Source organism: Onychostoma macrolepis, chromosome 18 (genome assembly GCF_012432095.1).
Source record: "Onychostoma macrolepis isolate SWU-2019 chromosome 18, ASM1243209v1, whole genome shotgun sequence".
NCBI classification, from domain to species: Eukaryota; Metazoa; Chordata; class Actinopteri; order Cypriniformes; family Cyprinidae; genus Onychostoma; species Onychostoma macrolepis.
Genome location: NC_081172.1, coordinates 23,460,841 through 23,743,372, shown reverse-complemented (window position 1 = coordinate 23,743,372; position 282,532 = coordinate 23,460,841). Strand labels below are relative to the sequence as shown.

At 37.5% G+C, this 282,532-nt stretch overlaps 2 protein-coding genes and 1 long non-coding RNA gene across 3 annotated transcripts; 2 read left to right on the top strand and 1 right to left on the bottom strand.

Moving 5' to 3' along the window:
- Positions 1-57,541: 57,541 nt before the first annotated feature.
- mafa (MAF bZIP transcription factor a) lies at positions 57,542-168,441 on the top strand. The gene is made up of 3 exons (XM_058750997.1): positions 57,542-59,604; positions 65,681-65,739; positions 167,998-168,441. Exons 1-2 carry the CDS (start codon positions 58,631-58,633, stop codon positions 65,706-65,708), a joined length of 1,002 nt encoding a protein of 333 aa, XP_058606980.1. The 5' UTR covers positions 57,542-58,630; the 3' UTR covers positions 65,709-65,739; positions 167,998-168,441.
- Positions 152,746-159,206, bottom strand: LOC131524176 (uncharacterized). Its single transcript, XR_009266937.1, has 3 exons — positions 158,818-159,206; positions 155,551-155,704; positions 152,746-153,203 (listed from the first exon to the last, which is right to left on the bottom strand). It is a non-coding gene; the product is annotated as an uncharacterized LOC131524176 (long non-coding RNA).
- A 10,763-nt stretch (positions 168,442-179,204) lies between the features above and the next one.
- Positions 179,205-198,084, top strand: LOC131524081 (uncharacterized). The gene is made up of 2 exons (XM_058750823.1): positions 179,205-179,468; positions 197,431-198,084. The coding sequence occupies exons 1-2, from the start codon at positions 179,205-179,207 to the stop codon at positions 198,082-198,084; spliced, it is 918 nt and encodes a 305-aa protein (XP_058606806.1).
- Positions 198,085-282,532: the final 84,448 nt, after the last annotated feature.

Below are 282,532 nucleotides of genomic sequence, written 5' to 3'. Positions count from 1 at the left end.
AATTTGCAGTGTTGAGGGTAACGCATTACAAGTAACGCGAGTTACGTAATAATATTACTTTTTTCAAGTAACTAGTAAAGTAACGCATTACTTTTTATTTTACAAGAAAATATCGGAGTTACTTTTTCAAAAAAGTAACGCCAGTTACTTTTTTCCCATTTATTGACTGACAGTGCGCTGTGTGAACATGATGTTACTGTAGTACTAGACTAAATGTGATTGTGCATTAATTCATCCCACTCGCAAAAAAACTTAAATCAAAATGAATTAAAACAGTGAAATGCAAACTCAGAATATGACGCAAACCTGCAATAATTAAATATGTTAAACAACACAAATGTATCTAATCCCATTTTATTAACAAATGCCTTTGCTGCTGACCTTTGATGATCCAGTTCAACCAAACTAATAAGCAAAAATGACTTTAGATAAACTAACAATTGTGCTTCATTGTTTTTTTTTTTTGTTTTTGCTGAAGAGTGTTGAACCTTCTTCTCCAGTGTTCTACTGTACAAACGTGAATTTACTTTTCCTTCAGCCTGAGGTTTATTCATTACACTCTTTGGTGTGAAAGGGCTTTTACATTTGCTATAAATAGAACTTCTTGTATTAAAAACAATTAAGCCCTGCTCATATTTAAAAAATAACGTGAAAGTAACACAAAAGTAACATAACGCATTACTTTCCATAAAAAGTAACTAAATAATGTAATTAGTTACTTTTTTAAGGAGTAACGCAATATTGTAATGCATTACTTTTAAAAGTAACTTTCCCCAACACTGCTAATTTGTGACCCTGGACCACAAAACCAGTCTTAAGTTGCTGGGGTATATTTGTAGCAATAGCCAAAAATACATTGTATGGGTCAAAATTATCAATTTTTCTTTTATGCCAAAAATCTTTAGGATATTAAGAAAAGATCACGTTCCACAAAGATATTTTGTAAATTTATTACCATAAATATATCAAAACTTCATTTTTGATTAGTAATATGCATTGCTAAGAACTTCATTTGGACAGCTTTAAAGGCCATTTTCTCAATATTTAGATTTTTTTGCACCCTCAGATTCCAGATTGTCAAATAGTTGTATCTCGGCCAAATATTGTCTGATCCTAACAAACCATACATCAATGGAAAGCTTATTTATTTAGCTTTGATGTATTTTATTTATTTAGCTTATTTATTTAGTTCTGTGTAGCAGATGATGTATAAATCTCAATTTCGAAAAATTGACACTTAAGACTGGTTTTGTGGTCCAGGGTCACATTTAATTCTGTACCAGACCAGAACCGTTTGACATAAAGACCGCGTAAATCTGTTACATCAGGTAGGCAAACTTATTTATTTTCTCATGTAACACAAGAAATCAAACCATCATTAGGCATTCTAAGTTGGTGCTTTAAAGAAAAACAGACTCGCAGGGCAACATGATCATTAACAGAAATAAATAAATAAATAAAATGATCCTTTCTGTAAACAATAGTCAGTGACTGCTTCCTTTACTGTAGGCTATATTTGTATACGTTTACCATCTAATCAATCTCAGCAATGTGTCGCTAGACGTTTGCCTCGCTATAAGGTTAAATTATGCCTATGTCTTTCTTTGACCTGCACTCTGCAAGGTGATCTTGCTTTTGTGGGGAAAAAAGCATACCTGTCCCAGCAGGTAAAAAAAAAAAAAAAAAAGACCACTAGCAAGGGGAACATAGCATTAGCACTAGTCAGTCTTGTTAGTTTTTTTTTTTTTTTGGTCATATTTTGGTTTTATCAACTTGCTAGTCAAATGTGTTCATTAAACTTTAATCATTACTGCTTGCTATGGCGATATGACTAAATATATGTTGGCGATGATATAAAGTGTAAATCGACTGAACTTTTTCTATATCATTTATATATCATTGTGGTATGCAAAAATATCTGTGGAGCTTTTAGTGGGCAGGAGCTATTGACACGCCAGAGCGATAAAGAAACATGGATAAATGAGTAATAAGCAGCTTTCTGTGTGTGTGTACGCCAAGACAAAGATAACTATAATGCTAATAATAAATATGTAAATTAAAAAAAAAAAAAAAATGTTCTAAGGGTATACTCGCACTAGGCACAGTTGCCTTGTACTAAAGCCCAAGCGTGATTTTCCTTTCGCTAACAGACAGATACCACAGGATGATTACAGAGGCAACTGAGGTTAATAATCAGAGGTGGACAAAGTACACAACTTCCTTACTTGAGTGAAAGTACAGATACTACTGGTCAAATACTACTCCACTACAAGTGAAAGTTGTAAAGACAGATTTTTACTTAAGTCAAAGTATGGAAGTACATGTTTTTAAAAGTACTTAAATATCAAAAGTAAAAAGTAAATGCATTGTTTTATTGTCGCATTGTTGTATATTTACAATACCATATGCCACTAATGCAACCTACTGAATACACTGATTAGCTTGTATTATCTTTGGAATTAAGAGCTTTTATGTTACAAAACATACTGAAATGGCACAACTGAATGAAGATAGTTATCTTTATTTTTTATCTAACACTCCTACAGCTACATTGAACTCATCTGAATACTTGTTTAAAAGTTACAAAGTTATTTTTCAAAGAGATATTGAAGTCTATGATATGGTTCATTTTAGGCAAACAAAGCAAACATTGAAAAGAAAACAAACCTTTAATCTCTTCAGAAAACTGGAACATACTCTCTCAGTATGGCCATGGGTGTGCAGGTTGCACCAAATAACCGTCTTTTTGAATTTTGCCATCAACTGATCAGTGTTCATAAAATGCTCAGAAATCAGTGAACTTCACAACATGTGGCTAGGGTTGGGTATTGTTTGAATTTTATCCATTCTGGTTCTGCTTATTGATTTAAATTCTTATTGATTCCCAGTTTAGGTTCTAAAGTTTTCATTTAGCCTACTTTTTGATCATTTCTTTGCAAAAAATATATGTATTTATGTGCAGTGTTTTGACAATAAAATAATGTTCAGATTTATATACTTCCCTGACCAGTTTTTAGCAGCAATTTACCAGTAGGCCTAAGTTGTATATATATATAAAATTAAACTTACTATAATGAAACTATGGTAAATTTGTGGTTACTGAAGTTACTACAAATAGCATAATTATGGTTACTATAGAGACATAATAGTAAATTTGTGGATACTGTGATTTTACTGCAAATACCATAGTTATGGTTACTATAGTAAAAACATGGTTAATTTTCCAAAGGGCTTTAATGAGTTAACACATGCATTTTTAGAGCGCTTTTAGCTGTGCAGTAGCGCGGACGTTTACATTAGTTTAGCGGGGAAGATCCCGAGGTTGCCAGATTTGCGTAAAAAATATCATCCAAATGTCCATTCAAAGCTAGGCGGAAAACCGCAGGCTTAGAAATACTGTAAGACTTGGCAACACAGGAAGGTCCTGGCAGATCGCAGGCCGGATTTTCGCAGAAAAAAAAAGGGTTCAGTGAATCTGAAAATGCACTCATTGTAAAAACTGCTACATATAACGACTTTCTACTTGGGGACCTTGATATAAATGTAGTTGAGTAAAAAGTACGATATTTGTCTTTCAAATGTAGTGAAGTTAAAGTCGCAAGTTTCCAGAAAAAATAATACTCAAGTAAAGTACAGATACTCAAAAAGTGTACTTAAGTATAATACTCAAGTAAATTTACTTTGTTACTGTCCACCTCTGTTAATAATGATAGTTCACGCCCTCTCACATAGACCCTTTCTACTCAAAAAGTGTCTTAGAAAATTTAAATCAATATATTGTTTCCTGTAAGCGAGTAAACAAGATGATTTTCACTTCATTTTGAAGCAAAAACTATAGGCTACAAGATCCAGTTCTCAAAAGTCTTGTGAACAAATGTTCTTTATATGTTTTATGGCCTTATTTCAGTGACTTCAAATTTTTATTTTTTCACTAACCACGCACAAGCGTCGCTTTCTCAAAAACACAATCACGTACATAAATGCTGCGGTCACACTTTATATTAGGTGGCCTTAACTACTATGTGCTTGCATCAAAAAATAAGTACAATGTACTTATTGTGTTCATATTGTATTGCAAAACACTTTTGCTGCTATTGAGGTGGGATACGGGTAAGGTTAGGGACAGGTTAAGTGGTATGGGTAGGTTTAAGGGAGGGTTAAGGTGTAAGGGATGGGTCAACAGTTAAATTATAACTGTAATTACAGAAATTAATTACAGATGTAATTACATATAAGTATTTATATATATATATATATATAAGTACAATGTAAAAACATGTATGTACACAATAAATGCATTACCAAATGATTAATTTCAATGTAAGTACATAGTAGTTAAGGCCACCTAATATAAAGTGGGACCAATGCTGCTAACATATTATTCTACCCCAGTTTGTGCTGATTACAGTGTTATTAGACTTTAGCCATTTATATGTTTATAAGCAACTGAAAAAAGCACAAAAGTCAGGGCATGTCAAAACTTCTCCAGGCCCCCAAAACACCCCCAGACCCTAGAGGGTTAAAGTCATGCACATACTAGTGCAATAACCGTTTCAAGCATTTTGTATGGTTTATACACAGCAAAACAGCATGTATTTGACTAAAAATCAAGAATTATCAACAAGCTAACTATAAAGATAGCACTTGTGAATGGTGATATAGTTGTCAACAATTGGGATGCTACATTTTATTCAAAATTAAATATCTTAAAAAGAGGGTGGAGGGAGGTTGTCACACTCAGGCAGCAATGCTGAGCGAAGACTGGGTGGAAATCCCTCTGGAAATTGTTGCTTCCCAAACACAAACGTGGCAGGTTTAGCAAAACAGCCCCCTCTGATATTACCTCTTTCATTGTCTCCATCAAATTTTATATATACACACATGCACAATTTGTTGATTGTGGGGACTTTCCATAGACTTATATTACTTTTGAACTGACCAAACAATATTTTCTATCCCCTAATCCAGCGTTTCCCAACCACAGTCTCTCTTAGTTAACACAACTGATTCAAATAACCAGCTCGTTAGAAGAGAGCTTCGTGCATGAACTGTGTTCCGATTTATTTGATCGGTATACAATGTTCTTTGCTCCCTACTCCCTGAGCAGGGGAAATTAATTGAAGTTTACTTGACTTCGGAACATCCATTCATGGACTTGCACTGCGCCGCTGCCTGCAGCGTCTTCACACACAGACGAGTGGACATCATATACCTCTGTAAATAAATACAATTTAAAATCACGTTTTGCACACTTTAATGCCTTTTGAATGGAACATATACACTCGTTTCAAACTGTAATCATGACAGAATATCCGGTGATGTCCACTTCGCAGGACACTTACATTCGAATAGAACAAACGTTGTACGTGATAAGAGATACTTACGAAATATGCAGAGCGGGGGGTTCGCAAGGACTGGGATTGGGAAACACTCCCCTAACCCTAAACCTACCCTTTAAAGAAAACCTGTTTTCATTGTTACACTTCCAGATAAGCATCATGTATTACTTATATATATATAATTACTTAAGATATTATAATTTCAAGTTTTACTATCCTTGTGGGGACATCTCCACAATGTAGCATAAACAAGTACACACACACTATAATTATTATTGTTATATACAGGTGCATCTCAATAAATTAGAATGTTGTGGAAAAGTTCATTTATTTCAGTAATTTAACTCAAATTGTGAAACTCATGTATTAAATAAATTCAATGCACAAAGTCTGAAGTAGTTTAAGTCTTTGGTTCTTTTAATTGTGATGATTTAGGCTCACATTTAACAAAAACCCACCAATTCACTATCTCAACAAATTAGAATACTTCATAAGATCAATAAAAATAAAAATAAAAATTTTAGTGAATTGTTGGCCTTCTGGAAAGTATGTTCATTTACTGTATATGTACTCAATACTTGGTAGGGGCTCCTTTTGTTTTAATTACTGCGTGCATGGCATGGAGGTGATCAGTTTGTGGCACTGCTGAGGTGGTATGGAAGCCCAGGTTTCTTTGACAGTGGCCTTCAGCTCATTTGCATTGTTGGGTCTGGTGTCTCTCAACTTCCTCTTGACAATACCCCATACATTCTCTATGGGGTTCAGGTCTGGTGAGTTTGCTGGCCAGTCAAGCACACCAACACCATGGTCACTGAACCAGCTTTTGGTACCTTTGGCAGTGTGGGCAGGTGCCAAGTCCTGCTGGAAAATGAAATCCGCATCTCCATAAAGCTTGTCAGCAGAAGGAAGCATGAAGTGCTCTATAATTTCCTGGTAGATGGCTGCGTTGACTGTGGACTTCAGAAAACACAGTGGACCAACACCAGCAGATGACATGGCAGCCCAAATCATCACAGACTGTGGAAACTTCACATTGGACTTCAAGCAACATGGATTATGTGCCTCTCCACTCTTCCTCCAGACTCTGGGACCTTGATTTCCAAATGAAATGCAAAATTTACTTTTTACTTTGGACCACTGAGCAACAGTCCAGTTCTTTTTATTCACAGCCCAGGTAAGACGCTTCTGACGTTGTCTCTGCTTCAGAAGTTGCTTGGTAGCCCTTTTCCTGAAGATGTCTGAGTGTGGTGACTCTTGATGCACTGACTCCAGCTTCAGTTCACTCCTTGTGAAGCTCTCACAAGTGTTTGAATCAGCATTGCTTGACAGTATTCTCAAGCTTGCAGTCATCCCTGTTGCTTGTGCACCTTTTCCTACCCAAATTCTTCCTTCCAGTCAACTTTGCATTTAATATGCTTTGATACAGCACTCTGTACACAGCCACACCTTTCAGTAATGACCCTCTGTGACTTACCCTCTTTGTGGAGGGTGTCAATGTTTGTCTTCTGGATCATTGCCAAGTCAGCAGTCTTCTCCATTATTGTGGTTTCAAAGAACAAGAGATACCTGGAAGTTATACTGTAGGGATGGTCATTTATTGAAACTCAAATGTAAATATTCTAATATTTTGAGATACTGATTTTTGACTTTCATGAGCTGTAAGCTCTAATCATCAAAATAAAAAAAAATAAAAAATTTTTTTTTAAATGTTTTACTTTACATGCAATGAATCTAAAATATATGAAAGTTTCACTTTTTGAAATATCTTACAAGAAAAAATGAACTTTTTCACGACATTCTAATTCATTGAGATGCACCTGTAGATAGATGATCACATGGCACACAAGCCCCCTCCATCCGATATGTTATCGGACTGCCAGGACCACAGAAAATGTGTTTGGTAAATTTGTAAATTGGTAAAATCAAACCATGGCAGATCAGGGATCTCAGGAGGCCATGGCAGGTCGTCTTCGGGGCCTACAGCTGGAGCTCTAAATATAGAAATATGAGGGCGGGAAACACACAACATTCGACAGAGGACTGACAATGGGTTGGCGGTTGCTTATGTCGCCTAATGAGTTGACCGGCTTTGGTCTTGTGAAAAGTCAAGTACAACCTATACCGTCACACTGCTGTGCAAAAACAAAGTATTCTTGATTAAGATATGTAGTAACAGACATTGGACCTTTTCCTCAAATAATGTTCAAACATTTGTGCTCTTTACTCTCCAGACAGAGTGTACTGGAAAACCAGATGCTGCGTGGCCTTACATAATGGTCCCTTCCATGAACAAGAAGCCATTTGTCAAGATACCATTTAATGCAGCTCAGAAGGTAAAAGGCGATAGCTGGTGTTATCCTAGGTGGCTACAAAGCTTGAATTAATCTCAATGAATAGCTCTGGGTCTGCTTCTTTCCACCTCTTTGACAGCGGAGTAGTTTGAGTTGCAGCTCTCATGAGAGTACTTCTTTACCTTCTGCTCTACGAATAAGCAGCATATTGATTAAACGGCTGGCCTTAATTGGGCTGCGATCTCTGGCCTCCAGACATATTACTGAGATGAAGGGAAATGGATACTCCTCTGCCACTTGAAAACAGCCTAATTGAACAAAAATATGTACCGTCTGTTAAATTGTCACCCCTTCTATCTCTCTTTTTTTCCCTCTGTAGATATATTGTATGCATTTATAAAACGGATAATTTTGTTAAACCGTATACATTTAATAATGATAATAATAAGAGAATGGGATGTGACCAAAATTCACATTTCACAAGTCAGTATTCACTTAAAATCTTACATTTCACCCATAAAAATATAGTATGTGCAATGTGCACTTGACACCATACACTACTGAGGAGACACGCAAAGTTCAATAATTCTGGCATGTAACACAATTTGAGAACAAAGGCAGTCCCTCGAGCCCCCTACTTTTGAGTACCACTTCTTCTATAAATGCTACTAAAGAGATGCACCTACTGCATATTAAAACCCATTAAAGCTTTTACTAGATATTTATTTCAGTTTAAGATACCACAAGGCATTTTCATCATGACTGTTATTATTATTATTATTTAACATTTTGAGACATTATATTGCATGATTTTGTCTTATGTCAAGAGGCCTTTTTTCCACAGTATTTGAAGAAGTCAGTCTTCTGAATTGGGTCTCAGGTTGGCAATTTTAGCGTCTGGTACTGTTTGACAGGGCAATGGCCAGATTTCAATGTTCCATGACCGCTACCATCTGAAAAAGCTGTTAGCTTCTGGTGTCACTCTAGGCAATGTTGGAATCAGACATACACACTTTGCCATCTCTAAACCACAAAGTCTACCTGCTGTGGCGTCCTCTTTTTCCTTTTCTCAGACACCTCATATAAATTCAGACATGGCCTCTGTTTACAATAATTTAACTGCATATTTATTTTATATGTTCCTTCAGCACTGCTCTCATTTAAAGGACATTATAAAGGACACAGTTATAAGAGATTTGTCTGTTTTCCACAAACTGTGTTTTGAAACAGAAGCCTCTGCATGCATATTTGAATTTTAAATTCACAGCAGGTTTATGTTCATATATTCTTGCGATAAAAAGTGTGAGTGAGCATTAATGGAGATTATGCTCTATGTAGAGCATTGAGAATCAGTTATTTATGAGTTTAAACTTTGATATTAGGATATAAGTAGACAGCTATCTATGCAGATAGTAGACAGTGAACCAGCTCAGTAGATTTGAGAAAACAGACAATGTGTAGTAATAATTGAATTATTACTAAATATCAATATTACTATTAAAATACATACATACATACATACAATAAAATAAAAAAAAAAAAATCTACTGGTACCAGATGAATGTAAAACAGGTGTGTGAAAAGTTGTGAAACTGTTTACTGATGCACTGGATCGTTTACAGTGGTTTCTCACACCAAAATAGTAATGGAATATTTTGTAAGAGAGAAAACAAAAAGAGCACTGGGTGAGGTGGATATTCACCTATAATACATTGTACAAAGCAAAACTTGCAAATGTCTTCTATATTTTGTCAAACGATAAAGCAGCTCTTTATTATATGTGCTGCTTGTGAATGAATCTGTACTGCAGGAAATTATGACTTATATCTATTTATATCCAAAACAGTTTTAAAAAATAGTATCAAAATATAGGCAAACCCATACTGGTGAAAAGCTAGAAATGCTCCACTTATGCCACTTGAAAAGTAAAAGAATAAGAGTAAGTCTGGTAAACAGTAAAACTATTCACACTACAAACCAATGTGTTTACAATTACAGAAATACTTATAATGTGAATAATGTGATGTGAAATACCTGTTTGCAACATCAAGCAACATAAGTTGTTTTTGTATAGCTAAAAATAACCGAAAGTCTTGCACATTCAAGTTACAAATGTCCATGCCCACTCTAACATAAAAATGGAGGTGGAGATATTATATACATATTCATTGACAGTATTCACGTAAAAGAGTGAAAACCTGGGCTGAGGAATGATTCTGCAGGGCAGAAGTGCTCTCTCTGGCAGAAGTGTCCACCCGCAGACAATCTCAGCACTCCTGTACTGAAAAGACTCATTGACTTGATTGTCTCAAGCCTACTCCCATTAGACTTGGTGGAGATGAATGCTTTTCACCCTTGATGTGTGTTAATGAGAAAGTGTTTAATAGGTTGGTTTGGCGTGGGTTGGGGAGGAGGTGGACATAGGAAAAACCTGTAAATGTGTAGTGGAAGCTGGTGCTTTTGTGACTGACAGTTGTAAACGTGTCCATTGAACACATGAGCCATCAAGTTTATGTCCAACAGGAATCTGCAATACTGACCAAAGAAATTAAATAAAGAGAAGTAAAATACTAAGTTACACAGGACAATGTGGCATGCATTAAACACTAGAAAAAGACATAAATAATAATAAAGGCATAAAATTCACTTTGGAGGTGGAGAAAGAGCCATATCAGTTTGAAATCAAGATGGAATACAGAAGATTTGATTTCTGAAAGCACAACTGGATCATCTGAAATTCTCATTGGTCACATCTACAGTACTGTGCAAAAGTCTTAGGCCATTAGTATTTTTCATTCCTTTTGCCACTGATTGTAATAATCCAGTGAGATTGTGTGTGTACAAGGAGTCTGACAACAGCCAGTGTGCTCCACACAGAGATCTGATCTCGCATTATCCAGTCTGTCTGGGATTACATGAAGAATCAGAAAAGTGTGGTCACACCAAATGTTGATTTGAATTATTTAATAGAAGTTAATAACTAAAATCTATTAAAGACGTTATTATTGAAAGCATCCTCACTGTACAGCATTGTACACAAGTGCCTAAAACTATTCACAGTACTGTAGCTTTGTAGGAAGATTTATTCTAGTGTCGTATTTATTTATTTATTTATTTATTCATTCATTCATTCATTCTTCTCTAATCCTTCATTTAACTCCAGACGGACTGGGTGATGGTGAGATTAGATCTCTGTGTTCTGCATAAAAAAATATCACTGGATTATTATTAATAATAATATGACTAATTGTACTAATGGACTTTTGCACAGTGCTGTATATTAGACTGTTTTTAAATTAAAAGTACAAAAACTTCTTCTACATTCTTGCAATACACCATTGTGTTCCTGCTTCATAAACCCAAGCATCAATTAGCTGGGTTATGGAATGTAAGGCTCAAAACCAGAACCCAACCAAAGGGAACCCAAGGGACCATGTGGTTGTCCATATCCCCAAGCAATGGTACAGGTCTTATGTATAAATTTAGTAGCTCTACAAGCTCTATCCTCTATTTGATTTCTGGACTTAACTGTATCTTGGAGCTTAACTTTCTCTGCTTTAAGAGAGAATGTTGAATGAACATCTTTCATCATACCTGCATACCTGTTCCATTGCCATAAAGTCACTGGATAAATGAAGCACTTTATCAGGTGATACAGAAGAAGAATAACTACACACAAATTATGTGTTTTGCTATTTGAGTCTTTAAAAGGTTAGTTCACCCAAAAATGCAAATTCTGTCATTTATAACTCGGCCTCATGTCGTTCCAAACCCATAAGACCTTCGTTCGTCTTCAGAGCACAAATTAAGATTTTTTAAATCCAAGAGCTTACCGGCCCATGTTCAAGGTCAAGAAAGGTATTAAGGACATCATTAAAATAGTCCATGTGACATCAGTGGTTCAACCTTAATGTAATGAAGCTACAATGATACTTTTTGTGCGCAAAGAAAACAGATACAACAGGGTCATTCCATGAAAGTGGTGCCTTTTACACTTGGAAAAAATAAATAAGTTAATAATAATAATAATAATAATAATAAATAAAATAAAATAAAGTTCAATCTTTCTTTTTTTTTTTTTTTTTATGCTCCTGAAATGAAGATGCCTTAAAATTACAAGAAATTGTATTGTGCTATCTCAGGCTATGTAATTTCTTATTTTACGACTATTTTCCTACCTCATGTCAACCATGTTGGCAAAACCAGTGTTGACACAAGCATTACTAGTTTAATTAGAACTATGTGATATTTTTCACATATATGAGAAGCATTTTAGCCCCTCGTTTCACTGGGAATGTTTAAAAATTTGAATTTATATAAATATAAATTTGGATATATATATATATATATATATATATATATACAGGTGCATCTCAATAAATTATTAATAAATAAATCAGTAATTCAACTCAAATTGTGAAACTCGTGTATTAAATAAATTCAATGCACGCAGACTGAAGTAGTTTAAGTCTTTGGTTCTTTTAATTTCGATGATTTTGGCTCACATTTAACAAAAACCCACCCTTTTCATGAAGATGTCTGAGTGTGGTGACTCTTGATGCACTGACTCCAGCTTCAGTTCACTCCTTGTGAAGCTCTCACAAGTGTTTAAATCAGATTTGCTTGACAGTATTCTCAAGCTTGCAGTCATCCCTGTTGCTTGTGCACCTTTTCCTACCCAAATTCGTCCTTCCAGTCAACTTTGCATTTAATATGCTTTGATACAGCACTCTGTAAACAGCCACACCTTTCAGTAATGACACTCTGTGACTTACCCTCTTTGTGGAGGGCGTCAATGTTCGTCTTCTGGATCATTGCCAAGTCAGCAGTCTTCTCCATTATTGTGGTTTCAAAGAACAAGAGATACCCGGAATTTATACTTTAGGGATGGACATTAATTTAACTAATATTTTGAAATACTGATTTTTGACTTTCATGAGCTGTAATTTCTAATCATCAAAATTAAAACAAAACAAAAAAAACTTTTGAAATGTTTTACTTTATATGCAATGAATCTAAAATATATGAAAGTTTCACTTTTTGAAATAACTAACAAGAAAAAATGAACTTTTTCACGACATTCTAATTTATTGAGATGCACCTGTATATATGTATATATATATATATATATATATGGGGTTTCCTTTGGTTGGTTTCTGGTTTGGTTGGGTTCAAGGATTCCCTTTGGTTGGGTTCTGGTTTTGAGCCTTACATTCCGTAACCTAGTTAATGGATGCTTGGGTTTATGAACCAGAACGATAGTAAACAGTTATTTATTTATTTATTTTTTTCAGTTCACTGTTGATTTCTGAGAGATCTAATGTTTTAAGGGTATTGTAGTTAGATCATGCATCCATCTCTTTGTCTGTGTGAGTGTGTCCCTTCATAGAACTTATACTGATCTGGTTCAGTTATTATGCAAGGAGGATGATCAGATCTTGGACTTTCTGTGATCATCTGAAACCAGATCAAGTTATTGATGCCAAAATTTGGTTTCACTTTCTTGAACTTTACAAGACTGCAGGGTCTGCACTGCAGTCACCTTGCTGCTCTTGTTTGTAATTGAATTTACATGGATGCATTATTGACAATCAGTTATGGGAGAAATAATAATTTCACCCTGAAGGATATAGACATTAGCTCAATAATACACCCAGGGTGACCTTTTTGCATGTTTGACATAAAATTTGCATTGTGTTTGTGATGAGTTATCATCACTGCAATATTATTAAAAATTATAAATTATTGACGTTTGATAATTTTTATTTTTGCTGATGTGTGTTTGATGTATAAATGATTTCATGATTTTGCACCACCGCCTCTTAAACAATGTGTGACTTTCTGTAAGGACAATATCAGGCAGACTAGGTCATCAGTTAGAGGTGATTGTTCAACTAAATTTAAGAAAACTGTTTTTGGACAATCAGTTTTTTCAGTTAGAGCAGCAGAAAGATGGAATTTAATACCTGTTTATATTAGAGTGTGTGCAACATTTAGTATTTTTAAAATTACGCTTAAAGTATGGCTTAAGGAAAATCAAATATGTGATCATTGAGTTGATTTTTTATTTAATGGAGTATGATGTGATATTGTATGTATTGTATTGTATTGTATTGTTTTGATTGAACTTGGTAATTTTGTAACAACATCCTGCCCAGGGACTGCAGATGCAAATTAGCTTTATAGCTAACTCTGGCACAACAGTTTTGTTGTGCTTTGTCCCTGTATAAAAATAAAAGAAATAATAAATAAAAAATTTACACAGACAATCTTTAAAAAAAAAAAAAAAAAAAAACATGCTGACACCTAATCTATGCCGTCCGTTACCCAAATGTCAAAACCTGTTACTCTGAAAAATAACAGGGCCGACATTAACAGATTTCAAACTGATTTGCTAATTTCAAGCTAATAGTCAAGTTCACAAAATCATTTGTTGTACACTTTGAAAGGATGTAACATATTGATTATATTAAATGTAATGGATGATTGTTTAAATTTACATTTTAAAAATGGTAACAGTATTGATATTGCATGATGTCTCCCCTCAGACAAGCCTCATAAATCATCAAAAATAGAACATTATAGAGGAGTGAGAGAAACATGCTTGTGTTTTAGGTGTTTGAATCCTGGTTAAGAAATCATGTTACTTCCTAGAAGTGATGTCACTGAATGTACCATTACTTTAAATGTTTTTTTTTTGTTTGTTTTTTGTTTTTTTTATTGGACTATTAATTATTTATATTTTACAGAAAAAAAAAGTATACCAATAAACATTGCCCCTTAGCTGTCAAAGATCGGCGACGGCCCTAGATTAATGATGTTTCACTTTTAACAGCACGTTAAAACAACACACTCTTACTTGATCTGGACAAACTGTGCATCAGTAGAAAGATTTAAGACTCTAGCTTCGATATTTGACCACTGGTTTGATAAAACATTGTTGCAGTGACAGTAATTTAGTAATTTATGTCAGGAGTGCAAGATAATAAATCTGTATGTGTCATTTTTGGAATAGAAATTCACGATTCATTCATATTCAGTCACGTCTGCAGCAGTTTATTTGTGTTCACATAGATTCACTGAACGGCGTCAATAAGGGCTTATAGTCCAAAGATGCATATACACGGAGAGATATATTTACTTATGTTTACTTCATATTTCTTCAGACAGAATCATCATTTCTATTAATTTTCCACTGATTTAAGCAATCCGATGAGAATTAGCAGCTACCTGGGCTGTCTTTGTGTGTTTATTCTTCAGTGCTCGCACTATGACTCTCTGAGACCTGATTGGTCCATCGCTTATCAATCATAACTGCGTCTCAAATCCCACCCCAACTATTCTTGTCACACATTTCCTGTGCTCTTCCATGTTGATATCTGACCACAGCAAACACACAGAAAAACCTCTCTACCCACAAAATATACAAATAATAAACACACGATTACGATTGTATATGATTTTCTTGAGATTTGGGGTACATATAAAATGCTAATTTGTGCAGCCATATAAAAGGCTATAAATCGCATATTTTAACAACAGTAAACGACCAAATTTCACATGTGATCTCAAAAGGAAGTTATTACAAATACTCGATGTTGGTTTAAAGTGAGTTTTGAGTAAAAGTGTACTAATAATCTCATAAATTGTCTTATGTAGCTTAATGCTAATGTTAGCTCTAATGCACCTGCAGAACAGGTGCTGTTCTTCTTAATGCTGTATTTTGTCATAATAATTGACGTAATGTTGTAAGAAAATGTTTTGTTGTATTTTTTAGAAATATTTTTGATAATAGTTGGGTAAATGTATACTGGGATTGAAGCGATGTGGCTTGGTAAACCTTGTAATGCCAGAATAAAGGTTAATAATGGCCGAATAAAAAAAAAAGAATAATGATAAAGGAATAATGAGGATAATGTCTCATACCTGGCGGAGGTGTGAAAGGCTCGTTGGGTAAGAACAATAGAATCATGAATGGGGCAGTTTACCGAGCCAGACATGAGGCGACAGCATATAGGAGAGCTTACAGGGGCCATAAATCAATTTTATTAGCCTTCTCTAAAAACATGACATGGTCTTAGAAAATGTTTCATAAAATTCACAGTTTTAGAGATTATGTCCTGAAATTTTAAATTAAGCATTAGTAGACTTGTGGCTTTTAGCAAAGGGGGTTTTAAAAATTAGACTGTATTTATAACAATATGCAAGTGTTTTTTTTTTTTGTATCATTTTGCCTTTATTTTGCAAATTTAAAGTACTTCTGAAAAAAAAAATCATAGTGAGGGATTCACTTACATGCATCGTGGTATTGTCGTGAACATGCATCGAAGACTGACATAGAAGAGAAGAAATTGTTGAATAAAGTCATTATTTTTGTTCTCTTTGCACACAAAACGTATTCTCGTAGCTTCATAAAATTAAGATTGAAGCAGTCATGCCACATGTCCTTACTACCTTCCTGGGCCTTGAACGTGGTAGTTGCGTTGCTGTCTTTTGAGAGTCAGAAAGCTCTTGGATTTCATCAAAAACATCTTAATTTGTGTTCTGGAGATAAACAAAGGTCTTATGGGTTTGGAATGACATGAGGGCGAATAATTAATGAAAATAATTTTCATTTTTGGATGAACTAACCCTTTAAAGGAAAAAAATAAAAATAAAAAAATAATAATAAAGGCATCTTTTGTCTGGGACCAGAGAAATTCCAAATGGCAAATGCAATTTTGTGTCCTTCTCTGCAGAAAGGGAATGTAATGTTAAGGTCATTCAAAATGAAAGTGAATAGTATTTCCTTTATGAAAAGCACTACCACAAGACCATTAGCAAAATGTGTGAATGGTGACTTGAAGCAAGTCAAACAGGTCACTTTGCCTTTCACAGTAGATGCTGGTTGGCAAATTTATTTCAATTCTTCTTTGCAAGCCGAGGCGATCATATTCCTTACTTCATATAGGTTGAGCCTTCATTTAGTCAGGCATAATGATATTCACTTTACAATGGAACTGGCTATCATGTTAAAACATTCGACTTTCTGATGCCACAGAACAATGCAGACCTTATAACAATGCAAATATTTCATGGAATTCAATGGGATCAACCTGTAATTTCCTCTTGGTACATTTATTAATGCACAAAGGAAGCTGAGAATGTTGGCTTGCCTGCCCCCACGACACCCATGCGGAGAAAGGGCAGCCAAAGAAGGGGCATTTAGAATCCTTTGACCCTTTTCACTGTGAGAAAAATTCTTCATTCACAATCTGGTATTTTTTCCTCAGCGCTGTGTCCCTGCAGTCAAACTAGGACCGCCATCACTGCAGCTCTTTGTCCTGATGCTTCAGCATTCCAGGAATGCCCACATGCTCTAGATGCCTACCTCTTCCTTGTTTTCACAATTATGTATCTGTTTACTTTCAAAAGAGGCTTTTCTTGCTCTATGTCTTGGTCCTTGTGTCCCACACTCTGGTGGAAACCAGGCCAGAACCTGCAATGTACCTTTGGGGTGGGGGGGTTTGTGTGGACAAAACATACCCCTACTTCCATGTTACACTATGCATGTGACAAATAAAAGATTCCTGTGCTTTGAAAGACCGACCTTTGAGCTTTTTTTTTTTTTTCTCGAAGAGTCAATTTGTTTGAAGATAACTTTATCAATTTCCGTTATGAGAAAACCTTACAATGCATTGGTCAGAACTCTTTGATAACACTCTCAGAAGTATTAGAAGCGTTAACCACGGTGAAACCACATCCTGCGTTCGTATAATCCTGTGACAGAAAGAGTGATGCAGCGGAGGTCAGTGAGGTGGACTGGGTTTAGGTTTAAGTCTAGGTTGACTCACCCCACCCTACTTACTGCAGCAATCATGTCTTGTCCACTCAATGGCTCAAAGATCTTTATCACCGGATGACGGTGATTAGCTCAGCACCAAAGCACAGAGGTAACATGACCTTGTGCTGATTGCTTAGTACCTTTCTTTTGAACAAAGACACACACATAGTTGCTCAGAGGATAATAGATATGATATCAGAAATCATCGTTTTTATTATCAAGTCATCTGTACTAGGCCTCTGCATTTGTCTTCTTCTTTTACTTCATCTGCACTGTATTTAGTTTTATTGGATTAATTTATTGCATTTTTGGTAACACTTTATTTTTGTTCCCTTTTGAGCATTTTGTTGACACTAAGCGATGTTGCAACTACATGTCAACAAACTCTCATTAGAGTATTAGTAGACTGTCTGCTTCATATCAGCTAACTCTTTATTGTGATGGTCTCCCAACAGACACTCTACTGACTGTAAGCAACTTTGCAAGTACATGCCAACTTATTCTAACCCTAACCCTACCAGTCTACTAATACACTACTAACATTCTAATGAGAGTTAGTAGAAATGTAGGTGCAATGTTACTTATAGTTAACAGAATATGTTAAAGGGACCATCAAAATAAACTGAAACCGCATTTTTAATAGTATATCTTGAGCAATTTTTCATGAATTTCCTCTTAATTGAGATAATTCTGGTAATTTTTTTGAAAGACTTAGAACATACAAACAATATTCTTGAAAGCAAAATTACGTATGGCATTATTCAAAGACTGTATCTAGTGTTTTTCAGATTATATACAAGGGTCTCAAAAAGTATTTGGGCAACTTGAAGTCACACACACTTCCATGTTTACCAGATGTGATGTGCTGTATGTATGTATTTATATGTGAATAAAAGCCAAGTTGAATCTGTTAAAATTAAATCTGTTCATCATATAAAGTGATCGTATCTCTTCACAATACTTGGATTAAACTGTTTGATTCATATAAATTCATTTTACAATGCCTTTATGACATCTAAGTTTTGGCTACCTGGACTTTCAATGTAGGGACAGAAACCTCTCAGGTTTAAAAATGTTTTAATTTGTGTTTTGAACATAAACCAAAGTCTCATGTGTTTGGAAAAACACAATGGTTAGTGAACTGTCTATTAAAATAACTAGTGGTCTTAGATGTTGGGCCCCACTGCGAATTTCCATACCCATAATAAGTGGGAAAATTGGTAAGATGAAGATCTAGTATCCCATATAGTCAGTTTTCAGTCTATTTTTGGAACTTTCAGGAGATTCTGATAAAATGGTACTTCAGTACTTTCTGATATCTTCCCTCCAACCCCTATCATGTATCTCTTTCTCAGCTCTCCTCCGCCGTTCATGTTGCTTACCATAACCAGTCTGGAACCAGCCCAAAACACTCAGTTGAGCTAAATCCAAGTTCATGTAACAAGATCGGGACTTGGAGATGCCGGCCTACCACAACAAATTGGCCTTGTGGAGCGAGTGATAAAAAGCAAGAGAAAAGGAGGCTCGGTTGTGTGTTGGGATTAGAGTTCAAGATATCACTCTGACGTAATGTGAGAGCTCTTGTGGCTGCTGCGGGTGAAGGGGCTCAGTGCATGGTTTGGCTGCGACCCAAGAACTGAGCTTCAGTGACCAACATCACGTCTGTGTCAGTTAACCTTTGCTTGATATCATGCCTGCATCTATGTCTTCTTCTCTTTCTCTGTAACTATTTTTTGTTCTGTAATGCTGTTTGCCACAATGTGTCTTTGTTTCATATTGAATGTATTATTTTCATCCTTATACATTATATAATTTCATTGCAGTGTTCGTATTTCAATAATTCAATATGTTTCCTATGATGTATTTTTTTTGGAGAGTGGGGGGGATTGATGTAGTGTATTGAGGAGATTTAATTGTTCTACAATAAAAATTAAAATAACTATCTTTTGCTAACTGCTGCATTAGTGTTAACAAACTGACACCAAAAGGTGTTACCAAAAGGTCATACTGATTTTGAACAATAAAAAATGCAAAAATGTATTGACATACAATATTCACTTCCGGGTCGGGAACGCTGTGCGCGTTTGGCTGCCGCTCTGTACCTGGACTGCTTTTTTTGTATGTTTTCACCCCTCTGCTGGACTAATTTTGTTTTGTTTTTTTGTCTACTCCACCTCTTATTGTTGGCGCTTTTGGACCTGTCTTTGGACTTGGCAAGTGATACTAATGAACTTTGGTACTTTTAAGTTCTGCCACCCGGCCGCTGCGAGCTCTCTGCCCTGTTACGTTTTCCACGGTGTCTGGTTCATCGGCTGGGTGAGTTACCGCTCGCTCTGTCTGTTGTGCTGTATAAGTTACTACTGCTCGCTATTTGGGTGTGCTGCTTCCCATTTAGTTTGCAGTTTCTGTGATGTGACGTTCGGGCTTGGCTAACGTGGCTTTCACTCTGGTTGGCAATAGTACCATAATGCCTCGGCAATAGCTTTCCTTTTTGCTTTGTCTCTTTCCTTTTGCCTATAATGGAGTTTGAATATACATCGTCTCAGTTAAAAACTCTGAACTGTCGCTCGCGCCTCGACCCGGCGATGAATGACTACTGTCGGCGGCTAGGATTCTCCGACGTCCTCGATATTTACATCGCTCCCCACGTATCTTCATGCATAGCTCTCGCTCTAAGCCTGATGCTCTTCCATGCATCTGGTCTGACCGTCGGAAATCATCCAAACCAAGTGCATCCCCTACTAACAGCTCATCACATCGCTCTCTAATTCATCTCACTGGTAACAACTGTCAGCTAACATCGTCGTCAAATTCATCTGCCTCGTACTGTCATGCTGCTCTTTTGAACTGTCGGTCCATCTCGGATAAAGCCCCTTACCTCAACGAACTCATAACTGACAATAAGCTTGACTTTTTGTTTCTCACGGAAACTTGGCAAGTTCCTGATGACTTCCTGCAGTTAAACATACTCACGCCATATGGATATAAGCAGTTGTCCAGGCCACGACTGCATGGTAAAGGGGGTGGTCTCGCTGTCATCTACCGTGATAATCTCCGTATCACACAACTCGACTTCCACGACACCGATACATTTGAATATATGGTTCTGAAGGCTGACTCTCTTACTATCATTCTACTCTATCGTCCTCCCAAAGCATTTTCAAACTTTTTTTCCCAACTTAGTGAACTGTTAACCCTTGCCTGCTCCATGTCTTCTCCTGTTCTCCTGCTTGGTGACTTTAATATACATGTTGATGTTGTTTGCTCTAACACCACTCAACTACTGTCTGTTTTTGATTGTTTTAGTTTGTCTCAGCATGTTAATTTTCCTACTCATTCTCATGGTCATATCCTTGATTTGATCTGTACCTCAGGTGTTGGTATTTGTTCCATCTCTTCCTCTGATACTGGTATCTCTGATCATAAACTCATAGACTTTCACTTTAGTTTGCCTATACATGATAAATCTGCAAAGACTGTTATATCCTACCGTAATTGTAATAATGTTGACGTCACATCATTTTGTTCCTCTATTGCTTCCTCTAATCTTTCTGATGTTTTTGATTTATCTTCTCCTTCACTGATTCTTTCAAATTTTAACTCCATATTATCTGATATTTTGTCTGTACATGCTCCTGTTAAGACTAGAACTGTTCCTTCTACTCATACTTCTCCCTGGTTTACCCCCGACCTTCACATCCTCAAGAGCTCCGGTCGACGGCTTGAACGTCTCTATAGGAAAACTGGCCTCACTGTTCATCACCAAGCCTTTCTTGAACATCTCAAAAATTACAAATCTGCCTTACACTTAGCACGCTCTAGTTTTGTTTCTGCCATGATTAATAAAGCTAGTAACAGACCAAAAGCACTATTCGACACAGTAAATAAACTTACCAAACTCCCACCTAATGATACTGCAGGTTCAGCTGAATTCTGCTACTCCTTTCTAAATCATCTTCTAGACAAGGCGGCTGCCGTCCACCAGGGCTTTTCGAACAGCACTATCAACTTTAACTTTGAGCCTAATCCTCTGGTCATTCCCTATCCTACTTCTCTCTTACTAATCCTTCCTCTGTCTCTGAGCTTATTTCAAATCCAACTCCTCTACCTGTCGACTAGACCCAGCTCCTACTTCTCTCTTAAAACAGTGTCATTCGGTAATTTCTGCACCTATCTCTCATTTCATAAATGCTTCGCTTGTCACTACTACTTTTCCTCAGTCACTTAAAATCGCTGCAGTTACCCCGGTTCTCAAAAAACCCAATCTCGATCCGTCAGTTTTATCCAATTATCGTCCCATTTCAAACTTGCCATTTGTTGCTAAATTACTGGAAAGTACTGTAGCAGCCCAGCTTCGGTCCTTCCTAGTGGCAAATAATTTCTTTGATCCATTTCAGTCAGGCTTCCGTCCAAAACATAGTACAGAAACTGCCCTTGTAAAGGTAGTTAATGATTTATTACTCTCTTGCGATACCGGCTCTCTATCGTTACTTCTGTTACTAGACCTCAGTTCTGCCTTTGACACTATCTCTCATGATTTACTCATCTCTCGACTTTCGGCTGTGGGTATATCTGGTACTGCTCTTTCCTGGTTCTCTTCATATCTATATGATAGACACTTTTACATTTCTGCTCGGGATTTCAGATCCCCTACTGCCCCTGAAACAAGGCGTCCCCAGGGTTCCGTTCTGGGGCCTTTGCTGTTTATTATTTACATTTTACCACTGGGTCAGATACTACAGCGTCACGGCTTTAGCTATCATTTTATGCTGATGACATCCAAATCTACACGTCATGCAGGCCTTCCCTATCCACCCAAATCGACAAAATTTCTGTTTGCGTGCAGGATATTAAAACTTGGCTTAACTCTAATTTTCTGAAACTAAATATGGAAAAACCGAGATCATCATCATTGGTACTCCTGCACTTACCACCAAAGTTCCGCTGACTTTACTTGTGATATTACTGGCACTCTAATCACTCCATCTAGTATCGTCAGAAATCTCGGTGTTATGTTTGACCCATCTCTTTCATTTCAGTATCATATTAACTCTCTCTCTAAATTGGCATTTTTCACTTACGACGAATTGTCCAGCTCCGTCCTTTCATAAGTACCAAAGATGCAGAAACTCTCATTCACGCTTTTGTCTCATCTCGCCTCGATTACTGTAATGCCCTCTTCATTGGCTTGCCAGCTACCACTATTGCTAGATTACAGTATATTCAAAACTCAGCCGCCGTATTCTCACTCGCACCAAGCGTTCAGCCCACATCACCCCTATTCTAGCTGATCTGCACTGGCTACCAGTGGCCTATCGCATCAAGTTTAAAATTATCCTGCTTACTTTTAAAGCCTTGAATGGTCTGGCTCCTTACTATCTCTGCAATCTGCTCCACCCCTATTCTCCACCACGTTCATTGCGGTCCTCTGATTCTCGCCTTCTCACCATCCCTCGATATCGCCTCTCTTCCATGGGGGGCAGATCGTTCAGTGTTGTTGCCCCTAAATTATGGAACTCTCTACCCAGATCACTCTGTCTTGCCAATAGCCTGTCTGAATTTAAATCGCTGCTCAAAACTCACTTGTTTTCAGAATGTTATCTTTCTTAGTTAACCTCTGTTTACTTTGTTTTATGTTGTATATTACTCTTTGGATTTCTGATGTTGTTTTCTTTCTGTTTATTGTTCGATGTTTTCCTCCCATTTCTGATGTTTATTGTAAAGTGTCCTTGAGCTCTGGAAAGGCGCTATATAAATAAAACTTATTATTATTATTATTATTAACAATCTAAGGGGGATATTTTATTGTTCTACAATGAAAATTAGCAAAAGAACAGTATTTTGATAACTGGCACATTATTTTGACAAGCCACAGCTTTGCTAACAGTGACATTACTTTGACCAAACACAGAACCGATGATTTCAAACACAGATCAAGTGCTATTTCGGCAGCCTAAGGCCCCGATCAGACAGAACGCGTTTTTTGCAGTGAGAGGCGCCTTTTTTGAATTGTTTTCTGTTGACAGTGAGCGTTTTGCGTGCTGTTTATACGCCTCGGGTGCCTCGCGTTTTAGCCGCCTGCTGCACCTCACATTTTTGGAGGAGCGCTCTGAGAGCCTGAAGTTGAAAAACAAAAAGCAATTCTGAGCAGAAAAGTGCCCGACGTCAATTGCGTTTGTTTTCCATTGTCCAATCGAATGAACAGAGAGGCGGGCCTTCCGTTGTGGTGACGAAAGTTTACCGTTGCTTTAGAAAGTCCGGAGACTGCAATAATGGAGGATAAACTTTTGGTGTATGTCGCGGGTTACCCGGAGTTGTATTTTTTTAAGTTTCTGCTAATATGACAGTTTACTTAACAGCAAAAACAAAAGATTTTAGAGCACTCGCACTATAATCCTTTGATTAGACTGACAGGACAGCTGACTTGGTGGTTGCCTAGCAACATAAAAAAACGCAGCGCACTGCTCTTTTTAAAAAGTCACCAAAAAAAGGCAGTGCGGTGCGCCTCGCGTTTTCAGACCTAAAAAATGCGTTCGGTGTGATCGGGGCCTAAAGAGATCATTGCAGTGCCAGCTGCAGTAATGTAGTATAAACTATCACTTTGCTTTAGAAATGGCCATTTGTTAAAAAAAAAAGGTCATATTTATTGTACACACAGAATGACAGTAAAGTGAATCCTGAAGCTTAAATCTTTGTTAGTTATAATATGCATTAGTGTTATACACTTAACTGTTCAAATTGTTTTCAAATACATCATTTCATATAATTCAATAATTTATGTACACACCTATCCATGGACATCAATTTCTCTATAAATTTCCAAATATATTAAAGCAAGGTTTCAAAATCATTAATGGATCATATGAGTTCACAGAAGGAACTGGGTTGATGTTTGCAACTCTTCAGATCAATCATTTCCTTCCACAGGAAGTTGCCAGAGAGGCCAGAGTCTCATTCTGATATGATCAGACACTGCAGTACAGACACTGTATTTAGTCAAAGCACCCTGTATTGCTGTCTTATTCATTACTCTTGTTTTATTTTTTGAATTTTGCAAACACCACAGCAAATATGAGTTGTAATGATACATCCTGGAAATTCAAGGATGGTTATGTTAAAATGACAATGGTTTTGTGTTTAATACATTAGTAAATTTTCAAAAGGTCACCAAGGTCATTGGTTTAATTTGTAAGTAATCCATGGACTGATTAAAATATAGCGCTAGCAATCTTGAACGTGATGTAAGCAATGCATTTTATTTCTGCTTCATGTTTCTCTTGGTCATTGAAAATTATCCTCCATAATGACCATCCAGACATTGTCACAGACATTATACTGTCCATCGCCCACCTCTTGGCTGTGGTAGTGTGTTTATACTTTGGATTTGAGAGTGTTTGTCATGATTTGGTCTCCTTGGTTGTTGCATTTTATGTTCTCATCTATAAAAGTCTCTCCCCTGTGGAGACCCACATGCATGCAGTCTGAACATATTTTAGGGTAACAGCAGTTGGCTGTATATTAAAGGCAGCGTGTGATACAAGCATGACCCAGCAGTCTCAAAGCCCATTAAAATGCTTTATTAACCCGAAAACATGGTCCATGTAGGAACACTGCTTTGATGGCTTCAAAATACACAGTGTTCACTCTTACAAGCATATTTCCTTCTGATCTAACAAGTGTCTTAATTTGTAAATTAATGTTGAATAGCACAGTACAATTAAATAATACTGATTACACTTTATTTAAATTGGTCACTTTAAGCATTGGACTAACTATAGTAACTATGCAATTATATTCCAACTAGCTTTTATTCATTTGAAATTGCATGCCGACTAGCTCTCATTATAGTATTGATGAACTGTAGAACTATGGTTAGTAGAACAAGTTGACATGTACTTACCTATTTTTAGTAGAATGGGACCACCAATGAAAGTGTTAGTAGATATTAAGCAGACAGTCTACTAATACTCTAATGACTGGTAGTTGATATGTAGTTGCGAAGTTACTATAGTTAACACGGTAGTGCATTTCATTTGTGCATGTCAGTATACACAATTCACTTATTCATAAATTGACAAAAAAATGTAATTATGTTTAATTTAATTTCAGTTCATTAACTAAATCTGATATATGAGACCGACATAATGTGATTTAACTGAGATGACCTGATTATAAGTCATTTAAGGGGCACACATTTTCTTATCTTTTAACAATGTGAGCACATAGACAATGAGCCACTAATAGTGTTCAGTCCAGAAAACTGCCCGCTGACTGTATCTGCCAGACCACAGCAATGCTTCAAGAAATAAAGTACAAAACAGAGCCATCAAAAGTCTGAATGATAGTCAAACCAACAAAAACAAGACCCTTTCAAACTTACCAGGGGAACTTCCAGATATGGTTTGAAGGAATCAGACAGAATAACTTTGCGTACCTTATATGGAAGATTGCTGAAGCTGCCTTCAAGACTGTCTTATGATGAAAGAGTCACTGTGTGGCTCGGGATGCAGGAAGTGCGGGTGCTGAGGGTGTTTTCACAGAATTCTACATACAACAAAATGTGTAATAAATAAATCAGTACACTTCAAGTTTTGTAGCACTTCAGTGTAATGTGTCAATGGTCTATACACTTATTCTTTACTCTAATGTAAAAAAAAAAAAAAATGATATATATATATATATATATATGTGTGTGTGTGTGTGTGTGTGTTTTCATTCTCAAAAAAAAAAGTATTGATATTGATTATAAGGTGGCTCATTCTCCCTCAAAGTCACTGGTTATTATATCACTGTATGTGAGCAGAGAAAATTATATGACAATATAATCGCTTACTGTAACTACAGTCCCTTAATAGAAGACAGATCAGTTGTGCTCTGCAGACTTCACTTTCGTTTATAGTGGCCCCATCAGGTAGCTTATCATTTCTATAAATTACAATTTCCATGTTGAACATCCCCACATTTAGTGTTCAAACAAAATGAATGAATTCAAGACACATTGTAACTGCAAACACAGACACTGCAGTGTGAATGCAATGTTGATTCACTTTATCACAATATCATATACATTTGTAATATTCTTTTTTTAACAAATTTGGTTTACAGCAAATACTTTAGATATATTATTTGGATATTATGCACAGACAAATGGAACTTCATGTCTCCATGCAGCAAACTGCATGCAATTATTGCGGTGCTGTTGAGCGGTAATGAGAGAATGGAAGCTTCCAGAAGTGCAGTTTGTGCTCTCCAGATGCTATAAATGATTAATACGCTGCACCGCTTTGGATAGAAGCCACAGACTATATGACTTAAATTAAATGGTTAGCGCTAGTAAAATGTTTACAGCCCTTCATATGGTAAAAAGGGTTTTTTTCATCCTTTTTCTTCCCTGTTTTCTTTTCAGTATAAATAATGTGTTGCATCATGTACAGCAGGCACTTTTTTCTATGTTTAAGAGCTGGCGTGGACATGTGGCTTGTCACAATAAACGCTTGTTGATTAACCAGTGTCCTACAGTGTTTAGGGTGGGACTAACTGTTTTGTCTGAACAATAAGAAATGAAGTGAATGTTTGTAGAATCATCTGGAATGTGAACATATGACAATTTCAAAAATGTGAGCGATAGAAAGCCATATAAAATATCCATATGCACAAAAAAAGATAACACTTCATTTTGATGGTCCTACAACAGACATTATTTTAACTGTAAGTAACTTAGTTTGCAAGTACATCAAAATACTTATTTACTAACCTTAAAGGGTTACTCCACCCCAAAAGGAAAATGTTGTCATTAATCACTTGTCCCATGTTGTTCCAAACCCGTAAAAGCTTAATTCATTCATCTTCGGAACACAATCCACATTTTGGATGAAAATCGTGAGGCTTGTGACTGTCCTATTGACTGCCAAGTAAATAACACTGTCAAGGCCCAGAAAAGTATGAAAGACATGGTTCAGCTGTAATTTTACAAAGCAACGTGAATACTTTTTGTACACAAAGAAAACAAAAATAACGACTTTATTCAACAAATTGTCTCCTCCGTGTCACCGTAGCGCATTTTGGAGAGTATCCACTGAATGCAAACAGCGTATGCTGTTTCTTATCTTTGTGTACAAAAAAATATTCTCGTAGTTTCGTACTTACGGTTGAACCACTGATGGCACATGGACTATTTTGACATGTCTTTCATACTTTTCTGGGCCTTGGCACTGTAATTTACTCATCAGTCAATAGGACAGTCACAAGCCTCCCGGTTTTCATCCAAAATATCTTAAAATGTGCTCCGAAGACGAACAAAACATTTACGGGTTTGGAACGACATGGGGGTAAGTGATTAATGACTAAATTTTCATTATGGGATGGAGTAACCCTTTAACTCTAGGCAGTCTATTAATGCTGCCTTCACGTGCTATCGGAATTATCGTAAATACTCGGAAATTGGACGTGAACAGCCTCTCAAGTCGTATTTACTACTGGGAAATTCGGAAACAATTTTGATATCCGAGTTTCCGAGTTGGGCGGGTCATAAACTTTAAACATGGTGGAGGGAACAACCATTGCTGCTTTCAATGCTGTTCTCACAACAACTACATCCCTTTGTCTTGTCGCTAAAGTAGTGTATTTATAGGCTATATATGAATGATCATGCAAAGCATATTGTATATTTTATAAGCAGTGAAATAAGCATGTATTTGACCGAAATTCCAGAATTGTCAGCAAACTGCATGTATAGCGTGGTGAATGTTTATATGATTGTCAACCAATGGAATGCTACATTTTATTCTTTCCGACATTAAAGCACTTGAATACGACAAGCACGTAATCACAACTTCATAAGTGGGAAATATGAAATTTCCGATAGCACGTGAAGGCAGCATAATACTCTAATGTGAATTAGTTGGCGTGTAGTTGCAAATTATTGAGTTAGTTGACATAGTTGCAAAGTTAAGTACAGTTAGTAGAATATCTAAACTGGACTATCAAAATAATGTGTAACCACTATAAACAAACAAATGAATGAATGAATATTGCTTGAAATCCATAAAATGTAGGATAAAATCTAATTATATGTCTGGCAGGCCTCTGTTTTCCAAACAGTCTTGCTCTTTGCACAGCCGAGAAACAATGCTATATATATAAAGTATCAGGCTGATGAATTAATCATGTTGCATTATTCATTATTCTCTATATTCTGTGTAGCAAGTACAGAAAAAAAAATGCAGTGTGCGGAATTACACATTGTTCCGTATTATTATTGTGGTAACACTTTACAATAAGGTTCAGTAATTAACTTCATTAGTTAACATGAACTAAGAATGAACAATACTTCTACAGCATGTATTATTCTTAGTTGATGTTAATTTCAGCATTTACTAATGCATTATTAAAATCACAAGTTGTGTTTGTTAACATTACTTAATGCACTATGAACTAACATGAACAAACAATGAACAACTGTATTTTTATTAACTAAAATTAACAAAGCTTAATAAATAGTGTAATAAATGAATTGTTCATTGTTAGTTAATACATTAGCTAATGTTAACCAATTACACCTTATTGTAATGTGTTACCATTATTATTATTATTTTATTTTTATTTTTTAAATTAATGTATTTATCAATTTTACTTGGATAAAAAGTTAATTTAGATGTTACTATGTGAATTTTTTAAGTGACAAATTTAACTAACAAAACATTGTTTACACTTTAAATAGTTTAGGACATACACATTAAATGAACCAATGATATCAAATAAATTAAGAACCTATTTGGAAAACAAAAGTGCAGAAAATAAAAATAAATGAATAAAAAATACAATGGAATAAATTGCCCTCTTTTCTTGCCCCCATCAAAGTGTCTCTGATTATAGGGCAGAGTGTATAACTGCAGTAACCTGCGGGGTTTAGGTGCAAGTTAGTATAGCAGTTGTACAGCGGTCTTGAGAGCAGGTGTACTCTAACTAAACCTCCTCCACACATAGAATGATCTCTTTGTTTCTCCTGCCTCCCCTCCACTTCTCCCTCAGTGAGTCATCCAAGAAGGTGTGTATTACCGGCACATCCCATCAAAACTGCTATTTTACTCCTGAGAACAGAAGAGTATAGGTGTTACAGACATAGACACACACGCACAGAGAGAGACAATACAGGCCACCATCACTCAACATCAGAACGTTTTCTGGTATGAATGTGATGATGTGGTAAATCGAGCTCAAAAGGGACAAATTTGATACGTTGCCATATATCTGGACTACATTGACTTGCAAAAAAAAAAAAAAAAATCCATGCACTGTCAACCGAATGTCACTGGGTTTCAGTAACCAGACAGGATCCGAGAAATGATGCACTGCATGTTAGACATCCTGTCATCTAGCACTAGATACATCTACTCTGTAGTCTCTATATATCATAGACTCTCTCCACCACAGATATATTCTAAGGTTCAAACGACACATACAAAAACAGTGTGCAGTGGATCACAGAGGATGTGCACTCTGGTTTATTTGTTAGAGAAAACACCTCTGTACATTCCTATGTAACTCACTTCCTTCCAGTTGCTTTGAAAGACATCTCATGGTTTCAGTGTATTCTCTGTTCAGTGTTTTCTCTTGCTTTGGCTTAACCTCGTTCATGTTCTAGAAATGATGTACAACTGTCCTATAGACCACATTAAAGGAATCCCAATATACATTTACATTTACCTCCAAAACAAAGTATAAGTCCATTTATAATGTTAGACCAGATGATTTTACACCAATAACTACATAATTTACATTTATTGCAAATCAAAGACTGTATACACCACAACGGTCCACTTATATAATTATGAATGGAATCAACTGTAACATGGGTTACACTTTATTTTGATAGCCCACTTTAGACATTCCACTAACTACAAGCAACTTTGTAACTACATGTCAACTAATTATCATTATTTTGCAACTATATGTCTACTAACTCTCAGTAGGGTAGGTTTAGGGTTAGTAGAGTAAGTTGACATGTACTTGCAACGTTTCTCATCGTCAGTATGTTGTATGTTGTGGACCCATCAAAATAAAGTGTTAGAAGATATTAAGCAGACAGTCTACTAATACTCTAATGGCTGCTAGTCGACATGTAGTTGCAAAGTTACTTACTGTTAGTAGAATGTCTAAAGTGGACTATTGAAATAAAGTGTTACCGTAATATGCAATATGGAGGAACAAGTCCTATCTTCCAGAAGTACATTTTGTGTGTAAAAAATAGCTGCGTGGACGCATTGAAAATATTGGCATGAAATATGGGAAAATCCTTAAAAGTTTATTTATTTATTTTTATAAATATACCAGCACAAGACTGCCTACACAGACACAGATCAATGCCTTTTCATCACTTTGGCCCAACCACTGGCATATGTTAGTGAATGGAAATATACTATGACAGGATCACTTAGAATAATTAGTTATGTTCTTAGTTGTGGAAGAACATCATCTGCATTCTTTCAGAAGGCTTCTAACATTTGTGAAGTCCTTGATTGTGTCAGCAAGGAATGATTAATTGTCACAACTGCAGTACAAGCTTTGCAAACATGTTTTTAGTAATGCGTGTTGATGAATATTATAAAATCATAATGACACAACACGAAAGTAACCATGTTAATTCCAAAGCTTAGTCTTCACTGCAAAATGACTTCACAGTCTCCCTGGTTCCTGCAGATTCTGCTTGTTCCTGCTTATGGATTGTGTCAGGTCCAGTATAGTTTAGAACTGCCACATTCTAGCCTCATAGCTCTGCATTACGCTGATTCATAGAACAATCCATGCTGAAATGTGCCACTTAAACCGCTAAGATTGCTTGGAAAAACCTGAAACTATTTTCTAACAAGCTTGAGGAATGTACTTTTTTATATTCCTATTTATTTTGTACATTACTTAACCTTTTTCACCATTTGTATTTATTTATTTATGTTTTTCGTATGAATTATAATAAAGCTCAAAGACTCACGTTGCATCCTGTCCTTGTAGCTACATGGATCTTGCTTGCTGTTATTGACCACTCTGGGATAATAACACTACTGCCTTGCACAGCACCTCAACCCTCAGTAAAACCCCCTTCTATCCCCTTCCTTTAATTTGATGGCCCTTTAACAGAATTTAAAAGCAATTAGTGCTTTATTCCTTAGTCAGTAGATGGAGAGATGACACACCTGTGGGCAACTTTTAATTTGCTGATGTGCTGACTGTTTATCGCAGTGGGAGACTTTGATATACTGAGCTGAAGCAAATCCTGTTAATAACTCTACAATCACAGAAGAACATCCCCCAGTGACCACCTCCATTTTAATCCATGCTTTAACAGAAGAACCTTGCGAAAGCTCTGTAACAAATTATTAGCGGTGACGTCTGCCTACAGACAAAGCCCTCTTTCCCATGTAGATGGGGGAGGGCAAAGCAATAAAAGCAGTGAGGAGAGTGAACAAGATGCAAGAGATGGGATAGTTTAATTAAACATGTCTGAAGCTCACCATTTGGTAGAAGACTAATTGAAGACCTATCCCAACCCTGATTATTCCAAATCCCACAAATTTGTGCTCAGAGTTTTGACATTTTCTAGGACTAGTTTACCCAAAAGTAAAAATTCTGCCACCATATACTCACATATTGTCATCTTATCCCAAGCTCCAAATATGATACAAAGCCCTATAAAAGTAGTCCACAGTACATGACACAGTGGTTAGTGGACATGTTTTGACAAGCTTGTGAGGGCAATACAATTTCAAGATTAGACTTTGTCTTATTCCTCTCTCTCCTTCCCTGATAATATCCCGCCACTCTCCACTGTATCCATCTAACAAAGAGGAAAGAGTCCAAAACTGGCTTCAGTTTACAGTTCCTTTTGTTATTGCTTTGGTTAAAGTAATAGACTTCAATGCTCTAGGGTGTTATCTAGTAAGTCTTATGTTCAAGTTCACTATAATTAAGACATGTCCGGCAGGGTTTACATGTACACGCTTGACTCTCTCAGCTTTAGGGGAATGAATTTATGTGTTATTCTGTGGGTGGAGGCCTGACCCTGCATGGTCTCTGACCTGTCAGTATATGTCAGCTCCAGTTTTCCTGCTGATCTTTTTGCAAGCCAACCTGAGGAGTGGAGAAACACTTTTGTTTCATGTAATGAATCAAGGCTGGAGAGGCCCAAAAAAAGTGACAAATAGCTTGTGCTTTGGTAATATAACAACCTATAAAAAATGTTGTTTGTCATGTGAGTGTCATGTGCCTGTCTCACCGTGCTTTGTATACTGACCCTATCTCTATATATTGTGGAATATTGTTAAAACAAGGTTAAAAATCGGTGGCTTGGTGTTAGCAGTTACTGTATCAAAACGAGAAATTAAACAATATGATAGAATGAAATCATACCCTGTTTGAATGAGACTTCATTCATAGTTTTATATGAGTAATAGGCACTGCTATTTTAACAGTTTTTTTTTTGTTTGTTTTTTTGTTTTTTGTTTATATTTGATTATATGCATTGATATATACTGAACATCAGACTTAGAGGAACATTTGCTTTTGATTTCACGGACTTAAATTGGACAAAGACAGTGGTTAGACATTTCCCTCTGTAAGCTCTCTGAGGCTTTGCTGTCAACATGCACACCTGAGTAAGGACACCTAAAGGTATAATCAAGGTTTTTTTTTTTTGAGAACATGGCTCACCTGTTCTGTAAAGATACAGTTCACCTTTTGATTTTTTTTTTTTTTTTTTTTTACAAATGCAGGTGTTTGCCAACTAACTAAATTCCACCTGAAAAGTGTTTTCAATTTTAGAGTATTAATTCACCTGGATAGTCTTGTTTGTGACGTGCTGTAAACATGTATTTTAACTAGTGAGGAAAGAACATGCTACAATTTAGTTTTGTTCTTAATAGATCCTTTAAGAAAATACCACCATTCTTCCATTAGCTGATATTTGCTCCACTCACCTGACTCTATCAAACAAACTCCATCTGATTCTATGTGCTACAGTCAAAAATCATTTTTCTAGCTCATATTTTTCTCTCTGAAATATTTTGACATTTGGACCAAAACTATAGATGTTTATTATTAACTGTGATTTTGCCAAGTAGGGCATGTTTGGTCAGTCTTGTCAAGCGAACATAATCCTAACCCCAACTGTAACTATTAACTTTAGCTAAAATCAGAAGGAAAATTAGAGATGTTGTTCAAGCCCATAGGCCTGCCCCTAAGATCTGATTGGTTGATAGGAACATTGTTCCAGAACCAACAAGGAAGTGGCTGCATTTCACAGTTTTTAAATTGCATTCTTTTTTAACATCTTTTGCCTTATTTTCCATCTTACCACGTGTCTCCAGCCCATAGCGTGTCAGTGGTGGTATGGCACATGGCCGGGATGCATTTTCAGTCTGTTAATGAGTCTAACAGCTTTCTGGAGTGAGACCAGGACACAACAGGAAAAACCCTGGCTGTCACCACCATTGCCTTCTCTGGCAAGAGCAAAAAGGAAATAAATTCATGTAGTGATTACTTTTCATGGTCCTCAGAAGTACTGCAACTCTCTGTTGCCTCTTTGGGGGTGGGGTGGGCCGAGGGAATCCAAAACATGGCAGGCATATGCATACTGAGTACTTTTTTTTTTTTTTTTTAACAATCAATATAGGAACATAAATAAAAAGCCAATTTATATTGCTGCAGGGATGACATATATTTTTTGGAATGAGTTAGCATTTAACACTTCTGGTTCCACTCTCCTGTTTTTTTTTTTTTTAATTAAGCAGCTGCTAACAGCTAAATGGGACTACATAGGTTGTTTGAGACATTAAACGTCATCAGTCCTAACAGGTAAATTCATCTACTCAGTAGTCTGCTTTTACTCGTTTTGTTTATAATCCCACTCTTGTAAACTATTCTAACTCAAACTTTCAGGGAAATTGTTGTCAGAATCTTTGTGATGGTGACATTTACAGTAAGCCATACACTGTAAAAAATGACCGTGATTTTAACGGTAAAAAACTGTGAAAAAGCTACGGTAAAAACCTGTTAAATGGTTATCGGTAAATTCCCCTAATATATCCACCTTTTTCTTGATGTAAAAATGGGCGCGGCCGTTTGTAAATTCTATTGGTCTAGCTTCCGGTCTCATCCGCATCCAGCTATTTTTAGCTGTACAAAACAGTTCGTTTTGCTGCTTCATATTGCAAATTAGTATGTCTTATCATATTATTTTAATGTATTATCTTAATCATGAACACACTGGTTTGTAGTGCAAAAAGTTTTACCGTTTACTGCACGTTGTTATTCTCCTCGTTATTTACCTATAGCGGCTAATGAACCGGAAGTCTCACCCATAGGCTTACTTCCGTGTTGAAGAAAAAGGTGGATACGGTGAAAAACTGTAATAGACATTTCAAACAATTTTACGGTGAAATACTGCTTTTGGAAGTGAAAAAGAATGTAAAATTTACAGGGAAAAACCGTAAATTGACGTTCCCAGAATTCCCTGCGTTGCATTTCAAATTTTGTTTGAATTTGATTTTTTTCTTTGAAATAACTAGGTTTCTTCTTAGTTTTTTCTTATCAGTTATGTTTATTAGTGTTTTATGTTGCATCTAATGTTGTTAAATTAATGTTTATTGCATATTTCAGTTTAATGAGTATCACCATGATGGTGTTTAGTGCTTGTGTGAATGACACTGTGCACCTTCTATATATGTTATTATTTAAAAGCTGCTTGTGATGGGCTTTGGTTCATCATGTGACTTTCTCATCACCACCTGCATTTGGTGGTTATCAGTGTATTTCAAAGGTACAAAACAGATTTCAGAATTTCAATAGGTTGTTATATTAACATTATATCAGTTTATGGTATTTAACTGAAATTACGGTATTTAACTGTAAATTTAAGTTAAAACCGTAAAACCTAAAATGTTGCTACTGTATATTTTATGGTATAATTCTGGCAACCACAGCTGCCGGTTTTTTACAGTAAATTTTACGGCATTTTTTTTTTACAGTGTACGACTGTTGTATAGTTTGTTCATACCCTGCGTTTAGTTTTCTATTTTTGGTGGGAGTATTTAGTGTACTGACAAGTTTATATCAGTTTTTTTCATTTGTGCAGATTATCATGATGAACAAACTCCTAAAAACCAAACTCATTTTCTGTAATAATCCAAAAGCCAATGGAAAGGAAAAAACAGTCACACTCAAGTCTCAAAAATCTCCTAATTTACTGCTTATTAATAATTAGTAAGGTAGTTGTTAAGTTTAGGTATTGCGCAGGATTAGGGATGTAGAATATAGACATGCAGAATATGTCCTTTATAAGTACTAATAAACAACCCATACGTTAATCATAGGCATACTAATAAGCAACTTGTAAATAGTGAGAATTGCTCCTAAAGTGTTACTGAAAAAACTATTTGACTTTTGATGAGGGAACCAGGCTGATAATGAATTCTGATTTGGCTTACAAAAAATTTGTCATCACTCCAGCATTTTATTGAGTCAAGTACACTTGTTTTAAAGAATCTTAAACCAGCCTAAGGTGGTTAGCTCTTTCTTTGGTTAATGTGCTCTCTTTTTATTGTTTTAGAGAAGTTTTGGTCTGGATGGGAGAGCATATAACCATCACTGCAGATTCCAAACCATCACTGGACATGTCTTAATTATAGATTTATATTTGTTTTAAATTCTCATCAGAGCTTATGGCTTTAGATGGTTGCTTTATTTGGTCGATATAGAGTATGACCCAAAATATAGCCTACTCTCTTTGAACTTAAACACTAGCTGTGCAAGCTTAAGTCCATGTGTTGTTGTGTTAAATTGTTGTTCTGAATTCTCAAGTTTGCCATAAGGGATGCAGCAGTAGTTAGTTGGTTAAACTCTTTTTCTGGTCAATTTCTCTTTCAGGGCAAATACTGCAATCATGGTGCATGTACAATAGGAAAACATTAACAATGCCTTGTGTCTGTTTGCATACCTGCATATGTGTCTGGCTTTTAGCTATTTGCATAGAAATTATGCACAAGTTTCCACTGTGATGCTTCAGATATTGAGAAAAGATTCTTGAAAACTGAGTAAAATTAAAATTAAAGTCAAATCATTTTGCCAATTCTACATTGATTAGTGTGTTATGAGTCCATGTGTAGTCACATCTAACCTTTTGCAGATGTATTTCTACATTACATCTGGAATAATTCACAGCAATCTGAATTACATCCAGTGTTTTTCCCCACAGAATGGTAGTGCAGACCATTAACACATAATTACGTTGTGTAAATATTACTGCATGTACCTAATATAAGCTTTTGGGCAGTGGTTAAACATTCAGAACATTTATTTTTCTTTTTTCACTTTAGAGAAACTAACAAACTGAAACTGCAGCTGTAGTTGACTGACATTGGTGCTCATTTCAACATGTTTACAGCTAATACAACAGTACAGTATACTTAATGCCAAATGACTTAATGCCTTTGTTGTAGTTTTTAAACTTTTAAACAGACTGAGCAGAAAGAAACTCAAAAAGAGACTACATTCTACACTGAATTTTATTTATTTGCTTATTTAATTATGTCAGGGTCAATCACAGTTAACACAGCAATAAAATTCCCTTCCTCTCTGACATCATGGCACATTTCATTATCGAAGAACAAGTGGAAATGTCTTCACAATTTATTGAGTTAACTATGATAATATGATTTGAACGCTACTCTGGGATGAGATTGCAGGGGTGACAAGGCCAGCAATCAGAGTTCCCTTGTTTTCGAACAGTCAGGGCTTTTGTTTGTCATGTGTAGGTGTTTTGGACAGGCCCATATGGCTCGGTTCTGTAATTGTGGCCAGGAATGCTGGCTGGTTTACGGTGCATATCTCAGACCACTGGAGATCATTGTTCAAGTTAGCCGGAGGATTCAGGCTCCTTGGCTTCTCCGAAGACATGCCTGGCATTGTGACACTGAAACTTGGTGTCTTAATTTCCTTAACCACACAGTAAAACACACACAGAGACTTTCCATTTCAGTTATCAGAGTCAGTTGGTTGAGGACAGAAACAAAGAGATTAAATGGAAAGCATTTTTTTTTAAAGAAAGAGTAGAGTCCTACTTGTGAGTGGGAGAATATACAACCATAAAATGCACCTGTCTTAAATTTTCAAACCATTTCAAATTCAAACCATGCTCTGAGGATGGATATCAATGTGACAAAAATGTGAAAAAATGTTGTTTTTTTTAATTTAATTTTAGGAGAAACATCTGAGACAGAACTGATATTTTAAAACGTAACTGAGAAATTAATTAATTCAGTCTCCTGATTGATAAAAAGAAAAAGGAATAACTCCCTCACTTGAAAAGGTTCATATCATAATGGGTGAAAACTGTGATGAAACATTCTTGCAACGCTATCAATTTGTAACCTTGTTTCAGTTCTGAAATCTTACTCAGAAATGTATCACACTTATTAAAGTCATTTTCTTTCTTAGAAAACAAAGAAAGTCAGCTTTTTTTTATTGATAGTGTATGCTTATCTCTATCAGGCTGTAGATTATCCATGCTGTAACAAGGCTTCTGAAGTGACTGGCTTTTGAATGAGGCAAAATTATTCTTGCAAAGTCTTAGATACATAGACATGTAGGTAAATGTAAATGAGGGCACTCCATTTACTACGTATGTGTTTATTTAATTATGTATGTATGTGTGTGTGTGTGTGTGTGTGTGTATGTATTTAAATAAATATTTCAGACCTGCTCTCGTCCAAGCTTTAACCCTAAAAGAAAACTTTTAGAATATATATACATACATACCTAACCATGTGTTTAAACACCTTGTGTTCACCCAAAATTGTATGCAGATATGCACAAACAACACATGCAAATAATGTGACATACATTTACAATGGCCCCAGACAACACCAGGTTTCTGAGAAATTTGACCATTTTAACGGACATCCGCCCACCCGCCCAGACATGAGGCGCATTTTCCTTCTTATCTGATCATAAACACATCCTCCACTAACAGATCGCTCAGATCATTTTTTTTTTTTTCCTAATCTTTCTAACCTACTAAATTTCTTGTTTTTTCTTCACTACTATGTCTTCTAACAAAAGCCACTTAAAAAGCTTAAAAAGTTGAAAAGAAATATCACAAATACAACGTTTAATATGGTTTCTCCTAGACAGCTTTGAGATTAAATGGAAAGCATTTGGTTGCTTTGTAAGTGAATGTTAAATTTAACAATAACTAAGTTTATAAATACTGCAAAAGTTTTTTTTTTTTTTTTCGGTTCATGATAACTAATAAAGTTAGCTAAGGTTAGCATTTGGTAATTTTTTACCAAGTTTCCTTTAGAAGAGAATAGGACACTTTTTTTTTTTTTCAGAACATGGGAATTTTTAATATGTTTTATTAAATGTATAACTGAGAATGCTGTCTTTTAACAATAAAATAGCAAACTCTAAGCAAAATATTTTACTCATCAGCAAGCCGCTATATTCCAATGCTTTTGTTTTTGGCCTGATGTGATTCTACTCTGTCTCTCTCTGTCACATTCTCATGCCTTATTGTTTGACATGAAGCCTCATTACCAAACAGAGAATGGTTGAAAAAGCCCTGTTTTATACTAGACTTAACCTGATAGAGGCCCTTACATCGCTGCCCTTCTATGGCCTTTATGAGGCCCCAGATTACACAAACAGGATTGGCAGATGCAAACATACATTCACTCATCCCAACCAAGATGAACAGATAGATAGAGAATGAACTCACAGGGAAAGGGTTCGAGCGCACTGCACTAATGCCCACTGCACTAATCTGCTGGAATGTCTGGAGAAGGCCCTTGGGGAAAGCAGCTGTTCTCTGGTTCTTCGTAGAGAAATGGGGGAGGGAGATTCCTCATAATGTATGGTGCAGGTGTCCTGAATTTTTAAAATGGGAATTTCCACAGCAAACCACAAGAATTCAGCTGGCGTCCACTTGAATTCACCAGATTCTACATCTTGGGTGTATTTCTGATACAAAAGGAAATGTGTAACATTTAGAGTTTATGCTCATTTTAACAACTGCTAATCAGAGTTTACATTGCATTCATTCATTCTGGTATTTAAAAGTGTCTTACAGTGCATTTAAAATATATGTTCTATCAGTATATGTCTCAGAGGAAAATAAATGACCGTTATTTTTATAGTTTATAATTTGCTCAGATATTCAGCGTACCTCAGTAATATTTCATTTAGGTGTCACTTTTAAGTATTATTTTTATTTTGGAAATCCGCCAAAAAAAACATCAAAACACTTTATTTCGATAGTCCACTTTAGACATTCTGCTAACAGTAAGTAACTTTGCAACTACATGTCAACTAGCAGTCATTAGAGTATTAGTAGAATATCTGCTTAATATCTTCTAACACTTTATTTTGATAGGTCCACAACATACGACATACAGTAATGACTATGAGAAACTTTGCAAGTATATGTCAACTCTGGGTTTCTGCAGGATTTTTAAGCTCAAATTGAAGACTTTTTAAGAACTTTTTTAAGACCTGCACAAATAAAATTAATTCCATATGAGCGGGGTAGGGCACTGTCTATTGTACCATATTAAACTGTAAAATTACTTTAAAAAGCATAATTTACAATTTACAAGTTTTTCACAAAACACTTTTATAAAATTATCATTTTTAACATTTCAGCCTTTAAACCATTTTTAAGAAAATGGATATCTCAAAAGCATTAATTATTATATTGATTTAAACAATTATTACGGTATTAATAAAAGTATTTTATGAATTAAATAACATGAATTAGGGGTGTGCGATATTGACAAAAAATCTTGATTACCGTGGACAGCTGACTCCTGAATTGTTTTGATATTCTTCATATTATGTGTGGTCAGTTCACAGCAGTGATAGAAATTAATCTTTTCCAATAAGTTTTATGGGTATTTTTTTTTACCTTTAAGTCATTTTATATAAAAGTGTGCATCATCTTTTGAGTCAAATTCTTGCATGTGGGCTTTTACCAAGCAAATGAAATCAGTATCACAAAATGAATATTTGCACTGCATCTGAAGTGGCATTTAGATGTATTTACACAGTTTAATGCAGCTCAGAGGGATATAGAATGCTAACCTGCAGTTACAAATGCATAAATAACGTTTCGATATTTGAAACATAAAACGTTGAAAACTGATGTTTGAAATTATTTTTAGATACTTTAAATGTGAAATTAAAACCGCCAGTAGGTGGCAGCAATTCACTGTTAATAAGTGAGTCATTGCAATTGAACCGAATCATTTAAACGGTTGATTCATTCAGGAACGAAACACCGCATGTTGCTCAGAGACGCAAAAACAGTGCTGTGGCTGTGTTTGGAATGATTTTTGTTGGCAAAATAGAGCAAAAGCAGGAAATATGGTGTTTAAAATGTAAGTCTCTTAATATTAACTTAAAATCAATATCACATTTGTAATCATGCTGACTTTTGGAGAAAAAACAGCACTCTTCGTGTGATATTAACTATAAGAAATGATATAAATATACATTTTCTGCCCCCATATCTTAAATTATGTGATCATTCTAAATGTATTTTAATAGAATCGTGCAGTGAAAGAAGGCACTTGTACGCGCACTAGTTTAACCTATGTTAACTGATTCATTCTCTGCCAGCAGGTGTCGCGTTTGGCACAAATATAACTGTTTTCCTGAAAAAGGCAGTAAGCGCAGCACCGAACTTTGGACTTGCAACGCTCATGTTTATTTCAAGAAATCGTAGCCATTTGTTTAAATGTCATTAAACAAACTTGTAGCCAAGTTTAATCGTCACATTCAGCCATATCGCAATTCTGGTCTTTCCGTCCCCAAATTTAAGACCTCTTAAATCATAATTAAGACTTTCTTGTACAATTTAAGACTTTTTAAGGCCTTATATTTTATACAACTAAATTTAAGACTTTTTAAGACCCCACGGAAACCCTGCAACTTATTCTACTAACCCTAAACCTAATCAGTCTACTCTGAGAGTTAGTAGATATGTAGTTGCAAATGAATGAGAATTAGTTGACATGTAGTTACACAGTTATTTATAGTAAGCAGAATGTCTAAAGTGGACTATCAAAAAAATAAAATAAAATAAAATAAATAAATAAATAAAATTTAAAATAAAATAAAAAAAAAATTGCACATAATCACATGTAATCACAACAACTAATTAACTATTTTTAAATTGAAAACCACTTATTAACTTGTGTAAATTACTTATTGAAATGATCAAAGACCAGAGCATTTTTAAACACATTTATTTATTTAATAAAAAATACAAGATGTTATAATACAACACAACCCTTGAACTGTAAATCTTTAGCTAGCATACAAAAGAAGGCTCTCTCAGTCACTGTTATTAGCAGAAACTCTGAAGCCAAATAATGAATGTAATAATTGCATGTGGATGAAAACTGTAAATCATTAAATGACCCAACACAGAAGGTTATTTTTAAAGGATGATTCATCACTGTTCTCTTGGGGTGTGCGAGGAAAGGTCAGAGGATGTCTCATTATGTGGGGTGTGCGTGTATGAGCAGGCATGCCACATGTGCACTCAAATTTGTGTGTTACTGTACAAATAAACCTAAATATAAACATAAACATCTTGATCAAATTGCAATTACTGAATTTTAACTTGTATACAAACTTATGAACCCAAATTGACCCTGTTTCAATGACAACATTTTTATTTACTCATTCATTCATTCATTCATTCATTCATTTATTCCAGAATTACTTGTCAAGTGTAAAACAGATTAAATGGCTGATATTATGCAGAAAAACAGGACTTTCAGAATGGTTTAACCTTTCTGGTTTGATCGAGAATTAACACAGATGTTTACCTTAACTACAGATGCACAACTTACTAAACAGGCACTGTGGCGAGAAGCTCCTGGAAAGCAAATGAGAAAGCAGATGATTACAAACTGTCATTGCTGGTTAGCAAACAGCTACCGGTAGTCATCTTTATAGTAGGCCTATTCAAATACACACAATTCCTGCACACAAAACCACTATAAGTTTATCAGTGAAACATATCTGAATTACTGACATTACAGATCCACTTGTGTAGGCATGCCATGACTGAATCAAAGGTATGCTTTCTTGTGGTAAATGAAAACTGCTCTACTTTGGTACTCCCTAAATATATTTTCATCTACTATGGCTTCATCTACATTTCAGACCGCTACATAGTCTTTTTTTGTCAAACTGATGAAACTGATTTTGAAGATATAAATCAATTCAGGGCTACCAAGATATTGATTTACAAGCCACTGACAAAGAAACACACAAGAAACAGAATAGTAAGAAGAGAATAGTAATGCAGAATATGTCCAAAACATTCTTGTGTTACATACAGTGAGGAAAATAAGTATTTGAACACCCTGCTATTTTGCAAGTTCTCCCACTTAGAAATCATGGAGGGGTCTGAAATTGTCATCGTAGGTGCATGTCCACTGTGAGAGACATAATCTAAAAAAAAAAATCCAGAAATCACAATGTATGATTTTTTAACTATTTATTTGTATGATACAGCTGCAAATAAGTATTTGAACACCTGTCTATCAGCTAGAATTCTGACCCTCAAAGACCTGTTAGTCTGCCTTTAAAATGTCCACCTCCACTCCATTTATTATCCTAAATTAGATGCACCTGTTTGAGGTCGTTAGCTGCATAAAGACACCTGTCCACCCATACAATCAGTAAGAATCCAACTACTAACATGGCCAAGACCAAAGAGCTGTCCAAAGACACTAGAGACAAAATTGTACACCTCCACATGGCTGGAAAGGGCTACAGGAAATTGCCAAGCAGCTTGGTGAAAAAGGTCCACTGTTGGAGCAATCATTAGAAAATGGAAGAAGCTAAACATGACTGTCAGTCTCCCTCGGACTGGGGCTCCATGCAAGATCTCACCTCGTGGGGTCTCAATGATCCTAAGAAAGGTGAGAAATCAGCCCAGAACTACACGGGAGGAGCTGGTCAATGACCTGAAAAGAGCTGGGACCACCGCTTCCAAGGTTACTGTTGGTAATACACTAAGACGTCATGGTTTGAAATCATGCATGGCACGGAAGGTTCCCCTGCTTAAACCAGCACATGTCCAGGCCCGACTTAAGTTTGCCAATGACCATTTGGATGATCCAGAGGAGTCATGGGAGAAAGTCATGTGGTCAGATGAGACCAAAATAGAACTTTTGGTCATAATTCCACTAAACGTGTTTGGAGGAAGAAGAATGATGAGTACCATCCCAAGAACACCATCCCTACTGTGAAGCATGGGGTGGTAGCATCATGCTTTGGGGTGTTTTTCTGCACATGGGACAGGGCGACTGCACTGTATTAAGGAGAGGATGACCGGGGCCATGTATTGCGAGATTTTGGGAATAACCTCCTTCCCTCAGTTAGAGCATTGAAGATGGGTCGAGGCTGGGTCTTCCAACATGACAATGACCAAGCACACAGCCAGGATAACCAAGGAGTGGCTCTGTAAGAAGCATATCAAGGTTCTGGCGTGGCCTAGCCAGTCTCCAGACCTAAACCCAATAGAGAATCTTTGAGGGAGCTCAAACTCAGTGTTTCTCAGCGACAGGCCAGAAACCTGACTGATCTAGAGAAGATCTGTGTGGAGGAGTGGGCCAAAATCCCTCCTGCAGTGTGTGCAAACCTGGTGAAAACTACAGGAAACATTTGACCTCTGTAATTGCAAACAAAGGCTACTGTACCAAATATTAACATTGATTTTCTCAGGTGTTCAAATACTTATTTGCAGCTGTATCATACAAATAAATAGTTAAAAAATCATACATTGTGATTTCTGGATTTTTTTTTTTAGATTATGTCTCTCACAGTGGACATGCACCTACGATGACAATTTCAGACCCCTCCATGATTTCTAAGTGTGAGAACTTGCAAAATAGCAGGGTGTTCAAATACTTATTTTCCTCACTGTACATAGTCTACTATCTTTTTAATTTATAAATTGATTAAAAAACGATCTAAATTACTATATTATTCAAACCCAGGTTACTTTTATTTAATGTTTTCCCCCTGAAAATAATAGCAAAGCTCTAGCAGATAAATAAATACATACTTACTAACTTACTTTACTTACTTGCCTTATTTACTTACTTACTTCTTACTTACTTGTATGCTATATTCCAACACTGCAGGAACATCCTAGAGGTTTTTATGAAGAAGAAAAATTATTTTACTTGCTGGAAAATTCATTAAATCATAATGTCTCCCTTGTACACTTTCAAACTTGCAACCTTAAGACACACACACACACACATATATATATATATATGAAGAGTTCAGATGCAAAAGCCTCTAAGTGCCATCTGAAACTTTCATCTAAAATGAGCATTTTTATCAGGCTCCTATGTTTAGGTTCAGTCATTTTACTCTAATGGCAATACATAGATCATTTTCTATGCAATTAAAGTGAAATAACTGAACATAAATATAGGAGCCTGATAAAAATGCTCATTTTAGAAGAAAATTTCAGATGGCATTTAGAGGTTTTTGCATCTGAACTCTTCATATATATATATATATATATATATATATGCACATATACATATATATATATATATATACACACATATATATATATATATATATATATATATATATATATATATATATATAATTATTAGCCTCATTTATGAAACAAAAACAGAAATAATTTAATGTAAATCTATGTAAATGAATAGTAAAACCTTGATTTAAATTGCTGTATTGGATTTATCAATAATTTACACTGAAATTTGTTCTGCATGAGTGTTTCAAACTGGATAAATTTGATGTATCAGAATATTTCTTATTTTTAAATGTAACAAATCTTGAAAGACTCAAAAGTGCAATTAAAAAAGTTAATGTCAAATTCTAACTGTGGTCTGTAACCTCTTCTGACCAAAAACCTTTTGACTCCTCTGTGGCCTCAAATGTTTTGTGTCTGTTGATGGTTTTCTCATGGTTGTGTCATATTGTTGGTTTACTGCTGCTTGTTTTCAGACGTGTTAAAAGAGCACAAGCTAAGGTCATGGTCACAGCTTTGAATCATGGGCCAAACTGCTGTTATATCTAGTCAGTACACTTTAAATATGGGTGAACGACCAAAACCTCCCAAAACAGATGTTAGTAATAGCAGAAAATACCTAGCATAATGCCGGCCCTCTGCTTTTGGCCCTGCTGTAGTCTCCCAGGTTGCCCAGGCAGTGGATGATAAATGGATTAATGTAATTACTCACAGCACTGCCCACATTCTGGAAGCCGGGTGAAAATTGAGATTCCACAAGGGCCCTTTTGCTTATCTGAGTGTAGGAACATCCGACTTGGCTCCTCTGTAAACTCTAAGTGAAGATCTTTGATTCATAATGGCATGTTTTTTGTCACAGGGTGGTCTTACATTTCCAATTTTAACTGGTGTCAAGTGAATTATAGTAGATGTTTAGAGAAGAACTGAGGGTCTGGAAGAATTTTAGGGCACCTTTGGGGATAACTCAATAAATGAAACTGTTTAAACCTTTTTCACTTGGAACATTATAACAATTTATGGTTAACTTGGTTGTAAAACAAGATTCATAGTGTAAGAGGATATGTATGTATAAATATTCAGGCTTATTTCCAGAATCTAATTAGACTGCTGCTGTGGGTTTCATAGGCAGATATCACTGAGCAAGAAAATAAGCTATGAATATAAGCATGAAGACTCTAAGGTAATTAAAAGATTTGCAAAACTTGAAATAAAGGGAGTTAAAAAAAATTTTTTAAAAAAAGTTAATGTTCATTTTGACAACTGCTAATCAGAGTTTACATTGCATTCATTCATTCTGGCATTTATAAGTGTTGAATTTTTTTTTTCTCTCCCAGCTTTTCCATGGTCTCTTAAAGTCATTAAATCCTATTTCATGAAGTTTTCTCAAAGTAACAATGATAATAAATCACCCATCATTTACACTCCATCATGTTGCTCCAAAACCCTTTTGACTTTTCAAAAAAAACAAAACAAAAAAAAAAAAAATTGGTTTGGATGACTTGACATGGCACTTCACATGCTATATGCTGCAAAACATGTTTTTACAAAACCAGAGCAGTTCATGCGACCGCAACTGAGCGGCTTTTTTCTCTGTTTCTGTCATATATGATCATGGAGATAGTCCGTTTGAACATCACATCCTCTTCACTGTGCATGCAAGAATAGTTTCAGGCTCTGTCACGAGTGTCATGTCCTCGCTCACGTACTTGTTTTCCTATTTCCTCTACTAGATTTTCTCTCTCTCAGTTGAAATTATCACATATACATTCACACAGGTCAACCCACAACTCACACTGTGAATATAGGTCAGAACAGTAGCTTTGCAGATTTAGATAACAGAATTTCAGAAATTGTGTCATTCATAGCCATCTATTTTTGATTTTCATTTTGATTATTCTCATTATGTTCAACAGTACGAAATATCTAAAATTACGAGATTAAAGTCATAATATTTCGAGAATAAAGTCGAAATACTACGAGAATAAAGTCGAAATGTTTTGAGAATAAAGTTGAAATATTACGAGAATAAAGTCGAAATGTTTCGAGAATAAAGTCAAAATACTACGAGAATAAAGTTGAAATGTTACGAGAATAAAGTCAAAATGTTTCGAGAATAAAGTCAAAATGTTTCGAGAATTTAAATCGTAGAAATTAAAGTTATAATATTTTGTGAGTATAGCCTGTATTGCACATGCAAATGGCCCGTATTGAGAGCCACCGGAATTTATTTGAATATTGTTGCGTCCGAGCGGCCGCATCATCTTACTGGGATGCCAATTTTAAGGACTCGCGGAAACAGCTTAATATCAAGAATATTATCTTAATATCAGCTCACACACTCAATCGACATTCCTTTGGGGGGCGCTGTAGCTCTCTTATTTAACCCTTTTTGAATACACTACAAATATATGTGGGAATATTAGCAGATATCATACTATGTGTCATACTCTCGGGGACAGTATGCTTGGAAATAATATTTCATGTCTTCCATTGCATTTGTTATTTGTAGTGCGCCAGCCACCCAATAGCAATAGCTTAAGCTTTGTGCTTTTAGTGGTTTTAATATAAAACAAAGTCTCAGCTTTCAAAATCAGTTTTATAACGAAACACAAATTATGTGTCTTACAATAATTCGATTTTCAAGATCTTTAATGTGGCATGACAGATCGCTGTATTTATGTGAATCAATTCATTAAATTATTGTGAAATTCCACCACCTACTCTGCAACAACGTCTGTGGCGTCCAAACTTTCATTCCTCACATAGCCTGTTTAATTAAACAGCAATAAAACGTTCTAAAGGTTGAAGTGGACTCAAATTTGTTAACATACGTTATATTGTTGTCTTTTCTGCTGTAAACGTTAAGTGACTATTCACAAACTGTTTTATTCATGGTATACTGTAAATGAGGACATACTATTTAACGTCTTTCATTCATTATTTGTAGCGCGCCAGCCAACCAGTAATCGCAACAATTGTGTGTTTTATTGCTTTTACACACAGCTTAGCTTTCAAATTCTGCCAGTTTTATAACGAAATTCAAATTATAAATGCGTTTTTGCTCTTTATTTCAAGTTTATAGCAAGATATAAAGTGAAGGAACATCATAAGGCATGAAAAAAAAAAAAAACAGTTTAGCCTAATTTATAATGAAAATAATGTCTCATCGTTCATTATTGTAATCGGAAAGATGATTGACTTAAATGTCGCTTGACAAACACATTATTGCAATATAGCCTACATATTGTTTGTATTTCGCTATAAAACTGACAGATTTTGAAAACTGAGATTTAGAATCTCCCTGTGCTCCCAATCCAGGCCATTTGCATGCACAAAAGGCTAGAATAGTCTATCTCAAAATATTATAACTATAATCTTTATTCTCGAAACATTTCAACTTTATTCTCGTAATATTCCGACTTTATTCTTGTAATTTCGACTTCATTCTCGTAGTGTTTCGACTTTATTCTTGTAATTTCGACTTTATTCTCGAAATATTACAACTTTAATCTCGTAATTTTAGTTTTTTTTTTTTTTTTTTAACGTGGCACTAAAACACCGTCGTACAACAGTGATTCCCAGTTGAATATAAAATTTATTTAATATAATTTTGATTTTCGTAGAAAATTTTGTTATATAATACAGTGCCCTCCACTAATATTGGCATCCTTGGTAAATATTGATGAAATAAATGTTTTTTTTCGTTTGTTTTTTGTTTTTTTCTCCAATGCATGTTGGCCACAATTATTGGCACTCCTAGAAATTATTATGAGTAAAATATGAAGTATATTCCCATTCATATTTATATTTTTTTAGCACACCAGGGTGACTAGGAGCATGAAATTGTCCAGCCATGACTTCCTGTTCCAAAGGATTATAAATATGAGGAACACAAAGGAACACAAAGATCTTTTTGGCAGCAAACCCACCAGACATGTTTAGTACAAACAGGGATAAAAAGTACCCCACAGTTAAATATACTGCTGGATCTTTAATGCTGTGGGCCTGTTTTTCTGTCAGAGGTCCTGAACATCTTGGTCAGATGCATGGCATCATGGATGCTGTCAAATACCAACAGATGAAAAATCTAAACCTGACTACTTCTGTTAGAAATCTTATAATGGGCCAAAATAAACATCAAAATCAACACAAAAATGGGTCACTGAGCACAAAATTAAGCTTTTGCCATGGCCGTCCCAGTTCCTTCACCTGAACCTTATAGAAAATGAGTGGCGTGAACTGAAGAGAAGAAGCACCGACATGGAGCTGGGAATCTGAAGGATCTGGAGAAATTATGTATAAAGGAATGGTCTCCGATATCTTATCAGGTGTTCTCCAAACTCTTCAGGCATTACAGGACAAAACTCAGAGATGTTATCTTGGGGAAAGGACGTTGCAATAATTGGGTGCCAATAACTGTGGCCAACATGAACTAGAGAAAGCATTTATTTCACAGTGAGATCCCCCACCACCACCACCACCACCACCACCACCACTTTCCATTGTTTTACTTCAATGATAAGTAACCTAATGTAGGTGTAATCTAATAGCACACATCATAAACCCGTCTTTTTTAGGCAAGTATTTATAATGGGTATCATGTCATGACTCATGAAATGTTTTTAATACGACGGAAACTGTATTTAACATGATCACAATCTATTAAAAACATTGTAAGTTAGGCCTATTAATTGTAATGGTTTCATTTCCATGGCTATTCAAGCAACGAATAAATTATATAGAGAAAGTGAGCAAAGAACACAGTATCAACAGAGCTTTTTGAAACTCTGAATCAGTTAAAAAGTTAAACCATTGAGTCACAAAATGATTCACTGTTTTGAAGCGCTCCAATCAGATTGTGTATCGCGAATCATTTGATTTAGATCAGGACTTCGGAGCGAGATCGCAGGATGTTTTTATCCCCACCGGGGATGAAAATAATTCAGCAGAGGCAGGGTTGCATAAACCAGAGTGGAAATCCCCCCCCCCCCCCGGCAAATCGCACCCTATATATATATATATATATATATATAGTGGGGCAAAAAGGTATTTAGTCAGCCACCAATTGTGCAAGTTCTCCCACTTAAAAAGATGAGAGAGGCCTGTAATTTTCATCATAGGTATACCTCAACTATGAGAGACAAAATGAGAAAAAAAAAAAAAATCCAGAAAATCACATTGTAGGATTTTTAAAGAATGTATTTGCAAATTATGGTGGAAAATAAGTATTTGGCCAATAACAAAATTTAATCTCAATACTTTGTTATATACCCTTTGTTGTCAATGACTGAGGTCAAACGTTTTCTGTAAGTCTTCACAAGGTTTTCACACACTGTTGCTGGTATTTTGGCCCATTCCTCCATGCAGATCTCCTCTAGAGCAGTAATGTTTTGGGGCTGTCGCTGGGCAACACGGACTTTCAACTTTTCGATGGGGTTGAGATCTGGAGACTGGCTAGGCCACTCCAGGACCTTGAAATGCTTCTTACGAAGCCACTCCTTCGCTGTTCGGGCGGGTGTTTGGGATCATTGTCATGCTGAAAGACCCAGCGACGTTTCATCTTCAATGCCCTTGCTGATGGAAGGAGGTTTTCACCAAAATCTCACGATACATGGCCCCATTCATTCTTTCGCTTACACGGATCAGTCGTCCTGGTCCCTTTGCAGAAAAACAGCCCCAAAGCATGATGTTTCCACCCCATGCTTCACAGTAGGTATTGTGTTCTTTGGATGCAACTCAGCATTCTTTCTCCTCCAACACGACAAGTTGAGTTTTTACCAAAAGTAAAAACTCAACTTGCAATCCTCTTCTGGATCATCCAAATGCTCTCTAGCAAACTTCAGACGGGCCGGACATGTACTGGCTTAAGCAGGGGACACGCCTGGCACTGCAGGATTTGAGTCCCTGGCGGTGCAGTGTGTTACTGATGGTAGCCTTTGTTACTTTGGTCCCAGCTCTCTGCAGATCATTCACTAGGTCCCCCCGTGTGGTTCTGGGATTTTTGCTCACAGTTCTTGTGATCATTTTGACCCCACGGGTGAGATCTTGTGGAGCCCCAGATCGAGGGAGATTATCAGTGGTCTTGTATGTCTTCCATTTTCTAATAATTGCTCCCACAGTTGATTTCTTCACACCAAGCTGCTTACCTATTGCAGATTCAGTCTTCCCAGCCTGGTGCAGGTCTACAATTTTGTTTCTGGTGTCCTTTGACAGCTCTTTGGTCTTGGCCATGGTGGAGTCTGGAGTTGGACTGTTTGAGGTTGTGGACAGGTGTCTTTTATACTGATAACGAGTTCAAACAGATGCCATTAATACAGGTAATGAGTGGAGGACAGAGGAGCCTCTTAAAGAAGAAGTTACAGGTCTGTGAGAGCCAGAAATCTTGCTTGTTTGTAGGTGACCAAATACTTATTTTACTGAGGAATTGACCAATTAATTCTTTAAAAATCCTACAATGTGATTTTCTAGATTTTTTTTTTTCTCATTTTGTCTCTCATAGTTGAGGTATACCTATGATGAAAATTACAGGCCTCTCTCATCTTTTTAAGTGGGAGAACTTGCACAATTGGTGGCTGACTAAATACTTTTTTGCCCCACTGTATACACATGTATATATGTGTGTGTATTACAAATTATATGCTACAAATGATGAGGTTGAGTGAGGATTTACATTAGAGGAGTAGGCTACTTAATTGAAAAATAATCTTACAATGCACCAATTTCAAAGTTTTTATTTATTTATTTATTTATTTATTTATTTTTTTTTTAATGGTTTTGTTATCTTTGTTTTTCAAATCTGTGAGTGGAACCAGAAAACAACCAAACAGCATGAGTTTACTTAAATATTACTCAGAGTTAGATTGAGCAATGCAGTTAGCCAAATAACACATATAGATTTATCCGTCTACTGAACAGTTATTTTAAAGGAAATCAATCTTTGTCTGAAGATCTGACATCTGAGGTCTGTTTATTTATGATGAGAAATGAGGTTAAAGTTCAAAGTAAACCTTGCGATCAATAGGAGTTGTTGCTGGTGGAAATTTTACTGTAAGTCAATTTAGCTACCGACATATCTACAGTCTGAAAACTAGATGTCAGTGACCTTATCCATGTGCCTGTAATGTATCACATATAATGTCACTGAATGTCTTACAGACATAAATGTACGCAACATGTGAGTTATGTAATGTCATCATCATGCACAATGCTCACTGTGGAGCTGTAAAATAGCTACAAGACAACAAGTATGTCCATTATTTGGTTTGACCTCTCTGAACAATTCCATTAAAATGATTTAAATGATTAAAATGTTACAGGAACACCATACTGTTCTCCAAAAGTTTGGCTACTATGAATGCTTCAGATAATTATGTCAAAAACCTATTGTCCTTAAGCAACTCATTGACAATACATGCATGCATAACTAAAATGCCTAACTAAAACTTCAATTAGCCATTGATTTCACATTCATTTGACCTGCTCTTCAGAATATACAACACATGGCGAGAACCTGTGACTCTGTCTCAAAACCTAGTGAGCTAGTAACTTACTGGCCCTACATGGGTAGCTAGTCTAGTCCTAACTGAAAATGGAACTGATTGGAGACACTCTTCACTGGCACACAAATAGTGTTCCTTATCTGACACCTGTTGAAATTTACCAATATTTAATATTTATATATTAGTATACTAATATTTAAATATTGTGTCTTGTGTATTTGTTTTTTTTTTTTCTAGTGATATTAGTTTCTCTTTTATTTGTTCCCCCTGAAGCTTTAATGAGGGCAAAACTCTCTTATGTGAAAAAACAAAACAAAAAAACAGCAGAGATAGAGCATATGTGTGAACTGAACAGGCGCCATTTGTTCAGGAGTTTTTTAATAAATTTTAAAATATATTCCACCTTGTAACCCAAGTTATTATTATTATTATTATACTCACAGCAGACAGAGACTGAAGCACCCCACTGCCGTAGACACTAAAAAAGGTTACAAAAGCTTTTCATATTTAAACTTCTCACAGTCTTTCATAACTGCTGAATCAGGTCTGTTGATGTACAACCTTTGGCCGACGCCCCCTCATGTATTCTTTTGGAGCACACTTTTTTAAAGTATGCCTGCATCTGTTGCATCTCCAAAATGTGATTTAATGCATGTGAAATTGAGTCATATGAAGTAATTACTGGCTGATCTTATAAGCAGCTGAGCATTGCTATTGCCGTCCACACTTCAAAAATAAACAAATAAAATGTGTGTTGATGAAGAAGCTTTGCTGAGCTTACAACAAAGCATAACAGCATATCATGACTGCATACAATTTAAAACAGTCCATTTATCTCAAATATGCCTGTGATGCCTTAAAATGTGTGTAGGTGACAGCAGGAGGAAAATTCTGTCCACAAACTGCAGTATAGCTTCATGTCATTTGGTTTTCAACTGGTGAGCTATAATTGTAAAAATATCAAAAGGTCCAATAGGTGAACCCTTTAACTCTCTGAAGTCATTAAGCTTACAGTATTTTTGACAGTTTGTAGTTCTCTGGGACAAATTAAGACGTATAACAGCTCTGCATGCTCATAATCAATGACGCCTTTACTGCTCTGTTCTGATTCTACTGTACTGATTTAGAGGTGTAGGAATATGCTAGTGTAGTAACTGGAGAAATACAAAGTAAAATAAATAAATACAAATAAAACATAATCCTTACTTTAAAAGTAAAATACTGTAAAAATGTAATTATTTAAAAAAAAATGTTAATTGATTAACACCAAGTTTTGTTACTCAATATGGCAATATGTTGAAAAAGTAATGAATCTAATGGGACTGTTAAGTGTACAGTTTTCAGAAGTGAAAAAGAACAAGTCATCTTATAAGTTACCTAAGATTCTCATGTTGCTGTCATATTTTATTATTTATTTTTATTGCTAAGTTGTTTCAATCACATTTTATTTTTATTTTTTTTTTTTTGTTCTTCATGATTGACAGCAAATATCCTTGAAACCTTCAGGTCTATCACTGTCAAGTTTTGCATTTGTGCAGTTCACCAGACATGTGTCAATCTGTGACTGGTCATTAACCCTCGCATTAGAAGCAGGGGAGACTAGACTATCGGTCTGAAGTCCGAGCCAAAGACCATATTTCTTGGTCTTGTAACGGGTTTGGGGGCATTTAGACTCAGTCTTGACTTGGACTCAGCCTACTCAGATTTACTCAGACTCAAATGAGCTGGTACTGACTGCATCACTGTTCTGCAATGTACACCAGGGAATGTCATGGGTGAGCAGTGACCATAAAAGACAATAAAGCAGCCCATCAGGATACACTAAATCCGTTATCTGTACTCATGCTCACTGCACCCAGCAGCTGTGTCACACAGGTTTAAGTCTCATCCGTGTCACGTTCCAATTTCATCATATGAACTACTTCTATAGTGATTATTTTCCTTTTTGGAGATCGACAGTACACTTAAAAAAAAAAAAAATGGTGCTATATAGCACTAAAAGTGGTTCTTGGCTCGTAATCATAGGGGAACCACTTTTGGTGCTATATAGCACCATGTCTTTAAAGGTGCTAAAAGGTGCTCCTTTGTCAAATGGTGCTATGTAGAACCATAAGAGGTGCCATATTGCACTGTATTTCTTCAACAAAAATGGTGCTAAACAGCACCAACAGTGGTTCTTTGGCTCGTAAAGAACCTTTAAAGGGGCTTAACAGGTTCTTTGTACGGCAGTGGTGCTATATAGCACCTTAATCACCCCAAAGAACCGCTGAAGAACCATACATGAGCTTAACAGGTTCTGTTTATGGTAGCGGTGCTATATAGTCCCTCAGTCATGCCAAAGAACCGGTGAAGAACCGCTGAAGAACCACTGAAGCACCAAGATTTGGTGCTATACAGCACCAAAAGTGGTTCCCCTATGATTACGAGCCAAATAACCACTTTTAGTGCTATATAGCACTATTTTTTTTTTAGAGTGTACTGGTTACTGTATGATTTCACTGTTTGTCTTTATGATAAACTTGGCATTGTACAAAAATGACTGTTATGTGGCTCTGTTCTATGTTGTTTTGGATTAAAGTGTCAAATGAAGAAATAAACAAATAAATATCCAAAACCTCTGTGTTGCACAGAACACAACCTGCCACACTTGGTCCATTGTTCTGGACCTCTTCCCACTTGCTCTTAAAAATAAAGTGCTAAGTTCATTCAGTTTTACCCCTTTCTTTCCTCTTATGAGTGACTATATCTATATGTGGAAAGACTCCTTTACCTCAATTTCACATGTAACTGTTCCATCCTGTTTTTAAATTGATTAAGAATGAGGGCTTTCATGATTTAGGCTTTTTGTAGACTGCAGTGGAATGACTTTAGGGTCATGGAGTCATATCCTCTCCTTGAAGTCCTTGATGCTTACCATTTTAAATTTTCTCACCATATGACATAATTTAGATTACAGTAATTTGTCAAGGCATTTTGTTGCATCTGTGGTTGAACTGTGGGGTACGCACACAGTGTGGGAGTTTGTGTGGTTTGAAAAGAAGTACAAAATATACTATCCATATGTAAAGTAAATAAGCAACACAACATTTGAAATTAAATCATTTTAGGTTACACTATATTCATCCATGTACTTTAGGAAGTTGCATTTCTACATGTATTTATTTAGATTTTTGCAGAGTGCAACTTGTTAATTTTGAAATAATAATGTAAATAAAAAGTAAGTAATGTTATTCAGATTGCAATCTTATTAATATTCAAATGATATGTGTTACTACTGAATGGAAACATTGGACACAATTATTGAAATTTCATTGGTCCAAAATCCTGCTCCACACAGTTATATTATATTAATTTATTAGATTGAATTAACACATTTGATTGTTTCAGTCAGCATTTTCACTTTCAGTGAAAAAAGATTTGCTTGACACCTGGAAAATCACTTGTTAGAACACAATGTAAAATGTAGTTATTCATTCATATAACACTCAGACAAATTTAAGCAAAGCAAAACGTAACACTCCTATGATTATTTTCTGTTATGAGGCACAATATTTGCCAAACTTTGCTATGTGTCAATGCATAATATTCTGTGGGACTGTCTTCCAAATTTTTTTTTTTATTCTTCTTCTTTTTTTTTTTTTTTTTTGTCTATTATACAATATCTTATTTAATTTTGTGAAATAATAAACAATATATATTAAAATGCATTCTTAGTTTTAATTTATCTTTTTTAATAAACTAATGTAAATAAAGTTCAACAAACTTAGCAACTGCACTGCTTTGTCAGAGCATATAAAGAGCAAATGCAGAGTTAGGCTAATGCAAATACAGTCCACATACACATACAGTAACAGCTATTGATGTAATCATTCATGGCCAGCGGTCAGAGAGATCATTACACTCGTCTTAGTCCATCCTCTAAAAATACCAAGGATCCAAATCATGAGATTATAGACTTTGCCAGAAAAGATACTGAGTAAATGATTATAGGTTTTTGTGCAGTGCATGAAATGGTTGGGGCAGAGTCAAGCCTAAAACAAGTCACACAAATGTTTTCCTAAATGGGCAACTTATCATTGCATAGACTCATGGATTTTAAATTCTGTTTTTACTATTCTACAGAGCACTGAGCTATTAATTGAAATTCTGGAAAGACGAGAATGTAAGTCTCATGAAATTGAAGATTGAGACAGGGTCATTAATTAATCAGACAGGTATATTATGCAAAGCAAAAAAAAAAAAAAAACCTTTATACTGTGCTCCTGCTAACTGAATACTTAAAGAATAAAAAGGAAAGATAAAAAATCACTAAGAAATACTGCCGGAATCGACCCCTGACCTCCAGTAAAAGAGCAATGAACAGAAGAGTAGTTTAATATATGACTAGATTAGGCAGATCTCACAGAACTGATAAACAAGTTTTATAGCTGTTCTCTTGATCTATGCTTGAATCATTTGGTTGATCACTGAACTACAGCCTAATGTAGTTCAGGTCTGACTTAGGGTGAAAAGTGTGCATTTTTAGTGAAAATGTGCAATTGGTACCTTTAGGATCTATTTTTACCTGGTATAGTAATTACTTAAGCTTATGTAGCGAGATTAATTTAGTCTTTTTTTTTTTTTTTACCCTCTGATTGTCTGTCCCAAAAATAATAGATAGTCTCTCATAGCACATAGTATCATGCAAATGATGTTGTGTTCAGTGCAGTACAACTACAAATGATTCTTTTCTCTGTGTTGTTGAAACTGTAATGACATCTGTCCCATTCATTCATATCTACATAAACGTGAATATAAAGTTTCACTTTCCAATAGGTCTGATTACATTACACAAAGGCTCGGTATATCCCCCACCTCCCCCAACACACACACACACAAACACTTCTGTTGAGTTCTATTGTATAATAGTGAGTGAGTTATAAGTACTATAAGATAACTACTAAAACAAAACTTTATTAACTATATTTTACTCAGCTTTAACAAATGTATGTGCGTGGGGGGCTAACTACATTAGGCTGTAGTTTAGGTTGTCAGATTTAGCTCACTTCTGTACAAATTTGTCCCAAAACATTATGGTTAAGTACACGCACGCACACACAATTCTCTTTTTATCCAAGAGGTGGCACTGTTGAGTTTTCAAAATGTCCATTTATCCATGAACATCCCTAACTTTAATTATTTGCAAATAATTGTATTAATTGAATTTATTTAATTTCCATTATAACAATAATAACGTTGTATTATAACTTAAGGTTTATGTGTTGTTTTACACGTTAATACAGGCACAACAATAATTTAAGTTAGACATTTACTAATTATTTTATAATGATTATGCCGAAAAATCAGTTGTTATGCTCCTGACTTATCCTACTATCCTACTAACTGCATCATATTAGAAATGTAAATAATAATAATAATAATAATAATAATAAATAAAAATAAAAATAAAAAAAAAACTACACAGAAACACGTCCAGACACTCGTGTTACTAAAGTAATGGAACTGAACATTTTGAAAAAGGGAAGGACGAAAGAGTTAAACGTTCGAAGTCCATTCAGCTCTTTCCTCCAGCATTTCCAAAATGACAGTCAGCTGACGAGAAAAGTTTTGGTTTCCGAACTATGTTAACGAACTCTGAGATTCAGCGACCCCATTGGCTCGCTCCGAACCATACGTCACGGCTGCTATAAAACTCAGCAATGCTTTTAAACTGTACTGTAGTGTGTCGAGTTTAAAAACACTCTCAGCTCGATCTGTGTCAGCAAGCGCACTTCTTTTACGTTCCACTCACCCGTTTGACCACGATGATGTCTGCTCACGAGGAGTCACCAAAGTGTTAAATGTTTGAAATCCAAGGCCGCCGAAATTCACTTGTAAAGAGAGGAGAAAAAGATCCGATGCATCTTTGCAATAGACTGTGCCAACGAGAGCTCATAATCTGGAGTTAAGAGAGCAGTGCAAAGTCCTGTGCAGTCTCTGTTTTCCTGCTAAGAGTAAAGCATTTAAACATCATCAAGCTGGCTCACTCTCTCCCGACCCAGCCCGCTTTGACAGCTGCTCTTCACCCGCTCTGGAGGACGGTCAGCAGCAAGAGGATGGCATCAGAGCTGGCACTGAGCAGCTCCGACCTGCCCACCAGTCCCCTGGCCATGGAATATGTTAATGACTTCGATCTGATGAAGTTTGAGGTGAAGAAAGAGCCACTGGAGCCCGATCGCAGCATCAGCCAGTGCAGCCGCCTGATCGCCGGGGGCTCCCTGTCTTCCACCCCGATGAGCACGCCCTGCAGCTCGGTTCCCCCTTCCCCAAGCTTCTCGGCGCCCAGCCCTGGCTCCGGGAGCGAGCAGAAGGCGCATCTGGAGGATTTCTACTGGATGACCGGCTATCAGCAGCAGCTCAACCCGGAGGCGTTGGGCTTCAGTCCCGAGGACGCGGTTGAAGCGCTGATCAGCAGCACACATCAGCTCCAGAGCTTCGACGGCTATGCTAGAGGGCAGCAATTCAGTAGCGCAGCCGGCGCGGGAGGCGCCATGGCCGGGGAGGAGATGGGCTCCGCCGCCGCGGTGGTGTCCGCAGTCATTGCCGCCGCTGCAGCGCAGAACGGGGCACCTCACCACCATCACCACCATCATCACCACAGCCACCACCAGCAGCACCAAACCCCAGGGGTCCAGTCCAGCAACAACTCCTCTGCCACCCACCACCAGCACTCCCACCTGGATGACCGCTTCTCGGACGAGCAACTCGTTACCATGTCCGTGCGGGAGCTCAACCGGCAGCTGCGCGGCGTCAGCAAAGAGGAGGTGATCCGACTCAAACAGAAGAGGAGAACCCTCAAAAACAGAGGCTATGCCCAGTCGTGTCGCTACAAGAGGGTCCAGCAGAGGCACGTATTGGAGGGCGAGAAGACACAGCTCATGCAGCAGGTGGACCACCTCAAACAAGAGATCTCCAGACTGGTGCGTGAGAGAGACGCGTACAAAGAGAAGTACGAGAAGCTCGTGAGCAGCGGCTTCCGAGAAAACTCGTCGAGCAGCGACAACAACCCCTCATCCCCGGAGTTTTTCATGTGAGTTCCCTAAAAAGCCTAAAAAGAATCAATAAAGCTTTTAAAAGTTTTGTTTTTCAGTTTTGGGGGTTGTTAGATCAAGGCTGACTTTTTTTTTTTTTTTTTTTTTTAAGAACTGAAGTCAGTTCTTCTTGAGTTTTGGAGGCTTGTTGTAGCCTGAATATGAATATAGCATTTATATTATTCTCTGAATTAGTTAATATTTTGATGTGTATGCATATTAATATTTTGATGCATATACACTCATGATGTTGACCTTCATTCACCTTTTGCATTTATTATTATATATATTTTTTTTTTTTGCCAAATATGAAAGTTTGCCATTTTTATTTTTACATATATATTTTTTGCTCTTTTGCCAAAGTCCAAGGATTTTTATTTTTCCCTCCATTATCATCTCATGCCTTCTGCTTGCTGTTTTGTGACTTTACATGAGAATCTATTGACTATATACAGAGACATGCCATTGAAGTGCCTGCATGCTGGACATGCATGGTCTTTTTGTTTGTTCTTTATTCCCCCTCTGTTTTTTATGTGCTTGAAAATGAACTTCTACTTGGAAAAGAACTTCTGCTCAGCATGGCATTCATACATTTCTTTCATTTCCCAATCACTTTTTTGGAATACGGACTAAAAAAGTGAAAGGAGCATCATGCCATCATCCTCCCCATGAAAAAGTTGATCCATACAGTTAATTCTCTGTTGAGAGCCAACTGGAAGCAGTGTTGCGAGGGAGAGAACAAGGACCTGGTTTCTAAAAGGAATTCTCCCTCTGGGACTTAAACAGTGTTGTTGCTAAAAGCGGTTTGTGTATTTAATGTCAAACCTTTGCATTTTGATAACTCTGGAATGAACTATTTTTTTTTTCTTTTTCTTTTTGCATCATATAAGAACAGTTAGAGGTAGTACATGCCACAGGTTGACACGGAGAAAGTGACTTAGAGTTTAGATGATGCCTGTTTCTTTTTGTTAGAAGTTTGGGAAGGCTCCAAGTTTGCATACAGCTGGATTTTTATCATGCGTAACTTGATCTTTTTGCAGCATGTACTTGCAATGTAAACAACAGTTTGACAGTTGTAGTTCCTGTTGTAGCCTGCCATTTACTGTATTTTAAAACGAAAGTATTAAGGTAGAATTATAAGTCAACATGGAAAATCATACATTCAGAAAAAAAATAAAAATAAATAATGTCTGATATAAAATCTGACCTATTTGGAATGAGTTGCACTAAATGTAGCTTGTAGCAAATTATATATCACATATTGGAATCTATCTAGAACGCTAATTTAAAAGGCGCCCGTCATGGCTTTGCTGAAAACTAAAGGATATAATCTTATTTAGATATATATATATATATATTGTCAAGCAGGTCTCAATTTTATTTTTCTTTCTTCCTTTCTTTCTTCCTTTCTTTCTTTCTTTCTTTCTTTCTTATGTTGTTAATAAATTCATTATTTACATGGCAATAATGTAGTAATCAATATTAAAATGTCTGGACATTGTTTTATGGTCAGGGATTGATACCCTGCTTGTATAAAATCAGGATATGCCGTTCATCAATAAATTCTTAAAACTGTTAATTATTATTATTTTTTTTTCATATATATATATTTTGCTGTGCAAAATCATTTTACCCACTAACCATATGTGATGTTCATATATGCTTATTTTCATTTCATACAATTATAATGATATGCAATAAAATGCAATTTGGGCCACTTAAAGTTTCTCTGGATGTTGTTTGTTAAAGTTTATTTTATTTTATTTTTTTATTAATTAATTTCGTTTTTTTTTTTTTTTTAGTTGTTTAAATCATAATTCTTGTTAGTAGCCTGTTTTTATTAGTCTTATCCAGTGCATGCATTGCGCAAAACATGTTTGTCATGTTAAAAATAGACTGTCTAGCGCAAGATTCAGACTGAAACTATGTAAACAGCATTTGCTCTTATCATATAGTTGTTTGGCTCAAAAGACAACTATTTGTTAACACCACAAAGTGCTAATTTTTTTCAAGATGTATGGCAATTTTACTACAAACACAATCTCATAAATTCTCAAGTATTCTCTGGAAAAGACTACAGGATTACAGGGCTTTTAGCACATAATGTTTGATACAGTTTAAATAATGAATTTTATGGCAGACAACGCTGGAACATTCCAAAGTTCAACACAATCTCAATGCAATGGACTTTGCTTTATGTTTAGAATGAAGTTATAGCGCCGCTGTAGGTGTCACCTTTCTATCTTTCTTTAGTAACTCACAAGAGAAATTGTGGATTAATTGATAAAAGCTATACTTTTTAACTGGGTGCAGGTTGTGTGTTCTGTGTTGCACAGATGTCTCAGTGCACAGAACAGTCTTTGAAACTCCTGGAACAGCTGTTTGGATAGGTCTTGAGTTACAAAAATAAGAGAGTCATTTAACTGCAAATATAAATGGTTGTAGTTAAGAAAAAACAGCATGTTTACGCATCCGCCTGAGACATACATGTTTATAAGAGGGCAGAGTTGCATGAGCGCAGGTACTAGGGGTTCTCAATTGGTGAGCCGTATTTCTGTTCTGATAGTGCTGCAGATAGCAGGGAGAAGTCTGCGATAAATGCAAATAGAAAAAAATAAAAAATAATAATAATCATCATAATCTTTATAAAAAACAGTAAAATAACACTTTGAAACTCTGAGCTAAATTTAGCCACATTCACAAATTTGTTTATTTTTTACAAAATATAATTTTCAGTTTGTTACGTTAACAATTTTGCATATTGCTGGGCTTGAGCAGTTGATGTTAATATTAATAAATTCAAATGGTTTGATTTTTAAGGACATGTTGTTTACCTTTGCATGATAAACAATGTATCTTAAGTGTTATAATGTTAAATTCTGAGGCAAAATAAGTTGAGAACCACTGTACTAGTGAATGTTTTTGGAGGTCAGAGTAAACATTCACATCCTGTATATGTGTGCAAGAAAAATAAATAAATAAATCTTAGAAAACACAGGCATACAAAATAGTTCCACACAAAGAGAGAAAGTCAATTACAGATACATTTAATCTTCATCATGATTAACAGTGCTCGGTTTGTTCTGAGATTTGTTCTTTAATTACTAATTCTGTGCCTTTCCTCTATGTGAAGGAGACTATGTGCTTTGTCGTCCACCTCTCCTGAAACAAGAGCTGTGGAGGAGGGAACAGGAGATCGGGCGAGAGAGTATAGCTGGAGAGTTGAAATGATTTTCCCAATGATTAATTACTCAGAAAGGGGCTGACTTGAGCCTTGTAAAAATTATAAATCATGAATCTGTATGGCTGCAGCTGTGTCCAAACTGGGCTTTTAGCATGCATGCGAAAACGGCAATTTGTTACAAATCTCTCTCTTATGTGCACACATTTTAGTACTTTGAGTTGGCAAAACCTTAGACATCTCCTTAAACTTAGTGTGTATTGTAGAAATTAAGGAAAGCACAAACTGTAACTTGACATTTTTATGATTTTATCTGCTTTCTAGAATTTGGAATGCATTAATGTCCTAAAACCTTACACTTTAAGTTACTTAAAATATTGTTGTTACAGCTGGGATGTTATGATCCTCATTTCTGAAAATATGTTTATTTATTCTTATTATTTTCATCATTATTTAATGTGGAAGAAAAAAGTAAAAAGCAGTTAACAGCCTCAGTAAGAGTAGAACATTCATTGATTCAATGTAAGAGCGAGTGCAGGCTTTAGTGAAGTCTGTATTTCAGCATTTGAGTGTATCTGTGTACAGAGGAGGTCAGTGAGCGAGATGTAGAAATGTGCACAGTCATTACGAAGATCCTTAACCTCAGGGGAGACCTTATTCATTTCCTGTGCCAGTCCTTAAGTCAAACGCATACGCATATAGGCATAACACTCTTCCTATGGATCTGCAGCTACCTTTTGTCCATTTTCACTTTTAATCAGCTAACAACTAACAGCTTTGCTCAACAAATTTGCCCACCGATTTTGCATTATTTCGATTAGTTGACTTAATGAAATTACACGGTCATCAATACCCATGTTGTACATTGCAGGCTGTATTGAAGCTTTATTGGAATTTGGTGTACATGTTACTTCATGTACACTAAATATACATGACGTCATGATAGATAGATAGATAGATAGATAGATAGATAGATAGATAGATAGATAGATAGATAGATAGATAGACAGATAGACAGATGAACAGTTCAGTTTTGGAAGTCTTTTGGCTTGTGAGTGACGCGGGTGAAATTGAGAGAGCTTTCGGAAAGATGTGCACACACTTTGAAACTGTGTGTCAGAGTATTGGGGTTTTCCAGAGATGCAAAGACGCAACAAAGATGAAGATGATGCATGTATGATACAGAGAGCAAGTGAAACATCTTTGGATTAAAAGTATTTACTTAGTCTTTTATTTGGGCAATGGCATGCAGTTCTAAAGAAATTTTTAAAAAAATGTTTACAATGGAAAACAACTGATGTATAATAAACATAAGTTTAGATAAATATCACCTAAATTTGGTATAATAAATTTGACAGCTTCCTTTTTTTTTATGCAAGTGTGTGTCAATAAATTCTCAGAAATGTGCATGTAGAGATATATTTCCAGGCATTTTCTGGGTGATATGTAAAATCATCTGTAATCTAATTTCCTCAGTTGATAATGAACTGTAATTTATATTTGCAGTGCACCTAACAAATGTAGTGTTGAGCCTTTAATATGAATGCTAAAATATTTATTTGTCAGTATTCATTAAATTAATATAATAGGGGTTAATTTACTTAATTGTTTTATTTTATCTACAGCCAACATTACAATTGACCATATTACCTTTTTTTTTTTTTTTTTTGCAAGTTTCTCTCATATTAGTAATTTAGACCTTTAGGCAACTGAGAATAAAAAGAAAAACTGTGAAATTCAGTTCCTCTTCATAATGTATGGCCCTTGCATGCGGTTCTTATAACATTTTGAATAATTTTCTTTCACACACTTTTTTTTCCCTCATCCTTTTCCTGGGTAAAGGGTGCAGTGTGCGTGTGTCTTCAGCATTTAAAGTATTACACTGAGCTTGTCCTATGTGTGATGTAAATTTAGGTTTGACATAGCCTTACAATTTTAGATTGTTTAACTTTTTTTATGTTTCCTTCCAGACAGAATATTCTATTTCTGTGATGAACGGCATCCTCAACTCTGTTTTGAAGTAATCCTTTATCATGACTGTATGTCAGTTAGAATTAAAATCAAAATGAGATTAAAATATGAATTTGGAGTTTAATGTGTACATTATAGTGTAGTGGAATTGCATAAAATGCATGTTAATGACTATGCACTCAAACAACATACACCGTACTATCACACCTTTGACTACTTCAAAAAAAAAAAAAATAGTAATAAAAAAAAAATATATATGTATATATATGTATGTATATATATATATATATATATATATATATATATATATATATATATATATATATATAATTTAATTGTGAAGTAATTATGTGTCTTAAAAGAGTTCAAATGTAGACTGCACAGTGGAAAATTAATATTATATAATAACTATAATCACTATTAGACTACATGGCATATGTGTACACTGAAAATTCCCACACACACACACATCAACTTTCCCCCCTAAAAAAATGGATGTCAGTTTCCATCAGTAATAAAAATTAAATACCTTATGGAAACAGTAACAGTGTTATTTTATTTCTGTAAAACTAGATTGAAAAATAGATATTGAAGAATAGATTGTTGTGTCTTCTGTTATTTAATTATAGATGCACACCTCGGTGGAACCTATTCATCAGAAAAATAATACTGTCAGATAAAGCTTTTTTTTTTCTTCAGTGCAGATTAATCAAATATGAACAACTTGCAGTTTTTATGTCTCTGACTGTTTATCTTTTACATAAATATTGCATAATATAATAGTGTTTAATAATATAATTTCAGTTTATAGTGCAATCTCTCCACAAAGATCACTATAAAAAATGTTACATCATGATGAAGCCACAATTTCCATTTAGTTTGTGGTGTATTATGACATCTCTTTCTTTCTCTTTCTCTGTCAGGTCTTCTAGAAAGTTCCTTCATCTGTGACTATGAGCCCTCTGAGCCTGGCCTTGATGAGGTAAAACAATTTCACCTGTATCTCTGACATACAATACAACAAAGGTAATGTTATCACATACAATAACTGAATAGTGTGGAGGAGACCAAAAAAAAAAAAAAGTGTAGATCAAATAATAAAATGCAGTGATCTTGTATAGGTATCCAAAAGTGCCTTAATATAATTTAAAAGTGCATTAATATTTCTTAGGACAATGAGATAATCAATTTATTTATTTATTTTTAACAATGACTGAGTACTTTACAGTGTATCTGACGTCTACCTCACAGTGAGGCTGGTGCTTCCTGAAGTGCTGTACGAAACATTTTTCTCACTTTACACCAGACTAAAAGCAAGTGTAAATTCACCTTCCCATAGGCCCGAACTCTCAGTGCTGGGTTGATGAATTTCTGAAAGCCCAGCTGAAGCACAATCCATCTTTCTCCAGGCTCAGTGTGTACTCTTGTAGGACTACACCAATGACATCTCACTGAAGCACCTCGTGCACCTCGCTCTTGGGTAGAAGCTGCTCTCTGAGCTGTCAGGGATTAAGGTGTTTGTGTGGTACGTTGCTGAATCATAAAAGTGCTTTTAGTGACCAAAGTTCTCCATATTCTGTGGCCTGACCAACCATGACTGATTCAAAGGCACTGTGCCTTCTAGAACAAGACTAAAAGTCAGAGATATGGTGTCCTCTGTGTTGGGTTATAATGCAGATAGTTTTAGAAAAGTTTTAGAAAATGGATAGTTTTAGGCTTAATCTGAATGGATGAGTCATGTTCAAAGCTGCACTAGAACAGACTATACATACCCACATTGTGATGTGCAGCAGTGCTCTTGTATGCAGGTGTCTTCCTGTCTGTTCTTTTACTAATACATTCAATTAAAATGACAAAAAAGCCTAATAAATGAATTCATTAATAAACAAACGAACACAAATTATGAATTCTATAATTTGCTCTTATTGCTACAAAACACTAAAATGTAAATGAACTATATTACTTTGTGGATGTCAGATATTGTGGATGATGTCGGAGACTGGACGATACTGTGATTAGTATTATCAATAAATTGCTCTAAGTACTGAACAATAGTGTTGCTAAAGCTGTTGCTGCCGCTCTGCAGTAAACATAATAAATTCACTAGCATACAACCTTTCGTGGCTTAAATCATTCATTCATTTATGAATAATCTTGTTTTGGTGCTGTTAACCAAATTGGATTGAATTTTTTTTTTTTTTACGTGTTTCCCAAACATTCACCCTTCTGCTGTCGGGATGATCAAATAAATGACACAGCACCACAGAGTAACACTATTTCTGCCTATGTTTTCACCTAGGAATGATTTAGTTATAGTTGTCTCTTTATATTAAGGTGGAATATGATAAATTATTTGACTAGTACGAAAACGTCCACTCTTCACCTTTATATGATTAACAAGGTAAAGAGTTCACCTAGCTGTTCTTGAATCTTTGTCAGGAGCTCTGATGAAGGTTTACCCTTTAGTTTCCCATCCCTTCGTATCCAATGTCCATTTAGCATGTTCCCTTTCCTCTGTCTCCCTCATACTAATCTGCATAATGAGGATGAGATGTTAATGTCATGCCGCCCTTCCCATAATGCTCTATGTTCCCGTCCCCATTGTCTTTAAGTAGAGCACAGGATCAGGGTTGGCCAGGCTCCAGCCTCACTTAACTTCGCCAGGGAAAAATGAGACGGAGCTGTCGGAGATGACAAGGACAAATCAGCGTTCAATGAAGTGCTTTAAGTGCTGTTGTTTCCAACAGCCATCGGAGCGGCTGTGAATTAGTTGCCCTTTAAAGGCGGCCGAGGAAATGTGCTGGATAAACACTTAGGAATGACAGGACACAGAGAACACAGGAATGAAAAACATGATGATAGGTGTCTTCCATAGACCTGTTCTGTTATCGCACACACAGAATTGTGGGTTATCGTGTCTTCAGAAACTGACACAACGAAGGCATCTCAGATAGGATGTTACACAAACGTCGGTTTTGGGCCTGTCTTTCTATCTCATTATACTGACTGAGAATACAGCATTTCAGATGATTTGGACATTAGGACTTAGACCAGCATAGTGAATGTTGTTCTAGTAAACGGTATATGTTACTTTATTCATGTATATGACAAAACACAAGTGAACAATGAGTAGCCTTTTCATGTAAGCTGAGCGTGAAAGGAGACTGATGCTTGTCTTTAGCAGGGAACCTTTTTTTTTTTTTTTTCACATGACTCAGCTTCCAGTGTAATTGTGGGTGTTATTCGATGAATGGTGTGGTTTTGCCATAGGTGTATGACAGGGTGTCCAAACTTTGTCCTGGAGGGCCACTGTCTTGAAGGATTTATCTCCAACTTGCCTCAGCACACCTCTCTAAAAGTTTCGAGAAGATATTGATTAGCTGGTTCAGATGTGTTTAATGGAGGTTGGAGCTAAACTCTGCCGGACGGTGGCCCTCCAGGAGCAGGACTGGACACCCTTGGTGTATGATGTGTCTTGTCAAACTATCCTAACTTTAACAATACAGTTATTATACACTTACAGTCAGATGGCAATGGTTGCTTTTTAAGAACAATGTTGAAGCCCCAGTCTGTTTGGATGTTTAGAACAAAGTTGTATTTTGAAGTCCAAATGCTCAAGACCAAGACTATGAAAAATGGCTTTGAGCACTATAACACTGGTTTAGGGACTGATAATGATGGTTTTCAATGAAATATGATATGATCTGCACATTAGGTGCTCCTCGTCTCGGTCTCGGTGTAAAAGGAAAATCTTTTTTTTTTTTTTAGCTTATTATTTCAACGTTTTTCACACTTTACCATTAATAATTGTTCACAAAAAGCTTATTTTGTTTTTCTGATACATCAGTATAAATGCACCCTTTTGGAATCTGTATTTTTTAATAGTGTGGTCATTTTAAAACTATGGTAACTGTAATAAACAAATTCAGATTTATAAAAAAAAAAAAAAATTAAATAAAACTTTGGTTATCCTGCATAAAAAGACACACACTTTGGTGCGTTAGAAGAAAGTATGCCCCATGGGCTGCCCTGACTCCTTCATTGCACGTGGCAATAGTTCAGACACCAGTGGGGGGACAAAAGGACACAGTAACTGCTGAGGTAGGAGAAAACAACCAAATCCCTGAGAGAACAGTGTTATCACACATACCCGTATTTGTGTCGGGGTGTTGTGAGCACAACATTGGCCATAAGGAGGGCCAAGTGAGGCGTGACTGGCGGTTGAGACTGGTCAGTCTCGCTGATGGAGTGTCATCTACAAACGGTGGTGCCAAAAACACTATATATCACACCCGCCACATTTCTGTATTTTCTGACTTCCAGCATAACAGCTCTGGTAATTTCTATATTTGGGGCACTTGTGTACATAAGAATTCAACCTGTTACTGTATCTGATGAAAGGCTGGGTTTCACCAACTGCCTCTCAATATGATACCCATGCCAAAAATATGTCACATTTAATACATGTTAATTTAATTCAATATAATTTTGTGACTGAAACTAAATCTAGAAATGTGCTGTAGTCAGTTGCACATTTTGCTTTACTTTATTGCTCGTGAAAAAAGGCTCAGTCAGAAATGCCAGTTTTGTAGTTTCTGCTTATTTTTACAGCCTGATATTTAATTAATTGGACTGTATGAAATAATACGGATGTGCACACACACACACACACACGCAATCCAAAAAAAAAAAGAAAAAAAAAAGCAAGATTTTGAGAAGTTTTTGCACCAGATTTCTCCACTTTTACAAAGTAGCTTTTTATTTTTTATTTATTTATTTATTTTTCAACAGTGTCTCATGATATGACTCACTGTATGAGTTAAAAAATAGTTCTACTTAAAAAAAAAAAGAAAAAAATGACTTAAGTCAGCTGTGTTCTGTGCCATCAATTGCAATTTGTCTAGCTGTTTTTGAGCGCAAGAGCATATTCTACATGTACAACATTGCAGCCTCTCTAAACTGTTTACAGTTCAGTTGACAAAAAAAATGTAATTCATAAAAACATATTATATTTTTATGTCCGATCATTGCTGTCCAAGTACTCCAATTGTGATAAATTAATTTAAAACCTATCCACTTCAATGCTGGTCCAGGGTTACTCTGTGTTCCAGCAGGACAAGACGACCCAGACTTGCTGTGTCCGCCCGATCTTCCAGCCACCTGCTCCAGGCAAGAGAAACTGGAGACGGAGGCTGATGGTCTATATTTAGCTGTGCAGGCAGCAGACACTGTATTTGGGCTTTAAGGTTAAAAATATGGATATCTATGTACAGTCAGGCCAGAATACAGTACGATGCACTGAATAGCGTCTTTACCCGAGTCTATTTTAGCTTACTGCCACTGATCTTCAGCTTCTGATCTGTGTGTGTGTTGTATAGCACAGCCTTGCTTCCTTTTTTAAAGGTAACTGGACTCAAGAGAGGGAGTGCAAAATGAGTTTTCTTTAAAAGAGCAAAGTACACTGAATTTGAAATTGTGACTTTAGCTGTGTAATAGAGAGGATGTCATTTTAGCTTGAAGCCATTAGTTCCTCAGGGAATTTGCAGTTTTAGGGCTTGCCTTTTAGGGATTCTAGTTTGTAGCAGCATCAGTGTTTTAGGTTAACATATTTTTAATCAACCATTTTTTTCATTTTAAATGGCTATGATTAAAAATACATACAGAAATCCATATACAATTATATATAAATAACCAATTTTTAATTTGGTGTTATTATTATTATTATTATTATTATTTGAAAAGAAAGAAAGAGAAAGAAAGAAAGAAAGAAACTTTGCAACTTAACATGTATTTGGAATCAGCTGAACTTGCTGAATAGCAGAATTTAGTAAAATGTATTCAAGTAGAAGTTTCATCTCCGTTTCCCCCAGCACCGCCTGCGGTCGACCCTCTTCCTCTGCCTCTCTACTTCCATCATTTGCTTGTTAGTATTATTCTGTGTGTCTAATTAAACTAGCTCTTCGTAAGTGCTGTTTTACCGAAGGCATCTAGCATAGTATCTGCTATTTTCTGTACAGTATCCTCACGTGCCTTTTGTTTGGGTAATTATTGTGCTCTTTTTAAGGTCATGACTATTTCCTGCCAAAAGTTGAAATGTGAGGTCATTATAGAGTTCTCCAGAACCCGTCTGCCTGCAGGGTAATGGGACGCAATTAGAGAGATGTAGTCATGAACCTTCAGCACTGGGTTAGACAGGCACTCTGTGGCATGTGTTATAAAGCTGTGGTCTACCACCTTTTAGAGAGTTTAATTCATTTCACAAACTCATTATATGGAGGTACATCTGGGTTAGTTTGGAGAGTAGAAAATAATACTCTCCAAAAAGTTTGCTAATTGTAATTTTAGTGAAAGTCTCTTTTTTTCTTGCCATAATCAGTCATTTTAATTGAAATTAAATGAATTCAATTAATCGATTTCAATTTATGTGTTTGTTTATTACTTGTTATCTGGTTAATAAATACAAAACATGTGCAAATGATCTCAATTAATTAATTTGAATGCACTTTTAATTATTTCTGCCATTAATACAGTATTCACTTTTTACCAAAGAATTTCCATGACTTTAATATAAATAATGTCCGACTGCTTGTCATCACTGCACTATATAAAAGGCAACAGTTGATGAGACAGAAACACAGAAGAAGAGGGAAAAAAATAAAAAAATAAATAAAAATCCTTTAAAATGCCACACTTGATAGAGGAAACACAACAGTGGCAACAATCATTTTACATAAAGGAACAAATTAATCCTGATATCATTTGACAAAAATGGGACCCGACATGTTACGAAATGTGACATCAAAATCAACAAATCATTTTTAGAATGAAGTGAAGAATCATTTTCCGTTGTGGAAATGATATCATAGAGATTACACTCACAATGATATAGACCACTAAATATTTTAGAACTCAGCAGGAGTACACAATGTTTTAAATTGTGGAAAAGAACAAAACATAAACCTTAGTTGCAACTTTAAAATTTCCTGATTTCTAGGTTGCATTGACCATGGAAAACCTGAAAAAAGTAATTAGCTGAATGCATGTTTTTAATTTATTATTTGACTAATAATCTAATAATCTAAATTGATTGAAATATCCAGTTTCAAATGATTAATGTAATTATAAAATTGAGGCCTCAGCTCAGAACCTTATTTTGGTTCACTGAAACAAACAAACAAACAAACAAAAACACAGTAAGGTAATATTAACAGCCACTATTATTCATTTATAAGTACTTTTCTATCCTGTGGTGAGTTGCATATACAAATGTGAATGTAATGGCAGCAGGATTGTGTTGTTCAGAGTTCAGAGCATTCTGGAAAATTCTAGGTTTCTTCTGAGAGGTAATAATGCTGGGAGCAATGATTTTTTTAAAAATTAACACGAAATTAAATGATCTCCTCTTATCAGCTTGATGATCACAGCTGGCAGAAAAGTCAGTCTAATACTGTCTAATTGTACTCATTTCAGGAGCTTGTGAAAGGTACTGTTTTTGTGATGATATCAATGACAGACAAAAAAAAAAAAAATGATGGCTCAGAAATGCTGTGAAAAAAACATGCTGTATATGGTGAGCTAGCAACGCAGAGAGCGAGATTTTCTGTTGAAAATGTCATTTCATAACTTTCCATGGTTAAAGTGTGATCTGCAGCTGAGGAAACCAGCACATTTTTCGGAATGAATTCATTCGTTTTGACACAAGCTTGTTAACACTATGATTAATATGTAAATGACATTTTAAGAAAATGTGACTAAAGATAACATGCAAGAGTGTGTTGTTATTGAATTTAACACCATCTGTTTTACCTAACAAGGGAGGCAGGCAAAGACAGAGGTGAATGAAGAGAGAGGGAGAGAGAGAGAGCGAGAGATACTCAAACACTCTTCAGTTTTCTGTTCATTTGCATCTCTTGCCAAGAAAAAAAAAGAAAAAGAAAGAAAGAAAAACCGGGGCTGCAGGAATACAGTATCTCACATTCATTCATACAGCCTGGTGGTAATGCTTCAGACCTCATAAATGGCTTTCATCTACTGTCTTTTGCCTAAGTGCACCTTACTTACAGCCCACATTTAATGTTTCCAGCACAAACATATCTATTTTTAATAACTACCACCAGGTAATGGCCCCTCAGATCACAGTCTCTATTGCTCCGTGATTCATATGTAAACATATAACATACTCAGGCTTTGTGTTTTAAAGGGCAGCAACTGGATTAGTGTACAAACAAAGTAACAAATAATTTTCATGCCATGTAATAATTAATACAAGTTATAAAAATAGTTATTACTATACAATATTCCATTTACACTGTGCTAAGTAATAATAGTGCCAGTATTTGGGGTTAAGTAAAACTCTGCAAATGTCTCTGATTGTTGATATTGTAATATCATAATGTTTCACCTCTTTTTCTAAGAGTTCTTTAGCTAAGACTGGCCATTTAAAACTTAGCATTAGGTAAGATTACATGGGTTTATTTTAAGCAGCCACTTCTATGAACTCAGGTGATTTTTTTATTCATTTATTTATTTTTTACATTTTTTTGGATAAATTTAAAATGAAAAATTACGACAGCGTTTTAGTACCTCGTTAAAAAAAAAAAAATCGAAGATTACGAGATTAAAGTCGAAACACTATGAGAATAAAGTCAAAATATTTTGAGAATAAAGTCGAAATATTTCAAGAATAAAGTCGAAAATACGAGAATAAAGTCGAAATATTACGAGAATAAATTTGAAACACTACGAGAATAAAGTCTAAATGTTTCGAGAAAAAAGCCGAAACACTACGAGAATAAAGTCGAAATGTTATGAGAATAAAGATTGTATAGTTATAATATTTTGAGATAGGCTATTCTAGCCTTTTGCTCATGCAAATGGCCCGGATTGGGAGCACCGGGAGATATTCCAAATCTCAGTTTTCAAAATCGGTCAGTTTTATAGCGAAATACAAACATATAATATAATTTGTGTTTCGCTATAAAACTGATTTTGAAAGCTGAGACTTTGTTTTATATTAAAAGCACTAAAAGCACAAAGCTTAAGCTATTGCTATTGGGTGGCTGGCGCACTACAAATAACGAATGCAATGGAAGACATGAAATATTATTTCCAAACATACTGTCCCTGCGAGTATGACACATGGTATGATTTCTGCTAATAATCCCACATATATTTGTAGTGTATTAAAACCTTGTCGTAGAAGTGGGCACCTTAGGGACATACCCAGCCCTCGGGTAAAGGAATGCCCTAACCATGCCCGGGGAAAACTCCAGGCATGACACTGATCCTTTTCAGAGAGGATACAGTGAGGAGAAAGACTGTCTTCAGAGTGAGGAACTTATCTGAAACTTCCTCTATGGGTTCAAAGGGGGCATTACACAAGCCCTCCAAAACTACCGCCAGGTCCCATGAGGGCACCTTAGTGCGCTGTACGATCGGGGGAAAAGCGTTCAGACGAAGCCTTGGCCACGTCTGCATGGCATCCAGCCCAAGCAGAGCTTGGATGTGTGATGTAGGAGACAACCGATGTGTTGTCTGTGTGGACAAGCACATGATGTCCCCACAGGTCTGGAAGGAAGTGTCTCAGAGCCTGAAACATGGTCAGCATCTCCAGGCAGTTTATGTGCCACATGAGATGACGGCCACTCATGACCGCCCCCCAGCCCGTGAGGGAGGCATGCGTCGTTACCCTTGGTCCTGAGCCACCACTGCAAGGGTCTCATGTATAGCAGGCCAAAAGGTATCACATTGGATGCAACTGCCATCAGACCCAACAGTCTCTGAAACTATTTGACAGTGAGTGACTGGCCTTCTCTCATTCTCTTGACTGCCGTGAGGATTGACTCGATACAAGCAGGAGACAGATGTGCCTGCATCGTGGTCGAATCGCACACCATACCCAGATAAGTGGTTCTCTGTAGTGGAGAAAGCACACTCTTCTTGGCATTTAGTCTTAACCCCAGCTCTTTTATATGGACGAGGATGGCATCTCGATGCCGAGCCATCATCTGCTCCGATTGAGCTAGTATTAACCAATCGTCGATGTAGTTGAGTATGCGGATGCACTGGAGTCGCAGCGGAGCCTGAGCAACATCCACACACTTGGTGAAAGTTCGGGGTGAGAGTGACAGGCCAAAGGGAAGAACCCTATATTGGTATGCTTCACCCCCGAAAGAAAACTTCAGGAACTTCCAGTGCTGAGGAATGATGGATACATGGAAGTATGCATCCTTGAGATCTATTGTAACAAACCAGTCCTCGGACCTGACCTGAAATACTATCTGCTTGATAGTGAGCATCTTGAACCAAAGGCGTTTGATAGCACGGTTCAAAAGATGCAGATCTAAGATCCGACGCAACCCCCCATCCTTCTTTGGAACGATGAAGTAACGGCTGTAGAACCTGGACTCTCTCTCGAGAGAGAGGAGGAACACGTTCTATGGGCCCCTTCCTCAAGAGAGTGTCGACTTCTTGTTCCATTACCAGAGCCTGCTCGGGGCCCACTAGTGTGAGAATGACCCCATTGAAACGAGGCGGACGAGAACCGAACTGGATTCTGTAGTCTCTTTCTACAGTCTGCAGGACCCATTTTGAGACATTTGGCAGAAGTTTCCATGCTGCCAGAAAATAGAGACTGGCCTCTGCTATCACTAGAGGAGACAGTTCGGTGCCCTGAAGTGGATGACTGCCAGGGAACGACCGACCTGACTGACCTGAGGGGACGAGCTCTCCCGTGCCGTACCGTCGCTGGGCGGCAGCTGAGAAATTTACTCGTCGGAGCTCACTGAGCCCTGAAGCAACTCTCTGTTTGTGAGACTGCCAGAATGAGGAGCTCAGTAGCCACATAGACCTGGGAACGTCGAAGGAGGAAACGTTGGAACGCCGCCACTTGCTTCCTTGCCTCCTGAAACCTCTCAACGACAGTGTTGACTGCACCGCAGAAGAGGCCAGAGGGCAAGAGCGGGGCATTGGAGGAAGAATCTGTCCTTGTCTTGCATATCGACCATGCATTCAATCACAGATGCCGCTCCGTGGTCACCATTGCTGCCATTGAACGGCCGATGGCTCTGGCCATTTCTTTGGTGGCCCGACGCAGTTCGGCTACTACGTCAGATTCCTCCTCCTCCTTTTCAACATTTCGACATGCTTGATGGACTGACAGACAACAGTAAATATGACTGACACATACACAGAGCACTACTGAATAGCAGAAGCTAACTTGCGCTCTGCCGGATGCGCTTTTATGCTTTCTGGTTGCTCACATGTTTAAAATAAATAAAAATAAAAATAATAAATAAATAAATAAATCGTACTTATTTATTTATGAATCTTTCAGTGTCTGCCATAATAGAGCAACCACATAATACTTAAGACAATAACCATAACCACAAAATATGTGAGACACAATAAAAAGGAAGGTAGTAATTGTATTTGCTTAACAATGTTTTTAAAAGTCAGTTTGCCTAAAATTAATTTAATTCTGTGTTGCAAGTGAGCAGTGCCTCTCCAAGGAGTCCTGTGGTTTGATTCATTACAGGGTTTATTCAGTCTCTCAGCAAAATTTCTCAATCCTTTCCACCCACGGGTTTTATCATCCAGAGCAGAATGAGTGTGTCCCTGCATCCTTTCCCTCCTTCTCCGTCTCTCTCTCTGTGTGTGTGTGTGTGGTAGGGTAAGCCCTGCAGCGCCACTATAATTGCTCTAATCAAAGGTCTTAATCAGTCATTTGTGTCCTTTCTACTGTCTGCTATAGCAGCAGCTGTTGCAGCTAGGAAAGGGTGACCTCCACTCAGGATCAGATACTGTAATGTATAACAAATCCTTCTACAGTATGTGTGATGCTGCATGGTTCTATCTAGCGACCGCCATTAGCCCATTGTAGAAGGTTAAATACAACAGGAAACACCATTCACAACATTCAGCAGGATTTGAATGTATAATTTAGAACAAACTCCCTACCCCTAGGTACTAAAGTGTGTTACATAAATGGTCCCATTTTGTATGTGCCTCCAATTGGACAACTTACCAGTGTGAAGTGTTATATGTAATAAATATGACTGGGGACATTTATTAAGAAAGTAGAATCAGTTTGCCCCCTCTACAACTAAACTACACAGTCAAGGTGAACGTGAAAAAAAAAAGCACAATTTTATAGCATTTATATTAACTTACTATGACAAGATTTTCACTATGGTGCATTCACATAGGGCGGCGGCATTAACGTTTCTCATTTCAACACATTCTCACTCCAAACTCGTCACATATTGACTCTTGGTCAGGACCCCTTGGCGTCACTTTTTGATACTCAGGGTACACCTTTAGCTCATTTTTCGACATGCAGGGTCCTCCATTATTGTCAGTTGTCTTAATTTAATGGTTTGCGTGTATTTGTAAATTTATACATTCATTGGAGCACCAAACCCCACCCCTACCCTACCCTAAACCTACCCACTTCTAAATATAAAACATGTAACAGGCAAAAAAAGTAGTCAAAGGTATTTATTGCAAAAACTGACCATAAACAAAGAAGTCGTGTTGCATTCCAAGTCTTCTGAAGCCATTTGATATCTTTATGCGAAGAAGAGAGTAAAACATAAGGTTTTAATCACTGAAAATGATCCCGCTCCGTTAATGTGCTCACATCTCATTCAAAAAGATACTCCCCGTCCCGTAGCATGACACAATCGGTCACGAGACACACAAGAACCAATAGCATTTCACAACCAATGCTGATGTAAAGGCTTCTTCTGGTGCCAATAGGTTTGTTTGAGATGAGCAAAATCTGCGCAGAAATGATCACCGGTGATCACCGCGAGATGCATGCCGGTTAGAAAAGTGTCAGAAGGCTTGTTTGAGATGAGCAAAATCTGGCAGAACCGATCACCGGTGATCACCGCGAGATGCATGCCGGTTAGAAAAGTGTCCGAGTTACGTCCTCCTTGCTCTGATGTCATGCTGACGTGTGCCAAAAAAACTCTCTCGACTAACAACTTAAGTTCTCTTCTAAAATGTTTTATTTTTTTAATCTAATTTCATGCTATTATGTATTTAAATAGTGCATGAATATTCCCAAACACTATGACAGTGCGATCTCTGTGTGAGATATGTGATTGTCATATTTTCTATAAAAATCTAAAATACATGTTTGAATTAAAATAATAATGGATGATAAATATGCCTTTCGTATGGAATTAAATAGCAAGCACTTTGAGTGTCTTGTTCATCATATTTATATTCATATAAAAGCAATAGAACTGAAATTATATCATGTTTATCAGCAGCACAGCATATGAGTGAGAATAACGCGATATCTGCCTTTGATCTCGTGGTATCTGTTCCACTTCGAGAGGGCAGAACTGTCCGTAAACCGCGGGGCGAGGCGGGATTAAATTCCCGAATAAAACGCGGTTGCGGTCGGTAACTCTGGTGCAGTTTGAACGGGAGCGGGCGGTCTAACAGTATTCCGTTCCCGACGTCTTTTATGAACAGCATATCTGTGCTTTATTCAAGCACCGGTGCAGCCTGCACTCGACTGTTATGCACGCGCTGCATGCATGAACCAGTGCTTCGTTTTATTTGCGAGTGTCCGTGCTCAGCATGTGCATAACCATGCTCAGAGCAGGCTAGCCTACCAGTGAAAATACGGCCCGCAGACAGAACAGGCAGGTTGTCGATGAGTGACAGAGCAGAATAAAGATGGAGCAAAGTGTGGATGCGCTATCCTTGAAGAACACGCAACTCGGTTTTGTTTATATTTTGCTTAGCCTATAATTTTAAATGACAGATGTCGAATTTATTTATTTTTCTTCCGCGACACTTTTCCTAGGCTACTGTGTTTACAGCAAGATGTTAAACGAATTTGGTATTTTGACAAGACGAATAAAATTATAATAGGCCATTTTTGTACAACCTACATTTTGTTTCCCTCTGCTACACTTGTTCCTATTGTGTTGTAAAGGTTAAACGAATTGTATCCTGACAAGACGAATAAAATTAAGCAATACAATTTTTGTACATTTTTATTTTCTCTGTGACACTTTTTTTCCTACTGTGTTGGCAGCAAATGTTAAACGAATTTCGTGTCTTAAGACACACAATTCGTTTAACAATTGCTGTCAATAAAAGACTCTTGACAAGATGAATAAAATATCAAATACAATTTTGTGCAGACTACACTTTTATTTGTTACCCTATCTGTCTTTCTTTCAGTAGAGGAAATTTAAATGTGAGATTCTGGAAACAGATCTAAATTTAGCGGGAACAGTTGGGTCGGGAAGAAAATTATTCAAAGCTACAGTGGGTGAACAAAGAGTGAATATATTGCAGGAGCAGGTGGGTGCGGGATATAACCTCGCGGGAGCGGGACTTAAAAAACAGTCCCGCGCAGACCTCTACTGTCCGTCTTGACTGCGCTTATTTCACTCCTCCCCTCAGTGCAGCCTCCTACTCTCGCCTACATTTCAGGCGAGGCGCATCTCAAACAAGCCTAGAGTTAAGTCCGCCTTGCTCTGACGTCATTCTGACTTGTGCCAAAAAACTCTCGCGACGGCGAGGCGGCTGTGTCGGATTGAGGAGTCACCCGCACTTCACCGACTGCGCTGATCAAAAGCATGATGGGAAAGGACTGACTGACAACACATCTTAATACTCATTGGTTCAGACAACTGTTATGCTGTGTTCTCTTCTAAAATGTTTTATTTTTTAATCTGATTTCATGCAATAATTTTTTTACATTGTGCATGAATATTCCCAAACACTATGACAGTGTGATCTCTGTGTGTGAGATATGTGATTGTTATCATAGTTTCTATAAAAATCTAAAATACATGTTTGAATTCAAATAAAAATGGATGATAAATACGCCTTTCCAATGGAATTAAATAGCAAGCACTTTGAGTGTCTTGTTCATCATATTTATATTCATATAAAAGCAACAGAACTGAAATTATATCATGTTTATCAGCAGCACAGCATATGAGTGAGAATAACGCGATATCTGCCTTTGATCTCGTAGGTATCTGTTCCACTTCAAGAGGGCAGAACTGTCCGTCTTGACTGTGCTTATTTCACTCCTCCCCTCACTGCAGCCGCCTACTCTCGCCTACATTTCAGGCAAGGCGAGGCGCATCTCAAACAAGCCTATTTTTTTTTTTTATTCGTGCACAGACAGCAGCACACAGGATGAGCTTTGGATGAGAATGAATCATTAACGTTTCTCATTTACTTTGAATGGGTGATGTCATGCATTGTCAACAAATGGTGTTGCTTGCCACAGAATTTGAACTTTTCAAGTGCCAACACAGGTGTCAACCAATCAGATCACCTTATGCAAATACCCTAGCCAATACACTAGCCAATGCAACACCGGAGAAATTATGTGATTGGCTGTCAGCACCAAACTTCAGACATGCCCTCCGTGAAGTGTTGACACCTATGCCCTGTGTGAATGTACTGTTACGGACAGTTTGTTTCACAAAGTAGCAATTTTGATTGAAATGAGTATATGTTCTTTTTTAGTAGCCTAAAGCAGACACAATTATATTTGGTGGTGGTATCCCGGTAGTATTCATGGTAAACCCTCTGAAATTGTTCTGGTTGTCTAAACTGTGTTTATAACATTGGTTTATGAGTGGAATTTTGGCATAGGCAACTTTCTTTTTTTGTTTTACATAGTACCAATATTATTCAGTTTTGCCATCTTTAAGTTACTTGGTATCTTTTAGTTTCATAGTTGTAGTAACGTCAGTTTGTTTACACCTCACAAATATGTGAATGAGCCACTTCACATATTGCTGGAGATATTTTGCATTACAATATCGCCCCCATATTTATTACTTGAGACACCCCTCCTCAGTCCTGGGGCTTGCTTTGATGGATGATATCCATACATATAAGTTACATTCTGTAACATTGCTTGTCCTAGTACTGTGTTTCCATGTTCTGGGGCCATTGTGCATTTTGCATCTATACGTCACAAATTGTGGTTGGTTTTTCTTTTTCTTTTTGTTGTTTTTTTTTTTTTTTTTTCAAGAAGAAGAAAACTAAACGGCGGGGTGGTTGGAGTCAGTGTGTCTGCCTCAAGTTTTTTAGGCCCGACATAACTAGTGTTTACAAGGCTCAGTGGCTCTTTGCTGTTAAATGATTGGTATGTGGATGTGTGTATGTGTTTGTAAAAGACGGAGGGGGAATATATAATGTATTTGCTCTCTCTCTCTCTCTCTCTCTCTCTCTCTCTCTTTCTCTCTCTCAATCTCTCATTTCATAGTAATGGTTTACTAGCCAAAAGAATGCACTTTCCGTGTTTAATTATAGGTTAGCCTTGCTGTCACCCTTTTGAAAAGCCATTACTGGAGGGATTCAGTTATAAAGACCCGTCAGAAGTTATTCCCCATGAGCAGGACAGGGCTTATGTTTGCAGAGAAAGACAGAGTCCTTCACTCCAGACTTTTAATGGCTTGTTCTCTGTGTGTGTTGGTTAGCCTCACTATGGAGTGTGGCTTTGGAGTCATGCAACCAGTGTAAGTTCTGATACCGTCTCTGCTCTTTAATGGTTCTCATGTGCTCCGTTTGGGTCACAAACTCAGATGGGGTCATTGAGGAGGCAGGCCTTATTGGGAGCAAAATAGTGCACGCTAAAAACCTGACCGCAAATCGGGACATTTACATGTGGTATGCAGTATGAAAAATGCAACTGTTTGCACGCCCTCGGAATTGCAAAACAACCCACTTTCCTTTGTCTTGTTGAGCACTGAGAACCGATATTCTCAAAAAAAACAAAAAAAACAAAAAAAAAAACATTATTAAGTCAGAATGACCACTTTTCTACTTAATAGCATTACACATTTCTCTTTGACTCTGAATAGTATGCTTGATATTTTGTTTGATAAACATTCTTAGGCTTTATTAATCTATGAAAGGGAACTTTTGAAGTTAAATTTTGTCTTGACAAAGCCTTATGTAAATTGCATTTGAGTGTGTGTATTTCCAAACTCTATCATGTGCCCTCAGATCACTTTAAAAATGCAACACATTTGCATTGTCTTCAAAGTTTGAAGGCTACCATTCATTGCCATTATCATTTTATGTGTCCATACAGCTTTACAACAACAGCACAGTTATGTTTACGGTTAGCTTGTACATGTTTGCATTTGGACATTACATTTGACAGTCATGGAGATGTATGGAGTAATAGAAGATAAATTGCTTCAAACACCCGGGAGGGATAACAGAGAGGAGGGTTAAGTTATTTAATAGGATTGATTTCTAGGACCTTCTGTGACAGGAAAATAGGAAACTGGTCAACAGCTTTGTTGAGTGGTGTGAAGCAAATCACCTGAAAATTTATGCTGCAAAAACCAAGGAACTAGTAATCAACTTCAGGTGGAAAAAGGACCAATTCTCCCTGACTGTACTTATAACTGTGACATGAAGATATCTGATTCATACAAGAACCTTTCAAATAAATGTCACACTTGAATAAGCAAACAATAAAGAGGAGATCTACAAACAGGGCCAAAGCTGACTTTACTTTTTACGGTTCATTGTCTTACATACTGTAAGGTCGGACTCATTCACTGTGAGTACCCTGTTTTACTCTGTGTTGTGCTGGAGAAGCCAACAAGTTGAATAAGCTCAGGAGAAAATAAAAATTTGTCACTAGAACTGGATGCTGTAAAATAAAAAAAAAATGGAAAAGATACTTGTAATTTTACAGCTGAACAGTATCTGTTAAATTTACAGACATTTCCTTTAACACCGAAGTGCGAGACAATGCATAATAGTTCAACACTTCAGCATTTCCCGAAACCATAGGTCCAATGAATATTTGCAAACAGCATTTCAAATTTGCTTTGTTGATGTGTAGTTTATTGTTAGTATGACATGTGGACTTACATCATTCTCTTGGGCACAATAAGCAAGTACACATAGGTGGAGCGTGTGTAAGGCTTTACCGCGGAATTGGGCTACTTCTAGGCCGTGTGTCCACCAAAGCATTTTTAGTCAGCTGAAAATGCAAGGTGCTCTGAGCGCTTTTGTGGCGCAGTGTTTTCAGTTGAGCACTGTAGTTGCTATGATACAGAATATCCACTAAAGTAATATGACAGACGCATCTAAAATGAAATGGTTATCCAATCTTTTTTTTTTTTTTGTTGTTGTTTTTTTTTCATAACAACATTGTGGTAGTCCGGGAATTCCATCTGGTGAAGACATGAACGTTTTTATAACAAGTAATATTTACTTCATCATTGTTGTTCAGTCATAGTACAAGCAGGGTGTGATGTGTGGTCGGTGTGGTATTAGTCCCGCCCTTTCTCTACTGTGATTGGTTAGCTGACTAAAAATTGACAGTGATGAGCACTGTGTTTTATTCAAATTTGAGCATTCTTTCTCTCGGCACCAAGAAAAAAAAAAAAAAAAAACAGAGAGTGCAATGCTCACGCTCCTGGCATTTAAAAAAAAAAACTGCTGTGATCCCATTGAAAACAATTGAAAAAAAAAGGCTAGCTTCAGGAAAAAAAGATGATTTTTTTGGACAAATGGCCTTACACTGTTTCCACGGGTTGTTTTTTAGTCATCGGCTATTTCATCAGAGGGGGAGCCCTCGGAAATGCGATTTCAAAAAAGTGGAAAAAAAAACGTAATTTGGCTGGTTTTGAATAACAATTTTGTGGGTTTTATTTAGCAAAAAATCCACCAAATTGGACAAATATATCTCTTTACAATTAAACCAAATTTATTACAGATGTCGCAAATAAAGGTCAAATGAAAATGAAATGAAAAGTGATGATTGTGCCATTAAATTTAGATTTGCTCATGTTGCATCATATTTCTTTTTACAGGTTTTTACTGTGTTGTGCATTATAACTAATCACACAAGATTCTGTTGAGCTTATGAATGCAATGGCCAATCAGATCCGTTCACATTAGTCATAGCTGAAAAGCGAAAAAGGAGTTTTATTAAGTGCACATGCTCAACTGGGACATTCCCTTTCAGTCAATCATGTTCGACATTACATCAACACTGACGTTAGGGGTCCCTATGGAAAACGCTACAACCCGAACTGTGTTGCGTAAAATTGAAGATGCAAGTGCTGACAAGCAAGCGTGTGGACTGTCTAAGTGAGACAGAGTAATAATTGGGCACACCGTAGATCATCGGATATTTGAGATATCAAGTGCCAAGTCCGGCCAAGGGGTGACTTGATGGTGTAGTAACCCAAAGTGAACGCAGCTACAAGACTTCTCTGCCAAGTCTGAGACTGGAGGATACTGGAGGAAGCCAGGGTTCAACAACAGGGAACTCACTAAAAAAACACGTACATGTATCTTCACCCGAGGAAAGGCGCCACAAGCAAGACACTGAGTCAGTACTCCCGGCAATTACCTGACTGTACACAACACACGGGAGGAAACTGACTCTACTCGAAGATTATAAAATCTTGCAAAGGTGTTTGGTTTTGCCCACCCCTCAGCTCTGCATATGTCTTGCAAGAGAAGTAGCGTGTGCTAGCGCCCAGGAGAAGGCGACACTCCGAGTGGAATGAGCTCTCACTCCCAGGGTGCATGGCTCACCTAGCTCTTGATACACCACGGTGATGGCATCCACCAACCAATGAGCCAACCTCTGTTTGGCGACAGCCATCCCCTTCTGCTGTCCTCCAAATCAGACAAAGAGCTGCTCAGAGCGTCTCAGGCTCTGGGTACATTCCAAGTAAATGTGAAAAATGTGGATGGGACACAGCAACGCAAGGGCTGGGTCTGCCTTCTCCGAGGGCAATGCTTGCAAGTTCAAAACCTGGACTCAAAAGGGAGTGGTGGGAACCTTGGGCACATAACCAGGCTGAGGTCTCAATGTAATTTGAGAATCAGCCGGACCAAACTTAAGGCACAGTTCATTGACACGAGAATGCCTGTAGGTCCCTTACCCTCTTGATTGAGGTGAGCATGACCAGGACCGAAGTCTTGAGAGACAGGAATTTCAGCTCTACTGAGTCAGGTGGCTCAAAGGGGGCTCTCCACAGTCCTGCCAGGACCACAGAAAGATCCCAAGAAGGGATGAGGCGCGGCCTGGAGGGATTTAGTCTCCTCGCACATCTCAGCAAGCTGACGATCAGGTGATGCTTTCCCATGGATGTACCATTCACTGCATCATGATGTGCCACTATGGCAGCAACATACACTTTTAAAAGTAGAGGGGGACAGCCTCCGCTCCAACTTTTCCTGCAGGAAGGAAAGCACCACACTAACCAGGAAACTCTGGGGGTCCTCCCTATGAGATGAATATCACTCAATGAACAGACGCCACTTCAAAGCATAGGCCTGCCTCATAGTGGGGACTCTAGCTTGAGTGATAGTATTTATCACATCCTGCAAAGGCCAGAGAGGTCTACTGTGTCCCATCCAGAAGCCAGACATGCAGGTTCCATAGATCGGGGCATGGGTGCAAAATTTTGCCCATCCACTGAGGGAGAAGGTCCCTCCTCATGGGAATTCTCCAGGGAGGGGCTTTCACGAGAAGCATGAGGTTGGCAAACCAGGTCCGGGTGGGCCAAAACGGGCAACCAACAGGACCTGCTCCTCATTCTTCCTGATCTTGCATAGGGTCTGTGAAAGGTGGCTCACTGGGGGAAAAGCTTACTTGCATAGATCCTGTGGCCAACTGTGTGTCAGCGCGTCCGTGCCGAGGGGAGCCTCAGTCAGGGTATAAAACAGCCGGCAATGGGAGGACTCCTGGGAAGCGAACAGGTCTACCTGGGCTTCCCCGAATCGACTCCAAATCAGCTGAACCACCTGGTGGAGTCTCATTTCTCTGAGGAGGTTCAGTTTAGCACTGACTGAGCACACTTGTTTGTAAGACCGAAATGGTCCATGTCGAGGCAGAATCGAAACATGAAAGTACGCGTCCTTCAGGTCAATAGCTGCAAACCATTCCTGGTGTCAGACGCATGAGAGAAGGCATTTCTGCATCAACATCTTGAATGAAAGCCTGTGAAGGGACCGGTTCAAGACTTGCATATTCAGCATAGGTCGTAACCCCCCTCTCTTCTTGGGTACGATGAAATAGGGACTATTGAATCCCAAATTCATCTCAGCCAGAGGAACAGCCTCTATTGTTTCCTTTGCCAAGAGGACTGCAACTTCCACACACAAGACAGGAGCATCTTTGTCCGTGTCCCCTGAACTTGGGCGGACACCTGGAGAACTGAATCACATAGCCGAGTTGGATCGTCCGGATTCGCTAAGGGAGGATGTGTGCCTCAGTCTTGTGTCGAGACTGACTGTGAGGATGCAGTGCATTGCTCACAGACAGAACTCAGCACAACAGACCCAGAGATGAAGGACATTGCTCTTTTATTAGAATGTGGGTACCGCTGACATGGAGGTCAGTGGCGGAACTGGCATCAGCAGTGGATAAAGCCCCTGGCCCTCCCCTGTGGGTGGGGGACAGATTCTTCTGCATCAGAAGATGAAAGTCCCTCCTCTAAAGCAGCAATATACATCTTATTCTCGCAGTGTGGGCATGAACCATCCATGAACACCGTCTCAGCATGCTTACGGCCCAGACATGTGAAACAGCAATCATGCCTGTCCTCGGAGGTAAGGAAACTACCACACCCAGAAGCATATTGTCGGAAAGAATCCCGAAAGATACTTTCAACCATGCCAGCTGTAGAAATTTGCTCTTTTAGCTGGAGTGTGCAGGGGAGGACCACTGCACTTATCTGTGCTTTGCAGGGCAATTTCTCCGCTGAGTGCACAGTGAGGAGAAACACAGCTTAGAGACTCCTGCAGCTCTTTTTCTTCTTGTAGACTTCTCTTGTTTTGCATAGAAGGAGATGTGCTCACAAAGGGATTGGCTCTAAAAACAAAAATGTGAATGAGTGGATGCATGCAAATTCTACTTGGCATGCAAATTCCACTCGGCATGCAAATTCCACTCGCCAAATGGCATTGGCCTTTTCTTGTAATGCTCAGAGGTGATGGGGGCTCCCAAGTGAGAACCCTAACATCAGTGTCAACGTAACGTTGAAGTTGACTGACTGAAAGGGAACTCCATACTAACTTACATGGCGACTATTATGCTTTTATCCGCTTACATATAGTCACATAAACATTTTATACTAGTTATGCACCGATACTACATTTCTTTGCCAGTTATTCAAAATTATATCTGCCAATGCCAATAGCTTGGTCTGATCTCTCCCAACTAAATGCTGTAAACTATACATGGAACCTTGCATTAAGTATATTACTATAACATTAAAATTAGACAACAGAGCCCAAGCTATTATATTAAACTCCTATATTTATTTTCAGATATAATAATCACACTCACATAAATACTGAATTGTTTGTATATTCAATTGTTCAAATCGATCTCCAAGGGTCAAATTTTTACTCCACAAATCTAAAAACAAACAGACACAAAAACCCATGAAACTAATAATACAATGTCATAAATCACTATTTTCCACAGGGTCACCTTGACCCGGGGGCATCTTAACCCATAATTAACAGTAAATAAGCTCCTCACTAGTGTTTTTTTTTTTTTTTTATATAGCTGAGTAATGAACTGTAAACACTGGTTTACGGCTAATTCGTGAAGTCAAATAGAACCTGCGTTAACTGTGTTTTTTTTTTTTTTGATGGCATTGTGCAAATGCTTTACAACAGATGTGGGGCTGATCCTTTGCTGTTTTTAAACAATAGGCCAATGGACAATAGCTTTTATCGGCAATACCACTTATTAGCTGATAGACTGGTGCATCCCTAATACAGCTATGGAGGAGACCATGGTTGTAACACTTTTTGTGTTGCGTTAAATTGCTCAAACATTTATACAAAGTACCCAGATTAATTTACATCAAAAGCCACCAATTCAAACCTCTGCAAGAATAGCATATGATGTAAAATACATGGTATGTCTTTGTTACACTACTGGGGAAGGTTTTAACACGTGCTGGAGTAAACTGTAACAAATATAACTGAAAAAAAAAAAAAAAAAGGCAAGAAATTCCTAAAAAGTCCTAAAATGTTCTTACCAATGGGTCGATAGCATTCGATTTATTCACCAACGCCAGTTTTTAGTTTCATTTTGTGCTTGGTGAGTGTCAGTTTTGGATCCTGACTAGATCTATTGTGTGCAATGCGAAAAGGGCTGGAAGCATGGGATAGGGAGTTCATTTTTAGACTTTTTCCTCACTGCTGTTTTCTGTATGTATGTGTGTAAGTTATTATTAGCAAGCTTCATCTCCTATCTTCTCTCTTAAGAAGTTTCTTCTGCTAGTATTTGACAGTCTGTCTCTCCTCAGATCGACTCTTCCATGAAAACCTCCCATTAACCTCACACTCCACATTCACGTATGCTCTTGCGCAGGAAAACCCACACTCACTCTGCAGCGTAGTGCTCTTAAGGCTCTCAAACACTTCAGTGTTGTTCTTTGGCTAATGTTTACAAATCCCTCCTAATTCCAGCCGAGTCGCTGCACACAAGCACAGAAAAGATTTGTTTCAGCCTCACAGTCAGAGGCCTGCCGCAGTTCAGCAGGGAAGAGGATAAACAAACAACCAGATAAGAGAGCAACAGAGAGACAGACACAGACCACATATAATATTTAGAATCATCTAAATCAAGAGATGGAATGAAGTGAAACACATTTTGGCAATTGTTGTGCATGTGTGTGTGTGTGTGTGTGTGTGTTTTCCTTCAGTGATTAGGATTTTGAATAGGATTGGTCTGTAAGTAATTATATTCAGCTTTATTTAAAAACTTAAAATAATAATAATAAAAAAATAATAAAAAATACAATAATAATAATAATGTGGGTTAATTCGAATTTCACATTAATTTAAAAGTACTCTCATGGCATTTGAAGGGAAACCTTAATCTCTGAACACACACACACAAATCCTCCACATGTTTTCTTTTTTCTATTTTTCAGCATTTATTTCTCTAAGAATGGGGTAATCTCATTAGTATGTGTAGGTACTCACATAGTGTACAGTTTTCTTTTAGGTACTAAAGCATAACAAATCATTACCAGTACCAGTCTGCTGATAATGATTGATATATTAAATACATAGGAAAGAATTGACAACAGACAAATTAATTATTGAAAAATAATGCACTTCTTTCAAGGTGAGAGAGAGAAATGATGTGTATAATATGACTTGCATCTGTCTTGCCTAGCAGTGTTGCACAAACATAATGTCATGTATGTGTTTGTGAGGAAGCATGCTTTTCATATCTAAAAATAATTTAGTTAATATTTGTGTTTTTATGTAGGTTTTAAGGCTGTTTGAAATAAATAAAATAATGTTGTGAAGTGATATGGAACTATAATGCAGGCAAGATCTGAAACTACTTCACAGCTGCATGTGTACAAAAAAAATAAAAAATAAAATAAAAGACAGCACCTAAGAGCATGTCTGATATATTAAAAAGTTAAAGTGTTAACATTTTTAAACAATACATGCAGCCCACACGCATAATAATTGCTCAGAAGACTAGTGCTCTTAGAACTTTAAAGATTATAAATTAAATTGTTAAACATTACATGCAGAACATATTAATTAAGCGACTACATGCACAATGATTCAAAAGTAATTTGCCAAATGCACTTAAATTGTTTGTAAATATCAGTGAAAGAAGTAAAGTTCCATATGTAGAAGGAAACATATCAAGGTCAATCCAAACACATAAACACCTGAAATAGATTTAATCCTTGTAAATATGTATCATATTAAAAAAAAAAAAAACAACAACAACAACACACACACACACACACACACACACACACACACTTTTTCTCAAGTAATGAAAATAGAGAAACAATAACAATCAAAATGCAAAATAAACTAATGAATGAATGACGCCAATCGGTAGCATTTTTTTCTGTAATAGATGGAGGTGTTATGTAGCTGTTCCTCTCGTGTCTTTAGCGATGTGCGCTTGTGTTTGTCAGCACTGTAAGTGACTGCTGCTGGTATCCGCTGCTACATTAATGTGACAATCTGCAGTCGTAAGTGTTATTAACGGTTAGCGCTGAAAGTGCTTCTGTCAGTGACTTATGTATCTGTGGTCAACACTGTCTCTTCTAGGCTGTTTGTCAAATTCTCATGTCTAGTTTACACTTCACAGTGCCGTACAGTACAGTAAATGAAGGTTAATCCTGTATTTTTATTTGTTTATTTAAGTCTTTATAGAGTTCTCCTTCTATGTTTTTGAAAATAAGATTTTTGCTCTGAGCATTAATTTGACTTTTTGACTTTTTATATTTGACTTAGATCTTAGATATTAATGTAGTTGATGAAAACAAGATTACAGATTATAAATTACAAACCAGTTGTAAAAACTATCAAATATTTAGATACAACTGAAGGTAGACTATTGTGAAATTGATCACATTTAAATTTTACTAGTTAGATACTGCAGGTGAACCTGATTTTACTAATTATTATTTTTTTTTAATTATTATTCTCACAACTTTATATACTGTTACTATTGGGTCACAAAATGTAGAAGCAAAACACAGGAGGATTCTTTTCTTCTCTACATCTTCTGTACAATCATGTCACAACCAGCCATACTGTATATCTATAGAACTTGGTAACCATGTTTTGCGAATAGTTTAAATATGTGAGGAATAAGATTTATTATAACTTTATATTAAATGGTGCATTTTCATATATTTTAGTTCGAATGTGTGCGCACAAATAGCCTTGGCAACAGTATACATGCGCAGTGTGTGTGTGTTCTGTAAATAGCCGAGTCTGAGTGGCTGTCCACTGTGAGAGTCTATTTTAGCTGCACATAGGAAAACAGGCCACTGGCCGTCTCAGCAGTCTAAACTGAACACCCTCATGCCAAATAAATAAACTATATTAATTCACTGTTCATGCAGACGCACCCACATGTCTAAACAAACGCACACACACTCACATTCACACACATGCTACTGTATGACAGTACTGGTTTAACAGAGATATTTCTAGTATCTCCTCTGTGATGTCACTTTACCCATGACAGGTATAACCGATAACTTCAGCTACAAATGTTTGCTTGCAGTTGCTGATTAATTTGCAGAATGTTGTTCCTGGAGCTGTCTATGTGGCCTCCTGCTGGGAATCTAGCAGTCTGCCTTGTCTCGTTCTGTACATGCACTGTACCAGAACATCACCAACCAACTAAAAAAAAAAAAAAAACTTCATAGCATCTAATTATATACATAGTCATTCAGTTTTCTAGAAAACTTTCCAAGGTCTAAAAAAAAAAAAAAAAAGTTTTACTTTTTGGATTATGTTTGTTTTATAACAATGGAAGTGATTAAAGTTTTGCTGGCAATAAGCCTGGTTTCTGAAAACATGAATTTTCGCAAGCAACAATATTTCATTATGTTACAGTGAGTGTTTTACCAGTATATTTCCCAATATATTAGGATTTTCCTAGCTATTAATGCATTAATTTGTATTTGAAAGGCACATTTACCCATGAAATTTGCTTGAAATTTGAGCACCGTGTCACTTCCTGCTCTTCATCCTCTCCTTTCATCCTCTGTGTTATTAATTTGTTGTTTGAAATATTCAGCTTAATAACTCACGTCATGCCCTCAGTTTATTTGAGCGTAAACACTGTCACCCATATCTGGAAGGACTTGCTGAATTGCTTGCTCTTTTGGGTGAGCTGACGTGCGGCATGCGCTTAACGGCTCTTCAAAAGGAAAATTATTTTTTACATGACTCCCGGCTTCATAGTATATTTGAGCAGCAGATAAATTTGCCTGCGTCTGTGCCTGTAATTACACTCTAAGCCATGTGTTTTTTACAGCCTGCTTAACATAGGGAAATTATCTCCTCAAAACCAACCACAATTAATGGAGCCACTTTGCTGGTATACTTGTGCAAAAACATTGTAATGACATTTAGCAGAAAATTGCCTCTTCTTGAAATATAAGAGAGAAGATTAGGGAAAGCTCACGCCTCACTGAGTCACTCTAAGTGGCTCATTCATTTTACCCAGAGATAAAGATTGCTATATGTGTGTCAGGGATCTACATCTTGTTGTAATTACAATATAGTCTCAGCTTCAGATGGCACGCCCATGACCTAACCACAATCGAGTCACTGACAGTCTAAAGCATGCGGCATACACAAATGGCAAGAACTGACAATTGTCACTTTCAGTCTAATTGGACAGGCTTTACTCAATCCCATAAATCAGTCCATCAGGAAACAAAGTCATTTTTACAAGGCTAGATACAAAGAGTACTTTTGAGGTAGAACTAAAAACTGAATTTGCTACTTTTCCAGGTTAGTGGCATCAAACGACTTTTTAAAATATATTTTTATATCTGCTATCTGTACTCACTATTTTTTGATGGACAACATTTCAGATCACAGATTCTGTACATTTCCTCAGGGTGTTTTTGTTTTTTTTTCCGGTCATGTTGGTCAGCCTACCCCAACTGAAGGTAACTTTAGAATAGTCCGCTAGAGAAACCTTTGAAAGATTCACAAATGCATTTTGTGACAAATAATGATTGTGTTATAATATATATATATATATATACATATATTAATATATATATACATATATTAATATCTCTTCAGATGACCTCTAAATGTTCTATAGTACATTAGAACAAGCTGTACAATTTGATCCCAATGAGCCAACATGGATTTGTGAAGTTTCTCAAGCAAAACAGGCTTTTGGCAGGCACTGGCTCAGCTATTAGTGAGCACTAACAATCTTATTATTAGAAAAGAAATGGTGCGTCACACAACTCAAGTATTACGGCATTAGCACCATTTGAGTTTGACAGCTCGAAGGATAAACTTTCACTTTTTTGCAGTTTATGGACAGTGAACTGCAGAGTCTAAAAGGGTTTTGAGTACTTGCAGCTCTTGATGCTAATTTAGAGCTGCAGCCTTAAACACGTCTCCTGTTTTCACTGCAGAAGTTGATTGCTACAGCACGGATCTGTTCCAACATTTTTGTGAATTTTATTTAGAAAAATGATATTTTCTCACAGGAAATGTTTTGACACACATTGTTAGAGGCTAGACAGCTTTACACTCGTGTGGCATGTTGATTTCATGGGTGCCATTAAAAAGGAAACCACCAAAGCTCTTCTGAATTGTCACATTGCCTTTTGATTTCATCGTCTTTTTCAGGCATTTGAAGCACATTAAATCTTTGTGTCCGAACCCACTTTCTGGATTATAATTGACTGTTAAGACAAACACCAGCAGCAAAACCACAACAGATAATCATTTACTTCCCACAGAAACTGGCATATGTTGTGGACTGCAAACTCTCATACTTGAAAGTAATGTGAAAGTAATAAAATGCATGTACAAAAACAGAAAGGGAAAAACATTGGCCTATTCCTGCTATTAAACAAAAATTGTGATGCCAATTTAATGTCATAAAATCAAAATTGGGATTTTATGGCTTTTAGTACATGTCTTTTAGCTTTGATGCAATCTGTATGCTAGTGTAGGGCTAAAATTAACAATTTATTATAAAGCAAGACCAAAATATTGGTCACTCATCTTTGGAAAATTCTTATTTTTGACCAGTAACACTGTAGAATGAGAAAATTTTCCCCTGAGGCCATTACCGTGCGAAGTAGGGGTGCTGCACGAAAAAAAAATGGGGGTGCTGGGGGTGCAGTGCTAAAAATGAATGAACAATTTGTAACAAAAAATAAATAAAAATCATTTTATTAATTTGTATATTCATTAAAATTCATTGAAAAAAGTAGCCTAACCCTACAATGACAAGAAGCAATGGTTAAACATGAGTCAAGTTGAATCAAATTGACTGTAAAAGTTTCCACTTATTAAACTGACTTAAAAATATATATATATAATTTGATGCCATGATTTTTTATTAGCCTGTATTATAACCTGTAACATGTCTGTGCCGTACCCAAATTAATAATTAACAACCATTTACAGACATAGCAAAGAGAACGAACAAGAGCGTCTATTTACCTCAACAGCAACAAATCTCGCATTCTCAACATCTGTAGCGCTTATTTTGATCTTTAACATTAGGTCTTTCCTATTCTTGAAACAAAATTAATGCTTAAGATTGATTCAATATTACTCTTAATGGAAAAAAAGACAACATCAGCAATGCTACAATGACAAAGTCGCTTATATTAAACATAAAACTTTTATGAACAGAACAAATAAGACTAATGTACCCACGTACATGAAAGGTTTTTGGATTTTCCCCTTAGGCTACTTTAAACGAATGCTTATGGCTCATTATTATTCATTGAAAAAACAACAACAACAACAAAAAAAACATATAGTCTATACAATAAAATAGTATAATGACAAATTCACCTATATTAAACTTTGAATTTTTATTAATAAAATTAACAAGGATATGTTTTACCCAATGTTTAACACAAATAAATATGGATTTCCCCTTAGGCTACCTTAAAACGATAGTAGTTTGTAATTTATTATCTTATTATTTAAAACACACCAGCCATAAATAGTATAATGGCAAATTCGCATACAAAACATCTTACTTTTATTAACAAGAAATAATAAAATGGATATAGCTGTTGTAGCCCAAATAAGTATAAGGTATTTTCCCTTATTTAAAACCAATGCTTAGTTTGTGGTTCATTGCTATTTTTTTTTATTTTTTATGAAAACCCAGCAAGACAGAAGAAATGAAAGTTTTTTTCCGCCATCATAGTGTAAGTCTTCTCACATAACTCTTGTCACGTGACCCCCCCCCCCACACACGCTTTTTTCTCAGCCTCCCCCAGCTCAAAATACATTCACACGGCTATGCCTGAGTCCCTATGGCTCTTTAGATATGTCCCAATCAGCTTTCTGTTTTAAGAGGAAATACGTCACCACAAGAAAGAAAACTGTGCTCAACAAGCAACTTCATGGAGTCTTTGATGATTTTCTATTTTCAGAGGAGTTATTTAAAATGGTGCAGTTTGACATTTAATACTATTCTGGTATGAATCATTGTTTTACAGTTATGAATGTTGTTGACCCAGAATAGATATAACAGAGTTTAGAAGTGTGTCTTTTCATAGGTCAGTGCATGAATAAGCAAGTGATGTTTTTATCCACATGTGTGGAACGTGTAGCGCTCATCACTGAATTGGACATGGGCCTCAAGCGGTCAGAGTGGGTGGAAGAGGAAATCCAAGAGTACTCAATAACCTGCGATGCATTGGGTGAAAACCCCCACCGGTGTGCGTCACTGTTCAAGACATTTTCCAGACTGCTCCGAATGATGAGCTTTGTCCAAGACCAACCATTTTTACCACTCTTTACTTTTACTTGCTTTTAGAGATCTAGTTATGGTTGAATAGTTGTTTTATCTATCTCACTGCCAAGAAATATACTTTATATACTGTGAAATGTAAGTGTGAAACGAAAGTGTTAATGAACTTGCGTGTTTTCATTCTCTTTCATCCTATTCTCATCTATAGACTTTAAAGTCAGCGTTATACAGGGTTCACGAAGCATTGTATTCCTTTAATGTAATAGTGTTTGATTAAAACAGTCAGGACATTTTGTCAATTTTACACACTAGCATGGCAAATGAAAAAAAATAAAATAAAAAAAATAAAACTTAAAATAAGTATCCACATGGACATGAACAGATGAGAAACAGTTGAAAACAATATATATATATATATATATATATATATATATTTGTATTCTATAATGTATTGAAAGATAAAACACAACTGCCGAGTGTTATACAGGACTTTATTAAAATAAATAGCATGCTAGCATCTACTTCTACTATGAGCCCAATCTAGAAGTTCTTTTGTTGTTTCCAAGAGCCTAATAAGAACCCCCAGCCCAGAGAAACGCCTCCAGATATAAACCAGTGTACTGCAGACTGTGCAGAAAATCCCACTCCCCTGTGGGGATCTTCTTTTCGAAGAGAAAATTAATATTCCATTCCCCCCAACCCCCTCGACTCCAATCGTGCTTAAAGCAGGAAGACTATATTATATCTCTTCATATCTGCATAGGTTCATTTGTGTATTTGTGAATTCTTAAGTCTAACCGGCCATCATGAAAAACTCCAGCCAGGTATGCTTTTTTTTTTTTTTTTTTACACACAGATGTACAGATTATTCCTTAAAAAAATAAAAAGATATAATAATAATAATAATAATAATAATACATTTTCTAAGAAGACTGTATATGTTCTTGTATGCCCAAAACATATGTAAACCTTTCTGGCTGTGCAAGCTTGATTTTCATACTTGAATTCAAAAGGAAACCTCAATAAAAAACATGTTCGTCTTCATTATACTGGCACACATTTTCTGAGAAGGGGTCACGGGTCTTTGAGTATGGTTAAGAGATTCTGTCCTGAAGACCACAGATCAAACTGATAACGGTTGATTACCACTGTGGTATACTCATAGTAAACAGATAAACCGACCACCTTCGAGACATCACTGTAAAGAGCTGCCTCAGTGTTTGTCTTCAAGGCCTGTCAGAGCTGTCTTGAAATTCAAAATCATGACTCATGACAAATAATAAAAATAAAATAAAAAAAATGATATACAATAACCACATTATGCTTTATAAAGCAATATTTGTGATCGCTCCTCAAATAATCCAGAATGGCCTTACTTTTCATCTGTAAACACAGCAAAATGGTCCCCAGTTTCTGGCTGAGCCAAGAGGCCTTGTGGAGTTGTTTTCCCTGTGTTGGCGTGGGTTTCCTCTGGGTGCTCCAGTTTGCCCCCACAAAATACATGTAGGACATGTGAATTAGATACAATGAAATGTCTTTAGGTCTGAGTTAGTGTGTGAATGTGTGAGTATGTGTGTAGCTGTAGCCATGTGATTGACTGGCAGTCTGCCCACGAGTGTTTCCCTGCCTATGTCCCAGAATGTTGGGATAGGCTCCAACATCACCACGACCACATAGGACAAGCACTTCAGATTTATATTCCTCACAAACAACAGTTTGAGAAACCCTGATGTAATGCAATGTTTAATGTAGTTAGCATTGTTGATTACAAATAATGTAATGAATATTATTTATCTTTTATTTCAATATGGAACAAGATTATCCATGTATTAAATAAATTACGTCAAAAGTAATCAAAATGTAATCAAAAATTAATTGGATTATATTACCTAAAATGTGTAATGTGATAGATTATATTAATAACTACATGTTTTTGTCATGCAGTTTGTATTAATTAATCCACTACAATTTGCATGTAATCTATCCAACAGTGTGTGTGACAAAGTAGTAACTGTTCAGGTCCATAGTCTAAAACACCTAAAAGTATAATTTCAGAACAGAATTTTCATTTTGAAGTATGTGCCTTTGTACTTAAAAAGCAAATATGTGAGTCTATGTCTTCAGTAGAAAGTGGGCCTTTTTTGTGGGCCTGCTGTAAGTTTTATAACAGGATGCATTTTTTAAGAGCGTGCTTAGCTTTAATAATGCCCTCCAAATACACAAACACTTTAGTAAAACATGGAGGTCAGTGAAGAACCCATGGCTGCTTTACCAATAAACATTTTCTGTGGGTTCCTTTTTCTCTTGCTTTGAATTGGATGTGTCAATTGAAATGTGTCTGTGATGTTGAAAGCAAATCAGGAATGAGGGGGCAGAAGGGATTTTTCAGCTATTCAATAACAAGAGCAGTTAACACACACTTCAAAGATTTTACTATTCCTTTGTTTCTTTTTACGTTTCTTTCAGTTTTGCTTACGTCAGGTTGAACCTTTACCTTCTTTCATTTTCTCTCTGTCACTCTCTTTTAAACAATACATTCTTATGGACCTATTTATATCTGGAATGTTGTACACAATACAACAAATACAACAAATTGTTTTCTTTCTTTCTGATTTGTGTCTCTGACCAATAACATATTTTTTTGGGTCATGTGCCCACACAAAAATAACGTGCTAAAATTATTAATGCATTTAAAGTGCCCCTATTATGGATTTTTGAAAATTACCTTTTTGCAGTGTGTAACACATCTCTAAGTGAATGAAAACATCCCGCAACGTTCTGAAAGTGCACCGTGTATAAAGTTAAAATAGCTGTTTCCCCGGTAACGGCTGTAAACAAAGCAGCACTGTTCTCACAAACTGCGTAAATGAAATCGACCAATCGGAGAGCGAATCGTTTGGGAAATCGTACAAATAAATGACAATGAAAGTGTTTTTTGACCTTGCACGCATGTCAACCTGTTGTTGGGGACTCCCAAAACCAAAATATTCATAACCCATAATAGGGGCACTTTAACACACTCACCCCAGTCCAGGCCTGTAGGCCATCTTACACTACACGCAGTTGCTGACGAACATTATACCATATTAGTTTAGCAGTATTGCACAAGTGTTGTTTTATTTTCTCCTGAATAATTGCATAATTGCAAACAAGTCATTGAATGAATGACTGAGTGACTCAGTCATTAAGACAGTCAATTGCCACCACCTACCGGCAGTTTTAGTTTCATATAAAAAAGTATTTAAACAATCATTTCATATTACGTATACATTAGATAAAAAAAACAAAAAAACAAATGACAGCGAAAAATATACAGTAGGGCTGTCATGCCATTAAAATTTTTAGTTAGTTTAGTTAAATATTTTTAAATATGATAGGTAGTTTTTCTACCTTATTCTTGATGTGAATAACTGTGATTCACTTCACACTGTCTTTTTTCTCACCTTTGATGTGAACACTTTCACAATTTGTAATTTGCCTTTTTGCTTTGATCACGTTAATAGTTTGCTATTTATTTATTTATTTATTTATTTGTTTGTTTGTTTGTTTGTTTCTTTCTTTCTTTCTTTGTTTAGAATAGGCCTTAAGCCTACACGTTGTAGTATGATTGTCAATCTGGCTGCGGATTCCTGTAACTCAAATGTAAATTATACAACTCCCTACTGCAACCACAACCATTCCTTGCAAAATTAAAGACACTCTATTTGTTATACCAGCAATGAAGCCTCTGCCATAGCAAGTGCTCCCTCTGCACAACCAGCGCAACTACCAAATAAACACATTTATCCTCTTTGTGATGCACTTAATATTTCAAACAGCTGCTTAACTTACATTTGACTTAATTAAATGGGTCTGGGCTTTAAAAAAAAAAAATGCTCTGAACTTTACAGAAATATAGTTATTACTTAAATGGAGTTTGTTGGACAAAGTCTCCAGTATTATCATAATTAAACCAAATCTGAAGCATATGGCAGGGTTGAGGGCACACTTGTAAATAATCAGCGTGAAAGCTTTTAAGTGCACACAAGTACACTAAGTTATCCGTAAGATTGTATTCTTGAACCCTGACCACGAGGTGTTATGTATGTGTGTGGGCTGCATGTGTGTATAAAAGGCACCTTTTCTAAACTGGTATAAAGACTATGCTTTACCCACAGGAATTTGCAAGCAGATCATCTGCTTTGGGAAGATCTGAAATACAACAAAAAAGGTGGAGGGATATTTTCTATCTATCTGCAGACAATGTGGCCTTTCACCCCTGAGTTTCCTCACTGTAATTCTCTCTCCTGTGCACATACCCACCCTCCCTCCAGTTTTCTTCTCATAATCCATCAATGCTGCAGTTTTCTGACACATACACTCATGCTGGCAGTCCATTACACTTGTACTAGCACTTGGCCTTATACCCCTAAACCCTTACACACTCTTATTACGGTAATCTGCAGCATCCTGAGACATTCCCACACTCACTCATCTCCAGGGAAGGGTCCTGCGCTTGGGTCTCCTGCATTCAGCCCCCCACTGCGGACAGAAATAGCCTCCACACTGGCTCATATCTAGAGATTCATTCCCTCTGGCAGGAAGTTGTGATATAGTTACAGTTATTTTTGTTGTCTGTCTGGGCAGAGTTTTTGCGGCGCACCCTGGCAAGAGGATCAATATTTGTCATAAAAAGCCTCGGCTGAGTTGTCCAGCTTTGCCCTCTGTGCCCCAAGGGACTGCTGGAAGCATGCGTGAGTCTGTGCTGGGGCATCTTAAATTAGATACAGTTCAAACATTTCACAAGTTATGCGTTAGTGTCTGATGCTTGCACGGCTGAGGACACGCTACTGTAATTTCAAAATGTCATGTTTACATATAAGTATTGCATTTTCTGTCTTCTTGTTTTGCTCCAGTCTTCCGGAATTTTATCTCTGTCAAACTCACTCGTCAATGTTGTTTACTCACCTTGAACACCGTACATATTGTCCTAACTAGGTGTGACACAATAATATTCCACCATTAAGCAAATTTTCTGTCCGCACTGAAAGCAAAAATACTGTGCAACAAAATCACAGCCTGAACATTCAAAACAGAACATTGTTTAGATGAGTTCTTTCTGTTAGGGCGCTCTCGAGCATTTAAAATGCACTGCCAAGCTGATGAAAGTAAAACATATAATTTGTACTTTCATAACTTCTACAAAGATGGCATCCTTTTTTATCGATTGTTTGATTAATTGATTGATTGCAGTGAACTTGAGGTATTTCTCATAAAATATCCAAAGTGTCTGAATTACTTATTTCTTTTTTTAAATTTTTTTTATGTTAAAATATGCATGATTCTTGATCGTCTGAGTTCAATGTGAATAACGTATATAATAATCACAGAACAAAATGCAGTGCTGTTTGTTCTTATTGCGCATGATTAGAACTGACTAGCATTAGACTAAAGTCCCTTTCTGAGCACACATGTGACATACCACTTTGACCTCCACATAAAAAGCACTGCAGAAAGCATCAGAGAGAGAAAATTTGGCAAACTTGCCAAGTAGCAAAAATCGGGAAGTGCACACAGTAAACAGTGAAATCATCGGCAGAAAATGGTCCTGCTGATTGCCTTGATACAACATTATTTAAAACAAAGTGTCTAATCCTGCTCCTGGAGCAAATTTAGTTGCTGAATGTGATTTTGCGATACCGAACATGATTTTCGCGACAAACCCACCAGAACAGCTCAAACTGAACATGATTTTGAGGGAGTCCCAGAGCAAAATAGGTGCAATGGGCCCAGAATTCCTAGTGACGCCACTGGCTGTAGCCCTAGATAAACACCTGAACCAACTAATCAAGGTCTTCAAGGACCACTGGATACTTCCATGCAGGTATTTTGGCCCTCTAGTAGCAGGATTGGACATCTTTGCTCTTGGTGAATTTAAATTAGCTCAAGAACTGGGACACATTGGCAACAGGTTTCAGGGTGGACAACAACCAGCTTGACCTTGGCATAATTGTATGTCATGCAAATTGACAGGTAGCTGTCGGCTGGGCTTAAAAGATCAGATGCAAACTTGACAAAAAATGTAAAATGAAAAATAGAAATGCAAAGTCTGCACACATTTGTGCAAATGTCCTCTGTCTATTTGTATTTTTCCCCCAACACAGTATTTTTTTTTTTTTTATGGTTTACGTTATTTATTTATTTTTTATGTTATGACAGACAATGTGCAAATATTTTACCTCTAGGTGTACAACAGCTTGTCACTTGGTCAATAATGGGACAACATTATACCCTATCTTGCCCTAAAAGGTGCATATTACTACCTTAGATTATATGTACCCTTAATGTACTACTATAAACCTAAGGGTAAATAAGGTGCACAAATATTTATGTGAGGGTACTGCCCCACTGACAAGTTGCAAAGGTTCATTCATTCATTCGTTGAATAAACTATTACAGACATTACAAACAGTAAATGGTACATCAAACTAAAACAAACAAACCTTGGGTCAAAAATCTCTTCATATTTTCCTTACCAGAATAAGCTGCAAAGTAGATCTGAGATATACACACTGCCTCAACCTGATTTCCACTCTTAAACACAGCATTTAGAAGTCAGTTATCACTATAATTACCACTTACCCGCAGTCTGCAGCAAAAATGAGAAACAATGTCTGCTTATTATTGTACTTTGGGCACCTGACACCCCCGATTGAAATAATGGTCCAGTCCAACAGGAAGTGACACCGATCTATAAGTCATGATTAAGGAGATGAAGCAGAGGAGGAGATTGTGGTTTCACCAAACAAGATTGTTAGACAAGATCCTGAAACTTAATGTACATCGTGTGCTCTTTTACACTGCAAGTACAGTTGCGACACAGTCAAACCAGATTCAACACTGTTCCAAAACCCGATAAGCTTGCTCTCTTCTGCCGACAAAGGCAACCACTTTGTAAGGTATAAACTAAACTACAATGCTGCCTTCTAAGTGTTGGAGCTGAACAGTTTACACAAGTTTTCAAACTCGGATACAAGTCTGCAAAGAGTTGTATAGGTAGACAACTGACTGGGTTTCGGAACAGATCTACAAAGCTAAAGTCATGACACTCTTTACTCTCAGTCTTTGAAGTAAAATATTGTTTGCAAGTGAGAACAACAATGAGAAACTAGCTTCGGCTTATGGAAAGTTCATCTAAAGAGGTTGGTCTAGCTTTTTGAATTGTGAGTGTATAATGAGATGTGCATCAATGGATGCTCAGAGTTTAAAACATGTTGCAGACAAGAATCTTTACAGCATCATAATATTCATACCACCTGTTGTCTATTGCACTGCAGAGGCATTTCAAAGCATTTTGAAGAGCTTTTTTCCCCCTGAACACTACTAAAAGACTGCCTTGTTTTTTTTTTTTTTTCTTTACATGCCACTCAAAATGTTCAAAATGTTAAACAATGACATAGTCACATGTGTGTTCAGTTTTTGAGTTGTTTCTGTAAACTGAAGCAGAAAAAAATTAGCCTCTTTGACCTGTTAATTTATTGTAAACTAAAAACTACCAATACATTTACCATTGCTCATGTTAGGGGAAGAGATTTGAAAAATAATCCATCCCCTTGCAGTTTGTGGAATGAATATGAATTATTCTATATTTTTCGACCTATTGCTATATTTCTAAGCAATAGGACTTGCACCTGATGGACAAAAAGACAGGATAGATAAAGAAAGAAAAAAAGAAAGAAAGAATGAACGGAAGAAAGAAAGAAAGAAAGAAAGAAAGAATGAATGAATGAATGAATGAATGAATGAATGAATGTATGTTTGTTGTCTGTAAAGAGTCACAATTCTTAGAGATGCTTAGGGAGCATTTCTTCTCTTTTGATGTGCTGTATTCAAACTCTCCAATTATCTTCTAGCTCTTCTCCTTTTAGCCCCCGCCTTGACCTCTGCTGTCAGCCCGCCATATCCAGCCCCAGTCCCTTGTGTTCCTTTACAGATCCTCTGCTATTAAACATTTATACATTATGAAAGGAAAAAAGAAAGAAAGAAAGAAAGAAAGAAATATAAATTGTGGAAATTAAGTTTGTAATTAATTAAAAATAAATAAATAAATGTGCTTTTTTTTCTGTTAGAACAGATTTATTTGTAGTGATTATAACATTTTAAAAATAAATTATTATATTATAAAATATTAGATATACTATTATGTATTAGTAAAATCACTGTCCACTTCATGGTGTATAGTAAAATCTTAGAAAAAAAATTCCATTTGTGATTCATGGGAGGTAGAAAGTCAAACAAGTTTGGAATGACATCAGACATTAGAGTGAGATAAATACTTTAGGGTACAAATTATTGTCCAGTTTAGTGTTTTATAAGTTTTCTGTCATATACTTCAACCTCCCAAAAAAAATGAAGTATATGACAGATTATTATTTTTTATTATTATTATGGGTATGGTTGCGTATGGAATATATTCACATGCTTTGACATGTTTGACATGTAGCGATGCCCAGTGATGGGAATAACGGCGTTATAAATAAACGGCGTTATTTTTTTCAGTAACGAGTAATCAAACGAATTACTGTTTCCCCCGTTACAACGCCGTTACCGTTACTGACAATAAAATGTGGCGTTACTATATTATATTATTAGAATTTAATTTTTCAGTTCATCCGAATGGATGCGCAGTGTAGCTGTATTTGACGTTCCATAAACTCTAGTGTGGAGGCGCACGACTCGCCGTCGCTTTCTCTCACATACATGCACGCAAAGAAAGATACAGAGCAAGAGAGTCTTTCATATCATGCAGAATTGATGCGCCACATGTAAACGATATTCTTTGTTGTATTTTCCTGTCAAAATAACGGAGTTCCTTTGGAAAGCTTTTAAGTACTGCCGGTTTCTCTGGTAGTGGGCGGGACTAATGCGCAAACGACAATCTCATTGGCTGGCGCTCACCTACTATCGTCCCTGTTTTGATTTCAGCAAATCAATTCGAGCGAAAGCAGACAGCGTGATTAATATTCATGAACCCAGCAGCTCATTAATCCTTAGTGCGTTTTATATTGATGACAAATATGCATTCATACTTGGTTATTATAATTACTAAAGTTCTATCATATAATATTAAATTATCATAATATTATATTATAATGCTTGACTGACTGATACTAAGTGTCAGTAGATAAATAGTGTAGATTAATGTACAATGTTTTATAATAATAATTTATTCTTTTTAGTGTCCATTTCATTAATTTAACATACCGGTATTTAATATTGGGGGCATCCAAAGTTATTTACAATAGCAAATTACCAGGGAAAGCAATAGTTACTTTCCCTGGTAATTAGTTACTTTTATAACGATGTAACTCAGTTACTAACTCAGTTACTATTTGTGAGAAGTAACTAGTAACTAGTTAAAGTAATGTGCCCAACACTGGCGATGCCTTGCATCAACTCCTTCCAGGCTTGAATATGCTGAGATGGTGAGTGATTAGCGGCCGCTTGTTAACAGTCACACTTATGTTAATGTGATTTCCCGGAACTCACAGTTTTAATGTGTGTGTGAGGAAGAAACAGAAAGAGAAAGGTGTGTGTGTGTGTGTGTGAGAGAGAGAGAGCGTTTAGTTCGGTAGCATAGTTGCTACTGACAGATGTGTTAGAGGATGTGGTTGAGGGTTTAGATGGAGCACTCTTCTGTCTCTGTCTCTCTCTCTTTCCTCTGTTGTTCTCACCCTCAAACACGGAAAGTCATACAGCAGCCGAGGCGTTCAGAGATAACTCTCAGAGCTCATTACATGTAAAATATGGCAAAATAAAGGTAAATAATCCAAATATGGTACTTGTGCAATGATTTATCTGCTGTGATTGCTTCATTTAATTGTTTTTATTTTCTTTTGAGCCCTTTTACATTGTTTTTAAACACAGTAAACTCATACACATATTGTGCACACATACCATCAATAACAGCCTACTTGGCCAACCACATCCTAAGATGTTCGTAGAATATTCAGGCTGTGGTTGACATGGCTTCTGCCTGAACTGATCTGCATTTTTTGTTATTTAATGGTTCTTATTAAATCAATCATGAGTATTACTATTGCTCATAATTATACCTTAAATCATATGCTTTTCTAAACAATCAGACTAACAATATTTGCCTTCCAGATGATAAATTAGTGTAAATATTCCATAGAATTACACTGAAGGAGGAACCTTAGCCATATCAATGGACTAGATCATCAACCACCTAACATGCTAAAAACCTCTCAAAAAAATTTAACCAGTTCTGCTCTCTGGACACTATCTATAATAGTAATCTTCCATAATTATATCATATTATCAATTTATCATGCACTTATTTAGTGTGATGTTCCATGTTTGCGACCAGTAAGCATGAACCTCACCAAAAACTCTGGAAAAACAAACATTCACAAATGAACATATGTTTGAACAGGCGATGCTTCCCGTTTTAAGTGTCAGTTGATGGCCTTTCGTTTTTAACCAGAAATGTGTACGCTGCTCTTCTAATGTTCATTTAAGTTTTCCGTGTGTTTTTCTTCATTGTGGTGAGACGTGTGAGGAAAAAAACTAAACGATCAGCTGTTGGACTATTCTGTCATAAATCGCATCCATTAATTTCTGAACTCTCTACCATCCGTTACTGGAAATTAAATTACTGGTTGATATGTCCCAATCTCAATGCCCATATTTGTAGCAATAGCCAAAAATACATTGTATGGGTCAAAATGATCGATTTCTCTTTTATGCCAAAAATCATTAGGACAAAATCATTGTTCCATGAAGATATTACTGTAAATATATCAAAACTTAATTTTTGATGTGTAATATGCATTGCTAAGAACTTCATTTGGACAACTTTAAAGGTGATTTTCTCAATATTTAGATTTTTTTTGCACCCTCAGATTCCAGATTTTCAAATAGTTGTATCTTGGCCAAATATTGTCCGATTCTAACATCAATGGAAATCTTATTTATGCAATTTTCAGATCATGTATAAATCTCAATTTCGAAAAATCGACCCTTATGACTCACTCTAAAAAAAATGGTTCTATATAGCACTAAAAGTGGTTCTTTGGCTCGTAATCATAGGGGAAGCACTTTTGGTGCTGTATAGCACCAAATCTTGGTGCTTCAGTGGTTCTTCAGCGGTTCTTCACCGGTTCTTTGGCATGACTGAGGAGCTATATAGCACCCCTACCATATACAGAACCTGTTGAGCTCCTGTATGGTTCTTCAGCAGTTCTTCAGTGGTTATTTGGGGTGATTAAGGTGCTATATAGCACCACTGCCATACAAAGAACTTGTTAAGCCCCGAGCCTACGAGCTAAAGAACCACTGTTGGTGCTGTTTAGCACCATTTTTGTTGAATAAATACAATGCAATATGGCACCTCTTATGGTTCTACATAGCACCATTTGACAAAGGAGCACCTTTACGAGCCAAGAACCATTTTTAGTACTATATAGCACCATTTAAAAAAAAAAAAAAAATTAGAGTGCTGATTTTGTGGTCCAGGGTCACATATGTATACCAATAAATATGGTATACATATATCTTTTTAAAATTCTGTTTAACTGTTTATTTATTTATTTTAACTAGAACTATGGCTGTGCATGTGTCACATTGACTTCAGGATAATGAAATCAATATTGTGGATATTCTGCCACAGCAGTTGTTTCTCTGTGTTCTGGCTATCATCATTGAAGTTATTCTTTCAAAGATGCAATTTTTTTTTTATTTTTTTTTTGTCTTGTGTCCTTCAATAGACAGTGAGAGTGCTAGTTTGCAGAAAGCTTGGGATAGGGGGAAGTGAAGAACGCTAATATTCTTAAGGGAGTAGAGAGAGAGGGGGTGGGGAGCAAGATATAGGGGTTTTATGAAAGCTGTATCATATCCTCAGGAGGTTCCTTCCTGTGTGTTTAACCTGCGTGTGGTAACATTAAATATGCTGTGTGATGCTGTGAAACTCCCATACAGCAAAATTATCTTTTTTTTTTTTTTTTTTTTTGGTGTTCTTTGAAATTCATGATATGTAGTTTACTCAATTTATAATTCTTTTTTTTTTTTTTTTTTTAATAGCGTAAAATAAAACAATATGTCGACAGAAGCTGTGAATTACAATGGTTCACCATTGTGTACTTTACATGCATCGACACCCACATCGAATGTTATTAATAGTTAATTATGAATAGCTGTAAGTTATTAAGCTAGCAATTAAGTTAATTACTATTTATTTTATATAATGTTAATATGTATTGTTGTTTCTTCAAAATTTTGAATGCTAATTGTTGTGACATCATAAGGAAAACATAAGGAAAAATCAAGGTAAATGTTTTATCAACATTTTGGAAAAACATGCCTCTGCCTACTTTTTCATACAATTCACCACAGTTTCTAGCTGAAATGAACACTGGCAAGGGAACACCAACAAGCAACCTTATTTTTGCAAGGTTCCTTACACTTTTGCCATAGTGCAAACTAAAACATTTTGATGGTTGCATCACATAACCAGCTCCATATATATGACTTTTCTTATGTAGTAAACTTGGTAGACCATTGCACTTGTGATCATGGCGCTTGGTTGTGACATCCGTGAAACATAAGTCATAATAAAACAGATCAAAAAGCCCTATAGAAGCAAGATAAATGGCATAGTTGGCTTTTTTCATCGCTTTTCTTAACACTATCAGTTTAGTGTAGGTAATTTTAAACAAGATAAAGCATTTATGTTTAAGCACTACTCACCTGACATTTAATTTCTGAATTACCGCGATATGTACAACCACCAATGTAATACAAATTACTTGATTCACGTTCATATGTTTCAAATAAACAACACACTTTTACCATCACTCACTTGACATTTTGCAGTAAAAGTGTCACAAAACATGCAAGAAGCAACTTAATATATTTACAGAAATGTTTACAGATTTTATTTTATTTTTTCCAGTTGAGTCTGAGTTATAGCCTATGTCATGCCCACCAAATAATTGTATCTAAACATAGCAGCCTTTACTATATTTCCCCTGAAATGGGCCTGACAACATAAAGAGCCTCATCCTGCTCTCAAGTCGCCCTTGACATACATAATGTAATAAACAAAACGGGAAGGAAAACACAATATCCATAAGTACTTAACAAAAACATTCAAAGCACAAAATGCTGCATGTGGTATGAATAGTATGCAAGTATTCAACAGAATATGGAAGTACGTACATTCAACATAGTAAAGACAAAAATCTTTGTTCATTGTCCAGTTTTCTCTCTACTGCCTGTTTCAGCTGCCTAGCACAAACCATTGTGACTTATAAGCACTTTTGCTTTTCAGACACATGGCACACACATACTGTACACACAAACATACACAACAATCCACCTGCACTCAGAGTCCCACAATCAGCCTTTTATTCTTTTGTTCCTAATGAAAGACTGCTGATCTATCAAAGCCCCATTAATCATTAGAAACTGCAAAAAAGCCATAAGTCATAAGCATCACATGCTTTTGTATGGGTGGCTTCAGAAGTCTGCTGTGGCAGCAAAGTTGCATAACTATATATTAAGCTCTGCATTATGTTAGCACATTTTAATTTATTTATCTATCCTTCCTTCTGGACTTCTAGATGGATGGTCTGGTAATATATAGGTGCATCTGTTTTATAATGTTTAGATTGTTTATATTATGACTTTCACTATCCAGTTTTAACTGTTCATTATTTATAATACAGAATTTAGCACATAATTAATTTAAAAACATTAAGCTATATTAAATGCAGGAACAAAATATTGTTTATTGTTTATTATTACATTAACAAATGTACCAAATATTACCAAATGTCCTCATTAATTAACAGTGAGTACATGTGACTTATGGCACATACAAATATATATATATATATATATATATATTTGTTTTTTTTCCAGTCTCAAATTTCCCACGGAATAAATTAGACACCTTTTTTTTAATTATGATGGAGTCTTTGCAAGCCTATAGTTTTGCATGTAATTTTCTTAAAGCCAGCCATTGAGTTTACCTCTGGCATGCCACACGTCTTTGCACTTTGTAATTCTACAGTGTCAGTGACATTATTTTATTTATTTATTCATTTATTTTTATTTTTATTTTATTTATTTTTATTTTTTTCCCTGAGAAATGTGCAGGACTCCAAGCCTCAGGGCAAAGCCACCATAAAAGACCACTCAAAGCCTTTGCTTTCCTGTTGAAGGAAAACATAATGATTTGCAACTGTATGCAACATAATGCTGGGTCAAACAATGGAACCCCTATGAGAAAGACTACAGTAATGTTGAATCTTATAGCAATTACCTAGGAGGCTATTCCACTGTGATATTCACATCAGGTCTCTGGGCATCTTACGCTGAAAGTCTAAAAAACTTTGACAACAAGTATTATGCTTTGGATATGTTGGGAATGCTGTTTTTCTATTTGGAAATTAAAGTGTAAAAGAAGACCTTTCCAAAACAAGACCCTTGGGCCTGGCTGGTAATGTGGTTGCAAAATACTTGTTTTTTCTCCAAAATGGAGCTGGTGTTTGTCCCATCTAAGAACTAATTCACATTTCCCACTAGCCTACTAGCTGAATGATAATGTAACTCACTACATAACCTGCAATCAAATCTAACATGGTACAGTCATTTTTTTTTTTATTACTGAAAACACAGAAAAAAAAGACATATTCTGAAAGCTTTTTATACTTCTTGACGGAGATACCATAATAATGTAATATGGTTTTACAGTATAGTAACAGTAAATCTGATATTTTATTAAATGAGATTTCCAACTGCTGAATGAATCTAGAACATTTAAACATTTAAAACAGCAATATTACTTAAATAGCTAGCATTGCTGCCCATGATCGCATCAAGGATCAGTCAAATTTCCATGTGCACAGTAAAACGTAAATGTGTAGGAAAAATGATCCGAGAAAAGTTTGTGCCATCTAATGGTTTGGAGGGGAATAATATTCTAATAAACCTTTTACCCCAGCACACCTTTAGTCTTGTTGTACCCAATGCAGTGTGAAAAACTCATATTTTGCAACATTAGGTGCTTCCGTTATAGACAGATTCATTTTAACGAGAATTATTTAGTTTTGTTGTGCAGAAGCCTGAATTAGAGGGTACATGGAGCGGAACCCAATCCAAGTCCAGCACCATGAGCTGGGCTGTAAGTCACATGTTTATGTGTTATGTAGGGTTGCAGGTGTTTCGTGCTATGTAGGAACTGGACAAACACACGCCTATCCAATGTTCCTTGATTCACAATCAGTCCATCAGCAGACTTCTCTGTCTGCATACAAAAGGGACATGGAGAATAAATGACTTCCTGTTGGTGGTGAACATGCCTGGAGGTTAGGAAATGGCCATCCTGTATATTTCATCCAGCAACGGGCCATGTTCCATAAGGAGAGCATCAAAGGCTCAGCACCTCAACATTTTTACAAGCCTTATTGCCACAGGGCTGACACGTGTTCTTCAGGGCTGCACGCCTGCATCCTGCAACAGCCGAGATTGTTAAAAAAAAAAAAAAAGTGAATGTTGTAAAGATTCAGCAGCCTTCTAATGGCATTTAACAGGTCATAAGGACAGGAAACACATAAAACCAAGACGCTGTATTCATCTTGAGTAATGTTTGTCCAGTCAGATGGCCTTTTAAGTGAATACGGCTTCTTCCCAAACTGGTGTTATGGTCATTATCCCATGTTTTTATAGAAGGGCCTTCTTGTAGACAACTGACCTGGTGGTTCCTCATTCTGGATACCATCTACCTTCCTCCACTGCTTCCTTCTTCCTCAGTGAAAGGTGCACATCTCTTCCACAGGATGGAGATTTCTTCCTGCTTTCAGTTGTTTGCCTCTGTCTCAATCCTTGGCAGATATATTGGTTACAGTGTTTGTTTAGTCCGACAAGCTATTTGGCCTTGCAGAGGAAACCCTGAAAAGAGCTATCATTGTTTGGACAGATACCGGGCACCTCCAGAGGGCACACATAGGAGAACAGTTTACTCCCTCTGAGAGTATTTACGCTCAGTAGATGAACAGCTCTTGAGCAACATGAAGTCAGTTTGTACAAATCTAATTCCAATAACTGATAGCTCAACAAATTTAACCTTTGTATAGAGGTGTGAAATAGTGTAGTGGATAAAGTACATCACAGCACAAGGATTAGATCAGAGGTCACACATTAATGGAATGTGACCCAGATACCAACTTGGGCCACAATTAATTTCTTATGAATGATAAAAGAGAAGTGTCTTTTTTTCTTTTCTTTTTTTTAACTCAAAGGTGACTCAGATGCTGCATCTGATCAAGCATATAGGCTCCAGTATATACTTTGAAAACATCTTAATGCTGCACAATCTTGGAGAGACTATTTCTTTATTTCTTTCTTGAAAAAAAAAAAAATATATATATATATATATATATTTCTAGCCATACAACATAAGTTATGATTTTTCAGACTCCGTGGATTAGTTAGAACACTACGTTATACTTTGGTTTCTCTGGGAGTGTATTGAATTAATTGGAGCAGGTTAAACAGGGTTGGGTTAAGCAGAAGCGACAGCTCTCGACACAATGAGAACACGCTGAGACAGGGAGAGAAAAACAGTGCATCTGTTGTGGGGAACACAATAACAACGCACTGAGAGTTTAGCCCATGAAATAACTAGGATGGCCTGCAAGCTTCAGATATACTCAACATGTATTCCGCTGCTGTACTCTCATATGATGAACAGTAAAAGTGTGAAATATCTGTGATGTAAGTAACTTTCAAATGTCAGGGGAGAGATTACTCACAAATGATCAAAACATAACAGAGAGGGGCTGATTTTTGTTTTGATCGCTATGCTTTTACATAGTTTCAGTCTTGCTATGTCTCTGTTGCTAAAATAATTAGGTTTGTTTGTTAGTTTGCTTTGAATTATATTACCAGGGTTGCTAAAACTTTTTTTTATTTATTTTTTTTTTATGTGCAATATTTAGCATTTACTCATTCATACATACAGTGTAGGACTGCGTGATATATTCAATTTCACAAAATGAGTCATCCTGCATGGTGATCAAGGCGAGAAGATCTGATGTTGTCATGTATCTTCATATGGACTTTGACAGTGTGCTTGAGAAGTGTTTCTTTTCTTCTTCTTCTTCTTCTCCTCACATGTTTACTGATGTATGGGTATTTTCTCCTCTTATATACTGATATATTCTTGTCTGTAAATTGTGTAAATGCAAAGTCAAGCATTTCTATTTCAGAATTCAGATTTCCTAACCAGTAAATCTGCACTGAACTCACAGTAGACATACTGTATGTGTGCTCACTCACTCTGTAAACTAAATTGTGCACAGCAAATAGGAGAACAATAATAAAAAAAAGAAAAAGAAAATAAAATTAAAAAAAAAGAAAAAGAAATGGTTGTTAAATGTAAAATTTATAAATGTCTGGAAACAGTGTATAGCAGGTCTGTGTACATTGGGTTCATTCGTTTTTTGATTTAATATTGAAAACAGAAAAATGAGAAAACGGCACCAATTTCATTTTTTCAAAAAAATTAAAAGACAATTATTCGCCTCAATTCTTTGTTTTTACATTCAGGAGTAAAAAATGGATAAATAGCTTGAATGTTCGATTTCCACGTGGGGGAGGGAATTAAACGCCCCTTTTCACAGATTGGTCAAGCAAAAATGAAATGGTGCCGTCATCATGTCGTCTTCAGTTCTGTGCAACAGAATAAGAGTCCTCCGCTGTTAAAGCATTATTGAAACTCCTGCATTTCGTCTCTCTCTCATCAAACAAGCAGACTAACAAATGGACAGGGTTTACTATGTGTAGGCATAGATTCTCTATGGCAAGTAGTAGGTGCTTATTGCAGAAATATGTATGTACCTCGGATATGCAGCCACATTACCCTTTTAGTCTATTTTTTTGGCACGCTTCACATTTTATTTAGCTGTCCAGTTTGTCTGTGTGGCAAAGCTGTGTGATGCACTAAACAACACGAGGCGAATGCATTTACATTATAGTGAAGCGCAGACCAGTACTGATTTTAGTGTGAATATGCAGCAGTCATAACTTTTATTTTAGACAGTACAGTTTCATTAATAATGAGTATAAATTGATTTCATTTTAGGCACAAAACAGTGTGTTTTATTTGACTTGAAAGACAGGCGTTTCTTTCTTGAACAAATCCGAGTCTTTGAATGAATCGTTTGAGTAAGTGGTTCAATGACCCATTTGCTTTGCTCTTGAACAAATCAGTATTTTGAACGAATCAGTTGAATTGATGACTCTATGACTCATTCATCAACGCAATGACTTGCCACCACCTACTGGCGACATAACCTTCATAATTCAAGTATCCAATTGTTTCATTTTGTCACTCATTTCATATTTATGTAGGCTATTCAGAATATTTGTTTAAAACACTAATCTCATTCCATAATGAAATTGCAGTGTTAATGCATTTACTGCCGTCTGAGAAGCATTAATTGTGTAAATACATCTGAATACAACTTAAGATGCAGCTTCTGTACCACAGTGCAAAGATGGTTTTGGTTGGTGCTGATTTAATTGGTAACACCTATAATGTCATATTTTTCAAATATTGACTAGATTCAGGAAATTAGTATTAAAGGTGACATACATATTTTATAAAATTAGAAAAATGCCCTTTTCTATAAAAATAGCATGTATTATATACATGTGTAACATGCCATCGGATAATGACAGTATAAACTTCTCTATGAAAAAAAAAAAATAAAATAATAATAATAATTATTAAAACGGTAAGATAGCTTTATATTCACACTAAAAACAATACTGGTCTGCGCTTCACTATAATTTAAATGTTACGCAGCTTTGCCACACAGATTTTGATAACTGGACAGCTAAATGAAATGTGCGGTGCTCCAAAGAAATAGACTAAAAGGGTAATGTGGCTGCAGATCTGAGGTAAATACATATTTCTGCAATAAGCACCTAATATTTGCCATATAGAATCTATGCCTACACAGAAGTAAGCCATGTCTAGGTGTTGCCTCAGTATGGTTTGTATCAAGATTTGTTAGTCTGGTTGTTTGAGGAGAGGGAGAACACAGTAGTTGTAATGAACATTTTAAAAGCGGAGGACTCTTATTCTGTTGCACAAAACTGAAGACGACATGATAACTACACCATTTGATCCTTGCTTGACCAATCAGTGGAAAGGGGCGTTTCATTTCTGCCCACACGTGGAAATGGAACATTCAAACTGTTTATCTGTTTTCTACACCTGAATGTAAAAACGTAAAATCAAGGATTTCTTGTTTTGTTTTTTTTGAAAAAACGAAAATGTTGCCGTTTTCTCATGTTTCTGTTTTCTATTTTAAATCAAAAAACGAATGAACGCAACGTACACAGACCATGGCATATATTCATATTTGTTTTACACTCAACTTGCATATAAAAAAAAAGAAAAAATACCAGATTAGAGATATTGTCATCTAATTCAATTATATTAACCAATTTTTAATTGTGGATAAACATTCCACATACTTTTTATGTCTACACATCACAGACAGATTTACTCTCAAATTTATTCATTTTTCCATCCTTATTGTTACACCCTGTATTTCAGTTTTTACACTGATGTGAATGATTTTAGTAATAAACAAATTACTCACAAACCACAGTATATTTACTGTGCAATTTGTTGTTGTTTTTGTGTGATGTAAACCGATACTGCCTAACGTTTATAATTTTATTTTATTTTTTTCACTAACTAAACAAAACAATAGTTTGCTTATGTTTATTTGTGACAAATGTTTGTGAGTTTTTAAAGTGGCTTGCACTGTGCATATAGTCGGCATCAAATTCACAAGGCATTTTGCATTTTATATATAATGCATGTTTTAGCTAGGAAGCATGTTTACTATTAAGATCTCAAACAACATGAACAATGTTGATACATGAGATTATGTAATTATGACAATATGTACAGTGTGCTAATTAGCAACGGACATCTTGTACTAAACACATCAACAGCACAAGATGGCAGTGTGCTGTGTGTGCCAAGAATTTTGGAAGTCCAGCCAAAAATTAAATCAAACAATCCAAACACCAAAGCGACAGACTAGTCTTTTCCGCATTTTAACATATAGTGGCTAAAATTCCTGTAAAGCTGAACCTGTTTAACCGCAAGTGTGTAGGATGGTGTCGTTCTGCGATTTCCCACCCAGTGACTTATTCACACATGCTGAACTCCTTTTACAGTACATCATGTGTCATCCACTTGCACTCCCACTAAAATGCATTCAATTTGATAATTGAACTGAATTACTACTGCCAACATCAAACGGCTTTGAACAATTACTCCGAAACCATAAATTATTTTAAATGAACCAATATTTGATTTTCTTTTTTTTCTGTCTTTGATAGAGTATATGTAGTTCTTCTTTGTTTATTTTCCACAAAGAAAGAAAGAAAGAAAGAAAGAAAGGAAGAAATAAAGAAAGAAAGAAAGAAAGAAAGAAAGAAAGAAAAAAGAAAGAAAGACTCATTCTGATGCAGTCATTTCATGCATCAAATGCACAGGAACAAGCCGTTTCCAGGTGTCAGTCATTCTGAGATCTACGAGTGCTCTCAGGAGCATGACTGGTATCAGTGCAGTGACCTTCTGCCACCCACAGTCAGAGGAAATGATGCAACTACGGCCTCGGCTCCTAGCAGTTCTCTTCCGTGTGGTTAGAGCCGCAGTGAATTGAAGAGACATGCAGCACGCATCAAGAACATTTATCAGGGTTTGCACTTTAACTCTACCAAAATCAGTGGGATAGAGGTCAGGGCACTCATTTGGTTGAAATAATTTCTTAATCTGTTGGTTCTCTACTAGGTTTGCTTCAGGACACAGATTTTACAGTAAATATGAAGTGTCAATCCAGCACAGTAATTTTTTTTTTTTTTCTTCTTCTTCTTACATAAGCTACCCTGCAAAGAACATCTTGCATTGACCTGCCTGACTTAAACCATCTTGCATTAACTAGCTTGTTTTGGCTTGGTGCTAATCTAGATGGTGGACCAGCAAAATTTAGCTGGTGATTCTGGTCAACCCAGGAAGTCTCTCAGCATCCAAAACACTATATATGTGGCTTTCACTGTTGATACAGTATGTGTAGAATTGTTGTATTTGCTCTTCCTCCAGGATATTTCTTTCATATGAGACTTCTGAGAGTCTGTGAAGTGCTATTGTAGCAGGAACATTTATTTCATGGTGGATCACAGGAGAGTGTTATGCTTTAAAAGATAGAAACCTTACCACTGTCAAAGAGAGAAAGAGAGGGAGAGAGAAAATCAACTAAAAGAATTGGGGTGTGTATTTTGGCAGTTTTTTCAATTGATGTTTCTGTTAGGGTGGAAATAGCTGTCATTCTATTATCCTAACGCCAACACAAACGTCAGTGCTGAGCTGAGACAGATTCATGCAGGGTTTCCTTAATGCTGTACTTTACAGATCATACTGCACATGTAAATATTTATTGATAGACAAATATTTTGTACAAACTTAGTTTAGATTAACCTTTTTGCTGTGACTGTTTCTTGTTTAGGAAAAAAACAAGAAACAGCTAAAGTAATTTCTCCCAATGACCTTAAGAGGCCTTGAACTTGAAATTTTGCAATGAACCAAAATACTATGTCTGCAGATCTTTTATTTTAACTACAGCAAATTCAAAACTAAAGTATAACATACACAAATGAAATGACCACTGGGTTTTGAAGTATTCATGTGCTCCAGTTATTGTTTTATGTGGCTTTTGTTGTGGTTTGATTCATCATCCTATATCCTGTTCATATACTGTTTTGTGTGCCATCTTCTACATGCTGACAGTCATACAGTTTAAGAAGGTTTGTTGTTTGTTTATTTACTTAATTTATTTTACTGTATTATTATTAGTAGTAGTATTAGTATTAGTATTATTTACATTACATTTACATTTAGTCATTTAGCAGACGCTTTTATCCAAAGCGACTTACAAATGAAGACAATGGAAGCAATCAAAATCAACAAAAGAGCAATAATATGCAAGTGCTATAACAAGTCTCAGTTCCCTTAATGTAATACAAGTAGCAAGGTTTGTTTGATTTTTAATTATATAATAAATAAAAAGAAAACAGATAGAATATAAAAAATAATAGAGCAAGCTAGTGTTAGAGGCCTTTTTTTTGCTTTTGTTAATTGTATAATAAATAAAAATAAAACAAATAGATAGAATACAAAAAGATTAGAAAAGCTACTGTTAGTTTTTTTTTTTTTTTTTTTTTTTTAAGAATAGAATTAGAATAGAGAGAGCTAGAGTTAGAGGGTCAAATAAAGATGGAAGAGATGTGTTTTTAGCTGATTCTCGAAGATGGCTAAGGACTCAACTGCTCAGATTGAGTTGGGGAGGTCATTCCACCAGGAGGGAATATTTAATTTAAATCTGTTAAAGTGATTTTGTGCCTCTTTGGGATGGCACAATAAAGCGACGTTCACTTGCAGGATGTAAGCTTCTAGAGGGCACATAAGTCTGAAGTAATGAATTTAGGTAAAGGGATGCAGAGCCAGTGGTGGTTTTGTAGGGAAACATTAATGCCTTGAATTGTATGCGAGCAGCTATTGGTAGCCAGTGCAAATTGATAAACAGAGGTGTGACGTGCATTCTTTTTGGCTCATTAAAAATTAATCTGGCTGCCGCGTTCTGGATTAATTGTAAAGGTTTGATAGAACTGGCTGGAAGACCTGCAAAGAGAGCATTGCAATAGTCCAGCCTGGACAGAACAAGAGCTTGAACAAGGAGTTGTGAAGCATGTTCCGAAAGAAAGGCCCTGATCTTCTTGATGCTGAATAAAGCAAATCTGCAGTTATAGCAATGTGGTCTGAGAAAGTCAGCTGATCATCAGTCATAACTGGTTTCTGGCTGTTTTTGAAGGAGTGATGGTTGATGTGTCTAACTGGATGGTGAAATTGTGATGAAATGATGGGTTTGCTGGAACCACAAGCAGTTCTGTCTTGGCAAGGTTGGCAAGAAATGTCTGTTAGACAAACTGAGATGTGAGCAGCTATCGTCGGATCATCAGGATGGAATGAGAGGTAGAGTTGAGTGTCATCAGCATAGCAGTGATATGAAAAGCCATGTTTCTGAATGACAGAACCTAGTGATGCCATGTGGACAGAGAAGAGAAGTGGTCCAAGAACTGAGCCCTGAGGCACCCCAGTAGTTAGATGTTGCGACTTAGATACCTCATGTCTCCAAGATACCTTGAAGGACCTATTTGAGAGGTAAGACTCAAACCACTGGAGTGCGGTTCCTGAGATGCCCTTTACCAATAGGGTTGACAGGAGGATCTGGTGGTTAACCATGTCAAAAGCAGTGGACAGATCCAGCAAGATAAGTATTGAAGATTTGGAATCCGCTTGTGCAAGTCTTAGGGCTTCAACAACTGAGAGCAAGGCAGTCTCGGTTGAATGTCCACTTCTGAAACCAGACTGGTTGCTGTCGAGGAGGTTGTTCTGTGTGAGAAAGGCAGAGACTTGGTTGAACACAAGCTCGTTCAAGTGCCAACAATTTCCTCTCCCCATTCAACGTTTTCTGTAATCAGACTGCCCCAGTTCCAATCAGGGTTTCCCATTCCCTGCACCACACTAACTGGTAAGAGAAGCTTCACTCCAAGTGATACTGGAGCAAAAGGAAAAATAATATAATGTAATTAATATAATATAATATAATATAATATAATATAATATAATATAATATAATATAATATAATATAATATAATATAATATAATATAATATAATAAATTAATATGACAATGTCCTTAAAAAAAAAAAAATTCATGCAGGTCCACTCTTGACCCCAAATAGGAAGGAACCCGGCAAATAACATCAAGGCAAACAACTTTGCTTAATCATAGATAATTCGGAGCACTAGGAACTTATATTCAGATATTGAGAGATTTAAATGTGTAAGCATTTCAACGGCTGACATAAACGCTAGCTTGCCTATGCCACTCAAGCAAGCCTTTATCCAAAACAAAGTAGATGCTGTCTGTGTTAAATTGTAAATTTTGAATGCGATCCTGTGACTCGTTTTACACTTACTTTGATCCCCACAGAGGAAGCCCTTAACTGAAGACGGGACACTGTGTATCAGTGCCTGTGTTTCTCTGCTACTTAGAACAATATCCCTGCATCCTGTGCTAAGTGTTAGCACCCGGCCGTGCTGACTGACAGCTCTCGAACTGGGATAGTGTGTCGTCTTTTGTTGCCAGCACAGGCATAAGTGATAAACACCAGCAATTTGAGCCAGAGTGAGGCCGACAGCAGGGCCAAAAGCCCTGAGAATGCGCACCCCGCTTCAAAACACATGCACCATCAAATATTAACAGCACCACTTTCTCTAAACTCACAGTGCAAGTCTTTCCGTTCTCCTCTTTCTACTGAAGTAGCCCAGAGTACCCTTAAAAATGGATTTTTGTCTAATACGGCAAGTTTGTGGGAGGTTTGTGGAACATTTATCTGCAGCTATTATTTTTATTTGGAATGCATTTACTCTTTAAATAGGCCCTTCATAGCCCTGGTCCCTTGCCCCACTGTTGTGGCAATGTAAACATGGCTGGGTAATTTGAATTCCAACAAAGTGAAGATTAGCTGTTGACCGACGGTGGCAGATGATTATTTTCTAAAATAATCCTGTTTTGATATGCATCGGCTTCCAGGCAGGAATTTTCAATTAGTTTTCAAATTGCCGCATATAAACAAGTTCCATGGTCTCCTTATCAGGAAGTGGCATGGCCACAGAATAGACGTGTGTCTGCTGCCATGAACTGTTCGCACTCCCCCACCCGCTTCTACATCTGGTCCTACAAGCGCAGAGGTCTTGCTTGTCTGGATTTCAAAGGGTCTCCTTTATCGTGCCCCAGGTAGAGAGGTTTTATGTATGTACTTTGCAAACATGGAGCGATGCACAAACATGCCCTTCCTGAATATGTTCTGCATGAGAAGTTTCACCCATTTCTACCTCTGAATAGGCAAATGTGCAAGCAGTCAGAAATCAAATGGCCACCCATGACCAAAATAATCAGGCCCCAACCAGGACCCTGCAGCTGGAGATAAATGTTTAGCTGCCTGATTGTCCAATGTATAATATTAGTTCCTTCCACAACATCTCAAATACTGTCAAATTAACATTACCATTTATATATTCAGTCGATGTTAGTATGCTTGTTTCCGCTACTTATGTGCTGCTTATTCATTTGCTGCAAAGCAAAGTATGTATCTTAAAAAGTAATGAAATACTGATTAGTAACTGCATTCATTCAGTGGTTATTGCATTAGCAAGATTTGAAATATTATAAGAGAAAATAAATCTCTGTTTGAACATGTTTTATTCAATGTTATGAACATGTTTTATTTTACTCATGGGGGGGGGCTGTCACAATTAAATTGTACTATGAATAAATCAACAATGAAATACAATATCCAATTAATCTAGTGGTTGTCAAGTGGTTGTGTGAATCCCAAATTAATGTTTTTTTTTGTTGTTGTTTTTGTTTTTTTTAAGGATACATTTGGCTTTTTTTTTTTTAAATAATAATAATAATAATTATTATTTTTATTTATTTATTTATTTATTTTTACGCAGGGGTTTTATTTTCAAGCAAAGCTCACATTGCTTCTTACTGCTACATGCAATACTACTACTTGGTCAGTGCAAAATACGATTTTCACAAGTAATAACTGTACAGGGCATCAGGGTCATGTGCTTCTGGTCTGATTAGAGGTGACCAGCAAGACGAGACTGCGGTCACTTGAATTACAAAACCTGCACATGATATGATACCAAGGTTGATGTCCAGTTAGTGCTGACAGTTTAAATCGATTTTGGCCAGATCACTTACCACATAAATCGTTGTGGCCAATGTGCTGCTGGCAGTAGCATTCTAAAGAAGGTGAGCGGTTGATACGAGTCAACATAAAACACAACACACAGATTTACTATGAATTCATTGGTCTAACACTTCCTTTTATCTGTTCACCCTTTTGTTTGGCAGTGTATTTTAATCAGCATCTATTTGCGATTTGTTGACATCCCTGAACATCTTTAGTCAGTCACCATTTATGTATTAACCATAGATTGGTTGATGAACCAGAGGCAGTTTACTTTGGGAAGGCAGGGAAATATTGGTTGTTTCTCAAGTTAGATCAGTCAGTTGTCTCTAAAGATTTCAAAGACATCTCGTGGTTCAATATCAGCAGTCACTGGCAAGCACTATAAGGCCCACAGTAAATATTGATTACTCTGTAAAGGATTATTAGGCCCGAAGGCCTTTATGACTGTAACAGACTATATTGCAATAATAAAACCTCCTATGTATCATTTTGATTTCATCTGGGATTACAGCATACAATGTGATACACTTGTGCGATACACTCTCTCAGGAAAGTTCACCTGCTCTCAGCGGCACTTTCGACAAATACCGTCTATTTGGGTTATCAGAGGAACTCACAGAAATGCCTGTATTGATTTTTCCCATACCTTTTATAGACTATGTCATCTGTCCCCTGAAACTCTACTATATTAAACTCCTCACCAAAAAAAAAAAAAAAAATGCAAATGAAGACTTGAAAAGATAATGTACTGAGTCCAGATATTCATAACTGTACTTCTGTATGGAAAAGAAAGAATGTAGCCTGTAATACAAGTCTTAAGTGGATAAATTGGCAGAGTGAATTACCTTTTGATACAGTCCTCATTAATCTAGTCTAATACATTCACAGAAGCGTGCAAATATCTCAGGCAAGAGTGAGCATGCTGTTAATGATAAGAACAAAGAGTGAAATCATTACTACCTTTAATGTTCCCAATCTAATTGAGACATTAATTAAAGTGGAATTTCAGCTAGGTTTTATTTATAACTGCATTTTTCATTGAACTCGAGAAAGAGGGTAATTGTGGCATTTTGTCGTGTATCCATGTTTGAGAGCTTTAATTAATGCTTTGCCTGTGAGGTTTCGTCATTGAAATGACATTTTGTTTTATTTCGTGTATTTGACCTTGCGTTTCAACATTGACCTACCCTTTAGAATTTGCACCTTTTTTTTTTCCTTCTACGAGGGTTGGCTGTGATATAAGGGTTTCTTTTTAAGTCAGACCACATAAGGTCTCCTACCAACATTCGATCCCTAAACATTACTGAACTTTAGCCTCGGAGACAAGAAATGGTCCCACCTCCACAATAATATGTATTCTTTCCACTATCTTTACCTTTCTTCTTTGATCGCCTCAAACATACAAGCGTTGCTTCAGGTTTGATTTGAAAATTTCAGTGCCAAGCCCATTCAGTCCTTGGTGTCCAAGTCCCAATAACAAAGACACATATGTAGTCCCCTATGGCCAAAAGTGTCTCACAACGCAAGCCATCTGGAACAAGCAATGACACAAATAGGACCTCTATGCTTAAGCTAGAAACCAACCATCTGGTTATGCATTTCAAACACTAGACATTGCTGCAAGGAAAGGATGGCAAAAGGAGATGATGGCATGAAAATATAAAGGGTAGTTATAATCTCAAATACCTTGAGGATAGATACATTTTCAGTTAGAACTACATGCTACTTGCCATTCAGCAGACATTTTTCATCCGAAGCATCTTTTAACACTAATTGCAGGCATGCAGCATCCCTGGGCTAAAATTATTAGTGCCATGTCCGAGACCGGTGATGGAGGAAGATTGTTAGAATGAATGAACCTTGGCTAGAATTGCATTTGCAATCTTTCTTTTAGCAAACATGATTATTAACCATTAAACCTTTTTAGCATCCCACATACTTTATGGTGGTTTTAAAATACATGTGCTTACAGTAAGATTTCAGGTGGATGTCAACATCAACAACATTCAGCTAAAACTCAAATGTACAGTTCAGGTCTGACATTTAATTGCAATGCTCTCTTTCAGAATTTGTTTAAAGATCACACTTAATTTTATCCCTCAATAATTTATTAGGTCGTAGTCTCTATGTGACAGATGATTGGAGGGGAGAGGTTAAAATACAAGGGCTTGATGAAAGACAAACATTTTGTTTTTCTTTGGAATGAAGTGCCTCAATTAAAAGGGCACAATAAGTTAAGGAAAATATAATAATAAATTAAATATAGTCTGATGATTTTGACTTGAAGTGTTGGAGTGATCAGAGAAGCAGGCTTTAGGGAATACTATTCAGCTGAATAGAGCCAGATTTCTACACACCACAGTTTGATGGCATCAACAGACCCTGTCCTCTCAGATCATCTATACTGACCTCTCTTTCACCCTACATACACACACACACACACACACACACACACATACACGTCCCAGACGCACGTGGCCAGGGTTACCTCCCTATGTTTTCCAGCCTACAGCCAGAAGAGACAAGGTATCCAGTGACCCTTAATATTTTATTGTTTCCTTCAACACGGCCCAACCAGCTTCTCCTTACCTAGGCGTTTCTGCTTGGCACTGTGGCTTCAGACTTCCCGCCTGTTTCCTGGTCTGGTATAGCGTTACCCTCCATCTCCATCTCCTCTGATGCTGCGCTATCGTTTCTATCTGACCCCACGATTGATCGCCAGTGGAACACCCATTTATGCGCAACAAAAATGCATTCCGCTTCCATAATGCTCTGCGGTTAGCTGGCGTCTGCCGGTAGGGACACAGCCTTTGGCACGGCTGATGAAGGAGGCCAAAGCTAGGGCTGCAGCCTCATTCCTTGGGTTAGGGAGTAGACGGAAACCTCTGCTGTCTTTAATCCCTTTGAGTTCAGCCCACTGCATTTACACTTGAAAGAGGCTGCTGCGGTACATTTGCAAATGTGTATAAACGTAAATATATGGGGAAAAAAAGGAATGTTGATATGAATGTCAAATTACTATTTAAAAAAGCACTTAGAACAGATAGCAGTGGTGAGGGAAGGATAGAAGAAAAAACAAAACTCATCTTTAAATTTATCAAAGGGCATTAAGTTCCTTAATACTTCATGAATATTGCAGAATTTCAAAGTCACTCCCTGTAAGAAAAAAAAAAAGGAGAAAAAAAGAGAAACATCTTAATGAAAAACATCAGGTGCACTATTTTTATAGTACATGCACTTACAGTGTACAGTGTACCTCCCATGAAAGTGCAGAGTAATATAAGGTATAGTTTATTCGTAAGTACATTGTATCGGTAATTTACTTCATTTGAACAATACTTTCAAACGAAGAGTTATTCAGCCACCTATAGAAAATAGGGTAGCAAATTAATTTACAGTCCTGTTCCGCATGTACATACTAATAACTGGGTAATAACCAGGTACTAAAACCAAATCTACCCCTAAACCTAGCCTCAACTCATGTAGTTACATTATACAACACAGTATTTTCTTAGGTAAGTACATCGAAAATACACATAAGTGCACGTACTGTAAAATAAAGTACAACCAAAAGCAGAATTTGGTTTACTGTATTAAAATAAAGTAGAGAAGTCTACCATGTAAATGTTCAGCCTGTTTTATGACAGTTAGGTACCTGTCTAGCTAAAATAATAATAATAATAATAATAATAATAACCAAAATGGCATAGTAAATTACTGTGGTTTTCAAAAGTGCAAAGTATGTGTTTCATGAACTGCTCCACATAAACAAAAACAGCAGTTTACAGGAAGATAAACATAAATCAGATGCCTTTTTCTCTCTCTCTGTTTCTGTTCATCTCATCTCTCTTATCTGTTTGCTTGCACCTTGTTCTTTTTAGTCTATCTCTGTCTTACTCTCAGAACAGCTCAGGAAACGATTTAGTCTCCACATCATTGTACAGAGCAGTTCCTCTCAGAAAGCCTTTATTGCTCTTGCTTGGCAGTCTGGTGAGGAAAAGCAAGATATCTGTTGATAGTTTGCCAAAGCTGAAAATCGCACCCAAGAGGAAAGAATCGTTAACATGATGGAGCTCTATAATAAATTAGAATCTATGAGACACAGACTGAGATGAGAGTGGACGCAGATCGAGCAATCAGTACAGGGCCTGTAAAAGTACTGTTCAGGCCTAGCTTTACATTTTTAAATCCTCTAACCACTCTTAATTCTGTATTGCTCATAATTATTTTCATTGCAAAATTTGGGGAAAAAAACTTTTTTGGTGAACTTTCTAAACAAACCGTGCACCCCTAATCTTTGTGTTTCCTCTAAACAATTTTCCCCACAGTGACAATACACGTATCATCTCACCTATCCATTACTTTTTTTTTTTTTTGGCCATTTTTTAGCCATTGGAGTCATCTTTCATGTAAAGCGCTTTGAGTACCCAGAAAAGCGCTATATAAATGTAACAAATTATTATTATTATTATTATTATCTTGTCAAGAACTGACATTATTAAAAAAATTGTAATTTTAACCTGACAATAGCCCTCAAATTTAAACACCCTGCAAAAACATTTCAAATGAGCCTGACTAACATAGCCTGCTGGTTGCCAGAGTAATCATATAGTGATTATTCTCACCAACAGAGGGAGCTGCGAGCTACGCAGATTACTTCGTTTTATGCCGCTACTTTACTTAACCCCCAAAAACTTGGAATGTTGAACTTTTTTCACTTAATTGTTGCAGCTTTCCTTATGCAGCCAGAGAAAGGAGGGATCAGACTCTGATTTTCGATGAGAAAATAGCCTTTTAAACAGGGCTTGACATTAACGCTTGTCCAAGAGAAGTGAATTTAAAAGAGAAATTGAACTTGCCGACCAGACAAGTAGCTTGATTAAAGCAACAATAACACATAAATAATTAGAGAAGCACAGAAACTTTGGGAAGAAAGAATCTGATTTTATTACATTCAGTGTAATCGGCGAAGATAATGGATTATGTTGACAGTAACAGGGTTGCACCAGCTCATGTCTGTGTGTGAGAGAGACTCATGGAGAAATCAATACAAATCAGTGCAACAGCACACACGAAGAAGCAAATATGAACAAATGTACTGCAATAAAATTTCAAAAGGTTGTGTTTGTATTTATAACATACAAGCAACACCACAAGCCCATGAGTGCCGTTTTCCCGAACATCAGCAAGACTGCAAATGTGACATTCATTTTTAGGCCTACAACAGTTCAATAAACAAGCAAATAATTTTTAGTGACTTACGTTTTAGAACATTGACTGCCGAGAATAGTTCCAAACAAAGATCACATTATGTATCTCCGAGCAACACATTGTTTTTATCACCGAATGATTCAGCATTTTTGAATTGACTAAGTAAATAATTCAATGACCCATTCATAAAGACTTCATTCATTGCTTCATCGCTTGAATAAAGCAGCCATTTAATTGAATCAGTTAAATTAATGACTTAATTATTGATATTAATTAATTAATTAATTAATCAATTAAAGAAAGACAACACTTACATTTAATGTGATTAGGACAATGTTGCTCTTAATAAAAGCAAAACATGTCCTAGAAATAAATTTAAGGGAGAAAATATCACAGATATTTAAGTATATATTAGTTAAGTACAGAGTGTCTGATTAAGTACATAGCGTATAGTATAAGTGCGTAATTTGGGACACAATTTTAGTCTCTGCCTCAGACATTATGCTCACACGTCGTTCACTGAACATCTGCACCCACATGCACACTAAAATCGAAACACTTTTGCAAAGGCAAAGAATCGAAATCTAATTGGCTGACTTTTACATGTTTTCTGTGAGCCTAGTGTGCTGCAATCTTTAACGGTCTGCCAGGCAGCAAAAGCTGTGTTTACAAGTTCTGGGACTGCAGCAATAAGTGCTTCAGAGGTGCAACTAAATACTGAATTAAAAAAAAAAAAAACACCTTCAAGTGCTTTTTTTCCAGACACTTGTGTGTCTCAGATGTGTTCACCTGTACAGATATAGGAAAAGTATTCAACGAGCTTGGCCGACCCTTTGGATTCCTGAGTGATTTAATTTATTTAGTTTTGTGTCCTCTCACATCTATAATGGAAGATCAGTTGAAGTACCCAACTTCGAAGGAAATATCTTTGGCAGGTAATATATGCAGGTAATACGAAAGTATTGATGGTCTGTCATTGTAGCACACCTAAACATTATTAACACAAAAAGGTACCTGGTTACTTTACATGCCAGCCAGTACATACAGAAAGTATATACTCTGTGCTCAAAATGAGCCTATAATGCAAAATAAGCATTGATAATAAGTGATATTTCAATGGCATTTGGTCACAAAATAAGTACAATGTACTTATTGTGTTCATATTGTATTGCAAAACACATTTGCAGCTATTGAGATGGGACAGATTGGGGACAGGTTTGGTGGTATGGGTAGGTTTAAGGGTGGGTTAAGGTGTAAGGGATGGGTCAACAGTGTAATTCTAAATGTAATTACAGAAATTAATTACAGATATAATAAGTAAGTACAAATATAAGTACAATGTAAACAACTGTATGTACACAATAAGTGCATTGTACCAAATTATTAATTTAAATGTAAGTACATAGTAGTTAAGGCCACTTAATATAAAGTGGGACCTGGCATTTTGTCCACTACATTAGAAAAATGCCCTCAGTTTGATTTAAATTTGCAGTATTTTAAATGAAAAGCTTTGTTTTATTTTAAAATGTTGCCAATATATTTTTTAATTATTATTATTATTGTTATTTTTGTAGTCAAGACAATCACTGGTAATTTGACATATTCTGAGATAAAAAAAAAAAATAAAATAATAATAATAATAATAAAAGTGTTTCTCAGTTCAAGTTTATTAACCCCTTAGCGGTCAAAGTTAGTGTTATATATTTGATTGTCATATATATATATATATATATATATATATATATATAATATTTAGAATGCATGCTCAGATGGTTCAATATACCCTATGTCATATAATAAATGTGATTCACAAATGGAGAAAACTGCAGTCATTTAATTTGCGCATAAAACTGACCTTCCCAAAACTCTCCTCCAGATTCACAAACACTTCGTAAAATTCTGATTTGTTAGTTAAACATGCTTATGTTAATGAATTCCAATCATTCGTAAATAGGGCGCTCGTGCATGCTTATTCACAATTAGCATAATCCCTGCCTATGAATTACAGCTACGCATATTGCATGTCCAGGAACGCAGAGGAATATTCTGGTCTACTTTTTCAGGTTTGGCTCCAGTATATTGCATAAATGTAAAAAAAGACTAATAGGCCATATGGCTAGCAATAAATATTCAATAACATTTGTCCACCAAAGCGTTTTTAGCCAGCTGAAAAATGTCAGGCGCTCTTCGGAAACGGTCAGTTGGTGGCGCTTGAGAATGTTTTGGTGGCACAGCGTTTTTCCAGCTGAGACGCTTTGTTTGCTATAATAAGGAATATCCACAGCAGTAACGTATTACTATTATCTCATTTTGAAGAATATTATTGAATATAAAAATGCATTAACCAGTAATATCAACTTCTCTATTGTTGTTCAGTTGTTGTACAATTAGGATGATTGGTCGGTGTGGTATTTGTCCCACCCCTCCTCCATTGATTGGACGGCTGGGTAAAAAGTGACAGTGACAAGTGCTGTGTTCTACCCAAAGCTAAACCTTAGCTAAACAGTTTATCAACTCTCAGCTACAAAAAAATTAAAAATATAAAAGAGCAAACAAACTTGTAAAATATTATAATGGCAGTGCATCAGAATTCAGTGTCATCAGTTTGCCAAAAAGAACAGAGTACGTTTTACGCACCACTTACACATGGTAGGGAGCAGGTGTAAATTTCATTCATACCAACTAATGTTTTGAAAATACGAACATTTTCATGAATTCGAAAGTTTACGTTAGAACGGCTTTATGAACGTTTTACAAAAAAATTTGTTCTGCTCGTGTTTCATGAATGAGACCCATTATGTCCAAATGAAGGCTCTTCTTAGTTGTATGATGGCCATGAAAAATAATTACTAAAAGACTACAAAAACCATTATGCAGTGATGACCCTAAATACACTGCTAAACAATTCCAAGTGGTCGGTTCAGTACCAAGATAACCTCAAATCACACCAGTCACCAGAATCAAACAGCTGTATAACTCATTTAAGTCTAATGTACTGTCTCAAATTTTCTTTTGACAATATTCGAAGAATTACTCAAGTTCTGCTGGCAAAGGGTGGCCCTTGCGTCATCATATGAATATATTGCAAGGTGTTTCCTTTATTTTGTCAAGCCTTTGTAAATGAAAGTGCTAAATTATAGTAAAGTACTGTACTATGATACATGTCGTTAGGCAGCAGCATACAACAGCCACTTACTGTCAAGGATGCCATCATTTTAACTGGTCGGTATTTCACTTCTGAAATGCTTTCTCTTTACCTGCCAATATCCGGCTATTCAGCTGCCTAATGGACATACTGTAAAGACTACCTCATTACAGCCCATTACAGGGGAAAGAAAAATTAAATGTGAATGAAGAGAGAGAGAGAGAGAGAGAGAAAGAGAGAGAGAGAGAGAGAGAATGTCAAAAAGAGAAACAAGGAACTGAGACCAGGAAAGTGAGAACTAAATGCAGTTTGGTTCTATAGTATTCATATTTAGTCTACCATTACGGTTTGCAGTCACCTTGCATGGTTTTGCTCACAGATAACCAAAACAGCTGTAAATGGTCATTAAATGATAGCATCGGTATCAGACCGTGCTGTGTAAATTGCTAAGCAAACCTTTATGCACTCTCAGATTCCATGAGAGTGCTTTTATAGTTGCATATGGCTTTCATTTGGAAAGTGCCTGGACAATCCTTTAAAAGTTAGGAACTCTGATAAACAGGGGAATGTCAGAAACCATTCAGTTCCTCGGGTCATTTACAGTTTGAAAGTCAAATGGTGTTGTATTATGTAAAAACTGATTAAATATCTTCCTTACTCATTGAATACAGAGTACACTCCGTCTTTCGGATGAGACGTTAAAACAAGGTCCTGACTCTCTGTGGTCATTAAAAATCCCAGGATGTCCTTCGAAAAAGAGTAGGTGTGTAACCCCGGCATCCTGGCCAAATTTGCCCATTGGCCTCTGACCATCATGGCCTCCTAATCGTCCCCATACACTGATTGGCTTCATCACTCTGTCTCCTCTCCACCAATAAGCTGGTGTGTGGTGGGCGTTCTGGCGCAATATGTCTGCCATTGCATCATCCAGTTGGATGCTTCACACTGGTGGTGGTTGCGGAGATTCCCCCCTTCTATGTAAAGAGCTTTGAGTACCCAGAAAAGCACTATATAAATGTAACAAATTATTATTATTATTATTATTAATGTATTACACATCTTAACTACTATTCTGAAATTACAAAACTGAACTGATCTAACCTTTGCTTTGCCATCAAAAGGTCAAAGTATCTGATATTTTTAAGGACTTACCCTGGCAAAGAGTTGAGGGTCTACAGGGGTCCTACATGTGACAGTTTCCTTCATATTTGGACTAACACCACACTGAATTAAAACTAATCTGCTTTTAAGCATCTGTTTTCAACACAGCTAGCCTTGGGCCGCTTCATGTCATCTAGCCACTCATTAAACATTGACAACATTGAGTCACTGCAGAAAGATGTCACTGTGACACTGTGATTTTAAACCATAGTTGTTGTTGTTTGTTTGTTTGTTTGTTTTTAAGCCATTTTCATAGATTTAATGTTACATTATGAGTTCTGAAAATATGTTAATAGAAACACAGGAGATGGGAAATATAAAGCATCGGTCCAGTATGAGGGAGGTGAGACTTACATTTTTAGGGTCGTTCGTTCGTTCATTTGTTTATTAAGAATCACAGTTTTATTTACGCTTACATCTTTTTTTAAACCCTATGAAAAAATCAATATGAATTTAAACAGAGAAAATTTATTTCACAGAAGATGTGAACTACTCACTTGATTTTTTTTTTTTTTTTTTTCAAATCTGGACAAAGACTGGTGTCAGATCAAAGTGTTACATGTTTTGAAGACAAAAGGAAAGTTGGAAACCCATATGCACAAACACACTGACTTTCATGCTCAGATGTTGACCCTGCCTCAGCCAATCTTCCAATCTGTTATAGGACGGTCTTTTGCTCTTCCTTGACCTTTGTCAGAATAAGCCTCTTTGGGGAACAGATGTCCTACTTTGCTATGACAAGTCCAGGTCAGACCTAGAGACATTGCATCATTGAATCCCCTTGCCACAGATCCTGACCATTGAGTGGTATCCTCATATATATATATATATATATATATGTGTGTGTGTGTGTGTGTGCCGTTGTCAAATTCATACTCTTGCCTTGTCAAAACATACAAAAACACAGTTTAGCACCTGCACCATGATAAATCCATCCCAGCAGTTTTCACTGCAGCTTGTTCTTGTTTGAGCACACAGAGGGCATGTGTTGTTTACATGCATTAAGTATTTAGTATGACCTTAATATGAATAATTTATCAACTTACACATTTATACATTATAAATAATACAAATAACTGTGTGTAACAATATTTATTATTTAATGTCTAGGTATATGCTATGAAAAATCTAAAGTTAATCTTGCAATTTAATGTATATTGTTGATAATTGTTGTGTGTTTAACAATTAATGCATCACACTACTGTAGGCATACATTATATAGCCAAGGGAACACATGCAACAATGCACAAGAGACAACACATAATAAAATAAAATAAAAAATAAAAAACAGCTTCATCCAATATTAAAAGCCAATATTAACACATTACTGTGATCCAGATGTTACACTGCCATTGCCAGAATCCAATTACTCACTCTCATGGGGAGGGTACGGTGGGTAGGACAGAGTAGAGCTAGTGGCGGCTATTGATTTGCCCGTCAGCACAAAGACCTGTGGTGACTCTGTCTTTGACCGCACTCATGCCTGTGCTGTGCATGTAATGGGGATGAATGGGAGGACAGACAGAGATGTGTATTGTCAGCCTTTTAAAACAACCCAGTTTCTGACATCCCAGTGTTGTGGTAAGCATGCAATTTGAACTGAACAATTAATTGGAAAAATAATTGTGATTACAATTACAGCTGTCATGATTACACAAAGCTGTAAACATTTCTAGGTTGTTTTTTTTTGTTTTTTTTGCAAACATGCAATTTGTCTGCCGTCTCTGTTCATTTCCACTGAAGTGTCAGCTCCCCCATTGGTTCTCACCATTCCGTACATATTCGAAAGGGACAGTTGGAGAGGTATGTTGCTGTCACGAATTAGCCCAAGAAAGGTTTATCAAACAAGGTTTATTAAATTATTACAAAAATAGCCAATCTGCGAGACAGTTGTGTTAAACAATACCAATACCAGACAACTGAAAGGTGAACAAAGATGAACTTAAATACACATGTGTGCTAATTGATGAGTGTCCATGGTAAACTGACGAGTGGCGGGAAACTAGAACAAAGGAAGCAGGAAAGTGATGAATACAAACTAAAATCCATGAAAATTAAACATGAACTAGAACATGACCGTGACCGTGACAGTTGCAAGGAAGTGCTTGCAAGGAAGTGTCTGACATGTCTGAGGCACCAGTTGACTGATTGAGTTGTTGACAGACTCCAAAATGCTCCAATTTTTGCAGCAGTTCCATCTGTTTCCAGTATTAAACAAGTAATAATAATAATAAATACATAAATAACATTTTGTATTATCAATTTATATATTTAATGTTTATCCACAAATTGTCATTATTTATTCATCCTCATGTGATTCCAAGACTTTTGTTCATAATTTGTTAATGAAAATATTTGAATAAATGCTGAGCTATTTCTGTTTTTGAGTGAAAAGTAGTGAAAGTGATGTTTTTTGCTTTGAAAGTCCATTCCTCTAAAACTTTGACAGTTAAACAAGTCATAAGATAAATTATAAAATAAATCCATATGAATCAAGTAGATTGGTCACACTTTATATTAGGTGGCCTTAATTACTATGTACTTACATCAAAAAAATAAGTAAAATGTACTTATTGTGTACATATTTTATTGCAAAACACTATTGCTGCTATTGAGGTGGGATACGGGTAAGGTTAGGGACAGGTTAAGTGGTATGGGTAGGTTTAAGAGTGGGTTAAGGTGTAAGGGATGGGTCAACAGTGTAATTATAAATGTAAATTAATTACATATGTAATTACATAAATGTATTAACAATATAAGTACAATATAAGAACATGCATGTACACAATAAGTGCATTGTATCAAATGATTAATTTAAATGCAAGTACGTAGTAGTTAAGGCCACCTAATATAAAGTGGGACCAGTAGTTTAATCCTGAAGAGACACAATCACTTTATATGATGAACAGATTTAGCCTAAACTGATGAGTGCATATATGTTTAGCACATCAGGTATGGTAAACTGAAGCTCAGCAGTACTTGTTTGATGCGCAAGAACAAACCTCAAATTCTGTCATCATTTATTCACCCTCATACTTCCCTGATGTATATGACTTTCTTCTGTGAAACACAAACTGAGATTTTTATATAAATAATGCATTACCTTGACAAACTGGGTAGCCATGTACTACTACATATACATATACCATTGCATTTTAGTTCATCCAGTACAGCTAAGTGTCTGCTAAATGCATAAATGCGTATGTTTTTGGCACACTTATATCGAAGATTTATTTTATTTTATTTTTTTTATTATTTATTTATTTATTTATTTTTTATTTTTTACCTCCTTGTTCATATGGCTAAGGAGCAAGACTGAGCTTACAGTGGCTCTGCATGGTGCTCAAACCTTTAACTATGCTAAATGTCACAGAATGTCACAATGAAGCATGGAATGAGCTCAGACTTGCCGCAGGTTAGTCCCTTTGTTTCCCTAGGTACTTAAACTCTTTTTTCTGAATATGTGCTTTGGGGATCTGGTTGGTGTGGCATCACCTTTACCATTTGTGTAATTCACATCTACTGCTGTCAACAGAAATGCCTTTAAAAAAAAAAAAAAAAAAAAAAACAGGAATCAGAATGCCAGAAATGTTGATCCTGGAATCAGGACCATTGAAACAATGTCCAACAACTGTGAGAACTTAACTTAAATCGTGAATCATGTTCAGTGTGAAAGGACGTTAATATTATAACACTAGAGCAGGGATCCTCAAATCTTTACTTTTAGTCATTTAGCAGACGCTTTTATCCAAAGCAACTTACAAATAAGAAAAAGTAACTGAAATTAAAAGTTAAAAACTTTATAAATACTTCACACACACACACACACATTTAAGAAAATAAAGAAATTAAATAAAAATGACAAATGCATACAACAACATTTCAAAATTAAACATTTAAATTAAAACAAAAAATAAAGCTAAAAACAATTCAAAATATTAAAACAACAAAAGGTATGAGTATAATAATGATTCTAACATAACACTAAGCCAAACACCAAAAAAAATAAAAAATAAATAAAACACACTACATATACACATAATATTATTAAATAATATATATATTATTTCATTTCCATTTAGTATGTTGAAGTCCTAAAATAACTCAAATTAAATAAAACTAAAGCTTAAAAAACCTATACAGACATAAAAAATAAAAAAATAAAAAAAAACACTAATAAAATGACAACATTACTACTACAACTGTAACAAACTAAAATAGATAACAAATACAAATCAAACTGCATTAGTTTATCAGTAATCCTAAAAAAATAACACTGAGCCAAACACACATGCTAAAAAAATATATATATTAAAAAAAATGTATAAACACAACAACAACTTACTTACACATAGTAAGTAATGGTTATAAAAACTGAAACAGAAGTGAAACAAGTAGTAGGAAAGAGGAAAAATAAAAAGCTATACTTTTATCCTTTGCTGGTGTCCCTGTCCGGTGGAGTCGCACGGTAGAGTCTTTACACTCTTCAGTCTTCACACAAGGAGGCCTTCACACAATCGCTGCCGCGGTAAACTAAGCTTTTTTATACCCGTCTAACAAAATACTAATCCAATTCAGCTGAACACACTTTCCTGTTAATCACAACAAATGGCTAAGCAAGCGCCCAACACTGACATGGGACGCGATTCAGTATGAGACCAAACGCGATTTCAGCACGTCTCCACACAGTAAACAAAACAAGCATTTCCTAGCAATGACAACTGTGCTAAACACTAATGAGACAAGTAAATACACTTACGAGCTGATTTTAACTTCCGCTGATAGACTGCTTCTCTCAAAGAGTATTACTTTACACTGTCTTCTGCTGGTGCTTGAACACACGTTCCTGTTAATCACAACAACAAATGGCCAAGCAAGCGCCCGACACTGACAAGGGACACGATACAGTACGAGACCAAATGCGATTTCAGCACGTCTCCACACAAATCTGGCCCATAAGATCCACTTTCCTGCAGTGTTTAGTTCTAACCCAAATAAAACACACCTGAGCATGCTAATCAATGTCTTCAGTTCAGGATCATTAGAAAATCACAGGTAGGTGAGTTTGATCAGGGTTGGAGCTAAATTCTGCAACGCATTGGCAACATTTGAGGAACCCTGCACTAGAGTAACAGTAAACCAGGGGTGGCAAACTCCGGTCCTGGAGAACCACAGCCCTGCAGAGTTCAGCTCGAACCCTAATTAAAACTCACCTACCTTTAGCTTTCTAGTAACCCTTCGGACCTTGATTAGGGTTTTATGTAACACATTTACATGTCTCAAACAATGTGAAAGAAACTCAAAGAGGAATGTTAGATCTGCTTTGTCATCTGATTTTTTATTTTATTTATTTATGTTTTTTGTACACGCGCACACACACACACACACACACACACACACACACACACACACACACAGACACACACAGATACAGGCTTTGCTGCACATCCTTGATGAACATGCACTTGGTCTGTGATCACAGCACTGCATGTCAGTCAAGGTAGCAGTAAACCATGAGTTGCTCCTGTCATGTCCTGTTGACCTGGAGAAACTAGTGGGGCTCTGAGTAATGAGTTCACCAGCCTAAATATATGCTGATGTGAAGTCTTACAGATTATGCCCAGGCGATGATGATGATCTGCTATTGCAGTTATGTTAGCAGTAGAGGTGTTCAGTTTGTGAACAAAGGTTTCTTTTTTTAAAAAAAACTTTTTTTTTTTTTTTTTTATAGTCTAATAAGTGAACACATTGCTTTTGTTCACTTTCATACACTGACTTATATTTCTCATTCACTGAAGTCTCACCCCTTTGAAGCCAGTATGTTTTTAAGGTTGTTTCTATTCTGTACATATTCACATGGAATTACGCCATCAACATTCTTTCACAACATTTCTCACATTTACATTATATTCATTCATACAGTATATAAATTAATTTTATTACAAAGGGCAGGCAAAAGATTAAAATAATAGCAATTAATATAACACTTTGTTTCAGATAAAGGGATAGTTCACCCAAAACTGAAAATTCTATCATCATTTACTCACGCGTCTGTTGTTCAAAACTTGTATGAATTATATGAATTATTTTGTTGAACACAAAAGAAGATAGTTTGAAGAATGTTGGTAATATTATGGAAGTCATTTGCATTTCGGTGGGGGGGTGGGGGGTATAACATGAGTGTGGACTTTGAAGAAGCATATACTGTAACTGGTCTGACCCACTAACTCTTATATCTGTGTACACAATTCAACATGTGAGTTATTTTCCTTCACGCAATGAATGAATTATATATGTGTAAATGTAACTAATGGCATTGACAAAACATTGCAAGCATAAAAAACGTTATAGAAACCTTTTTATTATTATTGTATTATTGGATCTGCTTTGTTGTCATTTGTGAGGAAGACAATCATAAATTTGTAGACATGCCAATGTAAAATTAGTATAATAAAACCTGTTGCATTTTTGGCACAAATTAATTCAATGACTCACTTATAACACATAACAGAAAATAATTTGTCGCCACCCACTGATGAAAACATGCAAAATAAAGACATGGCCTCTATGATATTCTGTCTCTAGATATACCCTCCCACTTTCCTCTGAGTTATCATCTGTCAAGGAAATATGCAAAGTCTTTAAGTTTCAAATGCCATAGGGCTACAAGTTATGTGCTAAACTTTAGAAGTTTGTTCAATCAATCTATTCTTCTAGTCATCAGAATGAAAAACAGAATAAATTCTCTTTCTAGGTTTTTGAGGATGTTGCAGACTGCACCAGCAGTCTTTGTCATGCAGAACAACCTTGGCATGTTTATCATGTGAGCTCTGGTGATCTGGCATCTGATGCTGGGGAGGGCATGTAAATGAATGAGGGGAAATGACAGCAGTTTACTGCACTTTCCATAGTAATTTCACAGCTGTCATCCCCTGTGAGAGTAGCTCACCTTTACATGAGAGAACACCCAAACACACTCTCGCAAAGGCTCAGGCCTCTTATTTTTTTTTTTTTTTAGGAATAAAGGAATAGCTCACCCTAAAGAGAAAAATCTGCCACTATTTACTCACCCTCATGTTACTCAGAACCTCAGTAACAGAGTGTCTAAAGTTCTCTTTTCCATGCAACAAAACCCTGAATCTCTCTTAAAAATAAATAAATAAAATAATAAAAATAAATAAATAAATAATACAAAATATATAAACAATAAAAATAACAGCAATGGGCCCAAATTTAAGTCATTATTCAGTGAAAATATAGTTTTCTATTTTCACCAGATACAGAATACTGATATCATGTTACATCAAAAAATGTTTTATTTGTAAAACAATATACTTAGAGATAATATAAAATTGATTAAATAAACTAACACTTATGTGTACCTAAAAGGAATATAACTTAATATATAACTTAATTATATATATAATTGTAAATAACATACAATTAAGTGTCCAAAAACATTAACTTCAGTTTGCACTTAAGTATATTATGTTTAAGTATATTACATATCTTTTTGAAGTAAATGTACCCATTTTTAAAGGGCAGTTTATCTCTCTATCTATCTGTTAGACTTATAATAGTCACATGCCTACTCTGTGTTATTTCTATTTCATACTATTTCTGTGTTTTAATAAAGCATTTTAAGTTAAGGAAACTCTTTTTTTCTTCTTCCTGTAACATATGCAAATTTAATTTGGTAAATTCGCTCAAAAATAATTTGGTAAATTATGCAGTGCAGATATTCCCAAACCAGAGTTGAATCAAAGTCATGCTGCCTGCTTCCATGTTCTTCACTGTCAGGCTTACTCTATAGCAGCAAAATATGTGTGTATAAAGTATGTGTTTCTGTGTGTGTGTGGGGGTGATTCTTAGGAAGCAAGCGGTCTAAACCTGACTCTGATCAGTTAGACTGTGAGAATGAATAGTGCTGCAGTAAACAATAAACATTGACTGAGGAATTACTTTAAAATTCAAAGAGCTCAAAAGAATGTAAAGTGTTCTAGAAGAGCATGAACATACCCTTGCTTTAAAAAATAAATAAATACAAATGAAATAATGAATGAATGAATGAATGCATGAAATAACATAAAACATTCTAAAAAAAGCTGGGTTAAATATCGCAAACCCAGCGATTGGGTTGTTTTCAACCAACGGTTGGGTTAAATGTTTACCCCTTCTGGTTAGTAAAACAACCAATGGGTCAAAAGAACCCAGTCACTGGGTTTGTCCATATTTTACCCAGCGCTGGGTTGTATTTATCCCAGCATTTTTTTTTTTTTTTGAGTGATATGCTTTGTGCATTACATCATCTAATATGTAATGCTATTTCAGTTTATTTCAGTACATTTTATCGATTAATATATTGACTTAGTACTGTAAAATAATTATGAAAGAATACAGTTTTATTCCATATTCTGTTTCTTTCTGTTTTCCAATTTTCCAATCTAAAGGATATTGATCTTGAAAAAGGAGTGTGCCATACAAAGATTTTAATTTTTTATTGTTTTATTTATTTAAATTTGACACCAAACATATAGTTGTGCAAAGTTCATGTTAATTAACTATTTATCTTTGGTAAAGTTCACCTCAGTTAAAATAGATATGCACTACCCTCAGATATGTTGTGGTAATTTGTCAAATCCGGTGCTGTATTTAGCACATGCACACAGGAGCAACCACATGAGATGTGTGTTTGTTTGCATGTCAATATATTACAGCCCATAGAACCTCTTCACAAAGTTGTCTGCAATATATTGTTCTTAATAAGAGAACAATACCAAATATCTAAAACATGACCATAACAAAATGTAAAACTAAATTACAGCAGTGAAAATGCAAAAGGCCCAGATTAGGCCTATGCATATTATCCATCTATTTTTGTAAATAACAAAAGCATATTATAATATATTACATTTAATCACAAGTCATTAAAAAAGTCATTACTATTGTGAGTGTTAGCATAGTTGAATTTAGATATGTACTTAGTAAATTCTCATTGTCCTGAAGTAGAGGTCACAGACCAAGTCACACGAGGTTGGAGAGATAAACAGGACAAGCACTCCTGTCCGCTGATCGCCCCCTGAAAGGTGTTTGGTATCGGACCTGACCATTTGGGACACTTTTACATGGACAGATCAAACTTCAGAAATGAAATCCAGCAGGTCACCTTTAGGATATTTATTTTTTTCTTATTTGTGCATGTAAATTGAACCTGCCATGATGAGACACAGTCTAAAATTAACTTATGTACTGTATGTTACCATACAGCAGCTCTGCAAAACACACACAAAAAAATATATATCTATAGTCAGGCGGTGTATACTGTAAAAAAAGAAAAAAAAAGAAGAAAGAAATAAAGAAATAAATGAATGAATGAATGAATAAATATTTGATTAGAATTTTAGCCTTCCATATTTTAAATGTTAAAATGTTCTCTCTCTCTCTCTCTAATACATATATAGTATAGAGGACAATGGAAGCAATCAAAATCAACAAAAGAGCAATGATATGTAAGTGCTATGACAAGTCTCAGTTAGCCTAACACAGTACCCATAGCAAGTGTTTATTATTATTATTATTATTTTCATTATATAATAAATAAAAAGAAAACAGATATAATAGAAAAGACTAGAGCAAGCTAGTGTTAGAGGCCTTTATATATATATATATATATATATATATATATATTTTTTTTTTTTTTTTTTTTAAGAATAGAATTAGAATAGAGAGTGCTAGAGTTAGAGGGTCAAATAAAGATGGAAGAGATGTGTTTTTAGCCTATTTTTGAAGATGGTTAAGGACTTAAATGCTGTTATATAAATAGCATTTATGCGAAAAAGCTAAAATTAATAAATAAATAAACAAATAATTGATTAAATAAATAAATTGTTTGAAATAGTTTTATAGCAATAGTTTGTGTGTGTGTGTGTGTGTGTGTGTGTGTTTTCATATCTACTTTGTTACTAATTAAACATTAGATTTTTCAAAATGAGAAACACGTTTGTACAACTTGTTTGTCAAAAATGTACATAGTTCCTACTTACTTTCAAAAAGAAAGTTGTTTAACTTAAAAAAAAAAGCCCTAGCATCACTTGTTTCCAGATGCCATTTGGTTTAAAGTTTTTGTACCCTAATGCAATGAATTCCATATATATGTTATGTGACTTGGGTGTGCAAATATATTGTGGCTTCTGTGCAAGTGTAAGTTGCATTTATTTTCATAAAATAGTTTTTCAAAAGTCTAGTTTGTCCTACTACAAACTAAATGAGATGTTGCAATTAAGCAATGATTTGCATTCACAGACTTCTGATATTTCGGTACTAAGTTCAGATCTGCTTAGAACAAATTTGACAGAATATCTTCAAATGAACAGCTGCTTAACTCACTCAAGCATCAAGCATCCCTTATCATGACACAGTTGTGTAATCAAACACCTCTGTTACCGGCGGCACATTTCTGGGGAACTCTAAATGGCACTTGTTTGCACACAAGTAACCTTTGATGGTACAGAAACTGTTTGCGCTTTGAGCGTCGCCCTTTAACAACATGTCTCACCGCTATTTGCATAATATCCGTCAAACAGTTGAGTGTCTAACAAGTAGTGTGTTTCGCAAAACCTTAACAACCTAAAGAGCATATTTTTTGCATTTCTGTCCTTCATATCTGTGCACGATATGTGAGTTTCAGCCTCCTATGACACATTTATGCCAGTACGGCACAACCTGCGCCTGCTTTTTGCAGATGGCAACAAAAAAACTTCTTATCGCAGCATTTGTTAGCGACAGAAAAAGAGTTTTTTTTTTTTTTTTTCCCTTATGTGATTATGTGTTTGTTTATTTATTTTTCTGCTGAACGCAGCTGCTCGGGCCCCTCCATGCAGAAACGCCCAATATGGCTCCACGGCTGTACACGAGGCTGGGGGCCAAGAAGGCCAATTTTCAGAGAAAGGCACCAGTGGAATATCACTTGCGATGGCTCCCAGTGGGCATAATTTTCAAACACCCCCCTTCCATTTACTTTTATCTTTTCTTCTTCCTCCACCCCTTTGCATGTTGCAGTGTGTATGTTTGCTGACATGAGCACTCAGGCAAGCTGGTAACAGCTCTCTTAGTACTGCATCTGTTATTGAACAGTCACTCGTTCGTGCGGCACAGGAACACTCAATTGGAATCAGTGTCATGGCTGTGAGCTGAGCATAATTCCCCATCACTATCACAGAGGAATGTACAGCATTCACAGCATACTGCAGATTTGCCCCGGTAAAACATACCTGCCACTGACAGCGACTCTCACTGGTGATTGCTTTACCAGCAGTGCAGAGAGAATGCAAGATCTCTCAAATGCTGTATCTCTGATTCAGTATGTATTTTTAAGTTTGAAGTTGGTTAAAGTATATACATAAAATAGACAAAATATTTGATATGGATAACAGTCTTTATGCTCAAATGCATTCTTAGGGAATTGTTTTGAATATGCACTTATAGTGTACATCAAATTTCAAAAGTATATTTTTTAAAAAAGTGCATTTTCAGATACTAACATTTTTAATGAAATAGACACTTATGTGTAAATATAGTATACTTGCATGTCTGCTTCTTAAGAATACTTTAAAAATGCACTATGTAATAAAGTATTTCACATTTTCAATTGACATTAAAGAACATTTTTATTATTATTAGTTTTCATTTATTATGTCGTGCTTTAAAGAAGTACACAGTAAAACATGTAAATGTAAATAATTTATATAATTTACATTTTATATTTAATTGTAAATAAAATAATAGCTTTAACTGTAGTGTGTCCATATTACATTTAAGGTTAATATATTCAAATGTACCAAATGACAACATCTCACAAATATGTAAATCACAAATATATATGTAAACACATAACACAAGTTTCAATAAAATGACAAATTACAAGTATAATTTAGTTTACCATAAATCATTGTCAATACATTTGGCAAATCCAATAGAAGTAATTATAAAATTAAATATGAAAAATTTACTTAAAATGTTCAGATAACTATAATACATTCACATTTAGTTTCAATTAACATGCAATCAGGTGTCCAAAAACATTACATTCACATGCTTTTAAAGTATAATATCTGCATAAGTACTTTTTTTTAAGTGAAAATTTCAAATGGCACTTAAAAGCTTTTGCATCTGAACTTTTCAAATGTTTTCCTCAAGTTCACGTTGATGACCGAGAAAAGTATCCACAAGTGAAAAACACATAGCTAAGCTATTCACTCTCTCTATATCTGTTTAATTATTAAAAACCTACCAAACCTCTTTTTGTGAAAAAATGTTTTGCTTGAAAACTTTTCATTGTTTAAAACAAATGACACTTGGTTTCATATTTTATTGTCTAATAGTGGTAGTGATAATTATACTTTTTTTCAAGATGTGCCTACATGTCCACATACTTTTAGGAGCTACTGTATCTTGTAAATGTGTGTGTTAAATGCATGTGAAGTATGTGTGCATTTACCATATTAGAGGTATTTCCACACAGCTAAAATTATTTTAATCACGTAGTGCATATCCACTGAGTATACCATATACAGTATATGCACATACATCATGCAAATACTATTTGCTCAATGTTCTACGCCTTAGAAAGAAAGAGACATATAATATGTAGCCTAATCTAATTCTACAATCTAGTCAGTCACCCTCTATCATTCTTGTTCCAATGCACATGCTCCAATGCACATGCTAATAATCAAAACAGATTAAATCACTCCGCTCAGAGACCACAACGCACTATGATCAATCCATCAAATAACCCAAACATAAATATGATATTGTTGTTCTAACACTTTTAATAACATACGTCTGAATATTGTTGTGTGCACTGGAGTGATTTATTGGTCAAAAAAAATAAATAAATAAATGCTATCAGCCTTGCATAAGGAAGCAAATCCTGGTTGCCTGCCAATATTCCCATTAACAGCATTGTTCAAACTCATTACGCATCCTGAAACAAAATAATAATCACAAATCTACAAAGTCAAAATTCCTCTGAATAATGCTGCCAGTTAAGTTCTCTTCATCCGTCAAAAAATCTAAATGTAAGCTGCTTTTGCACAGTCCATTGTGCACTTTTTTGTTAATGTTTGCCAAGTGAATTATGAATTCACCGAGGTGCAGTGCTAGTGCTGAGCTGATCTATGCTGAAGCTTCAGTTCATTCACTTAAAGGAAACGACATGGATAGCAGCCCAGGATGACACCTCACATTCTCAGTGTGTTTTAAAAACAGTCTTTAAATCCTCCAAATATTTAGCTGAACAAATATATTTATCACTCTCTTTAAAACATTTTTGATCTAAAAGCTTATATGCTTTACTTTGTTTATAGGAAAAGTTAAGTTGTGCCTAGTTATGGTTACTACATTATTCTACATTCATTCTACTTTTATAATTCTTAATATTTCTGTTATGTTATGTTTTTATGTTATTTCTATTCTAATTTTGTTGTGTTTGTATCATTTTATTATTTACCACTCCACTCCAATCCGTTTCCTCTCCTTGTTTATATCAACTTTTGTCCTATCTATCTATCTATCTATCTATCTATCTATCTATCTATCTATCTATCTATCTATCTATTTATCTATCTATCTTTCTTTCTTTCTTTCGTTCATTCATTAGTTCCAGGACCACTCATGACAATAATAGTAATGAAGACTTTGAAAACAGGTTTTTCACTAGAAGGGAAATGAATGTACGATGTCAAATTCATCTGTGTTGAAAGTGAGTTTCCGATTTTAATGGTGGTAATTTGCATAACTTGTGAATAACTTCTTTCCTCAAATCTATTTATGTAGTCTCCTTTACTTCTCCTTTCATTTCCTATAAACCTAAGCTCTGGACAAGCCAAACATTATACTACTTGGTTTCTTTAGTTCCCTAACAATAACTGGCAAACACTTTAACAACTTAAGAATTCTAAATCTAAAATTACATTTAATTGTAGTATTCTTGTAAATATAGCTAAGTATATATATATATATATATATATATATATATAGTGTATTTCAGGAAAATAACTTGCATTTGACATTATATAGTAATGATGACTAAAAGTTTTATAACAGGTAAACAGGTGACAAAAAAAAAAAAAAAAAAAAGCTTGCTCAGACAGTCTTTCCTGAGTGAGGACATAAGGACTGTGTGTGGGTATGCGTGTGTGTGTGTGTGTGTGTGTGTGTGTGTGTGTTTGAAGTGCATATGGAAAGGATCATTAGGAGGAGTGGTGAATCGTTTGGTATAAATCGAGTCATTAGGTATCCATTTGTGGCAGAGTAGCTTCCATATGACAGAGTGGGGTGGCAGGTCCTCTCTCTGCACCAGACGGCTTCTGTTCTGCGCTCACATAAACAGACAAACAGATTGGCTCGTTTGCATTTCTCTGCTGGGAGACAGTTTGGCAACAGTTTATAGAAAACCTTTAACTTTTAGTCTCTCTCCCTTTTTATTCTCCATATTTCACACATTCTGCTTTAAATTTAAAGGTATAGAGCTTTTCTGGAATGAACTTTTCTGGAATGAGTAGTTGTTACAAGTTTCATATGTACAATAGTGAGTAAAACGGGTAAACAAACTAGTCCCTTTACAGTAATATTTTTAATTTGAGTTATTCAATTTTTCTGCTGCAAAGTCATTAAAAAAGTAATCAAACAAACTATTGTTTCAAAAAGTTTACATTGAAAATCAATCAATCAATCAATCAATCAATCAATCAATCAATCAATCAATCAATCAATCAATCAATCAATCAGACAAAAGTCACCAAATCATGCTTTATCATTACCAAAAAAGAACTATGAAATTACACAAATATCACAAATAGAAGCAAGAAGGGGGGAAAAGGGTATATAGACATTCTCTCAACCATTTTGAGGTGTACTGGGATACCTTTTTAAACAAATGTATGCAGTATTCTGGACACTTGTAATTAATGTAATGTCCTCACAGAAATGCTTACCATAATTGATTTGTGTCTATAAATATCAAGTTTGCAATGCACAAGCCTTCTTTAAATCAAAATTATTCCTTATATTGTAAGAAACAAATTCAGTTTGCCTAAACATTTGACTGTCAGCTGTAGTATACTATAGTCTGAAACACTAAAACATTAGTGTATATCACATTCTGTATGCAGTAAGCCTTCCATTCTGTACACAGACTTCGGTTCACACTGTTCATGCTGAAATTCATCTTCTGCTCTCTATTTTGGTCCATTAGCAGAGGCAGGGCAACCACTCAACTGATGCTGAAATGACATTAATTATGACCGCAGACAGAAATAAGCACTTATAGACAATCATGCTGTCAGCAATATAATCTCAGCCCTCTTGTGGCCACAGGCACATTCAGTTTATTCTACAGTATATTGCTATGTCAGTTTGACCACCATTCACACCATGCGACCAAGCGTGCAGTTCATGGAAAATTCTCCTTGGAGGCTGTATTATGTTGCCGAAATGACCTGTGGCTGCACATGTGCGTGCACTTCTGTGCATCTGTGCCCCTGGGTGCCCCCTTATGCGCTTGGTTTTGGCTGACTCTGTCACGCGTTGGCTGTAGATGTGTGAGATAGAGGAGTGCATCGACAGTGAGATAATTACCCGCCAATCACTAGATCTGGATAGATGGGGTAAGAAAAAAAGAGAGTGGAGGTGACTGACAAGCCAATAACATGCACCCGAAACGACACAAGCACACACACCGCAGTACAGCTGCAGTTTAACACGCCGTTCTGCTCTGGCAGAGCGTGGATGTGTGTTTGTTTGCTGAACACTTTACTGTGTCAAAGCAGCGTCTGTTCTGATATCACCTCTTGACGGTGAAACAGAGAGGCCGTGAGTGAAGCGTTTGGCTTTGTATCAAAATGCCCCACTTGAACGCTGTGCTGAGAGGCCAAGCATATGTTTTTTATTACGATTTTATTATTATATATTAAAATACCAAATCCAGGTTCAAGAACTCAAGATCTGTTTTCTTTGAGAGGTGGGACAATTCTTCCATTTTATGTGTGTGTGTGTGTGTGTGTGTGTGTTTATGCACTGTACTGTAAAAGACAGGCCTTCTTTGAGATTCTTACAATGTTAAAAATGACCAAAATCATTGACACACATTGAAAATAACCAGATGTTATCAATAGTACTTTTAAAATATTATTCACACACTTAACACAGTCAAGAACTATTTAGGGAGAGAGAGAAAATAATTCACAGAGACATTAAGTGCTAATTGTCATGTCTAGAACCTGGGTGGAACAAATTATGCCCTGTTCATGCTGCCTAAACTTTCGTGGTCACTGTAGAATGATTTGGACCAGAGAAAAACAACAAGGGTGGGCCACACAGACCTCCTGGTTTAAACTGAAACAAAATTAAATATTTATCTAAACATATCTAAATGTGCAGATATCTCCAGGCGTCTACAATAGTACTGTTTTTTTTTTTTTTGCATTCCATTCAGGATGTTTGCTATTCAAAATGAATTACATTTTAACAAAGATTAGAGTACCGACAGTAATGGCAGTGACAAACAAACTTGAAATGATATATGAGATGTGACATTTCCTGTCAAGCTGTATTTTAATAAAAAAAAAAAAAAAAAAAAAAAATAAAAATAAAAATAAAAATAAAAATAAAAATAAAAATAAAAATAAAAATAAATAAATAATAATAATAATAATAATTGTTATTATTATTATTATTATTATCATCATCATCAAATATTAGCTAAATTAATCTTAGCAAGACAAATGACTCATTTAATACAAATAAATATAATACAAATAAAATGTGGCATCACTGTCCTTTCTGTGAAAGTTGATTCAGTAGACGTGAAACAAATAATGTATTCTCTGACAGTGCATGTGCTGTACTGTATATCCACCATTGGACACCGTTAGTGGAAAATAACTAATGAATTTTAAAAGTGTATTTTAAAAGAGTTTAATCTCAAGCCACAAGACCCTTAAAACTTGCACACTGTTCCTTTAAATACTATTGTAATAATCACTTTATAACACAGGACGAACAGCAGGATCTTGAAAGAGAGAGAACTGCTCAAGATGAGCGTTTGATGGAGGAACAGATGGCTGTTAGCACAACTCTCTCCACTTATTTCACTGGTGTTCACTGGTTGACTGATGTTAACCATCCACAGCAAAACAGTCCTCAGACAGACTGAGTGAGAGAAACAACTCCTCAGTCAACAGAAAGGGAATAAGAACAAGTATAAGGAAAGGCTTTTTAGCAAGTAAAATAAAGTGCTGCAGCTGATGAAAAAAAAAAAAGTAATTTATTATAATTATTTGAAACTTTAACTTTTATCCAAGCTGCCTGTCAACTTTGTCTAACTTTACAATAACTTTAAAGATACAATTTTTCTGAAGAAAATGTGGCGATGTGGTGCTTGCCAAAACATTTTATTTTATTTATTGATTGATTGATTTAATGATTGATTAAACCTAAGTATGAGTACACTAGAGTGAGGCTCGTCTTAGAAAACGTCATTAATAACAGGTCTAAATTAATCTTAACATGAACAAATTTTGCATTGGCTGCTGTTCTGTGCTCACTAACACCAAACTAAGACATAATTTATCTGTATTGTCAATGAACGCAATTTATTTGTTTTACAAGGTCCAAATTATGGAACCCCTAAGAGACAATACATTATTCTAGTATTATTAAATTTTGGTCATGAGAAAACAAGACAGACAATAAATAAATAACACATATAAGGCCTCTTAGGGCTTCTGTATCAAATTGTATAAGCCCTGCCATAAAAGACTGAAAAGAACTGACCATGAGAGTGAAAGTTTCAAGAGAGAAGAGAAAGCCCAGTTTTTTGTCATTCTGACAGCTGCTAATTTAGAAAGAAAAACTTTATTGAGTCCAGATGGCCGCAGTCAGCGAGAGAGAGCACAGAATATTCCTGCTTCAGTATGTGTATGTATCCTTTTGACTAGAATTTAAATGAGCAGAATTCAAATGGTTGTTCATTCAGCATTCTTACCAGTGTGATTAGTGCTGCGGTGAAATGCCATATAATTACACAGGTAAACTGTTCCTGAGTTGATTGTGGAAAAGGTAATGAGGAGAAATGCTTAAGCATTGATTAGCAACTCATGTAAAAAGCCTTTCAGTTTCTAAAGATCCAGAGAAAAGCCCCTAGTGCTTTAATAACTAAATAGAACTCAAGATTTAACCCCATCTAACCACAAGAAGAACCACCTCCTACATTCGTTTACATAATTTTTTTATTTTTTTAAATACAGTAGTCTCTAAAGACTGAGCAATACAAAACTGTGAATCATATATTTTACTGTTATGGTGGGCTGGATGATAGATATCTTTTTTTTTATGTAATTTTTTAAATGGGTTAACCATAGTGTGACGCAAAAAGTAAAGTGACACAGTTTAAGTATAACATATTTTATTTGCATGCATTATGTGACCAAAAATAAACATTTTTCCAGTTTATCTTTATGAAACATGCAACAATAATGCTTAGTTTGTATGCAGTGCATGGTACTTATTGTATACATTTACAACTTCTTAAACACTTTTTACAAACATACAAATTAAATGAAATTGCATAATTATTGCAATTCATGTATACTGTATAATTAAATGCTGGTAAAAACATAATACATATCCAGGATACTGTAAGTATACTGCAGGTATTGTATTTATTTATGTATTTATTTTGGCTTCACTGAAAGAGACTGCTTCAATTGTGCTGTTGCATGACATAATTACAGCCAATCAGTACATGTTGAGGAGAGGACATTTGACATGAAATGTCATTGTGGGGGGTGCAACTCAGCAAATTGGCGTAGAACTAGTATACAAGCAACCATTAAAATGTATTTTAACTTGTCTCTGTATTTGTCCAACTCCCAGCTGGTTAGGACTAAACATCCGATTAAAATGATTAACATTAAGGAAATTGTCCAGTCTCGCTTATGTTAATAGTGTTGTATACTCCCATCTGTTCTGTTTGCCTTTGCGTTTTGGATTAAAGACAGTGTGGATTACTATTTTGGATCCCTGTCTGCCTGTCTGCAACACAATGTGACAGAGGACCAGACCCAGAATGGATTTGGCAGTGCTATTCACTGCCATTGCCTAAAAGGGCTCGGATTTTTTGGACTTTTCTGTTCAGTTCTGCCATCTCACTGTCACCTGCCACTACAACAACGAGACCCTGAAGTTGCTGTTTTGGATGTTTCAAACTACCACCATCCTTTAGACCTTCCAGACACCTCAGTACTAAACTGGAGGGAGGCCATTATCCAGTATCTGGAGAGCGTCTATCCCCGGTCCAGAACACAACCGGACTCAGAGCCCAGCCAGCCATCACCCTACTGTACAGACCAATTGCCCAAGCCCACTGCAGATGGAGAGCCAGAGCCCACAGGGACAGAAGAACCAGCACAAGAGGATGCGACTGAGCCTGTCATCGCATCAAAACCTGAGCCTAATGATGTGTCTGACCAGGTGGGTGAGCCGGCAACATCGTGTATTACTGTGGGAGTACTCGTGGAGTATGAGGGCATGGAGGAAGGCCCCGCCCACAGCTACCACACAAATCTACAGAAATGTCAGATGTTTCTAAAGAGGATAATTTTCTGTATGTCCCATCCAGTTCTGAATCGTCTGTCATCCCACTGGCTCCGTCCAACCTGAATCTTCTACGTGGGCTATCATCCCTGCTCTGCTTTGAGTCTGGTGCAGCGGGTATCTTTCATCATCACTTCTGCTTCCGTTGGGGCTTCATTGCCGTCTGCCTGTTCTAGTGCTCCACCACTTCACAACGCCTTCCCTCTGCCTGCTCCTGTAGCCATCACTTCGACATCTCCTCGCCCTCCTGCTAGGCCCCCACTGCCCTTCTCATCTGTTTGTTAATTTGCTATTGTTTTGAAACGATGGTGCGCCTTCCAAAAAAAAAAAAGGGGGTTGTGTAAGATCACAGATATTGTATTCTTTAGTTCCTGTCTGCATTGGTTGATTTTTTGTATACTCCCATCTGTTCTGTTTGCCTGTGCCTTTTGGATTTAAGACTATGTGTGGGTTACTATTTCGGATTCCCTGTCTGCAACACATTGTGACAGTATATATTATTATTATTATTGTTATTATTATTATTATTGATAATATTATTTAGAAACTCTCCTGCTGAGATAGAATGTGTCTCATTTTGTTTGATTGTCATTTACTGGATGTTTTTACTTTAAGTCTTACCGTCAGTAGACTGCAGTGATTTTCTGGATTTAGCTCGTTTGATTGCTGAGGTCAGGATTGCATGTTGGGCAGCAGCGTTTCTTGACATGGGTTGTTGCTGAGAGACTCACTCCGTCTCTTCCCTCCAACGAACACTAACACACATGTTCACATTGCCCTTGCCTCTTGCCCTGCCAGTGCGATTACAGTGAGTGCTCAGTGAGCTCAGCAGAGCAGAGCAAGACGTATTATAAATGTTTCATTACAGCCACACACTGCTGTCTCCTCTTCAAGGGTTACCATAACACACATACTTTTTGTCTTTTGCTTCTTTATCTGTCGAGCTGTCTTTTTTGTCTTTATAAAGTCCTTGCAGTATATATTTTTTTCTCCCTCTCTTTTATTCTTGCTGTTGCCTTGCTGGTGTATGTTTCAAGCACGATGAACAAACACACCTAAACAAGAGTGATTTTCTTTCTTTCTTTCTTTCTTATTGCAAATTTACATTACATCTATTTTTACTCATATTGAAATAAAAGGTAACACTTTACAATAAGGTTCATTAGTTAAACATTAGTTAATGTATTAACTAACATGAACTAACCATGAGCAATACATTTGTTACTGTATTTACTAATCTTCGCTAACGTTACATCTGTAAAATACAGATGTTCATTGTTAGTTCATGTTAGTTCACAGTGCATTACCTAATGTTAACAAGATTTTAATAATGTATTATTAAATGTTGAAATTAACATTAACAAAGATTAATAAACACTGTATAAGTGCAGTTCATTATTAGTTCATGTTAACTAATGTAGTTAACTAATGAACCTTATTGTAAAGTGTTACCAAATAAAACCTATGGCCTATGTTCTACTAGTTGGGCGGCAGAAATCCCTCAACATTTTCTCTTTCTCCTTATCTCTGGATCTGTGATCTCTAACTAATTACAACCTAATTGATTTAAATATGTTTAAAATGTAGAAATGTTTGTAGAATATTTGTAGTATATTCTATGGTGGCCGAGAGAGCTCAACACACTGCAACTTAAGAAAACACATGCAAACAGAAAAAAGCTACCGAAACAGAAATGTGCTGCAAATGCTCAAAACACAAACAAATAAACATGCTGCAAATGCTTACAACACAACCACATATAGAAATGTGCTGCAAATGTTCACAACACACAACAAAAACAGAAATGCACCGCAAATGCTCACAACACAAACAAATATAGAAATGTGCTGCAAGTAGCACAGACCACAATGGGAGGACCCCAACGATGCCAAAATAACCCCAACAAAATGAAAATTAACAGTTTATTTATTTATTTACTTACTTACTTTTGGCATATTGCTTACGATTTGTATAACCACAGTTGTACAATACCATGGTTAAACTATGGTTAGTATAGTAAATGCATGGTTAATTTGTGGTTACGTACCATGATTTACCTTTATTTATTTATTTATTTGTTTGTTTGTTTATTTTAATGTAAAAAATGTGTTCATTAATTTTAAATTTAATAGTAAAACCATATGGTTAATTTTTGTAAGGGAAGTTGTAAAAGTTGTTACTTTATTTGGTTGTGTTGTGAGCATTTGCAGCAGGTGTGCTGTAAAACTGATTAAGATGTTTTCTTATTTTGCAGGGTTTTTACAATGTCCTTACAATGTCACACCACAATTACCTAGAGTAAAAAGGCAAACCATACTATGATAATAAACATATCATAAAATGTTTTTATAATAAAAAATAATTATAAACAATTAAGGTATTTTCTAAAATATCATATTCATAATCACTGATTTCTAATAAATACATACATACAGTATATACATACTTCATATATTCACCTCAATTCAAGTAAAAAGTCCTAAAGGTAACAATGCCACATTTTTACTAAAATTCGATGTAGTTCACACATTTATACATATGGTTATGTAACTATATTAACATGACATTTGAGTTTTTCCTTGATGAGAATTGCATTTCACTTACAGATACAGACGGTCGGAGTGTAGCTGAATCATACGTGACTCATGTGTCCACTGACACATTTACTAGAATCTAACATGGAAAATTGAAGTGAACTTAGTTTCATTATGAAATATATAAACTGTGACCAAGAAACCTTTGAACTCATGAGGTCATGTAGATTTATTTTCACAAATGAAGGACTACATAATACAATAATGTTCAACAAAATAGTATACTTAGTCATTGTATGGACGGATTGCAAAGGCAAACCAGCACTTGGAGAATATGGAGAATTCTATTAATATCAGGTTCTGATTGAGCAATCTGTCTCTAAAAGCAACAGTCACAGGCTTTGTGGATAAGGAACAGAAGTAGACGTCTCGAGAGCCTTACTTTTAAAATACCACAAAAGCAGGAAGAATATATGTGCAAGGTTCCTCCTTTCCCAAACAGCTTTTCTTGAAACTTGCCATGTTGTCTCCATACAGCAATACAGCTACAACACAAGTGTTCAAATACATTTTAGGTCACTGTACTTTAATGCACACACACACATACACACAAAATGTATTCCTTCAAAGCTAAAGTGAATTGGGTGCTGCATTATTTTTTTTCTTCATGCACAATGGGAGAAGTTCTGTCGAAGTTCACTGAAACTAAGGCATTAGAAGAAAGTCTTAAGTTGTAAGGGCATGAGGTGCTTTTCACCCACACATCTGAGTCTCCAGCAGAGCAGAGTTAAAACTATACCCAGAAAAAGCAGCAAAAGTGTCACTCTAACAGAAGGTCATCTGCAATTTTCCAGACACCTCAATTCTTCTGTTCCATTGAGCATTCAGCTACTTCCTTTTATGTTCCTATCTTTTGGGTGCAAAGCTCCAACTTGGCGATCATTTCAGCACTTGTCTGTTCTAAAGGTGGCAACTCTGTGATAACGTGAGCGATAATTTGTTTAGGGGTGCTAGAAGTGAGCAACAAGCACCTGGGGCATGTGTAAAAAAAAAATATAGACAATATGCGACACTTCTGGTCGCACATTCAAAATATTTTGTTTCACTCATTATACTTTATACATGTTTTTTTTTTTTAAACTTCAGTTAATTTTTTTTTTTTCTTTTTCCGGGCGTGTGTTCGAAACTATCTATTTGCATTGGAGGTGTGGTGCATCCGTTCATGGTGATGCAGGGACTACCCCTTTCAACAGTGACCAATGACTTTTTTTCCTAAAACATTTTGGAATTTAATTTTAAAATGTGCTTATATGTTTGTACATACATTCAAAAATGTGCACAAATACACCAATAAAAACAATCTGGACCAGAACTTAAGGATGCCTGCAGTTGCAGGGCTGTACTGTATACATACTGTATACATAATATACTCTAGGTGGCCACACAGCCCCAGTGTGCCAGAGGGCCCTTGAAATAGTCTATAATAATTGTGCATACCATGACCCAAAGACAGTTCTCATAAAATTTACACTAGCAGTACAGTCTGACTAATAACATTTAAGCACATAGATACTATAGGATTATAAAACATTTTTTTTTTTACATTTCACACTTTCCCCCACTTACTCTTGTATATTGATGTGTTTTCAAAGCCCACATTTTCATTGATTTTGCTGTTAAACTTAATAAATATTGTTTTGTTTAGTTTTTTTTAAATTCACATAGGTACTAATTTTAGCACCGACTACAGTGGGGTGCCACATTTCCACAGAGCAAATAGGTATATTCTATCCACTCCACAGAGTGTTATAAACCTCATTAAACACTTTGTACCTGTCCACAATGTCATCACAACTGCAAATATCACATCTGGACACAGGGCCATTTCTAGCCAATTTGACGCCCTAGGCCGAAATCCCTATTGCCCCTATAATATATATATATATATATATATATATATATATATATTCTTTTCAGACACCAGTTTCTTGTTACATTCAAATTGGTTGTCATAGTAACGGTACTAATTTGTGCAGATTGAGTTCCACAAATCTGAATGCATTATTTGTAAATTGACTTAAGATAAACATTTTGCACAATTTATTATCTATAATATCATTGTGTTGACACTAGATGCCTGCATAGCCCTATGTAACAATCCCTAGTAGCTAAGACATTGCACATAATTTACACATAAATCACACATAAATTAATTGCATTACATTTGGATTTTGATACATGTTTAGATACCATCAATGGCTACTTTTTGTCTTTATCTGTTTTTTGTTCAATTGTTTTGTTGTTGTTGCTTGAAACATTGATTTAAAGTGTCAGTTATTGCATTATTATTTCAGTCAAACCTATAAAACCCTTTGTTGCCCCAAACTACATATAAAAGCCTGATCAGTGACATAAAAGTAATCAATGCAGCTATTTAATCCTTTGCTACTCATTAACGCATGAACTTCCCCTTTAAATAACGTGATGCTGTGCCCTCTATGTGTATGTCGCTTCTTCTCCCATTAAGTGCTGTGTTAGAAGTGAATGAATTGATCAGCATTTCGACACCTTCATAAGGATGTATTAAACTCGACAAAGCAGTTTAATAAAGGATGTATTGATCTCGTGATTTAGCGAATTTTACTGTACCAATATTTTTTAATTGGCTGTTAATGTTTATATGGGAATATTACATGACACGCTGATCCTTTAACAATGCATTGGCGCAAAAACACACACCTTTTGGACAAATCTCGCAACACGATTTATCAACTGCCACAAATACTGCCTAAACAAAATACTGATTTTGTGCACTTTATTTACTGTACCAATATTTTAAATTGGCCTTTGAACTTAGCTTTATTGCATGGCAAAAAAAAAAAAAAACGTTACCTTGCCAAAGCACTGACAGAGCCCATTGATCTAATAGCGTTGATGAGCAGGCATGCAACAATGTAGTACCAGTACATGCGCTCATTGGCGCCCCCTCCAGCTGGTAGCGCCCTAGGCGACCTCCTAGCTCGCCTATGCCTAGAAACGGTACTGTCTGGACAAGTGGAAGAAATAACAAAAAAAAAAAAAAAAAACATTTTTAATATACTTTTTTTTTTTTTTCATAAAATGATAGACATGACATACAACATGACTATTTGGCTAGTAGAGAGGCATTTTTAATTAGATTTACACATTTATGTACAGTACGTGGGTCATTCCACGAAATCAGTGCCTTTTGTGTCCCTAAAAAATTATCAAACACAGAATTAATAACAACAAATGTTGTTAAAATGTGATTTAAAAACATAAGTATTCTTTCATCAATATTACATTAAAAAAAAATAATAATAAATTAAATATTATTTTAAGTAATTTAAATAGCATTTATGCTGATAAGGATAAGGTTTTTGGCCTGTCCCTCACTATGATTTTTCTTTTTCAGCAGGACTTCGAATTTGCAAAATGAAGGCAAAATTATATAAAAATAACATTTGCGCATTCTCATTTGCATTATCATTTTTTTTTTTCTTCTATAAAATATACAGAATTTTATTGGTGTCCCCTGATTTCATGTCAGCCCTGTTACCCTAATCAAAAAAAAAAAAAAAAACCTTTGTAAAATAATGGTACATTCAAGTGACATCACTACTAGGAGGTTACATCATCTCTCAACTGATTCCAATACTTAAAACACAAGCATGTGTCTCTCACTCCTCTATAATGTTCTAGTTTTGATGATTTATGAGGCTTGACTGAGGGGGGAAGGGGGGGGGGGGCATCATGCAGTGCCAAAACTGTTACCATATTTAAAAATGTAAATTTAAACAATCATTTATTACATTTAATAAAATCAATATCTACAAGTAACATCCTTTCAAAGTGTACAACAATTGCTTTTGTGAACTTGAGTATTAGCTAGCAATTAGCAAATTAGCAAAATTGAAAAGTAACGGCTGACAGTAACATATTTGACAGAGTAACAGGTTTAGTCATGTGGGTAACAGGGATGACATAGATTAGGTGTCACCCTGTTTTTAAGATTGTCTGTGTAAAATGCAAACATGTTTAAAGGTCACCCTGGGTGTATTATTGAGATAATACCTATATCATTCAGTGTGGGTGGCATATGAGCATCAGTTACATTTTTAGTTAGTATTGTTGGTATTGTTACTATTACTATTGTTGTTAATGACCGCGATAGGATGATCAGTCTAATAAATAACTCATTGTCAATAATGCATCCATGTAAATTCAATTACAAACAAGAGCAGCAAGGTGCAGACCCTCGTCCCAGTCTTGCAGTGTTGAACAAAATCAAACCAAATTTCAGCATCAAGATCTGATGATCTTATCCTTGCCTAATAATTGAACCAGATCAGTGTATTTTAAGTTCTGTAAGGGAACACAGACAAACAGATGGAATGCATTATCTAATTACAATAATCTTTAAACATTAGATCTCTTAGAAATGTAATGTGCTAAATCAGCAATGAACTGACTTTACTATTGTCATACAACTATGCAAAACAAGTGCAAAAAAATATAATGTAATCTGAAATGGCAAAACTTTAAAGTATTATGTAAACAAATATGTGCAGTGTGCTGAAGAATGTGAGTCATGTCATCCCTGTTACTTATTTATTTATTTTTATTAATTGACGTGTCCACTCTCCAAAATTAAGATGTTCTTGCTCATCTAAATGGCAAATATACAAATATTTTTTAAATTTGAAACAATCCCAGTGAAAAGAGGGACTAACATGCTACTCATATACAGTATGTGATAAATATCACATAGTTGTAATTAAAATTTAATTTAACATCAAGAAGATCAGGCCCTTTCTTTTGGAACATGCTTCAAATCCTTGTTCAGGCCCTTGTTCTGTCCAGGCTGGTCTATTGCAATGCTCTCTTTGCAGGTCTTCCAGCCAGTTCTATCAAACCTTTCAAATTAATACAGAACGTGGCAGCAAGATTCATTTTTAATGAGCCAAAAATAATGCACGTCACACCTCTGTTTATCAATTTTCACTGGCTACCAATAGCTGCTCGCATAAAATTCAAAGCATCAATGTTTGCCTACAAAACCACCACTGGCTCTGCACCCCTTAACTAAATTCATTATTTCAGACTAGGCATGGGCCGGTATGAGATTCTGACGGTATGATAACCTTAGATAAACATATCACGGTTTCACTGTATCACGGTATTGCAATTACAGCTCTAACATATGTTATTTTTAAATGACTGGGTAAAAAACAACAATGTTTTTTCCACTGAACACAATACATTTTATTTTTAAGAAACATATAGAACATTTTGGAATGGTAAACATGTCAGGCTAAATAATTAATATAAATAATTGAATTCTTGTTAATTCAATTATGTTCAGTCACTTAAGTGAGCCTAAACCTGCAGCTCAACAATAATCAGAACATAAATAAAGTCCTTCTAAATGATAAAAAAAAATAAAAATGCAGTCACTTAACCTAAAGCTACAGCTCAATAATCAAAAACATAAATCAAAACAATTTCTGTAAAAAATAAAAAATGCAGTCATCAAACCTGCAGCTCAACAAGGTTTTTGGAGATATGCTCACTTTCTACACATTCATCTTTCAGTCGAAGTCATGAGCGGTGAGGTACAAAGATGTGTGCACATACACATAAGGAGAGTGCGCGAGTGTGTCTCTCTCTCTCACACACACACACACGGTCTCTCTCCGTATAATACTCAAACAGTGGCAAAGACACCTGAGCCAGCAGTTTGTTTCTTTTTTTTAAATGACGTGATTTTGAACAGGTATAAACAATGGCAGGAGGCTTAAAATTATAGATGTGATACCAGCTAAATTGATTGTACTAAATCGCAGAAACGTAGTACTTTAGTCTGCTATTCCCCGCTCTGTGAAGTAACGTGAGGTAGGAAACTAGTTGACGTTAGCTAGTTAATTAGGTATGTTAGGGGCATAAATAGTATTTATCTCAACACTGAAACAACCGGCGAATGGGTCTCTGTCTTGATTGAGGGTGAAAGAGGGAGAAATGAAAACGACACAGATATATCGTTTGTGTACGACCTGGAAGCATTTGTTTAGCGATCGGCGCCAAAATGTCATCTGTACGGAACATCGTTGTGTACGGAACATGATTGGTCTACGTTACCCGAGAAATTCCCATATGGCAGACTTCGCCTTTTTCGACGGGGGAAAAAGTTCCAGGGATTCACCTCCTTCGGCCATCATCCTACACACAGGTTACTCTCACTGACCGCTATCCGGAGGGGGAGGGGTCATGTGACTCCTAACACTCTTCACTGCTCACAACTGAGGGAGTCCTGCACTTTCCATCTTTGACGACACGTAAAAAAACTGTGCATACCGCAGGAACGGTATAACGGGAAATGTTTGTGGTTTTGAAATCGTGAATTTTCCAAACCGCCATATACCTTGAAACCGGTTATCGTCCCATGCCTATTTCAGACTTATGTACCCTCTAGAAGCTTGTGTTCTGCAAATGAACGTTGCTTTATTGTGCCATCCCAAAGAGGCACAAAATCACTTTCACAGACTTTTTAATTAAATGTTCCCTCCTGGTGGAATGACCTGCCCAACTCAATCTGTCCAACTCAATCTGTCCTTAGCCATCTTCAAGAATCAGCTAAAAACACATCTCTTCCATCTTTATTTGACCCTCTAACTCTAGCACTCTCTTTTCTACTTCTATTCTTTAAAAATAAAAATACAAATAATAACTTACTAACTAACTAACTAACTAGCCTTTCTAATATTTTTGTTTTTTATCTATTTGTTTTCTTTTTATTTATTATACAATTAACAAAAGCAAAAAAGGCCTCTAACACTAGCTTGCTCTATTATTTTTCTAAAAAAAAAAAAAAAACATGCTACGTATACTGCGTTAAGCTAATTGAGAATTGTTATAGCACTTGCATATTGCTCTTTTGTTGATTTTGATTTTGATTGCTTCCATTGTCCTCATTTGTAAGTCGCTTTGGATAAAAGCGTCTGCTAAATGACTAAATGTAAATGTAATTAAACTACACTGAACAAAATTATAAACGCAACACTTTTGTTTTTGCCCCCATTTTTCATGAGCTTAACTCAAAGATCTAAGACTTTTTCTATGTACACAAAAGGCCTATTTCTCTCAAATATTGTTCACAAAACTGTCTAAATCTGTGTTAGTGAGCACTTCTCATTTGCTGAGATAATCCATCCACTTCACAGGTGTGGCATATCAAGATGCTGATTAGACAGCATGATTATTGCACAGGTGTGCCTTAGGCTGGCCACAATAAAAGGCCACTCTAAAATGTGCAGTTTTATCACACAGCACAATGGAACCATCTTAATTAGCTGGTTCCATTGTGTTTGATCAGAATTGGTGCTGAACATTGCAGGGAGGTCAATCTCCAGGAACAGGATTGGGCAACCTATTATGCCCCCGGCATAAAGCAGCAGAATTGATTACCCATCAAATCTTTCAAAATAGACAATCAATGAATCTCTCCAAGAGGACCTCTTAGAACTTGCATCTCCATCTGAAACCTTGAAGCTTCAGGCTTCAAAAGGTTTTTTTTATTTATTTATTTATTTATTTTTATACACGTTTGAGTGCAGTTACATCAGTCTTAGATCAATGCTTTGTCTGTCCACAAAAATGGTGCCTCCACTGGATTCATTTTAAGGCACTACCAAGCTGCATCATCATCTCTGAAAAACTGTCTCTCTTCCCAAATCTAGTAAAAATCATACAAGTGAGTTAAGGGAAATGTTTTGTAGAGGTATTAGGCGCCACTCTTCTTGTCAATAGATGACCCCGCTAGGACTCCTGTCAGTTGATATCCCAGAGTTCTCTGGTGTAGCGTCAGACAAGCGGCCACTCCACAAACGACTCAGGCCAGGTGTAACAGTTTCAGCTAATTGCCTCATTAATGATTAAGCACCTCCAGCCTGCTCTAGCACTTCGCTTTGTGGGGAGCAAATTGTTCTGATTGGTTTTATGCTGTCAATTATTGATGAGACAGCAAGCTCAGATGCTAGCACCTGGGTTAGAAGCTTCTCAGAGAGCCATCTCCTCCATTACACTGCACTCTTCATTGCTAGTGATAAAAACAAAATTCCCACTTTAATGGTAATATCCTGTCCATGGGTCACATTGAAAAGCTTGAATTTGTAGTCACAGAGGACTCTAACTGAGTTCAGTGTTACATAGATACCTCTGTAGATGAATACATTCTGGACATGGAAACTATCCTGAATGTCTCATATTCAATTTCAGATCTGGGGCTGCTCTGAGATATGTATGGTCATAAAAGCATTAGGGCTAAAAGAAGTTCCCTAACCTCAGCTCGTTTCTAACTTTGAAGAGAAACATTTAACCAGATCCCTGTGGATAACATGGGTGATTAGTACTATTGGTTACCTTTGACACTCAGATATAATAGTGCATCTGTTAGAGAAGGACAGACATAACCTCCTGTGGTTCTTAAGTGCATTTGAAACTCATTGTCTACTTTCACTGAACAAAATAATGGTCCATGCTTTGTCTCAAATCCTAATGAATGGCTTAATTGCATTTTTAGGCACCATAAACAGGCTCCTATGCAAAGGCTGTCAAATGTAGGTGGTTAAATTGTGCTGATGTCTAAGAAAAAAATTTAAAAAATAAATAAAAAATACGAAAACCACATAAAATCCCCAAGTGCTTTGTGGGAAAACTAATCAATCGATCAATCAATCAATCAATCAAAGGTGGAAAATAAAGCTGAGAGAAATAGTTGTGAACGGATGCATGCAAATAGCAATACATGAATAAATAAATAACTCTCACTCACTCGTTCTTTAATAAATTGTTTGCTAAGGCATAGTTTTATGGCATATGTTCAAAAAAAATACTAAATGAAACGTGAGCAACAATAAGTTGTCAAATCATTTGGCTTATTGAGGAGAGGTGTGCTATTATTTTTCTAAGCGATAAGAAAGATTTTTTTTTTTTTTTTTGCAGGTGAATCAATCAATCAGTCAATCAATCAATAGGTAGGTACATTGAAAGATTGACCTGAGTCATATTTAGAGACTAGAATATAATTTCTAGATACATGGTTATGGGGTCTTTTTAACTGGGAATTAGCAACCATAGTGAGGCGGGAAACCATTCTGAACTCTTTTGCAACATCCTGACAATCCTGACATGTTCCTATGGAACATACGTCAGTTGTCACCATATGTGAAATAAAAGATTCTGTATAAATACTTGAACTCACAGTGAGCCAAAGAAAGTTGCCATGACATTTGGTTATTTGACACTTTGGTCACTTATTTCAAGGTTTGTTTTGCAGATTTGCAGACACTCCACATTATTGCCATTTTATTGGGTCTTAAGACACACTGTCAAGAATCCGGTCCGTGGCCTTCTGTCCGATTGCCACCAGAGGTCGCCTTTCTATTATATTGACTCTCACACTACACAGACTGTTTCACGTTACCTTGGACTACATTTCCCATGTGCCATTTCACTAATCAAATGCTCACCTGTAGCCAATTACACACACTATATAACACCCACTCAGATCCTTCTCAAATCGCCGAGTATTGTCTGCATTTATCGCTCTTCTAGTGATAGCACTTTACGGTAGTGATGGCAAAGTGAAGCGTTCTCAACCAATGAAGCTTTTAAACCAGTTGTATCAGAAAAAGGTTAATTACTCAAAGCTTTTCAAAACGGTTCATGCTGTGGCCATCTTGTGGTCATAAAAATGAATAACACCTTCCAAAGTGATGTGTTCCATTACAGCCGCTCGTTTCACATCTGGTTCTACAACTGATTCCTTGTTTTAATTTATTGTATAAAAATAATAGCCATTGTCAAAGTCATTCATTTGTGTCCGTGTACTACCACTAAAATAATTCAAATAAATCAAACATAAACTCATGAACTAAATCTGTGATCTGTCTATGTTAAATCTGCCTCAGTCCTTAGACTGTTATTTCATGGGCAAAGTTCATTGACCTTATAAATTACGATAAAAAGAAAACAATGCGCATTATAATGTAATATAATGTAAAGGAAATGGCGCTGAGGTTTGCTTCGTTTGAACCAGATACTGAATTGGTTTTCAGGCGAACAAAGCTTCAGATGTCATAGATCACGTGCTTTTGGCTCCAATACAGCGCTTCAATGTGAAATGTGTTGGGTTTTTTTATACAAGCTTCGGAGCTTCCATGTTGAACGTAACATTACTATTTTACGGAGACAGCCTCCTGTCTGAGTTTTGTCTAGTCTGAGTTCTTTCCTAGTTCCTTGCTCTGGTCCAGTTTAGTCACGTCTAGTTTTGCATGATTGTCTGTTTCCTGATCACCTGCCTGTTTTGGATTTCTTTCTCGTCTTGTCGTTTGGACTCTGTCTGTACCTCGTCTGGATTATTATCTGTCTGTGGATTATTTGCTTTCCTCCTCCGTTGGATTATGTTCGCCATCAATCGACCCACGCCTGTTTATCGGATTACTCTTCTGTCTTGCCCTCTAAATACCTGTTTGCCATTGTCCAGCCCTTGCTTGTTTTGACCATGTTTAATAGTAAAGCTCTGCAAATGGATCTGCACGCCTCTCTTAGTCACCTCGTTACAACCACAAACAACACCAACATTACTATAATAAACATTTTGATGTTAGCTTGTTGCTTTGCATACACACCCACATTCAGAATGAGAGACAGGCAGCAGCAGCACACAGCTCTCAGCGGATGCTGATGTATTAGATGCATGGTGCATGTAAGTGGTATGCAGATGGGCATGCACAACTAAAATTAAAAATGCGCTGTGTAAATAAGTGCAAACCGCTCATTTGCCATTTGTGACCCTGGACCACAAAACCAGTCTTAAGTCGCTGGGGTATATTTGTAGCAATAGCCAAAAATACACTGGATGGGACAAAATGATAGATTTTTTTTATTATATTTTTTTTATGCCAAAAATCATTAGGACATTAAGTAAAGATCATGTTCCATGAAGATATTTTGTAAATTTCCTACTGTAAATATGTAAAAACTTTTTGGTTAGTAATATGCATTGCTAAGAACTTCATCTGGACAACTTTAACTCTTTCAGTGGTGAGTTTAAAATATTCTAGTGGTCCCCCCAGAGTGAGTTTTTTTTTTAAGGCGACCGTTATTTTAGAACGTTTGCCCTTACTGTTTCCATGGCGACACGTCATGATTCTCACGTGACTCACCGCAGCGACAATAACACTGTATGACAGATGGATCGCTTTTATTTCGTATTTCCTTTTTTATTTAATATATTCACAAACTTGCTTACTTGCTCATGGACAATCTGATATTCCGATTCACAAATATGTGTAAATGAGTGTGTTTCGTTGTTTAAACTTGATCGTAATCTGTAACGTGAGATGAGCGCCGCCATGTTTGTTTGCGCTGCAGTTCAGAGAGTCCTGTCAGTCGGATTTACAGCATGTGAATTCATCAATTTCTCCCGAAATACATGTAAGTAAAATTGACCCTTAAGACTGGTTTTGTGGTCCAGGGTCACATTTTAGATCAACAAACTGTAATACTATATAAGTGTCACACCTCTGGACTGTTTGTGTGTGTTGTGTGCGCTCCCCGTGACCCAGTTTCTCCCTTGTTTGATTGTGTTCAGTTTGGTTGGCTGGGTGGCTTTATATCAGCTTTACGGTATTTAGACGGGGAAATAGTTTGTCAAAATAGTGTCATTCTCCCCTGGCCAGACAAAATCAGCAGTTTAAATCTAGGCTAAAGCAGAGTCAGATTGTGCAAAGGACTGATCTGGTTCCTGTGGTCTTGTCCGGATGGCCGTCTAGGAGACAGGGTCTTCACTGGGGATCAGTCTCTGGGGCTCATCTAGTTGTCCTCGTCTGTTTTGGGAAGTGTTCCCGGTTCCGGTTGACTTAATTAATGCAGCCTAACAATCCTTTTTAACGGATTTGAATTATAGAAATGTGATAGTGTATTATGTGTAAACCAGGTTAAAGAGATGGGTCTTTAATCTAGATTTAAACTGACAGAGTGTGTCAGCTTCCCGAACAGTGTTAGGTAGATTGTTCCAGAGTTTGGGCACTAAATAGGAAAACGATCTCCCGCCCACAATTGACTTTGATATTCTAGGTATTATCAAATGGCCAGAGTTTTGATCATCAATCATATAAACATTCACCTCGCTATACATGCAGTTTGCTCACAATTCTGTAATTTCGGTCAAATACATGCTTACTTCACTGCTTATAAAACATACAATATGCTTTGAATGATCGTTCATATCTAGCCTATAAATAAACTAATTTAGCGACAAGACAAAGGGATGTAGTTGTTGTGAGAACAGCACTGACAGCAGCAATGGTTGTCCCCTCCACCATGTTTAAAGTTTATGACCCGCCCAACTCGGAAACTCTGGTATCAAAATTATTTCCGAATTTCCCAGTAGAAAATACGACTTGAGAGGCCGTTCACGTCCAATTTCCGATTAGGAAACTCGTATTTACAATAATTCCGATAGCATGTGAAGGCAGCATTAAGCCCTAGTCTGTGCAGTCTATGTTTGTCGGGTCTCAAACGTCATGTTCGTGTGTCACCAGCCATTCCTTGTGTGGATTTACCCTGTGTTTGGATTATATTAAAGACTGTTCCTTGATCCATGTCTCCGTTGTTCCTTCCGATACAGAGTGTGACAGAAGACCCGACCTACAAAAAAGTAAAGTTGCGTGTTTCCCCTCCGTTTTGTTTCTGTGTTTGGCTCAGTGTTTTTTTTTCCATTTTTTTTTTCTCCATGGATCCCTTCGACCACCTATCCCATCCTGATTTCCTCCTCCTCCTGCTGGAGCAGGGGGAAATATCTCTCGAGGGCCATACAAGACTGTTCCCGGAGTTAGCTCATTTCACCAGCTACCTGGAAGACGTGCTCTGTGCATTTTATGATGCTAGCCTGAACACCGTGTGCAGAGCGCCGTCGTCCGAAGATGGCCGAAGATCTGTCCCGAGGATGATTGTCCCAGCCCACCATCACCTCGCTGCATGGAGCCAAAGCCCGAGCCCACCGTTGATGGTGAGCCCAAGACCACTATGACCGACAAGCCAACGCCGCATGGAGCTGCAGAGCCGAGGATCGCCATGGAGCCAGAGTTGTTTATGATGTCAGACCAGGTGCGAGAGCCGGCTACAACGCCTGCCACGAGAAAAAATGCCATGGACAGCAAGAGGGTGGAGGGGAGCTCCGCCCCCCGGCACCATGGCCTAGGGTGAGCTTAATGTGGATCTGGGACTGCTGGACTTAGTAGGAGAGGTTTTGGATGCCCCCTCTCCTCCCTCCTTCATCGGAGCCCTCTATCACTCCTGTCCAGCCCAGAAAGAGACTCAGTTCCCGAGCTAAGCCCGGAGAGGGCTTCTGTCCCTGAGTCCAGCCCAGAGGGGGCTTCTGTTCCCAAGTCCGGACCGGAGAGGGCTTCTGTTCCCGAGGGTGGCCCAGAGAGAGTTTCTGTTCCCAATTTCGGTCCAGAGAGGGCTTCCGTTCCCAAGATCAGCCCAGAGAGGGCTTCTGTTCCCAATTTCGGTCCAGAGAGGGCTTCCATTCCCAAGATCAGCCCAGAGAGAGATTCTGTTCCTGAGTTTAGCCAAGAGAGGGCTCCTGTCCCTGAGTTTTGCCCAGAGAGGGCTCCCATCCCGAGTCCAGCCCCGAGAAGGCTCGTGTACCCGAGTCCAACACAGAGAGGGCTTCCATTCCCAGGTTCGGCCCAGGGAGGGTTTCTACTCCTGTTTGCAGCCCTGAGAGCCCGGAGGCTCAAAAAAGCCAGAGTGTGACAATAAGATTTCTATTTTAAATTAAAGCATATATCTAAGCTGTCCGCTACTGTTTTCAAAGCACAATACAAAACTGTGGCATTTCATTCACTGGTGCTCTTCAATCGACAACGCTAAACCCAGCATGGATTTACACTATGTGCAGTGTGATGACCAACCAAATATTCAGGTGCTCTTTTGAGAACCAGCCTGAAAAAACTTATGTGCACCCCTGTGTGTATAGCAGATGGTGATTATTATACTGTGGGGCTGTTCAAACTAGACAAGAGATTAACAAACCGGTGTGTGTTGCATGCATTCAAACCCTCTTGCTTGCTTGATTGATTCGTATGGGACTTTTTTGTTTAAGAAAAGCTTGTTTTCTTAAAGTAGCAGTTACTGTACATGCCAAGTAAAAATAAGAGTTTTTGCTTAATGGCCCACCCACATGCAGGAAAGTGTGGGGAAGCATGAATCATCCAGCTGTAGCCTTCATCATTCCCAGACATGCCTTTTGGATGCAATATGACTGAATTCAAAGCATACAGTCTTTAGTCTGTAATACTGTTCTGAACGACTAGTGGCAATTATGCTTCAAAACTAGCACTCTGTTCAATACACATTTTATGTATGTATGTATGTATGTATTGATTGATTTATTTAAATTGCTCAATGGTAAGATAAACTAGACTAATCGTATACATTTAATTCAATTAAGGGTCTGAATCTGCCAATGGAGGGTAAATTGAAAATGGACCAAACACACTATAAACATTTCTTGATCATCTTCTTTGTTTACCTGATGTCTCTAAGTGACACCAATGGCACTGTGTTTTATTTTTAGTGTTATTTTCGGATCCTTTCCATCAATATGAATTATTTTGAACATGATTCAATATCAGAAAGAAATATCTGCCAACCAACTAAAACTGATGCTAAAGTTACATCCTGCAGTGATAAGTTCATTTGATTTTTGGACCATTACTAATGGAGAAATACAAGTTAAAACTCTTCAAATTAGAATAGAAATGCCAGAAAATATTGTACCACATTAGATGGATGGATGCAAAGATGTTTTGTAGGACATAATGTTGAAAATAATATTAAAATGCATGTGTAGATTGCTTTTGACATTCACAGTGGTTAAGCTCAACGGTGATTGTTTGAGAGGTGTTTGTGAAGGATTTTAGGTAGTGGCCATTAATCACAATGCTGATGAGTGTTCTCCAGTGGTGTGGATTTAATTGAATCTGAAAATGGTGTTACCTCAAGCAGTGACCGCTGTCGCTCCTAATCTTGGTGTGGATGATGGCCCACTCACACTCACAGGGTGGTCACCCTACTTTTTGGTTTCTTCTGAACAAATGAAAACCTAAACAGCCATGACTCATTTTACATCACTGGCAATCTCACGTCATAGAGTGTCTAATGTGTCCCACACACAAACAATTACTCATCTATGTCTCTTCCTCTCTTCTTCCTTCTTTTTACTCTCCTTACTTTCTCTTGCTGCAGATATCATGGTGGCAGTTGACAAGATGACTCTCAGCACAAGGCCTTCCACAAAGCACAAGACCTCAAACTCTCTGAAGACGATGCAACGAGAATCGAATCCATCATTTCCCCTCTTCTCCTGGCACTGTTCTTAAGGAGCCGAGTCCTTTGATAAGATCCCTTTTCTTTGACTGCACCTGCAGCTTCTTTTTTTCTACAAATAAACAAATTAAATGGAAGAAAAATGGAAATGTGAATGCAAACCTTAAATCTAAAAATGGCCAACCTTGTGCAAAGGATTATTCTGCTGTTGGAAACACTCTTTTCTTTTCAGGTGAAAAGAAAGAAAGAAAGAAAGAAAGAAAGAAAGAACAAACAAACAAAAAACATCAATTCATGTTGTGATTAGTGATCAGCAGACATTGCTTCACTGAGGCCACACTCAGCATCTTTAGATGACTTTCTCCCAATAATGTAATTATCGCAAGCAGATATAGGCTTTATATTATTTTTTAGTTCCATAATTCCAGTATTTTAGTTAGTTAAAAAATAAATAACTAAATATATGTTTCGAAGAATTAAAAAAAAAAATAATAATAAAATAAAATTATATAAACAACAATAATATATTATATATATATATATATATATATATATATATATATATATATAATTATTATTATTTATTTTTTATATTTTCTTATCAATCCCAATCATGTTATTTAGATATCTGATAGTTTAATTAAATCCGTATCCCTATAGATTAATTTAAATCTATAGGGATACAGAAAATTGGAGCAAAACTTTGCACTGAAAATTTACTGATTCTTAGTCAAGCAAAGTAGTTTTATTTTTGAGAGTAAATATTGGCTTCATGTACATGCCTGATGATCACTATATGAAGTTCCAAACGTAGCTTTGGGAGGAGCCTAAACGTTCAATCCTGTCCATCATCAGTGTATATAAGTAGCAGGCATTGTGCCGTCCCAGCGACGATTCTTCTGGCATCCCTCTGCCTCCCCTTCTCTTCCTCTATTTCCTTCAGTTCTCAGTACCATTCAGTACCATTTTCTAGCAGGTCTAAATGGGCAGGCAAACTCGTGAATACTAAAATATAGATATCCTACCTACATCAAATTCCTACATAAACTGTACAAATTACAGGAAGTTTGGAAATAAGTGACTAGATATATGGCACATATGTGCAAGGAATAAAATTAATTTGTTAAGTTACCCAAATATTATGCTGTCATTTACTCACCTTCAGGTTGTTCTGGGGGCTGAACTAGCCCTTTAGGGGTGTGACAGAGGCAAATAAAAAAAAAATTAATAAATAAAAAAAAAAAGAGAGAAGAAAAGAGATGCAGATTTCATATTTTATTCACTTCAAACATTGGGTTACTTATATAACACAAACTTTAAACAAGGTCAATTGTTTCAGGCAACGCATTTTTGCTCCCAACTCATCACATACACTTGATCAGGATTACTTTGGTGTCACTTTGTAATGCACTTGATACCTCTTTAGCATCTATTTTCAACGTACACTATTGCTTTCAATTGTTTTCCTTACACATCAGGTCAAGACACATTTATTATTATTATTTATATTATATTTATTATTATTGAATGCATTTGTAACTGTAGAAATTATATATATATATATATATATATATATATATATATATATATTTATATAATTTATTCAAGTGGTCCTGATCTAGTGGAGTTTGGAGTGTTTGCAGTAAGCATGTGTTGATTCAGTTTAATTTATTATAGGAGTACAATACGGACACCTTCCCTTTTGGAGTGCTCTTTCTTTCTTTCTTTCTTTCCTCCTGTCTTCATAAATCTCTCATCCTTTTGCATGTGAAAAAATTTGAGAGCTTTTGTGTGGCTCTCTATGACTCTATGACTGACCAATTACCCTGCATTAGCAGGATGTGGGTGATTTTGGACCTCCTGGAGGAAAATCCTTCAAAAACAATCTGAGTTCACTCATCTCTGGGACAGTGGCCAATGCTGGGGAATGGATGGCCATCCTTGCCTTTCTGAGTTTAAGCAACGCAGCCCAATTTTATAAAGGATTAGATTGGAGTATACACAAGCATAACGACACACTTGGCTGGTTCTGCAGACGTGGTGTGTTTGAAGACGCATGAAGTGCACGCAAACACGTAGACAACTTTCCGAGGACCTTCATCATCACCAACACCTTCCCTTTCCTTTTTGTGAATTGCATTTCTTTCAAAGACCAACCCAGCCAATCTACTAGCATGAGTCTACACACACCACACAAATTTACACTTCGACTGAACTGATAATGCTTTGGCTGGAACCACAGCTTACTTAAATGATAGAGGAGATTGGAAACAAAGAGTTTTGGTTGTGTACATAATGTAAACTATTACCAATAGCTATCTGCATGCTGATGCATAGCTGAAAGAGTACTGAAAAATTGGTCAAAGGCAAAAACTACATTCTAGATTTCATGTAGCCTCTCCTAACAGCACATAGGGAAATGTGAAGTGGGGCATTCCAATTAACCAGTAGCACACAAAATGGTGTGGGGCAGCTTGCCAAAAGCCATCTATTTTTCTGGTGTCACAAGGGATTTATACATCTCAATGAGTCACTTGCTAGTGCCAGCTAGTTCGCTTTGAGAGCGAATGCTCAATCTCCACCCTGGGCTGCAGGGAATCAACAGATTGGAGGTGTTCTAATTCACAGCTTTGACCATTCTACAACACAAAAACATCTATGATCCACACCTGTACCTTACCATACCGGACATGATCCAGATGGGAATTTAATACTGCCCAATTTTTAATTAAAAAAATATTCAAAATACATATTCATATGATGATTGCAACAATACATGACAGATCACATCATTGCAAGAACACATACTTTCTTGTTTGCGTGACATGAAAAAAAAAATATATATATATTACTAATATTTAGTATTGGTTTCAGAGTGCTATCTAATGTATGTATATGTATATATATATATATATATATATATATATATATATATATATATATATATAGTGTGGCGCTGTAGCTAAACATCACGTAATCAGACAGACTACATAATGGTATTGTTCACTGTGCAAACAATAGGCTGTTAGTGTAATCACAGGTCAAGAAATATTACCCTTATATCCCAAGCTGAAGTAGATTAAAATGATGGATATCCTCATGGCAGGGAAGGAATTATAGATGTGTAGTCCAAATACAGTTTTACCTCCCCATTTTCTATGCGTTCTCTATCACTGCACGATCAGATCACTCCACTGCACACTCATACACAAACATGCACAGCCCCTCCATTTAATCAAGCATCGGGCCACTCCTCTCTCCTTTAGACATGCAAGCTGTCAGGCCAGAGCAGCTCATTAATCTCCAGCCAGGAAAGCAAGAGCAAGTGGGGGAATCGGGCCTGAGAAGGTTTTTGTTGTTGTTGCTGTTGTTGTAGAAAAGAGGGGTCAAGATAATAAGGGCTTTCCCAATGACAGGCAAGACATCAACGATATTGTAAGAGTCTCCAAAATTGCACCAGTTCAGTTCAGGGATACAAAAAATAAAATAAAAAAGTAGCTTTTTCCCCTCTCTCTGAGCTTGCAGAAAGTACAAAGGACAAACTCACCATTTTACCTATACCAGTGCCCAAGAAAGAAGACAGTCCAGCAGATTTTCTCAGAATTCAAAAATTCTACACATTCCTCACTCCTTTTGTATTCATTACTTAAATATTTGTGTAATGTAGATACTTAGCTTTAAGGCTTTGATTATTCATAAAAATAGAGCTGATTTTTAGCAGGTAAAACAGTAGACTGTGACTCCACTCACGACTCATTAAGAGGAATGTAATCTAGTTGAATTAACTATTGTGTCGTATTATTGACTGGATTTTGTTAATGCAAGGTGGAAAATAACTATTTTGTGATAATGCTCTCAGGATTTGCTCCCTTGCCACTTGACCAGTTTAACCCTAGGCTAGCCAGAAGCTTCTATAACACATGGTCCCATGGTCCATCACATTTAGACTAGACTGTTTAATCCTCAAATACTCTATTGTTCACCAGATTCACTGATGGGGCTAACCAAGATTTATTTCATGAAATTTTAATTTACCATACGATATTGTACAATATTGTCTAGCATTTTGGATTAATATGACATTGTAAACTTGGGTTATCCTCTTATTCTATTCAACTGTGACCAATAAGATGATTAACAGATATCATCAGGCTAATCTGCATTATTGTTAGAGATCAGTTTCAGATTGCAGGAATGTGATCTGACGTGTAGAAAAGTCTTTCTAATTGTATATGTCTCAGGTATACGTATACATTCCCATGCCCTGTTTGTTTGATAAATGGATTTGGTGGGATAAGCCTTTATATGTTGTAGTTTGAGTTTGAACTGTAAAGATTATGGGCTGCTCAGATGCAGATAGTTTAGGGTGTGGGTTCACTCATGCAGATCGCTCTGTATTACCAACTCCTCCGTGGTGCCAGATCCTTCCGAATCTCCTCTCTTAATCAACACCCTCAAAACCTACATCTATGCAAGTAGACATCTCCACACATCATGGATGAATCGTGCTTCATTTCTTTATTTCAGGGGGAAATCTGCTGAATGCATTTAAATATGGTAATGTGTGTTAAATGAAACAAATAAGTTACAAAATAGTATATAGTAAATAGACACTCAGTAGGGGAGGGATGTGTAGAACTTTGTGAACAGGGCACAGACATCTTGACAACAATTAAACCTTTTTTTCCTGGGCCCGAGGTGTAGACCTGTGGTGACAGTTTCATATCAGGCCCAATACTTGCTAACTGTTTCCCTGTTTGTGAATGGTATTTTGATATGTTGCTGAAATCTGCAGCCCTTTTTTCAGGAGCAAGTTGCACCTTCAATAAAAAACGCCTGTTTTTTTACTTCTGCAAATAGAGGGACGTTTACAGGAGTTGATGTCTTCATGGAAATCGTGACTGTTGAGTAGAAAGTCACAAGCCTGTCACCCAAGCTAGCTAAATGGATTTAAAAAAAAAAAAAAATTAATCAAGCTTTTAGTCTGTTAACCCTTTAAAGATGGAAAGATGGGATAAATTATCCAGAAGCTTTAAGAAACTGAGGCTTATCCCAACTGTCCAGAAATCAGCTAAATTATTGGGCCTTAATCTAGGTGAGCCATGTAGTTTACAAATGTGAATGCTCATCCTTCTACACCTGTCCCAAAGAGGTATGAGATTTTTTCGAGGAAGTATAATTGGATGATTCTTTTAGGAGGGGGTTCCTCTAAAAAAACTATCAAGAAGTAAATAGAAGTAAAATGAAGGAAGTGATAAATTGTCTGGGGACTGGAGACAGGTGGATTTCAGCTTGTGCCATTTCAGTAAGCAGCCTGACACCTTAATTTAGTCGATGTGCACCAGTGCCTGCTCATTGAGAGATGAAACTTTTCCTCTGACATAAAAAGCAGGATGTCTTATGCTGTAAAGCTACTGAGCATAAGTCATCCTACTCTTTATGCCAAAGGAAAAGGCACAATATAAAATGTTTACTATTCCCTTTTCCAAATGACACAGGTGAAAATGTGAAGCACAGCACAGCCCAGAATGCCTGGTCCAGAATACAACTTGCTGTGCATCTTTGTGAACACTAACCCCCCATTGAGACCTATTTCATCCTAGAGAAACTAATGAAATCTAGCATATTTTCAGCCACCAGAGGTCATGCCATAATTTTATTTATTTATTTATTTATTATTTTTTAAGTGCTGACGCTTGGGCACAATTAAAAAGCATTGCTCCTGTTGTAAAGCTGTCACTCCAGGGGCTTGCTCTTTCAGCGAAGGTTAATTAGTGTTTTCCCATTTTTCCAATTTTAGTGTTAAATGTGTATATTACACAGAGATCTGTAGCCTGGCTTTGATGAGGTATAGATGGGTGCAGGTCATACCCTAAGGACATTGTAAGCTGGGAAAGAGCCAGTGTGTCATTGGTTTGGAACACAAGTATAGAAAGGATGGTGGAGTCCCTCCACCACTTGATTGGAGTGACCCATGCCACCAATAAGTTTTACTGAGTGTCACATAAACATAACCCTTTACAAACATACAACCTTGGATTCTCCCATGGAGACTGGGAGACTGGGAAAATGTTTGGGTGAAAAGAGGTTGAGGTGAATTGCATGTTCATCATAAAGCCTATCAATAAAAAAGCAAAACATTGGCTTTGCTTTTTGCAATAATTAAACCCCTTGTGGAATTTGCCATTGACTAATGTTACAGCATTATCTCAAGGGTTTGTAAATCGGTGTCTTCCATATATAAATGTGCTGCGCTCTAATGCAATCTTCTAGACTAGTTGTTGTTCTCTGGGATATGCGGTGAACTGTATCTCTACGACATCTTCATTTATCCTACTTTTGGAGACAGAGAGCCATATTGTCCTTTTTGAGTATATTTTATATGCTAATACTAGTTAGAGCAATACCTTACAATCCAGGGTCTAGCAGATGTCATGACAGATCACAGAAAGAAAGCCCTTGTCCATATGTCTTCTATGATGGATGGAGATGGTACGATGGTATGAGGCAGAGTCCTCTATCAGTGCTCTTAGGGGTTTGGCTTTTGGTTTGAAGGTTTCATTCATTCTCTTTAACATGCATGTCCTGTGTGTCCTTTGAACTGCATCAAGCAACATTTCCACCTTTGCAAAAAAGAACAAAAGCCAAACAAAGAAGCAAAACAAAGCAGGGAAAAGGGAAAATCACTCTTTCATGCAGGTAACTGTAAATAAGTGTATGAATATGACACAACTATGCATGTTGATACATTAGCAATTTGTTCAGGTACTTTTTTTGTAATCCATCCAAAACTCTAAAATGGCATGTATGGGGATAACATTAAAAACAGCACTGAAATGACCATGTGGGAGAGGGAAGGAGGGTAAATCAGTCACAATGTTTTTACATAATGATATTTATTTATTCATTTTTAATGTATTGTTAAATGACTGGATGAGAGTTCTATCTGTTTTAATTACATGGTTTATCAGCATTCTGTCTAATGAAGTACAATGAGTTTGAGGCAAAGCAAATCTCAAGTCTGCTCTTTATTCTTCTGGTCATTGGAATGTTGGAGGTCTACAAGAAGCCGGTAGTCCTTACAACACATACAAACACTTGTGATATGTCTTGTCATTTTGGGTCAGAAGTTGCAATCGGTCGTTAATGTGGTTGATTTTAAAATCAAGCCAGATATCCTTGGACTGCTTTGTGTGTCTATTTTTACTGAACATGTTACTAATGTATTACTGAACGTATGCTTGAATACATCTTTAAAAAAAAAAATAAAAAAAAAAAACAAAAAAAAATCTCTAACATCTTACAAAAATTCTTGGTCTTCAGAGTCCATTGTCCTAATAGCATTATCAACATTTAAATCATCATGTATTTGGCAATAGCTTGTGGAAACAGTATACTTTCATACCACTAGAAATCTGAGAATTCATATGAGACACAAGAATGGGAATTCATCCCAACAGATTCTTCTCCAATATCCAAAGCCAGAATGTGAGGATTTTTATTAAAATGTTGATAATTAAATATGTTTTAATTGCATAATCTTTATGAAGAGGTCTTTGGATGGGCTTGAGAATGTGCATTGCCTCAGTCATAACCATGCCTGATATTTATCAATGAAATGAAAATCTGTCACCTTTTCTTGTTTCTTTTTCTTTATATTATTCTTATTTTATTTGTATTATTTTATTTATTTATTTATTTTTATTGGGAGAGGGGTTGGTTGTGATGACGACAAACAGAAATTGAAAGTTTTTAAAATATGTCACAAATAATTTAAGTTTATTAAAATAATTATTGTAACAAGAAACTGTCTTTTTATAGATGATTCTGTGTTTTCTAAATTGTACAATGAAATCAAGTCTTGCTCTCACATGCACTACACTGACACTGAAAGGACAGCTGCAACACAGTCTTACGATGACCATTATTTTGCCAAGTACAAAATGTTCCTGTATCAGAAGCAGTATTCTTGTTAGCCCTCTTCTTCCAATCAGATTTTAGGGACACAGAAAGGGTCAATGTTTCTTAGACAAATTTTATTCTGGGAGCAACAAATTATGTTAGTTTAGAAACACATCCAACATTTAGTAAAATTATGGTGACCACAGCCTTACACACATCTGCTGTCCAATTAAAGACAACAGACTGGTGCTTTGATGGTGGGCATTTTACAAGCTTAGTGCATATGCACATCTCAGCTGCCACCTGCAGTGGGCCAAACCTCAACTTCAGTAAGTCTTTTTAAATACCTTCTTTTAAACACACACATTTGCCATCACCTCAACAAATGAGGACATCACTCTTGCATATCACCATGTTGTACAAAAACCTTCACATTTGACCTTGGCTGATCACAGCTAGAGATGGTCCAGCAGACTGGAGGACAAAACAAACACACATAGACTCTTTCTGCAATGGTGCTATTGACAGGACCCAGTGAAGCAGACAGGCAAAAATCTGCTGGACACAAAGCTTTGGAGCACCGCACATCCCCCTCTCAAACCACAGGCCACTTACTACAAAAGACCATGCTGTGGAGGAAAGCTATGACCAAGTGTTGAATCTGAGTCAGCCAGGCATACATTTATACAACGGAGTAAACCTTGGGAAACAAGGAATGTGACTGTGCCATTGTGCAGCTAATCACAGCCCTCCATCCTGTTTGTCAATGACTGTGTGAAGGTTATCAGACTTAAGAGCTATTAATTAAAAGCTTCTTGTTGTGTAGCCAGAAAGAGTGAGCTAAATGTATTTCTGAGTTTGAAATACTTTACAAGAGGACACATTCAATTAGTTATTTCATTATACCTTGAGGTGTGATCAATTTGCAATAACACTCAATCAACTTGATTTCAGCTAGTCTATTACTAGTGATTGATTGATTGATTAAAAACATCTTTGTAAGGAACTGTTTTTTTGTAATTTATTTTACTAAACTAACTTTTTTTAATGAAAAAATAACTGAGTGTTATTAATGAGAGTGTGCAAAAAGAATGCATCTCAGGTAAGTACATTTTAATGAACTGATAGATAGCCATGTACTGAAGCTCTCTAACATTAATGTAAGTTCATTATACATATAATAAAACATTTTTACCTTATCACACTAGTAACTGTTATATCTAATGCTAACAACTTGTACATTTTTGTTAAATTATGTATTTAATAATATAATTGTTTCCAATGAGTCAGAAAATCTGCATTTACATTTGCATGTGTCACCCCTCTGGACTGCGTGTGTTTTTCTCCAAATGTGCTCCCGTGACCCAGTTTCTATCCTGTTTGATTGTGTTCATTTGGTTCAGGTGTGTCGTGGTAATTGTCCTCGTTTCTCCATATATTTAAGCCCTAGTCTGTGCAGTCTATGTTTGTCGGGTCTACAATCTTATGTATGCGTGTCTTTAGCCATTCAGTGTAGATTACCCCTTGTTTTGGATAACATTAAAGAATGTTACTTTGATCCATGTCTCCGTGTCGTTCCCTCCAACACAGTGTGACAGAAGACCCGACCAGACAAGAAGTAAAACTGCATGTTTCCCCTCCGTTTATGGTTTAAGTTTGTTTTCTTTTTTTTTTCTTTTTTTCTCCATGGATCCCTTCGACCCCTTATCCCATCCGGGATTCCTCCTCCTCCTGCTGGAGCAGGGGGAAAGATTGCTCGAGGTCCATACCAGACTGTTTCTGGACATCGCTCATCTCACCAGCTACACCGTCCGAAGATGGCCCTCGAGCGGATTTCGCCACCTTTGTGGAGTGGATACTGTCGAGAAACTGATCTCCAATCACCGTCTGTTCCGAGTATGATCTGGCCAGTTCCACTCTGGACCCAAAGCCCAGCCCACCATCACCCCGCTGTATGGAGCTCAAGCCCAAGCCCACCACTGATGGAGAGCCCGAGACCACCGCAACCGACGAGCCATCGCCACATGGAGCGACAGAGCTGAGGATCGCCACGGATCCAGAGCTGTTTATATCGTCAGACCAGGTGCGAGAGCCAGCTACAACGCCCACCATGAGGGAAAGAGCTGTGGAGAACGAGATCGCGGAGAGGAGCTCCGCCCACTGCACCTTGGCTGAGGGTGAGCTTATTGTGGATCTGGGACTGTGGAACGTTGAAGGAGAGTTTATGGAGTTATATGTCGACCTGCCCCCTCCCTCCTTCGTCCTCTGTCTGTCCTGTGCCCATGAGCCCTCAAGCCCAGAGAGGGCTGCCATTCCCATGTCTGGCCCAGGGAGGGCCACATATCCTGAGTCAAGCCCAGAGAGGGTTCCTATTTCCCCGTCCAGCCCAGAAAGAGATTCTATTCCCGAGTCCGGCCCAGAGAGGGCTTCCGTTCCCAAGTTCGGCCCAGAGAGGGCTTCCATTCCCAAGATCGGCCTAAAGAGAGCTTCTGTTCCCGAGTTTAGCCCAGAGAGGGCTCCTGTTCCTAAATTAGGCCCAGAGAGGGCTCCCGTTCCTGAGTTTGGCCCAAAGAGGGCTCCCATTTCCGAGTCCAGCCCCGAGAGGGCTTCCGTTCCCAAGTTCGGCCCAGGGAGGGCTTTTGCTCCTGATTGCAGCCCTGAGAGCCCGGAGGCTCAAAAATACCCAGCCATCCTCCCACTCCTGCCTCCTCCACTGCTGTCGTCTGGCAGCCCCTCTGCTCACCCCTAGCCCACCATCTGTTCGGTGTGAACACCGCGGATCTGCCAGTCTCCATCATTGGCATGGCTGGAGAACCCCCTTGCCTCCGCCTCCAGCCTCTGAGTCCCGGACTCCACCGTGGCCCGTCTACCCAGCGGCTCCACTATGGATCCTAGCTCCCTCCTCTCCGCCGTGGACCAGCAGTACGCACTGGCTCTGCCGGGCTCCCTCGTCCCTCTGGCTATGCCTTGGTCTGTCGTCGACCATCTGTTGCCTTGGGACTCCACTCCTCTGGCTGTGCCTCGTCCCTCCGGCTCTGTCAGGCTCCTCCTTCCCTTTGGCTCCTCCTTGGCCCTCTGTCGCTCCAACTTCACCGTGGCCTTCTGGATCCCCGCCTCCACCTCGGTCGCCTGAGCCATCTGCTCTGCCTTGGCCCTCTGGATCCTCCCGCACCTGCTCTGCCACCATCGGTCGGCCCCCTGGAGTCATCAGCCCTTCCTCCACCATGGCTCCTCTCTCCGTCGGCTCCACCGTGGGTCGCTGTTATGGCTGTGGCATGGGTCCCGCTTGGCTCCTCCTGGTCCAAGTCCCTCCAGTTTCCTCCCTGGCTCCTCCCCCCATCGTCTCCACCATGGACTCTGTCTGCCGGCCCCTCCCGGGTGTTCCTCCTGAGACTCCTCCCAAGTTCCTACCCATCCCTCCCTCTGTTTTTTCTACGACGCGAGGACGCACCTTCCAGGAGGGGGGCGATATGTCAAGCCTCTGCACTGTTTGTGTGTGTTTTTCTCCCCATGTGCTCCCCATGACCCAGTTTCTCCCTTGTTTGATTTGTGTTCTTTGGTTCAGGTGTGTCGTGTTAATTGTCCTCGTTTCACCATGTATTTAGGCCCTAGTCTGTGCAGTCTGTTTTTTGGGTCTACAATGTTATATACGTTTCTTCAGCCTTTCCTAGTGTGGATTAGCCCTTGTTTTGGATAACATTAGTGACTGTTACTTTGATCCACATCTCCATGTTGCTCCCTCCGACACAGTGTGACAACATGTAGTCATGTAGCAGATGTTTTAATCCAAAGCGAGTTACAAATGAAGACAATAGAAGCAATCAAACCAACAAAAGAGCAACATTATGTAAGTGCTGTGACAAGTTCCAATTAATCTCACAGTACACATAGCAAGTTTTTTTTTAAATTATTTATTTTTTTATTTTTTTATAAAAAAAAAAAAGAAAACACGTAGATTTCTTTCTTGAAGAGAAATGTATTTTGAATTTCTTGTTTTTTGTGCGCAGGTAATTCAACCAGCAGGGAACAGTTAAAGTAAAAGTCTGTGAAAGTGATTTGGTGCCTCTATGGATGGCACAATAATGTATTGTTCACTTGCAGAATGCAAGCTTCTGGAAGGCACACAAGTCTGAAGCAATGAATTTGGGTAAAGGAGTGTAGAGCCAGGGGTTATTTTGTAGGCAAACATCAATGCCTTGAATTTTATGTGAGCAGCTATTGGTAGCCAGTGCAAATTTATAAACAAAGGTGTGACGTGCTCTTCTCTTCTTGTTAAATACTAATTTTGCAGCCACATTCTGGTTTAGTTGGAGAGATTTGATAGAACTGGCTGGAAGACCAGCCAAGAAAGCACTGCAATAGTCCAGACTGGACAGAACAAGAGCTTGAACAAGGAGTTGTGTATCATGTTCTGAAAAAAAAGTGATAATCTCCCTAATGTTGTATGACGCAAATCTACGGTACCTGGCAGTTCTAACAATATGGTCTGTGAACTTCAGCTGATAATCAATCACAACTCCAAGGTTCCTGGCTGTCCTGGAAGCTGTTATGGTTGATGCACCTAACTGGATGGAGAAACTATGATGAAGTGATGGGTTGGCTGAAATCACAAGCAGTTATGTCTGGGCAATCTTAAGTTGAAGGTGATAGTCCTTCATCTAGCAAGGAATGTTTGTTAGGCATGCTGAGATGCGAGCAGCTATCGTTGGATCATCAGAATGGAATTGGAGGTAGAGTTGATTCTCATATCACTGTTATGCTGATGACAAGCCATGTTTCTGAAAGAAAGAACCTAATGATGCCATATGGACAGAGAAGAGAAGTGGTCCAAGAACTCTGGAACTCCCTGAGGCACCCCAGTAGCTAGATGTTGCGACTTGGACATCTCAACCCTTCGAGATACCTTAAAGGACCTATATAAGAGGTAATACTCAAACCACTGGAGTGTGGATCCTGAGATGCCCTTTTCCAAGTGGGTTGACAGTAGGATCTGGTGCTTAACTGTGTCAACCGCAGCAGTCAGATCCAGCAAAAATATTTAAAAAAAGGGAAAACATGACACCTGCTTAGACGACAACTTTATTACATGTGGATTTTCTTATGCGGTGCTGCTAACCACATTTATCGAAACAGGGGAGCAAGGTCCATGCAGTTTTATTTGTTAAACACTAGATGAACAAAAGTTAAATATATGACTTGTCACCCAATTGCTGAAACCTGACACTCAAACACCAGAAACACACCAAATATGCAAAACAATACACTAATTATCGGCCTTTGACTCAGGTTAACAAACATTTTTTAAAAACATTTTTTGCAAAACACAACACACAATTCTCTATGTAACACACACAAAAAAAATCTAACAGGAATTAATATTATGGCAAATGTGTTTGCAAATGTTTGCTTTTGAGATGCGTTTGTGATATTTTGAATGCAGTGCTTCATTTTGCAAGAGATCTGAGGCATTTTACATTTTGTGTGCGCAATTCTTGGATGTGTGTAAAGCTTTGAAAAAAAAGAGGCAAAGTTTTGAAAGTGTGTGTAAGCAGTTGAAGAAAAAATGGGTAACACTTTATTTCGATAGTTCACTTTAGACATTCTACTAACAGTAAGTAAATTTGCAACTACATGTCAACTAGCAGTCATTAGAGCATTAGTAGACTGTCTGTTTAATATCTTCTAACACTTTATTTTGATAAACCCTAAACCTACCCTACTGAGAGCTAGTAGACATGTAGTTCCAAATAAATGAGAATTAGTTGACATGTAGTTATTTAGTTACTTATAGTTAGTAGAATGTCTAAAGTGGACTACTGAAATAAAGTGTAACCAAAAAGTGTAATATATACTTAAATTCCTTGAAACTGAGAAGCACTAATCACTGCTTTTTACATATTCCTACTAACAACTTCCATCATGCATTATATATCTGTTATTGGGACTGCAGGCTGCATTACTTTTCAGTAAACACCAATGTGACATGCCATAATTAGCAATTTTCCAGTTACTCTCTTCATGTCATGTCCTCTCTTGCATTCTGGCAATACACACACAAAGTCATGCTCTGTGTGCTGACTATTTAGTCGATGGACTGGTATATTATGAAAGAGAAAGCTCTCTTTAGCCACTACAGTTCCCACCAGCACAGATAAACAAAGCATGAGTGACATTCTCTCATCAGTCAAGGCACTGCCACGCTCCCTTGCCAGATAACATCAAGAGTGCATGTCAATTTACAAGTGCTGTCTGTCACACTTCAGTGATAACACAACAGCAGGAGTGTGTGTCTCTGTCTCTGTCTCTCTGTGTGTGTGTGTGTGTGTGTGTGTAAAGTGCACAGTCTCTGCTAGTGGTTTAGCAGAAAGCACTTGAGTATGAAACAGCTCTGGTCTCTGTAAGATTAGAGCCTTACTCAATGATCTTATTGCATGTACTGTTTAAACAGCTGTGTTCCTGGTAATGGATATCTTTGTAAAGAGCATGTGATACTTCAATTTATGCAATAAATGCAATTAAATTGAAGAAAACATCATATACATACTGTAAAGTAGCTCCCTATAGTTTAAAATATGAATTATTCTTTTCTACCCCTCTGAAATGCCCAGATTTAAAATTGGGAGAATTGTGACCCTTAACATGTATCGTTTTCATATGTATTGTGTTTTCTGAACAACTCATGTCTGACCATCAATCACAAGAGCAATATGACTGTTGAATAAAGATGTGGAGCAAGACTGTCAAACTCAGATGTTGTTTTGTCAGTGGAAAAACTACCCCTCCAAAAAAAAAAAAGGGAAATGCACTAGAATTTCTAGTCGAATTAGAAATGCTTAGTTTTAATCTTACAATGTGTTTGTAATAAACATGGAACCAGAATTTAACACTAATGAGACACCAATCAGATCATTGTTTAAGTGCTAATAAATCAGTACATACCTGTGTACTGTCACGGATCAGTCGGGCCCTTCACTCCACCAATCACAGCGTTCCAGGTCACCCGAATACTAATCACACGCACCTGCACCCAATCGCCACCGTCATCAATCCCAATACTTAAGCCAGCACAACTCACACCACGCCGTCCGATCTCGTTATTCTCAACGTGGACTCCGACCTCAAGAAAGCTAAAGATATCCTTACCTTCCAAGTACTTACCTTTTATTCCTTACCTGCTTGTCTCTACCATCCTGTGTTGTACTCTCCTTCCAGATCCTCCATCGACGGTGTGTGTCTGTCATTGTGGATCCCCTCGTCTCGTCTTCCAGCTATACTGCAAAGAGAAACAAGTCACTCACGGAAAACCTTGCACGATTGAATACTCACCTCTGGATCTCAAACTCGCCTCTCACAGACACCGATCATTTAAATAAATCTACATTGGTTATTATTCATCCTTGTGTCCGGCTCCTAATATAACATGTACATGTGGTGTCTTTTTTTAACACAAGTATTAATAGTACTTTTAAAACTATATAATGAAAACTAATCAAGCAAAAGCATTTATCATGCTGAAACACACCTTGTGGTGGCATTCTTCTGCCTCAGGATTTAAAGGTCCCATAGCATGAAAATTTCACTTCATTTTTAACATTAATATGAGTTCTCCTAGCCTGCCTATGGTCCCCCAGTGGCTAGAAATGGCGATAGCTGTAAACCGAGCCCTGGGTATCCTGCTTCGCCTTTGAGAAAATGAAAGCTCAGATGGCCCAATCTGGAATCTTCCCTTTATGCCGTAATGCTGGGAAAGGTTACCTCCCCTTTCTCTGCTTTGCCCGCTCATGAGAAGATGAGCTACTAGTGCAAGGCGAGCGCAATATTTTTTTTTTTCCTCGAGAGATATCATGGTTTGCAAACGAGTGAAGCATGACAGTTGCTCGGTGTTTGGATGTACAAATTAACTCCAAAGTATTTTTTTAGTTCCTTCATCCAAGCCTATGGCTAGCATTAGCTACATGATAATAACTGTAACAGCATACATAAACAAACCAACTAAAGTACCGTATCCAGACACAATATTTTAAACTAACCATTCGGAGACATCCTGCTGTAGCCGCTGAGTGTAACTTCTTCATTCGGTGCTTCTCCATCCGGATCAGATTCTGGGTCATCTGAAGTTTGAACGACTGTGTGTCTACGAGCCATTGCGATACATCCACTGTCAGCATTAGCGCATGGTAGTGCAAGCTGGTTAAGGCCACACACCCACCCTCCACCTTGCCCCGCCTCTCTCCTCCTCATTAGCATTTAAAGCTACAGACACAGAAATGGCACGTCCTAAGGAAAGCTCATTGTGGGACTGGCTCCTAGTGGCTGAAATTCTGCACCAAGGCTGAATTTCGGGAAAGAGACATCAGATACAGTACTAGGGATCACTTAGGCCTATATAAAAGCATCCAAAAAGCAGCATGTCATGGGACCTTTAACTTGATGTTTCAGGACCCCTTTAAAGAATAATGCTCTTTCCATGGAAAATGTAATAATTAATCTGGGTATAATCACTGGTAAATCATTGTAGGGTTAATACATACTCACTTACACCTATACAGTTAATTTATTGTATCCAACTCACCTTTCCTCAATTTTTTTGGATTCTGGGGGAAACTGAAGCACCCACAGGAAAGTCAAAGCAACATGGGGAGAACATGCAAACTCCAGGCAGAATGGCCTCCTGGCTCAGTTTAAACTCAAACCGGGACCTTCTTGCTGTGAGGTGACAATGCAACTCACTTTGCCATCAATGCATTAATGAAGATTGTTATAATGTGAGACACATTTGAGGATGAATCTTAGAAAGAAACAATTTGGCAGAATCAGTTTAAGCTGAGAATACACTGACACAATAAATTGTTAAATAACCAGCATCCTTAAGGATTGTTGTTGTTTACTTTTGTTTGGTTCTCAGCTGCTGCTGCTGCAGCTGCAGATGATGATTAAAATTATTGAAGCAACATTACAATAATGCTTTCTCATCAGTGAGCTGCAATGTGCTGATATTTATTATTTTACTTCATTGCAAACTAAGGACAGAGAAAAAATTCTTAACTGTGAAAACTATATTAGTACAACTTTGTTTCTCAAAGCATATTTTGAGAGCCCAACTAAGTTTATCTTAAAGCTCAACCTATCATGATTTCACACACTGTATCCCTAATTTATCAGCAATTGTATGTGGTAGCCTTCTTGAAACAATGCCACATTATCTCTCATCTCATCACAAGACTTTTCTCTATTGGGAGGACATTTCGGCCACCTGAGCAAAAATATTCTTTATACCATACCTGTACAGCGCACGCACACACCAAAAAGTGTAACTTTTAACTTTAACATGCTATTTATATTTGATTTGACCCTTGACTAAATGATGTACATTTATAATAAATCAGCATAATATAATTATTTCTGAAGGATCATGTGGCACTGAAGACTGCAGTAATAATTCTGAAAATTCAGCTTTGCTTTACAGGAATAAATTATATTCTGAAGTATATTCAAATAGGAAAACAATATTAGAAATTGCAATAATGTTTCACAATATTACTTTTTTTTCTGTATTTTTGGTCAAATAAATACATCCTTGATGAGCATAAGAGACTGCATTAAAAACAAGGTGATTATGTATTGGGTTTATAATATAGGCCTAACATAATAGAATATCAAATCAAACTGAAGCATTTTAACTGACAGGATAGAATAGAGTGGAAAACGAACTGTAGCATTTAAACTAGGGAGACCAGATTTCTCAAGGTTCAATAGGGGCCCGGGGATGGGGGATGGGGGGTATATATACCAAACACACACACAGAGTTATTTTATTTTTATATAAAAGTAAAGAAGCTAATTACAAATTAAAGGAATACTCGACCCCAAAATGAAAATGTCGTTCCAAACCCCTAAAAGCTTAATTTGTCTTCGGAAAACACAATTTCATATATTTTAGATGAAAACCGGGAGGCTGACTGTCCCATTGACTGCATAGTAAATTGCACTGTCAGGGTCCATAAAAGTATGAAAGATGTCATCAATACAGTCCATCTGCCATCAGACATGAAATCTGAATTTTATGATGTAACTAGAACACTTTTTGTGCGCAAAAAACAAAACAAAATATCGACTTTATTCAACTTTTTCTGCTCCTCCGTGACACTGCCTGCAAGCGCGTTCATGAGTTCACTAGCAGAGCATGACGCAAACACACCTCAGATGATGCAGGACGTAAACGCAGTGACCTACTGACGTCGAGGCCAGCGTACACCATAAACGGCGTTTACAGTGTGTATTCAGGCGGAAGGAGAACTGATCGCGGATCGCGCGTGACGGCGTTTCTGTTATCATTCGGCGTGATTCTGCCTATCTATCCCGCCTTCACTTATTGCAAGTTAATCGTTAACGAATTGTGATTGGATGGTAATTTTGTTCTACACAAGCTTAGATACCTTTGATTAGGCTGTTCTCGCATGACAGAACACTTCTACTTCTAGCTCTGATCACCCAGTCATAAATAAATTTTGAAATACTGGACAAAACATGATTTTTTTTTTTTTTAAAGTCGGGACACTAAAAACAAGCTGAAATATGGGACTGTCCTGGGAAAAACGGGACGTCTGGTCACGCTCATTTAAACTGAGATCTGTTAAATATATTCAAAAAAAAACACATTAACATGTGAATTCTATAGCTATCTAACATCCTTATAAAGTACAGTTTGCACAATACATCTGCAAACTGCAATACATCATTTGGCGCACATCATTCTCTTTCTATGAATACTAAACCACATTCACTGGTTCCATCTAACTCTGTAGCGATATCAACTCTATAGCGGTTTACCAGAGCATTGCAATTCATTCACTTTTACTAGAATTTAGTTAAATGGTATGCAATGCCAAAGCTGCAGTAATTAGAAAAATAACTAAATAAATGTACAAAGAAATGTAAAAAAAAAAAAAAAAAAGCAAATATGAATAAATAAGTATAAATAAATTTACAAATAAAATAAAAATAAATAAATCATTATTTATAATTATATTTCCTTATTTATGTATTTTTTTTCCCACATTTATTTTTTTTATTTATTTATACATGTACTGTATTATTTCCACTTTTATTTGTTTTCATATGTATGTATTTATTTACGTATGTATTTATATATTTACTTATTTAGACATTTGTTTATTTTTTTCATATTTATTTATACATTGCTTTGTCCATAGGGTAATGAACACATAGCGTGTTTTATCTCAGGAATAGCAATCAAGCCAGAGTAGGTGAGGGGTAAGCTTTGAGGCCACATTACGTATGTTTACATGGACATCAATACTCCGATTTTAATACGATTAAGACAATACTCTGATTAAAAGTCAACCATGTAAACAGCGATTTTTGATTACCTTAATCCGGCTAAAGTCATAATCGAAGTAAACAAATCAAATTAAGACATGTGGAGTATTCCTATTTTAGTCGCATTATTGAAGTGCAGTACAGATGTAAACACCTTAATCACACTATGGGTGTTTCTCAAACAGAAGGCTGGATCCTACCGAGGTTGCGTCCTTCCTAGTTCAGTCCTTCAGAGTCTTGTAGGCTAGACTCCTCATCGGCATATAAACGCTAGAATGAGATGCTCTAGTAAGTGCGCGTGGCTACATCACATATGTTCCCACCAGTGGGGATTTCTTTAAGACTGCAAGAGAAGCTCGGCTTCCCCTATAATGTCAAAAAATTAATGGTCAAATATGTACTATTGTGTTAACATTTTATTGACTAAAAATGCGTTAGAACACGTTCATCTTGAAGACAAGTTCGTTCAGAATCAGCTACATATAGCAGGTCGGCTGACTTGATTCCTTCTCATACATTCCCGTAGCATCAGTGCATTTCCCTGTTGAAGCCTAGCGTCCATTGACTTCAATGGGGCTGCTTTGAACAGTTTTTTTCAGTGCTTCGAAACTAGACGGTCATTGGATAAATGCTGTGATTATGTCCCGCCCACGGACGCTCATCGTCTCTGGGGGTGAATGGAGGAGTGGGCTGGCCTGGATGATGATTGGAGGGTCTGTGGAAAGACTGCATCTCCTTTTGATTGACAGTGATTTTGTACTATAAAAAGTCGCTGACGCTGAAGCTATTCGAGCTTAGTCCCATCGCGGCTTTGCACTTGGTTCTTATCAATCATTATATATTTTATTCATTTATAATGTTATGTTTTAATATACATGCTGCTAACTAGGAAATTTCAAGATATGCAAGCAAAAAATGCTCCTGACAATACGACACGAGCAAGAGTGTTGTTTTTGTTTCGTTTATGTTTGAATCCAAATCCGCGTTGATTTGGGCGAATCACTGATTCACTGAGCCATTCACTAAAACAGTCATTTGATTCGCTCCTGAAGGATTCAGCCGTTTTGAAAGAATCATTTGAATGACTCAGTGATTCAATCACGAACTTCTGCCACCTGCTGGCCGTTTTTAAGTTGCCCGCCTAAAAGTAGGCATATTACATTATTTTCCTACATATTTCTATATTCAGAATTTAGTATTTAAAACATTAATCTCATAACATTATTTATGCAATTATAAATACAGTCTAAATGAATAAATGCCACATCTAAATGTCACTTCATGCAGCTTTTGTGCAGTGCTAGGATGAGTTTTGTTTAGATCATGGATAACAATAGCCAGTCATTCATTCACATTAATTAAGTATTCAGAGAATAATATTGTCTGTTTTCACTTACATCTATTTATTTATTAAATTTTGATTTATTTTGTAGAATTGAATCATAAATTAAACTGGTATAGTATCGCAAGACATTTTTATGGTATCGTGACAACCCTATTATACACCACATTCCTTGTTTCAGTTTAACCTAATTCCCACATTTCCTCCGTCGAGTTTAATATCTTTTTTTTAGATTGTTTGTTCATTCATTCATTCATACAGTAGGCTAGGCTAGCGTCACTGGAAAAGACGCCTAGTTGGTACGACAGGGTCACAGAGCATTTTCTTGAAAAGGAACGTAGGGCAGAATTTACGTATAAATAAATGTACAATTTTTATGATGTAGGCCGAAAATGAGCTTCCCCTCTTTGAAAGACCAGTAGCCACCACTGGTTCCCGCACTTACCGTCACGGCACAAAAACACTAATAAAATTTTATTTTCATGAAATGGAATGGGTACAAAGGATTGTGGGTGATTGAAGGTCGCGGAGGATACATCCCATGCATCCTTCAAATTCAGCTGAAAGAAGGATGCGAAACGAAGGCTGTCTTCCAAGGATCCTTCCGATTGAGATGGCCTTCAGCGACGTTTGATGACGTGGCAGCCGAGATATGCAACCTTTGTAGGATGCAGCCTTCCGTTTGAGAAACACCCACTATTACTGTCCTGTAGGACATCATCACAAAGACAAACTATATGTTTATACGTGAGATTCTGGAGGGGACATCGGAAGGCGTCGCGTGGTGACGTAATGACGTGTGCCATTAAATCGATCTATGTACTATAACATGTAAAACGGGAACATGAAATGATTAATCTAAAAGCAACTCATGTAAACACCTTAATCATAATATTGTCTTATTCAGAATAAGGTAAATAATTAGGTTACTGACACCTTGTGGTGCCCAAACAAATGACTTAGATGGGGTTGATTCGGGATACAACGAGGCATCAGTTACTGTAGAAGATTTGTCGCCTCTTGCCATTTCCCGTGTGTACAGTCACCGCATCGACTGATTATAATGGGTTCTCTTGGTGTAGACAAGGCTTTAGATACGGATTAATCATGCGCCGAGTCATCAACTGGAAATATCCAGAATTAGATCAAATAAAAGGTGTCCATGGGAACGGAGCTAATGAAACACACACGCCACGCATTGTAGCCTAAAACATGCTTAATATTTGCGACTGAAACCAGCAATTGTATACGGCTATGCAGTGGAGATGCGTTCACTCTCAAACATCATTCAGTATTCATTTTGTAATTTTGTCTAATATTTGTTCGTTTGTTCTTATTGTGAAATATTTTGTTATTTTTGTGATTTATTTCTTGTTTTTCAATTAATTCATAAGTTAACAATGCAAATTAAATGGTTACATTTTTTTTCTGCAGTCGAAGAAAATATAGCCTAAATTATATCAGAGATTTCTCACATTTTAAATATCAAGATTTATTTTATTTTTTTTATTATTATTGCAGTCTAATAAAAGTTAAGAAAATATAATTAGCCTATAGATCCATCTTCTTTCTTAGCTTTTAACTTCTTAAAATGTGTTATGAATAATTTTAAATCAACTTCATAACAAATAGGGGTTTCACTTTATTTTGATGGTCCCTTTAACACATTCTATTGACTATAAGTAATGTTGCACCTACATTTCTACTAACTCTCATTAGAGTGTTAGTAGTGTATTAGTTGACTGGTAGGGTTAGGGTTAGATTAAGTTGACATTTTCTTGCAAAGTTACTTATAGTTAGTAGAATATCTGTTGGGAGACCAACACAATAAAGAGTTAGCTGATATGAAGCAGACAGTCTACTAATACTCTTATAAGAGTTTGTTGACATGTAGTTGCAACATTACTTAGTGTCAACAGAATGTTCAAAAGGGACCATCAAAATAAAGTGTTACCCAAATAGGCTAGGCTAATGAATTTTCGTCATAAGGAATATACACAAACATAACAAATACCCTAGCTCAGAGCTATTCAATTAGTTTCATTTGAGGGCCAGATTATCGAACTGAAGGAGGCTGGGAGGGGGCGGTCATCCCAATGTCTTTTTAGGGGGAGCTTATAAAATAAGAAATTAAATTGAAAAGCATATTCAGCTGTAAAAAAAAACAAATATTATACCAAAAATAACATCTATGAAAGGTTAACATTAGTGTTATCAATAGATTAAAAAATAACTAATTAATAACATTATGTAATTAATTGCATATTCATATATTTATGTTATCATAATTTCTCACTGAACCTCCAAATTAATGTAGAAACAACATAGTTGTTATATTATAAATATGGTTTGATGGCATATTTTTACTAAGTAGCCTACTATTAGCTAATGAAGGCCAGTATCATTGATACTAATAATGCTACTGATATCTCCATTAAATAAAATTTCCCTCAATTTTAGCCATTAATTATAGCCATTCAACATTACAGTATAATTGAAAGCCATTATTTTTAACACTTAATAGGTTCTGAAAAATGACAACTTTTAATTTAAGTGAACTTAAAACAGTCTTCACATAAACTATAAATTGTATATGTATCAACTATACAATTAATATAAATTAATCTTTATTCAAAATACAAAAGTTAATCAGTGACTAGAGCAGCGGAGTGATTTCTCCTTTTTCTTTTGTTCTTTGATTTCCATCAATGACAGACTTCATCAGGTTTCACTTTAAAAGCAGCGCTATCTCTTTAAAAGTTGATGCACATGACGCAGATCTGACACACGTTCGCATTTCTTCCAACATTTTAGAGTCATTTGGGACTCATTTTCAGACCGTATTTACAAGGTAACTCGCCATAACAGCACATTTTAACATACTTGTGTTGTGCTTTTGTCTGCTGAAGCGGCTCAGCAGCGTATGTGGAAAGTCGAACGCGCAGCCTTTCAAACTATCGATAATCAACTTTGTCTAGGCTCTGTGCTATTTCGCGCTAGATGACCGATAGTTGCGGATATCTCATAATCCCCTCACATGAGCGCTTGTCAACGCTGCCGTCGATGTTGCCGTCTCCAGTAGTGTGTCTTCCTTTTCTTTTTTGGCTATGAAACAACGGCCCGGGCCAGTGTTGCCACCTTGTGGACAAACTAATTAGAGCAAAAACAATTTGGCTTGTGTGCGACTCTTCCCCCGGGCCGGATGAAGATGATTGGCGGGACACCAATTGAATAGCCCTGCCCTAGCTATTCTATAACACAAATATAAAGAAATAAATGATACATATACATACATACATACATACATACATACATATAGAGAGAGAGAGAGAGAGATATTAGGGATGGAACGGTACACAGATGTCACGGTTCCATACGATTTCGGTACAACAGGAAAAAACAACAGCAAATCTACTATGCTCGGTTTCTTTTCATTTATTTTGAACAGACAGTAGTACAAATTACCTAGATGTGAAATTCCACCTAGATGTGAAAATAATAAATATTATTACAGGGTCATTCTACAGAAACGTCCACTTTTCTGTCCCTAGACTTTAAAGAAATATTACAATTGAAATACACATTAGGATTACAATTTTTTTTATATTTTAAAATGAAACAATGTTATTTGAACAATTACACCTTCCTGAGCCGTCAATGTGGCATTATTATTTTTTTTTATTAATTATATAGAATTCCAAGTACCGCAAAACTGCTCGTCCCCACAGCCATGTACAGCAGGAAAGTGCTTTATTTTGAGGTCATAAACAGGATTTTCTACCATTTAAAATACAAAAGTCTATTCATAACTATCAAATATATGATGTAAATGGCATAATAAAACAAAATGGCAAAAAATATTATAAAATATATAATGAAAACAGTGGTCCCCTGGAGTTGTGTCACTGGTGTTACCGCTTAACAAAAGTCTTTTATTTTGGAATTAAAAAATAAAAAATAAATAAATCACACTGATGACATCACTCGACTTCCTCCTTCCTATTTTCTAAACATCTATGAAAAAGGCCCATGTTTAGTCCACTGTTTCTTTTCTGTTATGATACATTTTCTCATGTATCTCATGATTTCATATGAAGCTTTTAGTTGATGTCACTGGTGTGACCTATTTATTGTTAGGGAAATGTAACAAAAACTATAATACAAATGGATTAAACTACTTAATTTAGTGAGTATACCATGATTGACAACATGTGGCTTGATACCTTGCAGCAGACATTTTGTAAAATGCATTTTTCATGAAAATTGTCACTGGTGTTACTGTCACTGGTGTTACCTTCCTTATGGATAACACCAGTGAAGATCAGTATATCAGGTCTAATGTATTGTCACTGGTGTTACTGTGCTGTGTTACTGTGTTATTGTACTGTTTTTGTCTGTCACATTAAATAAATCAAACAATCTCCTTATTTATTGCATTTTCATTATATTTCTGTAACTCTGACTACATGTGCTGATTTTTAAAAAAAATAATATTTCATAAAAACTTTTAATATTGCTAAAGAAGGTGGTAACACCAGTGACAAAAAATGATACATGTGGTCTTGAAATAATTGCACAAAACAAATAATAAGCTGTCATTTATATGTATTCATAAAGTCAAAAGGTAATCTAATAATGTGGTCTAAGTTTAAATGTAAAAAAAAATAAATGCATTTTAAGACATTTTGCCATACCAAAAGTGGACGTTTCTGTAGAATGACCCTACATTGTTATATATAAAATCTGTTTTAGATTTACAGATAAACAAGGAAAAAAAAAAAAAAAACAGTGTGACACGTAACATAGCCTTTATATGCTGAGTTTCAGTTATTTTTTGTGACATGCTTAATTTGTTCACAGAAAGGACACAGCGCGTCTGCCTCTGTGTCACCGTTGGAACGCGACTGAAGTACAAAGCCTATCATTTACATAATAAATAATAGTTTAGCATTCAGATATGTTACATCGCAAATATGGAAATATTATGGAATATTTGGATTTGTGCCAAATGAGAGAGGATACACAAGCACAAATCTCCATTTCGCAAACAGTTGAGTGCGCAAGCCTTTAAAGTATACTCCTTTGTCAGTCTATGGCAGAGACACATTCAGAATCAGCATGTGGTCACTGTCTGGGGGGCTTTGTTTTGAAGTGCGCAACTCATGGCATTCGCTGTTCTTCTGCTGGCGGTTATCAAACAGCGTTGCATTACTGCGTGTGCCCCCTTCTGGATTGGGGGTGAATTGCCTTCGTTGTAAGGCCTCATGCACCGAACCGAGATGTCTGTACTGTGATGGTTCGGTACGAAAACGTGTATCATTCCACCTAATATATATTATATATATATATATATATATATATATATATATATATATATATATATAATTAAGGAATTAAACATAGGCCTAGGCATTTGAAAATATCCTACATAATAAAATGTGTCTTCTCAAGCAATAATTCCAAAAAGAAAGAGAAGCATCGGACTTAATGCAAAATATATTCAAGACGCATTGCAGTGACATTTATTAGGATTACCAACATAGTTTGCGCTTAATATAACAGAAGAGCTTTCCTGCTAAGAAGATTAAAACAAACCTTAAGGTTTCAATAGGTAAAAGCAGACCCGGCGCCAGACACAAATTCACGGACGGGCATTTAATTTTTTCAGGGGGGCACAAATGAGATCAACCTCATTGCAATGCATAATATCATTAATTATGAATTAAATGGACAAAAAAACGAGGAAGAATTGACGTACCACTCCACTGACGCAATGCAACAGACAGAGGAGTCGTAAAGACCTAGCCTACTGAAGAAGTCTAAACACACATCGCAGGGCTCGACATCAACGCTTCTCCGCTTATCCGGGACAAGTGGATTTTTTAAAAGGCCAACTGAAAGAGAATTTTACTTGCCCGACCGGACAGGCTGCGCTGCCTCTCTCGAGGAGAAATAGAAACAAATGAGGTCATATCTGTAATGGTAAAGTGATTATATTTTGTTTCGTTTTTTTATAAAAGCTAATACAAAAACGTTTGGAGCATTTTTTGTTCGTTAAATGTAAGGTTTTTTTGTTTTTTAAGTAACGACCAAGCGGCCAGCGGCAGACAGTGAGCTGATCATAGCCTATGTTTGACCAATTTAGCCTTCTCTAAGCACCACGACTTGCCTAAAATAAAATATATAGAAACAGTTCAAGCATCACAATGTTAGTTTAAATGTTTGAACTATATAAAAATGTGCGCTATGTGCATATCTAATCGTTTGTGTGAAGAGTGGAAGCTGAAGCGTACTTTGCAGGACATGGAGGCGCCAGAGCAGTCACTTGCATTTTTTCTTGATAGTGGAAACAACTTAAAATATGCCTTAATTTTTGCTTATAAAGGTAAGAGTAATACATCATTCGGAACTGTAAAGGGTCTACTTTTATTTGTGTGCATTCACAATATCAACAAAACTTTGTGCTTTTATTAAAATAAATAGGAAAACAGAGGATGCGCTTGCAGTCTCGTCTTGAATAGGAGCGCTTCACAATGATGAACCGAAACTGAACGAATTGAGTCACAAATATGATAAATATATCTATAGAAAGCTTTAAATTACTACTTTAAACAAAAACAAAAACTCTTTCATTATGTAATCCGTAAAGATGCATTTCTCTCTAAAGGCACGAAGTCATTTTTCATCACCATCTAAAATATAAAAATAAGGAAAAGCCTAAAACAGGCCCGATTATATTTTTTCTGATTTTTATGTTGCTCTGCTCTGAATTCCTTAAAATTTAAAGGATTTTCTGGAACGCAGTTTTGTCTGATGTGTGAATTATTTATTAGCCTATTTTTAATCCATGCAACAAAACAGCTTTTAAAATTACTTTATTGCATTCCAGATGATTTTAAAGAACTTTTTACTATAAATATTACAGGTAGCTTGAATGTAAAACATTGTCATGAATTTGTTGTATTCCCATTTGTAAAGTAGGCTACAAATTAATTGTAGTAATCTAACCCGATCTCATGAAAGTGCGTGTAGCACGATTTTCTCTTTCTATTTGACGCAATGTTTATAAGCAGAAATTAACTTTGGGATGCAAAAGACTGATACATTCATTATTAATGGCATGGCTGGTTCAGTCGACAGAAATACGGGACAGGGGCCTATAATTTACTGCTGAAATGTTTGCGGGGCAAATCTCAGGACAGTCTGATCGCAGGCGCCACTGCAGTTAAGCAACATCACACGACCAAGAGTGCTGAATACCATCACGATTGAAAATGTGATGCTGGCCTCTTGCCATACCCTAGCCCAGTCAGGTGTACCGTGAAAAATTAGCCATACTTCATATCTCTATTATAATTCGTCATTATTATTTTAAATCAGAGGGTTTTAAAAGGTTTAACCAATGCCGATCATTATAAAGAGCTTGTCAGTAAAACTTTGTAACGCCATTGGATCCTCAAGCTCTCAGCGAAAGCTCGTAACTTCACCCCGCCTCCTTTCAGATTGACTCGCCGTGCACAGCCTGGAGGAGACAGATATCCGCTTTTCCGCAATGCAAGGGTAAATAAATAACAACTGATGTTTGAATAGTACAGCGTTTTCTTTACTCAGCAGGCTCGTCCAGGGCGGGCACTAGTTAGGCTACTCACAGGGCGGGCAATGGCCCGCCCATGGCGCCGGGACTGGGTAAAAGCACCAGTGTTTCAAATAAATAAGTGTTTCAAATAAGTGTTGTCCACAGTGTTGTCTTTGGTGGGGGCGGGAACGTGCTGCGGTTTTTGTAAGTTGTTTTTGTTTTGTTTTTGGTTAGGCAGAATTTATCCAATCATGACGCGCTAGCCGTTAAGTTTGTCGTGTAGTGGACTGATCGAAAAAAATAAATAAATAAAAATCTTGATAATCTTTAAAATGTGAGAAATCTCTGACATAATTTAGACTATACTTTCTTCGACTGCAGAAAAAATAAAACCATTTAATTTGCATTGTTAAAGGTGCAATAGGTGGTTGTCTTCAGAAATTTTTTTTTGTTATTCTGGTTGAAACATGGACATGGAGGGAATTAAAATTTTCATCAACAACAAATGTAGAAAAATCAAGGTAAATATTGCTTGATCAGGTAATATGTTTATTCTATGTCATTTCCAAACATGCTGTACCTTCAAGGGTGTTTTTAAAAAGCTAAACATTTTAAGTTAAATAAGAGTATTTTGCATACATGAAATGCTAAGTATTAATTCAAAGCTAATAAGTGAAGCTATCTTCCATTTTTTCACAAAAAACTACAGGACTGACATTTATGGTTACAAAGTACAATTGATATGGATTGTGAGAGTAGATTTGTGTAATACTTTTTATATTATAATGTATTAAAATCTCTTTGGACTTTTTTTTTTTTTTTTTGGCCTCTAAGGGATGACACAATCTGGTACCAAACCAAGAATATCATAGGCCTTATCCCTGAGTAAGATTCCTCTGGAGTACCGGGCGTTCCAGGAGGTTTTCAGCAAACTGTTGGCAACCCAACTTCCTCCTCATCGGCCATGGGACTGTGCAATCGACCTGCTACCTGGGGCTACTCTGCCCAAGGGCAGGGTTTACCCATTGTCCATCCCGGAGCAGAAGGCCATGGAGGAGTACATTCAGGAAGCACTCTAACAGCACTTCATTCGACCATCTACCTCCCCTGCCGCTTCGAGTTTCTTCTTCGTGACCAAGAATGACGGAGGCTTGCGGCCGTGCATCGACTACCGTCATCTCAACTCTCAAAGAGTGAAGTATTGGTACCCACTTCCTCTGGTCCCGGCAGCTCTGGAACAGCTACGGGGAGCTCGCATCGGCTGGACCTGCGAAGCGCATACAACCTCATTCGTATACGCCAGGGCGATGAATGGAAGACCGCCTTCGTTACAGCATCTGGATACTATGAATATCGGGTCATGCCGTATGGCCTATCTAACTCTCCCTCTGTCTTCCAAGGCTATATGAATGAGGTGTTCCGGGAATTCCTTCAACGATTCGTCATCGTCTACATCGACGATATCTTAATCTACTCCCGGAACCTAGCCGAACATCGCCTCCATGTTAAGCAGGTCCTCGAGAAGCTCCGCCATCACCATCTCTATCTCAAGCTGGAGAAGTGCGAGTTCCACACCACCTCCGTGCACTTTCTGGGTTATGTCATTGACCAACATGGAAGCAATCCGGAACTGGCCTCAACCAGCTACCGTCAAGGAACTACAACGATTCCTAGGATTTGCCAATTTCTACCGGAGATTTATCCACAACTACAGCCTGCTCAGTTCACCTCTCACCCCCTCACTCAAGGGCCGGCCCAAGTCCCTGTCCTGGAGCACACCTGCCCTCGAAGCCTTCCATCATCTCCAAGAAGCCTTCCAGACCGCTCCGATCTTGGTTCATCCTAACCCGGATCTCCCGTTCATCGTCGAGGTGGACGCCTCTTCCACCGGGGTCGGAGCGGTCCTTTCACAGCGGCAGGGTGATCCTCTACGACTCCATCCATGTGCCTTCTATTCAAAGAAACTGTCCCCGGCGGAGCAGAACTACGATATTGGGAATCGTGAGCTCCTAGCTATCAAGCTTGCCCTAGAAGAATGGAGACACTGGCTGGAGGGGGCCAAACACCGTTTTGAGGTCATCACCGATCACCGAAATCTTGAATATCTTCGAGATGCGAAGAGGCTGAATCCACGCCAAGCCTAGGGGGCGTTATTCTTCACCAGATTTGATTTCACTGTCTCGTATCGACCTGGAGACAAGAATTGCAGAGCAGATGCCCTGTCACGCCTTCATCAACCGGAGCCTGATAACAATTCTCCCGAACCTATCCTCCCTCCAGCCATGATTGTCAGTCCAATTCTATGGTCCATCGATGAGCTACTGACCCAAGCTATTCGTTCCGAACCTGCTCCGCCTGGAGGTCCAGAGGGGCTTCTCTATGTACCAACAACCTATCGTCTGCCCCTCATGGACTCAGTGCATACGTCTCCGGGCTCTGGACACCCAGGTAGCCTCCGTACCCTCTCGCTCTTACGTCAGCGCTACTGGTGGCCCACCATGGCTCAGGATATCTCTCGATACATCAAGGGCTGCTCGGTCTGTGCCATCACAAACACTCCCCGGAGACTTCCGGAAGGAAAACTGGCCCCATCTGGGCATTGACTTCATGACCGACCTCCCATGCTCTAACAACCATACCTGTGTGTTTGTCGTCGTAGATTGGTTTTCAAAGGCATGCAAACTCATACCCCTCAAGGGATTACCTACCGCATTCGAAGCGGCGGAGACCCTCTTTCAGAATGTATTCCGTCACTTCGGCCTCCCAGAGGACATCGTATCGGATCGTGGACCTCAATTTGTCTCTCGAGTATGGCAAGCCTTCTTCAGACTGCTGGGAGTGTTGGTAAGCCTTTCCTCTGGTTACCACCCTCAAACTAACAGTCAGACCGAGCGGAAGGTTCAGTTAAATTGGGAGGTACCTGAGATCCTACTGCCACCAGAACCAGGACAGCTGGAGCCAGTTCCTTCCATGGGCGGAGTATGCCCAGAACTCCTTAAGACAGTCCACCACGGGGCTCACCCCGTTCCAATGTATCCTAGGGTACCAACCTCCATTATTCCCCTGGTCGGGTGAGCCTTCGGAAGTCCCAGCTGTCAACCACTGGTTCCAGCAGAGCGAGAGAGTATGGGACTCGGCTCATGTGCATCTCCAACAGGCAATGCGGAGACACAAGAGGCAAGCTGACACCCGAAGAACACCAACCCCTCGCTACCAACCTGGTCAGAAGGTATGGCTCTCGACACGGGACATCCGTCTCCGCCTGCCTTGCCGTAAGCTGAGTCCCAGGTACATAGGTCCATTCACTGTGCAGAGGCAGCTCAACGAGGTCACCTACAGGCTAAACCTTCCACCTCACTATCGCATCTCACCATTTTTCCATGTGTCTCTCCTCAAACCTCACTCTGAACCTTTGTCTGCCCCCACAGAATCTGGTGGCGATGAGGTACCTCCTCCTCCCGAGGTCGCAGATAAGGAGACCATCTATTGGGTCCGGACCATCCTCGACTCGCGGCGACAGGGTCCCAGACTAGAATATCTCATAGATTGGGAGGACTACGGTCCTGAAGAGCGTTCCTGGGTCGCTCGTCATGACATCCTCGATCCCGCGCTCCTCACACAATACCACGCTGAACATCCAGATCGCCCAGCTCCAAGGAGTCGAGGTAGACCCCGTCGTCAGCGCACCATCCGGTCGTCAGGAGCCGACCATGGAGGGGGGGGGGGTACTGTCACAGAGTCACAACCATCACAGACTAATTGCCACCCATTGTCACCAGATCGACACGCTCCGCCCACTCGGTCACTTTCCCCAGAGTTCTGATTCAAGGCACCTGCACCTCATCAGCACAGGCACTATAAGGAACCACCTCTCCTGCAAACCCTTGTCTGGTCTCGTCTATACGTACTCTACAGACTCTTTACCCGATACTTACCATTGCCTTGGAACTCTTCCAATCTTCTGTCATCCAGGATCGATCATCTACCCATTGTCTGCATCGTGTCCACTAATCATCAAAGGAGAGACTTTCCCTCTACCATCAGCTAAGTCTGCCTTGGATCCTTCAGTCTTTTCCTACTCCCTCCCGTGCCTCTGCTTAATAAACTCTATTTCTGATACTCACCTGTCTGCCTCCTGTGACACTGAGCCTGTACCAGTGACCAAACATCACAAGGAAATTATTGTGTCTGTTTGGAAAGAAATCTATGAAACACTTAATTAGATTTGGCCTTGAATCACATCACACACACGTGCGCAAATGCTCTCTCTCTCACACACACACACATGCAAACATACATGCACACACATTCAAGGTGTTCAATTTTCCACATTCCACATCTCTGTTTAAATGATACAGTTTCAGGTGTTCTTTACAGTTACTCTTTACAGAAGATGAGTGTTCATTTAAGAGACCAACGAGAACATGAATCATTTATTGCTTATATTTTTGCCTTGCCATCAGTTGTGTCAGTTATTTACAGTATGCACTGTAACGGTTCATCTGTGAGACAAATCAGTTTTATACATCAAACTCAGCACTACACTAAAAACAGGTGTGGTTATGTTTAATGACTTTGTGAATTGAGTTTAATACGTGTGATGATGACGACATTTTCTAATAAATATCTCTACTGTTTCTCTACATTCACGTTAATTCATTGTCATTTCCACAACACCCTGTCATTTCCATCATTCCATCAACATTTTTAAAAAATATTTTAAAAGTTCTCATCTTTTAAATATTAATCATAAATATCATATATAATATCATTAAATATCATCAATATTAAATTTCAGAGTGTGGCAGGTGTACAGTTCAGCATTTGTTCCTAAGGGCAGTTAATTTATCTCATAGACAAATGTATAATTATTGTACATTGTGGGAAAAATGGTAAAACTAGTTACAAAAATGATCTTAGACAATTCTTGAGTGGCATAAGTTATTTTATTTTTAAATAACAGCTGTATATTGAGATGTGGTGGAAATTACATTTTGTTCATTGCAGGTCGGAAAACATGTAAAATATTAACAATTTCTCTTGTAATCTACGTTTATCCTCTTACAGACCTTAAAACTAGACATAATATTTAAACTTATGAGGCTGTGTTACGTGACTTTTGAACAAGTTTTTTTTTTTTTATTCAACTTCACAAGGCTAAAAGTGCCCCTAGTTGAAGAAGTCAAGTCACCTTTATTTATATAGCGCTTTTACAATACAGATTGTGTCAAAGCACTTAACAGTATCAAATTGGAGGATAGAGTGTCAGTAATGTATAATGATAAGATTAAACACTCAATTTTCAGTTAAAGACATTTCATTATTGAATTCAGAGATGTCATTGTCTAGCTCAGTTTAGTTTAAATAGTATCTGTGCAATCAAATCGGCGATAATCGCTAGAAATTAAGTGTCCCCAACTGAGCAAGCCAGAGGCGACAGCGGCAAGGAACCAAAACTCCTCTGTGACAGAATGGAGAAAAACCTTGGGAGAAACCAGGCTCAGTCGGGGGGCCAGTTCTCCTCTGACCAGACGAAACCCGCAGTTCAAAAGTTTCTATTTCTATTTTAATTTTGTTGCAATTTCTAACAATAGTAGTATTATGTAGTTAGGTATTTTATTATATTTTAGTTATTTTGTTATTTTGGTTGATATATCTGGGGATATATCTCTGGGGGTCATCCGGCGTCCTGGTCTCCGCCGACGATCAGGGCCGCAGACGTCACCTCCCGGCGCCGACCCACCATCTGATCGGACACGGACCGAGAAACAGACTAGGAAAGAAACAGACAAACATTAGCGCAGATGCCATTCAACTTACGATGTAACGAGTACATCGTGTGTTATGGGGAGTGTTCGGTTCCGGTTGATCTAATTAATGCAGCCTAACAATCCTTTAACGGATTTGAATAATAGAAGCGTATTAATGTGTTATGTGTAAGCCAGGCTAAAGAGATGGGTCTTTAATCTAGATTTAAACTGACAGAGTGTGTCTGCCTCCCGAACAGTGTTAGGTAGACTGTTCCAGAGTTTGGGTGCTAAATAGGAAAAGGATCTGCCGCCCGCAGTCGATTTTGATATTCTAGGTATTATCAAACGGCCAGAGTTTTGAGAACTCAGCGGACGTGGAGGACTATAATGCGATAAGAGCTCGCTCAAGTACTGAGGAGCTAAACCATTCAGGGCTTTATAAGTAATTAACAAGATTTTAAAATCTATCCGATGCTTGATAGGGAGCCAGTGCAGTGTTGACAGAACCGGGCTAATATGGTCATATTTCCTGGTTCTAGTAAGGACTCTAGCTGCTGCATTTTGGACCAACTGTAGTTTGTTGATCAAGCGTGCAGAACAACCACCCAATAAAGCATTACAATAGTCTAACCTTGAGGTCATAAACGCATGAATTAACATTTCTGCATTTGACGTTGAGAGCATTGGTCGCAATTTAGATATGCTTTTGAGATGAAAAATGCAGTTTTACAGATGCTAGAAACATGGCTTTCAAATGACAGATTGCTATCGAACAGCACACCTAGGTTCCTGACTGATGAAGAAGAATTGACAGAGCAGCCGTCAAGTGTTAGATAATGTTCTAGGTTACATGTGGGGTTTTAGGTCCGATAATTAACACCTCTGTTTTTCAGAATTTAGCAGTAAAAATTACTCGTCATCCAGTTTTTATATCGACTATGCATTCCGTTAGTTTCTCAATTTGGTGTGTTTCACCGGGCCGCGAAGAAATATAGAGCTGAGTATCATCAGCATAACAGTGAAAGCTAACACCATGTCTCCTGATAATATCTCCCAAGGGTAACATATAAAGCGTGAAAAGTAACGGCCCTAGTACTGAGCCTTGAGGTACTCCATACTGCACTTGTGATCGATATGATACCTCTTCATTCACTGCTACGAACTGATGGCGGTCAGATAAGTACGATTTGAACCATGCTAAGGCACTTCCACTAATGCCAACACAGTTTTGTAGTCTATTCAAAAGAATGTTGTGGTCGATAGTGTCGAGCATGGCGCTAAGATCCAGTAGAACTAATAAAGAGATACAACCACAATCAGATGATAGAAGCAGGTCATTTGTAACTCTAATGAGAGCAGTCTCAGTACTATGATACGATCTAAATCCTGACTGGAATTCCTCACAGATATCATTTTTCTGTAGGAAGGAATATAATTGTGAGGATACTACCTTTTCTAGTATCTTTGACAGAAAAGGGAGATTTGAGATCGGTCTGTAATTAACTAGATCTTTGGGGTCAAGTTGTGGTTTTTTAATGAGAGGCTTAATAACAGCCAATTTGAAGGTTTTGGGGACATATCCTAATGACAATGATGAATTAATAATAGCCAAAAGAGGATCTATGACTTCTGGAAGTAGCTCTTTTAGTAGTTTAGATGGAATCGGGTCTAACATACATGATGTTGGTTTAGATGATTTAACAAGTTTATACAATTCTTCCTCTCCTACAGTAGAGAATGAGTGGAATTGTTCCTCAGGGGTCTATAGTGCGCTATCTGATGCGATACTGTAGCTGACGGCTGCAGGGATACAATTTTATCTCTGATAGTATCGATCTTGGAAGTGAAGTAGTTCATAAAGTCATTACTGCTATGCTCTTGGGAAATGCCAACACCTGTTGATGCTTGATTTTTCGTTAATTTAGTTACTGTATTGAATAAATATCGGGGGTTATGTTTGTTTTCTTCTAGAAGAGACGAAAAGTAATCAGATCTAGCAGTTTTAATGCTTTTCTGTAGGATAGGGTACTTTCCGCCAAGCTAAGCGAAATACCTCTAATTTAGTTTTCCTCCAGCTGCGCTCCATTTTCCGGGCTGCTCTCTTTAGGGCACGAGTGTGCTCATTATACCACGGTGTTGGACTCTTATCCTTAATCTTCCTTAAGCGTAAAGGAGCAACCGCATCTAAAGTGCTAGAAAAGAGAGAGTCCATAGTTCCTGTTACATCATCAAGTTGTTCTGAGCTATTGGATATGCTGAGGAACTGAGATAAGTCAGGAAGATTATTTATAAAGCAGTCTTTTGTGGTAGAGGTAATGGTTCTACCATATTTGTAACAAGAAGTTGGCTTTACAGCTTTAGCTATATGGAATATACAGGAGACTAGATAATGATCTGAGATATCATCGCTCTGCTGCAAAATTTCAACGCCACTGACATCAATTCCATGTGACAGTATTAAATCTAGAGTATGATTTCGACAATGAGTAGGTCCTGACACGTGTTGTTTAACACCAATTGAGTTTAGAATGTCTATAAATGCTGATCCTAACGAATCTCTGTCATTATCAACATGGATATTAAAATCACCAACGATTAGGACTTTATCTGCAGTCAGCACTAACTCCGATAGAAGATCAGAAAATTCTTTAATAAAGTCTGTATGGTGCCCTGGTGGCCTGTATACAGTAGCCAGTACAAACATCACAGGGATTTATCATTAACACTTGTTTCTTTGGATAACGTTATATGAAGCACCATTACTTGAACGAATTATACTTGAAACCCAACCTCTGAGAGATACTGAAAATATTTCTATAAATTGTAGCAACACCTCCCCTTTACCTTTTGGACGGTTCATGTTTGTAACAGTAATCTTGGGGTGTAGACTCGTTTAAAGTAATGTAATCATCTTGTTTTAGCCAGGTTTCTGTCAGACAAAGCACATCTAGTTTATGGTCAGTGAACATATCATTTACAAAAAGTGCTTTTGAAGAAAGGGATCTAATATTTAATAAGCCAAGCTTTATCATGTGTTTATCTGTATTATATCGTTTTTATTTGTTGAACATCAATTAAATTGTTACTATTACTTTGGTTTGGATGTTTTCTGTATTTTCTAGTTCGGGAACAGACACAGTCTCTATAGTGTGATATCTAGGTGAAAAAGTTTCTATGTGCTGAGAGTTAACTGACTTTGGTGGCGTGAGGCGGCTAGCAGACGATCGGTTTAGCCAGTCTGTCTGCTTCCTGACCTGGGCTCCAGTTAGTCAAGTACAAACTCTAAGACTATGTGCCATATTTCTAGAGAAGAGCGGCACCACCCAGGAGGGATGAACACCATCTCTTTTCAACAGGTCAGGTCTGCCCCAAAAATTCTTCCAATTGTCTATAAAGCCTATGTTATTTTGCGGGCACCACTTAGACATCCAGCCATTAAGTGACGACAGTCTGCTATGAATCTCATCACCACGGTAAGCAGGAGCGGACCAGAGCATATTACAGTGTCTGACATCGTACTTGCAAGTTCACACACCTCTTTAACATTATTTTTGGTGATCACCGACTGGCGGTCGAACATCATTAGCGCCGGCGTGGATAACAATCTTACTGAATTTACGTTTAGCATTAGTCAGCACTTTTAAATTTGCCAAGATGTCAGGCGCTCTGGCTCCTGGTAAACAATGGACTATGGTGGCTGGTGTCTCTATTTTCACGTTCCGTACAATAGAATCGCCAATAACTAGAGCACTTTCATCAGGTTTCTCGGTGGGTGCGTCACCGAGTGGGGAGAACCTGTTTGATGTTCTGATTGGAGCGGAAGAGTGGTGTTTTGACCCGCGACTATGCCGCCTCACTGTCACCCAGTTGCCCTGCTGCACGGGCTCAACCGAAACCGAACAATGTACAGGACTCCTTGAGCTAGTCGCATCCAAAGCAGTATCTACAGCCCTGACATTCTTACTATCCTCAACTAAAGTTTGGATGCGTGTCTCTAGTTCTAAAACCTTCTCTGTCAGCCTAACTATTTCCTGCATTTATCACATGTGAATCCTCGCTGCTGACAGAGACAGATAAACTATACATGTGGCAAACAGTGCAAACAACAATAGCAGGAGAAGAAGCCATTACTCACCGTGATTGATGAATGATACCAACAACTTACCACTTACCACTGTTGTTTGATGAGCTCGTGAAAAACGGAGCGAGGAAAAAATAAAATAATAATAGGCGCGAATAGAAATGCAAATGGAACCACGAGTGACAAGCTAACGGGCTAACAAGCTGCACTCGCGGTTTTTAAAGGAGAACGATCAAATTAGTTAGATTAGTTTGAAAGATAACACCAGAAATATGGTGGGAATTAAGTTATATATTATCACTTTAGACAAAAGGGATTGAAAGTAAAGTAGAGATTCAATAAAAAGCGAAGGTACACGGAGCTACAAACACAAACCTCTCAGCAGCACAACAGACTGAAGCAATCGAACTCCCCCACATATGAAAAGTGCAGAGCGTGGAGGGCGTGAGGACTGTAATTAGACCATTGATGTAGCCTATTGTAGTAATTTAATGTTGTCTATTCTGCTCTTTGAGCGTAAGTGTGTTCAGGGGGTGTGGCTTTGGACGGCAATTGCAGGGAGGGTGGGATGTTCACTTTCAGTGCTATCAGGCTAAAGTTAGCATTTTCCGAGATCTTCTATTGCACCTTTAACTTATGAATTAAATGAAAAACAAGAAATAAATCACAACAAGAACATCATATTTTACAATAAGAGCAAAAGAAAAAAAATATTAGACAAAATTACAAAATTAATGCTGAATGATATGCCGCATACAATTGCTGGTGTCAGTCGCAAATATTAAGCATGTTTTAGGCTACAATGCGTGGCATGTGTGTTTTACTAGCTCCGTTCCCATGAACACCTTTTGTTTGATCTAATTCTGGATATTTCCAGTTGATGACTCAGCACATGATTAATCCGTATCTAAAGCCATGTCAACACCAAGAGAACGCATTATAATCAGTCGATGCGGTGACTGTCCACACGGGAAGTGGTGCGAGGCGACAAATCTTCTACAGTAACTGATGCCTTGTTCTATTCCGAATATTTGAACCATGCGTTGTATGCGTTGAAAGTAAAACCTTTAAAAAAAGCACGCATTAAGCGATTGCAAGCTTTTGCGCGAGCTTCAGCAAATGCACGCGATCACAGATTGCACACTTTCCACCCATTATGTTGCAGCACGCACAGCTTAGAGGGAACATTGGCTCCAACCCTAATCAAACACACCTGATCCAGCTAATCAAGATTTTCAGGATTACTAGAAACTTCCAAGCAGGTGTGAGTTGGAGCTGGTTGGAGTTAAACTCTGCAGAGCTGTGGTCCTCCAGGAAGTGAGTTTGATTTAGTTGGTTAGTTAGCACGCATGCCTGTCTATGTGGTTTGTGTTTGTCACCGGCAGGATAAGTTTCTGAACATTCTTAATGTTCAGTGTAAATGTGCAGGATTTTTTTTTTGTTTGTTTTGTTTTATTGTTTTGGGCTTCTCCAAAGACTTCAGTTCCAAAGTTCAGATTGCTACAGTATGTTCTGACAAAATATCTCAAAGTACACTGTATTACCTCAAATGATCAATGCAAAAAACAAAAACTTATTTCTTATTATATGACATTTTTAACAATGTTCTACAACCATCATATTTTCTAAATGAATGAATGAATAAACTTGTTTAGCAGCTACTGATTAGACTAAGCTTTAAAATGTGAACTGATTTTAAACTAAAAAAAAAGAAACATCTTCTCATTTGATTTATGTATTTATTTTTATTTATTCATTTTTAATGTGTGTAAATAGCTGGTGCATCTCATGTACTGCAGTGCAACTCATCCTCATGGGCTGCGCCAGATTTGTCAGTTCTTGCGGTTACCCCACTCTTACACCAAGGTACATGCAATTTCTCAAAAATGTCTGGGGCACATGGTTTGCCACCGCAAGGACAATCTGCTGTCTTCCTATCTCCCGGTAGCACTGTCTTAGACATCTTAAATTATGGATATTGCAGTTTATTGTTCTGCCCACTATGGCATGTTCATGCAGGTGAGCAGGAACCTTGTGCATCTTTCTTCTGATGTTTTTCATAGTCAGTTGAAAGGTCTCTTTAGGGGCTTTCACACCGAACAGAGGAACCTTTTCATAGTTCCAAGAACTAATGGCAGAAGTTCCCATTTTTTGACATTTGTGCACCGAAGGAACTCTGAATGAATTTAGTTCTAGGAACGTCTTTTGGGGGAACTAAATTAGCTCCTACTTTACAGTACGGTCTAACCCAGCACAATAGGAACTACCATTGTCATAAGCATACATTGATTGTTCGAACACATGCCATTCAAAATAGCACCCACCAAGACATCTTTAAAAAGCATGCATGTTTACAAGACATAAACATACAAAAAGCTAATGTTAACAACCTTTACCTATCTCCTTTCTCTGCCGTATTGTGTTCTTTTCTCAGACTCCATGGTATGAAACACTACAAGCTGTCATAACAGATTTCATTTCTTAACCCTCCTTTCTCTTTCCGTTGCTTAACCTATACAACAAAATTCAATCTCCTTATTATTAATCAGTTTTACAAGTTACTGTAACTGCAACCTAAATTGCCTACACTGTAAAAAATGACCATTATGTTTACAGTAAAAGACTATAAAAATGCTGCAGTAAAAACCTATTAACTGGTTAACAGCAAGTTCCCCTTCAGAAACTCGAGCTGTGTTGAAACGCTATGGGAACGCATTCAGGGAGACCACGCTCTGAATCACAGGTGTAATCAGTCCAATGGAGTGGCGAGAAGTCACGGGCGGGGTGATGTAGCGACCAGGAAGCCTAAAAGCATGTGTGGTGGAGACAGCGGCAGCTTCTGTCATTCAGTAACTCTCTGTGCGTACGTCCTATTTATTGTTGTCTGTCTTTGATCGCTGTTTACTATGGCATCTAAGAAAGATAAGAGTAGAGTTTCAGGCTGTGTCTTACTCCCTGCCCTCATTTCATCATGGGTGGGGATACTTGCAGTCTGTGTGTTGTTTTTTTGGGAGCGGAGCACGCTCAGTCAGCTCTCGAGGGGGCTGACTGCCCGCATTGTGAGCGATTCTCGTTGTGGATGCTCCTGCTCCCGGAGGGCTCTCTTTTGGAACTTTTCCACTGCATGGTACGGCACGGTACGCTTCAGTACGGCTCACTTTTGTGGGGTTTTCCACTGGGTTTTTAGTACCACCTCGGCCGAGGATCCAAGCGAATCGTACCGTTACCAAAACGTGACGTGTAAACTCTGCTGATCACTGATTGGCCGGAGAAAATAGTCACTGCCTGCGTCACTGAACTTGCGGCACAAGACACAACAGACCTACTAGATTTAAATCAGCACAGCCAGTGAAGGATCAAACTCAACTGTTTTGAATGAGCGCACCTATATTTTAACAACCAAAAAATGGCTGTTTCGTGGTCTGTTGAGGAAGTACAGACTGCCCTCTCGTTGATAGCTGAGGAGAGTGGATCCAGCGAGAGTGTGATGGAGCGATGCTGAATTAAAATGTTTTTCAGAAGTCATGGCAGAAGAGGCTGCGCAACTATAACGACATGTGAATAATCACACCCACTCTAAAGTGGTACTAAACTGCAGTGGAAACGCAAACCGAGCAGAGTCGTTCCACGCAGTGGAAAATCGCCATTTGAGGAGGGAGCCCTTGCTAGTGTTCCTCATTGCTTAGACCCCACTGCTGTCAAGGCAGAGTAGCGGCTGCGGTCGTGGGGATCGCAAATGGATCTGGTGGAGGGAATGGAGACAGGCCTGTCTCTTTCTTCTTCCTTCACCCTCACAGATGAAAGGAGTTAAATTATTTACCGATGAAATTAATTCCTCATGAAGCCAAAACTCAGGAACTCTCGCAACACGTGTCATGCAACAAAACAATAAACTTTCTAATCAGACGGGAAGATCTAGAAGAAACAACTGTCCTTTCACTCACCCTTAAGCCTCCCCTCCTTCCTTCCTTCCTGGGCAGATGGCCCAGGTCACCAAAAGTTGACTTAGGAGTGTCAAGAACTCAAGTTACTATACTTATATCATGCATTTACTGTATCTTCAGAATTCATAACCATAACCATAATCCTTTCATGTTTGGTATCATTCTAAAGGTCTCTGTGCGATTGGAAAACTGGTCTCAATTTCACAGTAGTCACTTATAGTATGAGAAATATTGAAAACTTTTGTAGAATTGGGTTCTGCTGAGGGGTGTGTCCCTCTTTTAGGGGTCTGTGAGAATGTTTATCTATCTCCAGCCAGATGCGACCCTGGAGCACGAGAACCTAAAAACCAAAAGGTCTTTCATGTTTTTACAACTGATTTGTTGTTTTCTGGTCTACTATATAAGGGAAGTGACAAAACATTACGGGGCGAATCTGTAGCCAGATCAGCCCGTAGTGTGGAGTGTATTTCATATGCTCCATACTATGTATCTTCCTGAAGTCAGGTATACATTTTTACTCTTACACCGTGTCCTAACTAGCCGCAACGGCGACACGCGAAATTTCTAATTTAGAAACGGTTTCTATTTCCGCGACGTCGCGGCTGGAACAACAACATACAAACTATATGACAGTAGATAATCTCAGGTGATTGTATGCTTTATTCAAAGTTAAACGAGTTTAAATATCATATTGCGTGACCCTATAGCCATACTGAAAGCAACAACAGATACAGTGGGTACGGAAAGTATTCAGACCCCCTTACAATTTTCACTCTTTGTTATATTGCAGCCATTTGCTAAAATCATTTAAGTTCATTTTTTTTTTCTCAATGTACACACAGCACACCATATTGACAGAAAAACACAGAATTGTTGACATTTTTTTGCAGATTTATTAAAAAAGAAAAACTGAAATATCACATGGTCCTAAGTATTCAGACCCTTTGCTGTGACACTCATATATTTAACTCAGGTGCTGTCCATTTCTTCTGATCATCCTTGAGATGGTTCTACACCTTCATTTGAGTCCAGCTGTGTTTGATTATACTGATTGGACTTGATTGTGAAAGCCACACACCTGTCTATATAAGACCTTACAGCTCACAGTGCATGTCAGAGCAAATGAGAATTATGAGGTCAAAGGAACTGCCTGAAGAGCTCAGAGACAGAATTGTGGCAAGGCACAGATCTGGCCAAGGTTACGAAAAAATTTCTGCTGCACTTAAGGTTCCTAAGAGCACAGTGGCCTCCATAATCCTTAAATGGAAGACGTTTGGGACGACCAGAACCCTTCCTAGAGCTGGCCGTCCGGCCAAAAACTGAGCTATCGGGGGAGAAGAGCCTTGGTGAGAGAGGTAAAGAAGAACCCAAAGATCACTGTGGCTGAGCTCCAAAGATGTCGGGAGATGGGAGAAAGTTGTAGAAAGTCAACCATCACTGCAGCCCTCCACCAGTCGGGGCTTTATGGCAGAGTGGCCCGACGGAAGCCTCTCCTCAGTGCAAGACACATGAAAGCCCACATGGAGTTTGCTAAAAAACACCTGAATTACATTCTCTGGTCTGATGAGATAGAACTTTTTGGCCTTAATTCTAAGCGGTATGTGTGGAGAAAACCAGGCACTGCTCATCACCTGTCCAATACAGTCCCAACAGTGAAGCATGGTGGTGGCAGCATCATGCTGTGGGGGTGTTTTACAGCTGCAGGGACAGGATGACTGGTTGCAATCGAGGGAAAGATGAATGCGGCCAAGTACAGGGATATCCTGGATGAAAACCTTCTCCAGAGTGCTCAGGACCTCAGACTGGGCCGGAGGTTTACCTTCCAACAAGACAATGACCCTAATCACACAGCTAAAATAACGAAGGAGTGGCTTCACAACAACTCCGTGACTGTTCTTGAATGGCCCAGCCAGAGCCCTGACTTAAACCCAATTGAGCATCTCTGGAGAGACCTAAAAATGGCTGTCCACCAACGTTTACCATCCAACCTGACAGAACTGGAGAGGATCTGCAAGGAGGAATGGCAGAGGATCCCCAAATCCAGGTGTGAAAAACTTGTTGCATCTTTCCCAAAAAGACTCATGGCTGTATTAGATCAAAAGGGTGCTTCTACTAAATACTGAGCAAAGGGTCTGAATACTTAGGACCATGTGATATTTCAGTTTTTCTTTAATAAATCTGCAAAAATGTCAACAATTCTGTGTTTTTCTGTCAATATGCAGTGCTGTGTGTACATTAATGAGGAAAACAAATAAACTTAAATGATTTTAGCAAATGGCTGTAATAGAACAAAAATTTAAGGGGGTCTGAATACTTTCCGTACTCACTGTAGTTTACCACAGATCTTGAAAAATAAATTAAATCAAAGATGACCGTTAAAACTGTGAACCAACCAGTGTATTCCATAAAGATGTTATCAGTCACTCAGTATGTATATTTAATGATGTTAAAAAGCTTTAAAATTTATGAATTCAATTATAAACGTATCCATTTCGTTGCAAGAGCAGTGCGCTTCCAGAGAGAGCCCGCCCACACACGCTTCTGATTGGCTGTGATATTTGATTGATTCTGTCGCGTCACGTCGAGTCTGGTGTGGACACCCAAATTGCTTGTCACTGGAATCTTGTCGCGTCGCCTGTTACGACACGGTGTTAGATTCATCTTTGAGCAACTGAAGTTATGTATGGTTTTATTTTCGAATTGGCTTCTTAATGTTTAATTATGTAATTGGCATAACACGTTTTTACCTGACAAATAAATGTTACATTTTAATTTATTCTGAACTATCCTGAAATCATTATGACTAGTAAATTGTGAGGAGGCTTTTGTTACCGCAAATCTATGGCCAGGATAGGTCAAACTGAAGGCTCATGAATTATAGGAGCAGTAGGCACGTCACCTGAGACCTTCTGATTTCTGTCTATCACTGGTGTTAGCAAGTTGTACGGGAAAAGACTAAGTGAACTACACTTTTTGTCAAAAGCAAGCAGTAGGCGGCAGGCAAAACGGGTATTAGTCTACCTACACCCTCTGACTAACATCAGACTGGCGAATTTGTAAGCGTAAGATCCACGTAAGGCCATCGTGAGACTTAACCCCCTGGGGTCGAAGCCCGCACCAGTGCGGTCTGTCTCATATTTTCTTTATGACTGCAAAAAGAGCTAAAAATACTCCATGAGTTTTGATCGTACAGATAAGGATAAGGTATCGTTTGAAACTGCAAAGAGTCTACTTTTATTTGTGTATAGTCATAATAACAACAAAACAATGTGCTTTTAAAAAATAACGAAAATAAACAGGGTGCGTTCTTTGGCGGCTCTGTCACCTCTCTTCACAGACACGTAAATAAATGAATATCAGCAAATACTCGCCTCAAATACATGAGAGATATATGTATAGAAATATTTAAATGTCTAATTTTAAATGAAGTCACGTCCAAAACAAATATTCTCTGTTAAAGTAATCCGTATGAAACCAACGCGATGTCCAGTTTTCCCGTCTCAACTCATTATATCGAATGCGATCACGCACCGATCAGATTCAAACATCCACATGAGGCACGCGCAAATGTAAACGCCCACATCGCCTCCGCGTAAACAAACAAAGTCCTTCCAAACAAAGAACACAGTTTATCCCGGTGTAGCGGTTGTTCCTCTGCGTTGTGTTATTTTGATGTTAATAATAAAAGATTTTCTACACAAATCTGGTTGTGCCAAAAGTAATTTAATTGCAGCGCCTTCTCTCTCTCCTCTCTGTGTGGTAAAACCAAGCGGCAACCTCCCGCTCCCTCTAGTGAAACCAACATGGAAGTGATTAAAACTGCAATTCATCGACTGGCCGCTGGAGGCTGGCTCCAAAAGGGAGTCAATCCCATAGACTCCCCATGTTAAAATGCCCAACTTTACAGCAGAAAAAAACATGTTTACAGCCTGGTACAAAAAAATATTTTGGTCTATATAGCTAATTTTGCCCTTTGTGACAACTGTGAGGGGGGTGAATTTTGTTTATAACTCATCCGTTTAAATTATATTAAGCCTTAAAGTTCTGCATAATTAAGGGCGTGGCCACTTGAGTGACAGGTGGATTGCCGCGCTCTGCTCCAGAGTGTGAAACTCACTAGTGCGAAACTTATAAAACTGGCTTTAAAGATTTGTATTTGTACAGAGAAAATAATTATAGGTAGGACACTGGGAATCTGGCAATTAGATGTTTTAATCGTTATTGCTTACAGTGCTTTGTTATATGGAGCAGTTTGTTAGATCGCAATCTCTCTCATTTGTTTGTCTAATGAAGTGCCAACAGATATAGAAGTACACAATAAACGCGGCAGACTTAAATGGACAGTAAAACAAAGGCAGAATACCGTATAACTCCAGGCTGACACAGTATTGAAGAACGAATGCAAACAGAGCACCTTAACTTAATTTGAGCGTTCAAAAACAAAAGAGCGGTAACTGATGTTATACTGTGTTCTGCCTTGGTTTCTCCGGGGCTTTTCTCCATGATACTTAACACATGATAAAGGAGGTCATTAATGTCCCAAAATGATCAATAACTCATTTTCGACCAAAAACGAAATTATGGTGTTTTGTCTTTGCATGACGGGCGTGGTTTCAGCTCAGCTTCACCCACGTCCCGCCTTTTTGCCCATTTTCGATTGTCCGGGAGTGACGCGCGGTGACACGCTTCCAAGATGGCGGCGGTCAGCTCCGCCCACTTTAGGCTTCAAAAATGCTCTTCAGAAACCTACAAGTGACGTCACAGACACTACGTCCATTTTTTTTTTTACAATCTATGGGTAAAACACACAAACAGACAAGTTAACTGCAACTGTTCTCTGCCAGACTTTCTCTTTTGCCTCTCCTCTCTGTTGGCATTCTAAAGACGCATCTTTTTCGCCAGCACCTGACCAACTAATACTAACACTTATCTATTCCATCTATTTATATTAAAAAAATAAATAAATAAATAAAAAAAAAACCTAGCTAAATGTACTGTGCTGGGCTAACTGAGACTTGTCATGGCACTTGTATACTGCTGCACTCTCGATGGTCTTATTGCTTCTATTGTTCTCATATTGTACGTCGCTTTGGATAAAAGCGTCTGCTAAATGATTAAATATAAATGTAAATGTAAAATGTAATAAAAGCGCACAACCTTCTTTCAAAATAAAATACCCCCTAACAAATAATAATTAAAAATAAAATAAAGTAAATAACTAAAATTTATAATCTGGTGTAACAACATAACCCTGCTACATCTGCTACTTTCTGTTTCAACAATGTCCTTCCAAACAAAGAACAAAGTTCATCCCAGCTACTTTCTGTTTCTGGAAGAAGATCTGCTGAGAGAAATAACCCAGTATTTCAAAATGTTTTTATTTTATTTATTTTTTTTATTTCCTTCAGAGCACAAACAATATACACTATGGAAATGCCAGGTAGCCTATATGCTGTTCATTTATATATTGCAACATGACACACTACCAGTCAAAAGTTTTTGATCAGATTTTGTTTTTGTAAAGAATTCTTCAGCATAATGACTCCAGTCTTACTCCAAGTGTAACAATATACATACCATTCAAAAGTCAGTATATATATTAAAACTTTTATTTAGCTCACAAGTGATGATAAAGACATTTATCATGTTACAAACAATGCTGTTCTTCTGAACTTTGTTCATCAAAAAATAAATAATAATAATTCTCCGTTCTTTTCAACAACAACAATAATAATAATAATAATACGTTTTTGAGCAGCAAATCAGAATATTAGAATGATTTCTGAAGGATCATGTGACTGGAGTAATGATGCTAAAAAGTCAGCTTTGATTTTTCCTAATAAACTGTTTAACTGCACTCGCAAGTGATTCTCAAGTTATTTTGAGTGATAGCTAAATATATTCTAAATAAACTACAAACAAAAAAAAAATATAAATTTATTTTGTCTTCAAATTCTTTGTAACTATTCCCTCTCAGTTACACACCTGTCCGAATAGCTCATTATGCAGCTCATTATGTGGGCCTTTGTCTTCTCTGGTGTGATTCACATCATTATCAAGGATAGTTCACGCCCCCTCGCATAGACCCTTTCTACTCAAAAAAATGACAAAGAAAATTTAAATCAATATATTGTTTTCTGTGCGCAAGTAAACAAGATGATTTTCACATCACTTTGAAGCAAAAATTCTAGACTACAAGATCCAGTTCTCAAAAGTCTTGTGAACAAATGTTATGTGTGTTTTTTTTATGGCCTTATTTCAGTGACTTCAAAATTGTAGTTTTTCACTAACCACGCATAAACGTTGCTTTCTCAAAAACACAATCATGTACATAAATGCTGCTAACATATTATTGTAGCACAGTTTGTGCTGATTACAGTGTTTACTTTAGCCATTTATATGTTTATAAGCAACTGAAAAAAGCACAAATGTCAGGACATGTCAAAACCTATCCAGGCCCCCAAAACACCCTCAGACAAAAATAAAACAAAAATGGTCATTCACTCAGTATTACTTGATGTGTGCCAGGTCTTCAGGAAGAACAAAAAAAAAGGAAGGCACCAGGCCCAGACGGTGTGACACCAGCCTGCTTGAAAACCTGTGCTGACCAGCTGGCCCCCATCTTCACACAGATCTTCAATAGATCTCTGGAGTTGTGTGAAGTCCCTTCCTGATTCAAACACTCCACCAACATCCCTGTTCCAAGGAAACCCAAAATAACAGGACTTAATGACTACAGACCTGTGGCTCTAACATCTGTCGTCATGAAGTCCTTTGAAAAACTGGTTCTGGCTTATCTGAAGGACATCACTGGACCCTTACTGGACCCCCTGCAGTTTGCTTACCGAGCAAACAGGTCTGTGGATGATGCAGTCAACATGAAACTGCATTACATCCTGCAACACCTGGACAAATCGGGGATTTATGTGAGGATCCTCTTTGTGGACTTTAGTTCGGCCTTCAACACCATCATCCCTACACTCCTCCAGACCAAACTAACCCAGCTCTCTGTCCCTAGCTCTATCTGTCAGTAGGGATGTCACGGTACCAAAATTTTTGTATTCGGTACCGATACCAGTGAAAATCCACGGTTCTCGGTACCAATTTCGGTACCAAAGCAAAACACAAAAACATGCCAATTAAAAAACACAATTTTTTTTAATTAATAAAGTCAAACAAAAATAAAATGTATAAAAATAAATGCCATTCTTTATACTTATTTAAAATTGTGTTTCAAGTTTTTCCGCAAGTAATAAAAGTATGAAAAACAGTAAACAAATTTCACCCAAATTTAATTTGTCTTTTAATTAATGAAATTAAAACTTTTTTTTTTTTTGGTAAATAAAGGGGATTTAGGCTACTATTAAAATTAAAACTAAAACATGGAAGAAATATTGAGTGATTATTTCTTAAAAAATAAAGTTTTATAAATTTTTTCAACAGTAGTAGCAGTAGCCTATCACATGCATTCTACTAAATAATAGTAGCCTAATGGTACAAAGTCTTTAGTTAAACCGGACTTATTTTGACGGGTTGCCGTGAATACATTTAAATTGACGCTGGTTTTACTCAATGAAACGGTAAAATGCTCGTGAGGTGACTCTCAGAGCAGTTCTGGAGATGTTGTTTATGTATTTATTTCCTCACTGAGACTGCAGATGCTGAAATCACTGCGAGTGTCACTGGCGCTTCAGTGTATAGTAAACAAAACCGCGGGTCTCTGCCGTTCATTCATTCCCACAGAGACTCGCAGAACATACAGGATTCACATTTGAATCGACTTTTGCGGCTTAATATTTGCAGATACTGGTCCATATCGTGATTTGATCTAAGTGTAATGACCTACTTTGACAAATTCTGTGACATTCCGCGTTAAACTGTAAATTCCGTGTTTATAACTGGATTCCGAGATTCCGTCCGCGTTTTCTGCATCACGGAAATCATACGCCAAGAACCGGGTCGAACGGGTACTCTGTACCACCGGTACTTCAAAAAACCTGGTACCGTGACGTTTTCATTTCTTTAGTACCGACTTGGTACCGAAGTACCGGGTCTTTTGACAACACTATCTGTCAGTGGCTCACCAGCTTTCTGACAGAGAGGCAGCAACTAGTGAGACTGGGGAAATTCATGTCAAACAGCCGCTCCACCAACACTGGTGCCCCTCAGGGATGTGTTCTCTCCCCACTGCTCTTCTCCCTGTACACCAACGACTGCACCTCTAAAGACCCCTCTGTGAAGCTCCTGAAGTTTGTAGACGACACCACACTCATCAGCCTCATCCAGAACGGTGACGAGTCTGCCTAGACAGAAGGTTAAAGAGCTGGCTGTCTGGTGCAGTCTAAACAGCCTGGAGCTCAACACGCTCAAAACAGTGGAGATGATCGTGGACTTCAGGAGAAACCCCCCTGCACTCTCCCCATTCATCATCATAGACAGCACTGTGACTGCAGTGGAGACATTCAAGTTCCTGGGATCCATCATCTCTCAGGACCTGAATTGAGACACTCACAGCAACTCCATTGTAAAAAAAAAGCCCAACAAAGGTTGTACTTCCTTAGCCTGCTGAAACAGTTCTACTCAGCCATCATGGAGTCTGTCCTGTGCACTTCAGTAACTGTTTGGCTCAGCTACAAAATCAGACTACAGAGAATGGTTCGGACTGCTAAACGGATTATCGGTGCCCCCTGCCGACCCTTCAAGACCTTTATACATCCAGAGTGAGGAAAATGACTCAGAAAATGACTCTGGATCACTCGCATCCAAGTCATCCCCTTTTTGAACTTTTTCCATCTGGCCGGTGCTACAGAGCTCCAATTACCAGGACAGCCAGGCAAAAGAACGGTTTCTTCCCCCAGGCAATCCAACTTAGGAACAGTTAAATATGTTTCAAATTATTCTTTTTATTTGTAATTTTTTTGTTTATTTATATTTACATAAGTGTATTTTTTTTTATTCTCATCTTATGTTTATTGTCTGTGTGTCGTTGTTGTCTCTGTGATCTGGAAGCTTATGACACTAAAACAAATTCCTTGTATGCGCAAGCTTACTTGGCAATAAAAACTCTTTCTGATTCTGATTCTTGATGTAATTCACAACTCTCTCAATTACAATTAAGGACAAATTAATGGTATTCAGTTGTGTTTTAGGCACTAAAACGGTCCAGTACTTTATAGTCAAATCCATTTCAATATTGAAATAATGAAGATTTCTGTGCCACCCCAGACTGGTTGCTGCCCCCTTCCTGGCTAGCCCATGAAAACATCCTGGTTTCGCCACTGCCTAAGAGGGAAAAGCGATTAATATTAAGAGAGACCACCTCTTCAGCTGGGTCTCGGTACACTTGTTTGGTCCGCTTTTGGTGCGCACCTGAGTGCGATTGCTGCATTCTCACCTGCCCAAACAAACCGCACCAAGAGGGAAAACAAACTCTGGTGCGATTCAACCGAACTAAATGAGGCAGGTGTGAAAGCACCCTAAGACTGCAGCAGCGCTCACATGACGCTCCCGATAAAATTATTTGGGCTAAGCTTCAACATTCACAAACCACTGTTCACTGTTATTTTTAACAGAAAAAAATGCAACACGCTCGTAATCACGACTTCATAAGTGGGAAATAGGAAGTTTCCGATAGCACATGAAGACAACAGAGAAGAGCGCTCACTCAGCACAGTGGAGTGCATCGTTTTGTTAACTTTGTGGTTTATTATTTTGAGTCATTTGGGATGTGGTAACACACGGCCCTCTCACAATATATTGCTTTACAGATCTATCACTCTTGCCGCTCAGAAATGTTCACACAATTATGCTGCACGTATCATAAGTTCCACACTCCGCCATGGTTAGCACTCACACTCACTGATCTATATACAACTGATCCGCGCTCTGGCCCACCAACCGAGCAAGGGACGGCTAGATGATATTAGGAATATATATACTCTTAGAGTAATTTTGGTTGGCCAGCCACTCCTGGGAAGGTTCACCACTGTTACAAGTTTTCTCCATTCATTAATTTTCCCTCGTTGAGCTGAGAGGATGGAGACGGTATCCAACGCCTTCCCGCTGCTTTGTAGCGCTGAAGAATACGTCTTCAGTGATAGTGAACTAACAAAATCCTCCGCCTTTTGAGGAGAGTCAAACATCATCTGCTCACCTTTGTGCCGTAGTTTAATTACCGTCGGATATGTGAGGAAGGGCTGGAGACCAAGTGCTGTCATCTTCAAGACTGGATTAATGCTCTTTCTCTTGGTAGTTGTAGCTGGACTAAAATCGGAAAAAAATTGTAGCGGGACATTGTCCTGCATATATTTCAACGGATATGCCTGCCGAGCACCCTTCAGAATCGCCGATCTGTCATACCACCTTAGTACACGGAAGATGAGTACACAGCCGATAGGAAGTTTTTCCCTCCATCTTACATGCAATGGGCCCGGTCAATCTCGATGTCACGGCCCTTCAGGGAAGGGATCCACTTGGAAAGATTAGCTCTGAGGAAGCCAGCTGCATCGGAGCCTTCCGTCCCCTCCGGCAACCCCACCAGTCGTACGTTATTTCTCCTGCTCCTATCTTCAATGTCCGTCATTTTTTTTCGGTGAGTAGCTCCAGCTGATTGCTGTTGCTTAAGTCTGTGACTGTCCTCCTATCCTCAAGTGCAGCTGCTTGAACGGAATCGACCTGGTCACGTTTCTGTTTCGCCACGATGGCTAGCTTTTCAACTTCTGCTTTTAGCTCCTTTACATTTGGATATACAACTGACCAATGATTCTGTAGATCACGGAGTGCTGGGGTCAGTACAGAGTCTATTACTTCTCTTACAGTCGAAGCCACTACAGAATCGAGAGTACTTTGTTGCTCTTTAAGTGCTAGCTTGATACCATTAGCTATAGCAGCGTCGAGATCCTCTCTGGAGATGGTGGAATCTTTGAATTTTTTCTTTATGGGCGATTGTCCACTCTCTCTTTTCCGGCTGTCCTTGACTGCTGGGGCACTCATAGTGAGCTAAATAAAGAGTGGTTCAAAATTTACTGACAGGATATACTGTATACAATTTCTGACAAAGTGAGCAGAGCGAAGGACTATGTGTGCATTGCTACAGAAGGGTCACGTCATTCCTCCGACTCCCTCTTTTCTAGCGTTTTACATACGGTTGCTCCGAGAGCAGAAAATTTAGCACAGCTGGAGGAAAACAAAACTAGAGGTATTTCATACACATGGCGGGAAAGGACCCTATACTACAGAAAAGCATTAAAAACTGCTAGATCTGATTACTTTCCATCTCTTTTAGAAGAAAACAAACATAACCCCAGGTATTTATTCAATACAGTGGCTGTAAAGTTAACGAAATATAAAGCATCAACAGGCGTTGACATTTCACAACAGCACAGCAGTAATGACTTTATGAACTACTTTACTTCCAAGATCGATACTATTAGAGAGAAAATTATAACCATGCAGCCAAAAGCTACAGTATCACATCATATTGTGCCCTATAGATCCCCTGAGGAACAATTCCATTCATTCTCTACTATAGGAGAGGAAGAATTGTATAAACTTGTTAAATCATCTAAACCAACAACATGTATGTTAGATGCTATTCCATCGAAGCTCCTAAAAGAGGTAATTCCAGAAGTCAAAGATCCTCTTCTGACTATTATTAATTCATCATTGTCATTAGGATATGTCCCCAAAACCTTTAAACTGGCTGTTATTAAACCCCAAATATCTAGTTAATTACAGACCGATCTCGAATCTCCCTTTTCTGTCAAATATACTAGAAAAGGTAGTATCTTCACAATTATATTCCTTCTTGGAGGAAAAAAAGATATCTGTGAAGATTTCCAGTCAGGATTTAGACCATATCATAGTACTTAGACTGCTCTCATTCGAGTTACAAATGACCTGCTCTTATCATCTGATCGTGGTTGTATCTCTTTATTAGTGCTACTGGATCTTAGCGCTGCGTTCAACACTATTGACCACAACATTATTTTGAATAGACTAGAAAACTTTGTTGGCATTAGTGGAAGTGCATTAGCATGGTTCAAATCGTACTTATCTGACCGCCATCAATTTGTAGCAGTGAATGGAGAGGTATCATATCGATCACAAGTGAGTACCTCAAGGCTCAGTACTAGGGCCATTACTTTTCACGCTTTACATGTTACCTTTGGGAGATATCATCAGGGATCAGTTTTAGCTTTCACTGTTATGCTGATGATACTCAGCCCCATATTTCTTCACAAAAACGAAACATACCAATTTGAAAAACTAACGGAATGCATAATCGATAAAAAAAAAAAAAAAAAACTTTTGTTTTCTGCTCAAGTGACTAGATGATGTGGAGGTTGAAGTAGTTTTGAGAATTTAATTTCTGATCTAAGAAATGCACCAAAGCAACTGAGAAAAACTGTAATAATGCCTTAGTAAATGTTGAAATTAACATTAATAAATGCTGCAGAAGTATTGTTCATTCTAGTTCATGTTAACTACACTACTTAATTAATGTTAACTAATGAACCTTATTGTGAAGTGTTACCATTTATATAAATGTATCTGTATACAATAAAGCCACAATACCAACTACCAATAGAAGGTTTCTGGCCAACAGCCAAAATTTATTTTGCCTATGTCACAAAGTGAGGTACAGTAAATCCGGCCCTGTACATGATAGTGATTTTTGTTGCCAAATTGGTTTGTAACAGTTGTTGAATAAACAATTAACCTTAACTATTATGCCTGTCTATCTGCTTGACTGACCGTTTTATTGATCATTGAGAGAGCATTGACTTGGTATGATTTTGGTTCAATATATTTAAAAAAAAATTAAATAGCTTAGATCTAGTAAACTACTTTTGCCATGTTGCTGTAGCTTAGCTTGCTACATTTCCCAGGGCTGTAGCTTTAGTGTAGTGAAGCTTCATTTAATGAGGAGTAACTGTTAGCTTAGCTCACTACATTTTCCAAGTAGCTTGCCCAACACTGCCTGTCCATATCCAGCCCAGATGGTGGATCAACACCTAGGAGACGACCTCTACAGCCCTGAATGACAGCGGAGATCAGGACAACTAGATTAGGCCCAGAGACAGATCCCCAGTGAAGACCTTGTCTCCCAGACGGCCATCAGGACAAGACCTCGAGAACCAGATGAGTCCTCTGCACAAACTGCTGGTTTGTCTGGCCAGAGGAGAACTGGCCCCCCTGACTGAGCCTGGTTCCTCCAAAGTGTTTTTTTTTTTCTCCATTCTGTCGCCGATGGAGTTGTGGTTCCTTGCTGCTATCACCTCTGGCTTGCTTGGTTGGGGACACTTAATTTCCAGCGATATTGTTGACTTGATTGCACAAAACTATTAGAACTGAACTGAGCTGGATGACATAACTGAATTCAATGATGAACTGCCTTTAACTGAAAATTGAGTGTTTACTATTGTCTTTTTGTATTACAGACACACTATTTTCCTATTTGATACTGTAAAGCTGCTTTGACATAATCTGTATTGTTAAAAGTGCTATATAAATAAAGGTGACTTGACTTGACAAATACGTATGGTCATGGCCAAAAATATCGGCACCCTTGGTAAATATGATCAAAGAAGGCTGTAAAAATTAATCATTTTGATCTTTTATTTAAATTCACAAAAATCTAACCTTTCTTTGATAATAAGAATTTAAAATGGGGTGAAATATCCTTATTAACATAAATGATTCTATTTCATGCATTGTACTAAATTTAGCCAATGAGTAGTTTTCATCTGCAGTCCCTTTCACATTATGAAATAAGTGTTTTTTTCTCTAATACACATTGGCCACAATTAACGGCACCCTTTTATTCAATACTTTTTGAAACCTCCATTTTCCAGTTTAACAGCTCTAAATTTCTGCTATAATGCCTGATGAGGCTAGAGAACACCTGACAAGAGATCAGAGACCAGTCCTTCATCCGGAATCATTCCAGACCCTTTAGATTCCCAACTCCATGATGGTGCTTCTCTTCAGTTCACCTCACTCATTTTCTATAGGGTTCAGGTCTGAGGACTGGAAGCATAAGCTTGGTTTTGTGCTCAGTTACCCATTTTTGTGTTGTTTTTGAGGTTTGTGTTTGGATTATTGTACGGTTGGAAGATCCAAACATGGCCCATTATACGATTTCTAACAGAGTCAGTGACTTATTGATTTTTTATCTGTTGGTATTTGATAGAATCCATTATGCCATGTGTCTAAACAAGATGTCCAGGACCTCCAGCAGAAATATAGGCCCACAACATCAAAAATACAGCAGTATATATCATTGTACACACAGGGTGCTTTTTATACCTATATTCACCAAACCCATCTTGAGTGTTTGCTGCTAAAACGCTCATTTGTTTTAGTTTCTTTTGACCATAGAAGCCAGTCCCATTTGAAGTTCCAGTCGTGTCTTAAAACTGAGTATGCTAGAGGTTGTTTTTGGATGAGCTAGGAGAATTGTTCTTGAAACCCTCCCAAACAACATGTGGTGATGTAGGTGCTGTTTGACAATTTTTTTTAAAGGTTTTCTGACCCCGAGACTCAACTATTTTCTGCAATTCTCCAGCTGTGGTCCTTGGAGAGTCTTTAGCCACTCAAACTCTCCTTCTCACCGTGCATTAGGACAATATAGACACACATCCTCTTCCAGGCAGTTTCGTAACATTTTATGTTGATTGGAAATTCTTAAGTATAGCCCTGATGGTGGAAATGGGAATTTTCACTGCTCTAGCTCTTTTCTTAAAGCCACTTCACTAATTTGTGAAGCTCAATTATCTTTTGCTGCACATCAGAAATATATTATTTGTTTTTTCTCATTGAGATGGATGATTAAGGGAATTTGGGCTTTGTTTTCCCTCCTATTTATATTTCTGTGAAACAGGAAGCCTTGGCTGGATAATGTCATGTTCATAATCATCCTGGAGTGCTCAAAATTGTGAATATGAATGGGAATACACTTCAGATATATTTTACTCATAAGAATTTCTTGGGGTGCCAATAATAGTGTCCAACGTGTATTTGAGGAAAAAATAATATTAATATTAATATTAATAATAATAATTTATAATTAATATTATAATATTAATAAAAAAAATAAAAATAAAAAATTAATAATGATATTTCCCCCCATTTTAAATTCTTATTATCCAATGAAAGGTTGGATTTTTGTGATTTAAAAAAAAAAAGAACAATCAAAAAGGATTAACAATGCCTACTTTGATCATATTTACCAAGGGTGCCGATATTTTTGGCCATGACTGTATAAGAGCATAAGTAATTTTTCACCATCTACTGATGTAACAGAAAAATCCGTTGAAAGTGTCAGTGAATGAATTTGCACTCTTAGCCTCTGTGGTATACACTTGTAACGGGGCTGATGAGACGTGAGACATGCAGATCCATATGCAAGCTTTATTGACAAGAGACGTGGTAATAACAGGCAGGGTCGATCAATGGCAGACAAGTATATAATAGGCAATACACAGAGTTATCAAAAACGGGTGTGGGTCATACGACAGCGAACAGTATCAAAAGGGGCTAGACAAGAGAGGTAATCCAGAACGTAAGCAAGAGTCCAGGCAGGGGAAAACACAATCATAAAACAGGCAAGACGAGGCAAGACTAGGGAAACTAACAGGGTTCTGTAGGGCAGCGATAATGCATACAATACTCGGCAGAGAAGGTCCAAGGCTTATAAAGAGTGTCTAATGGGTTTCAGCTGTGTAATCAGTGCAATGTGTAATCTGTGACAGTTTTGTGATCTGTGCGATGGATGATGGGAAATGTAGTAGATGGTGAAGTGCAACAGTAATGTGATCAGTGCAATGAATACTGTGGTGAGTGAGTGACCTCTGGTGGAGAGTGAATGGAAGTTTACAGACCAGATTCGTGACAACACTACTGTTAGTAATATAAACTAAGTAATAAAACATTACTGTTAGTAATGTTAGTAAAATAACTGTAAAATAACTGTTTGGACTATTAGAATATGCTAATATAATGTATACTATTTGTGCCAATTAGATGTGATCTGCCTCTTATTGGCAGAATCAATAATCATATGCAAACTGTGTGATGAAATCTGAAATACAGAAGACAGCAGAGAAGGCATGAAAACTGCCTCTGAGCACAACAATACAGGAACCGTCAGTTTCAACACAGATGTCACCTTCATCCATAAAAAGAACACAAATGCAGCCTTACTCAGAGGAAATTAATTGTAAAACATCTGTAGAAGGGTATTTCTTTATGATGAAGGTAACTTTAACAGCCTCTTTTTTTTTTTTTTTTGCAGAAAGTATTGCCCGTACTGAAACTGTTGGAAGGCTCTATTTGACATTCAGTTGTTGTATCCAGTTGTAGTCATTGATTCTACTATGACTGCATCTGTGCACAACTTCTATATATTTTTTTCTTGAATGTGTGCAGTTGTGTTTTGTTGAATTTGTTTGCTGAAGAGGGTCAACATATTCTAGTGTATTATTTGGTGATGAGAAAGACTTGCACTTTATAAATTCAGATATAGATTTTTTTTATTTTATTTTATTTTTTTAATATTGATGAGACTGTTTTCCACATGACCATCACAGCAAGTTTCAAAAATTGAGATTTAAATTATGTAAAACATCCACATGTCCACATGGCTGACATAATATAAACGTGTCGTACAGTGAGTGTATGTATGTTTATATTAATGTATCATATGACAGAGACACAGAGAACAGATACAACACAAACACAAACTATCAAATATGCGGGGATAGTAAGAAATAGAGGAAGAAGCAGAGAAAAAGAAAGAGAGTGGGCGGCACTGCACTAATGACTTCACAGCCCATTAGCCACTTAGTCTGATATGCTACACCTCATTACTCTCCCAGCGCAGCCGTGCATTAACACACAAATCCATCCGTTTGCTCAGATCTGTCCTCTAGCCCAAAACTGCACTCATTCTCACCCAGTGTGTGTGAGTGTGTTTGCCAGAAGAGAAAGAACAAGACTGTCATCTCCTGCCTGATATCTCTATGGCATAGAAAGTTGGCTTTGATTTGATTACAGTCAGCAGTATTGGGAAATATTATGATTAATTAATTGCAAAATGAAATTAACAACTTAATCCAATTAAAAGGCTTAAAGGGTTAGTTCACCCAAAAACAAAAATTAGCCTGTGTTCTACTACCCCTCAAAGCATGTGTATATGACTTTCTTCTTTCAGACGAATCCAATCGGAGTTATATTATAAATTGTCCTGGCCCCTCCAAGCCTTACAATGGGAATAATCAGGTGCTTTTTGTCAACAGTCCAGAAAACGTGAAATAAAGTGTGTGCATCCATAATAAAACGAGCCTCACATGGCTTCGAGGGGTGAATAAAGGTCTCCTGTAGTGAATCCATGTGTTTTTGTATGAAAAATATCCATATTTCAAACATAATAAACCCTTTTTTCTCACTTCCACTGACTATCGAACACAGAAGCCGTGCATGAGGATCACGTAGGATGTAGGCATTGTGTGCGCGCCTCTGAGATATGCAGGAGCAAAGGAAACAAAGTTTCCTTACTTTAGAAAAGGAAAACCAGTTTCCTCTTGGCTTATATCCTCCAACATTTTTCTTTACAAATCCTTGTGACCGGCGTTTTGTTTTGTTCTCTCTAAGCGTTCGTCACTAATGTAGGATCTCTGTCAAACAAGACACAAAATAAACTATAGAACAGACATATTCCTGAAGATTCCCCCAAACCATCACGAGGTATAAACTAATCACATCATCACATGATGCCAATGGTCTGGGTCGATTTCCTGTCAACGCCTTGTCGTTATCTACTCAGAAGAGTGATAAAGAAAGAATCCAATCAGGAGACAACAGAGATCTTGTATTAAGAACTAAAGAGTTCTTTGTTACGCAACACATGGTTGATACCTCTGATCACCATGTATGGAACCAGTATATGCACAGGAAGAGGCTAATTCACTGACACCCTCCAGCCTGCAAATGCACACAGGATCTATACAGCGTGACATCCCATGACCGGCTTTTGACCATCTGCTTCCTGCTCTTCTGTGGCCAAACTCACCCTCTTTATTAACAAAGAATCCATGAACTCAATGATGATCTTTAAAAGACAATCGGAGCAAATATATCCACAAATAATGGGTTTTATGTCTTTTATATACTTGATATGTTTTATGTAATCGGTGAAGTTTAATCAATGTTGTATAACCCTTTGTAGTAGATAAAATTACTAATGTGTATGAGAAGATACCCGATATTTGGTGTTGAAAGAAAGCTTATTTTATTTGCAATTCCTTGGCATGAATGAAAAGTCAGTATTATATACAGTGTTCGTATTACGACATTTTATAGAAGTTATTAACAAAACCTGCAGCGATATTCCCCTACGTGGAAGATTAAGTATTATGTTAATTTGTGCCTGAAGAGGAACAGTATGAGGCATGGCTAAGCCTTGCAACAAGGTCTGATTGGGACAACCGCTCATGGGACGGACTTAGTTGGCCCACTTAAAACCTAATGTCATGAACTGACTCGTTGCTCTTTCGCCTTTGTTTGACTGCGCTCCAACTTGCACTCACACGCTGCACCATCAAGCGATTGGGACATCCAGAACCCTCAAACCTTCCGTTGAAGCTTTGTGACTCTACCAGAAATCTTCACAGTCTTGCAAACAGACTCTCAGAAGAACTTCAGCCCCACCATCTATAGATGAGGCAACCGACTTCTGAAGCTCCTGCGTAACCAAGCAACACCCATTCAACACGAGGGCTTTTCCCAATAGACGTCATCCAAACAATCGATCAGCAACCAATCAGGAGCCGGGATTCCCTGAGACAAGCCGTCGAGGAAACCCCGCTCAGCTGTCACCAAAACTCAAGTAACCAAACAAAATCTCCTTGATAGCTGGAAAACTGGGCAAAATCCTGTCAATCAGTAAAGATAAGCCAAGTCTCTGCTTTGTGATTTTCTCAGGTTGTGATCTAAAGAACTATGTATGTGTGAACCGTATGAACATTCCTGAACCATATGTATGTGTGTGTGTGTGTGTGTTTGGTAGTTTTAGTTGATGTATTCTTGGAGTAACTCAAATTCTTGTTTCATTGATAAAGAAGAATTGTCTTGTGTTGTGTATTTTAAAGCCAAACTTTTTGCCCATATCGCGTTACCTTGCTCATAGTTAACAAAAATACTAGTTTTGTATTATTATCGTTGGCCACGGAGTAGTACAAACAGAACTGGTAAGATACACTAAATTCTACTAGACGCTGGACGAGTAGTTGATAAAGTGTAAGCTATAAATTTTGAATCAGTTTAATCAAATCAACCTGAATCTTTAAGATTTGATTCCCTAAGAATTTGAGTTAAATTCCTACACTAATCACGCAACGCCGACGTCCTATGTCATCCGCCTGCACGGCTTCCACATACAACAGTCAGCGGAAATTAGAAAAAAAAAAGTGTTTATTTAATTTTTGAAATATGAATATTTTTCTTACAAAAATGCATGGATTCGCTACAGGCCTTTATTCACCCCCCGGAGCCGTGTGAGGCACGTTTTACTACAGATGTGCACACTTTATTTCACGTTTTCTGGACTGTTGACAAAAAGCACCCGCTTACCCCATTGTAAGGCTTGGAGGGGCCAGGACAATTTTTAATATAACTCTGATTGGATTCGTCTGAAAGAAAAAAGTCATATACACCTAGGATGTTTGAGGGTGAGTAAAACATTAATTTTCATTTTTGGGTGAACTAACCCTTTAATGTTCTTTAAGAGTTCCACATGACAATGAGCTTTGGAACAGTGACAGATACCATCTTATAGGAAAATTTAAATTTGGCTATTCAAGCAATAAATCAATTAGTTACACTAACAATTACAGTATGGGAAGGAGAGGGCGCAACAGGAGACCCTTTAGGTTGGATTAAAAATGGTTATGGCCCTGTGTTTATCGGGTGTCTGTATCTAGTTTCATCTGAACAAAACCACACCATACCAGAAGCAAAACCACACCACTTATTTACCACAAAGTTCTGTCCAAAAGCAATTGGAATCTCCATGTTCTTGTCCAACGAATAGCTGCTGGCCACTGTCTATCGTCACAGTCCCCCACACATGCCATTTACACAAACTGGGGCCATTAAGCATAGAAACAGGTGGAGTAAGCCAGTTGTTCCTCCCAGCACTGATATAAAATAGGATTTCATTAGGATTTAGAGTGAATTAGAGTTCATCATGTACCTGTATAGTGAGTTTGTGTTTAATCCATCACGTACTGTATTCCTGATATGATAATTATCTAAAACAATAAAAATAGCATATGCTTATCTTAGTCAAATTCACCTGCCTGTAACTTTCTAGTTATCTTGAACACATTGCTAACTTTAAGTGAGTTTAATTAGGATTGGAACTATACTCCAACTGGTAACACTTTACAATGTCATTTGTTAACATTAGTTAATGTATTAACTAACATGAACAAACAATGAACAATGCATTTATTACACTATTTATTAATCTTAATGAAAATACAGTTGTTCATTGTTTATTCATGTTAGTTCACAGTGCATTAACTAATGTTAACAAACAACTTGTGATTTTAATAATGCATTAAAGATTAATAAATGCTATAGAAGTATTGTTCATTCTTAGTTCATGTTTACTAATGTTGTTAACTAATGTTAACTAATTAACATTATTGTAAAGTGTTACTGTCATGATCCGGTCCAGGATCATTCACCCATCAACCACTAGATGTCACCCTTTCATCATTTGGACACGAGCACTACACAGACTGTTGCATCACACGGACTACATTTCCCATCAGTCACTGCATTACACAATCACCTGATCTCACAGTCACAGCTGCTTCCCATCAACAGTCACACCTGCACCTCATTTACAGACTTGCATATAAGCCACTCACACCTTCAGTTCGGCGCGAAGTCTTGTTTAGCCCAGTCTGACATTTCTGAGCTTTTTCCTTGTGTTTGTTCCTGCCGTGTATTATCTTGGACTGTTTGTATTCCTTGTGATTCCCTGCCGCCTGCCCCTTTGACCATTGCTCTTGTTTCTCGACCTTGCTGATTGCTGCCTGCCCCGACCTCTGCCTGGAATACGTCTATGACTCTGGATTATCTGTGTTATCCCTGACGCTGGTGATTGATAATTGTTTTGGTGACCTTGAACTAATAAAAACTGCAAATGGATCCGCTCGCCTTTGACTCCACATTACAGAAGACTTTGCCATACCAGGATCCAGCAGCTCAGTGTCCCCTCGTCACTGAGGTATCAGTTCCGGTCTCTATGTCAGCCTTTCACCAATCCAGCCTAACCATAGATCCAGTTGACCAGCTACTAGGGCTACGGCAAGGAGATCGATCTATCGAGGATTATGTTCAGCAGATCTGTGAGTTAGTAGATCAAGTTCCTCTATATGATGAAGCTTTGTTTAAAGATTTATTCCGTTTTGGACTCAATTAACCAATTAAATCACGGTTACCCGGAGGGGAAGTTAATGTCCGATTGAGAGATTTCGTGGACTATGCACTAGTGTTGAGGAATGCAACGCCGCACTCACTCGTGAGATGACAGCCGCACCAGAGCACGCTCACAAAATAGCTGCGACAGCGGAGTCTGGTCGCAAAATGGCGGAAACAACAGTGCCCCGTTGTATTACAGCTGTCACTCGGGAGTCAGGTCACGTCATCGCTGATCTTCCTGAGCTAAGTCCAGTTCCAGGATTTGTTCTGAGTCTATTCGAGTCACCATTGATCTTCGCGAGTCAAGCCGAGTCACAGCTGCTCGTCACGTGTCGAGTCACAGCTGCTCGTCACGTGTCGGTCACAGCTGCTCGTCACGTGTCGAGTCACAGCTGCTCGTCACGTGTCGAGTCACAGCTGCTCGTCACGTGTCGAGTCACAGCTGCTCGTCACGTGTCGAGTCACAGCTGCTCGTCACGTGTCGAGTCACAGCTGCTCGTCACGTGTCGAGTCACAGCTGCTCGTCACGTGTCGAGTCACAGCTGCTCGTCACGTGTCGAGTCACAGCAGCACGTCACAGCTGCTCGTCCAGAGTCACAGCAGCACGTCACAGCTGCTCGTCCAGAGTCACAGCAGCACGTCACAGCTGCTCGTCCAGAGTCACAGCAGCACGTCACAGCTGCTCGTCGCGTGTCGAGTCACAGCACGTCACAGCTGCTCGCCACGCGTCGAGTCACAGCTGCTCGCCCAGAGTCACAGCAGCACGTCACAGCTGCTCGCCCAGAGTCACAGCAGCACGTCACAGCTGCTCGTCCAGAGTCACAGCAGCACGTCACAGCTGCTCGTCCAGAGTCACAGCAGCACGTCACAGCTGCTCGTCCAGAGTCACAGCACGTCACAGCTGCTCGTCCAGAGTCGGGTCACGTCTGGGCTGACGCACCCAGATCATCAAGGTCAGTCTTCCATTATCCCGGTTTGATGTCTAGTTTGAGGGATGTACCGCTGGTGTCTGCATGCAAGGCTGGTATCCCCAAACCAGCTCACTGTAACCCTCCTGTTCTTGCGCATATTCCCCTGTCCGAAGTGCTTCCCAAGATGGGAATCGCTTTGTTGCGTTTGGGCTGCATACACCACCGCAGAACTGCCCGAGGTGACTGCACCCGCTGCAGCTTCTCCAGAGGTGGCGGCACATGCTGCAGAACCTTTAGAAGTGATGGGGCTCGCCTCAGCCCCTTGTATGGTGGTAGTGCCCAGCAATGTACTCTCAGTCTGTTGTGTTGCAGTCAAGGAGACCGTTACCGAACTCTTCCTATGTCCGGATTGTATCATTGTAGAACCTCCAGAGGTGGCGGCACATGCTGCAGAACCTCCAGAAGTGTCAATGGTATTCGTCTGTGAATCCTTGTCCTGCACTGTCACGGCTATGGAGGCCGTCTGCGAATCCTTGTCTTGCCCTGTCATGGCTATGGAGGCCGTCTGCGTACCCGCGTCCTGTTCGGTCACAGCCAGAAGGGCTGCCCCTGAACTCTCATTCTGCCCTGTCATGGCCACGGAGGCTAATAATGAACCTATACCTTTTGCTCATGTCATGGCCTATGAACTGTTGTCCTGTCCTGACTCAATCGAAGAGGCTGCCTTTGAACTACCAGTCCCGTTAGTCATAACAGAGGAGGTTATTGGTGAACTCCCTGACTGTTACGTTGCGCCTCTAGGGGCCGTTTGTGAACACTCAACCCTGCCTGTCACGAACTCCGAAACTAATAATGCACTCTATGTCTGTCCCGTTTTGACCAAAGAGCCTGATTTTGAACTGTCGGTCTTGCCCGTTTCTGTCGCTAAAATATCTGCTTCAGTCTCTGTCTATGCCCCAGATTTTGAGCTATCTATCAGTCCTGTTCCAGCCAATGCATTAGTTTATGAACTGTCGTTCTGTCCAGTTTTATTCAGTGAACCTATTGATGACCTTTTTGTGTTCCCTGCCTCGGTCCCAGAGACCGTGAATACGCTGCCTGTGTTGTCTGTCTCTGCTCTCTCTAGGCCCCAGTCCCTGCCATGGTCCATAGTTCCTCCTACTCCGCCGTGGAGGTCTTCTGCCCTATCTGTCCCGCTCTGGTGGTCTTCTGCTTCGTCTGCTCGGTTGGTGTCACTCTGGTTTTCTGCTCCAACTTGGTGCTCTTGCCTGCCGACTCTGCCTCAGTCCCCAGTCTCTCCACTTCCACATGGACCTGGCCCTCCGTCCCTCCGCCTGTTCCGCCTCCGCTCCACCACCCTCCTCGATTCCGCCTCTGGTCCAGGATCATTCACCCATCAACCACAAGATGTCACCCTTTCATCATTTGGACACGAGCACTACACAGACTTTAGCATCACACGGACTACATTTCCCATCAGCCACTGCATTACACAATCACCTGATCTCACAGTCACAGCTGCTTCCCATCAACAGTCACACCTGCACCTCATTTACAGACTTGCATATAAGCCACTCACACCTTCAGTTCGGCGCGAAGTCTTGTTTAGCCCAGTCTGACATTTCCGAGCGCTTTCCTTGTGTTTGTTCCTGCCGTGTATTATCTTGGACTGTTTGTACTCCTTGTGATTCCCTGCCGCCTGCCCCTTTGACCATTGCTCTTTGTTTCTCGACCTTGTTTATGCTGATTGCTGCCTGCCCCGACCTCTGCCTGGAATACGTCTATGTCTCTGGATTATCTGTGTCATCCCTGACGCTGGTGATTGATAATTGTTTTGGTGACCTTGAACTAATAAAAACTGCAAATGGATCCGCTCGCCTTTGACTCCTCATTACAGTTACCCTCCAAACTCAACCCTGGTGACTATTTTTGCAATTTTTTCCATCTTCAATTTTGCTTTTTTTGTTTTTTTTTCATTTTTTTTTCATTCAAGGGCTCTTGAATGCTCCTGCTAAATACACCTATCGACTACCTGAAAATAAAACACTGTTTATTTTATTTGTATATTATGTGTATTTGTAATGTGTATCTTTGCTCTCATTTTTTAATAACAAAGATAAAACAATGACAACGATTTGTATCTTCACCCACTTTGGCCTAAATATCCGCCATACTTTTTAAATATTTTGTTACCTTGAAAGGCTTTGTCTTTATAGTAGGGAAATTAGTTTGGCTGTAATGCTCAAACAACTTGCAAAATAGAAAATCCAACATGACAAAGAATTGTGATACTATTGTGAATCGTGATATTTCTAAAGAAAATCGTGATATTTTTGCCAAATCGCCCACCCCTAGCCGAGGGGGACCAAACTCATACCAAATGCAACTCCCTGCACGTAAGCTTTTTCTCCCCCATAAAACGCTTAAGGTAGGCTAATGAATGAGAATGATGATTTAAAAAGACCAAATCCGCTGCATTCATATTCTGGGCTATTCTGCTTTATTAATAGTATTATTATTAATAAGGTTATTAATATTAGCCTAATAATTGTATTTATTTTTATTTATACCTAATAATTAGTATTTATTATTGAATTTTGTCCTCCAATGTCACTGTTTTAATACATTAAACCACATTAAGCGTTTTAGAATGTCCCAAAACCGTGCCTTGAACTAACTACTGACTGTATTTATTTATACTTGAGTCCAAGTTCAAAATAAAAACTTCATGAACTGCTCGCTCTGCGTCTTCTACACTTCCAGCTTGAGCGAGTGGTGTAAGGCACGCCTGCCAGCGAACAGTCCCAAGGAGAATTTCACCGCTTGTGTGGAGTGGGTGCTGGAGAATTATGGACTGTATTTCTCCATCTGCCCCTCAGAGGAGGATATCTCCAGCCCCACTTCCGAACCAAAGACCAGCCAGCCGTCATCCCGCTACACGGAGCTACTGCCTGAGCACACTGCAGACGGAGAGCCTGAGCCCGCTGCGACTGAGCCCATCATTGCCACAGAGCCTGAGCCTCAAACATCATCTGACCAAGTGCGTGAGCCGGCAACATCGTCCGTCCTCGAGGGAGTTTTGGTGGTGTTCGAGGGCTTGAAGGGAAGCCCCACCCACACTCCCGCAACTGAGGGTGAGCTGCATCTGGTTTCTGGGAGCTATAGAGGAACTCATGGACCTTTTCAAGATGGACCTTATAGACTGGTTTGGAGAAGTATTAACCTGTGCTCCTGAATCTCCTGCATCTCCGCTGGTTCCGTCCATCCCTGAATCTCCTGCGTCTCAGCTGGTTCCATCCAGCTCATGTCCTCCTGTTTTCCCTCCCAACCTCCCTCTCCCACCTCCTCTCAAACCAGCTACTTCCTCAGCTCCATCTCCGCTGATGCCTGTCAGTCCCTCAGCTCACCCTCAGTCAGCGCCTGCCATGCGCTCTGATCCGCCGCCTCTGGACTTCCAGTCTCCAGCTCCGCCTAGGCGTGCGGATCCCCTGTCTCCACCTCCAGCCTCCGAGCCTTGGACTACACTTCGGTCCTCAGACCCATCGGCTCCGCCTTGGCTCCTAGCTCCTTCATCTCCACTGTGGCCCGTCATCCCACTGGCTCCACCGGGCTCCCTCGTCCGTCCGGCTCTGTCTTGGTCAGTCGTCGACCATCTGCCGCCTCAGGACTCCACTCCTCTGGCTTTGCCTCGTCACTCCATCCCTCCGGCTCTGTCAGGCTCCTCCTTCCCTTCAGCTCCACCTTCATCCTCAGTCGCACCGGCTCCACCGTGGTCTTCCAGATCCCCGCCTCCGCCTCAGTCACCTGAGCCTTCAGCTCTACCTAGGCCCTCCAGATCCTCAGTTTTGCCCCGGCTCTCCACCTCCAGCAGCTCAGTCTCCGTCAGTTGGTCCCCTGGTGTTGTCGGTCCCTTCTCCACCATGGCTCCTTCCGCCATCAACTCCACCGTGGGCCGCCATCCTGTCTGGCCTCTGGATTGCCACCTGGCTCCTCCTGCTCCGGGCTCCTCCCACCCTCCACTCCCCCATGGACTTATGTTTTGTACTCTTTGTTTTTGTCCCTTCCCCATTGCCTGCCTTTTACCTGCTCCATGACCACCTCCAGAACCCCCACCCTCCCTCCTCTATTGGACTGATTTTTGTTCCGGGAGGGGGCGATATGTTACATGTTGACCTAGGTTCCTTAGTTCCCCTGATTAGCTAATTAGCTCCACACCTGTTTCTATTTCCCAGTGATTACTTTTAGTATTTAAAGCCTGTGTTCTCCCCTGGTCCTTTCTCTGCTATTTGTTTGATATACATGTTTTGCTACCCCTCGCTCCTGGATTATCTGTTTCTTGTTTGGATTTTCATTAAAAGACTCTGTTTTGATTATACTCCATCGTGCACTTTCTTAGCACAGCACCGTGACAATGTTAGCCTAATAATTTTTATCAGGATTTATTATCGAATTTAGTCCTCCAATGTCACCATTTTAAAATATTAAGCCACAATAATCATTTAGGTGCCAGGGATTTTTGGAAAAATGCTGGATTTTGACATCAAGATTTCAAAAGCTTGTGGTTTGAAAGGGCTTAAAGATAGAGATCTACTGTAAATTAGAAAAAATGTTGGGCATGACCGAAAGTTTATGTGGGGTGTAAATATACTCATATAATTAGCATATTATGACGTCATCAGGGGCAGCCATCTTGAATTTCATAATATTCAGGAAATAGTAGATATTGAATTCATGTTTGAACTTATTAGCTTTTTTTTTTTTTTTTTTTTCTGGAATCCTCATTCCAAATGATCAGAAAAGATCTATTTACATCAGTAATATTCAGGAAATAATAGATATTGAATGGATGTTCACCCCTGCCACCCCCATCCCCGTTGGGCAAAGGGTCGAAAGGATCACTTGTTTGTGCTTCGTGAACACTCTTGCCTTGCACAGCAGCACGATTGTGCTGCAGAGATGTACCGGGAGAAGCGCGATTATTAGACGACCGATCGTCATTTCCAATAGGCAAATATTCCCCTTCAGAGTCAGCGAATAACATTTGCAACACATCCTCACGGTACAACTTTTTATTAGCCATTTGGCGATTTTCTCTCACAAATCTCACAATTTACTCGCACGCTATGAACTGAACTGCTTCCGCATCAATGACATGATAGCTCACTTGCTCAGCTATTTCTTCGAACACTTTGAATAGGAACATGACGTAATTTTGGTCTAGAATCGAAGTACTACATGTCTGCCATCTAGTGGTAGGGAATATAAATGAGATATTACACCATATTAGGAACTACAGTTTATTTTATCAAGTATCACGTCTTGTTGCAATTTTGCGACTTTGGCGCTTAGAGGGTTAAGAGTTTTAGAATGTCCCAAAACCATGCTTTGAAATAAGCACTGACTTTATTACTTTAAGTACAAGTTCAAAATAAAATTATATGAACATTGAACAACTCTCAATTGTGAATATATGAATTGTAAGCTGTAAAGTAAACAGGAAGAGTTTGTCCGAACTTAACTGGTTTTGCGAGAGAACGCAAAGTTTCTCGAGGGATGCAAAACATTTGAAAAATATTATTTCCTCCCACCCTGAATTTTATCCACTCACACCAAATTTTTCCCACCACCATGTCCCTTAAAGGTCTCCATAGGAATCAAATAATTTTTTTTTTTTTTTTTTTTTCTCTATAATGTATTATGAAAAAAAAATATATATATATATATAAATAAATAAAAAAATTATGCAGAAACATACTTTATATGAGTAACACATACGAGCACTTGGCCATCTCACTGCCAACAGTGGTCCATCTGGACATACAGTGCTTGGTGTGATCAACTGATAACAGTAACAGAACCTCAGTTCTCTCAGGGGTGATAGTGTTACATTCCAATGTCTCTGTCATTAACCTAATGTGTTATTATTGTAGTTATTTGATATAAACCTAAAATAATGTTTCCAGTTGTTCCTATATGGCAGTAGTGATCTATGAACATTTATGCCAGTTCCCTCTAGCAACTCTTGCAGCAGAGAACTCAACACATACTTCTGTTGGATTTCAGAAGACAACGATCCATGAAATAGCACTTGCATTACATTGTGTCTGCATTCACATACTTTTGTAGTTTTGGCTTATAGTCCTGTATTGGACCTAAAAGCAGCTCCATCTTTTTTGTCTTTAAATGGTGTTTTTATATTTATGGTTATAAGAGAATATAAGGCCCTTGCAATGGGACAGGCACTGAATTATGGACCAGGCCAGAGGGGCCAGTTCCCTGCAATCTCACATTGTCAAGGGCCTCCATAGTTTTGAAAGGTATGTCCAAGGACCCCCAGCATACGACAAGATAGGGCCACAAAAGCCATTTTTATTGTAATGCTAGCCAGCAAAAAAACAAGTTTCCTTTTTTTTTTTGCAATTTTGAAGTGTTCAGTTTTATTTTGGTTTTAGAAAATAAATGTGATTGCTCTCCTCATAAATCAGCTCTTTCTTGTTTGTTACATGTTTTATGTGCCTTGCCTTGGACTTTTGTCACTTCCTGTGTTTGTAGTCAGTTTATATCTTATCTTGTTCAGCTTGTTAGCCTCCTGTATATATAGCCCTAGTCCTAATAGTTCTCCTCACTTAAACAACCTGGTCTGCCACTAGAGGTGTTGAGAGACTGTGACTTTCCTTATTTCAGTTCTGTATTGGTGAAAATGGGAGATCAAATCTCTGAGAGAGCTGAAAGAGTCAATCACACACAGGGAATATATGTATTGTAAAGTGCAATCAGATGTAGAGAGGTTCATAAATCATGTCAGAAAGTGAGTGTATGAGATGATGACCTTGTCATCTTTAATGCCATGGAGTATTCTGCCCTGGAGATGGGAAAGAGAATAAGAAAGAGAGAGAGAAGCAGAAGGACACTGAGATAGAGAGGTTAGTTCTAAAAGTAATTAGCTTTAAAGGTGAAGTGTAAAGTTTGAATGTTAAAATTATTTCTCCTATTCCCGTTTAATAAGTCATGCAAGTAAAGTGTTTGTAGGTTGATTTACCTATATATTGGGAACACAGTGAATCAGCGGCACTTGACATGTCGACATCAGGCTCAACCAATAGCATATGAGGAGCAGAGGTGTAAAGTATTGGGGTAAATGTAACTAATTACTGTACTGGAGTATCTTTTCGGATACTTTGAAGTTTTACTGAGTATCAAAGGTATTAGCAACTTTTACTCTGTACTTCACTACATTTTTGAATGAGTATCTGTACTCTTTACTCCACTACATTTGAAATGAGTGTTGCAGTTACACATTACATGTTGCATGGCACCTAGCTTTTCTGCATCAGTTTATTTCTGCTACAAAAGATGTGATATTGCCAACTACAGAGCACTGAAAGTACTATATCTTGTGCATTTTGCCATTACTCACCCAAACTTGTTAACAAGGCTACTTTACATGCATGCCAGTGCCTTAGCAAGTAGTTGTGAATCACAGGTGTTTTAAATATAAGGACATGTCTGCAGCTGGTAATGAGGCCAAAACCAGTACATCCAGTGCAAGAAGACTTTGACTTTTTAATTTATTATTATTATTTTTTTTTAAATAAATTATTTATTTATTATTAATATTATTTTGTTCAGTTTTAATTTGGTTTTAGAAAATAAATGTGATTGCTCTCCTCACAAATCAGCTCTTTCTTGTTTGTTACATGTTTTCTGTGCCTTGTCTTGGACTTTTGTCACTTCCTGTCTCCCATGGTGTTTGTAGTCAGTTTATATCTCATCTTGTTAAGTTTGTTAGACTCATGTATATCGCCCTAGTGTTTCTTTAGTTCTTTGTGAGTTGTTGAATGTCATGGTTATCTGTTTGCCTGTCATTCTGTTCTTTGTTCACTTTGGTTTTTGGCTTGCTATTTGTTCTAGCTTTTTCATGAAATCCCTGCACATAGATTCTTGCCTCTGCCTGTTTTCCCCAGCTTCTCCACAACGTTAAGCTTTTGCAATCCTTCAAAGATTATTTGACAAAACAATAGGTAGTAGGATAAATAGTTTTAAATTAATTCGATATAGAACACCAAAAATTATTGCTGCTCTCAGTGAGGACTTAAAGAATCAAAATTGGAGCGAGGTTTATGCAAGTAAAGATCCTAATAGTGCTTATGATGCTTTTTTTGTCCATACTAATTGAAAAATACGAAAAATGTTGTTTGTTTAAGACTGTAAAGAAGCAAAACAATGAGGATAAACCATGGATTACTAAGGGAATAGAGAAAGCATGCAAAAAGAAAAATGCATTATACAAGAAATTTATAGTGACTAGAACTACTTTTTGATCAGTTCATCAGTAATATTCAGGAAATAATATATATTGAATGGATGTTTGAACTTATTTGCATGTTTTTTTTAGTTTTTTTTTTTTAGTTTTTTTATCTTCATTCCAAATGATAAGAATGTATGTAACTATGTATTTTTATTTACTTTGTGAAAAGCTGTCTGTGAGGACCAGAATAAAATTATTATTGATTGATTGATAACGTTACAGTTTTTCGCTGGCATGTCTCTTTGACTAGTACATCTTTGAGCCTATATTTAGTATAAGTAAAACACTTAAGTACTGTTCAAATCAGATACTCTGAGACTTTTACTCAAGTTATTTTGGAATTGGTGACTTGTAACTTGTAGTGGAGTAACGTTCACTGTAAGGTATCTGTACTTTTACTCAAGTATGGTTTTCAGGTACTCTTTACACCTCTGATGAGGAGCAAGACTAAATATTTGTTTAAACAATGGAGGGCAGGGGGAAGAGAGAAAGGGCAAGTATGAGTGTTTGCGAATCCCGTTAGATAACATTTATGCATACCATTTATGGTTTGCATACTGTATAGTGTGCATATAATTTATCCTCTTTACATTGACTACCTGTCAGGAATTGTATTCATTTAAAATTTCTGCTGATTATTTACAAAGCCTTGAATTGCCAATCTCTGCAGTACTTAACGCAGTCTTTTATCTTGATATAATCCATCATGCTTATTATGGTCCCAAAAATCATGGCATGTTGATAGATCCTAGAATTTTAAAATCCACAAAAGGAGGTCATCATTCCTAAACTATGGAGTAGTCTTCCCAGTTCAGGACAGAAATACTCTCTCAGTTTAAAATCTAAACTAAAGACTAAAGTCAAGCATACACCCAAGTATGTTAATTATACCTTGCAGCTCATGGTTATGCCATGCTATCTGAAAACAGCTATCACACAGCTATGTTTTAAATCGATTAAATGACAGCTCAGTGTGATGTTGCTGTCTGACATCTACAAATCGTGACCTGTGCTGTGTAACCAGTGAGGACCGTCTCAGTGATTCAACACCTGAGTCTTCATAATCTTCAAAAAAAAAAAAAAAACAACAAAAAAAACAAGGTATATGCTGCTTTTCAAGGATGGACACTTAATCTACCTACTCTAATGTTCAATCCTGGTGCTCTGGTGATTTTTCTTTTTGATTTGTTTTATTATTTAATAAATAAATAGTAAAAGTAGATATAATAGAAATAGAATAGAGAGAACTAGCGTTAGAGGGTGAAGTTATTTTATTTTTTATAATGAATAAAAAGAAAATGTAGATAGAATAGAACAATAATAGAAAATGCTAGTGTTAGAGGGTTACGTTTTTTTTTTTTTTGGTCCTTTTTTTTTTTTTTTATACACAAATAAACCAAATACATAAAATAGAAATTGAATAGAAAGTGCTAGTGCTAGAGAGTGACATTTTTTTATATAATAAATAAAAGAAAACAAGTAGATAGAATATAAACAGAATAGAGAAAGTGTTACATTTACATTTAGCAGATGCTTTTATCTAAAGTGACTAACAAATAAGGACAATGGAAGCAATCAAAATCAAAAAAGAACAATCATATGCAAGTGATATATAATTATTAAAAAAAACTGCGTTAGGCTAACTGAGACTTGTCATAATAAATAAAAAGAAAACAGACAGAATATAATTTATTTTATTTTTTTTTTGCTTTTTTGTTAATTGTATAATAAATCAAATGAAAACAGATAGAATAATAAAAAAAAAGAATAGAGAAGCTAGTGTAAGTTTTTTTGGTTTTTTGTTTTTTTTAAATAAAAATTTAGAAAATGCTAGAGTGCTCAAAGGGTGTCTCAAAGGGGCATTTTTTAAAATGTATTATTATAATTTTTTTTTTAAATAATATAATTAGAATAGAGATTGCTAGAGTTAGAGGGTCAAATAAAGATGTAAGAGATGTGTCTTTAGCTGTTTCTTGAAGATGGCTAAGGATACAGCTTCTCGGATTGGTAAAGGGTTGCAGAGCCACTGGCTTGCACTGGCTGTTTTGCATGCAAACATATGCCTTGAATTTTATGCGAGCAGCTATTGGTAGCCAGTGCAAATTGATAAAGAGGTGTGACATGCCCTCTTTTTGGATTGTTAAAACTACTCTTGCCACCACAAGATCTGCTAAATGCGACTATAAGGCATGACGACATTAGGATATCATAAACAAGTTCTGTAAGGTTTTTTTTTTTTTATATTAATGTCTGTAAGATTTTGCAAAATGTCTTTCTCATTATTTGGACTGGCAAAAGTTACCATACATTTGATACAAAAATGATTTAAAATATGTCTGTATGCATATTGCATTGTTTCACATAAAAATATATATATTGAACAATAACCTTATGTTCCATTCTGAACATAACATTATTTTTTGCAGTTCCATAGATGCACATAAATTACACATTAATCACATTTTTTGTTTGTTTAGAAAAAGGTAAAGTGTGGTTTGTGTTTTTGAGTGTTTATGTGACCAACCATTCCGGAGGATTAGAATGTGCGTATCTTTATTGTTTAGTTCTGACCTTCATCAGCATGCAGGGATAATGTAAACATGTTCAGGGAGTCGGCCCTGTCAAATGGGCCCGATAAACCCTTGCTGTGTTCACATGTCAAACATCACACACCTGACAAGCAGTCCTCGTGAGAGAGAGAGAGATCTGTCAAACCAGGGTTATGTCCTCACTTCACACACTACATGCAAGGTAAAGTTAAAATAAAGAACAGATGAAGAGTTGCACAGCATGTCTTCTTTGATGGTGCTTATAAATCAAATATTGACAATCAGAATAAAGGCACCAATAAGGCTTCTTACAATTGTGGTTTATTCCCATTTTCAATAATGTGATATTTTCCTGTTCCTGCTTATTTCTGTTCACCCAGAGTAGGAACAGATCATGTGACATACTAAATTTACATTCACTTTCACATTATGTTTCTAACTGTTAAAACATCTACACAAACCAGCATGTTCAACACTACCAATATTCTGCTAACTTCACAAAAGCTTGAACGCTATCTACAGGCATAAATCTGTGTGACAGTCTCAATTATTCTAGCCCATTTTTTATATGAATGCATGTTCAATCAACCGTCTTAGGCATCATACATATATTTATACTATCATGCCCTCTTTTCCTCCTCTGTCTGAGTGCTGAAATGCATCTGGCAGGATTGACAGGAGAATTTGTAAACTTTCACCACCCCCTCCTTTCATCCTCTCATCCCTGGTGCAGAGAGGAAGTCCCTTTCCCTGACCCCGGACCACATCAGTCGAAAGCAGGACATTGCAGGTCTGACAGCTCCTGGACCCTTTACAGAGATGAGCTGTAACTCAGTGACCTCTGATCATGAATCCTGCTGCTAAAAGAGGCTCAGAGAGTAACTACACCCCTGTCAGGTCAAACATCTGTCCTTGTATTGACCACATGAGCCTGACAGCATCAACACAAATTCAAATCTCGCCTTCAGTCAAAGCAGCACCAGACAACACTGATCTTTTTAAATATGTAAACATGTTTCAATTGAACCTATGCCCTGTATTGCGTGCTTATTTCAGCATATTCACTTCTGTTTTTGTCTTGCTGCACTTTGGTCCCTTCTACCTCCACAGAAAAGGTGCGTCACCCAGTACTATTTTTGGACAGATTTAAGGGGGGATCAGAATTTAAGTCATTGTTTATGTATGATGAAGAATGGCAGGGCCCTCCAGCATTTTATTTAAACATAAAAGTTGATCTGGATGGTTGTGACAACCATTAGATGAGCTAATTGGAGGCAGGAGGCTGCTGAAGCACATCCTGGCTCAGAATCTGCTCCTAATGAGGAACTAAGGCTCAGTGTGGTGACAGAAGGAGACATCACCTGAAATCCACTGGAGCTTTGTAGACGCCACCATGCTGAAAAAAATGGTCTTACTGTCCTTTAATGCAGAAATATTTGGCTTCTCAGCAGGAAAAATAGGCTTGCGTTGTGTCAGAAACCTCAGAAAGCAGTTACAAACATTGACATTTTCTTTTCGCATGATTTCGTACCAAAGCATATTTTAATATAGTGCACATAACCATGTCACTGGCAAATTTTATGACAGGTAGCTGCCAAAACATAATGTTTGTTAAGTGGTACATGTGGATTATTTCGGGGTATCTGTACTTTATTCAAGTAAAATTTAACCCGACTACTTGTACTTTTACTTGATTACATTTCTAAGGAAAAAAGCAAATTTTACTTTACTTATAATTTTATTTCAACTTAAGTACTCTTTACTTTTTTTGCATTTTTATTTGATCTCATGCACATTAAATATGGTAAACAGAAGCTCAAAAGTGCTTTTGACGTGCAAGAACCAAATGTAGTTTGTTTTCACACATCAAGTACACAGATTTCAGCTTCAGTTATAACTTTAATCAGTTACATTTCTGGCATCACAAGTTGTACTTTTTAAAGAGTACTTTTTGCACCCCTTTCCATTCCCTGTGCTATTACTGGAAAAACAACAACAACAACAAAAAAATGTTGAGGTTGCCCCAAGGTTGTATGGTTATTGCAGCCTTACTAATTCTGCCAACAAAGATAGCCAGCTTAGTCTTAGATGAACATCATGGGTTTCCTGTGACCTTTTGCAGGACGAGGTCATACATGCAATATGTAAGACAAAATGTAAGAAAAGAGAAAGAAAGAGATAAATGGAGGAGAGGATCATTGCATACTGGCTTGAAAGAGTAAGAAATAGTGAAATAGTAATACTGTATGTGGAATGGGCTCAGGCCAAAAAACTTATTTGAATCTCATGAAATTCTATTTTGTTAAATATTATTAGTTTTAGACAGTAGTGTGGCTACAGTAGACTTAAAGATGGAGGTCAAAGGGGAGGCTTATGGTATGATATAGCCTACCTGCAAAACTCCAGACCTGCTAAAAGAGGGGGGAAGTTTAACTTTAATAATGCAAATAATACTCATTAGTGCTTTTTAATTTATTCTAAAAATATATTGGAATCAGCAGTTCAAATCATTTTGGAAAATTCTGATACTAGAATAGAACCACATTTGTTAATGTAGCAGGGGAGTTCTGGAACAACACTCAGTGTCTGTGGTAACATCCTAAACTGTAAAATGACTATAAAAAAAATGACAGTTTAAACTTGATGTCAACTTAAACAACAACTTTGAACTACAGTTAAAAAAATGCAAGTTTTGCAAAGACAAAAATTGTATAAAATGACAAACCTCACATTTGCGCCTATAAACTTTTTTATTATTTATTTTAAAAATGCATCAATCTAAACTATAAATGATTATGCTTTTTTTTTTTTTTTTTTTTTTTTAATTGGTCTGAACAAAAATGGCAGATAGGCTGAATGAAAATTCAAAATCACTTTCTGACAGCAGGTGAAAATACATAGGTTACCCCTGTACAGCTGTGAACACTTTGCCTACCATAAGCGCTCCAGCTAACCTGAGAAATGTTTTCTTTAAGGATATTTCAGCAGTTATTATGTGTGTCCTGTATTTCTGTCGACTGCACCAACCATACCATCAGTTATGAATCATTATTTTGAATCAGTTCTTTCTTTTCACTGGATTAGCCAAATGGGTTTGCAACATGTTCTGAATCAATTCACATTTGGTCAGACTGCTCTCTCACTGAATCACCTCAAGTGGATTCTTAGGGCCAGATTCCAGCGCAAACTGTCTTTTAGCATTAAAACAGTACTATCAGGACTTACTAAAGATGCACACTGAAAAGGCATGAACACAGTTATTTTGCACCTGACCTTATTGAATATGCATGTGTAGGAGTTTCCCTTTCAGATGCAAAATTTATGAAAAGAAAGAATGAATCACGCAATGTGATTTACTAACATTTGAACTCATCAAATTAATGGTATTTGTGCCATTATTTAACGCCCCAAAAATTATCCCAAAAGATTGTTTAAAAGCAGGTGGTAATTTGCACTGCTCTTAGTAGATTGTTTTGGTCATTGTGGAAATGATCTGGCTGTCTGTGTTCTTTAATGTGCGTATTGACAGTAAATCACCCGCAGAATTTTCCCTTTTCATCAGCACTTTTATGGAATTCCGCTCTAACGATAATGTGCGCTGTTTAGTAAATCTGACCCTTAATCTGAAAAACAGACAATATGGATATACTTAAGAACGCAGAAAACAAACAGAGCTAGATGAAGTGGATATTCACCTGAACAACTGAAATAAAAACCTGTTGTGTCATGTGAACAAGCGGCCTTTCACACCAAAAGTCGGTTTGTATCCGGGTGTGCTATTTTTCAGTTGTTTTCCTATGTGAACATACCATTGATAGATGTATTTGACCATTTCTATGCCATTTTTAAAAGGTTTAAAATGTGTATAAAAACACCTTTGTTCTGCTCAGTGCTGCTCTCATTGATCGTTTGGTCTCGATAATGAAGAACATAATAGTTACATACTCAAGAAAGTGAAATCTTTATTTTGAGCTACATGTTTTAACATTAGCATATACTGAAATAAACTTTTTAATTTTGAAAAAAAAAAAACTTGTGCACAGTCCTACCATCAGATTATATCCTGCATGAAATCCTCCACTCACACTGTCCTATCGAATAAAAGGCAAGAAAACCAAAATATAATGTATTTAGAATATTGTTACTATCGAAATAACATTGTCGATATTGAGTTAGTATTGTGAGGACTGCCTTTTTTTTCCATGGTAATTTTTAAATGACACATGACAAACTTTAACCTAAATCAGAAACTGATTTTCAAAGTCTTTCATGCTTATTCCTCTATGTGGTTATGTGGTTATTCATTTCATAAAGTCTTATAATGTCACTCTTTTTGATGACGAATGGTGTTCAGAGAGTTTCTCTTGACATATTTACATAAATATTAAACAATGTGCATTATGTTGTCAGCACACTGGCCTACTTCTTGAAAAAGTAGGCCCTGAGGTCTGGCTCTTATGTGTAGTGAGAAAGACAGTTGACGGGACAACCAATCTGAAGCGCCATTGCACATGTCTGGTGTGAAAATACTGTGGCCGTGAGACACTTTACTTCAGAGTTTCGCTTCACTTTGAACTCACTTGAATATGTATCGTAGCCTAAAATTGGTTTTGCATGCTGTCAGCTGACATTCTTTTCTAAGGAAAACACACACACACACACATATACAGGTGCTGGTCATATAATTAGAATATCATCAAAAAGTTGATTTATTTCACTAATTCCATTCAAAAAGTGAAACTTGTATATTATATTCATTCATTACATATGAATGACTGATATATTTCAAATGTTTATTTCTTTTAATTTTCATGATTAGAGCTTACAGCTCATGAAAGTCAAAAATCAGTATCTCAAAATATTAGAATATTACTTAAGACCAATACAAAGAAAGGATTTTTAGAAATCTTGGCCAACTGAAAAGTATGAAAATGAAAAGTATGAGCATGTACAGCACTGAATACTTAGTTGGGGCTCCTTTTGCCTGAATTATTGCAGCAATGCGGCGTGGCATGGAGTCGATCAGTCTGTGGCACTGCTCAGGTGTTATGAGAGCCCAGGTTGCTCTGATAGTGGCCTTCAGCTCATCTGCATTGTTGGGTCTGGTGTCTCTCATCTTCCTCTTGACAATACCCCATAGATTCTCTATGGGGTTCAGGTCAGGCGAGTTTGCTGGCCAATCAAGCACAGTAACACTATGGTCATTGAACCAGCTTTTGGTACCTTTGGCAGTGTGGGTAGGTGCCAAGTCCTGCTGGAAAATGAAATCAGCATCTCCATAAAGCTTGTCAACAGAAGGAAGCATGAAGTGCTCTAAAATTTCCTGGTAGATGGCTGCGTTGACTGTGGACATCAGAAAACACAGTGGACCAACACCAGCAGATGGCATGGCAGCCCAAATCATCACTGACTGTGGAAACTTCACACTGGACTTCAAGCAACATGGATTCTGTGCCTCTCCACTCTTCCTTCAGACTCTGGGACCTTGATTTCCAAATTAAATGTAAAATTTACTTTCATCTGAAAATAGGACTTTGGACCACTGAGCAACAGTCCAGTTCTTTTTCTCCACAGCCCAGGTAAGATGCTTCTGACGTTGTCTCTGGTTCAGAAGTGGCTTGGTAGCCCTTTTCCTGAAGACGTCTGAGCGTGGTGACTCTTGATGCAATGACTCCAGCTTCAGTTCTCTCCTTGTGAAGTTCTCACAAGTGTTTGAATCAGCTCTGCTTGACAGTATTCTCAAGCTTGCGGTCATCCCTGTTGCTTGTGCACCTTTTCCTACCCAAATTCTTCCTTCCAGTCAACTTTGCATTTAATATGCTTTGATACAGCACTCTGTAAACAGCCACACCTTTCAGTAATGACCTTCTGTGACTTACCCTCTTTGTGGAGGGTGTCAATGTTCGTCTTCTGGATCATTGCCAAGTCAGCAGTCTTCCCCATTATTGTGGTTTCAAAGAACAAGAGATACCCAGAATTTATACTGTAGGGATGGTCATTTATTCAAACTCAAATGTAAATATTCTAATATTTTGAGATACTGATTTTTGACTTCCATGAGCTGTAAGCTCTAATCATCAAAATTAAAAGAAATAAACATTTGAAATATATCAGTCTGTGTGTAATGAATGAATATAATATACAAGTTTCACTTTTTGAATGGAATTAGTGAAATAAATCAACTTTTTGATGATATTCTAATTATATGACCAGCACCTATACATACACACATACACACACACACACACACACACATACACTTTCTCAGACCACGTTGCCAAAACTGCCTGGTCCTGTAGCCAAGGACCGGGCATATTAATTAATCCAGAACATGGCAGCAAGATTAATTTTCAATGAGCCGAAATTAATGCACATCACACCTCTGTTTATCAATTTTCACTGGCTACCAATAGCTGCTCACATAAAATTCAAAGCATTAATGTTTGCCTATAAAACCACCACTGGCTCTGCACCCCTTTACCTAAATTCATTACTTCAGACTTATGTAACCTCTAGAAGCTTGTGTTCTGCAAATGAACGTCGCTTTATTGTGCCATCCCAAAGAGACACAAAATCACTTTCACGGACTTTTCAATTAAATGTTCCCTCCTGGTGGAATGATCTGCCCAACTCAATCGGAGCAGGAGTCCTTAGCCATTTTCAAGAATCGCCTAAAAACACATCTCTTCCATCTTTATTTGACCCTCTAACTCTAGCACTCTCTTTTCTAATTCTATTCTAAAATAAAAATTAAATAAATAAAAAATGTAAAACTAAGACTAGCAAAAAGGCCTCTAACACTAGCTTGCTCTATTATTTTTCTATATATATATATATATATATATATATATATATATATATATATATATATATATATATATATATATATATATATATATATATATATATATATATATATATATATATATATATATAAAAACAACAACCTTGCTACGTATACTGCATTAAGCTAACTGAGACTTGTTATAGCACTTGCATATCACTGCTCATTTATTTATTTGTATTGCTTCCATTGTCCTTATTTGTAAGTCGCTTTGGATAAAAGCATCTGCTAAATGACAATGTAAATGAGTGAATTAAAAGTGGGGCAAGTGATTTCTGGTAGCCAATGTTGATATTTGAAATCACCAAAACAAACACGCCCCTACCCCAAAAGGGTCTCGCCCCTATTTTTATAGCTCCGCCTCACACATACGTATGCAACATAGGCAACGATTAGTTCTGTGAAACAAAGCAAAACCAATGTTACTCACCTATCGAGAAGAAACAAAGCAACCTCTGCGTCCGCTCGCAGGCCTTCCTGCTCCTTGAGTTCTCTCCAGTGCTGGAAAGCTGATCCGATATTTACACGGGTTCTACTTCTTGCCTTATCGTAACACCATGTCAAAATACAGTGATGCTGTCTACACTGTAGGCCGTGCCACGACATGACACGATATAACGGTCGCTTTGTTGCGTTCAGTGTAGACAGACTGCGACAGGACAACTGTCATGTCCGGTGTAAGCCTTCTTTTGTTCCACAGACGTTTTCCTCTTTTGTTTTTTATCCACCATCTCTATCTTTCTGTCATCGCTCGGCTTGGCTAATGTCCATCATGTGCACTGAGAACTCTCTCCTCTGCATCATGAGTAGACACGCCCCTTACTGCTAATTGGCTACAAGTTTGTTTTGGTACTGGGCCAAAGCTACTCAGTTTTCTAAAGCGTTTTTGAAAAAATGCATACCCCACCTTTAACCAGGATTTTATATGGTGAGCTAACAGGGTTAATGAGACAAAGGTGAATGCAATCAGTGATGATGAGTCCATGCAAAGGATTATGGGAGATGAAGTCCATTACAGAGTGGCAGTGGAATAAGATGGAGTGCCCTTGATAGCCACCAGAAGGCACTCCATCTCATTCCGTTGCCACTCTCTCATGGACTTCATCTCCCATAATCCTTGCTGATCGTGACATAGCCCCCCCTCCTAACATGGTTAAAGAAGTCCAGGAGGTAGGCAGAGTGGAGGTGGATCAGGGGACGGGTTGGAGGGCCAGGTCCATGGAGTGGAAGAGGGTCTGGAAACAGAGGTGGAACAGGGAGCCAGGGAGGAGCCAGCAGAGCAGAAGACCACCAGGGCGGAGCTAAAGACCCACACGGTGAAACAGAAGACCACCAGGATGGAGCAGAAGACCCCCACAGTGGAGTAGAAGACCACCAGGGTAGAGCAGAAGACCCCCACGGCGGAGAAAAAGAACACTAGGGTGGAACTGTTGGAGCTGAAGACCTCCAACATGAAGCAGATGACCTCCTCAAGAAAAGAAAGAAAAAAAAAACCCTCAAAGGTACTCAGCAAGATAAATACAATTATTTACAAAGCTTTTAAGCATATTGTTAGTGATTTTCAGTGCCATAGCCTTGGCAATGTTGAGGTTCACAAAGTGAGCAGCAATCTATCTACACTAACTACTCAACTTTTCTTGAAATGCTCAAACATGGTCACAAATGTAATTTTCTCTCTCTTTTTTTTTTTTTTTTTTCCCCCTCACAACAGCTACGACACAAAAAATGAACATAATTTTAAATAACACTGAACAACTCAATTGTGGGAAAATTACAAATTAATAGAACTGAAACATCCTCTTCATTTTTTGTCACTTTAGGTATCTCACTGCTGATATGTTCTAATGACTCATATCTTAAACAGTGAAGTAAAGAACAAATGAAAAGTTATTTGAACTGGTTTTACTACATGTTTGATTTTAGTCAGTTTCTTTTTTCAGTGTGTGTGAGAAGGCTTTTACCCTGTATATCGGAAAATTTGTCATTTGTGTGGGTGTTGTTGTTCTGCCTCTCTCGCTCTTAAAATAGAATGTGGCTTCACCAAATAAAATGCATAGCTCTTCTGCAGCTCTCTGTATATCATGCATAACATGTTCACATAACTACTGCAAGCTTAAATTTAATTATTCAAATTGTATGTCACTTAAGCAACATTCTTTTGTGTTCTTGAAAGCAAGAAAGCAACATTCCTTTGTATTCTTAGGAATACAAAGTTCATGACTGCACTTGTGGTATAATGTTAAAATAATATATATATATATATATATATATATATATATATATATACACATACATACACACACATATATATATATATACACACACACACATTTTATTTTCCAAATAAAACCTCAGATGAACAACAACATATGGCATATGGCACTGTGCCATTATTAATTAAAAAAAAAAAATAAAGCCAAAATGAAAAAAAACAAAAACATTTGTGACAAAGTTAGGACGCCCTTACTTCTAACATAGAAATTAAGAGGGTAGGTAGCAGTCAGGCACTGCTAATCAAATGCCTTTGATTAACTGATCATCAGCAAGTGTGTGCACCTCTATAAAAGCAGAAGTTTTGGCAGTTTGCTGGTCTGGAGCCTTCAGGTGTGTGTTAACACAATGCCAAGGAGTGAAGACATCAGCAATAATCTTAAAGAAGCAATTGTTGCTGCCATCAATCTGGGAAGAGTGACACAGCCATTTCAAACAATTTGAAGTCATTCTACAGTGAGGAAGATTATTCACAAGTGGAAGACATTCTAAACAGACAACAATCCTCCCAGGAGTGGACATCTCAGCAAAGTCACTCCATGATCAGACCGTGTAACGCTCAGAGAAATGGCAGACAACCCAAGAACTACACCACAGACTCTACGGGCCTCAGCTAACATGTGAAATCATGAAATCATGAAGTTCATGACAGTACAATTAGAAAAATATGGGACAAGTATGGAAGTTTGGAAGACTTGCCAGAAAAAAGAAAAGCCCCTTCTATCTAAAAAAGCATGGCAGCACAGTTTAAGTTTGCAAAGTTGCATCTGAACAAACCATAAGACTTCTGGAACAATGTCCTTTGAACATATGAGACCAAACGTCACGTTTGATGAAAACCTAAAGAGCCAACCTGGTCTCATAAAAATACGTACCTCTGCGCACTTTTTGTGCGACACAGTTTTACGTACCTTGCTGCACGTTTCGCCGCAGTTTCAAATAGAAATGTCCACTGAGTGGCGCTAAAACACAGGTTCAATATGTGAACCCTGGCACGTTTTTATTACGTAGATATTGGTACGTATTGCTGTTTTTTTATTACGTTGCTTCAGATACGTATTGCGGAGTTTCAGAATTCAAATATCCGCGGACTGTCGCTAAAGGTTAATGGTCTATCATGTTGGAAATATGCCCTACACCAAATCCAGCCCTAAACCTACCCGATAGTGTTTAGAAATGCAAAACTGATATGAAAACGTATTAGCTGATGCAGCTGTGCCATTTGAACTTCCTTTTACGCAGATTTTAACTGCTTTGTCGAACCGTAGTTACACTGGATTTGAATCGGTACTTCTCGCCTCCTAAGTCCGTCTCCGTACTCCGTGAGCTACCGAATAAACTTGTCATCTATGAAAACCCATAGATATGAAGCTGAATGTGTGCGATGCTAACGTTCAAAAGCATCAGTTTTCAAATCTCCCAACATATTAATATTGTTCAAGTAATTGTGCGAAAATTACGCTTTATTAATCGCAACTCTGTAAATTTGTGTGAAAGTGTTCATTTATTTTGGAAACTGCAGTGATATGTACTTATTGGTACGTATTTCATGTCACGCTAAAAAGTGCACCCAGGTACATAAATGCCATGAGACCAGGTAGTAAAGAGCATATCAGCACAAACATCTCATCCCAAAAGATACACATGCTGGTGGAGGGATGATGATTTTGGGCTTGATTTGTAACCACAGGACCTGGGCACCTCACAGTCATTGAGCCGACCATGAACTCCTCTGTATACCAAAGTATTCTCAAAGTATTCGAGTCAAATGTGAGGACAACCATTCGACAGCTAAAGCTTGGCCAAGATTGGGTGATGTAACAGCACAAGCCCCCCCCCAAAAAAAGCAAATCAAAACAAAACAGCAAATCTACAACAGAACGGCTGAAAATAAAAGAAGGGGTTACAATAGTTCAGTCAAAGTCCAGAGCTCATCCTGACTTAAATGCTGTGCATATACAAATGCTCTCAAACCTCAATAAACTGGAGCAACGTTGTAAAGAAGAGTGGGATGAAATTCCTCCAGAATGATGTGAGAGACTGATTAAGTCAAACAGAAAATGATTAATTCAAGTTATTGCTGCTAAAAGTGGATCTATAGGCAATTGAATCATAGGCTGTCCTCTAACTTTGTCACACATGGTTTTTCCATTTTGGCTTAATTTTTGTTAATTAAATAATAACACAGATATGTAATGTGATGTTGTTCATCTGAGGTTTTATTTTCCAAATTTTAAGACTTGTCATGGACCAGATAATTTTTTATTATGTCCTGAGAAAACCATGGAATTCAATAGGGTGTCCTAATTTTTTTTTCACATGACTGTATATATACAGTATATATACAAATATGTACTGTAATATATAAATATATAGACAGTCAAATTTTTATAGTTAACGAATAAAAATTGGACTGTGTCCTATGGTGTGACATAGCACAAATGTTGGAAAAAAAAAACAAAAAAAAACTTAACATGCAAATAACATGAGAAAAATGTATCTTCATTCTTAGAGTTACAAATAACATGAGAGAGGTTTATCCTCAATGTTATTTTTAAAAAAATTTTTTTTACATTTTTGACTACGTTTACATGCATACGGATAATGCGATTATTTCCAATAATCAGAGTAAGGACTTAATCGCATTATGATGTTTACATGTCAAGAGCAAAGCTCTTCACTCCCATTTAAATGCAATTCCCATTATTCTTATTATCCGCTAAGAATAGTGGTTATTATTTATTTTATTTTTTTACTGCCATTATTCACATACCCCACTGCACAGCACAAATGATGGATTCAGAAAGAGCAGGTGTGTTACTGGCCGCTGTTATAATTTATTTACGTCTAATGCATATGATTTTGTATGGCTGTATTCCACGCTTTTTTGGCGTCATTGAAATGTGATGAAATGTGTTTGCCTATACGCTGCCGTCGCGTTCTACTTGCCGTTTGTGGATGAGGGTAAGGAACAGAGACTGGTGGCAGCTAACGTTAGTTGTGTTTTCCCCGAGAATGAGATGCTTTCAGTAACGCTTTAGATTCCAGCCCGCAATGTACCGCGTAATTAAACAGAATTTACAGCCTACCTATTTTGAAACTATAGAGTACCTCCACAGTACCTACTCGTAGGTATAAGGGAACAATATGCAACGTTTGGGGAATAAGGGGGTAATAACCTGCGGAATTGTAAAGCATTTATACTGTAAGTATTTTATAACTAAAGGGCACCTATTCTGAAATTCCGTGGTATGTAGGGCTGGGCGAAAATTTTATAACGATAATTATCGCGATATAATCTTCCCCGATAAAACAATATGGTTCGATAAATGTTCGAAATAATGTTTATGCGCCAAAAGCAGAACGAAACTGCGCGACTCATTTGAATCGCGCCAAACGGACAGTTTATCTGCTGGGATCACAGTTCAAACTGCTGCGTGGCGCAAGCTCACTAGAGCAGTTGTTTTCAAACTTTATATGGGCATTTCTTCAACTAGGGGCAATTTTAGCCTTGTGAAGTTGAAAAAAAAAAAAAAACTGGTTCAAAAGTCACTTTGTAACCATAAATGTCATTCACTTTGTAACCATGAATGTCATTTCCACCACAGAGGCAGTGTGGTGGAAATGACTGTAGTGGAAATTACATTTCTGTAGTTTTTTGTGAAAAAATGGAAGATTAGCTTTGAATTAATTTTGAATTCACAGATTAGCTTTGAATTAATACTTAGCATTTCATGTATGCAAAATACTCTTATTTAACTTAAAATGTTTAGCTTTTTAAAAACACCCTTGAAGGAACAGCATGTTTGGAAATGAAGTAGAATAAATATATTAACTGATCAAGCAATATTTACCTTGATTTTTCTTCCATTTGTTGTTGATGAAAATGTAAATTTTCTCCATGTCCAACATGTGCTCTGATGTCACTGAACATTTGCATAGAAACCACCTAACCAATCTTTCACACAAACCTTTTAAAGGAACATTACAGTGTTGTGGTGGAAATTACACCAATACTGTGCGACAGCTATATTTTGTATAAAAAGTAATATTGATAGTGGTCTCACATTAAATACTATAATGTATTTTAATTATTTTACTAGTGCTTAATTCATGTACATTAATAGTTACCAGATAAGTCATATTTTTAAACTGTATTTTCATTGTTGAAGTTTAAAAGTCTGGGTGTGCGACAAGGAGAAAACAGTGATTTTGACACCTATAAGGAGGTTGAAAAGTATGAAAAAATCATAATAGAAAGGCAGTATAAAGTTTTAAAGGTGGTTTTATTGTTAGTTTGACAAAGAAAGAGGGATTTGTCCAAAATTATATGTATTTTTAAAAATATGACCAAAGAACATAAAAGTGCCCATAGTCTAAGAATCACCCATATATATATATAGAAAGAAAGAAAGAAAGAAAGAAAGAAGGAAGGAAAGACAACAGACCGGTCTCGAGTCCCACCGTAGAGCTCCGGAAGGATGCTCTGTTCCAAAATCAAATCACCGTCGGTGCTTCTGAAATTAGTGAGGGTGCTTGCCTTCATGCACATCTATTATGATATATCATATTTTGTCCAGTCCGTCCCTAGTTATGATTATCACAATGTCTTTGCAATTTTGAGAGAATATGCGGATGTCACTTCCGGACGTTTGTTGCAAGTACGACACATTGGTCCTCTTAGCAGCATGAAAAACAAAACTTTTATTCAAATTCTGAATGGAGAATAGGCTATATACAGCAAAGAAAGTGTGCAAAGTGCACTTCCTTAAAAAGCTTTTTAAATAACAGTTTATAGCGATCTCTAATTCCGCTATAATCAATCTGTCAACACAGCACAATTAATCTCTTATTTAGCCATGACTTCCTGTTCCACATGATTATAAATGCCAACTGATAAAAAAAAATCTAAACCTAACTGCCTCTGTTAGAAATCTTATAATGAGTTGTGGTTGGATCTTCCATCAGGACAATAATCCAAAACAAACATCAAAATCAACACAAAAATGTGTCACTGAGCACAAAATGAAGCTTCTTCCATGGCTGTCTCAGTTGCCTGACCTGAACCCTATAGAAAATCAGTGGGGTGAACTGAAGAGAAGAAGCATCAACATGGAGCTGTGAATCTGAAGGATCTGGAGAGTTTCTGTATAATTGAATGGTCTCTGATGTCTTATCAGGTGTTCTCCAAACTCTTCAGGCATTATAGGAGAAAACACAGAGCTGCTATCTTGGGAAAAGGACGTTGCAATAATTGGGTGCCAATAATTGTGGCCAACATGAACTAAAGAAAGCATTTATTTCACAATGAGATTTTACTCCAGTGATAGGTTACAATTTTGTGAATTTTTTAATGAAAGATCAAAAGGTCTTTCATTAATATAATAATATGTGCCGTGACTCCTCTGTTCAGTTAAAAATTGCAAGTTGCAATGCAGATTTATTTTCACAGCCGTCTTTGCTTATATTTACCAAGGGTGCCAATATTATTGGAGGGCACTGTACATATCTATTTATTTTTATTTACTTATTTTCATTTAACTTTTTTATACAAAATGCCCTGTTGGGGCAACTTAATGGCTGCTTTAAAACTTTTTTATATTTTTACCATGGTATTGAGGTGCTATATGTGTGGTTTTAACTGTTTATCATGATTTAAATGTATGCTACTATGGGAGACCAATGCTTCATTAAAAAACTTGTGTTTGTTACAAACAAATTTGTTTGTTTTCTCCCTTATAAATAGGCTTGCTAGCTGGAAGGAAGTCAGTTTGTGTTTTTGTCTTTGGTTCTGATTGTTGATTGAGCAGTGTTACATACTTGGGCCATTTGGTGTAGCCAAATTAAGCACATTGTTGCTGTTTTGTTTCTTTTTGTACAGTTTTTATTTATTTTTGTTTTCTCATGCACTGTAAATATTTTTCACCTTCCAATAAAATACCAATTTTTGATTATTGCGCCAAACATTTTGTACAGGACATAATTTCCTTTACCACTCCAACTGGTTGACCTCCTACAAGTGGTTTTTGCCTTGGAACTCGCATGGATGCCATTTTTGCCCAGTCTCTTTCTTATTGTTGAATCATGAACACTGACCTTAATTGAGGCAAGTGAGGCCTGCACTTCTTTAGATGTTGTTCTGAGTTCTTTTATGACCTCCTGGATGAGTCGTTGTTGCACTCTTGGATTAATTTTGATAGGCCGGCCACTCCTGGGAAGGTTAACCACTGTTCCAAGTTTTCTCCATTTGTGGATAATAGCTCTGACCGTGGTTCGCTGGAGTCCCTAAGCCTTAGAAAATGGCTTTATAACCCTTTCCAGACTGATACATGTCAACTATTTTCTTTCTCGTCTCTTCTTGAATTTCTTTAGATCGCGGCATGATGTGTTGCTCTTTAATCATGCTTCACTTTGTCAGACGGGTTCTATTTAAGTGATTTCTTGATACAACAGGTCTGGCAGTAATACGTCCTGGGTTTGGCTAGTGAAATTTAGCTCAGCTTTCTAAAATAATGTAGTTAATCCCAGTACTTTCATGATTTAACAGGAGGGGGCAATTAATTTTTCACATAGGGCCAGGTAGGTTTGGACAGCTTTTTATCCCTTAATAAATGAAATCATCATTTAAAAACTGCATTTTGTATGAACTTGTATTATCTTTGTGTAATATTAAAATTTGTTTTGATGATCTGAATCTTGTGTGACAAATATGCAAAAATAAAAAACAGAATGGGGGCAAAAACCTTTTCACGGCACTATATATATATATATATATATATATATATATGGTACATTCTAGCATGGTCCATTGTCCGGTTTGATTATGTCCAATGATAATAGCTTACTGTACAACCACAGCTGCACGGAGGCTGATGTCGTGTGTAGGCATCTCCACAACATTATGAAAAATTCCACTGTATTTGAACGATACAACTTAAAGAAAAGTTACAATTTACAGGTTTCCTTTTTAAAATGTCAGTGACGTGCTGAGTAAGACAATTTTATTTACACGGCAATAAATATAGGCTTATCTGTTTCAACTAAAAATAGCTAAAATATGTTCACCTTATCAGCAAAACTGCATACATTTAATTTGATTTGAATTATTTAAAACAATTGAAATACTATTTGGCCAGTGTAAAACAATGTGATTAAATCTATTCTAAAATATTTATCTGATAACTATTTTAAACAGTTTTGTTTTAGTGGATACTTTGATATATTTATTCTAAAACATAAAAAGGATATTGGATGCTTTTTAGTTTAACTCTTTTTATTGGCAATTTTCAGTAAGCGTTATTGAGTGAGGAAAAGAAAAAAAAAGAAAAAAACATAACACTGGTTTCACAACATTGAACAAAAAATCTAGATGGTATTAAAGGGGTGGTTTATTGCAATTTCACTTTTTTAATGTTAGTTAGTGTGTAATGTTGCTGTTTGAGAATAAACAACATCTGCAAAGTTGCAGCGCTGAAAGTTCAATGCAAACAGAGATATCGTCTTTTAAAATTCTGGAAGTTTAATGCCTACAAAAACGGCTGGTAAGGACTACAACGAGCTACTTCCCGGGTCTGATACGTCACTGACCCAGATAAACCCCGCCCTCGGGAACATGTAAGGAAGAGGGCGAGGCCATGCTGTGCTGCTTTAGAGAAGAGGCAGAGAAAACTAGGGGTGCACGTAAAAATCTATTTATGTATGAATCGCGATTCTGTCTTCTAACGATTCTAATGGATTCACAAGTTTCAAAATTAATGTTCTAAAACAGCCGTTCTTTATACTGTTCCTCACATCGCCCTGCTCTGCATCTCTCTATCTCTCTCTCTTTCTCTCTCATTCAGATCGTCAGATCAGCTCCAACAAACTGTTCCAATTATACATTTTCACATAGCAATGAGAAGTGTTATACATGGACGCCTGTCCGGTTGCCGTACTGTATTAAAACTTTAATCAGAATAAAAACGTATATTAAAAGCTAACATAAGCAGTAGCATAATAACAGCGTATCTAAAGGTATGAGACAACAAACAAACAAACATACCATTAAGAGACGTGCTTGCACAGGTTCTGCGTGATCCTCTTCACTAATATCCTCTGCGTCTCAATCGGGCTCAAAATGATAAGCAATACAGACGTTTCTATATTGTTATAAATCATTGTTTACAACACAACCGGAGCACATGCCGCTGAGCTGAGGGGCGGGACATTTAGACGCACGCTCGGCGGTTTAGTGAATCACAACACACTGAGCCAGCTAACCAATCAGAGCCCATCACGTATTTCTGAGGGAGGGGCTTCATAAAAACAGGAAGTAATCGAGGTGTTTGTCAGAGAAGGGACAGAGCGGTGTGGAATAAAGGTAAATTATATGAAAAATAATGCGTTTTTAAAAAAATGAAGCATGAACACATGTTAGACTGCACCCCATAAACACAAACAAGCATAGAAAAAAAAACATTAAACCACCCCTTTAAACACATTCCTTGCTCTCCGACCCAAATTCAAGAGAAAAGAAAGAAAAAAAAAGAAAAATTAAATAAACATATGGCACCTGAGTAAGCCATCACTGCTAGATGTGAGGTATCGGAAAATTTATTTCTTAGTATGCTCTTTAATATGGTTAAATTATTCAAGAACAAGAAAAAAGGTAGGAACAGCCAGGGTTAAATGTATAGGAAGGGCTAGATATAAAAATTTTATTTTTTTAAATACAACAGAAAAGTTTGCCAAATTGTATATAAATATTCTGTATTACCGTGAATTGCATATCTAATTTTCTCTATTTGAATAAACTGTAACAGGTCATACATCCAGTGAAAGTAGTTGGGCGGAGAAGGGTTTTTCCAGTTCAATAGTATAATTATTTTAGCAATTATTAAGCAAAAGGCTAAAGCATTCAACTGTAAAGATGATAGAGACACCTTTGAAGGATTAAGTCCAAAAAGTGCCACTAAAGGACATGGTTCAACCTTTAAAAGAAAAACATCAGAGATTGATTTGAAAATTGACGTCCAGAAATTAACTCTGGACAGAGCCAAAAGGTATGGTAGAGAGTAGCTGGAGCTTGTCGACATCTGTCACAAATAGGATACATTTCTGGGTTTATTTTAGACAGCTTAACTTTTTTCCAATAAATTCTGTGTAGCAGTTTGAACTGTATCAGTGAATGACGAGCGCGGATAGAAGAAGTATTCTTATAAATTCACGAGTCTGTAGATACCTAAAAAAGTGAGTTTTGGGAAGACTGAATTTTTCTGAAAGATATAAGAAAGTTACAAAAGTGTTCTCATGAAAAAGGTCATTAATATTTACAATGCCCCTTCTAAACCATAGTGCAAATGCTCCATCTGATATGGAAGGCAAAAAAGAAGGATTTTTATATATAGGAGACAGAGCCGACAGTGCCTGGAAACCGCAGTGTTTCCTAAATTGTTTCCAAATTTTTAGACTGTGTAGAACTAAAGGGTTAGAAGAAAAGCAAGAAGATTTAATAGACAATGAAGAGCATAACAAGGCATGTAAAGAAACTCTGCTGCAAGAATCACATTCCATTTCAACCCATGCTGGAACCCACTGACAAAGACTGTAATGTGACTGGCTCCAATATAAGATGCTATGAATATTCGCTGCCCAGTAATAAAATAAAAAATGGGGAAAAGCAAATCCGCCTAATCTTTTAGGTTGTTGGAGAAATAATTTTTTATTTTTTTTTTTTTTGTATAAAGACCGGAATGTTTTGAAATAAGAAAATAAATTTAGGTCAAATATTCATTTTTATGGCATTAACTCACCTAGCAAGATCTTGTTTCGTTCTATCCAAAATTGGAATAAAATAATGCTTGAAAAGAATTAATTGGGAAGATCTCGCTCTTATTTAAATTTAATTTATAGCCCGAAATACTACTGAACTGTTTCAAAATATCCAAAACATAAGGAAAACAGGCTTCTGGATTTGAGACGTACAAGACTACATCGTCAGCATAGAGAGACATTTTCGGTTCTTTACCTGCTCTAAAAATACCAGATATATTATGATTAGAACGAAAAGCTATTGCAAGAGGCTCTATAGCTATAGCGAACAAAAGTGGGGACAGGGGGCAACCCTGTCTCGTCCCACGGTAAAGTGAGAAATATTCAGAACTTATACTATTTGTTTTCACCGATGCCAAGGGGGAAGAATATAAGAGTTTAACCCAGGACACAAATTTATCACCAAACCCAAACTTTTTTAATGTATAAAAAAGATAGTCCCACTCAATGCAGTCAAAAGCCTTTTCCGCATCGAGAGAGACCAATACCTCTGGTATTGAGAAGTCTGATGAGGTATATATTATGTTCATCAGCCTTCTGAGATTAAAGAACCCCTGTCTATTTTTTTATGAAGCCTGTTTGGTCAGGGTGAATAATGTCTTGCACAATGGTTTCCAATCTTAAAGAGAGAACCTTAGCCAGAATTTTCACGTCAACATTAAGGAGGGATATTGGACGATAAGAACCACAATCAAGCGGGTTTTTATTGGGTTTCAAGATGAGTGAAATTGATGCTTGACGCATGGAAAAGGGTAAACTATCATTATTTAGGGATTCTTCAAAAACCGAAAGAAGCAATGGAGAAAGCTGAAGAGAGAACTTTTTAAAAAAACTCAGTTGGAAACCCGTCTGGGCCTGGGGATTTTCCACTTTGCATCTGTGAAATAGCCTGCAGAATTTCAGCTAAACTAATAGGATCATCTATTTTGGCTTTTGACTCATTGCTAATTTGAGGGATATCAAGATTTTCCAAAAAATTATTTATAAGATTATAATCTTTAAGGGGACTTGACTGGTATAAAAAAGAATAAAATAATTTAAACTGATTATTAATTTCTTGAGGGTCTGATACAATATTTCCAACTGGGGTTTGAATTTGAGCAATACAACTCTTTGTAGTTTGAAGTCTAAGTTGCAGTGCCAGAGCTTTGCCAGGTTTATCACCAAATTCATAGAAATGTTGTCATGACTTGAGTAAAAGCTGCTCCGCTTGGTTAGTGGAGAGAAGATTATATTCAGACTGTAAAAAGGCCCTTTCATTATACAAAGATGGAGTTGGACGCTGTGCATATTTCTGATCTATTTTGCCAATCTGTGCAGAAAGATCACAAAGCTTTTTATTGCAAAATGTTTTTATATAAGCAGAACAAGAAATTATTTCTCCACGCAGATAAACTTTGAATGTTTCCCAGAGAATAAGAGCAGAAATCCCTTCGGTAGTGTTTGTCTCAAAAAAAGAGACATTTTTTCATAAATGAACTCAACAAAATAGCCATCTGATAAAAGTAAGGCATTCATACTCCAAATATGAGAGATCCTTTCATATCCAGAAAGGGCCAATTCAAGGATTACTGGAGCGTGATCAGAAATAATTATACTGTCATAAAGAGAGGATTTTACTTGGGGAATAAGTTTGTTGTCGATGATAAAATAGTCAATACGTGAATAAGTGTGGTGAATAGTGGAAAAAAAAAAAAAGTTTTAGAGGAGGGATTCAAAAATCACCATACGTCAGTCATTCCGTATCCTTCCAGAAAGGAATTAATTGTTTTAGAAGACTGAGATAAAATAGCTGGCTTAAGAGATGACCTGTCTAGAACAGTATTCAAGACACAATTTAAATCGCCTCCTAAGATTAATTGGTAAGAGTTTAAATCTGGGAGTTTAGAAAAAAGCTTAGTAAAAAAGTCTGGGTTGTCCCAGTTGTCCCAGCATAAACACTAACTAAAACTACTTAAATATCATAAAGAGCGCCTGAGACAATCACATATCTACCGTTGGGATCCGAGATAACTTCAGAAGGATTAAACGGAGTATTCGTATTGATTAAAATAGCTGTGCCTCTAGCTTTACAATTAAATCCCGAATGGAACACCTGTCCTACCCAGGATCTCATCAAACTTTTATGACAAGAGTTCTTAAGTCATGTGTCAGTTCCGGCACCATCAGCCATTTCTTACTTGATCACTCTTTTTTGTCATAACATCCGCCTGAAACCATCTTTTCTCATTTCTAACATCAGTATGTTTATGCTCCATAGAAATGCATAGAAACTTGCCTCAGGAGAGACAGGGCAGGGTTAAATTAGTTAATTGGAATGTAAGAGGGTTAAATAATCAAGTAAAAAGTGTAAAGGTTTTTTTCCAATCTGATAATGCTAAAGGCTAATATATGTTTTCTGCAGGAAACTCATCTTAACATTAATAACACTAACAAATCTGACTGACAAAAAAAAGGCAGTCAGGTAAAGGGAAAACAGGTTAACTAGTTCTAACAACTTTAGCTGCCCTTTCGGCAGTACTCCGTGAACAGGAATGCAATATAGAATACATTATCTCAGTAATATACAATGCATAACATCAAATTTAAGATTGAATTTGGCTGTTATGAAGCGTGGACAAGTTCAAGAGAATTGAGAAATGGTCAACATCAAGTATGGGTTGCCTACTTTTCCATAGCCTAGATCTAGTTCAAGGTACTCTTATTCAATTTTACAAAACGCAAAGATTGCAGCCCCTTTCTGTGCTTAGATCATATCTGTCAAACTTGGCTTGTTTCAGTCTTAATGACAGAACTGACGAAATCCGCCGCAGCCTGTGGAGTTTTGAACATACAGGTGCATCTCAATAAATTAGAATGTCGTGGAAAAGTTCATTTATTTCAGTAATTCAACTCAAACTGTGAAACTCGTGTATTAAATAAATTCAATGCACACAGACTGAAGTAGTTCAAGTCTTTGGTTCTTTTAATTGTGATTATTTAGGCTCAGATTTAACAAAAACCCACCAATTCACTATCTCAACAAATTAGAGTACTTCATAAGACCAATAAAATAAACATTTTTAGTGAATTGTTGACCTTCTGGAAAGTATGCTAATTTACTGTATATGTACTCAATACTTGGTAGGGGCTCCTTTTGCTTTAATTACTGCCTCAATTTGGCATGGCAAGGAGGTGATCAGTTTGTGGCACTACTGAGGTGGTATGGAAGCCCAGGTTTCTTTGACAGTGGCCTTCAGCTCATCTGCATTTTTTGGTCTCTTGTTTCTCATCTTCCTCTTGACAATACCACATAGATTCTCTATGGGGTTCAGGTCTGGTGAGTTTGCCGGCCAGTCAAGCACAGTAACACCATGGTCATTGAACCAGCTTTTGAACCAGTCCTGCTGGAAAATGAAATCAGCATCTCCATAAAGCTTGTCAGCAGAAGGAAGCATGAAGTGCTCTAAAATTTCCTGGTAGATGCCTACGTTGACTGTGGACCACTGAGCAACAGTCCAGTTCTTTTTCTCCACAGCCCAGGTAAGATGTTTCTGACGCTGTTCTCTGGTTCAGAAGTGGCTTGGTAGCCCTTTTCCTGAAGACGTCTGAGCATGGTGACTCCAGCTTCAGTCCACTCCTTGTGAAGCTCTCCCAAGTGTTTGAATCAGCTTTGCTTGACCGTATTCTCAAGCTTGCGGTCATCCCTGTTGCTTGTGCACCTTTTCCTACCCAAATTCTTCCTTCCAGTCAACTTTGCATTTAATATGCTTTGATACAGCACTCTGTGAACAGCCACCCCTTTCAGTAATGACCTTCTGTGACTTACCCTCTTTGTGGAGGGTGTCAATGATTGTCTTCTGGACCATTGCCAAGTCAGCAGTCTTCCCCATTATTGTGGTTTCAAAGAACAAGAGATACCCAGAATTTATACTGTATGGATGTTCATTTATTGAAACTCAAATGTAAATATTCTAATATTTTGAGATACTGATTTTTGACTTCCATGAGCTGTAAGCTCTAATCATCAAAATTAAAAAAAAAAAAATTTGAAATGTTTTACTTCGACACGTAGTCTGGCCGGGTGCAGCATTCCATAGGTAATGCCAGCGTTGCGAAGTGAAGCTTTTACATCCTTGAACTCGGCCCAGCGTCTCTCCACCTCTGCGGTCATGTCCGGAAAAATACGAACAAACGCATTAACTAGCATATGCCTAGGGATTGCACAGCCGACATGGTGGGCTCGATCGATTTCGGGGGATCTCTCAAAAGCGCTTTCTCCGAAGAGCTCACTGAATATTGAGGACATAAAAGTCACTGGATTTTGGCCCTCCGAGCCTTCTGGTGTTCTGATGATCCTTTCAGAAGAAATTTCAGAGCGAATGGTGTATGAAATTAAGTCCTTTAAGGAAGCTGGTGTTATCTCCTCCTCAGCTTGGACTGGAGCATTAGCTTTAGCATTAGCTGCCTGTTCGTTCCCCTTGTAAGTCAACATTTCTACAATTTTTCGCCCTGCCTTTCCTGGTTTTGGCATTCTTCTTTAAAATTGTACAATCAAGTCGATTGCTAGATATGTATATAACGAAAATAAATAAAACTACTGAGAGCAAACAAATGAATGTTCACGGAGCGACTTCCAACCACGTCTACTCACCACAAGGCATACCCCGGAAGTCTGATATTGTATGATTTTTAGCAATACAAATTAATGTATGGCATTTATAGTCCATATCTCATATTTCCTTAATGTCTTTTATCTTTGACGGTGTTAAAAATGTCACATGGATGGGAATATGCATGGAAATGTTATGCAGATGAGAAAACATCTAAAAAACATCCAGACCACTTCTGGAAAAGCATTCTTTGGGCGGCTGAAATTAAGATCAACCTGTACCAGAATGACCGGAAGAAAAAAGTATGGAGAAGGCTTTTTTAACAGTTCATGATCCACGGCACACAACATCATCTGTGAAACATGGTGGAGCGGTGTGATGGCATGAGCATGCATGGCTTCCAGTGGCACTGGGTTACTGGTGTTTAGTGATGATGTGACAGAGGGCAGAAGCAGTGGAAGAATTCTGAAGTGTATAGGGATATACTCTCTGCCCAAATTCAGTAAAATGGAGCAAAGTTGATTGGACAGCACTTCATAGTACAAATGGATGATGACCCAAAACATACAGCAAAAGCAATCTAGGAGTTTTTGAAGGTAAAAAAAGTGGAATATTCTGCAATGGCCAAGTCAATCTCCTGATTTCAACCCGACTGAGCATGCATTTCACTTTCTGAAGACAACACTAAAGGCAGAAAGACCCACAAACAAACAACAACTGAGGTCAGCTGCAGTAAAGGCCTGGAAAAGCATCCCAAAAGATTGAACCTAGTGTCTGGTGATGTCCATGAGTTCCAGACATTTACATTTACATTTAGTTATTTAGCAGACGCTTTTATTCAAAGCGACTTACAAATGAGGACAATGGAATCAATCAACAAAAGAGCAATGATATGCAAGTGCTATAACGAGTCTCAGTTAGGTTAACGCAGAACACATAGCAAGGTTTTTTTTTTTTTTTTTAATAATATTTTAAATAAAAAGAAAACAAATAGAATAGAAAAAGAATAGAGCAAGCTAGGGTAACACTTTATTTCGATAGTTCACTTTAGACATTCTACTAACAGTGAGTAACTTTGCAACTGCATGTCAACTAGCAGTCATTAGAGTATTAGTAGACTGTCTGCTTAATATCTTCAGTTTATTTTGATGGGTCCACAACATACAACATTCTGAGTATTAGAAACTTTGCAAGTATATGTCAACTTATTCTACTAACCCTAAACTTACACTCTTAAGAAAAATGGTTCTGAAAATGGTTAGCCACATTCTTCAAAATATCTTTTGTGTTCAGCACAAGAAATAAATTAATACAGGTTTGGGACAACATGTGAGAGTAAATAATGACAGAAATTAAATTTTAGGGTGAACTATCCCTTTAATTACAGTCGGCAGCATGTTTAGTACTGTCCCTTTAAGACCTGCACGCATCTAATATACAGGCACGCATGCGTTTCTCTCAGCTGTTTACTTTCATTTTAGACATAACCAACTGAGTCTATACATAAACATTGTGTGTTTTGACAGTATTAGCACAAAACATAACTTAGTTCAGTAATCAGGCGCTGTTTGACGGGCTTTTTAGAGCACGCGCTTTGGGTGTATGTGCTCAGAAAATGAAATGTTTAACCAGTAAGTCTTTGAAGCAGATGCAAATAATGTACTTTTGTGACTGCGAATAAGTGCAGTGTCCCGTGAGAGTAACTCTACCACTGAGTTAACTCTGATGTGAATGTATGTGGCGTTGTACAGTATATAGAGACGGTGGCGCCAGAACTGCAGCTGATATAATGCGCGCTGAAGTACCATACTACGATATTTCTTCAAAAAAGCAGATTGTGGAGACATTTTTATAGTCCACCATCAAAAATCGTCATATCAAACACCCCTACTCTCGGCAGAAATCTCATACCTAGTATGACTAAGCACCGGACTGCAAGGGCACTTTACCGTTGGACCTCAAAGGGGCAGGGGCTCGACAGGCACAACAATGTTGTGTGGATTGGGTACTTTTTTATTGACATGTAATATTGTATCAAAAATGTCAGTGCTCTTAACAACAGTTATTAGTTGAATACATTAAAAAATGACAATTGACAATGAACATGAATAAATACACAAAGAAGTAAAACAAAATAAAAACAAAAAATAGATGTGATGAAGACCAAGTCCCAGTGAAATATCTTCATATGCCTTTAAGTACATCATTATGGTGTGACTGAGTGACAGTTTATCTGCAGACGAGTTTAACTCACAACTGAGTTTAGAATTACAGTGTGTCCATTTGTTTATGTAAAAACAATTATGTTCACTAAGGCCAAAAGTAGCAAAAAATGGACAGTACGTGAGCCCTTCACAATCTTAAAAGAAAAAAAGTGATATAAAGTCATGGGATAGCTTTATAAAACCATGTAATAATTAAAAAATTCTAACAGTATGGATTATAAATTCAATATCTCTGTTACCTCCTTAGTGGAGAAGAGGAGAGAAGTATTCTTAGCTTAAAAGTGCTGCTCACACTTACATGTGACCAAAAAACTAACAAGAGAAAAAAACATGTTTGTTTGGAAACTTAAATTTATTTTATTTTTATTTAAATTTAAGAATGAAATCATTTACCTGTTGAGAGTGTGTTGACAGTCTGTGTAGTTGTATCACTGAACTCCAGAAAATCAGTAATGTGGTGCTTTGACAGTTACAGATTTGAAAAACAAAAGGGCGGGAATAAAGAACCCTAAACTCTAACACAGAGAACCATTTCAGCATAAAAGGGTTCTTCAGGATGCTATGGTTCTAAATATAACTGTTACTACATGTAAAGAAACTTCAAAGAACCATCTTTTTTTAGTGTACCCTACTGAGAGTTAGTAGACATGTAGTTGCAAATTAATGAGAATTAGTTGACATGTAGTTGATATGTAGTTACAAAGTTACTTATAGTTAGTAGCAAGTCTAAAGTTGACTATCAAAATAAAGTGTAACCCAAGCTAGTGTTAAAGGCCTTTTTGCTTTTGTGAATTGTATAATAAATAAAAAGAAAACAAGCAGTAAATGAATAGTGCAAGTATAAAAGAAAATGTTTTTTTTTTTTTTTTTTTTAAGAATAGAATAGATAGAGGGTCAAATAAATATGGAAGGGATGTGTTTTTTAGCCAATGAGAGATCAGACTTAAGGCAGTCATTGCCTGCAAAGGATTCTCAAAAAGTATTAAAAATTAACATTTTATTTATGCTTATATTTATTTGTCCAATTACATTTGAGCCCCTCGAAATGGTGGTGGGGGTGGGGGGATACGGTGTATAAAAATAGTTGTAATTCCTAAGCATTTTGTGTTATATTTTTGTTCATCCACTTTAATTAAAGCCTAAAGTCTGCATTTCAATTTCATCTTGATTGTTTTATTTTTAATTCTGTTCTGGTGGTGTAACGTGTTGGCTGTCTAATCAAGCGCACAGCGAAAAAGTAAAGTTCAAGAGAGTATTTAATGCAAATTCCAGGAGTAATCCAAATGTAATTCCACAACACAGCATACCAACATCACAAAAACAATACCAGATCGAGCACAGAGGGAAACAGAGGGCTTAAATGCAGAGGAGAATGCAATCAGGAAAAAAACAGGACAGGCCAGTGAATTCCAATTGTGGAATCAATTGTGAATTGTAATCCACAATTCACCAGCACCCACTCCACAAAAGCGGACAGCTGGTACATCCAAAAAACAGTACAAACAGAGACTCTGCTATATTTTCTCTTTTTGGTCTAGCATTCTGTAACATGTTGGATGTCTAATCAAGCGCACGATGAAGGAGTAAAGTTCAAGAGAGTATTTAATGCAAATTCCAGGAGTAATCCAAATTTAAATCCACAACACTACATACCAACATCACCAAATCAATACCAGACCGAGCATACAGGGAAACAGAGGGCTTAAATGCAGAGTAGTACGCAATCAGAAAAAAATAAAATAAACAGAACAGGTGTGGGGCTAATTAACAACAAAAGGGACTAATGGATTACTAAGGAAACAGTTTAAACAGAGAACTAATGCAGGGGAACAGATATACAGAGAAACCAAAATGTAACAGCACAGAAAAGAAACGTGTTGATGCCAGAGGACTGGTTCAAGTTTACTGAAAAACAACAGTAACTCAAATAACTACTCAACCAAAGTATGCATAAGAGCATCTCTGAATGCACAACAGCTACAGCAGTGGAAGACCACACCGGGTGCCACTCCTCTCAACTAAGAACAGGAAACTGAGGCTACAATTTGCACAGGCTCACCAAAATTGGACAGTAGAAGACAGGAAAAGGTGGACTGGTCTGATAAGTCTCAATTTCTTCTGCATCCTGCCTTGTATCAATGGTTCAGGCTGAGTGTTGAGTGTTGCTGACCATGTCCATCCCATGACCACAGTGTACCCATGTTGTGATTGCTACTCTCACCAGGATAGCATGCATAGTCACAAACTGGTTTCTTATACTCAAATGGCCTCCACAGTAACCAAATCTCAGTTGTTACTTCTTGAATGCATTCAGTGATTTTATCTCATTCAAGAAAAAAAAATAAATAAATAAAAATCAACAAATATCCTGAGGTGGAGAGCTGGATCCAATTGCAGTGTGTTTATTAAACAAAAACAAAAGTACAGATAAAACAAGAAATCAAGGAACAAAGGAAATAATCTGGACACTAAAGTGGATTACTAGACAAGTAGATCACTCACTGGACACTGGATCACACCAGACAATGAACACAGGAAACACAAGGACACTTTCACTGATCAGCAGATTCGGGATCAGTATTAGGATTAGGGAGGTGTTGGGTGATGAGTTTTAGGCATAAAAACAAGTAAGGTCCCAATAAAGCATCATCCATTTATGATTTAGACTTATTATACACTTACTACAGTGTAAATAGTAAAAACATTATTAATATTTAATATTATTCACAATTTCATATTTTAACAATTCCATGTCGTTATATTAATACTGTAGTTTTATATATAAAACAGGAAGTCCATAGCATTACAATTCTGTAACTGTAATTCCTGTGTAAATGCAGTCTCAGATTCAGCTTCTGTACTTCCTTTACTGTGTATAGATGACAATAGCTAAAACTAGATGAACTTTCAAAAGAATAACCTCAAACAATGGAACATCTTGTGTTTCATATTATGTTTAAATTTACAAATTGCTTTAAGCTCATAAGCCCATTTCCATGTCTAATGCACACACCACCCGCCACGTCTTCCTATGCTTCTGATAACCTACTGCCGATTAGAAGATAACATTTTCCGGTAAATTATATTTGCTGCTATGTTTAACTGCTCAACCCCTGCAAACAGTATTATCAAGTGAGAAAATCAGGTATGGCTTATGGCTTGGGTGACACAGACAGAGGCCCCAAAAGGAAAGAGAGGGGGTGTGAGGAAATAAGTCAGAGAGACAGAAAGAGTCCTGCAGTATCTATAGAGTCCTTGAGTGACTTACTTACGGGAAATCTGTGATAACATAATTTGCATATTACTATTTTAATAATTTTGGAATTTGCAAAAATGATCATCTTACTGACGAATCATGTACCTTAGGGTCAGAAGTGTGGGAAGTATTTGTATATCAAGACTTAATTTTTGCATGAATGTCACAGGGGGTTAGTGAAAGGAGAGAAAACTTTTAAGAGGGACAGGTTAAGACTAAATTTTGAGAACAGGGTTTTATCTTATCTGTAAAATCAATTACATTTACAAGACTACAGTTCCCATGCAGTCTGAGCACTGAACACTGATTGGTAAGAAGAGACTAGTTAAGTGCACTAAGGGTACAGGTCTACAAAAGCTGGGTTAAGATGTGGTTTAAGATGCCTGGGTGATGTATAACCTGTTAAAAGCACTGGGAGATTGAGGAGAAACAAGACATAGAATGTAAGAGCAATGACAATATAAAAAAGTCAACAGTTTAATGAGCACTATCCGAAGGGAAGCCACTGTTGTCCTCTTAAAAGCTGCTTTTATAGAAGTATTGTGTCTTTATCCATCATCTTCAGTTGTTTACTCCCTTGAGAAGTGTGGCCATACTAGCAAATAAACTATGCTAATATACAGGTGCTTCACAATAAATTAGAATGTCGTGGAAAAGTTAATTTATTTCAGTAATTCAACTCAAATTGTGAAACTGTAAGGTTTGTTTCTGGTGGGACACTCATTAGAGGCGCACTCTAGGTGCTCACTTGGCGTACAAGGTTTGTTGTTACGGTAAATGTCAATATTTTAATCTAATAAATGTCGTCTGCTTTTGTAAACCAAATTAAATTCATGTTTGCATTTCCCTTTTTTTTTTTTTTGGAAAGTTATGTTCAATAATTGACAACATTGTTTTGAGCTTCTGGACGCGACATATTTTACCTTCTGTGTGTAACATTATGGGTAACATTATGTTTGGACTTTCTTTTGAGTCCATATTTGTGAAATTATCTAAATAAATAATAAAATAACTAAAAATCATTGTTTGTTGTATTGGTGGTGTAAGGAATAAGGAGGACACTCTTACATTGTTAATGTGTCATTGTGTCAACTCATTATTAACTACCCATAAACTAACATCAACTAATGGCTTGTTAAATAGCTCATGTCAGCTCATGATTTATATTATACTTTCTATCAAACACACATGTACTAACACAGTGAGTATTCAGCCCAGTTAAGAGATGCTGTGTGGATTTTCAAGAAGTCAGAGAGCGGAGGTACATGATCATCATGGCTGTGTCTGGATGGACAGTGAACTCTTTCCAGCTTTTGAGCAGTTCTTTAGGAATTGTTCTACAAATGTTCTTTGTGGGTTTTTATTTTTTTATTAATCTGTGTATAAGTCACAATAGGGTGAGTTTAAAGGGAAAGAGATGAACATACAACAGACAAGATCAGTCATTAGTGTATTTAGTATTTTCTACACTTGATGAGGAGGATCAATTAATCCTTTGCCACCCAATAATGTTTATGACAAAGCTGAAAATGTCAAATGCTCAAATTATGATAGTATTAAATTATTTAAATTAATTTCAAAGTCAGAGTATTTCTTATTCCTTCTTAAAGAGGCTGTTTGAAATAATCTAGTGGACAGGAAGCCTACTACTACTAAAAAAGTTAGACATTTTATGTGTTTGTATGTTAGGTGTTAAAGTTGCAATAAAATGGAAGCAGTGACAGATTTTTCTTTCTTCCTTATTGTTAATTTTCATGAGGGAAAAAAAGGTGAGCAACAGTCTTTATTCCAGAGGAATCCGAGGGCCGTTCTTCTTACCACGCTTAATACATCTGAGATGATTTGAAAGATGCCAGATCTTCTAATCATGATAACTGTTATCTGGCTAATTTGGTTATTCAAACAAATTTGCGGATTTGATTAAAATATCTAGATTACGGTGTCTAAGATTACTGTGCATTCTTGGGCAGTAATGTATCGATCAGTCGCGTAGCTACGGGTGGGCCTGCGCTTTCATCTGTGGCCCACCCAATGAGAAGTTTGTAATTTTCCAAATGGATGTAATTTACTAAACTATACTAATAAACGTCTTATTTCACTGTAACTTTATTTATTAAAAATAGTAAACGCTTGTTTTCATTGTCAATTACAGGTCATTTCTTAGTTGTCCCTTTTCCTATAGGTGCATATCATCATACGCTTGTCAAAACAATGATTCGTCAGTTTCTGTTAGTCCCACCCACAATGTTATGTTTACGACGTAAGGATATAATAGTAAAATGCGCGCATTTGTGAAGTTAAATTTGAAAATAGCCTTATGAAGCAAACATAAATCAGATAAATTATTTTAAATAGTAAAAGTCTTAGCAATAAATACGGACCGTCCACAAATGAAACCCGACAGATCACCTGAGGGTGCTGGATTTATCGATCAGAAACTTCTGAACCAAGTGTGTTTGAAACATCATATTAGCGGTACAGTTTGATCCGCTAAACAGATGTGTCCTTTGTGGAAAGAAACAAACATTGTGCTAGGTCCTATTCGCCACAACAAAGTGCATAATTTGCAGCTGCGCGCATTTCTGCGGTCCTCGATGTGCGTGAACTGACAGAGACGCTTGAAATCATCAGCGAAGCCCCATTGTTTCACACTGAGGTAATGCTTTTTAATAAACTCCTTTAGTTAACGTTAGTTAATGGATTAACTAATATTAGCAATACATTTGTTACCGTGTTTATTCATCTTTGTTAACCAGCTCAGGCAAATGTTAACTTTTTAAATGTTAACTTTTAAATTTTAATAATGCCCTATTAGTAAATTTTGAAATGAACATTAACATAACAAATGACTAATGTTAATGCATGCTTTAGAAGTACTGTGTAATGAACCTTGGTGCTGTATTTTTTGTTGGCAATTTGACATGCGGTTTTCACATGCTACACACCTGGCCCACCCAGTTTTATGTAGGCCCACCCACTTAAACATTTCTGGCTATGCTAGTGTTATCGATACTCGAAACCACGATCAGCAATGCAGCGATTGGCTGGCAGCAAGACAGCAATGTAACTGTTACGGGGCTGACAAGACGAAAGACGTGCGGATCCATATGCAAGATTTTATTGATGAGAGACGTGGTCATAACAGGCAGGGTCGAACAATGGCAGACAGGTATATCATAGGTAATGCAAAAAGTAAACTAAAACGGGCGTGGGTCAAACGACAGCGAACAGTATCCAAAAGGGGCTAGACAAGAGAGGTAATCCAAAACTTAAGCAAGAGTCCAGGCAGGAGAACACACAATCCAAAACAGGCAAGACTAGGGAAACTAACAGGGCGCTGTAGGGCAGCGATAATGCATACAATACTCGGCAGTGAGGGAAAGAAAGTCCAGGGTTTAAATAAGGCATGTAATCAGTGCAATGTGTAATCTGTGACAGCTGTGTGTGATCAATGCCATGAGCTGTGTGCGCGTGATCAGGTGAGCATGTGATTAGTGAGATGGCTGATGGGAAATGCAGTCCATTGTGATGTGTGGTGTGAAAGTCAATATGATGGCAGGGCGACCTCTTGTGGCAGTCGGACAGAAGGGCAGGCCCAGGATTCAGTAACATAGCCCCCCCTCCAAGGAGCGGCTTCCAGACGCTCCTAGACAATCCAGGAGGGTGGTGGAGCGGAGGCGGAACAGGGGGAGGGGATGGAGGGCCAGGTCCACGTTGAAGTGGAGTGACCGGGGACCAAGGCAGAGCCACCAGGGCGGAGCAGACAGGACTGGAGCCCACCATGGCGGAGAAGATAGAGCAGGAGCATACCATGACGGATCAGGGACCCACAGCAGAGACTGGGACCTAAGGGAAACTGAGACACAAGGAGACATAACATGCACAGACACAAGGACTGAGGTAGGGAACATGGGAAGTCTATTAACATTTTCCCTGGTGGCAACTGAGCAGGCAGGTAGTTCACAACCAGCCACCATGGCTGGTTCAGAACGGGGCAAATGTTCAAAGATGGCCTCCTCGGCCGGTTCAACGCAGGGCCAATGTTCAAAAGCGGCCTCTGTGGCCGTGACAGGACAGCACGAGAGTTCAGGGACAGCCCTTCTGGCTGCGACAGGACAGCTGCCCTTCTGGCTGCGACTGGAGGTTCTACAGTGGTAAACTCAGGACACAGGGAGAGTTCATTGCTGGGTGCCACCACCATACAAGGGGCCGACGCGAGCCCCGCCACTTCTGGAGGTTCTGCAGCGTGGACCGCCACCTCTGGAGAAGCTACAGCGGGCGCCACCACCTCGGGCAGTTCTGCGGTGGTGTACGCAGCCCAAATGCAACAAAGCAATTCCCATCAGGGGAAGTGCCTCAGACAGGGTAATATGCATAAGAACAGGATGGTTAGAGTGAGTTGGTTTGGGGATACCAGCCGTGCATGCAGACACCAGCGGTACATCCCTCAAACTAGACATCAAACTGGGATAGTGGAAGACTGACCTTGATGATCTGGGTGTGTCAGCCCGGACATATACGTGACTCTGGAAGGTCAGCGGAGACGTGCGGTGACTCTGGACGGACAGCTGTGACGTGCGGTGACTCTGGACGGACAGCTGTGACGTGCGGTGACTCTGGACGGACAGCTGTGACGTGCGGTGACTCTGGACGGACAGCTGTGACGTGCGGTGACTCTGGACGGACAGCTGTGACGTGCGGTGACTCTGGACGGACAGCTGTGACGTGCGGTGACTCTGGACGGACAGCTGTGACGTGCGGTGACTCTGGACGGACAGCTGTGACGTGCGGTGACTCTGGGAGATGAGCTGAGAAGGGGCAAGACTCTGGGAGATCAGTTGAGACGTGACTTGGTTGATGACGACCAACTCTGACATCAACTGTGACTTGGCTTGACTCACGAAGAGCAGCTGTGACTTGGCTTGACTGGCTGGCAGCAAGAACATGACGGGATGTTGTTATGGCCGCCATTTTGTGAACTGGCTCCGCTGTCACCGCCATCTTGTGAGCGTGCTCCTGCGCGGTTGCGATCACACAATTGAGTGCGGTATCGCGTTCCTCTGCGACACCCACAGTGAACGATGAACCCACAGTCAATAGTGCACAATCCATAAAATCCCTTAGAAACAAACGGGGACCTTCAAGGGTTAATAATGATTTGAGCGGCTGGTTAATGCCCTCACAAAAGAAATCTATGAGCACACAGTCCGGCAGATCAGAAAAATATGCGAGCACCAAGTACTCCTGTATATAATCCTCGAGTGATCGCAAGCCCTGCTCGAGGGTTAATAACAGTCTTGCAGTGTCCATACCTGGCCAATATCCACATGAAAAGCTGCTGGATCCTTGTGCGGCCGAGTATTCTGTTACAGGGCTGACAAGACGAGAGACGTGCGGATCCATATGCAAGCTTTTATTGATGAGAGACGTGGTCATAACAGGCAGAGTCGAACAATGGCAGACAGGTATATCATAGGTAATGCAAAGAGTAAACTAAAACGGGCATGGGTCAAACGACAGCGAACAGTATCCAAAAGGGGCTAGACAAGAGAGGCAATCCAAAATTTAAGCAAGAGTCCAGGCAGAGGAAAACACAATCCAAACCGGGCAAGACTAGGGAAACTAACAGGGCTCTGTAGGGCAGCAATAATGCATACAATACTCGGCAGTGAGGGAAAGAAAGTCCAGAGTTTAAATAAGGCATGTAATCAGTGCAAAGTGTAATCTGTGACAGCTGTGTGTGATCAATGCCATGAGGTCAAGGTGAGCGTGTGATTAGTGAGATGGCTGATGGGAAATGCAGTCCATTGTGATGTGTGGTGTGAAAGTCAATATGATGGCAGGGCGACCTCTTGTGGCAGTCGGACAGAAGGGCAGGCCCAGGATTCGTAACAGTAATGATAATTAAAAAAAGACACCTGATGAAAAAATTGACAAATTTCTGGACTTTTATAAGGAAACAGCCAAGTGAACAAAACTACATAATGGTATAACATATAAATGAAACGTGCACTGTTTTTTATTTATTTATTTACTTATTTTTATTTTTTTTGCATGATTTCCAATTATTTAGATTCACGATTTCTAGTATTTGTACAGGCTGTACATTTTTATTTCAATGTTGTAATTAGACATTCATGTATTTTTTATCTTTGAGGCAGATTTGATACATGACAGTATTAATTAAAGTTTCTTAATGGTCAACATCAAGTTATCTGCATCTCCTGCACTCCATCAAGCCACTCTCATAATAGCTGTCACCACTCAAATTAATGCACGGCTCAGATTAACTGTATTGACCTTATTATCCAGAGAAACAAGCGCGTCACCATCTTTAGAATATTGTCTTTGAACTTCCGTTTGTGTGGTAGCTCTGTATATTTCTATGGCATCGCGGTCTAAGAGTATTTTAGCTGGTAAAGTGGATTTATGTATTGTAGAGTTAACGGAAGTTATTGCGAGCATTGTAATGTTTAAAGTAAATGTCTTAACAAATGTCAGTAGACCAGGAAGATTTTAAAACAAGCAGTTTATTCATAAATTCTTCAGATCACTGTGGAAATACAACCGGAAGACAGAAGACAGCAAATGCAGTTCTAAAAAGGGGCGGGGCTACATAAGGTCAATAGCGTGTGTAAGGTCAATAATGTGTGCAAGCAGTGGCACAAAAACGTTGTATGCAGTGTATGCAATGCATAGGGACACCACACATAGGGGGGGCGCCATTTTGCCAAAATCATTCTGTGAAAATCGTGCTCACGGCACATGCTCTTCAACTGTATGCGAATATGAGGCGCATGCTCACTTCATAAATAAACCGCACTAGGAACTGCGAGCATACATCATCAGTTTAGTCACGAAATTACCAAAATGGTGATTAAAACTGCAAAACTGTGCATGCATGTATGTGCATTAGATTTAAATGCATGCAGCCTACTGAAATATTCTGCAATTCGAGATCACAATAGGACGCAAGATGATAGGCTACGTTAATTTTTATTTAGAATTTAATGCACAAGTAGACCTAATGTAAGCACAGTGCAGTTAAATGTACTAGAAAATATGCGCCAATTTTTCGTTAATTTGTAAAGTATGAAAATGAAAAGAAAATGAAACGATATTTAAACGCATGAAATAACTCATTTTACATTCTTACATTATTTTCCTTTGTACAGAGCTCGATTTACGTATGACAAAAGTGCTGCAATGAATTCATTTTGACAACTAATAGAATGTTAAACATTGACTGAAAACTTTTCCAAAGTTCACTGATTATATAAAATTCAGTGAAGGTTGACTATAGTTATCTGCATGTCTCATCCATGAGTGGGCCTATGCAATGAAGGAGAACAAGATTTTGGGTGTGTTAAGACCCAGAACCAAGCTTACTGAGCAATAAAGCTATAGTGAGCCCTTTTATTAAATTCAGAGCATACAGAGTCTCACCTTTCAAGAGGAAGATCATTGAAGACCAGGTAGACCAAATGCTCAGAAACCACATCATTGAACCCTCTTCTTCTCCATGGTTATCACCTGTTGTTTTAGTCCCCAAACCCGATGGCAGCTACAGGTTCAGACTACAGAAGGTTCAGTAGCAAGACTATTGCTGACGCTTATCCAATGCCGCTAATACATGACATCTTGGAATCCATGGATGGCACCACCCGGTTCAGTCCTTTGGACTTACAGTCAGGTTATTAGCAGGTGAAGATGGAGGAAAGTAGTAAGGAAAAAACGGCTTTCATTACAACAAAAGGGCTATCCAATCAGGCTCTATGCCGTACGGGCTCCGGAATGCTGCTGCTACCTTCCAGACGCTGATGGAAAAGGTATTGGCAGAATTGAGGGGAAAATTTTGCTTTGTATGCATAGACAATATCATCATCTACTCAAATACATTAGATGAACATATTCAACATTTGAACACCGAACTACAGAGACTCACCCAGGCCAACCTAACACTGAATATGAAGAAATGTCACTTTTTTAAACAGCGTTCCTTGGACACATCGTCTCAGCAAAAGCAGTTGAGTTGGATCCAGTGAAGACCCAGGATGTCACCCAGTATCCACCTCTCATGTGAGGGAGGGATTGGGAGCTATCCTTACACAGTAAACTCCTGAGGTTGAAAAGGTTATCGCATATGCCTCCAGAACACTACGAGGAGCAGAGCTAAACTATTCAGTGGTGTGGGCTGTAGAAAAATGGAAACATTACCTTGAGGGAAGTCCATTTTGCAGCTCTTGCTTGGGCTTTCAATAGCCCTAAAATCTGGCCTTGCCTGACCCGCTGGACTCTCAGGCTACAGCAATTCCACTTCCAAGTTCATCATAGGAAGGGTTGCCTAAACTTAGGACCAGACACCTTGTCCCGAACCTCTGACTCTGTGAAGGAAGAGCAGGCACACTGCTTGGCTATAGCGTCTAAATGGTCTTCTGACATCCCAAACACATTAGAGGAATTATCTCAAGCCCAAAAGAATGACACTTCTGTATCTCACCTGCAGGCAGATCAGAGAAATAGGAAGGGACAAAACCAACAAATAACCTTCGAGGATCATCAGGGAGTGTTGCACTGCCGAATACCGGTGAGGAATAGTGGTCGTTCCCCAAGCATTAATACTTGGATTTCTTCACTACTTCCATGATAATCCTATGGGTGGACATCTAGGCCGGTTAAAGACCCTGTTGAGGATTTTGGAGGTGGCATGGTGGCCGACGGTTTGTCGTGATGTCTGGCAATATGTCAAAGGCTGCAATACCTGTCAGTAATATAAACATAACACCAAACGAAGTGGCTTTCTACAAAACACACAGGTGGTGGAACCAGGGAACACATTGGGGGTGGATTTGATGGGTCCTTTCCCTCTCAGTAAAAAAACGTAATGCTTATCTCCTCGTTGTAGTGGAATACTACACAAAATGAGTAGAGATGTTCCCGCTCAGAAATAGCAAGACGCAAAAAATAGTCAAAATTCTCAAGGAAGAGATCTTTACACGGTGGGGGGTACCTAAATACATAATCTCCGATCGTGGAGCACAATTTACCTCCAATCTCCTGTCTGAGCTTTGCAAAACCTTGGGAAGTATCCAAAAACTCACGACCAGTTACCATCCACAGACAAACCAGACAAAAAGAGTAAACCGGACATTAAAAACAATGATTGCTTCATATGTGGGTCAGCATCATCAGTTGTGGGACCAGTGGTTACCTGAATTTCGATTTGCCATAAACACCACCTACCAAGAGACCACTGGCAAAACACCAGCCAAGTTGATGCTGGATAGACAACTTCACGGGCCATTGGAAAAACTGGTCCACAGACCAACTGCTCCCGATCAATCCACATATAACTTACTGGAGAGACAGAACATCATGGCAGAGGAAGTAAAATCCAGAATTAAAGCACAAGTCAGACAAGCTAGATACTACAATACCTGTAGGAAAGATGTGCAGTTTCACTCGGGAGATCTAGTCAGGATCAGAACACACCCACTTTCATCAGCCTCAAATAAATACTCTGCTAAGCTAGCGCCCAAGTGGGAAGGACCAGCAGAAATAATCAAAATGGGGCTAATAAATTACACAGTTCGTTGAGGAGACCCACTTAAAACAGAAAATATAAATGTGGTTAACCTGAAGTGCTGGTAGGGTCGTTCGCCTCCAATGTCGTTGGCTGGGGAGGGGGATCTATGTAGCGTGGCCACATAAGGGGAAGTTTATTTATAGTTGCAGTTTTCAATAAGGACGGTGCTGTTAATCATATATATATATATATATATATATATTGATTTCCTCTGTGTATCGTACTTCCCTTGGTATTACTTTAGGCTTGTTTGAGATGAGCAAAATCTGTGCAGAACCGATCACCGGTGATCACCGCGAGATGCATGCCGGTTAGAAAAGTGTCCGAGTTACGTCCGCCTTGCTCTGATGTCATGCTGACGTGTGCCAAAAAACTCTCTCGACAGCGAGGCGGTTATGTGGATTGAACAGGCGCGCGTAGTTGCTCTCCACCGACTGCGCTGATAAAAAGCATGATGGGAAACGACTGACTGACGACACAGCTTAATGCTCATTGGTTCAGACAACCGTGATGCTGTCAGTCCTGTCTTCCTGTGTCTTGTGTTTCCCCTCCTCTCGTGCCCATATTTTGTCTTCCTGTTCCTGCGATTATGAGTTGATTAGTCTCCATCTGTGTTTGATTGTTCCCCACCTGTTTCAGTTCTCCTCGTTTGATTTCCTTCTGTTTATAAGC

Bases quoted from the DNA above. Each gene is read 5' to 3' on its own strand.
- mafa (XM_058750997.1), top strand. From the start codon at position 58,631: ATGGCATCAGAGCTGGCACTGAGCAGCTCCGACCTGCCCACCAGTCCC. The intron at 59,605-65,680 runs GTGAGTTCCCTA...TTTCTCTGTCAG, and splicing joins TCATCCCCGGAGTTTTTCAT to GTCTTCTAGAAAGTTCCTTC.
- LOC131524081 (XM_058750823.1), top strand. From the start codon at position 179,205: ATGGCTCCTCTCTCCGTCGGCTCCACCGTGGGTCGCTGTTATGGCTGT. The intron at 179,469-197,430 runs GTTTGTGTGTGT...CAACTCTCAAAG, and splicing joins ATATGTCAAGCCTCTGCACT to AGTGAAGTATTGGTACCCAC.